The sequence below is a fragment of the Melanotaenia boesemani genome, chromosome 23, assembly GCF_017639745.1.
Source record: "Melanotaenia boesemani isolate fMelBoe1 chromosome 23, fMelBoe1.pri, whole genome shotgun sequence".
Lineage (NCBI taxonomy): Eukaryota > Metazoa > Chordata > Actinopteri > Atheriniformes > Melanotaeniidae > Melanotaenia > Melanotaenia boesemani.
Window position 1 is genome coordinate 4,242,135 of NC_055704.1, and position 236,495 is coordinate 4,478,629.

General features: G+C 41.8%; 6 protein-coding genes and 3 long non-coding RNA genes across 14 annotated transcripts; 5 read left to right on the forward strand and 4 right to left on the reverse strand.

Annotated features, from left to right (window-relative positions):
- Positions 1-23,876: 23,876 nt before the first annotated feature.
- Positions 23,877-25,214, forward strand: LOC121634404. The gene is made up of 3 exons (XR_006009225.1): positions 23,877-23,928; positions 24,088-24,129; positions 24,678-25,214. It is a non-coding gene; the product is annotated as an uncharacterized LOC121634404 (long non-coding RNA).
- Positions 25,215-27,145: 1,931 nt separating this feature from the next.
- On the forward strand, positions 27,146-28,431 carry LOC121634405. The gene is made up of 3 exons (XR_006009226.1): positions 27,146-27,232; positions 27,323-27,415; positions 28,340-28,431. It is a non-coding gene; the product is annotated as an uncharacterized LOC121634405 (long non-coding RNA).
- A 13,172-nt stretch (positions 28,432-41,603) lies between these two features.
- On the reverse strand, positions 41,604-52,673 carry parp12b (poly (ADP-ribose) polymerase family, member 12b). 3 transcript variants are annotated; one of them, XM_041977063.1, is made up of 8 exons: positions 52,138-52,673; positions 50,155-50,290; positions 45,478-45,727; positions 44,823-44,909; positions 43,274-43,400; positions 43,027-43,195; positions 42,834-42,954; positions 41,604-42,210 (listed from the first exon to the last, which is right to left on the reverse strand). In XM_041977063.1, the coding sequence occupies exons 1-8, from the start codon at positions 52,449-52,451 to the stop codon at positions 42,101-42,103; spliced, it is 1,314 nt and encodes a 437-aa protein (XP_041832997.1). In that variant the 5' UTR covers positions 52,452-52,673; the 3' UTR covers positions 41,604-42,100. The 3 variants fall into 3 exon arrangements, with proteins under 3 accessions (XP_041832997.1, XP_041832996.1, XP_041832995.1); XM_041977062.1 differs by having other exon boundaries at positions 43,027-43,192; positions 44,823-44,912; positions 45,475-45,727; XM_041977061.1 differs by having other exon boundaries at positions 44,823-44,912; positions 45,475-45,727.
- On the forward strand, positions 47,277-67,393 carry LOC121634436. The gene is made up of 3 exons (XR_006009232.1): positions 47,277-47,288; positions 51,623-51,627; positions 67,060-67,393. It is a non-coding gene; the product is annotated as an uncharacterized LOC121634436 (long non-coding RNA).
- ovch1 (ovochymase 1) lies at positions 54,644-63,099 on the forward strand. 2 transcript variants are annotated; one of them, XM_041977057.1, is made up of 13 exons: positions 54,644-54,958; positions 56,344-56,451; positions 56,878-57,094; positions 57,161-57,236; positions 58,686-58,875; positions 58,947-59,086; positions 61,006-61,156; positions 61,274-61,306; positions 61,384-61,606; positions 61,684-61,823; positions 61,898-62,017; positions 62,313-62,446; positions 62,881-63,099. In XM_041977057.1, exons 1-13 carry the CDS (start codon positions 54,904-54,906, stop codon positions 63,040-63,042), a joined length of 1,749 nt encoding a protein of 582 aa, XP_041832991.1. In that variant the 5' UTR covers positions 54,644-54,903; the 3' UTR covers positions 63,043-63,099. The 2 variants fall into 2 exon arrangements, with proteins under 2 accessions (XP_041832991.1, XP_041832992.1); XM_041977058.1 differs by having other exon boundaries at positions 56,903-57,086.
- A 16,305-nt stretch (positions 67,394-83,698) lies between the features above and the next one.
- Positions 83,699-131,733, reverse strand: si:dkeyp-27e10.3 (UPF0606 protein KIAA1549). Its single transcript, XM_041977056.1, has 21 exons — positions 131,671-131,733; positions 125,356-125,564; positions 104,524-105,744; positions 104,358-104,440; positions 97,125-97,424; positions 96,862-97,048; positions 96,668-96,727; positions 93,418-93,569; positions 92,943-93,120; positions 92,534-92,718; positions 92,253-92,458; positions 91,985-92,112; positions 91,862-91,876; positions 89,370-89,563; positions 88,784-89,019; positions 88,139-88,274; positions 87,519-87,812; positions 87,379-87,431; positions 86,787-86,914; positions 86,482-86,636; positions 83,699-85,466 (listed from the first exon to the last, which is right to left on the reverse strand). The coding sequence occupies exons 2-21, from the start codon at positions 125,501-125,503 to the stop codon at positions 85,242-85,244; spliced, it is 4,284 nt and encodes a 1,427-aa protein (XP_041832990.1). The 5' UTR covers positions 125,504-125,564; positions 131,671-131,733; the 3' UTR covers positions 83,699-85,241.
- A 10,953-nt stretch (positions 131,734-142,686) lies between these two features.
- LOC121635037 (coiled-coil domain-containing protein 136-like) lies at positions 142,687-170,757 on the reverse strand. Of its 3 annotated transcripts, none has more exons than XM_041978061.1 (9): positions 169,890-170,757; positions 157,066-157,362; positions 156,907-156,981; positions 156,176-156,469; positions 155,268-155,385; positions 154,545-154,734; positions 154,337-154,471; positions 146,927-147,041; positions 145,032-145,116 (listed from the first exon to the last, which is right to left on the reverse strand). In XM_041978061.1, exons 1-8 carry the CDS (start codon positions 169,939-169,941, stop codon positions 146,937-146,939), a joined length of 1,266 nt encoding a protein of 421 aa, XP_041833995.1. In that variant the 5' UTR covers positions 169,942-170,757; the 3' UTR covers positions 145,032-145,116; positions 146,927-146,936. The 3 variants fall into 3 exon arrangements, with proteins under 3 accessions (XP_041833994.1, XP_041833995.1, XP_041833993.1); XM_041978059.1 differs by lacking the exon at positions 169,890-170,757 and adding an exon at positions 169,427-169,568; XM_041978060.1 differs by lacking the exons at positions 146,927-147,041; positions 169,890-170,757 and adding an exon at positions 169,427-169,559 and having other exon boundaries at positions 142,687-145,116.
- A 10,806-nt stretch (positions 170,758-181,563) lies between these two features.
- On the forward strand, positions 181,564-185,206 carry LOC121634965 (protein SCO2 homolog, mitochondrial). Its single transcript, XM_041977938.1, has 2 exons — positions 181,564-181,654; positions 182,853-185,206. The coding sequence occupies exon 2, from the start codon at positions 182,869-182,871 to the stop codon at positions 183,685-183,687; it is 819 nt and encodes a 272-aa protein (XP_041833872.1). The 5' UTR covers positions 181,564-181,654; positions 182,853-182,868; the 3' UTR covers positions 183,688-185,206.
- ncaph2 (non-SMC condensin II complex, subunit H2) lies at positions 185,153-215,302 on the reverse strand. The gene is made up of 20 exons (XM_041977937.1): positions 215,231-215,302; positions 196,453-196,570; positions 195,585-195,686; positions 193,409-193,470; positions 193,252-193,330; positions 191,605-191,661; positions 191,456-191,535; positions 190,715-190,881; positions 190,507-190,631; positions 190,343-190,429; positions 189,324-189,387; positions 189,136-189,234; positions 188,184-188,228; positions 188,041-188,111; positions 187,785-187,896; positions 187,621-187,710; positions 187,493-187,542; positions 187,310-187,411; positions 187,082-187,231; positions 185,153-185,369 (listed from the first exon to the last, which is right to left on the reverse strand). The coding sequence occupies exons 2-20, from the start codon at positions 196,558-196,560 to the stop codon at positions 185,241-185,243; spliced, it is 1,779 nt and encodes a 592-aa protein (XP_041833871.1). The 5' UTR covers positions 196,561-196,570; positions 215,231-215,302; the 3' UTR covers positions 185,153-185,240.
- Positions 215,303-236,495: the final 21,193 nt, after the last annotated feature.

Here is a 236,495-nt window from a genome sequence, read left to right on the forward strand (position 1 = left end):
TCTAAATAGGACCTGAACCAGTTAAGGACCGCTCCAGAAAGTCCAACCCAGTTTTCCAGCCTGTGCAACAGAATTCTGGATCTACAGTATCAAACGCAGCACTGAGATCCAACAGAACCAGGATTGATACTTGACCAGAATCAGTATTCAACCTAATGTCATTTAACACTTTGACCAGAGCTGTTTCAGTGCTGTGATGAGGTCGGAAGCCGGACTGAAATTTATCAGGATTTCCACTTTCATTTAAAAAGTCATTAAGCTGGTGAAATACAACTTTCTCAATAATCTTGGAAATAAAAGAGAGGTTAGAGATAGGTCTGTAGTCCTTTTCTTTAGGAGGGGCTTAATAGTAGCTATCTTTAGTGACTTGGGAAAAATGCCTGATGCCAGTGAGCTGTTAACTATCAGTGGGAGATCACTTTCTCTGTTTACTGAGGTTTACCTCAGGTTAACTAATTTTCTTGTTTGACTGTGTGGAATTATTAGTTTGCCTGATTGTTTTAATATTTTTGGCTAAAAAAGTTTGCAAATTGGTTGCATTTCTCAGTGGAAAGGAGCTCTGGGCTTATCTGTATATGAGGATTAGTAAGTTTTTCAAGCATAGCAAACAGAGTGCGAGAATTGTTCACATTCCTGTTAATCATTTCAGATAAATGCAGCTCATTGTTATAGTTACGGAGGCTTTGTTTGTACAGCTCATAGTATATTTGAAGTTTATTTTTCCGCCACTTCCGCTCAGTTTTTCTGCATTCCCATTTTAGGCTCATGACCACAGTGGTTTTTCTCCATTGTGTTTGCTGAAGTTGCTCTTGATTCTTATCAGTGTAACAGCATTCAAGATTTTTAGATTGAAATTATCCAGGAGTCCATCAACTGACTCTGCACTGGTTGTTGGTAACAAAGCTATGCCTTCAATAAACTTAGCACTTGTTCTTTCATTAATGTACCTCTTTCTAACCGAGGAGCAGGTTGGTTGGACATTCTGAGTGATCAGTAAATCAAACAAAATACAAAAATGGGCAGACAAGGCCAAGTCAGTGACCGCTACAGAATAAATTTCCACATCCTTTGAAATAACCAGGTCCAGAATGTGACCTCGAATGTGGGTCAGTTCTTTTACATGTTGCCACAAACCAAACATGTCCAATATGGAACAAAATTCCTTGACATTACCATCCATCATGTTATCTATGTGAATATTAAAATCCCCAGTTATGATGAAATGGTTAAAATCAGTAGAGATAACCAACAATAATTCAGAAAATTCATCAATAAAATTTACACAGTGTCCTGGACGTCTGTAGATGATTAGAAATAGGATTTTAGGGATGCCCCTTAAAATAAAACTAAGATATTCAAAAGAAGTAAAATCACCAAATGAAATTTCTTTACACTGGAATGAATCTTTAAATAAGGCAGCTTCTCCTCCCCCTTTCCTCCCGTTTTGACATTTATTCATAAAACTAAAATGAGGGGGTGTTGTTTCATTAAGAACTGTAGCACTTATGTCTTCTGTTAACCATGTTTCTGTCAGAAAAAGAAAATCTAAACTGTGAGAAATGATGAAGTCATTAACTAACAGTGACTTGTTGGACAGAGATCTAACATTAAGTACAGCTAGCTTTATGAAGTTTACACTGGTCTCTGTTGGATTCTGAGTTATACAAGGTATAGTTAACAGATTAGACCCATTCACCCCACAAGCTGACCGTGTTCGATTCCTTATTTTACTAACTAACACAGGAATCCTACTGGGTCCAGGCTTGATCTCAGAACAGCTGTCAGTAGTAGCAAAACTACAGCAAGGACCCTGAACGCATCATGGCATGTTATCTTTGTTGTGAATTCTGCTGCTCTGGGAACCTCCTGCACCTCCTCCCGTGCCCTGCTCGGTCAGGACAGATGAAGTAAGAGGAGGACGAGGAGGGGGAGCCCTGTATTTTTTGGTAGATGGTGGTCTCTGGGGTTCAGGCCGCGATAGAGACATCCTTTGAAGACCTTGGGTGATGTGGAGAAGAGGGTCTGGTGAGGGGGGAGAGCTGGGAGTTGATCGCCTCTCTGCTGTGTCCTTTGCTGTTATCTGTACTCTCATGTTTGGGTTTGCCGTCCCAACAGCATGACGCAAGTGTGCACCAAGTAATCTGCATCCAGTTAGATTTGGATGCACACCATCAGGTCTGAATCGCTCCTTACAGTTAAAAAAGATATTGAAATTATCAATGAACTTTATCCCATGGGTGATACATGCGTTTGACAACCATGTGTTCAGGCCAAGAAGTCTACTGAAAAGTTCAATTCCTTTACCCGCTGTAGGAATGGGTCCTGAAATATGGTGTGCTCCCAATTGACACAGTCTCTCCAACAGCAGACAAAAGTCTTTTTTCAGGATCTCAGAGCCAGTTTTACTCCTCAGAATATCAAAAGACCCTGTGTGGACAATGATCTTCATACCATCTGGATGTGACGACAGAATGGGCGGCAACAGCTCTGTCAGTTCCCTGACTGATGTATCAAAAAGTGTTAAATTTTCCGTCTTTGCCATCCTCACATGCTGTGTTATGGAGTCCCCAATCAGAATTGTGTCTATTTGTTTTTGTGTGGAGGCGCCGATAGCTTCTCTAGTCCTCCTGTTTGTGGAATTTTGGCCTCTCGTCCTGGTCTGGTTAGCCCTGGGCTGAGTTTTAAGGGTATTTCTTGAGTTTTGATATATCCTTGCATTACATTCATCATCTTTCATTTTAATATGAGTCAACACATCATATTTATTATGCAGTGAGACTTCAGGTGGTGGAGTGAGTGCTGGAGCTTTAAATTTCCTGCTGGATTTACAACATCTGAGCAGGTTCTGGCAGGGGTTGATGACTTTGATCTGGCACCAACACTGTTCCAGTAGGAGAGATCAGTCTGATGGTCAAGGTTGGGATTTTCCTCAGCTATTCCAATGTCATTTGAACACATCCAGGGAAGTGTATCAGCCAGGTCTGTAGCGGGAGGCTCCACATTCGACATGCTTTCGCATCTGAAGATTTGACTCAATCCATTTGACAGCTCAGTAGCTTGTACAGAAGCTACTACAGAGTCAATAAATTCTTCATTCACACGAATGTCTTGCAGAGTTTCAATCCTCTTGATGTGTTATCTTCAAAGAAAGTTGCTCACACTCAGTGCAGCCCACTGATACTGCAGGGTTAGGAGACATCATTCCACTAGTTCTCCGATGGCAATCAACTAAATTTATCAAAAAATATATTCGTTCCAGTGATTTATAAGTGACCAGGAGTCCTTGTTCCTAAATTTCTTGCCGGTAAAGATAAGAAAAAAGAAGAAAAAAAGAAGAAAAATGCAAGCAGAAAGAAGAGTAAAGCAGGAAGCGTCCGCACGGCAGCAAAGCAGGAAGTAGTACTGTATGTATGTAGTACTTTGGTAATTTCTATTGTATTTGTGAATACTGATGTGATTTAGGCAGCCTAGACAACTTTTATTTCCAAATTTCAATTCTGTCCTTTTCTCTTTTTAGCTCTTCCTCTGTCTCCCTATCGGGTTCGACACCAACATATCAAGACTAACGAAAATAAGATTATAATAAAAATAATAAAAAATATTACAAACATAAAGGGCAGCCATTTATAACATGTCTGCCATGATAGAGCAAATCTGTCCATCAGAATATGGCACACAGACAGCCGTTCTGTATGTTAGGATGCTGGACAGGACAGGCTGAAAAAAAAAAAGGCTCTGGATGCTGTAGGGCTGTCTTGGCACATGCCTCTGCAGCATTGCGTGGACATCAGGGTCAGTTTCCCTGGACTGGCAGACTGGGGGGGTGGCCCCCCTCTTCAAAAAGGGGGACCGGAGGGTGTGCTCCAACTACAGGGGGATCACACTCCTGAGCATCCCTGATAAGGTCAATTAAGGGGTGCTGGAGAGGAGGGTCCATCGGACAGTCGAACCTCGGATTGAGGAGGAGCAGTGTGATTTTCATCCTGGTCGTGGAACAGTGGACCAGCTCTACACTCTCTTCAGGGTCTTGGTGGGACTCCTGTGGGGGGTGTCTGGGAGTATGGAGTGCCTGACCCCCGGACGAGTTGTCTGGCCTCTGTACGACTGGTGTCAGAACTTGGGCTGCATTGCTGAAAGTAAATCAGAATAGTTTCTGGTGAGGGTTGGACTACGCCAAGGCTGACCTTCGTCACCAATTCTGTTCATAACTTTTATGGAGGAGATCCATTGAGGGGATCTGGTTTGGTGGCCCCAGGATTGGGTTCTGATTTTTGCGGATGATGTGGTTCTGTTGGCTTCATCGGGACGTGATCTTCAGCTCTCACTGGAGCGATTTGCAGCCGTGTGTGAAGTGGCTGGGATGAGAATCAGTGCCTCCAAATCCCAGACCATGGTCCTCAGTCGGAAAAGGGTGGAGTGCCTTCTCTGGGTCGGCAATGAGGTCCTGCCCCAAGTGGAGGAGTTCACATATCTCTGGGTCTTGTTCACGAGTGAGGGAAGGATGGAGAGGGAGATCGACAGGTGGATCGGTGCGGTGTCAGCAGTGATGCGGACTCTGCATCGGTATGTCATGGTGAAGAGGGAGCTGAGCCAAAAGTCAAGGCTCTCAATTTACTGGTCAATCTATGTTCCTACCCTCACCTATGGTCACAAGCTGGGTAGTGACAGAAAGACCAAGATCATGAATGCAAGCGACCGAAATGAGTTTTCTCCACAGGATGGCCGGGCTCACCCCTAAGAATATGGTGAGAAGCTTGGGGATCCGGGAGGGCTCAGAGTAGAGTCACTGCTCCTCCGCATCGAGAGGAGCCAGATGAGGTGTCTCAGGCATCTGGTCAGGATGCCTCCTGGACGCCTCCCTGGTGAGGTGTTCCGGGCATGTCCCACCGGAAAGAGGTCCTGGGGAAGACCCAGGACATGCTGGATGGACTACCGGGATCCCCCCGGATGAGACGGTGAATATGGCCGGGGAGTGGGAAGTCTGGGTTTCCCTGCATAGGCGGCTGCCCCCGCGATCTTTTAATCTTTGAATTACGTGCTCCACATACACACTGAGGTGTGCGTTCCCTTAAGCTCATTCTCAGGCATTTGAGGTCTTCCTGACAGAATTGCAGGTCTATACACTTTGCAGGGCACACAGTTGTCAGTCAGGAAGCCTCTGTTCACCATGATCACAGAGTCTGGACGGGGAAGCCTGGAAAGTCCTGATTCCACAAACAGCAGCTTGTCACTGATTGAACCACCATAGAGGGGGGAAACAAAAGTCACTGGACCATGGGGGGCTATGCCAATCATTCCTTTTAGGGTACAGTGGGACTTGTAGTTTGAGTAGACCTCACTCTGTAGTAAGGGAGAAGAGGGGGTTTGGCCCCTCAGCTCAGTGCAATCCAGGATCACAGTTGTGTCAGCATAGTCTCTGAACTCTAAAGGTAGGTACTCTTTATCTGCTCTGGTGTCATCCAGATTCTCGGTGCACCAAGGACAGAAAGCAAAAAATTGCTACATTTGAGAATTATTTTGCTAACAGTAGACTGGTGGATTTGATAGTCCAAGGGCAAAGGGCAAACCAGAACCAAGAATGTAATCTGAAAAGCTCAGCACAATCAAATCCAATATTAACTATATGTTTACCAACCAAATTCTTCACTAGTCACAAACAAAGCCACCCTGGCGCACTGGTGTCACACAACCACACAGCCGCTCTAAAAGGTTGCTTCTGAGTAGCTTTTATAATAGAGGAGGTCTTCCGAGTCGCCATCGTTGCTTTGTCTGGGTGCGTAGCCGTCCAATTCGGACATCAGAGGGAGGGGACGTGGCCTTGGAGCTTTAGCCAATTCTCGCCTTGCTCTGGCACAGCAGATTTGCATGAGAACTTTGCAAATCTGGCACAGCAGATTTGCATAGTTCTCATGGGTGTACAAGCCTGGGGCCGTAACAGGCACCTGCAGCTGATTCAGAACTCTGCTGCTCCAGTCCTCACTAAGACCAAGAAAGTGGACCACATCAGTCCAGCTCTGAGGTCTTTACACTGGCTGCCTGTTCTTCAGATAAACTTTAAAGTTCTGCTGCTGGTCTATAAAGCTCTGAATGGTTTAGGACCAAAATAAATCCGAGACCTCTTTACCCAGTATGAACCTACCAGAACCCTCAGGTCATCTGGATTCAGTTTCTTATCAGTCCCAGAGTCAGAACCAGACATGGAGAAGCTGCATTCAGCTTCTATGCTCCACATGTCAGGAATAAACTCCAGGCTCATTGCGGTCACTGCCCCTCAATTTTAATTGCACACAACACACACTACCTAAACAGTCAGGAGCGGGGAGGGAGAGGGTATTGGGGACCTCTCACACCCCTGTTCCCCCTGTGTGTGGCCGGGGGCGGGCGGAGGGAGGTGGTTGCCCCGGGGCCGGGTCCCGGGGTGGCTGCGCTGGTGGGCTGCTGGCTCTGTGGGTGTTGGGTCAAGGGGGGTGCTTGGGGCTCGCTGTCCTCTGGTCTGCCTGGGGTGTCCCCCACGGGGCATGGTGGGTGGGTTGTGTGTGGCGTGACTGTGTTGTGGTGAGTGATTGTGGGTGCGGCGTGGGAGAGGGTGTGAGTGTGGGGTTATATAGGGTGCAGGTGGGGAGTGGGGGGAGGGGGCCGATAGCACCCTGGTTCCCGGGGTGTGCGGCTGGAACATCGGGGTGTGTGCTGGCCTGCGCCGGGTGACTGTCTGGGGGGGCCTGGTCCTCCTAGGCATGTTGCGGGCCCTCTGCCTATGGGCTCCTGGGGCCCTGGGCCCTTCGCTTGGGCTGCCCTGGGTAGCCGGTCCCTGGCGGGGCCGGCGGCTGCTGATCTTGGCCCACTGGGACCTGTGCCCCGGGACCGTGGGGGGCTCTTGCTGGGGCTCTCCTCTGCCGCCCTTCGGGTGGGGCTGGAGTCATCTTCGTGGTGGGGTGGCTTGGGTTGGTGCTCCGGGTCTGCTGCCGGGGGCCCGGGCCTCTAGCCCTGGTCTGCCTCTGGCCTCCGTGGAGGCGTGGTCGCATTTGCATGATCTCACTCATCACTCTTCATCACTGATCACTTCTTGTTTCTCATGCTCTGCATGCTGACACAGTCACTGAGTTGTCCAGTGGGTTTCAATACTAAGTGATAATTTTTTTTTTTTTTTCTCCTGTGAGTTAGTATCTGGTCGCTGTTATGTCTTTTTGATATGGTTATTATTTAAAAACTCTTAATGACTAGTTTTTTTCTGTGTGTGTGTGTTTCTGCTTTTGTAAAAGTTGTAGGAAATTTTCTGGTGTGTTCATGTACAGGTGTAACAGTTTGTTGTTTGTTGTCTGGTGATGGTGTGGATTGAAGGGTCGTTGCCTTCTGTCTGTGATCTTTTTGTCTCCTTTCTTCTTTCCCTTTTGCTCTTTTTGCTATTTTCCATCTTTTTCTGTCCCCTCCGGTCAGGTCCAGCAAGATTACATAGATTCCGTGATTCAAAGTTAATAAATAAATAAATTAATCACATTATCAAGAGGAGCCTTACCCATAGGCCTCCCCTTGGCAGAGCAAATTTGTTCAGCACGATGCAGCAACCAGATTATCATTTTGCTTGCTATGATGCTGGACAGGACAAGTTAAAAGAAAAAAAAAAAAAAAAAAAAAAGGAACAAACTCCCAGAAAGCCTCAGATCAGTTGAAACACTCAATTTATTTAAATCAAGGTTGAAGACCCACCAGTTCTCTGCTGCATGGAACTAGTTTTTATTTAGAGCCCAGATCTGCATTTGGTTCTTTAACACTGAAATCTTAACTTTATTTCTTTATCTGAACTTTTTCTTGCTGTTTTTATGTAATCAATTTTATCTTTTTTGATCTTTGTTTTTCTAATGCACCTTTTTTTCCTCCCCTGCACCTTGCTGTAATGTTTTTATGCTTTATGTAAAGCACTTTGAATTGTCTTGTACAAGAAATGTGCTATACAAATAAATTTGCCTTGCCTTGTGATGAACTAGACCTGCACCTGCATTTCTGAAGTATAAAACCTTCCTGCCACCGGTCAACCACCTGTTAGACAGGGTCCTATATTTATTTGTGTTTTAGAATATGTTAATAATTTCCACATTCATGGTCTCTAAAAGATGAACCTGCCTATGTAAAGATTTTAAGATGACACCCACTCACCCACTTCCTCTTGATGTTTCACTCTCAGCAGATATCTGAACCTGATCCATCTCGCTGTTTTATGACCAGCAGATTCTACCGCTGAAGCTCCAGCAAACTTCAGTTATACTGAGAAATTATATCATGAAATTAAGGCAAACAAACTATCTAACTGAAATGGGCTTCTGTTGTTTAGCATCAATATCCTGCTAGTTCTGTGCTATTCTACAGTCATTTAGCAGACGCTTTTCTCCAACAACACAAGCAAGAAATCAAACAGGATGGGACGTCGTAATTAAGTGGTAGTCAGACTGCTGTGAGTCCTTTTGGACACAGGTGCTGTTGTGCAGCACTAGCGGCAGTCTTTCTTCTTTTTCTCTGTCCTCTTTCTCAGCACGGACTGAATCATAAACAAACAAGAGAGACAGTACTTGCGACAGGACAGCCAGTCAGCTGATCACTGACAGTGTCATAACCCGAGGAGGAAGGGGAGAGGCAGCTGCACAGCAACAGAGCGACTGGAGCAGCAACAAGCAAAAAAAAAAAAAAGTGCGAGTGTTAGACCTTTGCACCTACACGTCCTACGATGGAGACAACCCCATGCACAACACTGTCACAGCACTAGCAGCTTGTTCCTCCTTGCTGCTGTCAGACTTCACAATCAGGCCTGCTCACAGTCGACCACATGTATATGTTGACAGTTAAACAACCATACTACCACCTCTGCAATAACTCAAAAAATGCATCATGTAGCAGAGCCCTGTGGCCACGCATTAATATTATTTTTTTTATTTTACTAGATATAAACCTGATTTAAAAGTATGAAATAACTAGCAAATGCACATAACTGCTGAAAAAATGGATGTCCACATCAGAACCAATCGATAGTCGAGGCAATCCACGAAGGGCCTTTGACCTGCGTGTTAAAGTCGTGTGACCAATAGGCGAGGAGCTCACCTTTGAAAGACTGCAACCTCTTTGCATAATGAAGCAGAAATGCATACAGAAATGTAAAAAGGAGACACAGGAATGTAAAAATAAGATGCACAAATAAAGAGGCTTGGAAGAAATAAAAAGAGGATGGAAATTCACCTGCTATCCTACCTATTTTCCCAGGCTACCACAACCATTGCAGGTAACCAAGGTCATACTCCATAGAAAGTCCAGATATTAGCCCCAACCATAACATTCCACCCGAGTACAGAGATTTCCAGGATGTTTTTTGCCCTCAAAGAGCAGCCCAGTTACCCCCACATCGCCCTTGGGACTGCGCAATTGACCTGATCCCCAGGGGTAAACTTCCTGCAGGTCGAATATATCCTCTTTCCATCCCCGAGACCACAGCAATGGGGAAATACATTACCGAGGCCCAGGCACAAGGTTACATTCGCCCTTCTACATCGCCGGCGACCTCCAGCTTCTTCTTTGTGGGGAAAAAAGATGGTGGACTACGACTGTGCATTGATTATCGGGCCCTGAACCAGATCACCACTAAGTATAAATATCCCCTTCCACTGGTGCCGTCAGCACTGGAAACCCTTCGAGGAGCTAAAATTTTCACCAAACTGGATCTCAGAAATGCGTATAATCTTATCCGTATACGTCGAGGGGACAAATGGAAGACAGCCTTCATTAAGCCCACTGGGCACTATGAATACCTGGTCATGCCGTATGGGTTAGCTAACGCCCCTTCAGTTTTCCAGGGGTTCATGCACGAGATTTTCCGTGACATGATTAACCGGTTCCTGATTATTTACATTGATGATATCCTCATCTTCTCTCCAGATCTACAGACCCACATCAACCAGGTGAGACAAGTGATGGAGCGTCTCAGAAACCACAACCTGTTCTTAAAGGCTGAAAAATGTTCTTTTCACCAGTCAGAGGTCGAATTCCTGGGCTATCATGTGGGACCTGCTGGGGTGAAAATGGATCAGAGAAAGGTTCAGGCGATACTGGACTGGCCAAAACCCATGACGGTAAAAGCTCTTCAACGTTTCCTTGGTTTCTCCAACTTTTACTGCAGATTCATCAATAACTACAGCATGGTAGCTTCCCCTCTCACTGCTATGTTAAAACACCAGCCTCGATTCCTCACCTGGACTCCTGAAGCAGACAAAGCCTTTATACATCTACAGCAGGCCTTCATCTTTGCCCCCGTCCTGCAGCATCCTGACCCAGATCTTCCTTTCTGTGTGGAAGTAGACGCTTTTACTACAGGAGTCAGAGCAGTCTTGTCTCAACGATCTAAAAGGTCCCATCACCTTTACCCGTGTGCATTTTTCTCAAAGAAGCTAACACCCGCAGAGCAGAACTATGACGCGGGTAATAGAGAACTGTTGGCAATAAAGCTCGCACTGGAAGAATGGCGACACTGGCTGGAAGGGTCAAGTCATCCTTTTGAAGTCCTGACTGATCATAAGAATCTAGCATACCTGCGGGAGGCCCGTCGTTTAAATCCACGACAAGCCAGGTGGGCACACTTTCTTACCAGATTCAACTTACTTACTTACATTCCAGGGTCCAAGAATCGTCAAGCTGATGCACTTTCCAGATTGTATGATAAGGAAGACAACTCCGAGGTTTCCGAGTCCATCCTGCCTCCTCAGATGGTCATCGGTCATCCAGTGGACTATTGATGATCGTATCCAGGAGGCCTTGGAAGCACAGCCAGCACCCCCAGAAACCCCGCCAGGTCATATCTTTTTCATACAGACTACCGAAGGTCATTGATTGAAGCTGCTCACTCCACTCCAGGCACAGGACATCCAGGGATCCAGGCCACCATGGCATTGCTCCAACCTCGATACTGGTGGCCGGGAATGTCGTCTCAGATCCGTCGTTTTGTGGCTGGGTCCGCAACCTGTGCCCAGACAAAGAGTCCTCGTCACCTTCCGGAGGGGAAACTACGGCCCTTACCGATACCACAACGACCTTGGTCCCATCTAGGTGTGGATTACCTGACAGATATTCCCCCGTCTCAAGGTACACATGCATATTGGTGGTGGTGGACCGGTTCTCCAAAGCCTGTATATTAATCCCTTATCCAAGTGTTCCAACAACTGCAGACACAGCCCGGGGTCTCTTCGAGCAGGTGTTCCGAAATTACGGACTCCCCGAGGATATTGTGTCTGACAGGGGACCCCAGTTCATCTCCTGTTTCTGGCGCGCCTTCCTTCGCCTACTGGGAATCACTGTTAGTTTGTCTTCCAGTTATCATCCTCAGACTAACGGACAGATGGAAAGGAAGGTATGGGAGGTGAGTCGGTTTTTGAGGAGTTTCTGCCATCATCATCCCTCCTCGTGGAGTGAGTTCTTGCCATGGGCAGAGTACACCCAGAACTCCCTCCGTCAGGCCTCAACCCGCCTCACCCCTTTTGAGTGCAACCTGGGATACCAACCTCCGCTGTTTTCTTGGAATGGTGAAAGAGCCAATATGCCAACGGTGGACGATTGGTTTCGACGCAGCGAGCGAGTGTGGAGCCAGGCACATCAACACCTGCAACGCGCCATCAGACACTTCACCACCCAGGCCAACCGACGCCGCAGCCAGGAGCGCCAATCTAGTCTGGTTGTCCACCCGGGATATCCGATCCCGCAACACCTGCCGCAAGTTAAGTCCCAGGTTTATTGGTCCTTTCAAGATCTTGGCGCAGGTTAACCCGGTGACCTACCGGTTGGAACTGCCTGCGTCATACAGAATTCATTCTGTCTTTCATGTTTCCCTACTGAAGCCTTACCATTCACCGATGGATTCTACCTCTTCCTCAGGGTCTGGTGCAGGGACTGCTGACCTTCCGCCGCCTCCTCCTCCGCTGAATACCGTAGACAGGCCTGTATTTGCTATTAATGAGATCCTGAACTCTAGGCAACGCCGGGGTCGCTTGGAATATTTGGTCGACTGGGAGGGCTATGGGCCTGAGGAACAGTCCTGGGTTCCCCGTATCGATGTCTTGGACCTCGTCATGCTCAGTGACTTGCACCAGCCCCTGCCACGGACACACCTGACGCACATCACCCCAGTCAATCCCCAGAATTCTAATCACCTACACCTGCAGTCAATCAGATTCTTGGACTATATATATATATCTCAGCTCCACAGTCATTCCCTGTTGGACCACGTTTCAACCACGTTGGACTTTCCTGCTCTCCCCTTTCCGGTCTCGACTCACCTGACACTCTTTGGATTACTGAGATTTCTCCTGGACTCCCATTCGTAAGCTCCCATATTCAGAAGCCGTTCCTGTAATAAACCTTGTTATTTCCCGAACTGCCTGTTCGAGGTCCTTCTTAACAAATACAAAGATAAAAATGTCAGATGGAAATAAAATACAGAAATTTATGATTAGGGGATAAGAAAATGTGAAAAGAGAAGAAATGTAAATAACCACCAAACAAATAAGTAAACTGAACTGAGACGACGTGGAAAAGTAAATAAATTGGAACATTAATACAAAGTCAAATTAAAACAGTTAAAAATCGCATCTTATATGTTTCTTAATAGAAAAATGTTTTTAATTTATTTATTGGCATTTCAATTTGTTTATATATTATTATTACTTTATATATTATATCTTTGTTTATAATTCTGTATTTATTTCTTTATTTTGGCAGTTTCAGTCCTCAAATTTCATTTGCTGCTTTTTGTGAACTTTCTATCACTAAATGAGATGTTTCTGATCGTATCAGCGTCATACAGGAGTAGCTGAAGGCTTTTGACTGTTGCCATGTACTCGCATATATGTAAGCTGCAGGTGACTGGAGAGTTGCAATATGCAACAGGAAACAAGAACACCCTTAAATCCCTGTGTAATTAAACTAATAGCCAGCAGGTGGCTAACAAGTAGCATACAATTAACAGAAAGCAGTTAGCTGAAAGCTGAGGAGATTCAGGAGGGGAAAAGTCTTCCATCTCAAATACCACTCTGGCGTAGTGAGCTGAGCTGCTGTCTGTCAATTATTTATGTCTGTATTTCTCATCCCACCTATCCTATAGATTGCTAAAAGCTAGCAGGAAGCTACATACTAGCAGAGGCTAACAGCTGATGGCTAACAGATAGTAGAGGATTTACAGGGCTGCTCTGCAGTGCGGGTGGCTCTGGGTCCGGCCCTGTCGGGGGCTGTGGGGGCCAGCGGCCGGTCTATTCCGGGGCGGGCTGGGCGGGGGTTCTGGGCTCTGGTGCCTGGGGGTGGTCCCCCCTTCCTCCGAGGTGGTGGGGTTCGTATGTGCCGGAGGTCTGGGCCTGCCCGGATGTGCTGCCATGGTGTGGATTGGTGCATGCCCTGGTGTTTGGTTGCCACCCTGGGACCCAGGGTATCTCACGGTGGCTCGTTGGCTGCAGTTGCTGCGTAGCCTGGTCGTGGAGGGCTGCTGTCTCTGGCCTGTCTTGCCCTGGGGGGCCTCCTGGGGAACGGGGGTGTCTAGTGCTGCTAGCAGCTCACCATCAGGAGGGAGGTTTCCTTCCCTTCGGACTTACATCCCCGGACACCTCTTGTTGGCCGTTCTCGCTATCTCTCTTACATACACACATAGACACACACACACAAACGTAGGAATTTGGGATGCGTGCACCTCATGTGGGGTGTAGCCGGGAGGCCCACCCAAGTGGCTTCCTTAGCTGCACCCTTGGCAACTCGCCTCTCAGTTTAAATAGCAGTTAGACATCAAAACACCAACACAACACACAAACAACTTCTGGGGGGCGTGTCATGTGGTGCATGGAGGACAGGACTATATGACCTTGCTCCCAGCACAATATTGTCACTGCCCCCCAGTTTTAATTGCAAAAAACACACTCACCACAAACAGTCATGGAGGAGGAGAAGGACAATGGGGACACCTCACACCTCGCTTCCCCAGGGCGCCGCCGGGGGCGGGTAGGGGGAGGTGGTTGCCCTGGGGGCTGGAAATGGGGGCGGCTGCGCTGATGAGGGGCTGCTGATCTTGGGGGATGACCAGTGATGGGAAGAAATAGGAGGGGTCAAAAATTGAGAAATCTCCCTCAATGCAAACACATTAATGCAACTTCATTGCCTGTGGAAGAGATGACCTTTCACCTGATTATCAATTAAGGCCATAACTTTTTGGTTTTGCGTCCAATTGATGCGAAACTGGACAGGGGCCATCAGGGGGACGCTCTACGTGGACTAGAGTCGACGCTATGTCGTTACAACGCTCAGACAGGGTTTAGGGCCCCAAGCTCTTGGATTCTGATAGATGCCCTGGAGAAAGGGCGAGCGGTGCAAATTTGAGCTTATTTCTTTAACAGCATTGTTTGATGTGTGCTGGGAGCCATATAAACACTTCATTTGCTGCTTTTTGTGAACCTTCTGTCTCTAAATAGAATGTTTCTGATTATAGCAGCCTTATACAGCTAGCAGATGGCTAACAGGTAGTAGCTGACTAACAGATAGCAGGCAGCTAAATATGTTGCACTTCAAATACTGCTCTGTGGTGTAGCTGCTTTGTGGATCTCACTTTGCATCTTAATAGCTAACAGCTAGCCGACAGCTACCAGACAGGAGTTGGCTTCTAGCTAGCTGATGGCTACCAAATATTAGATGACTTACTGTTACCATTGTGTCTATATTATACATAAATTTTTCCAAATGTGAGCTTATTTCTTTAACAGCATCGTTTGATGTGTGCTGCGAGCCATATAAACACTTCATTTGCTGCTTTTTGTGAACTTTCTGTCTCTAACAGATAACAGCTTAGAACGTACTTGCTAGTATGAACTTGTCAGAAGTACAAAGTTTTGAGGATGAAGAATGCATGTATGCTCATTGTGCATTTGCTATGGAAGTGTACTTGATGATGTCACAGACCTTGCTACAAAAATTGTAAACAAAAAATAAAATAAAAATTCACAAAACATTTGCTGAAAATTGTTAAAAAGGACCGAGCAAAGCTCTAATTTCTGTTGGCATGCGCTACTTTGAAGCTGAAGAAGAAGCAGTGAGGCTGAGGAGGGACATACAGAAGCAACAAGGTAGGATACAGAGGGGGAGAAGCAGAGGGCTTCTCCTGATGGCACACCTGTCAACTTTGATACATTTTTATCCCCAATGGCTCCTTTTTCCAGTATTTAACAATAATCCAAACTGTAGAAATCTATTTAATATAACTTAATTTGCAGAACAAATATAAACAGTGAAGTTAAATATTCGTTAAACATTACATATTCAAACACACACAACTTGCAAATATCTCGAGAGATAAGTTTCCTCAATGATTAAAAAGCACAAATGGGAACTGATTCTACTTTTGATCATTTAGTGCCACTATAAAAATAACTTAAATAATTATAAATTAAAATGATACTGAAAAGTACACAAACTTAAATGAAAAGGCTGGATGGGAGGACCTGACTTGTGAATGGGCGGGGCTTACCCACTAGGGACGTACTCCCTTGTGACTGGTCAGTTTGTGATTGTGTTTCTGGAGCTTCTCACTAAATTTTTGCTGCAACCGCGGAACAGAAACTACAATACGACGCCATAACCCCACGCTCGAGTGCAAGAGAACATTATATCAGTGTCAGCTGCACCGGACCTACCGTATGCAGGTGCCGTGCGAGTATAAATCCAGCTTCAGTCTATGGGAGTATAAGAAAGGGATGGCAGGACCCCCTGATGGTAAGATTTATTAAAAAGGAGGGTGTCTGCTTCCCAAACTCAAGCTGGGAGCTGGTTCCATAAGAGTGGGGCCTGATAGCTGAAGACTCTGCATCCTATTGGACTGTTAGAGACTCTGGGAACCACAAGTAAACCTGCATTCTAAGAACAAAGTGCTCTGCTGGGAATAGGTGGAACCAGGGGCATAGCCATCATTTTAGAAGTGAGGGGCACAAATTGCTTAGAGGTTGATTGAGTGATTTATCATCCTCTCGCATTCAATTGCACCTATCCTTAGCAGCTAAAGAATCACATAATCACAAACAGCACAGCACCAGGGAACCAACTTTAGTTCTTTAAAATGATATACTATCAAAATTGTCTCTCCAGCCAATCCTTCCGTGCCGCCACAGATAAGTGTGCAGCTTGACTCTATCACGCTTATGCCTATGTCTTCTACCAGGAATCTTGGTGTCATGGTAGACAACTAGCTGACCTTTAAGGACCATGTTGCCTCGGTTGCTCGATTTTGCCGATTTGCTCTCTACATCAGGAGATGGGATTGTTGGTGGGATTGAGAAGGTCTTCGAAGTATTCCCTCCACTGCCTCACAATGTCCCAATTCGAGGTCAGCAGCCCCCCATTCCCACTGTACACAGTGTTGATGGAGCACTGCTTTCCCCTCCTGAGCCGCAGGATGGTGAAACAGAATCTCCTTGAAGCTGTCAGGAAGTCATTCACCATGGCATCTCCAAACTCCTCCCATACCCGAGTTTTTGCCTCTGAAGCTGCGTTGAGCTTAGCCAGCCGAAAATCCATCAGCTGCCTCTGTGGTCCCACAGGCCAAAAAGGCCTGATAGGACTCCTTCTTCAGCATGACGGTATCAGTTACTGCTGGTTACCGCCCAACAGGCACCGATGACCTTGTCGACACAGTTCCAGTTGGCCACCTCAACAAGAGAGGCACGGAACACAGCCCACTTGGACTCAATGTCCCCTGCCTCACCCGGGACATGGTTGAAGCTCTCTCGGAGATGGGAGTTGAAACTCTTTCTGACAGGGGACTCCGCCAGATGTATCCAGCAGACCCTCACAACAAACTTGGGTCTGCAAGGCCTGACCGGCATCCTCCCCCACCATCTGAGCCAACTCTCAACCAGGTGGTCATCAGTTAACATCTCCGCCCCTCCTCTCTTCACCCGAGTGTCCAAGACATGCAGCTGCAAGTCAGATGATACGACTACAAAGTCGATCATCGAACTGTAGTCTAGAGTGTCTTGGTGTCAAGTGCACATGTGGACACTCTTATGCCTGAACAAGGTGTTCGTTATGGACAATCCATGACAAGCACAGAAGTCCAACAACAAAACACCACTCAGATTTAAATCAGGGGAGGCAATTCCTCCCAATCATGCCCCTCCAGGTCTCGCTGTCCCCCAGCAGAACGAGATAGTCCCCGGACTCCAAAAGGGGTGGGTACTCTTAATAACTGCAGAAGTTGTTGAGCAAACTCTCTGTGAGTCTCCAATCACACACAGGTCCAGTATTTCCTTAGCATACAGGAATCAATGAGACAACATACACGTCCATCAAGGTATACGTACTATTATTTATTTTTTTAACACCTCAGTCCCATCCAGCGCGTCACTAGCTAGCGCCTGCCACTAGATCTAAACATGCTCTGGATATTACAGGACCTGCATAAAACTACAGGGCAGGGGTAGCCAACGTCGGTCCTCGAGGGCACCAATCCGGCAGGTTTTCCAGATTTCCGTGCTCCAACACACCTGACTTAAACTAACAAGTCATTGTGGAGATCCTTATAGGCTGTTGGATCCATTTAATTTGAGTCAGGTGTGCTGGAGCAGGGAAATCTGGCAAACCTGCCGGATTGGTGCCCTTGAGGACCGATGTTGGCTACCCCTGCTTTAGGGGCTCTAGTTAAGTTTCGTCCTTTTTGTCTGCTTGCTAGTGAGAATGAGCAGAGCTCTGCACCAGCACATTCAATCTCTGATGTAACATGAATTGTAATAATAAATCTTTTTAAATTAAATTTACTGGAAATACATTACAGACATCTTAACTCAAATCATGGGCTGCCACATCCCGCTCTCCCCCTCCCTCTGTGGATAAGGAGACTTATCCACAATGAATTTAGACACTACACAAAACCATTCGTTCCTGGTGGCGCTAACCATCGCCAAAAAGTCTATCCTCATAAACTGGAAATCACGGAACTCCATAAATATTGCACATTGGACAAACCTTATCATTGATCATTGATCATTGATTGATCTCACTGGAAAATGCAAACTCCTCTGTGAAAAATCTCAACCCTAACTGGCAATCATTCCTTAATTTTTTTATATAAATAATAATAATTTCTTATATTAAATAATAACCACCTATAACAAACTACCATCATAACCAATCACTTCAGGGAATTATCACCTTCACTCATACTATCAATTTCTTTAATTTGCTCATTCATTACAATTGTAACTCTCTTTGTTCTTTTGTTACTCTACTTGTTGTTTAGTTTTGTTGTCGTTACTTTTATTGTTACTGTTACCCTTTTAATTTCTTTATTTTTTATTTATGTATTCATTTATCTTTACTTTACTATTTACTGTTTGTTTAGTCATTTTTCTGTTGTTATTATTATTATTATTATTATTATTATTCTCTTCCCATAATATTTAGTCCAATAATTGAACCCAACCCTATTATGACTGTCATTTAACGTGTATTTGTTTATTTAATTATTTATCTACTTATTTACTGCTCTAAAGACACAATATTTACTACTAATTCACTACTATTATTAATATAATCATAATTTGTTACATTATTATTATTATTATTATTATTTTACTGTATTATCTTCTGTCTGTTGTTTATTATTATTTTACTTCTATTATTTTACTTTATTATAATTTTTTTTAAGGAATAGAAGAGAAAAACAGTGATGGTGATGATAATAATAATATCAAGAAGAAATAAGAAAATTGGAATAAAGGAACCCTAAATCCAGCTCATTTTACTAACCATTTCAACCAAACATCTGCTTCACCTCATAGTATCAACTCTTCCATTTTTTGACCTTCTCTGCTCCTTTGCCCTCCCACCTCATAACCAACCTGACAAAATTGATGCCCTTCTTACAAAGACAAATTGCACACGCATATATACACATATAGGTAACACACACAAACACAAATTATATCTATTTAATTATTATTTCTTTTTTTTTCTTCTTCTTCTTTTTTGCTTTGTTTTGTTTTGTTCTGTTTTGTTTATCTGTATCATGTTGCTGTCTGGTCTTGGTCTGAATTGTTTGTCTTGCAATAAAAAAAATAAAAATTAAAAAAAAGAGAGAGAGATACAATTAACAGCTTAACTCCACTTAACTGTTAAATTGTCAGTAACAATTTTAGATTAGTGAGTCAGTGAAGTGTGACTTTGTTTAGCCTGTAAAAATTACTAATAAAACCTCACTGTCTATACAAAGCAACCATCTAAAAAAAAAAAAAAAATTAAATTTACTGTTTTCTCTCCTGATTATTCCCAAATCAATGTACACATTAATCCTTGACCAGGTAGAGCCCAGGATTCAACAGGGCCCATGCCACCCATTCGGGCTGCGCCTGACCAAGCCCCATGGGCAAAGGCCAAGTCACTAAGCACTCGTCTCCGTGCCCCACCTCCAGGCCTAGCTCCAGAGGGGTGCCCCAGTGACCCACGTCCAGACAAGGGAAACCTGGGTCCATAGTTTGTTGTCATCATAAGGGTGTTTTAAGCCGCTATTCGTCTGGTCCCTCCCCTACACACCTGTTTGCCATGGGTGACCCTACCAGAGGCATAAAGCCCCCAATGACATAGCTACGACATAAGTCCTCTACCATGGTAAGATGGTGGATAGGATAGGCTCCAGCTTCCCTGTGACCCTAATTTGACTAAATGGTACAGAAGTGAATGAATAATGCAACTCCCTTGATCCCAATAACATGTCCAAGCCTCTGTAACAGAATGTTGTGAATAATGGTGTCGAATGCAGCACTGAGATCTGACAAGATGATTCCAGACAGGAGTCCATTATCTGAGACCATGAGGAGATCACTGGTAACCTTCACCAGGTCTGTCTCTGGGCTATGATGAGCGCTAAATTCCAACTCTTCAGATTGTTTCTACTCAAATGGAAACATCATTGAGTTGAACCTATTTTCTCAAGAATTTTAGCCTTAAAGGGAAGGTTGGATATAGGTCTATAATTAGCCAATACTCCTGGATCAATGGCTGGGGATGCAGGTGGAATCTTTAGTCTCATTCATGGTTAATCTAATCAGCCTGTCCTCAATTCAGACTATCATTTAACGATGACCCCTTTTTTAGCACATTTTGGGATGGACACAAAAGTTTCAGTAGCCTAAAGTTATTGTTATTTGGCTCATGAGTTTTTAAGCCCTCATCTTTATTTTATAATTATTGCTAAGAATATAGTTAATGATCTCATCAGTCATAATTTACATAATTCTTCAATTTAAACTCTGTCAAGCACTTGGTGTTACATTTAATTCTGTCTTAAAAAAGTATAAAAAGTTAATTAATTTGAGTACCAAGAATTCCTTTTTTTCTTAATATCAAAGGGATAATCTAATTTGCATGTTGCATGTTGAAATGACATCATATGGCAACGGAACATTCCAAGAGCGTGTGACCGTGTGTTCTATAGTACAGAATTCCATTTCAGTCAGACACCAGATCAAGAGAAAGCACTTGCTTTGTTTCAGAGCTTTTTCACCAACAATTTTGGAAAACAGCGACACTCATGGATTTTCTAGGAAGGAAAAACATTTTCCTGCATCAGCAGAGAGTTGAGAATCAGCCTGTTTTTGACTACAATGTAAGTAACTAACTTCACCATCCTCCCTACTGTAGAGAAAAATCATGTTTTTTAAGGGATAAATCTAATCCAACTTCCATAAGGGTTGGTTTACTTTCAGGTAGTTCATTTTTTCCTTTTGAAACATGAAATTAAAACATACACAAAATCAAACCCTTGTTTTCCTCCTTCTCCTAAAACTAACCAAAAGAGGGTTATCTGTTTTCCAATGTGCTCAGAACGAAAATCGGAAAGAAAGGATCACAAGTTGCTCGACTTGTTTTAGTTTTAAAAATATGAGACAGGTTTTAAACATGCTATATGCATGTATGACAAATGAGGTCAACACAGGTTTGGACGAGTGGTGAAGAACGCACTTGCAGACCAGAAACCATTTCTGGGTCACGTAACTTGTCTCAGATGGAGAATTACATGAAATTGGGATGCTTGTCAGTTTTTTCTATTATCGTTCTAACCACGATACAGAAATTAGATAATGAACTGTTATCTTATTTCTCATTTAGGTTTAGGAAAGGAAACATGGGAAAAACAAGCAGTGTTTCTGTTTTTTTAATTTTTACTTTGAAGGAAAGAATGAACTGCCTGGAAGTACACCGATCAGATCGTAAGATCACAAATTACAAGCAGAAACAATTCACTCTAGGAATTAGAGTTAACAAAAATTAAAAACTGTCATGATTATAACAATACTTTTTAGATTAGCTTAAAGTAAGAAATTGGAAAACATACATATTAGTGCTGATCTTGCTAATTTAGCCAAGAATTTGTTTAGTTATTCCACATCTGTACAGTAAGATGTTACTGTGTTACTTGCATAGAACCACTAGTATTATTCAACTAGTATTAATATTAATACACTAATATATTAGTATAGCATATGTAATTATTTCCAACTGGCTCAACTGATGAAATGAAAAATATAAAATGAAAAATATAAAAATGATGATGTGAGGAACTGTACCAAACAATCTTTCGGCCACCACCCCAACGAAAGAAGCTTAGGCAGGTGAAACATTGCTTACCCATACACTCAGTCTGTCTCCCTCCCAGAGTATTATGTTTTAAATTTACATTGCTCAGTCCTTTTGCGTCACTGACGTGAAAGCATGTTTAGCTTACTCCTCTCGGTGAGCAGCGGAAGCTGCCGTAGGCCTCTATTATTTAGATTCAACATCTAAAACCGCTCACAGCTGCAGACAGAGCAGGATGTTATCATCTCTGCTCCATGAGCAGATTAAAAGTGAAACATGCAAAGTTTCCACTAGCTGATCCCGTCCTGTTTTATCATATTTTATATATCAGATATTAATGCCTTTTAATGAAGAGTGTGGACAAAAACATGTAGAAAGTTAAGTCCTGTACCATGTCGTAGACTCTTAATCAGAGAACAGCTTGAGCTGCTAGTTAAAGTACTTAAAATTACTTTAATTTTAGGTCTGTTAAAATTTGCAAGTTATATTTTGTATTTTTTCTGTACTGTCTAAAAGTTAAATGCAATTGTTTCATCCAGACATTTCTAGAGTTTAACTTTAGAATATTAATATCTGTGTCTATTATTTTATTCAGTCAAACACACATACTCATAAGAAAAAAAATCTCACTGGTCAACTGTTGCCTGCAGTCAGGACCGGGTTTTTTTTTTTTTTTTTTTTGAAAGACCTCTAAGAACGAGAGGGTCCTAGCTGCAGACTGCAGAACGGGGCGGGGCTGGATATTGGGCGGGGTTGGACGTCCAGCTCCGCCCACGCTACGTTTTGATTGGATTATCCATCTCCTTACTCCTGCATGACCATTTTGTAGCAGATCCCGCTAATTCTCGAGGAAGGAGTATGAATCGAAAAGAGGGAAGGTAATAAAATGAATTAAATTAAATGAAAAAGACTTTATTAATCCCATAGGGAAATTCAGTTAACACATACTGTATTAATACAGTAATACAGACTTGTGTACGGTAAAAATGCTTCTTTTGTGATAATTTCTGCTCTGAGATGGTGTGGACAAGTTTTAAGTGCTAACGTTTTGCTGCTAGCATGTTTCATACTGTTAACTTCAAACTGAGTTATGCTGCTATCTGGTTTTAAGTTGTGGATATTAGAGATGCACAGATTGCATGTCGAAAAATTAAGGTTTTAATTCCATTCGGGCGGGTTGCAGTTGAAGCACTCAAATAAACTATTTTAAATGTTATTCCAAACGTAAAGGAAAGAACGAAAGAAAATCACTTTTTTTTATCAGGCAATCAACTGCAAAATTGACTTATTTATTTTGCTGTAGGCTAATATAACAATAAAAACTTATGTTGAAGCTGCATGTTTCAGGAAGGCTCTGCGGCTCGTAGCGCTCTGATCCAGGAGAAGACTAGCCACAGAAAGAAACAAGAGACACTATTAGGAGCAAAAGTGTGCATAATCATGGCATTTACTACAATCTAACGGCACATTCAGCATGCTCAGAGTACAACGCAGCTTTTCCTTTTAAAGGGCGATCAGCGTCTGCAGGTGCAGAACACAAGTGTCGGCCGACAGGTGAGATGCGCCGCGTGCTGGCGGTGGATCTGTCTCTCTGTGGAGGTTTGGGGTGATGCTGAGGGTCCCTCTCTGGCTGGTGGACTTGGGCCTCTCCGGAGTCAGACTCTCCCCATTTCCAGATCACTCCTCATCGGTGACAGACCCTCATCTGCCATCACCTCGACCCCCTTTCCCCGCGCGCCAGGCTAGTGCGCGCTTCATGTTTCTCCATGCACTGCTGTGCGCCTGCTCCCTTACAGGGTAAATTCTGCCTGCCATTAACTTGCCACGGGGTAACCCAACTGCCTGCATAAGTTGCTGATTTAATGCACCTGTTAAATACAACGTGAGCTGAATCAGCGGTCATTAACGATGTGCCTGCTGATCTCGATTGTTGGTAAGATCTTTAGATCATTCTTAAATCTTATGAACTTTATTATCACGGGAAAACCCGGCCATTTCCAAATAGCAGAGGCATCTTAAATAGACCTAAAACATTCTGCGGATGGTCGGCGGGTGCGGTTTTGAAAATTGGTAAAAAATCGTTTGTGCGGGCGGGTAGCAGGCAGGGGGAGATTTTAAGAAGCGGTTGCGGGTGAAAAAATAAGTCATCTGCGCATCTCTATATCAACCAGTTAAGATTAGTCTATGCAAGTTGTTTTAAAAAGGCGTATTGTTTCATTCAAAGTTTGAAAGGTAACTTGTTTTTTATGTAGCTTGGAAGGAACGAGATCAAGAAAAAGACACAGGGAAAAAGATGGAACTGATGGGGTAAGAAGTTAATGTGTTTGATCCTCTTTTTGTTTAACACAAACATATATTTCAGAATACTTTGTAAAACCATAAACCTGTTTTATTGCAGTTTCCTTTTCAACCCATCTAAATACAATAACCAAATTCATTTCCTTTTTCATGCAATTAATTTCACAGGGTGATCCACCAAAAAAGAACAGAACTGTGGAGGAAGTCTGGGTATGATTCAGTACTACAAACTATTAAAGATCTTAGACGACTTGCTTCACAACCATAATTTTTTATTAAATCTTGATCTGTCTGAAGTACAATTGGTTAACAATTGCCTTGCCATCTTTTAAAAATCCATTGTCTGCATCATAGGCAACAGGACAAAAAAGTCTGTCCCAATTGTTGCCTTTTGTACTATACGGTAAAACTTGTCTAAAGCTGCTGTTTTGTGATCATTGATAACTGAATAATTTCATTGAAGCAGACAATATTTTTCCAATATGTAAGTCTAAATCTTAATTATGTAACATCAGGATGAGTTTTTTTTACATTAAGTACACTTTAAAGTCCACTTAATTAAAATGTATTCGAAAATGCAATGCTTATAACAACTTGATATTCCTTAAGTGACTGGAGACTGGAGATGCAGTTTAAAATGTATCATCATCAATACCTTGCCTCTCAAGCTAGGATAAAACCCCACAGAAGACAGACTTGCATTAAAAAAATAATTTTACTGTTGTAATTAAAATCCGTCCCTGCCCTGTTTTATATAGAACGAAGATCCCCAAAGTAAAGAAAAAACAGCAATGGAAAGGATTTCCACAAACCTGGAAGAGAATGAGTTGGTATAGCATATTCTGTTAAATTTTTTATTTTCTCTTATTAAATTTATTTCAGCAGGTCAAGTTCATGTTATTGTTATGTGGAATTTTTTTATTTTTGTTGGAGAAGCATCCATTTCTTAAGGATGCCAAACTGGCTTCTGAGTGGTGCCTCAGGAATGGTCTTCAAGGAAAGGTCTCCCTCCCCGAAATTCTCTCCATGGATCCACCAGAGAGAGCAGATGTTATCCAACAAACAAGAGAAACTGACTGGACCATCGAAAACAGCTGGGAAGATGTTTATGAGCCATTCATGTTTACATTCAAATGTCAAGCAGACTATGAAAACTTCATGATCGAGTGTGTTGAGAAACAAAACCTAAAAATCTGTGCACGTTTTCACTAACTACAAATAAAATGGTACTGACGGGAAATAAAAATGTTTGCAAAGGCTCTGTTTTGTTTTTAGATTCACATGGATAAACTCAGTGTTTGTGTGTGTGTATATATACATACATATATATATATATATATATATATATATATATATATATATATATATACACACATACATAATGTATAAGTATGTGTGTGTATTTGGTTCAACAATACTTTGATGAGATTGCTACAATCAGGTGTTTTCTGTAACTCCATCAAACTTCTGCACCTGTTTATTTATTCTGGCCCACTGCTCATAAGCAAAGTGCTCTCAATAGTCAAGGTTATTTTTTAAATAATTTTACACACAAAAAAAATTTGTATTTCAGTAAATCATAATTTTACAAATTTATATTTATTACTTTTTTATGGCTCATATTTGTTGAAATACTATAAAGAATAGCCTTTTCTTTCATGTAAGAAAGATTAAATCATTTTACAGACAGCTGTAAATAAATTAATGAAGTTCCGTTGTAGTTCTTCCATTTGTCCACAAGTGGGGTTCTGAATGCAACCATCCATTAATGTCTAGCCACGCCCCTCAGTCTAGCCACGCCCCCTGGACGTCCAACCCCGCCCAATATCCAGCCCCGCCCCATTCTGCAGTCTGCAGCTGGGGGTTATTGCTAAGAACAGGTGTGTGAAGCTGAGTTTATACTGAATATTTATACTAAGTGTGTATTTTCTCTATTTTCAGGTCAAAGTAGACTACAATACTTCTGCGTGTCATAGTGTCAGAAATGAAATCAGGCGTCTATCCGCAACGTTCAACGCAGGCAACGTTCAAACACAAAAAGGCAGAATCAGGTTACTTATCAAGGAGGGCAGGCAAACCTCCGTGTTCATTCCAAACAGGGGTCAATATCCAGATAGGCACTTGACAAGAACAAATCTGGCGTGGGTCAGGCAAGAGAAATCCAAGGACATGACAGGGTCAATAACAGGAGGTCTGAAACACAAGAAAATCACTGGATCTCAACAAGGTTAGTATTGCTGACCATCTGGCAGGGAAGCAGAGAGTGTTTAAGTAGGGCGGAAAGCAGGTGAGGCGAGTGAGCAATCAGGGCAGGTGGAGGAGATGAGCTTGATTACAGAGCTGCACAGCAGAGCAGCAATCATTACATGATCTGTGGTGTTTATTCCTAAAGGTTTAAAGACTGATATCCTTGACACACTTGCAGACATTATGTCAAAGATTACTGCTCATCCTGAGAGGCAGCACTATGAAAATGTAGCCACAGCCCTGGTGGAGAGGCATCCCTTTCTGTGAGAACCAGGGTCTGAGAAGGGATGGTACTCGTGGTTTCACAGCCTGAAGTCTAAGCTTGGAAGCTAGCAGGATGTTCTGAAGTGATCATTATTAAACTAAAAGCGGGAAGTTCAAAAGGAAAATATGTCCAGAAGTCAAAGAAAGGAGAGGTTAACTACTGTCCGGGTCCACAAAATATGAAGAAGCGCAAGATTATGGAGACTGAAATGTTCAAGAGAGACATGGATCACCAGCTGCTAGAGAATCTCATGGTTGCTACATTTTCCCAGTGTAGAAACGAGATCATTGGAGATCAACCACACATGACAGAGCTCATTTCCCGATGGCCAGCTCTCTTCCATGAGAGATAGTAAGCACACAACTTTGCATTAATAAAGAGATTTACCCATGTTACGTTAGAGCAGTGTTTCTCAATCCTGGTTATCAGGGACCACTGTCCTGCATGTTGTAGTTCTTACCAACTCCAGCACACTTGATGCAGATTAACTGACATGCTCGTCAAGTTCTATGCAAGTTTAAAGGTGTGTTAAGGTATGGACACCTCTAAAACATGCAGGGCAGGGGTCCCTGAGGACCAGGATTGACAAACACTTTGTTAGACTGGATACATTTGAGGACTATGTTTTATTTTCTGTCCATCTCCTCAGATTAGGGCAGGGGATTAGAATTAGGATCGTCACCACTGACCTGCTGGAATCTTGATGGCCTGATCCCAAGACTGCTGGAGGTGTACAAAGAAGCAACCAAGTCTGGAAAGAAGCCATCACTCAAAGACATTCTGGACTGTCTTGTGAAAGATGTAAGTGGAAGTGTGAATAGTTAGAAAATTAGGCACCATTTCTTGTTTGTTTAAGCATTTTCATCTTACTGCATGTCTCATGTCTCATAGGAGACAAATGAGAGGAGAAGAGCTGCTGCTCTGCTTGGTCTGCCACACCTCATCTGAGGCGAAGATCCATCAAATGCCATCAGGATGTGTGATGTAAGACAAAAACTGTGTATGTGTGCATGTTTGTGTTTATATCTTTCACTTTTTTGTGATATTTGTGTGTGTGGGTGGCAACGAGCAAGGGTGGGGGGGGTTGTAAAATAACATCTTAACCAAGTCAGAGAAATCTTACCTAAATAGTTAATGTGTATACATATTGACATGGACATGAGAACAGACATGGCCTGGATAAGGCTTACTCCATATGTAAGTTGTTTAAAGCCAAAATAAAATGTAATAGTAATACTACAAACATGTGACAGCAGCTCTGTTCCAGCCCAGGTTAGAGGAGCTTGTTGTTCCCAACTATTGCTAACACATTTTTCCTGGAGATTGCATGGAAAAATTTAAAGATAATTTGAAATGTTTGTTGTGTGTTGGATTTATTTATACTTCCACTTATATAGTAGAGAGATTTGTGTGGTTACTTTATGGATGCTGAATGGGGTATAAAATAGCATAAAGGTAGCCACAGACTGGGCAAAAACCTTCAATAGAGAAAAAAAGATGCATTAAAAATCTGGATAAGTCTTTAATAATCAAATCGCACCATCCTGAATTGAAATCAAATTGTGAGGTACCTAAGATGGCCCTAATTCCCTAATATTGAGGATATTTTCAGTGCTTTATCTTCCTGTTCTTTGGTGTAATACAGTGTACAACAGGTACAGCAGATTGAATCATCCTGTCTCTGTGCTCTGCTATGCTGTGTGCTCCCCTTTAGGTAATAACTGACTGAACAGAGCTACATCATAAAACCCCACCTCCAAAAGCTGAACAATGCCTTATAGTGTCAAGACATACAAGACGTTAAACCTCACAAAAGCATCAAACAACTTGTAATATATCTACCTCAGAGTAATGGCATCCTGTGCTTGCACAGAAAAATGATCTTAAAAATTTCTTCTTCTTTTTAAGGCTCATGTTGAGATTGTGGATGAAGCCATGAAGGGGATGCAGCTTGGCCTTCTGATAGGCTGTGAAGGTGGTGAACTGGGTGCCGTTCCACACGAGGTCTTCAATGTGGCAGTTGTGGTGGAGGAGACCATTGTGCTTCACAACATTAAAGATGTGGCACATAGCTTTGCCAGGCTTATGGGTGTCATCTACTGTGTCAATCTCAAGCATCCAGATGCCATGACGTATTCCTTTGAGTTTCTCCAGAGGGTGGTGATGAAGATCAAACCAGACCAGACCTCAGCTCGAGTACATGGATTGAGAAACAGAATCCTGAGATACAAACTGTAACATCTGCTAAGTTCCCTCCGTTTCAGTTCCTTATCTGGAGAGTTCCTGTAAGAATTTTATTCACTGTTTTCAATACACTACAACCTTGAGTTTTGTACTGAACTTATGTACTATGAAAAACATCCCTCTCCTCTCAAGGTTTTCATTTTGAGATTGCTAGAGAAAAGACTGATCTTACATTTCTTTATATCGGACTGATTATGAGAGATGATGGTATTGACAGGTCAATACAGACTTGTGATGTTAAAATGCAGGAAACTTTGTGTTAAGTTGGGACAAAAGACTTTCCTTGAAAAATTTCAGACAACACAGGCCTCAGAAAGTTCGATCTTTTCAGTGGAATAAGGCCTGACTGTTGGAAGCTGGTGCATTTTCTTATTCATTACTCACATTGTTGTAATAGAGTACAATCAGTCTATTTTTGTTTAGTTTTATTCACATGAAAACATTTTAGAGATCAGGCTCAGGAGTTTAGGCACTTGTATTGACCAATTTAGTTAAACCAACTGAAAAGTGATGGTTTCATCTGTTATCTGCTAAGGCCGTCTGGTTTTAGGTAGCATATACTGGGTTTTATAATGATAACTGCAATAATGTGAGTTTCAGCAGCCTCAGGATTTAGAAGCACTGTTACTAAACCCTTTTATGATAAAATATGATTGTCTCAACTGGTCTGTTTAGCAGAATTTGTTTCAACACATTTGATGTTGGTTGGCTGGACTTTTCAGGGCAACTGGTATTTAATGTGTGGTCAGAATTTTCTTGTTCATCATGTCAACAAGCAGTAAGTTGAGAAAGTTCACTTAACTTGAAAAGTTAACTTGTATGAATATAGTTATTTACTAATACTTCAAACTAGTAGCAAGGATATTTAATTGTATGTTTCTTTGACAAGAGGGAGTATGTTTTCTTAAATCAATAATGTAATGCTGTGAGTTGTTTTAGCTCAGAGTATTAAGTTCATACAACTAACAGTCATTAATTAAACAACTGGTATAACTGAATTATGTGAGTTGAAATGACATAAACTTTAAGTTTTCTTGATAAGAAAATGCAAGTTTTCTTGAATGGATAATGTCATTTAGTTATTTCAACTCAGAGTATCAAGTTTAAACAAGAAATCATCATCAACTGGGAAATTTTTCTAACTTCCTTTCCTGAGTAGAGTAAAAGTTTTTCTTGAAGTTATTTGTGTTTTAAGGCAGCAACTAAAGTTAAGTTTCTAAGTTGAACTACCCTGATAATTCTTACAGAGCAGAGAAGGCTTCTCAATTCTTCCTCATGTTTTCATGTCTTCCTCTTCATTTCCTTGTCTATCTCATCCTCCAATTGCTCCAGTATCTTCACCTACAGCTGCGTCGCGTTTCTTCTTCATGACTTCCTCTTTGTCTGTTTCTCAATTCTTCTTTATGTCTTCCTCTTCGTCTGCTTCTCAATTCATCATTTTTTCTTCTTTGATTTTCTATCTGATCCTCCATCTGCTCCTACGCCTTCTCCTTCATCTGCTTCTTGATTCTCCATTATGACTGTCTCTTTGTCTTTTCTCGATTCTTCTTCTTGTCTTCCTCTTTATCTGTGTCTTGTTTTTTGTTTATGTCGTTGTCTTACTTCTGTCTTACTTCTTCATGTCTTCCTCGTCACTTGCTTCTCAATTCTTCTTCATTACTTTCTTTGTCTGCATCTTGATTCTTCATGTCTTCGTCTCTTTTTCGATTCTTCTTCGTGTTTTCCTCTTCATCTGCTTCTTGATTCTCCATCATGTCTTGTCCTTCATGTGCGTCTTGATTCTTCTTTATTTCTTCATCTTTTTCTCAATTCTTCTTCTTGTCTTCCTCTTCATCTGCTTCTCGACACTTTGTCATGTCTTCCCCTTCGTCTGCTTCTTGATTCTTTTTCGTGTCTTCCTCTTCATCTGCTACTCCATCTGGTCCTCCGTCTGCTCCTATGTCTTGTCCTTCATCTGCTTCTCGATTCTTGTTCATTTCTTCTCCTTCATCTTTTTCTCGATTCTTCTTCTTGTCTTCCTCTTTATCTGCGTTTCAATTCTTCTTCATGTCTTCCTCTTCATCTGCGTTTTGATTCTTCTTCATGTCTTCCTCTTCATATGCTTGTTGTTTCTTTTTCAAGTCTTCCTTTTCATCTGCGTCTCAGTTCTTAACGTCTTTCTCTGTATCTGCTTCTCCATTCTTCTTCATGACTTTGTCTTTTTCTCCTCTCGATCCTTTGTGATGTATTTTCTCTTCCTATGCGTCTCAATTCTTCGTCATGTCTTCCTCTTCATCTGTTACTTGATTCTTCTTTATGACTTTTTTGTTGTCTGTTTCTCGATTCTCCTTTTTGTATTCCTCTTCATCTGTGTCTTAATTCTCCTTCATGTGTAACTCTCCATCTGCTTTTCGATTCTACTTCATGATTTTCTCTTTCTATTATTGACTCTTCTTTATGACTTTTTATTCGTCTGTTCCTCGATTTCTTTACATGACTTTCACTTTCTGTTCTTGATTCTTCATCATGTCTTCCCCTTTATCTGCTTCTTGATTTTTTTTCATGTCTTCCTCTTCATCTGCTACTCCATCTGGTCCTCCGTCTGCTCCTATGTCTTGTCCTTCATCTGCTTCTTGATTCTTGTTCATTTCTTCTCCTTCATCTTTTTCTCAATTCTTCTTCTTGTCTTCCTCTTCATCTGCGTCTCGATTCTTCTTCATGTCTTCGTCTCTTTCTCGATTCTTCCTCATGTCTTCCTCTTCATCTGCGTCTCAGTTCTTTTTTTTTTTTTTTTTTTTTTTTTGTTTAACTTGTCCTGTCCAGCATCATAGCAAGCAAAATGATAATCTGGTTGCTGTATTGTGCTGAACAAATTTGCTCTGCCAAGGGGAGGCCTATGGGTAAGGTTCCTCTTGATAATCTGATTCATTTATTTATTTATTTACTTTGAATCACGGAATCTATGTAATCCTGCTGGACCTGACCGGAGGGGACAGAAAAAGATGGAAAATAGCAAAAAGAGCAAAAGGGAAAGAAGAAAGGAGACAAAAACATCACAGACAGAAGGAAATGACCCTTCAATCCACACCATCACCAGACAATAAACTGTTACACCTGTACATGAACACACCAGATAATTTCCTACAACTTTTACAAAAAAAAAACCAGAAACACACACACAGAAAAAACAGAGCTGCTAGTCATTAAGAGTTTTTAAATAATAACCAAATCAAAAAGACATAACATAACGTAACTCTTAGTATAAAACCCCATGGATAACTCAGTGACTGTGTCAACATGCAGAGGATGAGGAATAAGGAGTGATTAGTGATGATGAGTGGTGAGTGAGACCGTGCAAATGTGACCACACCTCTACGGAGGTCAGTAGCAGACCAGGGCCAGAGACCCAGGCCCTCAGCAGCAGCCCTGGAGCACCAACCCAAGCTACCCCACCACAAAGACGACTCCAGCCCCACCTGAAGGGCGGCAGAGGAGAGCCCCAGCAAGAGACCCCCTCCCCCCACTCCCCACCTACTCCAATCTGCACCCCATATAACCCCACACTCACACCCTCCCCTGTGCCGTACCCACAAGCATCCCAGGCGGACCAGAGGACAGTGAGCCCCAAGCACCCCCCCCCCCGGACCCAACACCCACAGAGCCAGCAGCCTACCAGCACAGCCACCCCGGGACCCGGCCCCGGGGCAACCACCTCCCCCTGCCTGCCCCTGGCCACACACAGGGGGAACGGGTGTGAGAGGTCCCCAATACCCTCTCCCTCCCCGCTCCTGACTGTTTATGTAGTGTGTGTTGTGTGCAATTAAAATTGAGGGGCAGTGACCACAATGAGCCGGGAGCCGGGCCACCTAAGTGGCCCCGCCCGAAATGCACTGCATGCCATGCCCCCCAGGTGTTGTTTGTGTGTTGTGTTTCTTGTGTTTTGGTGTCTTGGTGCAATTAAAACTGAGAGGCAAGTCACCACGGGGTGCATCCAAGGAGACCACTGAATGGCCCCCTCCTCTCCACTCCGCATGGCTCCACGCCTCCCAACTCCCTACATGTGTGTGTGTGTGTGTGAGACAGAGAGAGCGGGAAGAAAGAGGGGTCTGCGGATGTACAAGCAAACTTCCCTCTGGATGTTGAGCCTCTACTGGCATTAGGCACCCCCGCCATTCAGGGACCACAGCCAGTGAGCCGTCACAGACCCCAGAAAGTACCCACCCTCCCACATCCCTAACGGGGAATGAGAGGATGGGGACAGCGGCAGACCCACGGCACACCACCCCCAGGCCCGCCCAGGCCCCCCCCACAAGTCCACTTAACCCCGCCCCAACCACACACAGAAACACATGCACACACCTATTTCCTGCACACTCCCGCTCATCCTAACACATACATGCCTCCTCAGCCCCACCCACACAATACAAACACTTACACAGCATACAACCCTCCCACGCTTACTCCCCAGACACACCCCCACTCATCCTAGCACATGCATACGCACGCACACAAATATACCCCCACACCCACACAAACATCATCCAAAATATAGACACACACACAGCATACAAGCATCCCTTTCTCACACCCCAGCACCTCCCCCTATAATTCCCCGAATCCCACTCAGCCCTCCTTCAAACCCCTACAACCCTCCTGCCCCCAGGCCATACCCTGGGTCCCTGGGCTACAACCAGACAGCAGGCTATGCACCAACCCACACCACGGCAGCACATCAGGGCAGGCCCAGACCCCCGGCACATACGGACCCCACCACCCCAGAAGAAGGAGGACCACCCCCAGGCACCAGAGCCCAGAACCCCCACACAGCCCACCCTGGAATAGCCCGGCCGCCCGGCCCAGGACTGACGCCCACCGACCCAGGCGTCACCAGTGGTGTCACCCAGCCACGAGGTGAATCCAACCGCTGGCCCCCACAGCCCCCGACAGGGTCAGACCCAGAGCCACCCCCACCGCAGAGCAGCCCGGCCCCGCACCATGGGAAACCACAAAGAACCCGCAACCACCAGTCACTCCCGGCCATTTCCTAACCCCCATAGCAACGAGGTCACAGTCCTCCACCTACAATAAGTGATGGAACTAAGCACAGGGGACCAGAGGGAATGAGATTCAGCTAAATGATTCTTTGAGGAGGCAGACATTGTCTCACTACTGATGTGGTCAACTAAGAGATTCCTAAACTGCTGAATACACAGATTATTTTTGTTTTTCCAATTCACAAGGATAGTTTTCTTTGCGATGCATCTGTTGCAGTCTCAGTTCTTAACGTCTTTCTCTATATCTGCTTCTCCATTCTTCTTCATGACTTTTTCTGACTCCTCTCGATCTTTCGATCTTCCTCTGCGTTTCAATTTTTCTTCATGTTTTCCTCTTCATCTGTTACTTGATTCTTCTCTATGACTTTTTCTTTGTCTGTTTCCAGATTCTTCTTGTATTCCTCTTCATCTGTGTTTCAATTCTCCTTCATGTCTAACTCTCCTTTTCTGCTTTTCGATTCTTCTTCATGATTTTAACTTTCCATTATTGACTCTTCTTAATGACTTTTTTTTTCGTCTGTTCCTCGATTTCTTTACATGACTTTCACTTTCTGTTCTTTGTTCTTCTTCATGTCTTCCTCTTCGTCGGCTTTTCAATTCTTTGTCATGACTTTCACTTTCTTTTCTCGATTCTTCTTCATGTCTTCCTCTTCATCTGCATCTCAATCCTTCTCCATGTCTAACTCTCCATCTGCTTTTTGATTCTTCTTCATGACTTTCACTTTCTGTTATCGACTCTTCTTCATGACTTTCTATTTATATATATTTCTTAATTCCTTTACATGACTTTTACTTTCTGTACTCTGTTCTTCTTCATGTCTTCCTCTTTGTCTGCTTCTCAATTGCTCTTCACGAAAAAGAGTTCAAATGTAAAAGAAGACTTATAGTCATATGAAATGGAGGAGCTAGTAGAAGCACTGCAGTCAAATGAAAGAGAAGAGTTAGAAATCATGCGAAAAAGAAGTGTCACGATCAGATGGAACAGAAGATTTACAGTCACATGAAAAAGAAAAGTTAGAATCATAAGCAAAAGAAGACTTACAGTCAGATAAAAAAGGAGTTAGTCACATGAAAAAGCATAGTTATAATAAGATGAAAAAGAAGAGTTAGTCAGATGCAAAAGAAGAGGTCCAATCAGATTAAAAAGAAGACTTACAGGTTGATGAAAAACAGATTCACAGTCAGGTGAAAAAGAAGAGTTACAGGGTGTGTCCCAATCTGCGCACTTCTATACTTCGAACACTATATTTAAGTGCTTAGTGCGCTGACAGAAATTTCATCAAAAACTCAGTGCACTGAAAGTACCCGGATACTGCCCTAAACTCGGCCAAAAATCTAGTGCGAAAAGATGGACACTACACGCACTAAACGGACGATAAAAATGATTAATGCTATAGGTTCCGTATGTTCATTCATGGTTGTTGAACCTCCAGATTAAGCACTGCGGGGTCTCTGGCGTAAACAAAATGGTCCTTGATCTGAAAACTGATTAGGAAACACCGCTGGTTAGAGAACCGACCCTTTCGTTGGTACAGCAGACGAAGCCGTAGCTGATTGTTTATCACTTTAGATAAGCGTCTGCAAAGTACCCATAAAGTACATAATAATGTTTGCTTTTATATAACCTGCCATTCTGTGTTCACCGTAGGTCACTGTGGCATCAAACTACCGAGCCAGCAGTTGCACTGAGCCATTTAACACCTGCGGGCTAGGACGCTGCTGTGGAGAAGAGGAGGCGGCAAGAGAGAAATGATTTAATTAAAATTTTAAATAAATTGTTTTCTGCATCCCTGTTTTAGCGTCTTCATTACTGCATTTCATATTTTAAATGATGGTTTCTAGTATAATCGGTTTCCTGTTGCCAGACATGAACTTATCAGTGTAAACACCAATGAAAACAGATTCAGTTAAGATATTATTTGCTTATTTAAAAGCTGTTTTTTAGTGTTTTAAATTGCACTTTATACTAACAAGTATGGGGGAGACATGCAAAGACACATGAACGTGTGCTGATGGTTTCTATTGTTATCAACTAAGATAGATTAATACAGTGGAGACCACGGTTCTTTGGTTCACTAATGAGGCCTTTTAAAAGGCATTTAATTGCATAAAAGTATGATGACATGCAAACACGTATGTTAACGTGATTTTGGATTTTGGAAGAAAAAAAAAAGTATATTAACGCGGCGCTGGTAAGCTGGTACGTCACTACCAGTAAGTGCAAAACGTTAGTGCTCAATTTGGATCACTTACTCACGATAGCGTGCACTACAGAAGGTAGTGCTTAGTGCGCACTACCTTCCAGTGCACTCATGTAAGTGCGTGGTTTGAGACACACTCACTGTCTGATAAACAAAAGAGGAGTCAGATGAAAAACCAGAGTTATAAGCAGATAAAAATTTAGAGTTTCAGTCAGTCGAAAAAGAAGACTTACAGTCAGATGAGAGAGAGGAATTACAATCAGATGATAGAGTTTCAGTCAGATGAAAATTTAGAGTTGCAATCAGATGAAAAGGAAGAGTTAGATTCAGATGAAAAAGAAAACTTTCATTGTGATGAATAGGAAGAGTTTCAGTCCTTTGAAAGTATGAGTTACAGTCAGATGAAAAAGAGGAGTTTGATGAACAAGAATAGTTAGTCATATGAAAAAAAAAAAACGTTTCAAAAGAAGAGTTAAATCAGATCAAAAAGGAGAGTTATAGTCAGATCAAAAACAATAGTTACATACATACATACATAGTTATGCTTCCCTGGACTCTACCTTGGCCTCCTTCTACCAGGCTGTAGACTGTCCCACAAGGAACAACAGAACAATAGACCTGCTGTACTCCAATGTGAAGGATGCCTACAGAGCCACCCCCCTCCCCCCACTTGGAAAGTCTGACCACAACCTGGTTCACCTACAGCCACAGTACACCCCCCTGGTCAAAAGGATGTCTAAAACCACACGCTTGATCAGGAAGTGGTCACCTGAGGCAGAGCATGATCCGAGAGACGGCTTTGACATCACTGATTGGGATGTACTGCTGAGACAACATGGTGAGGACATAGAGGAGCAGACTCACTGTCTGACGGACTACATCAACTTCTCGCTGGACGTAGTCTCCCCCAATAAGACTGTCCGTTGACAAGATGTCAAAGCTGCCCTCAACAGGAAGAAGGTGGCTTTCATGAACCATGACAGGGAGGCAATGCAATTAGCACAGCGGGAGGTGAAACAATGCCTGAAGGTGGCGAGGGACACCTACAGAAGGAAGGTGGAGGATAAACTGAGTGAGAGCCGTATGAAGGAGGTCTGGGATGGTGTCAACACCATCACAGGCTTCAGATCAAAGGCCATAACAGCGGGGGGGACAGTGGAAGAAGCAAACAGGCTGAACATCTTCTTTAACTGCTTTGACCAGCCCACTGTCCCCCCTCCCCCACTGCAGTACACATCCTCCCTGACTTCATCCCCTGTGCAGGCCCCCTGCCAACCTTTACCCCTCCCCCCATCTCAACACCCTCCACACATAACAGCTGAACAGGTGAGGGGAGAACTGAGGAAGCTCCACCCATGGAAAGCAGCAGGCCCTGACGGAGTGCCTCCTCGTCTGCTTAGGACCTGCACTGCTGAACTGGGGGAACCACTCCAGCATGTCTTCAGCCACAGTCTACAGCTGGGGAAAGTGCCTACCCTGTGGAAAACATCCTGTATTGTTCCAGTTCCAAAGAAAAACCGTCCTGGTGAGCTGAACGATTACAGACCGGTGGCACTTACATCCCAGCTGATGAAGACGATGGAGCGACTCACCCTCAATCTCCTCAAGCCTCCATCTCCAGGACCCCCTACAGTTTGCCTATCAAGCAGGTGTGGGTGTGGAGGATGCTATTCTCTACCTCCTACACCGTGTCCAAGTTCATCTGGATAAGGGGAGGGGCACAGTGAGGATCCTCTTCTTGGATTTTTCAAGCGCCTTCAACACAATCCAGCCCCTGATGCTTCTGGACAAACTGAGGGAGATGCAGGTGGACCCCTGCTTGGTGTCCTGGATTGGTAACTACCTCACAGAGAGACCGCAGTACGTCAGGCTAAAGGACATCACATCTGACACTGTTATTAGCAGCACAGGAGCACCCCAGGGGACAGTGCTGTAGTAACAGGCTGCTCCTCCCCAAGAGTAGGACCAACCGGCTCAGAGACTCATTTGTCCCCCGAGCCATCAAACTGTACAACTCTGCATTAGGCAGGAGGGGAAGAAGGAGGGGGGAGAGGGAGGTGTCCAGTCCGCCTGATAGAACACATGTACAATAACCATACAAACAGTTGCAATAACTTATACGTGCCATAGTGATCTGGGAATCTGTACCACCTCTACTGTGTGCAATGCTTGTTTATATTGTTTTATTTAGCTTATCTTATTGTTATTATTGTTATATTTATTGCATTCTATTTGCCTCTATTTTGCTTTGTGCCTGTATATATTGTGTCTTGTGCTTGTCCTGCTTTACTGTTGATGTTGTATTGCTGCTGGTACCCAAATTTCCCTGAGGGCTCTCTGAAGGGATTAATAAAGTATTTCTATTCTATTCTATTCTATTCTATTCTATTCTACATTCAGATGAAAAAGAAATACATTCGGATGAAAAAGAAGTACATTCGGATGAAAAAGAAGGGTTACAGTCATGAAAAAAGAAGAGTTACAGTCAGATGAAAAAGTTTCTACCAGGTTTCAAAACAGCGACTTTTGCGTTCAACCTCCGCCTCTGGTTTCAGTCTCCGAGCAGGACCGTCATCCTCCACCTCCTGTTCCTTCTCCTGAGGATTCCTGGAAAATGGTGCTGCTCCGACTTTTCTAGGTCCTGTTCCTGAATGGGTCCTGGCCTGCGTGTCATCCCTGGTCCATGCCGGCCATCTCTGTGGAATTCGCACCTCCTCCACTTCTGGTTCATGCTCTCCTCTGCCTTCTCTGGTTCCTGTTCACGAGGTAGTCCTGGACCGCATCTCACCCCAGGTCCACGCCATCCATCTTAGAGGAGATTACTCTTCCTCCGTCTCTGGTTCCTGTTCTTGAGGGGGTTCCGACTCGAGTCTCATCCCTGGTTTATGCCGGCCATCACCAAGGAGGTCGCCCTTCTTTCACCTCTCTTTCCTGCTCCTGAGGGGTCCCCAGAAAAGGACACTCTTCTGCCTTCTCTGCTCTAAGAATTATCAGGGTAGTTCAACTTAGAACCTTAACTTCAGTTACTGCCTTAAAAAACACAAATAAACTCAACTTCAAGGAAACCTCTTATTCAACTCAGGAAAGGAAGTTAGAAAAATTTCCCAGTTGATGATAATTTTCTGTTTGAACTTCATACTCTGAGTTGAAATTATTAAATGGCAATATCCATTCAAGAAAACTTGCATTTTCTTGTCATTTCAACTCACATAATTCAGTTATACCAGTTGTTTAATTAATGACTGTTAGTTGTTTGAACTTAATACTCTGAGCTAAAACAACTCACAGAATTACATTATCGATTTAAGAAAACATACTCCCTCTTGTCAAAGAAACATACAATTACATATCCTTGCTACTCATATTTTGAAGTAGTAGTAAATAACTACATTCATACAAGTTAACTTTTCTTTTTCTTTTTTTTTTTAACCCTGTCCTGTCCAGCATCCTAACATACAGAACGGTGGTCTGTGTGCCATATTTTGCTTGACAGAGTTGCTCTACAATGGGAGACATGATATATACATGGCTGCCTTTGATATTTTTATTATTTTTATTGTAATCTTATTTTCTTTAGTCTTTATATGTCAGTGCCGAACCTGACAGGGTACTTTTTAGTTTTGTCTGCAACAATATTTAGGTTTTTGTTAGCTGTGGTACATTTTTATCATAATCAGCATGAACTCTGTGATTTGAACTATACTCATCAACTGGATGACAGTATATATGAGCCTCCACTCTCCACATAAGCATTGGTTGCCTATGACCTTGTTACCAGCCCACTGGTTTTCCTTTTGAACAATTTTCATCCATGCAGCTCATCCAAATGCTGCTGCTGGAGTTTTAACCAGGACTTAAGAGATCTGAACACATCACACCAGTTTTAAAATCTTTACACTGGTTTCTAGTCAGTCAGAATAGATTTTAAAAACCTTCTGATTGTTTACAAATCCCAGAAAGGTTTAGGCCCTGAATACATCTGTGATATGTTCAGAGAATATAAACCTAGCAGAGCAATAAATTAATAAACTTCCTCATCAAGTTCGTTGCAGCATTTCATGTGTTAAAGTAGGGTTACCTTGAAAACCTGCAGGGCAGTGGGGACCAGGACTGAGAAACTGGTCCAGTAGATTTCCCAAAATGTCCAAACATGCTAGTGTAAAGACTGTAAACTGTAAACTCATCACGGGAACCTGTACAGCTTAGACAACCAGAATCTACACATCATTGTGTTCATCTCTGGGATGTATTAGAGCTTTAAATTAATGTGATATTCTCTTTAGGTTTTGTCAGTAGCATCATGTTATCTGAGGTCGGAATTTTATCAATACAAAAAACTGTTCTTTTTACTTTAGCTGTTTTTTTAGCACATTTCATCCAGGTATGAAAAATTAGTCCATGATTAAGTTTATGAGGGGATGTGAGTTCACAGATAAGTACCTGTCACATGATGCTTAACTGTGATTATCGTGTCACATATTCTCACTGCAAGTCTGTAATTGGTAAAAATGACCAATATTCATTAAAACTCATACGGCCGAGTCTATACAAACCCATTTTAGTGTAAGAAACATCATTTCACCCTCACCTGTCTGTCTTTCCACACAAGGTGGGGAGAGGGGCATAATTTGGCAGAATTGCTGATTTTTTTCTAAGAAGTGCCAACAAAGTCTACAACAGAGCATGTGTTGTACACCCAAATTTCCCTGAGGGCTCTCTGAAGGGATTAATAAAGTATTTCTATTCTATTCTACACATAAATATTATTAGGACAGGCAGAATGTAGCTAAATCTTTCAGATGACATCAGAACAACCAGCAATCGAACTCTTCAACTTTCCATCTATTCTGGACTCCCCAGGCAATAAATTAAGGACACGATTAAGAATCCTTAGTGGAATCAGCTAGTAGAGACATGTTTTTCATCTACAGAGAAAAAAAAATTATATACACACGACTCACCTTCATAGAGCTATCTGGGTCGTGCTGGCCTTGGCCAGATGGGTTTCAACAGAGCTTTTTCACATGAAGCGTGTTTGTAGACACAGAAGAACTCCGCCCTCCTCTCTGCAATTGGTTCGGGATTAGAGCAATTTGATGTGCATCATTGTGGGACAAAACTACTTGTATTTTCTGACCTGCAGAAATAATACATACTTGTATGTTAAAAAACACGGAAAACATATGTCCCTATTCTACTTTCATACTCTTGGCCCACTTGAATCCAATAGAGCAGCTTTGGGGTGTGGTGGAACGGGAGATTCTCATCATGGATGCAGCCGCTAAACCTGCAGCAACCGTGTGATGCTGTCATGTCAATATGGAGAAAACCTCTGAGGAAGGTTTCCACCACCTGCTTCCATCTATCACACCAAGAATAAAAAACAGAGGGTCCGACCCGAAGGTAGAACGTGGTCCTGATGAAGAGGATGACCAGGTACTAGAAGGTGGACTTCAGTCCTGGCCCTGAGCAGTTTGGTGCCATAGGCTAGATTTTAGCTGGCGCCTCCTTGTATCACAGTCAATTTCACAATCAATCTTTACACACTTACACAGAAGTTGATTTACATATCAAGCTTTCTTTTTTATTTGAGTAGAAAATAACACATTAATCTAAAGAAATAGTGACACAGCATAAAATATTGTAATAAAGTCAACAACACCTCCACCAACTCACTCATTCTTCTAGATTTTCTTGATGCAAAGTCCTTAATGTCATCTTGTAAACAACGTGGTTGCTGCTTGTGATGGAAATCCCATGAATTCCTACTGAGTACGGGTCCTCCTCTGGTTTCTGTTCTCAAGCTTCCAATAAAGAATGAGGTTAACAGGAGGATGATGCTGTTGGAAGGCTATAAACAAGTAGTACGTACTAACTAACTAACTAACTAACTAACTAACTAGATAGATAGATAGATAGATAGATAGATAGATAGATAGATAGATAGATAGATAGATAGATAGATAGATAGATAGATAGATAGATAGATAGATAGATAGATAGATAGATAGATAGATAGATAGATGCGTTGGTGAGAAAATCTGACTTTAAGCTTCCATTGGAGTTCCGATCATTCCGAGTGGCTGCAGAACACAGCATGAACAAGTTTCATCAGATCTGAAGTTACAGTAGACACGACGGCTAGACTCCAGGATGGAGGAAGAAGGATGAGGCACCAGGCCAGCTGGAGCTCAGGTGGTCTGCTCAGCCACCAGGCGGTCCACCTCGGCCATGGAGACAAAGCGGGGCCGACGCCGAACCTTCCTCTTGGTCTTGTGTTTGGGGTTCCTCTGGTACATGTCTGCAGTGAGGAAGAAGAGCAGGATGAACAGTCTGGAAAAAGAAGAGACTGATTCTACAAATGTCTGATAAACTATTGTTTATTTTAGTTTATCTCACAGTCATCTCCATATACCTTATACCTTTCTGCCACTGGAGTCGTGTTACAAATGAAAGCTAATGCTACCCAGCTAGCCAAACCAACAACCAGAGGCATGTACTAGGAAGCTGGGTTTTCTCTTATGGAGGTAAGTTCACAGGGCATTAAGACCTGTAATATATGACCACGTGCTACACCACTGGGCGTGAGCCTGAAGTTCTTTTTGCTCTGTGTCAAAGATTAACTGTGTTAACCTCATTTAGGAAAGTCAGGAGTAATCCATAGAATGCAGTCTACATGCAAACAAAAAGAACACAAAAGGGTACATTTCTGCTGAACCTGCATTTCCCACGAGTCTGCAGATTTTTTTTACTGCTCCAGACGACCACTGTAACTTACAAGTTTAAGGACACTTCCTCTCTTTGTGTCTCAGGACCAAAACTTATGCCTTGTTCTGGTTGAACATTTCCTTATTTCTGGATCCTGCTGGTCTGGACTGGAGTCAACATGGCCAAACCTGTGATGGGCGGAGTCAGGAGTTGTACCTGTGAAGCTGATGATGTACTGTCTCTGTCCTTTCACCACTTTGACTTCGGCCTCTCCATCAGACAGGAAGGCCTCCTCCAATGTATGGGACGTTGCCGACGTGGAGCGCTGCTTGTCATCCTGGAGGAGGAACGAGCCCAGATCTCAGTACCAGAAACCGATCACAACCAGAACCTGCAGAGTCTGACTCACCAGCTGGCCATACTCCACCCAGCTCCCTTGATCCCCTTTGTAGTACCACAGCCACTGGGTCGTCAGGCTGTAGTGAGGCGGCTTGGTTACCGAGGAGATGGTGGAGAGACGGCGGACAGGCAGTGACCCGCATGTCATCGACAGGAAGTCCACGGGTTGAAATCCACTGCTAAAAAACACAGAAGAAACCAATCAGCACCGCCTCCATCCAATCCAAATTGGACTCAGGTGGGACAGGATCAGTCACCTGTGGGTTTTAGCCGGGTCGCAGAAATCTCGCTCGATGTCCTCCATGTCCTCCAGGTCTGTCCAGGTGCCATTGTCCAACACTTCCCACTTGTAAGGAAGGCGGAAGTGGACACGCCGACAGTTTTCTGCAAAAAAAAAAAGAAGAAGAAAAATAGATTCTACAGAAGGAACGACTTAAAACTAGAACCACCTACAGAACCGCCTGCAAAACATCTGCAGAACCACCTTCAGAACCACCTGCAGCAGGGTCCGAAATTAACACTCGCCAGGCGCCAAATGCAGATAAATTTCTCGTTTGGAGAGTAAATCTCAGAGGGCTATCTGCCAAATGGCGAGTAAATGTTTGTACCAAATTAGTCATGTTTTTCAGTCTTCCTTTTGGTGGATTTCTTCTTTATGTTCCTCTGCTGTCTGCATGTATGAACGACGCGCACGTACACAAACACGCACTGACGCAAAGACTCGAACGTGACACGAGAATGCGCTGCACTGTTTCGGTTCTGTTTACCGTTTAGCTCAGGCTAATTAAGTAGGTAAATATGTGGAGATTTTTAGCAGGAGCCGGCCAGCTTTCCGGAAAAAAGCACGGTGAACTGGAGGATAAATCAACAGAGCTTACAGCCCCAACCAGAAAGTTCAGTGAAAAGTGATGGTTTGGATATAGCGGCGCCTTCTGTCTGCTTCACGGCCCGGTTACCGCTTGCTTCTCCGCGCCGACTGTAGGCAGTTACACACCTGTGCTTGCCACGCTGTCGGTGATGTTAGCCTGTTAGCTTAGCTTAGCTGTTTACAACCTGAAGAGTGATGACAGCTGCATAACGGGCATGACATGACTGCGAGACTACGAACAGCTGTCAACCGATTAACTTATCAATATAATAATAATGATACTTATAATTATTGTATTGATCAGTTATTAGGTTCATTATTATTATAAATCAGCTTTTATGATTATTGATAAGCTATTTATATTAAATAATACTGATTTGTCATAAATCAGATCAGTAAGCTTTAAATTTATTTATTATAATCTTTTGCTCAGTTTATTTTTTAAACAATAAAATAAAAAGCAAAAATCAGGGAGTATGATCCCCCCAAGGCTGTAATGCTGTGGCACAAGGAATGTTAGGAGCAGGAGGCCAAACTTTGGATCCAACACAACATAGTATTATAGAAAATAATATGTGTAAAATAATTTAATGATAATTAATAATTAATAAATGTAATAATAACTTAATAATTTGGCCAGTAAAAAATATGTCTGGCCGGTGGATTTTTTCATCTACCGGCCAACTTGGCCAGTGAGTCAAAAAGTTAATTTCGGACACTGACCTACAGAACCGCCTGTTTCTCTTTATACGTGTCATAATGAACCTGTAGATTTGTTTGTCTCAATCTGATGATGTTGATGAGCCTAATTATCGCTGGTTTCCAGTTTTAGAGTCACAAGATAAAACTGGAAGTAAAGCTCAGCAGTTTGCTGCCACCTGGTGGACAATCAGGAAACTGTTTCCTGTCTCTCAGATGTAAACAGGATGTGAACTCACCGTGGAACTTGCAGCTGTTTCTGATGAAGTGTAAACAGATCTCCCTCGTCTCGACAGCTTGAGCTGATTTACAGGAAGAATCGGCCTCTAAGAAAAGGAGACAAACATCAAGAAAATCATCGAGCAGAAAGATGGCCTCCGTTAGTTTAATATAAGGAGGTTCACATCAGCACAGCTACAGCAAAACTACCATCATATTGATCCATCTCCTTCAGCTCTTTGTTAACATTTCTGGTTTCTCATATAAACAAATGGTTTCCTATACACTAGAAACTCTTTCCTCATATTTCCTGAATGTTTGTTCCGCATTACTGAACTGATCACAGTCACGAGAAAATCTTATTTTTTTGTTTTCATGAGTCAGTGGTTCCAGATTAAAGTATTTTCTAGTATTATGAGATAGTTTTCTGGAGTTCATGAGACATTTTTTCTGGATCAGTTTTTTCATATTTATAGTGAGTTTTCTCTAAGTTTTACGGTAGTTTTCTGAACAGACACGTAAAGAAGTTTATTCAGTTTTATGCAACTGCTTTTTTATCTTGTTTGTTATTTTCTTCACATTTCTGGGTGTTTGATCTGATGGTAGTTGTAAGATGGAAGACGTGTGAACAGCAAATTTTAGCTTTAGCAGAGAAGCTAAAGCTAAAGAACTCACCTGCACCTGCAGCGGCGATGTGATGGACGTTCCTGTAGATGAAGGGCAGGTTGTTGATGATGTCTCTGCTCAGTCCTCGCTCCTCCAGCATCCTGCGGCTGCCTTCGTCCACGACGTGTTGCCGCTTACATTTGTTTCCGAACATGCAGTCGCCCTGAACGAAGTGCCGACACAGGTGGACTTTGGTGCAGTTCTCCTGGAAGGTGCAGTTGCCGTGAGGACCCGAGCCCTTGTTGTAGTGCAAACACACCTGAACAGGTGCAGAAACACAACAGTTTAAACCAGAGAAGAATGAGGAAAGGGGTTAATTTCATCCCTCATGATTATGAATCAACTAGTAATTTCTCTCTAATTCCAGAGCAAACATCTAAATTATAGATGATTTTTGGGTTACTTTGGAAACAGAAAACAATGAACGAGAGTTATCTTTTAATAAAGAGACGTTCAGTTCTACATGCTGATTCATAAGGAGGTAGGAAAGGGAAAATGAGAAATTAACAGTAGAAACTGACAAAGAGTTGGATTTACCTCAGCAGATTCCCTCAGGTCACTTTCAGATTTTAGTTTTTTATTGTTTTTTGTTTTTGTTTTTTGTTTTTTTTTGTTGTTTGTTTGTTTTTTCTCTTTCTCTTTTCTTTATAACATTTCTGTTTGCCGTCATCATCACCTGTCGCCATCTCTTCACCTGTTTCTTCTTCTCTGGACTTGGAACAGCTTCTCTGATGTTAAAACTACTCTCCACCTCCTCTTTCTCCTGCTTCCTGTTTCTCTCTCCTAGCCAAAGAGGTCGGTCCGTCCAGATCCAGAAAAGTAAAGACAAAACAGGAGAGACGAGTTTTTCTGGGACGGAGGAGAATGATGAGCTGCTTCGTTCATCAGGAGCTGATTTAAACTGTGGCATCCTAAATTTGTCCTTCATCAAAAGTTTTTCTTCCCTGGAAACTGAACCGACTGTGTGAGGAACAACAGAAAAAAAGAGAGAAAGTCAAGCTGAAGCAGAGAGCAGGAGACCGAGGAATCATCAAAGTTTTTTAATCGCAGACAGAAACTGCTGCATTGGAGTGTAACCACCACCGGGGGGGGGGGCTCAGCTCTGTGGCTGTCTTCCCTGGTTCTGGTTTCTTCCTGTTTGCTAGGGCTGGGTTTAAAAAATAAATAAATTTAAACTGATTCATATTTAATTAATTTAATATCTATTAATAACATTCGGAAATGTTTCCTTTTCTCATGACATCAGTGATAATGCCACATTCAGATGTTTTCATTCATCACCTGTAAACTATTTAGCAACTTATGCTCCCGTACTTGTGCTCCCACATTAGCAGCAAAAATTTAATCGGATTCAATCTTAATTGAATCAATTCACGTCAAAACCAAGATGAAGCTCTCTTACTGTGACAGAAAAACAGAAGAAGATAATGGAGGAAGGAAGACAGAGGATAGAGGAAAGGCAGTTTTGATGTGGGATAGAAGGAGGTTTAACAGATTTTTTAGTAAGTTTGTTTACTTGTCCTGCTAGCTAGCTTAGATAACCTCAGATAAATTCTAGTTAGCTGGTTAGGATTTATATTCTCATAAACCAACTTTAGTGTTTCATTCATAAAAGTTGGCTAAAATGTTCATAGATTGAATGACTCAACATTAGCTAAAAATATTCAATCGTTATAGACCAAACAGTCAACCTATACTGCCACTTTTGAGCAAACTCATGGAAGGTGTTGTTTTTAAACAGATTCAGCATTAGCTCAATTGTGAATTCCAATATGCATATAAGGGGGATTATTATTAAGTATAGCTTTAGCAAAACTAACGTATGACTGGTTAGAACAGACTGACAGTAGGGAATGGTGGGCGCTGTGCTGTTGGCTTTCAGGGCAGCTTTTGACCTGATAGACAAAGAGCTGCTGCTAATCAAACTAACTGCAGCTGTTAACTGGATAAGAAGTTAGCTATGTAATAGACAGCAATGTGTTGTGTTTATTGGTACTCTTTCCAACTTGAGATTACAATAATGTGGAACTCCTCAAGGAAGCTGTCTTGGGTCGCTTTTCTACACGCCATTTACAAATGATCAGCCTTGTGTATTAAAAGATACATGTATGATTATGTGTGCAGATGATTCCACATTGTATGCATCAGCTGGCAAGATAGAGGAGCTTAATAAAGTCCTTCAGAGAGAGTTGAGCCTAGTGTCTACTTGGCTGTCTGAAAACAGGCATAAGTCAAACATATCAAAAACCAATGGTCTGTTATTGTGACCCAAGCATGCTATAAGTAAGAAAAAAAGCTAATCTTATCTTTAGAAGGAAAAGTTATTGAGCAAGTTAGAAAGGCTAAGCTACTGGGTGTCACATTTGATAGAACACTCTCATGGTCAACTCAAATCAACAATGTGGTTGCCAAAGTGAGTAGAGGTATTCCCACCAACAGAAGATGTCCATTTCTGACAGATTTTATTTTGAAGGAACGGTGTGGAAGGGATGCACACCAACCTGTCATGGCTGACGGTAGACGACAGGCTGGACTGTAGCCTGATTTTGTCTGTTAGGAATATTTGTTTTGAGAGAATCTACTTGTTTATATTCACATCTAGCACATACATTTTCTCAACATAATTATAATAGTAGACATGCCTGTACGGAGTGTTTCAGACTACCATTACCAAAGACCAATGCAGCAAAGAAAACCGTGATGTAAAGAGCTATTTCATATTGGAACAAACTACCACTACAGCTAACACAGATTACCAGTAAGATATGGTTTGAAACGGCAATAAGACAAAAAGAAATAAGTTTGCATTAAAAAAGAGCAGATACAGTATGCTGTAATGTTGAGATAGACTAATTGAAAGTTTATTGTGCTTGCTGTGATATGTTAAAATGTTTGTGTATTGGTATATTGAAATGTAATGTTTTAGTATGTACTATAATGTTAAATTTTTATTATGTATGTTTTGTTACTTGTGTGTGGACCCCAGGAAGACTAGTTGTTGCTGTGGCAATAACTAATGGGGATCTGTAATAAAGATAAAGGTAAATTTAGGACAGTGTTTCCCAAACTGGGAAACTGGGGGGCCCGCCACAGCAAGGCCAAATAAAATTTCTATTTTTTGCACTGCTAGCAAAACATGGACAAATTTGTGAAAGTACCATTGGGCAAACAATGATGAATCAACAGCAGAGATTTTAACTACCAAATAAGAGACAAGAAAATATGTGTGTGGCATGTCTTGCAGAGCTTTTTACTGAAGCAGCATCCGTGCCATTGACAGCTCAACTCATCTGAAGTAGTTTGCAGAGCTTCCTAGTTTAAAACGCCTCACACTTTATACACTGACATGGTTTTAACTCTAGTTAACAAAGTAGCAGCCAATAAACTATAAACTATTTTGTAGTACATGCCTTTTTGCATGTTTCTTTGTAAGCTTTGGAATGCATATGGTAGTGGGCCCTGCAGAAAAAGTTTGGTAACCACTACTCTGTGATTACTTATGATTAATATTTCTTTATTACTGGGTAAAGAAGAGAGGTAGGATCTGATGCTGCACAGGAGGCAGCGTGAGACCCTACAGTCCAGCAGATGTTTGCAGACACCAGAAAGCAGAAATGCTAACATGTAGCAGAGCAACATGATGGGAAAAACTCAGCTAAAAGACTCTACCAAGCACTGGCATCCAAACCAAACAGTTCAAACCCCAAGCAATCATAGGGGAATGTAAGAAAAACACAAGCTCTGTCCACTGTCCAAACCACACAAACAAGGTGCCGTATGACAGCAGAGACTCTGCTGGTTCCAGAGGTGTCTGTCTCATCACTGTGGGACAGAAACTCTGGATCTAGCAGTCAGAACCAGAAATCATGTCTTACTTTTGCTGTTGCAGCCTCACAGCAAGAAGGTCGCTGGTTCAAGCCTCAGGGAGGTTCGAACCTGGGGAGCAGTGGCCTTTCTGTGTGGCCTTCTTCTGTGGAGTTTGCATGTTCTCCCTGTGTATGTGTGGGTTCTCTCCGGATTCTCCGGCTTCCTCCCACCATCCAAAAACTAATGTTAGGTTAATTGATGACTCTAAATTCTCCCTGGAATGGTTGTTTGTCTACTTCTGCGTTGGCTGGTGACCCATCCAGGGTGTACCCTGCCTATCACCTGGTAAAATGCTGGGATAGGCTCCAGCTCCAGTCCCGTAATGGACAAAGCGGTAAAGAAAATGAATGAATGCTGGTTTCCATGTATGAAGGAGGTTTTATAAAAGGATTCACTTTTCCTATCATAGACTATCTTGGGCTTCACTTCTTTCTGGACCCTCATGTTGTTTCTAAGGTGAAGGTAAGGTGACGTTGATGCTGACCATTGATAGAGGTGTCCATCATCATCATCATCATCATCATCATCGTCATCATCATCATCATCATCCAGATGGCTTCCTGTGTAACACCTCAATTAGACACCTGGAAACCTGCTCAGATTCACTTTTTACCTTCTACTGTAGCACCGTCCTCATCAGACTTTACTCACCCCTAGGATTATTTTACTCATCCCTAGCATTACTTTACTCATCCCTAGGATTACTTTACTCATCCCTAGGATTACTTTACTCATCCCTAGGATTACTTTACTCGTCCCTAGGATTGCTCAAAGCAGGTGAGTCAGGGATATGGGGTAAACCAGGTGAGATGAGGTTACCTCTGGCAGCAAAGTGGGGTCGTTCTGCAGCAGCAGCAGGAACAGTTCCTCCTCCTTCAGGTCCTGCAGCGTGCACTCTCTCAGTAATTTGTAATTATGATCCGAGTGGACATCGTGGGAGAATTTACAGGGATACCTGTGATGAAGAATGCAGACATTAATGATCTGAGGTCAGAAATTACATCCTTTAAAACTCTGGAAGTTTCTCGTTCTGGTGGGTCAAACCCATCAAGCCTCCTTAGATAAACCAGATGATGACGCATGGGTGAGGAAGAGGAGGGTCCTGGACTGATGTGCTGACCTAAAACAAATAGGACCTTGTACTGTTGGACACCTGAAGTTCAAGGTGTTTCATTCCAGCTGAAGACCCCTGATCCCTCATCTTTAGAAGGACTAACTGGACCAGAGACAGAACCTGTGATCAGTTTCTCAGGTTGGACACACATCAGTTCCTCTTGCACACAGGAAGCTGGAAACCTTTATTTTACCAGGTAACAAGCTTTGAGAACCAGTTCTCATGACCAGCTAAAACGCCACAGCAGGGAGAAGCACCTGTTCCAGGTCTCTACATGAACTCCAAGCAACCCTCCAGTTGGCACCAGGACATCAGTCGGGCAATTTATCACTGTGGGCCCATTTTTCAGGTGAAATTTAATTTTTATAAGAGTACATAAGGTACAGAATACAATTAAAAAGAAGTTTTTTCTTCTAGTGTCAGCAAACAACTTCTGCGACACTTCTACTTTTACACAAAACCACACAAACGCTCAGCACAACACAGATGTTTCCATCTGGCTCAGGCCAGTCGACTAACTTCCACATCCCAGCCAATGAGGAACCGAGGTGGAACACTCAGTCAGCTACTAACCTGCACAAGTTTACCAGGTTCGTCTTAGAGAGAGGCAACTAGAGCTCAGCCAAAATGATCCTGGTTCATTTTGTGTAACTTCAACTCTGTAAAACATCAGGAATGATCTGCAGCAGACAGAAACCAGACATACTAAACATACTTACTACACTTAGTAAGAATGAGTCAGAATGAGTTTTAATCCAGCTGCAGACGATGCTCAAGAGGAAGAGGAGAAGTTTTCTTGATGCCGAAAAAGCACATATACTACTTACTCTACTTATGATGATTCAGTATCACTATAAAAACAACAGTTAAATTATTGTAAATGAAAATAATATTTAAAAGTATATAAATTAAAATTAAAAAGACTTGTGAATGGACGAGCCTTGGCCATGGGTCCCGCCCGTGGCGCCAAGTCTGCTCCAGATGTGGCTGAATATCAGTTTGCTGGGTTTAAGTAAAAACTTACAGCCACCTTGGATGGTGATGAATCACCATGGAGCCAATCACAAGCTAGGATGACTTGGATCATACCAGTATGTTGAAGCATTTAACTAAAGTATTTATGTTCACTAGTTTTATTAATATTTCATGTTGCCATGGTATCAGCAGGAACAGTTTTAGTGTCATCCATCCCTGGTCCAAACCCCTGGTCTAACCTGGTTCTGATAATGTTTTGTAAAACTCCAGAAATTTAAAGTCTAGATGGGAGGGAAGTGAGATGAAACCTGTTGGAGGTTTCACTTCACATGAAACCAGAACTCACCTAAATGATGCCTCTCGAATAACAGCCGCAACATGTCAGCTTTAATTCACACCCAGATCATCCTCATCAGGACTTGTGTTCCTCCGCGGCCCAGTTTCTGTTTCCTTAACTTTCGTTTTGCCTTATCACTGCTAGTCTTTGTTCGTCCGCAGCGATGATAAAATAGTTCCTATCTGTTTATTTGTTATAGTTTTATTTCAGGTGTGAACAGGAGAAACATGGCCTCGGAGATTAAACTCGCGGTTTACCTGTGCAGATAAAACCTCCGTGGAAATGTAACCGTGTTTCTGGTGATCTTAATTTTTCGTGTTTTTTTTTATTGTATGTGACACGCGCTTGCCTATGTGTGTGTGCGCGCGTGTCTCACCTGCCCTTTCCGAACCTGCAGGTTCCGTAGATGAAGAACTTGCAGAGGTGCAGGTGCTGGCAGCTCTCGCACGGCTCCTTGCGCCCGTAGCTCCGGCAGAGGCGCAGCGACGTCCGGGCCACCACGCTGTAGTCCCCAGCGGGTCCGCGGACCAGCAGGAAACGCTCACAGCCCTTGATGATGAAGATGAAGTCTTCCTCGGAGATGTTGCAGCGCTGCAGCAGCTCCTGGTGTAGCCGCGGCAGCGGCATAGATCCACCGCTGCCGCACAGGCGGCTGGTGGCCTGAAGCACCGCGGGGTTGGTCCACGACATGCCGCCGACGGAGCGCGAGGGTCGGCGCGAAGAGGAGGAAAGAGCCGCGGTGTGTGGAACCCGGTAGAACCAGGATTTGGAGCTTATCGATGTAACTTGAGGTTCAGCTCGGAATTTTCACTATCATGAAGCTGGTTCTGGATTGTATCACCATGTCAGTAAACAGTGGAAACCTAAACTGGTCCAGAGTAGGTTTTGTTTCTTGGACCAGCATCAACACCAGTGAAGCTCCGCCTCCTGACCAATCAGATCTTCGAGGAAAAAAAAAATAGAGGAAATCCTCATCTTCATCATCTTTCCTTGCAGCGATGTTGCACTAATATAGAAAGTCTGTTCTTATAATAAACATTATAATGTTTACTTTTCCTTTATATCACGAGCCCAGTTATAAAGTTGGCACTGTTATTATACTTCTGCATTTATTAACACATTCCCCTGTTACAATAATAAAGCGGAGATAAATGAGTGATATAACAGTGACTGTGTATTTATATAAAAATTACAAATTAAACAAAATGTTTTATGAAAAACTGAACTCAGCTGCTGGATTTTTACAATAAATATTCTACTAAATATGGCAAAGGTAACTGCAACTAACTCAGCTGAGTTAGCAATAACCTATCTTTTAAAATAATCAATGGACTCTGGTAAAAAGAGTAGGAAGCTGGACTTGATCATCTACACGAGCCTCTCCCTCTCTATCTGTTCACTGGTCAGTCTCCTCAAAATGTGGATCAAAATCGGTGTTGTCTTCCACTTCCAAGACATCCTCTTCTATCTTCAGTTGAGTGAGTGAGTGAGTGAGGGGGGGTGTATGGGGATGTTTTCTGTCTGATGGATGAATATTCTACCAGGAATCTTGGTGTCATGGTAGACAACAGCTGACCTTTAAGGACCATGCTGCCTCGGTTTCCCGGTCCTGCCGATTTGCTCTCTACAACATCAGGAGGATCAGACCCTACCTGACTGAACACACGACCCAGCTCCTGGTCCAGGCTCTGGTCATTTCACGCATTGACTACTGCAACTCCTTACTGGCTGGCCTGCCTGCATGCTCAGTTAAACCTCTGCAGATGATCCAGAACGCAGAGGCACGTCTGGTCTTCAACCAGTCCAAAATAGCGCATGTCACTCCACTGCTGATTGCTCTTCACTGGCTTCCGGTTGCAGCACGCATCAAATTGAAAGCTCCGCTTTTGGCTTACAAAACAATAACCCAAACGGCTCCTGTCTACCTCCACTCCTTAATCCAGAGCTACACTCCCTCTCCACAGTTACGCTCTGCCAGTGAAAGACGCCTAGTGCTGCCACCACAAGGTGGCGCCACATCAGTAGCTAGACTCTTCTCCTCTGTTGTTCCCCGGTGGTGGAACGATCTACCAAACTCCGTCTGATCCGCAGAGTCCTTATCCACTTTTAAAAGCAAGCTAAAGACTCAGTTGTTTAAGGAGCATTTCCACATTTAGCTTAACTAAATGACTTAGAAAGATTTGTCCAGCTCTTTGGCTCAACCAAGTACTGAAGACTCTGTGTGCACTTACACCCAAGATGATATTGTGTGATGAAATCGTGATCTTGTATTTAAACAAAATGACTTTAAAAAAAATTATAAAAAAAGAAAAATTATATACACTGCCTTTAGCACTACATGACAGCACCTGGGTCCAACTGGACTCAAACCAGTCTGACTATCACTTAATGATGACGTCCCATCTTGTGTGAATTCATGCTTGTGTTGTTCTTACTCTCAAATGTAAGTCGCTTTGGATAAAAGCGTCTGCTAAATGACCGTAGAATAGAATAGAATAGAATATAGTCTGCATACCCATTCATTTCCTAAGGCGGTCACTTTTACCAGGAACACCACAGGTGTAACAAGGTTGATTAAAACACTCAAAATTCAATGAAAGATGTGATCATCACTTTCATATGTTCAAGTGTATAGTGTGGAGGATATCGTGAGGCCTTGAGGCAATCAGATGTAAAACACAATATTTATGAGTGTTTTAAGTTGTAAGTCGGTCAGACTTGACCCGAAAAAGTTTTACGAACATAATCTCACGCGATGTATTGTCGATCTCGCGAGATCTCATGTCCAGAAATGAACGGTGTCGGTTCGGCGGAGAAATGAGGTAACTAAATCTGTTTTTTAAAAACTAAAAAACATTTTCATGACAAGCAACCAGAGGAATGTTTGTTTTTACTAACGTTATGTCAGTTCGTGTTTGTTAGTTTACTTTGTAAAATTTACGTTTATGTTGAACTGTGATGAAGATGAGACCAGACTACCACGATATGATGTTGTGTCCCTTTAAACTCAAATCCAGCCTCCAGTCCCGGTCCTGGATTAGCTCCTCCAGGTGTGTGTAATCAGACAGGTGTGAACATCACCTTATGAAGGTGAAGCAGGGCTGGTCAGTGTCGCTCTGGAGGACCGATCCGTCTCGCGGACATGTTGCTGTGTGCTGTCTGTCTCCTGTTGGTCTATCTGCGAGGACTTCAGACAGGTAAGCAACTCCCGCCACACCTGGAGAGGTTCACCTGGCGTTTGTCCAGCTGGACGTCAGACACACCACAGCAGATCTGCAGGACTGATTCAGAGTCCTGATATTGATGGTTCCTGATCAGGTCCAGTTAAATCCAGAATCAGACTTCCTGTTTCATGTGAACAGAGTACAGGTGGAGACCGTTGATGACACTTTCGGCTATAAAGCAGATCTGATTAAGTGTAAACCACATCCAGGTATAATTAAATAGAACAGAAACAGGCGAGTCTATGTTATCCTCCTGAAACCACATTTTTTTCTTTTCAATTGTCCTCAATGCACCTTAATAAACATACCTTGAGATTGGGTCTCATCTGTTGCTGTAAAAGGTAGAGTGTGTACATATTATCTAGTTCTGCAACTCCAACAAACAAAGGAAAATATGAAACATTAAATAAAGGCTGTAAATGGATAAAATGTCAAATGATAATTAAAGCAATATTTATTTCAATAAAAATTAAATATTGAGCTATTAATGTCTGAGACAACTCTTTAAACTTAGATTTTTTCCTATAGAGTTTCAGTGATTTTTTTTTTTTAACTTTTATTTTTACCTAATTTTATTTTCATATGTTCAAAACCATCTACTCCTAAATCTTAGACAAGTTTTTTTTTAAGAAAATACCTGCAACATTTTAAAGTCGATATTCAAACTGAAGAAATGAGTTCAGAAAATGTTTTGTAGTCAAACACCTGCTATACCTGCTCACTATGATCTTCCCATATTTCACATACTGCTAAACATTACACTAGTACTAAGTACTTTTACTTTTGGAACTTAGTAATAGTTGAAATTGCCCAGTTTCCATTTGGTTGATCAAGCACTTAAAAATGATTTCATGCTCTAATAATTTCAGTAAGAGGTTTAAAAAATAGAAAAAAAAAGTATGGAAAATACTTTATAAATCCCAGAAGACTGCAGTGTTGTAGTTTTTACTTGCCTGTTCTTGTTAGGCCCAGGTATTGTTCCGATAAAGTACGCTCCAAATTCCCAGGTGTGTTGTGACTCCGCCCATCTCGTCGGGGATGCTGCAGAGTTGTGTGTACATCAGGCAGCCTACCATCCCAGAATGCAATGCGGAAGGCAAAGCTCATAAGTTCTGTTTTTTAAATATAACTTCTTTTTCAGGTAATGTTGAATTTAATCATGGGTTTTTTTTTTTTGTTTTTGTTTTTTAGTCACAGCATCCACCTCCTCAGGTCCTCAGGAACATCTTGAACTGATCTGGAATCTAAAGGATGATCCAGATCAGGACCTGATTTGGGATTTGGAGCAGTGTCTGCTAATCGAAGCTGGAAATGGGAAATTTTTTCAGTCTGATCCATGTTGTTGTTTACTCCTGCAGATGGAGACCAGCCTCAGACCCAGGATCAGATCCATGATGGGACTGATGGTCGGCTGAATGGGACTTTGGCTGGAACTCGGAACAACTATGGATATTTTAATATCAGTGGTGAGTTTGAAACAATGAAATGATCAAAATTCTGATGATCACAAATGTCTAGAAAATCAAATGTTGGATAATTTTGTGTTTGTGGATTTATTCTAAAGATCTGCGTTGAATTGCATATTGTAAATTCTATTTATTTATTATTGTGTGTATATAGTATTTTTCCTCTGACATTTATGTTGCTCTAAAGCTAAAATTTCTGGGATTAATAAAATATATCTGATTTCAAATTCTGATGTGAAAAGCTGACTTTGTGTTTGTGTGGACAACGCAGGGGAGGGGGAATGTTAGTTTGTGTGGAGATGTGGACAGATGCATCTGTCCATGTGTCCTGACATCAGCTGGGAAAATAAAATCTGAATGTTTTTAACCAGCAAGTTACAAAAGCACAAATTTCTGAATGAAATCTGCTTTGAAACGTCTTATCAGGATTTTTCCTGTGTGACCCGCTCAGATCTGGCAGGGATCCGGTCCTTTCCTCTGGAGCTGGAAATAGAGACCAGGATCATTGGGGGTCAGGAGGCCTGGGCCCACTCGTGGCCCTGGCAGGTCTCCCTTCAGCTCTCCTCCACGTCGGCCTGTGGTGGGGCCATCATCAGCCCGCTGTGGGTGGTCTCTGCCGCCCACTGCTTTACAAGGTCAGCAGGTAGATCTCCAGAGTCTCTGGTTCGGGATTTCCCACCACACCTTGATGGATAAAACTGGTCTACAGGTACAAAGAAGAGTCCCTGTGGACAGTGGTGGCGGGTAAACATGACCTGGATAAATTGGAAGAGCCTGAACAGCAGGTGAGACGGTGAACATAGGCCAGTACACACTAGAACATGCCTACATGCTATTGGCATATTTAATTTCCCAGTCATGTAGATAAACCTGCATTTCCTAATCAGTTTCTTCCAGCTGGACGTCAGTCAGAGGAGACTTGTAGGGGCGTATCCAGGAAATGTTTAATGGGATGGCCAATCAAGGGATATGTCACTGGGTCCAACAGGACCATCGGGTTTTTTTTTTTTTTTTTTTTTTTTTATTTAACCTTTTTGTTTAACCATCCATTCTACAGGGATTCTTGGTTGTCTGGAAACCTTTGACCCTCCGGCAGATCTCCACATGGTCCACCTTCTATCATCAGTGACTCAGGAGCGGTAGTGTGTAGCTCTGTGGGGTAAACTGTGATGGATAGCTACCCTTTAGGTGATCTATGGAAGTTTTCCAGGCATTTATCTCGTCCAAGAGGTTTACAATTCAGCCACTAAATGTAGTTTTATTCAGAGACTATCTGGTAAATCCACAATGATCCATGATAACAGCATTATTTATCACATTTTCATCATGAAAATCACAATCACTACTATGCTGCTAAGAGACCTCTATTTAGACCTGGGCATGATGAAGCCACTTCCTGTCAATCTTAAGAGGTAATAATAAAATTTACTTAAAACTCGATTTACTGGGAGCTTTAACTACAGCAGCTGGTAAGGTTTTATACCAGTGATTGTCAGCTACAGGTCAGGGAGACCTCAGAATACAATCTAGTCTGTCTGCGCTTATGAGGTGGCTTCTTTGCCAGGTAAACCAAACACTGCACCCAAAGCAACAAGTAATTTTCCTTCTTTCCGTCTGGTCTTTTTGCTTCTGCAGCAACATTTGACGGTTTAGTAACCTGCTCCTCTGGTAGGTTGCCTCCAATACTGGTGAAAAGTTGACAGAAACGGCTGCTAAATTTTCGACCCCCACACCGAGCTTAAGGGGGCAGAAGATAGGTGATTACTCCTGGGTGAAGCAGCAGCCAGCTTCAGGCTTGGCTCCCTTCACTTTATCCAGCATTGGTGAAGCAGATATGGGACTCTGGAACTAGCAGAGCTGTGTGGTGTTTATTGCTAAAGCTGGTTGCAAAACATTCACCACTAAACGGGAAGTTTCTCACAGCAACTTCTTCTGATCTAACATTCCCCCTCCCCTGCGTTGTGCATCTGTCCTCCTCTCCAGCTCTTAAAGGGGTTCTCCAGCTGTTATTTTAACGGGGCTGTAAACACCATGTCTCCGCACAATGACACAAAACTCTTGCAATCTGATTTTTAAATTAATGTAATCTGGTGGGCCGAACATCATTGGGCCACCAGTTGCAAACCACTGATCTGTACGTTACAGATCTACATGTAGCATCAGTTCTGGGTTTTTGTTTAACCATCTGACCATGAAACCGTGATCATGCTGATCTCTGACCCATGTCTCCTCAGATGGTTGATGTTGCCCGTATCATCTGCCACAACGAATACAACACCCGCACCAAAGAGGGCGACGTGGCTCTGCTGAAGCTGAAGCGTCCGCTGGTTTTTAACCAGTTCGTCAGACCCATCGACATCTGGATGAGTCCTCTACCGGAGCACCTGCACTGCACCACCACCGGCTGGGGCTCGACGCAAGAGAGTGAGGATAAGCTTGTTTTGTAGGAGACAAAGGCATTTATACTCTGAACCTTATCTCCTTCTCGTCTCCAGATGGCCCTCGAGTCCACAGACTGCAGGAGGTGAACGTGAGCATCCTGTCCTCGGAAGTCTGCAATGAATACTATAAAGGCAGGATCACTCAGTCAATGTTCTGCGCTGGGAAGGATGAAGGAGGTGTCGATGCTTGCCAGGTAGACTTGGACCCAAGACCAACCCTTCCCTTTGGTCCTGCTAACATGTTGTGATTAGGATGCCTCTTTTTTTTTCATTTGGAGATCTAGTTGGAGAGGGTTCAGTTTTTCAAGTGTCCCCCGGCACTCATCTGGATTAAATGACCACTGCTCACTGATCCTTTTTAAAGAAAAGGAGCATCTCATCCCTGTAAACCGGTGGGGTCACCTTTATGGGGTCAGAACTCAGAGATAAGAGCATAGGGCAGGGCGATATGACCTCAAATCAATGTCTCGATTTTAATGTTACCTCGATTACAATTAGCAGTTTTATTGTCATTTATTTTTTCTCTAGCCCTCCATAGCTAACTGAGTTTTTGAAGCAAACATTTTTATAATGGATTTTAAACTGCGCACTTTAACCTATAAGTGTATTAAACTAAACTTTTTCCATTAACCACCCTGGTGTTTTGGATGAGTTGTGGCGCACCACATCGCTTAGTCCTTGGTCCTATTTAGATCTCTTTACAGTAGTTTATTCAGGACCATGTAAATGACTATTTTATGCTGATGACACTCAGCTGTACGCACTGATTTCTAAACCTCCTAGAGCTCATCTTTCTGACATTTCCTTCAATTCAACAATAAGTCAAATCTTACACCTCCTTAACCACAAGAATCTGGAGACATTATTAGTCTCTAACCTCAGTTATGATGCTCAAGTCAAACATATTGTCTTTTTTTTTTTTTTTTTTTTTTTTTTTCCTTTTAATCACCTCAACCTCTGTGATACAGCATATTTTGGGTATGTTGGTTTGGTCTGCTAACATGTTGGAGAAACAAATTCTCCACAATGTTTATTTTCCTGTCTGATATAACATCCCACAATAAATAAAGTACATCTCCACATCTACCAGTCCTGTATGTAAAATCTCTACAGAAAGGAGATGTGAGATTACTACAAAAGTGTCAGAATCCAGATATGTGTTAGTGTATCAGAGTAACACACAGGGAATGAGCAAAGGAATCCTAGGAGTAGGCCATTGATAAAATGTAAATATTCTATAAAATATATTTAATTGTCCTGTTTATCATTTAGACAATTTTCCATTTTGGTGGACAGTAAAGATCTAGTCTGGTATTCTGATTTAAGCTGTGGCCTCACACACCACCCTCACATCTTAGAATCCCTGAACTGGAGACCTGTAACTCCCTGTAATAGATATTAATCAAATCATTTCCATGATGGCTCAGGAGGGAAAAAAGTGGGAAGAGGAGGAATTTCTCAGGGTGTGAGACTGAGATACTGATGGACCACATTGGAAAACGTAATAACGTTTAACTGATGGGCACAGCGTGGGCACACAGCAGTGATTGGCGAGGGTGAGGTAGCGCTGCAGCAGCTGTGTCCTCAGAGGAAGTCCTGCAGGTGCAGAGCGACACGATCAACGCTATTAACAATGTAGCCAAGGAGTTGCGGGAAATGGAGACTGTCTTGATGGAAACTGGGACAACAATTACATAGTGTAAGAATAAATATAGGAAATCTACCTCTTGTAGACGCTCCAGTCTGTCCCACTCTGCTGGATCTCGGAATAAATGACCAAATCTTACTTTTTAGCATTTTCTTTTACTGACTAGTAAATGTTGGCAGCAGACTGTCCACCTAATCATTTCCTTGATTTTATTCTGTACCGTTGGTGTCAGTTTCCCGTTTTCCCAGATTTTTGTGTGTATGCCAGGGTCAGTTTCCGTGGAGCTAGGAACATTCTCCCACCTAGTTGGATTTTTAGAAATCCCAAAAGTTGATTTTATATTTGGCATACACTGGTTTTTATGCCTACACCAGCTTTATAAATGAGGACCTTGGTCTTGGTCCTCCTGCTGGACTGGTTCCTGCATTTCCATGGTGGTGTGACTCTGTCCTATCCGGGTTCCAGGGGGATTCTGGCGGTCCCCTGTCCTGCTTCACCGGGACCAGACACGAGCTGGCAGGTCTGGTGAGTTGGGGAATCGGTTGTGGTCGAGCCAGAAAACCGGGAGTCTACAGCAAAGTCCAGCAGCACATTAACTGGATCTCTGAGATCATGAGTGAGTTGAAATGATGTGATTCCAGCTGGAAAATGTGAGCTGCGCATTTTTTTTTTTTTTTTTTTTTTTTTTTTTGTTTTTTTTTTTTTTTTAAACTGTCGTCTCTTTCTCTCTCAGATGAGAAGAAAGTGGATGAAAACGAGCTACGAGGTACGATTCTACTAGTGTTGGAAAGCAGGTTCATGTTCTGTTAGAACTGACCGTGTTGTCTCCAACCTGTTTCACAGAGGTCCAGTGTGGAAAACCGCAGACTTCCACATGCGATCGGGCTCCAGGCCTGGCTGGGCTCTCGGTGGATCAGGATGGGAAGGTGTTTGTGGAGAACGTGACGGAGACCTGCCCCTCCCTTTGGCCCTGGATGGTCAGTCTGCAGGACGACAAACGGCATTACTGCAGTGGCGTCCTAATCCACCAACGCTGGGTCCTCACGGCCAGACACTGCAGAGTCAGGTAAGACGGTACATTCTGGTCTGCCCCAATCCATCCTGCTCTGCTGCGGTCTAACCTGGTCTCTTCTCTCCCTGCAGACCCAAAGAGGATGTGGTGATTCTGGGAGTCCATGACCTGAAGTTCATGTCAGCTCAGACTATCCTGGTGGACGAGGTCCTCAGTCCCGGTCACGACCCCGACCTGACCCTGGTCCGCCTCAGCGTTCCTGCCAAATTTGGTTCGGGGATGATCCAGTCCTGCAGTCTTATCTTCTGAGCCAGAACAAATGATCTGACCTCGTTCTGTCTCCAGGTCAGACCGTGTCTCCGATATGTGTCCCAGAGGAGGACGAGGAACTGGACAACAGCTGGACTTGTGTCACGGCCGGATGGGGAAAAACTAAAACCCATGAAGAAAAAACGGCAACTGGAGGTGAAATAAGTTCATATTTATCTGGTTGCAATAGAAATTCAGTGATATAATTGTATATAAACTATGCATTCACGTAAATAAGAGAAAACGTATAGATGGGTAAAATTTATTTTTTTTTCCTCTTCAAATCCACATAATCCTGAACGAAAGCTGGATGAATGAAGTCCTATGGGTATAAAATCAGGTCTTTGAGGACTGGAGGAAACTTGAAAGAATAATCGTTTCCCTGTTTCTAAAACGTGCTGCAGCACATTGTGGGTTGGCCAGTTCTGACCCAGATTCTGGTATTCTGCAGAGAAACTAGATCCGGACAGACTGCACCACGCCACCCTGACCCTGGTCAATGACTCGGACTGCAGGGAGAATTGGGATGACCTTGTCAGTGACGACCATGTCTGCTCGCATCCAGCTGGATCTACTTCCTGTATGGTAACTAAACCCTGACACTTTACACATCATAGTCTTCATCCGTTGAAGGAATGGCACAGATGGCACTGATCAATGGAAAACATGGCCGCAACCTGTAGCTGCTCCACCTTTCATTCCAACTTTTAGGTATAACAACTTCATAAAGAGAGAAATCCTGCAGTGCAGAGGGGCGGAGCCTCTATCATTTTAATAATCAGTAACATAAGATGCTGTGGGATAAAAAGAAATGATCTTCCTAGACATGAAAATGCTCCAATCAGACCAGATGGATTACATGTTAAAGTGACCTGAGACATGCAGAAAACACCTGACTGGCTGATTTGCCTATTTGGCTCAGCTGCTTGAAAAGTCTGCCAGGAAGAGCTCTGATTGGCTGCTTCCTCTGGATAAAACCTGAATGTGATGTGAGATAACTGGAGGGTTTGTCTCTGCAGGGCGACGCCGGAGCTCCTCTGTTCTGTCAGAAACATGATGCCTACTTCCTGTTTGGTGTGGTCACATGGGGCAGCTGGCGGTGCAGACCGGATAAAATGGCCATCTTCACCAGAGTCCCGGAGTTTCATTCATGGATCACTGATGTCACCGATGATGTATAAAAAATTTAAAAGCTTTTTATAATCTGGATGGAAGAAAATAAAATAATATAACAGGTTTTAGTGAGTTTGGGTTTTATGTGCCTTTAATGGAACCGACTAGTGCCTGAACGGTGTTGGTGAACAAAAAAAAAAAAGTGTAAGACAGAAGCGTGTTATCAGAATCTTTTATAAATGTTAAACTTATGAAATGAGTGGGAAAAATGCTTTTATTTATAGTGAGAATAGAATGATTATCAAATTTCAGATTTATATTGTACTTTCACTCCCTCGCATTTATTATCGTCCACTCTGATTATTTCTGTTGAGATATAATAAAGTTATTTTAATTCTATTTCATGAAAGCATATTTATCTCTGTAGTTACAGGTTGGTGGGGTTCACATCCAGCTGACTCAGTAAAGCTGATTAATAACCTGGAATGTGTAGTTATATGTAGTCAGACTAGTTCTGATAGTATAGACATGGTCACTTTTCAAGTTGATCAGTAAAATGGAAAGAATAGATCAGGTTATTTATACAGAACTTTTATACAGAGGTTAAAGAACTTTATGGATGATCAAAGAGCAGAATATTTTTATTAATCCCAGTTAAGAAATCCTTTTGTGACTGCAGGAGGACAGGGATTTTTACTGAGCAATGAAAACCTGTAGGTGTTTCTCAGTCCAGTCTGTGCATGTGCAGTTTGGAAGGTGTCTCGGTATTCCCTGCAGCACCTGGACTCAGTTTAAATTATATTCATTGCAGGTCCGGTCCATTCGTTACCAGCCCAGGGATTTGAACCTCTGGATGTTCAGGTATTTCACAGGGTGAAATCTGACCAGAAATGATTGACAGACAGCTGCTCAGCGCACTAGCAAGATGCAAAACAAGATTCACAAAGTAGCTACGCTACAAAGCGGACCCTGAGGTTGAAAACATTTCCCCTCCTCAATCTCTGAGGTTACACATGAATAAGGCGATCCTGAACCGTACCAGTCTTAACTGTTATGCTGGCCTGACAGCAATAAAATTTGGTGTTATTTTTAGAAAAGCAAAAATCCATTACAGGAATATTTCTACTACTGGTAAAGGGACTATCGAGAACAGGACTAAGGGGACTGACTATTAAATGTATGCACATGTTCCTTCTTGGCGATGTGTTCAAGGGCAGAGAAAAGGCTGAAAAACAGAACCTTCAGAAACAAGTTCAACAAGGCCACAACCTTGATTTCACACATAACTCACACATACATGTACATGTCACATCTTCCTGTTCATTCCTGTTATGGAATTGTATTTCTCAAATAAATAAATAAAATAAAAGGATAAACTACTTTTTTAATTTATGTTTGGCCCATCATTTATTCAGTTGGTGGAGCCAGGACCCCAACCTGGCGTCCTGGCTCAACCTTGTCAAGGTATTAGTGACTTGTTGGTGTGGAAGCTTGTATGTGGATCCTAGACTACTTATCCTGTTGGATGAAGACCTGTAGAATCTATAGAGGTGGGATCAAATCACCTTATGTAAGGACCATTAAAAGTTGGATGCTAAGGCCTGGTACACACATAAGGATTGTTTTAATCTTATGAGATGTTTTATCTGGTCAAGACCTCACACATGAAGATAAAAAATCAGGCATTTAACAGGTTTGATCATACTGTGTGTGGTGTGCTCCGATAATCTAATCATAGAACAACACATACATAACAATGCTGTCCCGCAACTGATCTACAAACTAGTCCTCCGAGCTGGACATCTCATGTGACCAAACGTGATCTAACATAAACGTAGAAGAAGAACCACAGCAACAACCAGCAAAACAAAACAAAAAAGAAGAAACATAGTAACAACCGGAAAACAACACATAGAATGAAAGAGGATATATAGGACGAGGGAATGATGGTGGTCTTGAAACTATTGTTAACAGACAAATACAGAAATGAAAAAACATAACAGACTAGAGACGGAGTGAACATGGACTTTATTTACTTCCTTGTTCCCCAGTCAGCCCGCTCTCTGATTGGCTACATTCTGACCCACGTCACCATCCACGCAGTCAGAATGCACGAGTCGTCGGCGTTCACACACACACACATATATATATATATATATATATACCCGAACTTGTTGGTGGACACCGGCAGTAAGGAATGCCGTCAAGCTGAAGGAGTCCTATCTGGCCTTGTTGGCCTGTGGGACTCCAGAGGCAGCTGATGGGTATCAGCGGGCTAAGCGGAGCACCGCTTCGGCGGTCGCTAAGGCAAAAACTCGGGCATGGGAGGAGTTTGGAAAGTCCATGCAGAATGACTTCCGGACAGCTTCGAGGAGATTCTGGTCCACCATCCGGCGGCTCAGGAGGGGAAATCAGTGCTCCGTCAACACTGTGTACAGTGGGGATGGGGGGCTGCTGACCTCGACTCAGGATGTTGTGAGGCAGTGGAGGGAATACTTCGAAGACATTCTCAATCCCACTAACACGTCTTTCGATGAGGAAGCAGACTCTGGGGTAGCTGGTGCTGGCTCTCCTATCTCTGGGGCTGAGGTCACTGAGGTGGTTAAAAAGCTCCTCGGTGGCAAGGCCCCAGGGGTGGATGAGGTCCGCCCAGAGTTCCTTAAGGCTCTGGATGCTGTAGGGCTGTCTTGACTTACACGCCTCTGCAGCATCGCGTGGACATCGGGGACAGTTACCCTGGAGTGGCAGACTGGGGTGGTGGTCCCCCTCTTCAAAAAGGGGGATGCCTCCTGGACGCCTCCCTGGTGAGGTGTTCCGGGCACGTCCCACCCGAAAGAGGCCCCGGGGAAGACCCAGGACATGCTGGACGGACTACATCTCTTGGCTGTCCTGGGAATGCCTCGGGATCCCTCCAGATGAGCTGGTGAATGTGGCCGGGGAGAGGGAAGTCTGGGTTTCCCTGCTTAGGCAGCTGCCCCCGCGACCCGACTCTGGATAAGCGGAAAAAAATGGATAGATGGATGGACACATTTATATAAAATCTGGATAAATGATGTTACATTTCTATTAAACAAGTAAAAGTTATGTGCCTCCCACCATCAGAGGCTAAACCAGATCCACAGGAAGGACTGGGAGTAGACGATTTATTCCTACCTTCTGGATGAGCCATGTGTAGTCTTGGACTAGTCTGGTTCGACTGATAGTCTCCTCACGGTCTTGATGTTTACCCTTACCCAACACACCCGAACAATGAAACAAGCTTCCTCCAGGGAAGGTGCGTTGGCGGTAGGACATGCAGGGGTCGTGTATAACCACAGACACATGACACATCTAGTAGGTAGGAATCTACCTATCAATCAATCTTGTCCTCTATAATGAGGGGGAGCTCAGAACTCCCCTTTCCGTCCCAATGTCCTGGCTCCCCCTTGCTGTAGCATTGATTGTCTTGGTGTGGTGATGGGAGGTCCCGTGCCAGAGTTTAAGGGTGAATCCCATTTCACCCTTTGGCCCTACCCCTTAGCCCTTCCCCTCCGTTTTGCGCGTTCACGTGAAGGGGTAGGGGTGTCCCAATTCCTTTTAGGACAGAGGGGTAGGGGTAAGGGGTAGGGCTATATACCCCTTCAAACGAAGATTTTTCAGAGGCACACTTGAAATGGAGGGGTATGAAAAATTTCCTGTTCTATATGAGAAAGCAAGTGTTTCTACGCACATCACGCTTTCTTGAGGTGCAGGGCAACACACACTCGCACAAAAAAAAAAAAAAAAAACGCCACAGAGAAAAAAAGAGTATACCAGCACACACGATTAATTTTAATTGCATGCAAATTTCGTACATTACGTCCCACATATGCCTGTCGATAAGCAATAAGTCAATTAATTGCACGGTAACGAAAAAATGAGCGCAACAAGTTTGCCGCCGCGATAGTTTTCATTAGCCCCCCCATCTTACTGCACCATTGACTGTGTATGACAACAGGTTTCACTATGCAGTATCTCGACTGAACGCTCTTGTGGAGTGATCTCTCTCATGTCATGTTTGACAGCAGCATGTAGCAGCACGAGACCGTGGTGAACCACTGTGCGAGCCGGTCTTGTATCGAGGAGTGTTTCCCCGTCAGGATCTGTTACCTCTACCCCGCCCGCAGGAAAAAAGGCGGAGTCAGTCGCGCATTCAGGGAAAGGCACGTCCCATGGCACGTCCCCGCAACATTGCTTCTCTGTTTGCTCCATTTCTAGATCCGTGCCTCTGCCACTCTCACGGCACCAAGGTTTTACGGATAGCAGCAGAGGGCAAAATTGACTGTGTTATCGTCTTTTTAATCTACTGCGTCAGTTGGGGGCTGGAGAAAGTTAAAGTCATTGTAAAGTGTTTGCTGTGTTTTATCATTGTTGACACAACTAAAGACTTATGTCCATAATTATATTACTTGAAACATTGTCTTAGGTGTTTTGTTAGAAGAAAGCCTATTTGATTTGGTTATAAACAAAGAACCACACTTAGTGTTTCTTTGTGTAATGTTTGGAAACTTCAGATTTATTCAAATAAAATTATTATTTAAACCTATTTGATTTTCATTCCATTTCAAATATGCACAGTGTGTTTTCCTGACTGTATTGGGCTACTTTCTTTCAGCAGGAATGCAGCTGCATACATTTTGCCAAGAGAGAGCTCTGTTAAGTCATATTGTTGTAGGGAAGCTATATCTGGTGGGTTTCTGCTGACATGGCTTCAGTCCACTGGTAGCTTCTCTAAGTTGGATCCCTCTAACATAAAGTATCTTCATTGTAGCCAGGGGGACACGCTTTCTGACGGCTAAGAGCTCACCTGTCAGATACCGTTCCCCCTGTGTTTAAAGGGTCAAGATGTTTCCACATCTGTCAGAGTGTTTCTACTAAGTCATTTTTAGTCCAGCACAAGCTTCTCTGAGTTTCAGTCCTCTAACATAAAGCATCTTCATATTAGCCAGGGGGACACGCTTTCTGACGGCTAAGAGCTCACCTGTCAGATACCGTTCCCCCTGTGTTTAAAGGGTGAAGATGTTTCCATATCTGTCAGAGTGTTTCTACTAAGTCATTTTTAGTCCAGCACAAGCTTCTCTGAGTTTCAGTCCTCTAACATAAAGCATCTTCATATTAGCCAGGGGGACACGCTTTCTGACGGCTAAGAGCTCACCTGTCAGATACCGTTCCCCCTGTGTTTAAAGTGTGAAGATGTTTCCATATCTGTCAGAGTGTTTCTACTAAGTCATTTTCAGTCCAGCACAAGCTTCTCTGAGTTTCAGCCCTCTAACATAAAGCATCTTCATATTAGCCAGGGGGACACGCTTTCTGATGGCTAAGAGCTCACCCGTCAGATACCGTTCCCCCTGTGTTTAAAGGGTCAAGATGTTTCCATATCTGTCAGAGTGTTTCTACTAAGTCATTTTCAGTCCAGCACAAGCTTCTCTGAGTTTCAGTCCCTCATCATCTGGTAAAATATCAACTTACTGAATGGAAAAGCCTTTATTTAAAACAATGAAATATCAAATATTGCACAGTTTTGAAACAGTATAATATAACAGTAAATAAATTAAGTAAATAAAATAACAACAAAGCCTTACAATAAAACATAAGATTATAGAACTTAAAGTTGTCTGTCAGTAATTAAAATAAAATAATTATATTATTGTTGAAACTTAAAAAAATAAAATTGTAAATCCACTTAAAATGTACCTATTTTCAAGAACTTTTTGTTTAACAACAGTTAAACAGTTTAATTACAGTTACAACAAATAAACGCAAAAACATACAAAAACTCCACTTTTATACTTCCATTGTTATGTTCAGCATGCTGTACACTTGAATGGTTCCTCCATCTTTGGTTGTCCAACACAGTCATGGTGGAACCACCTTCCACAGGCATCACATGAGATCTGTTTGTGAAAATATGTATTAAATGTAAAAGTCACCATGTCTTCAAAAATATTAACTAGAGGAATGACGTTTCAGCCAATGCTTCTGTGCTGGCACATTTCATGTTCTTGTTTTGAACCAGTGTCAGTGCTTGGCCTAAATCAGAAATACATGTGTTTTGTGTTTGATTTTTTATAAAATCATGCTCCTATTTGTTTTTCACCTTTTTCAAATTGGGGGAAAATATACATATTCTTTTATTATTCATCACTTTTAGGATATAATCTTACTGTGCACATTTGGCCTGAGATGGAAGTTTAATTGCCAATAAGTGAAATGAAACAGTTTCATATAATCCTGTTCACATTCCAGCTCTGAGGGGATCGCAAATACAGTACACAACAAGATGACGAATGACATACATAAACAGTGGAATGATGAACAGAATCAAGTACTTAAGAAATAAACATGGTTTACCCAACAGAAGTTAAGACCCCAAATTTACTTTCTGAAAGATGGAGCACACAACTGGATATTCTAATGTAAATTTGACTAAACCTTTATTTGGAACACCTTACTTTTTCAATAGTATGATTTTTCTTAATGTTAATGGGTGCTGATTTAGAATATGATTTATTTCATCATTCTTTGATTTTATTTTTTGTAAATGAAAAGCATAATTAGATATTCATATTAATTGTATATTAATATACATAAAATACCCAAGTCAGTTGTTCCTCTGGACTGCCATCCACACTGGCCTCCCCACAGTGAAGACACAGGTTTGTCAGGTCATCTGTCAAAATATTGCAAAATTATTTTTAAACAAGGTAATGATGACCACATCAGTTTTCATTTGCAGCACAATCTCAGCAATGACAACTACTGCAGTCATATTTATTTTCAATTACTGTATTGCATGTATTGCATAACTTACCTGAATCTCTGAGAAGAGTAGTGGCAATCTGCCACCGCAAATCTGACACATCCTTTGGGGAAGCAGGAAATGTGACTGGCTGATTGTATAAGATTTTCTCTGCAAACTGATTGAAAAACAATACAGTCAATTAAAAATACTTTTAATGATGATCAATGAATTTTATGCAACGTACTGTGTGTGTACACAGAGTTAAGTAAAAGGAGTAATCTTTTACGAACCACAATGGCAAAAACACCACAGGACGTGCTGTCTGGTTGGTGGGGATGAGGCACTGTGTCACATTTCCACCTTGACACATGTATCCCTTTTCTCCTCATGAGTGCCCTATTTAAAACATCCAGTGTAACATGCAAAAAAAACTTTTCCTCAGAACATAGCAAGCTATTAAAGACAATCAAGAGCACAATGATAAACTTGTGATACTGTTATAAAAAACAGCAAATGTAATTTGTCCAATGTGGAACCTATATGATTTGGAATATTTCAAAGGATCTCAGAGGACCTCTGCATTATGTAATAATGTTCTCATCTATAGCAATGAATGACAATTGTGTTATATTACAACTAAAGCTATAATTACAGTTTACCTTGATGCATCCTGGCACCTTTTTAACTTGGCAGCAGTTTCTCCAAGTGGATCCAGGAGGAGCGTCTTGTTCTGTGATGGATATATCACCTGTACCCAACAAAAAAAAAATGACTATAATTTAGAAGATATTTTATATGATATACAAGTGATTTTTATCAGGTACAAAACATAGTACCTAATCTAAAACCCATGTCTTTGAAAAATATATGTAACATGCCAACTAATATGAAGAATGTTCCGTAAAACACTTACAACCAGAAACCAGTGATGGTGTTCATTCACAACTCCAAACAGCAACTGATATTTTGAAGGGTCCCACTGAATCAAGGTACATAAATAAGTTTAGAGTTGCAACCATCCACATGAAATTAAAGTTGCAGGAATATGTTACAAGAAAATAAGTAACTAACCCTGAATCGTGGAACTTTTCCATTCCATACGGATGTTATTCCATATGTATCAATATGAAGAACCTTCTCTGGTGACTTCACATTGTGCTGCCTCTCAAGCATGGCCAGGTAGGCATTGATGACCTAAGAATATTGAGATGGCATTAACTGTGCCAAATATATTATTTTATGTAAACATATATACCACTTAAATTACTTAACCATTACTTTCTACTTTTTTTAAACTTATTTACTCATACTTAACTTAGTAAATAACCATTTTTACCTCACTCTCTAATTCCAGTCCAGGCCTTGTTCGACCAATGTCCCAGTAAAAAATCTTATATGGCCCAATTTTAGAAAGAAGGATGTGGGGGTTCAGACCATCCCAGGCATCCTTCACATCTACATAAAAAGCAAAAATTATGAATTACTATATAAATGCCTTGCATATTAGGGAAGCAATTCTGTCTAGTAATAAAAATATTAAAAATCAACACTTAAAAGATCGAGATAAATGTCTAAACATACATTTCTCTATAGTCCCGGATGATGAAGCTTGAGTTGGGGCTGGTGAAGCAGAGGATGTTGGTGTTTCCAGGGCTGGTGGTTGTGCAGAGATTGATGATGGTGTGGTGGAGGACGGTGGTGCAAAAGCTGTTGGTGTTCCAGAGACTGATGGAGTTGTCAGGTCTGCTGGTGTTGCAGGTGATGAGGTTGGTGCAAGGGTTGAGAATGAAGTGGAGCTAGATGCTGGTACAGAAGCTGTAACTGTTCCAGGAGCTTTGGATGATGCTGGTGGTGGGGTTGTTGCTAATTGCACCCTCTGTGATTTTATTTGATGGGGGATTCTTGGCTGCTGTGCTTTAAATGGCTGGAGGTGATCAATGTTTACTTTTGGAATGAATTGTGTTTCTGATTGTAGGTCAGCACTCTTATCATGTATGGCCACAATTGTAAATGGCCCGGTCCAATTTGGGTCCAACTTCCCTCCCTTTCTCTGTTGGCTCCTGATGTTTTTTCGAAGGACCTCTTCTCCTACATTAAAAGAGGCCTTTTTCTCTGATTTTGGTGTTTTGTAGGCATCTTGAGCCTTTTTAATATTTTGGCGTACCACATTAAATAGTGACTCCTGCCTGTCGATGGCCTCTGACACCACCTCTTGCTTCACGGTCTTCTCCACACTGCTGTCTATCTGTTTTGTAAAACAAAATTTTCAGTATTTCACTGTTAATGATTTTGATATGTTAACAGGGTCTCCACACTCATTAAGCATTTGTGCCCTTTTGGATGGTATAAATATGGAAGCAAAGAGATACACATAAACTGGTCTGTGAGCTGCAGAGTGACACGAGTGCCAACAGACTGCTGCACTGACTTGTGTCCACAGTTTTAGGCAGGTGGTCATAATCTTATGCCTGATCGGTGTATGTATATAGCCATCACTCATTGGCCATTTTCAGTCGACACTTGTGTAATACTGTGTAATACTACATTTCTGTCATAAACTATTATGAATAACTAACAGAGAATGTACTTCTAACAACCAATGCTTTACAGTAATGAGCTACAATTTAGTCAACGTTTAATTGAAAACAGAGTCTTCATCATGGTTTACGCTTTAAACCAACCTCGTAGTCTTCAGGCACCTCAGAAGGATATCGAGCCTCGGTTCCAAACAGAAGGAAGAAAGGTGAAAACTTGGTTGTGATTTGTTTTTTGGTTCTTAGTCCAAACATCACTGAGTCCAGATACTCATCCCACCGCTCAGGCCGTTCACAGACAAGTTTGCACAGTGCCCTAAAAAGAGAAATTACATCAATAACTTAGCCAACTTATTTAAATTACAGTTTGAATCCACATTATCATAATATCAGAAATATATTAAAATTGTGGCTTTATATTGTTTTAGCACAGGATTATAATTATAAACCAGCTTGAAGTGATTTTATACTATGTTTTAGGTTTTGGATAGGTGATTCTTGATGAGAACAGTTGATTTATGTCCAATGTACTTAAACATTATGTTTAAAATGCATAACAGCACCAGATTTTATGGCATATACCAAGTATTAAACATATTTTCCCACCAAACAAACAGAGTAATTAAGAAAACTACAATTACCTTTGTATGGTCCCGTTTAACTTTTCCACAAGCCCATTTGTCTGTGGGTGGTAAGGTGCACAGAGGCTACGCTTAATGCCCAGAGTTTTACACACTTCTGTGTTCACCTGTTGATCAACAACATAAATGTGTGCAATTATTGCAGTAATCCTATGAAGACACTTTGTATCAGGATTTTGTAATCCCGGTGTAAAATCTCCTACCTATTCCAGCACTGTCTGGAACTACATTGTTATGTACTATAACAATATCCAAAATCCAACAAACCTCGTTAACGAACTCTCGTCCCTGGTCAGTCAAAATTCGTTTTGGGGCCCCAAAACGATAGAAAAACTTGATGATGCACTCTGCAACATTTGCAGCCGTTTTAGCAGGGAGGGCAAATGCCTCAGACCACTTTGTGAAGTAGTCCACCATCACGCAGATGTACATGTTTCCAGCCTCTGTTTTTGCGAGTTTACCCACGATGTCCATCCCCACTAGTTCAAATGGATGGTTTATCTTCAAAAAACACATTGGAAAAATCAAATGTACAGATTGCATTTACAGTGTAGCCTTTTTAAAACATTTCATTGCAAATTAGTAACATAAAAGGGAGAATATAAATTTGGAGTCACCTGTATGGGGATGTATTCACTCTCCTGTTTTATGGTTACAGCACTGACCTGACATTGCTGACATTCTGAAACCTGCGACACATGATGTGAAACTGTCTTAATGTTCTAAAATATTTATCTTCTTATGACATGTTTTTTGATAGTGTGTCTTTGGACAAACAAATAAATACCTTTTTTGCACCATACCAAACAGATTTAAAAGATCTTTAGAGAACTACTCATGTATAGTAATTTGGAGAAAATATTATTGCTTAGAAGTAACATTATTATGTGTATATAAAATCAAAATATGTACTCACCCATTTTTCGGTATCATTCGTCATGCCAGGCCAGTAAAATCTTTTTCCTATCGCATCCCTTGTTTTGACAATGCCACAGTGGGCCCCAAAAGCACTGGCATGGAACTCTTTAAAAATCTGGTTTGCATCCTCTGTGCCACAAACCACTTTCCTCTTCTGACCAGCCTTTCCTTTCATATAATACAATGATCCTTCTGTTGAATATAAAAAACATAATAATGATCAAATGAGTGCCTAATAAATACTAAATCTCATAATAATTTGTATACAGTATCTACTGTATCTGTGTTTATGAAAGCCATAACAATCCACCATCTGCTTCAGCAAACATTTGTGGTGCTATGAGTTAATCATGAAAACTGCACCATTCGGATGATGTTTTTGGAAAAGCTGTTTATTCATTTGTTAAACTGTTCTCGTACACTACCATGACACAGTTATTTAACAGTGTTAAGACCAGTAATGTAACTGGCAACAGCATGTTTATTAATAAGTGCTGCGCTTGTTAAATTTTTTTAAACTCCATCCAACTTCTAACAAATTATTAAAAAGAGTAGAACCACTGTGAAAATAGCTCACCCGTGTAAATTGTTTATGTTATGTGAAATTTGACCAAAAAATCTTTAAACAACTGGGAAAAAAATAAAATAAAAAAATCTAAGCATAGTTAGCATTTATTACCTTTAACCAGCCTACCATACAGTATAGGACACATTTACAGATGACAAATTTGTATCTTTATTAACTTACCATCAACTATGAAGTCCAAAGCTCTTCTCCTCATTATAAATTTCTGGGATTTGTTAGCGCCGTCTGGATATTTACCAGATGTCAGATAATTTACAATTGCGTTGTAAAGTCCTGGATCCATTTGCCTAGCAGGGATGACTCAAACAGGTTAATTAGCTCGACTCTGTGAAAAAGTTAATGCGACTTAAGCTTATAATTGTCACTGCACAATAAGGCTGTTTAGGATTTAGATGGGCCTTCACATACCTCTTCTGCAGGGTTTTCACGGTTCTACGACTTTTTCAAAGTTAATTTGCCTGATCAATAAACACCGTTCGACGTCGTGTGCACGTAGCGTAATTGCAGCAAATGGTGTGGATTTGTTTGAAAACAACTTTGTGCAAATAATTGAAAACTGTGTTAAAATAGTTAAGCGATCGCATAAGTGACATATACTACGTGCAAAAATGAAAATATATCTTAATAAAAAATTAATGAAGTAATCTTGTGGTTTACTTGATGACGTCATACATGTCGTGTGCAACTTCTGGCACTTAACTGTCTGCTAACAATCCCTGTTTTTAAAGGCCTAGAAATAGGTATTTAAAGTTCCAGAGAGGGTGGTCGCTTTTTTAGGCAATATATATATATATATATATATATATATATATATATATATATATATATATATATATATATATATGTAAGTACAACAGTGTCTGTGTACATGTTATTGTGGAAAACCTTTCAGCACTACAAGAAAATTAGAATGATTTTGAAGGTGACGCAATGATTTTTTTTCCCATTTAAAATTATACAGATGGCAGCATGAACAATAACACCTAAATTAAAATAATATGATGAGCACTCTCTGCCTTTGACTCTACATCAAATGGCCTTAGTAAATATTCATATAGTTTTTTAAAATGTGCTTAACAAGGTGGCTTAAGTTGAGGACCTTCCATGTGGATTAAGGCTGCCTCACTGGCTTCTGTGGCTATGTTTAATCTAAAACTTGTTCTATGATGGTGAGATCTGTACTGTGTGTTCAATGTCATCATGAACATGATTATATAGAGACAGTAGGGTAATTCTGTGTAGATTTTCAATCATCCAGGCAAAAAAAATGTATTGATCTTGAAGTTTATTAACATCAGCTGGACTTTTATTTTATGAGATGTTTCAACACTCATTGAAGTGGCTTTTTCAGTCTAAAAAACACTTGCTGGAAACAAAACAGATATGCCTCGAGACTCATTTCATTTCCATGTAGCGTGTTTATTTAAGTTGGATTTAAGTTATTAACTTGGTTTTTTAAGCTTTTGACATTCTCCTGGTGGAGAACAGTTCTGTGTTGCCATGACAATGTGGTGAACATGGTTGGCCTTAGCCGTCAGAAAGCGTGTCCCCCTGGCTAATATGAAGATACTTTATGTTAGAGGACTGAAACTCAGAGAAGCTTGTGCTGGACTAAAAATGACTTAGTAGAAACACTCTGACAGATATGGAAACATCTTGACCCTTTAAACACAGGGGGAACGGTATCTGACGGGTGAGCTCTTAGCCATCAGAAAGCGTGTCCCCCTGGCTAATATGAAGATGCTTTATGTTAGAGGACTGAAACTCAGAGAAGCTTGTGCTGGACTAAAAATGACTTAGTAGAAACACTCTGACAGATATGGAAACATCTTGACCCTTTAAACACAGGGGGAACGGTATCTGACAGGTGAGCTCTTAGCCGTCAGAAAGCGTGTCCCCCTGGCTAATATGAAGATGCTTTATGTTAGAGGACTGAAACTCAGAGAAGCTTGTGCTGGACTGAAAATGACTTAGTAGAAACACTCTTGACAGATGTGGAAACATCTTGACCCTTTAAACACAGGGGGAACGGTATCTGACAGGTGAGCTCTTAGCCGTCAGAAAGCGTGTCCCCCTGGCTAATATGAAGATGCTTTATGTTAGAGGACTGAAACTCAGAGAAGCTTGTGCTGGACTGAAAATGACTTAGTAGAAACACTCTGACAGATGTGGAAACATCTTGACCCTTTAAACACAGGGGGAACGGTATCTGACAGGTGAGCTCTTAGCCGTCAGAAAGCGTGTCCCCCTGGCTAATATGAAGATGCTTTATGTTAGAGGACTGAAACTCAGAGAAGCTTGTGCTGGACTGAAAATGACTTAGTAGAAACACTCTGACAGATATGGAAACATCTTCACCCTTTAAACACAGGGGGAACGGTATCTGACAGGTGAGCTCTTAGCCGTCAGAAAGCGTGTCCCCCTGGCTAATATGAAGATGCTTTATGTTAGAGGACTGAAACTCAGAGAAGCTTGTGCTGGACTGAAAATGACTTAGTAGAAACACTCTGACAGATGTGGAAACATCTTCACCCTTTAAACACAGGGGGAACGGTATCTGACGGGTGAGCTCTTAGCCGTCAGAAAGCGTGTCCCCCTGGCTAATATGAAGATGCTTTATGTTAGAGGACTGAAACTCACAGAAGCTTGTGCTGGACTAAAAATGACTTAGTAGAAACACTCTGACAGATGTGGAAACATCTTGACCCTTTAAACACAGGGGGAACGGTATCTGACGGGTGAGCTCTTAGCCATCAGAAAGCGTGTCCCCCTGGCTAATATGAAGATGCTTTATGTTAGAGGACTGAAACTCAGAGAAGCTTGTGCTGGACTAAAAATGACTTAGTAGAAACACTCTGACAGATGTGGAAACATCTTGACCCTTTAAACACAAGGGGAACGGTATCTGACAGGTGAGCTCTTAGCCGTCAGAAAGCGTGTCCCCCTGGCTAATATGAAGATGCTTTATGTTAGAGGACTGAAACTCAGAGAAGCTTGTGCTGGACTAAAAATGACTTAGTAGAAACACTCTGACAGATATGGAAACATCTTGACCCTTTAAACACAGGGGGAACGGTATCTGACAGGTGAGCTCTTAGCCGTCAGAAAGCGTGTCCCCCTGGCTAATATGAAGATGCTTTATGTTAGAGGACTGAAACTCAGAGAAGCTTGTGCTGGACTGAAAATGACTTAGTAGAAACACTCTTGACAGATGTGGAAACATCTTGACCCTTTAAACACAGGGGGAACGGTATCTGACAGGTGAGCTCTTAGCCGTCAGAAAGCGTGTCCCCCTGGCTAATATGAAGATGCTTTATGTTAGAGGACTGAAACTCAGAGAAGCTTGTGCTGGACTGAAAATGACTTAGTAGAAACACTCTGACAGATGTGGAAACATCTTCACCCTTTAAACACAGGGGGAACGGTATCTGACGGGTGAGCTCTTAGCCATCAGAAAGCGTGTCCCCCTGGCTAATATGAAGATGCTTTATGTTAGAGGGCTGAAACTCAGAGAAGCTTGTGCTGGACTGAAAATGACTTAGTAGAAACACTCTGACAGATATGGAAACATCTTGACCCTTTAAACACAGGGGGAACGGTATCTGACGGGTGAGCTCTTAGCCATCAGAAAGCGTGTCCCCCTGGCTAATATGAAGATGCTTTATGTTAGAGGGCTGAAACTCAGAGAAGCTTGTGCTGGACTGAAAATGACTTAGTAGAAACACTCTGACAGATATGGAAACATCTTCACACTTTAAACACAGGGGGAACGGTATCTGACAGGTGAGCTCTTAGCCGTCAGAAAGCGTGTCCCCCTGGCTAATATGAAGATGCTTTATGTTAGAGGACTGAAACTCAGAGAAGCTTGTGCTGGACTAAAAATGACTTAGTAGAAACACTCTGACAGATATGGAAACATCTTCACCCTTTAAACACAGGGGGAACGGTATCTGACAGGTGAGCTCTTAGCCGTCAGAAAGCGTGTCCCCCTGGCTAATATGAAGATGCTTTATGTTAGAGGACTGAAACTCAGAGAAGCTTGTGCTGGACTAAAAATGACTTAGTAGAAACACTCTGACAGATGTGGAAACATCTTGACCCTTTAAACACAGGGGGAACGGTATCTGACAGGTGAGCTCTTAGCCGTCAGAAAGCGTGTCCCCCTGGCTACAATGAAGATACTTTATGTTAGAGGGATCCAACTTAGAGAAGCTACCAGTGGACTGAAGCCATGTCAGCAGAAACCCACCAGATATAGCTTCCCTACAACAATATGACTTAACAGAGCTCTCTCTTGGCAAAATGTATGCAGCTGCATTCCTGCTGAAAGAAAGTAGCCCAATACAGTCAGGAAAACACACTGTGCATATTTGAAATGGAATGAAAATCAAATAGGTTTAAATAATAATTTTATTTGAATAAATCTGAAGTTTCCAAACATTACACAAAGAAACACTAAGTGTGGTTCTTTGTTTATAACCAAATCAAATAGGCTTTCTTCTAACAAAACACCTAAGACAATGTTTCAAGTAATATAATTATGGACATAAGTCTTTAGTTGTGTCAACAATGATAAAACACAGCAAACACTTTACAATGACTTTAACTTTCTCCAGCCCCCAACTGACGCAGTAGATTAAAAAGACGATAACACAGTCAATTTTGCCCTCTGCTGCTATCCGTAAAACCTTGGTGCCGTGAGAGTGGCAGAGGCACGGATCTAGAAATGGAGCAAACAGAGAAGCAATGTTGCGGGGACGTGCCATGGGACGTGCCCTTCCCTGAATGCGCGACTGACTCCGCCTTTTTTCCTGCGGGCGGGGTAGAGGTAACAGATCCTGACGGGGAAACACTCCTCGATACAAGACCGGTGTCCCGACGTATATGTCAAAAAGACGCAGCGTCGCGTTGCAGCAGCAGTTCGCTCACTGCTCATAGATCAGACTGACACGCAGTGATAAGGGAGATATTTCAGCTTCACAAACAGCAACGATGCACAATATAGTTTTTCTTAGTTTTTTTAAATATAGCCAGCAGTTTTGCTGGTTTTTCCTGTTTGAGCCCCATGTTTAATAATTTTTAATATATTTATTGTTTTTTTTTTTTATTTAGTTTCTTCCAGTTCCTGTGTAAAATGTTCTTTAGTGATTACTGATGACGTATGTGACTGTTGAAAGGGTGTCCCAATTCGTAGGGGTTGACTTTTTAGCCCTACCCCTTCTAGCTCCGTTTTAAGGGGTAAGGGGCAAGGGGTAGGGGTAGGGGTAAGGGGTAGGGCCAAGGGGTGAAATGGGATTGGGCCTTACTCCTGCGTCCCATGTGTGCAACAGATGAGCATCTAGCCACCATTGTAGTTCTTGCCATTGTCTAATCTCTAATTGGGTTAGAACTGAACTTCAGTCAAACTGGGAATCTTTAAAAGAAGATGATGAATGAATGAGTCATTAGACATGAACAGAAGACAAACTCAGCAGGACTCTGAACATGTCTCTTTAATGTGAACACAATCACTCAGATTCAGGAACATCACAGGATGCAGCTTACACCGGGTCACATGACCAGGTCAGCTGACCCAGCTAGCGTTCACCTGCCTGCTGTTGATCAGGTGAGTCTGCTGGCAGTGTTTCCAGTTCTCTGTTACCACAGAACAACTAGACTGACCCAGATCACACCTGGACTGAAGTGAACTCACCTGGTCTGGGCGTGATGTGGGCGGAGCTGCACGCAGAGTCTGAAATGTGGTTTGACTCTGAAAAGGATCACTCATGACAGAACCGATGACTGAACCGGAGCGCTGAACCAGGACCAGGACCTATGGCTCAGTTTCATCCACAACCGCGGCTCCTATAAAGCCATGTGTTACTGTGTAAAAATAAAATAAATAAACTGGAATCTCATCAAGTCATATTTTATTCCCAGTAGAAGATAAACAACACATATGGCCTGTTCCAATCGGCTCGTATTTTCCATCAAATGGTAAAATGTCTCAGTTTCACCACCAACATATGTTGTTCATCTTCTACTGGAAATAAAATATAAGTTGATGATATTCTGTTTTTTTATTCACAGTTTACACAGAAAATGACTAATATGGGGTTGTAGATGCAAGGATGAAGCTCTGCACCTCTCTGCTACAAGTTTCACAGAATCACCATAAGCTTTTATATTGGATGCAACCACAGAAGAACGTGAAGAGGCAGACCAAAGTTTGTGTTAGTGAGTCCGAATGAGGCCAGAAGCACCTCTACGCTGATGGTCAGATCCAAGGATGTCACCATTACTTAATTTTGCTATTATCACAGCGTTAAACAACACAATTAATTAACCCTAAAGAGCCTGAATATCCTGACTTTCCATGTGAACCGTGTGTTCAGCAACATCCGTATGTTACTGCTTGTGTTGCTTTATTTTCCTACCGTGTTTTCTGGGAAAGTAGGTTCCTGTTTGTTGTTCCATAATGTCACTATGATGGCATCAGAAGGTAGAAATAACTAAAATAAAGGTACATATGTAAAAGTGACATCCCTGGCTGGTTCTGGTTCCATCAGCATCCGTCATGGCGCCATGTGGACGTCGTTAGGGCAACGGCAGGTCTAGAAAACACAGGAAGTCTAGAAAAGGTTGAACATTCAGAAGTTTGAGGAGCCTGCAGAGCAGCAGCAGGTCGACCCGAGAAGACCCAGTTCAACCACAACATCTGCACGACTCTGATGACTTACAGACACGCCATGAAGTAGCACCATGTGATCATGTTGGTGTGGCCGAGTCATTCAGTTTGACTGACAGGTGCTAGGTCCAATCAGAGAGTGTCAGTCCAGTAGAGAGTTTTGCGTTGGGTTTCTGGTCCATGAAGGGTGTGTCGACATGGGGCCATTGAACAGAACAATCACAGAGCAATAATTTCATATTTAACACTATCATTGAATCATGTTTGCTAGAACCACCTGGATCTGACCCATTTGGATCAGCACCACCTAGATCCGAACCATCAGAACCAGGATAGATGTAGATGAAAGTGATGGATTTGGTCCCGTGTGAGGATGTGTGGTGGTTTGTGGCTCGTGGATCACTCTCCGCAGTGGAAGGATTCTTTAATGTCTTTTCGCTGCATGCGGAACATTAACGAGAACACTAAGAACAGCTAAAGCCTCAAACTCCGTCCAACATGCTGAAGAGGAGCAGAGACAAAAAAAAAGAACCGACTTCGTCAGAGCGCCACAGAGAATCAGCCATTTTAGCAGAGAGAGGAACCATCTGTCCAACCAGCACACCAGGATAAGGCTCGGTTACCTGGTCGGCTCGTCCAACAGGTGTCCAGATCTGAAGGACAGATCTGGGATGGATTCAGTTAGTTGTCTACACTGAGATGTCAGAGCGTCCACTGAGAGGTTACTGAGACATCAGAGTGTCCACCGAGATGTCAGAGCATCTACCGGGACAATACTGAGACGTCAGAGTGTCCACTGAAACGTCCTGTCACTGAGACATCCCATTACCAAGACATCAGACATTTGCCATCTACATGTTTTATAGATTTCCGTACCTTCTTGACGCCTGGACCAGGTGATCTGTCCAACCTTGTAGAATTCTTCACATCAGCACTAATAATGTCAACTTTCCGCTTCAAGATTTTCCACATTAACCATGCCCACTTCAAATTTTTGACCAAGTGAGCAGCTGTTGTAACTGCATGACATTGTCCAGGTGGTTTGGTCCACCTGAATAAAGTACAGTCTGTAACCCAAGAAAGGTGCAATTTTTTTTCGGAATTCCCGCCCAATCAAATCAAGACTATCCTTGTGTGATTGCGCCCTTAACCTCTCATTCATGCAGCCAGTCTGCTCCATCATCAGTATAACCTGCCTCATCCCTCCTTGTGCACTACTGATGATACGGGAGGTGTCCACCAGGAGGCGCATTAGAGAACTCACACAAGATAGAGATGCTGAATCTGTAGGATGAAAACAAAACGATAGTCATGGAGGTGATAAAAGGAGGTTAGTGATTGGTTCATTTAGAGATGACGATAGTGGTATCGTGGACGGTCTGTAAGGACCCTAAACCAGATAACCGGATGTGGTCTTCCAAAAACCTTCCATCGTCTTTACTGCTGTCCACCCTGTGACCTTCCATCTGGTCTAACTGTACCCTATACTGCCCCCTACTGGTTATTGGTGTACTGCAGCTTGGGAACGCATTGCATTCATTTCTGAGGACGTAAACAAACGACGATTTAAACTAACACAAAATACACAAGGCAGCCACGATAAACACACATATCAGTACATTCTCAGCCCTGATCTCCATGTTGGGTCCAATGTCAGAACCTGTGGTGTTTTCTTGTGACGGATTCAGGCAGAGATGAATAAATAATCTTATCTGGGACAATCCAGCAGTTTTTACTTAAACTACATTCATTGATTTTAACTGCAGGTACTGAAGCGAGAAAAGAGGCAACAGATCCTCCAGCAGATAGCAGAGTCCAGTCTGTCAGAAGCTGAAAAACCAACATCTTTTCATCCCTCATGCTCCAGAGATTCTGTTCTGCCTCCATCCAGACAGATGTGAAGCAGTCTTAAACCAAACTGATCAGAAACAGTCCGTAAATCAGTGTTTGGTGGATTATTTCTCTCTTATAATGGCAAATCTACAACAGTTGGAAATCCTATTTATCTCTCTTTTAAATGAAGCCATATCTGGAAGGAGAATGTGTTTGTGGGGTGAGCAGTAGAATTGGGTTTGTGGACCAGACCTTCTCTGCTTAACAGCTGATTCTGACTCTTGTTTGGTGTCTAATTGTCTGATTGGCAGGAAGTCACACCTTTTAGGCTCAACTGCAACTCAAAGTGTTTCACACAAGAAAATTTGTTTTAAATGTTCAATAAAACATTACAGCACTCATAAAACAACTATTAAAAAAGTAAATTAAATAAAGGGATATCATCACTTATTAAAATTGGATTTAAATTGTAAAAATGTAGAAATAATAAAACTTACTGCAAAATGCAGCAAAGATGCAGGATAAACTCTGACCAAGCTGAGCCTAACTACATACTGTTTTACAAAGAAAAGTTTGAATCATCTTAAATAGAGATGGAGTCCTGAACAGTGATTGGAAGCTGGTTCCACTGGAGAAAAACTTAAAGGTTCAGCTCCTAGAAAATGGAGGAACCAAAAGCTGGCCTGCTGATCGAGAGCAGAGTTTTCTCTTGTATGGAACTAGGAGTTTTATAAGGTATGATGGAGCCACATGTCTTATTTCTTAACACTTCAATAAACAGTCTACAGGAGAATCAGCTGTTTGGCTGAGAAGATCTAGTCCACAAATCTAACTCTGCTGCTCATCCCACAAACACAGTTTCCTTCCAGATGTAGCTCCATTGAAAGGGAAATAAACAGGATAAACAGTAGACGGTTTATTGTTATAACATAGAAATAATCCAACAAACACTGATTTACTGACTGATTCTGACCAGTTTAGTTTCTGTTAAAACTACAGCAGAAAGGCATCTATCAGCTTCAGGTTGAGGTTGAACAACCAGTTTCCCATCTCTGCCCTTTGAGAAACCAGTCAAGGGTGATCTGCAGCGCTCTGACTGATGGGAGCAACCAATCAGCGACGAGAAGAGATGCATCAGCTGTTTGTTTTTTTCTTTGCCACCGACACATGAACACACGAGCGAGCAGCTACACTAAGCAACAAACGCTCAACATCTACAGCAAGCTCAAACACAAAAGTTATACAACCACATAACAGTAGTTTGGTCTTTTCTGCTCAAAATAAAGCATTAAAGTAAACTATCATTAGCAATAAAAATAACATCTCAATACTCCGATAGTTACTCTGACATTTATATTGTGCTCATCAGGACTCTATCTCTTTACATTTATTTATTTATTCTTATAAATATTTATATATGTATATATATTATTTTTCCTGTTGTTCATCCCCATGACGTTGGGCCTCCAGTTATCCACCTTTAGAATGGTTTATGGACCTGATCATCATGGCTAATGGGAGTGTGAAAGGCAGTAACTGGTCAATGAGGAGATGTTATGAGGCTGACGGTTAGCACCACAGAGGATCCAGAAAGACAGCCCTCTTCAGAACTTCAGCAGCACCATCAGATTCCGGGTCCAAGGGTGATCACATACTCCAGAAGGTCTGGAAGGATGATCCACCTGAAGGAGATGAGCATCTGAAGTTCAGAAGGGACGGTCCACTCCAGAAGGTTAAAAAGATACGTTCAATCCAGAACACAGCAACAAACTATCCATTTAGAACTCCAGGAGGGATGATCCGTTCAGTTCTCCCCAACGCCTCAAGAAGGATGAGTTAAGGCTGGAACATACTCCGCGAGAAGCGAGAACTTTTGTTCTTGTTCTTGCTGTCTCGAGAACAAGAACAAAGTTCTTGCTTCTAGTGGAGTATGTAACAAGCTTAAACTGTAGAATACCAGGATCAGCTTCAGAACTGGTGGAAGCACCTTCAGGATTTTCAGGGGAATACTGCTGCTCCAGAAGTTCCAAGGGGATGACTCGGTCTGGAAGTTCAGGAAGAATGATCATTTAATGATCTACTCCAGGAAGCACTTCAGTGGAAACGGGAGTCAAACTTATGTCAAATGAAACACTGGGGGGTGATGGATACATAAAATAAAGACGGGACCCTGTAAAGTACCAGAAGACACTATCCTTGTTCTCAAACATGGATTGTAGTTATTTTGGGTTCAGCATCATAGATGCAGATTAGCTCAAGAGAGTCCAGAAAAAAGATCAGTTTTCTATGTTTGAAACCAAGTTCTGACCCGAAAATGTCCAGATGAGTCTATGGGTAGCTGGTTACTGCAGCCTGTTTCTGGGCCAGGCGCTGCAGCTCCTCCCTGATAGCCTTTATAAGAGAGGCGGAGGTGTGGGCAGATGGGGAGGCGTCTTCCGGTGGATACTCGGGTGTGGGTGAGGTCAGGAGGAGGGGCGGAGCTGAAGGTTCACGCAACGAGGAGCTGGGCATCTGGAAAACTGAGGAAGAGGAGAACTCGGGAAACGACAGCACCTGGGGGGAGAAGAAGGGTAATGAGGATAAAGATGGTGAAGAAGGCTTTCTCTACCCCAGGGATCTCCAACTAGATTAGTTCTTGTCAGCTACTGTCCTGTAGGTTTTAGATGTTTCCCAGCTGCAACACTACTGACACAAATCAATGGGTCTTTAACAGACTTGTGCAGGACTTTTCTCTTGAGTGAGGTGTGTTGTAGCCGGGAAACATCAGAAACCTGCAGGACAGTAGCTCACTGTATGCCCGCATCAGACTCAGCCACAGACACACCCACTTCTGCCACACATCGCCGCAGTCAATCTCCAGAGTACTAATTACTCACACCTGCAATCAATTATATACTTCAGCCCCACATCCACATTTTGTTGGACCTCGTTTCAGCATTGTTAGACTAACCCGCTTTCCCTTCCCAGCTCCGACTCCCCTGCCTGATTCGATGACTTCTCAGAATATCCTTCATAGTAAGAAAAGTGCTCCTGTTCCTCTGCTGTAAATAAATCTTGTTAACCCTAATCTGTCTCTGGGGGTCCTTCATTACACGCACAAGGACCAGAGCTGGAGATCCCTGTTCTACACTGGCGCTTCAAGATGCCGATGACAGGGATTCAGGAGACAGAAACTCAGGATGGAGACTCGGTGAATCACTACAATGAACTTGACTGTTGTGGATTAAAATAAAATGATTGATACCTATAATGAACTGATTGTTGTGATTTATGATGAACTGGATTTACATTAACTAAAATGAACTGGATTGATGTGGATCATAATGAATTGGACGGAACTGGATTGAATGTTTAAATTTAGTTTTGAAATAAGTAAAACTGAACTGAAAAGTGAATCGCCTCATCAGGATTATTTAGTTCTGGACTGAAATCTGAACAGGACAGACGGGAAACCGACTGAACTGGACAAATCTGGCGGGAACTATGTCTCCATTGCTTTCTGTTCCTACTCTGTTTGTTAAAGAACAGAATGTCTGTGTTTGGTCCATTCTCTGGCTTTACGACTCACGCTCTCCCTGCTGGCTCCAGGTCTGGACAGGTCCTGGTCCGACTGCTGGTGGTGCCAACTGGAGCCAGTTGGCCCCGACATGCTGCGACCCACTGCAGGGTATGCTCCAATCTGACTGGACAGACCCACCTGTGTCAGGTGGTGAAGCTGGGCACCTGGAGGTCCATGAATTCAGAAAAACCTGTGTTTGAGTTATTATGCTTCAGTGCACTGTTTGTAAACAATCAGTGTGTAAACAAACACAATACATAAAAAAAAAAAAAAAACTGTGGGAACATGCGGACGGTGCAACGAGATAACCGCACCTGTGCTGCCCCCTACAGGTCGTGGTCTGGAGGAGGATGGGGGGTCCTCGTACTGGCCCCTGTTGGAGTAAACTGGCTCTTGAAGCTGGTCTCCAGTAGGAACATACCCTCCTGAGCCAAAACCCTGCCTGTAAAACACACACACACAGGATCAGTGCTGTTTCAGCTCCAGGACCTGGACCTGGTTTTAAAACCCTGTTTCCAACAACGAGTCCAGGTCGGTATGGCGAAAAACCTTTCCCTATTGTTGCTTGTGGAAACACAGACAAAAACTGAGAGGGGTCCCAGAATATCAATATGACCCATCCTACTGTTTTTGAGACCCTTCAGTTGGATCTCAGTCTTACCAATACAACCCTAAAGGGTGGAGCTTGATACACTGATTGGTCGAAAGCCTCATCACTTCCTGTGCAACTCGGCAATAAGAACAAAACAGGATCAGCTCCATGTTTAAATATACGGTGGAAGAAAGAACGCTTACTGCATAGGCATTTGCAGCCATCTGCCCCAAAAACAGACCAAAACGGATTAAATAGTCCATATTTGTCTTTAGCATAGAATATAAATGGACCTTAAGTGTGCTGATACTGACCTCTGGAGCATACCGTGGATGGATGTGGGGGACATTCCCAACTCTGCATATCGCTGCAGGGAGAAAGGAGAAGGGCACAAAAGTTCAACATGGATGCATACCAAAAGTGTTTAGCTTCTGCTGCAGGTCAACACACTCACTGCAGAAAAAAGGCTGTGGGAGGGGGCTGCTGAATAAAAGCCCCACTGCCGGCCCAGAGGTCGGCCCTGAGGGGAGGGGCTGTGCAGGGCAGGGCTTACCCCACTCACCCCGGCGCTGCCCTGTGAGGACGGCGACACCAGGGCGAAGGCGTCATCCAGGAGAGAGTGCATCTGCTGGCGGGCTTCCTCAATGGAAGGCTGTGGGGGCATGTAGGGGGGCGGGGATGGGGCGGGGTCAAACACTTCATCAGTAGGGGAGGGACTGCCGTGGTCGGGGGGCAGGTCAGGGTCCGACTGCGAGAGACGAGAGAATACAGAAGAGTTGTTCAGTATGGTCCAGTTCTAGAGGTGTTCCACATGGTTTAAAATTAGTGTCCAGCTCAGCAACACATATCAGTTTGTAGCTCGATGACATTAATACCTCTAAATCTACAGGACCTTCAGAATGTTCTTTATAAACATACACAGATTGTCAGCAGATTAAATTTCTGCATTCTGATTGGTTCCACCAGTTAAATTATGTATCAAGACATTAGCCTGACAGATGCTAACAGGAAGACAATGTTTTTATTATAAGCTAATCACCATGGTAACAGATTATTTAATTGAGTTTGTGCTACCATGTAGGCCACGTTGTTGAGTCCTGGGTACTTCCTATAGGTGGCGCTCTGATCATAGAGAAGGCGGTCTCTGTCTGTGTCAGGAAGACTTCCTGGTCCTGGCGGAGGACGCCGACCCCGAGGAGACCTCCTCCCTCTGGAGGGAAAAACAAACACATGAAGTCTGAAGATCAGTTCTGGCGCAAGGATGCAGTAATAAGTTGGTAACACAAATTTTAGTTTAATAATTCCATATTTAGCTCCTGTCGAAGCAGATTGGGTATAGAATACAATTAAAAAGAAGTATTTTCCTCTACTATTGAAAAAAAAGAAAGAAAACAAATTAACCATTGCCGACATTAGAATCGGCTGCACCACACCTCCTAGACCAAGGATCACCAACTCCAATCATCAAGGGCTGGTGTCCTGCAGGTTTTGAATGTTTCCCTACTGCAACACCTGATTCAAATAAAATGGATCTGATAATGAAGTCTGTTAATGACAAAATCATTTGAATAAGGTGTGTTGCTACATTGACACATTCGATAGATGCAGGACACCAGCCCTCGAGGACCAGAGTCGGTGATCCCTGTCCTAGACCCCTCCAATACATCCCGTAGACCTCATGATACACATCCACCGCATCCCATAGACCTTCTCGGGTACCTTTTTCTGGAGTCGGTGGGGGTTGGGGGTGAGGCAGTGTCTGCCTGCAGGATGCAGTCCATGTGGTCATGAGCTGAACTGTAGAGCCGCTGTGCCACTTCGCTCTGGACCGGTCCATCTCCGAAGGCATCCATGATGTCATCCATAGAGGGAAACTCACACTGGCCCCGCCTCTTAGCACGCTGCCGCAGTTTGTTCCTGTGATGCTCGATCTCAGACTTGTGCCTCAGCGCCACCTGCAGGAAAGTGATGAACAGGTGAATGAAATCATGAACAGAACCAGGACTCGCTGTGACAGCCATGTTTTAATTTAACTTTAGATCAGAAACTCCGGGCTTCAGTTCCCATCATTCTGAATGATGGGAACAGAAACAGCAGATATGAGATAAAACAGCTGAAGGCCCAGTTGGGCCGTATTGGGATGTAAATTCTCTATTTTCAATGTTTCTTTTTGCACCCTGCTGTAATGCTCTTAATGTTTTATTTAAAGGTCTTTGAAGTGTCTGGTACATGAAACGTGCTACAGATAAACCTGCTATGCCTGGATGGTAATAATGTGTGTGTGATCTGTGTGTGATTGTCCAACCTCTGTGTTGACCTTTTCCGTAAGTGAGGGACTCAGTTGTGGTGGGGCCTGCGGCGGCGGGCTCGGTCGTGGCTGCATGGCGATGAGTTGCACCTTGTTTGCCTGACGACGGTTGCCATCAGAGGAACCGCGGGAAAGACGGTCAACGTGGTCAAAGATAGAGGACGAGGACAGAAGCTCGTCTGGACCGCTGCCTGATGGAGCAGCAGCAAGAGGTCAGAGGCCACACCATGTTAATCAGGTTCATCAAAAAATATCCACTCCCAGAATGCACTTTGACCAGAAATGCAGAACATGACTACATGGACTCAATGTTTTAAAGCTTCACTCAGAACAAGAATATTTTATTATCTGAATTATAAGATGTGGCTGATCAATTATAGAAAATAATCACGATCAATTATTTTTGGTTCATATTAAAATCATGATTATTTAACAAGATTACTCATCGTATATATATATATATATATATATATATATATATATATATATATATGTATATATATATATTAGTGCTGGGCAACGATTAAAATTTTTAATCACGATTAATCGCATTGTTATGCGCAAAATGTCTCTTTCCTTCAAAAGAAGCAGAACAGCTATATAAAGAAAATGCAGTAAATTTTGTGTGTGTGTGTGTGTGTGTGTGTAAATTTCTAATTTCTTATCTTTTCTCCTTTTAAATTAGGTGATTGGAAGGAGAATCTGTTGGTCACATTTGATGAAGACATCAGAGCTACATCAGGATCCTGGACATTTCATGTCAAAGAATCTCTGCGTAATCTCTCTCAGAAGTTAATTTTAAATATTTTTATCAGTTTAATGTCCAGACTAAGACTAAAACTGACCTGCTGTAGATGTTCAGAATTTTAGGTGGTTGGTTTACTTTCTGTTTTGAAAGCATTTGACCTGTCGTCGTTGTTGGAAACACTTTGATCTGACATGTTTATCTGAGGTTGGAGTTACTGAGGTTTAACATATGATAATTTTTTACATGTCCTGACATGGAAAACCTCAGAAAGACGATGGACTTTTCTGTGCACATAACAGAGAATGGTGCTACCTACAGCTCATAGATATATACACGTAGATGCCGCGTTCGAGCTTGTCAGGCACGTCAACACGGACGCCATCTTGAGCCGGGGTTTCAGACCCGGTCAGATCAGTCAGACTGTGTGTATGAAACTAAAATGTCAGATTTTGTGCTGCATACCGGTGATCCTATAAAAGAGACACAGAAACCAAGATAAGAGGGATAATATTTCACAAGTAAGAAGTGGTTTTATATTATTTAACTGTTATGAACTTGTTGAATTTGACGTATTTCTTAAGCTAACATAAATGTCTTAGTAAGACAGTGATTACAGTAAGATGGTTTAAGCATCAATAAGCCACTTCATATAATAGTGCTAAGTAGGTCATGGCATTTAAACATTATCTATGAAATCAGTTTCATGGCGCTAACTAGAACTTTAGCTACAGAAGAACTGAGTACAATGTTCAGATGGATTTGTTTTGTATGTTTTCAGAAGATAAATGAAGGAGGCAGCATGGGTAGCAGGAGAAACTTTGTACCGAAGGACTGTTCAGTCGTCTGCAGCCGTCATTTTAACCCAGAGGACTGGACAGTCAACTGGTTTAAAGGAAGAAGTGATACTATTAATTTTTAATTTTCCTGACCATCTTTGCAAAGTTAGTGTCATGACAATTTCTAATGTAATCTTAATATTTCACTAACACAACGGGGTCCCCTCTAAATGACAATAAAATACACTATTAGAAATGGTTCCTTCTGAACGATCCCTTCAGTACAAATTTCTCTGGTCTTGAACGTGTGTTTTATATTGGTGTTGTGTTCTTTGGTATCTTTATCAGGTTCATTACTTGTTGGGCTCGTCACATCAGAAGTAAATTTGGGTTCTTTATTTTGTATGAAAATGACAAGAGGAACAGATGTAACTTTAACTGAGGTATTTCGTTTTGGGGGTATTTTGGTTTTTTTTTTATTTTGTTTTTAAGGCATTCATTTATTTTTTATTTATATTTTATATTATTCATATTATAAATACAATATAAATAACATAACTAATTTCTCTGAGAATTGCAGAAAAAAAAATCAGTTTGCATGTGGGTGTGTGTTTGAGTATGTGTAAGTGCATGATATAAAATAATAAAAATAATAATCTGTTGTATTATAAATATATAAATATATATATTTATTTTCTAATAAACCAAGCTGATTAAAAATTGTATAAAAATTCAGTAAGTTATGGTGATTTTAATCGTTGATAGACCTCTGCCTCTGTAGACTAATGCAGTAAGTAGACGCGGCCTACCCTGGCCCAAGATGGCGGCCGCGTTGACGCATTGTTCCTATGGACAGCAGTGTCAGAGGCGACATCTACGTGTATATATCTATGCCTACAGCTCATCAGTTCAGGTGTAAATGGAGGACAATTAAGGTATCATTTCAGTTTGTCGTGGAAACGTACCCATCTTGTTCCTCCCTTCAGTCACCGGTGCATGAATGAGAAAAAAAGACAGAAAGCATTCATCATTCATTCACACATTTCAACTCTGACATCACAAACATGATGACATCACAGAGTTCTGACCATTTTTGGCCGTCTTCCTGTGCTGTTTCCCTTCACTGGGAGTAGCCACAGGTCTGGTACTTTCTTCTGCTGACTCCCTGCCGCTTGATTGGTCGCTTCCTAACGAGTCCCCATCTGATGGGCTGAGCCTTTTGAGGGACAGGTAAGGGACAGATAAGAGACAGGTAAGGGACAGATAAGAGACAGATAAGAGACAGATATGGGACAGATAAGGGACAGGCGAGTTCTGGTAAACTGTCTGGTTCTGGTTTTATGAGGGCTGTCTGACCTCCCCCTGCGCCGACCCGAACGGGGTGCCTTGGTGGCCGATCCTTTGGATTTGGGGGTGTTGAGATCTCCGATATCAGACGGCGTGGCCTCTTTGATGGGAGCAGGCAGCGGGCCGGGCTCCTGGATCACCATGATGTCGTCTTTGCTGTGCTGACCCAGATGGAGTTTGGCAAAATCGAACCCTTTGACGCTTGGAGCCTGAAGCTACAGAGGACATGAGTTTCAGTTTATTTACACACTGGACAGGTGACAGGTCACCGCTTCCTATCCATCACTGACCTTTTGTCTCTGCTGGATGGTGCTGATGGCATCTGGCTGGAACTCGAGCTTCTCGGAGCCACACAGCTTCCAGTAGAGGATGATGATGATGAAAACGGCCAGAAGGACAGGGACAACAACGCCCACAATCAGCCAGATACTGCTGGTCTGAGTCTCTGCTGGAGGGACAGACAGGATCTCCACAGCTGGACACAGGTAAGGGACAAAGTTGAGGACAGGTGAGAGAAAAATGAGAAACAGGTGAGAGGAGAGAAAAAAGGTGAGAGACAAATAAGAGAAAGGTGAAAAACAGCTGAAAGAAATATGAGAGACAGGTGAGGATGTGTGAAAAGGTAAACAGAAGACAATAATTCAGCAGGTTGACCATCTGTTTTATGAGTGTCATGGACAGATTCAGATCTTGACTCACGTTGGGCCAGTGGTCTCTGGACTTTGTGTCCAAGGACAATGGCGGCTCTCTGAAGGTCCAGACGGTTCAGGGTGGCGGCAGTGACCTCAGCTGAGAACCTCTCTCCACCTGGACCCTCCACAAAGTAAAAGACCTCCAGGGGACGCTCTGGTCCGGACAGCCTGGACACCCGAACAACCTGAGACACAACAAATCAGTTTTCATTCATCAATATTCAGCTGAAAAGACTCTAAAACTGGTCTCTGCACCTGGACAGGTGTGCCGGCAGACATTTCATTTCACTGCTGAAGCTCTCATTCCATAACAAACCCAGGGGAAGAGGATCTGAAGATGAGGGTTGTAAGAGTTCCCTACTCCAACACAGCCAGTCAAAATTAAATGAATCTCCAGCAGTTTGTTGGGACGCTTTTAAAGAACCTGTAGTTTTACTGGGGCTCCAACACTCCAGGTGGCGTTTTTATCCCAATGTGAGTACCTGCAGACTGTTGTTGCCGACAGCTGTTGCTCTCCTCCACCTCCTCCTGCTGGTCTCCTGCAGTCCCTCCTCCAGTAAAAGTGCCAGGCGTCTCTCCAGACGAGCTTTGAAGGTCCTCTGAGCCACCAGCTGCTCCTGGACTCCCAGCAGGACTGAAACAACATGGTATACACCTGAAACACACCTAAAACACCACACTGGAACACCACGACACACACCTGAAACACCATGACACACATTTGGAACACCGCAATACACACCTTAAACATCAGCACACACACCTGGAACACCAAGACACACACCTGGAACACCACGCCACACACCTGAAACACCACGACACACACCTGGAACACCATGACACACACCTGGAACACCACGACACACACCTGAAACACCACGACACACACCGGGGAACACCATAACACACCTGAAACACCACAACACACACCTGGAACACCATGACACACAACTGGAACACACCTGAAACACCACGATACACACCTGAAACACCACAAGACACACCTCAAACACCACGACACACATTTGGAACACACCTGGAACACCACAACACACACCTGGAACACCACAACACACCTGGAACATCACAACACACCTGGAACACCACGACACACACCTGAAACACCATGACACACATTTGGAACACACCTGGAACACCACAACACACACCTGGAACATCACAACACACTTGGAACACCATGACACACATTTGGAACACACCTGGAACACCACAACACACACCTGGAACACCACGACACACAACTGGAACACCATGACACACACCTGGAACATCACAACACACTTGGAACACCATGACACACACTGGGAACACACCTGAAACACCATGACACACACCTGGAACACCACGACACACACCGGGAACACACCTGAAACACCACAACAGACACCTGGAACACCACGACACACACCTGGAACATCACAACACACACCTGGAACACCACGACACACACCTGAAACACCATGACACACACCTGAAACACCATGACACACATTTGGAACACACCTGGAACACCACAACACACACCTGGAACACCACGACACACTTGGAACACCATGACACACACCGGGAACACACCTGAAACACCACAACACACACCTGGAACACCATGACACACCTGAAACACCACGATACACACCTGAAATACCACAAGACACACCTGGAACACCAAGACACACACCTGAAACACCATGACACACACAGGAAACACCATGACACACACCTGGAACATCACAACACACCTGGAACACACCTGGAACACCACAACACACACCTGGAAAACCATGACACACACCTGGAACATCACAACACACCTGGAACACCATGACACACATTTGGAACACACCTGGAACACCACAACACACACCTGGAACACCACGACACACATGGAACACCATGACACACACGTGGAACATCACAACACACCTGAAACACCATGACACACATTTGGAACACACCTGGAACACCACAAACACACCTGGAACACCACAACACACAACTGGAACACCATGACACACACCTGGAACATCACAACACACCTGAAACACCACGACACACACCTGGAACACCATGACACACACCAGAAACACCACGACACACACCGGGGAACATCATAACACACACCTAGAACACCACAATACACACCTCAAACACCACAAGACACACCTCAAACACCACGACACACATTTGGAACACACCTGGAACACCACAACACACACCTGGAACACCACAACACACCTGGAACATCACAACACACCTGGAACACCACGACACACACCTGAAACACCATGACACACATTTGGAACACACCTGGAACACCACAACACACACCTGGAACATCACAACACACTTGGAACACCATGACACACATTTGGAACACACCTGGAACACCACGACACACAACTGGAACACCATGACACACACCTGGAACATCACAACACACTTGGAACACCATGACACACACTGGGAACACACCTGGAACACCACGACACACACCTGGAACATCACAACACACACCTGGAACACCACGACACACACCTGACACACCATGACACACACCTGAAACACCATGACACACATTTGGAACACACCTGGAACACCACAAACACACCTGGAACACCACAACACACAACTGGAACACCATGACACACACCTGGAACATCACAACACACCTGAAACACCACGACACACACCTGGAACACCATGACACACACCAGAAACACCACGACACACACCGGGGAACACCATAACACACACCTGGAACACCACAATACACACCTCAAACACCACAAGACACACCTCAAACACCACGACACACATTTGGAACACACCTGGAACACCACAACACACACCTGGAACACCACAACACACCTGGAACATCACAACACACCTGGAACACCACGACACACACCTGAAACACCATGACACACATTTGGAACACACCTGGAACACCACAACACACACCTGGAACATCACAACACACTTGGAACACCATGACACACATTTGGAACACACCTGGAACACCACAAACACACCTGGAACACCACGACACACAACTGGAACACCATGACACACACCTGGAACATCACAACACACTTGGAACACCATGACACACACTGGGAACACACCTGAAACACCACGACACACACCTGGAACATCACAACACACACCTGGAACACCACGACACACACCTGACACACCATGACACACACCTGAAACACCATGACACACACCTGGAACATCACAACACACACCTGGAACACCACGACACACACCTGAAACACCATGACACACACCTGAAACACCATGACACACATTTGGAACACACCTGGAACACTACAACACACACCCGGAACACCACGACACACTTGGAACACCATGACACACACAGGGAACACACCTGAAACACCACAACACACACCTGGAACACCACGACACACACCGGGAACACACCTGAAACACCACAGCACAAACCTGAAACACACGTGAAACACCACGATACGCACTTAAACACATAAGAGAACACACTCGGAAGACACCAGACATACCATGGTACAAAACACACACATACTGAAACACAACTGAACTGAAACACCTGAAAAACCATGACGCAACACTTGAAACACACCTGAAAAATCCCCTCACACACCTGAAACACATGACACACACCACTACACACAGTGAACATGTAACCCTGTCCAGATGTGTCCATACCTGTGCGGACCCAGGTGAAGCGCAGGTGGTGAGTTGTGTTCAGCTCATCGTAGTGAAAGGCTGTGAACACACACGTGGCACAGTTTAAACACACACCAGATAGATGAACATGAAGGTGTAAAACAAGTTGAACAAGTGACTAGAAAACACAATTTAAATGTGTTTTAATGTGATTGTGCATTTGCGTGTCGTACGTTCTGCGATCTGCTGAACAGGAAATCCGATGTAGAAGCTGAACTCAACCTGGCTCAACTTCCTCAGGTGTTCGCTGACTTCTGACCCTGGCAGGTAGCCCCGCCCATCACGCACTGCGAATGTGATGTCGACAGGGATCTTGTGAGCGGCATCTGGCAGGGCCACGGCCATTGTGATGTTCAGCAGCTGTGTGGTGGAGTCAGACAGTTTTTTACATGGACTGAATACCTGACAGCCCTGGGGATGGCCATGTGAGACTCACCTGGACCGTGACGTTCCCCACTTCATGCGATCGTCGTTGTGCCACTGCGTACGCCATAATCAGCCCTCTCTCCACCCGCTCGCTAAAGTTGCAGACTCTGATGTCAATGTGGGCGGGGACAAACTGCAGCATGGAGTGGATCTGGTACCTGAGGTCTGGTACAGTGTACAGCGGCGATACGGTGGGAACGGGGCCTGAACCGCGTGGCGTCTGGCGGAGAGCATTGATGACTGAGATGGCAGTAAAAATCATGGCTCCTGACACAACACGAAAGGCAAAACTGGATGGAGTTCTGAGGAACTGAAGAAAAAAACATCAGACAGACAGCTGTCAATCATCTGTCAGCAACCAGGTGAGTCAGAGGGTTTAGTTCTTGAAGTTCTGAGAACAGAACTAAAACATTAATCTAGCAGGTTTGATGCGTAACAAAGTCGATATTTGCCTTCTTCAAGAAACCCATTTGACGAATTCAGAGTCACGGTAAGTTAAATTAGAGCAGTATGATCAGGTCTTCTCAGCAACATACAACGAAAGACAATGAGGCGTTTCAGTCATAGTAAATATAAGATTAGGACTCAACCATCATTCAGTCATACAGACCCAGAGGGACAGTATGTCATTGTAAATGCAATGTAGTCTGAACTTTACAATAGTTAATATATATGGATCAAATGATGATCATCATTTTTCAATATTACAGGGAAGTTTAAATATGATAATCGATTTATATAATGAAGATTTTAACACAGTCATAAATCTAGAAAAAGATTGTTTTACCACAAAATCCAAAAACTGGAAATCTACAGACTAGGGCTGCAACTACTGACTATTCTGATGGTCGACTAGTCATTGACTATTAAAACGATTAGTCGACTAATCAGATTATGTATCTCTTAATTATTAAATGGCTCTTATGTCACTTTCAGCTTTTAAATCTTGCATGAGGTTGTTATGTAAGTCCAACGTGCCTCCTCCTCCGCTTTAAATATCTCACATGTATTTAATTTATTTTGTAAGTTTAATGAGGAGGAGTCCCAGACTTTTTTTTTCTTATACAAAGAGCACTTTATTGTAATGTGTCAGAACAGTTTTAGTACAATTCATTTACTCAACCTTTGCTGTGGTTTAGACTAGAAGAGCAGTAGTTTAGATTTGCTCTCACTCATTCTCTGGTAAACTTTTGCTTCGGTGAAGTCCTTGTTGGGGTATTAGCATGGGACCTTGTAAACTGTCAGGGTCCCAGACTTTTGATGTCCTCTGCCGCCGTTTTGTTCCCTGGTCCGCTGCCATATTTTTTAGGGATGCAGCGATATGAAAATTTTGGCCGATACCGATATCCAATATTAATATTGTTGTTATGGCCGATAACCGATATTTACCGATGTTGATATATATATTTTGTTTTAAAAGGTTTAAGATGATCAAATTCTGTACAAAGTGAAAATAAGGCAAACATTAGGGGTGTTAGCTTCCCACCATTGATTGTGAGGTTCTGAATGTCAGTTTTTCGGATGACATATCAAATTTGTGGTGCTGAACGAGTTCACATGGCATCCTCCTCGCATTACTTCGACTTTGCTTTTCAAGTACCTTCTTTTTACACCGTGAAAAATTACCACACAGCTGAAATTGCTATTTGCTTCAGTTACATCCCACAATGTAGTGCTGCATCGCTGTCACATCTCCAAACATGGCTGCATGGCCAAACCTTCCGACACACGTACACAATCAGCAATTATACGAAAATAAATATCGGCTATTAATATCGGCCCAGTTTTGCTTATCGGACCGATACCGATATGTTAAAAAATGACTAACATCGGCCGATACCGATATTAATGCCGATATATCGTGCATCCCTAATATTTTTCCCCTGGCAGACTTTATTGCGCATGTGCAACTCTCACAACGGAGATAAGAAACAAGACGATGTCTCACTCTGTAGGATTTTTATTTATTTTTTTGCCAACAATAGTTGACGGTTAAATACGTTATCGACTATTTTTATTGTTGACTATTGTTGACAATGTCGACTAATCGTTGCAGCCCTACTAGAGACACAATAAATCAATAAATGAGTGATTTTGGACTTGGCGATAGCTGGAGAACATCACACCCATCCGATAGAAATATATTTCTCCACGGTACATTATTCATTCTCCCTTTTGGACTACCTCTCAATAAGTAATACATTAAAAACCTTTGTGAAATAAACTACAATACATCCAGTTATTATTAGTGATCATGCACCTGTATCTTGAACATTAAGTTTCAAACCGTATATTAAACCCCCCTCAAGAAAGCCTTTAAAGTTTCTCTCCTCGACGACTCAGAGTTCATTACTTTAACTGTGGACATTCTTTATGGAATTAAATGACTCCTCAGAAATTTTTGCGGCAGCTTTATGGGAAACAGACAAAATAGTCATCAGAGGAAAAACCTTTTTTCATATTCATCACACGATAAGAAAAAAGAACTGGAATTGGAGACTCAGTCTGAACAGAGGATCAAACAATTGTCAGATAGGTACTGCATAAACACATAGGATCAAACATTACAAGAGATGAGGATGGCCAAACAGCAACTGGAACATATAACTCACAAAAACACAGTTTATTATCCAACAATAAAAATACCAAAACTTTGAATACAACAACGAAACAGAAAAATATCTTGCACATCTATTACAAAGAAAAAAAGATCAAACAATGCAAAAAAAAAAAAAAACTCAGCAGGGGAAGTCATCAGTGATCCAGCTGAAAATAACACAACATTCCACATATTCTATAAAAAACAAGAACCTAATCCAGAAGAAATAATAGCCTTTTTGAATAACCTTAAATTGCCTCAATTACCCAGGAAAACAATAGAAATACTCTTGACATTAACAGAACTCCATAAAGCCCTACTGCAGATGCCCATCAATAAATCACCAGGACCTGATGGCTTGCCTGCTGAGTTTTACAAACAGTTCTGGAACATTCTCTCTCCGTTATTTGACAGGCCCGTAAAGTAAATAAAACATATATCAGAAATTCCATTAAATGAATACAGCTGGAATATCAGTATTAGTTACGCCAGACAAAAATCCTACACAACCCTCCAGCTACAGACCTCTTTCATTATTAAACAGACTTGAAAATCATTACAAGGCCATTAACATCAAGAATAGAAACAATAACCCCATTTTAATTCACCCTGATCAGACTGGTTTCATAAACATGTGATGCAGCAGACAAAATTCACAGATTATTTACTTTGATTAATATCTATCAACAATCAATGGTTAATACAATTATTATATCACTGAATGCTGAAAAAGAATATGACAAAGTTAACTGGACATTCTTGTTTCATACATTGCATAGATTTGGATTTGGGGAGTCGTTCATCCATTGGATAAGAATATTATATACTTGACCCAGATCCACCATCACAACAAATGGAATCACTTCACCCTCATTCGCTCTACTGGGGAACATGACAAGGATGTCAACTCTTTCCTTTTCATTGAACCACTCGCACAAGCAATCCAAGCAAAAAAACATGATTCAGGGAGTCTGCAAACACACAACACAAAATAAGTTTCTGTGCTCTTACAGGACCCCATCCAGTCAGTGCAGGAGACATTCACAATCCTCAACAGCTTCTCTAAAATATAAAATTTTATAATAAACTGGAATAAATCTACCTTACTTCCACTGTCAGATAATGCCATTGGAATTTTTATTGTTCTGTTTAACTTTATTTTCATGTTCTGCTTTTGCGCACAATTGCACTGTATATACATACATGGTTTACACTGTATATACAGTGTCCGAAATTAACTTTTTGACTCACCGGCCAACATTTTTTACTGGCCAAATTATTAAATTATTGTACACACACATACCTCTACGCACATGTTATTTTCTATAATACTATGCTGTGTTGTATCCAAACTAAAAGTGGAAGTCACAGCAACATTAAACAAAGGCAACAAGAAAAATGGTTTTATTTGATAAAGTGGTAATGTCTGAATTCATTAACTAAAACCTAATCAGACTCGTCCCTCTCTACTCGTCGTGCTTTCACACAGTTCGTGAAGTCTGGCCTTCTGCGCCTAACAGTCCTTGTGCCACAGCATTACAGCCTTTGTGGGATCATATTCCCTAATTCTTGCTTTTTATTTTTTTGTTTAAAAAATAAACTTATTGATAATAAATAAATTTAAAGCTTATTGATCTGATTCATAATAAATCAGTAATAATGACTATAAATAGATTATCAATAATCATAAAAGCTGATTTATAATAATACTGAACTTCATAACTGATCAATATAATAATAATAAGCATCATTATTATTATATTGATAAGTTAATCGGTTGACAGCTGTTCATAGTCTTGCGGAGACATGTCACGCCCGTTATGCAGCGCTGCGCTGCACACGCAGGTGTGTTACCGCCTACAGTCGTAAGAAAAGAAGCGAGCGGAAACCGGGCCGTGAAACAGACAGAAGGCACCGCTGTATCCAAACCATCACTTTTCACTGAACTTTCTGGTTGGTGGTGTAAGCTCTGCTGATTTATCCTCCAGTTCACCGTGCTTTCTTTTGGAAAGCTGGCCAGCTCCTGCTAAAAATCTCCACATATTTACCTACTTCATTAGCCTGAGCTAAACAGTAAACAGAACTGAAACAGTGCAGCGCATTCTCGTGTCACGTGCGAGTCTTTGCGTCAGTGCATGTTTGTGTACGTGAGCGTCGTTCATACATGCAGACAGCAGAAGAACATAAAGAAGAAATCCACCAAAAGGAAGACTGAAAAACATGACTAATTTGGTACAAACATTTACTCGCCATTTGGCGGATAGCCCTCTGAGATTTACTCGCCAAACGAGAAATTTACCCGCATTTGGTGCCTGGCGAGTGTTAATTACGGACTATGTGTATATATATATACACACACTGTATATAAACACACTGTATATACACACACACTGTACACACTGTATACAGTGTGTGCAGAATTATTAGGCAAATGAGTATTTTGATCACATCATCCTCTTTATGCATGTTGTTCTACTCCAACCGGTACAGGCTTGAAAGCCTACTACCAATTAAGCATATCAGGTGATGTGCATCTCTGAATTGAGAAGGGGTGTGGTCTAATGACATCAACACCCTATATCAGGTGTGCATAATTATTAGGCAACTTGCATTCCTTTAGCAAAATGGGTCAGAAGAGACATTTGACGGACTCTGAAAAGTCAAAAATAGTGAGATGTCTTGCAGAGGGATGCAGCACTCTTAAAATTGCCAAGCTTTTGAGGCGTGATCATCAAACAATCAAGCGTTTCATTCAAAATAGTCAACAGGGTCACAAGAAGCGTGTTGAAAAACAAGGCACAAAATAACTGCCCATGAACTAAGGAAAATCAAGCGTGAAGCTGCCAAGATGCCATTGGCCACCAGTTTTGCCATATTTCAGAGCTGCAACATCACTGGAGTGCCAAGAAGCACAAGGTGTGCAATACTCAGGGACATGGCCAAGGTAAGGAAGGCTGAAAAACAACCACCACTGAACAAGACACACAAGATAAAACGTCAAGACTGGGCCAAGAAATATCATAAGACTGATTTTTCTAAGGTTTTATGGACTGATGAAATGAGAGTGAGTCTTGATGGGCCAGATGGATGGGCCCGTGGCTGGATCAGTACTGGGCAGAGAGCTCCACTCCGACTCAGACGCCAGCAAGGTGGAGATGGGATACTGGTATGGGCTGGTATTATCAAAGATGAGCTTGTGGGACCTTTTCGGGTTGAGGATGGAGTCAAGCACAACTCCCAGTCCTACTGCCAGTTTCTGGAAGACACCTTCTTCAAGCAGTGGTACAGGAAGAAGTCAGCATCGTTCAAGAAAAACGTGATTTTCATGCAGGACAATGCTCCATCACACGCATCCAAGTACTCCACTGCGTGGCTGGCCAGAAAAGGTCTAAAAGAAGAAAAAATAATGACATGGCCTCCTTGTTCACCTGATCTTTACCCCATAGAGAACCTGTGGTCCCTCATCAAATGTGAGATCTACAGGGAGGGAAAACAGTACACCTCTCTGAACAGTGTCTGGGAGGCTGTGGTTGCTGCTGCACGCAATGTTGATCGTGAACAGATCAAGACACTGACAGAATCTATGGATGGCAGGCTTTTGAGTGTCCTCGCAAAGAAAGGTGGTTATATTGGTCACTGATTTGTTTTTGTTTTGTTTTTGAATGCCAGAAATGTATATTTGTAAATTTTGAGTTGTTATATTGGTTTCCCTGGTGAAAATAAATAAGTCAAATGGGTATATATTTGGTTTTTGTTAAGTTGCCTAATAATTATGCACAGTAATAGTCACCTGCACACACAGACATCCTCCTAGGATACTAAAACTAAAAAAGCCCCACTCCAACTTCCAAAAATATTCCACTTTGATATTTATGAGTCTTTTGTGTTCATTACGAACATAGTTGTTGTTCTATAATGAAATTAATCCTCAAAAATACAACTTGCCTAATAATTCTGCACACCCTGTATACACACACGGTTTACTCTGTATATACACTTTAATATAACTTTTGCACACAATAAAATTAAAAAAAAGCATCCTGTTCCTCTATATCACTATATATTACTGTACCTGGATGATGTGTGCATGATATCAATGTTACACACACAGCTGCACCTGCTCATTGGCATTGCTATAGCAACAGAGCCTGCATGTTGGTGTTACTATGATGACGAGTACTAACACTAAATTGCTAACATACCGCTAATGCTAAATGTTAGCCTTTTTAAGTAACTTGTGCAGCTGCTTCTCCACCTACTAACTCAAAACAATCATCACACAAGATTGCATAACTTCCTGTATCTATGTGTGGTGTGGTTGGGCAAAAACAAAGAATTATGATTCTGTTTCTGTGGTATCAATGGAGTTTAGACAGAAATACTCGCCAATCTCCTTACTTTTGGCAGGATTGGTGAGTATTTATGATGCTAATACCAGTAGCAACCCAAATCAAAGCAAATTTCAACATGATACACATTTTGATATTACTGTTATTGGGAAGCTGTGTTGAAAATCTGAACAGAAACTGAGTTATAAGCAGAATATACACGCATAAATAGTAACATGTGCTTTCAGCATTGGTACCCAATAATAACAGGCCTGAGCTGGGTCTGAACCTCTGCGGTTCTGAGTCACATGGTTACCTGCAGCTCCACTGAACGGTTGAAGTCTCTCCTCAGGAGGTCTCGAACCTGACTGAATCCAGCCGACGAGCCTTTGGAACTGACTGCAGACACACAAAACAAACATCAGCTGACATCACACACACACACACCTCAACTTCCTGTCACATGATCTGCAGGCTCTTACCTACTCTAACCAGGTACATCTCTGGCTTGGTGACGTTGCACAGGTACTGTCTGGTGGGTGGAGTCTGGGCTACTCTGGGCGTAGTGACTGGGGGGGCTCTGGTCAGGCTGATGGCGGTCATTTGCGTGGTGGTAGTGACAGCAGTGGTCCTGGTGGGTGGGGCCTTTGGTGGCTTCTCTGTGACCACAGAAGGCTGCTCTGGTTTGTCAGGGTGGGCAGGTGGTCGCAGCAGGGGAGGGGGTGGCACCCTGCCGGTGGTGTTGGACGGGGGACGTGGAGGGTATCTACCTGGGAGGGGGTCACGGTCTTTGAGTTTTGGAGTGGCAGGGGAGGGAATGGAGGTGAGGGCTGGCCTCTCCCCCACTGTCATTGTGGGTGATACTGTGAAACGGGGGGTTGGAAGAGGAGGGACATGCTTGGGCTCTGGTTCCAAAGGAGGACCAAAACTCAGGGTAGGGGTGACAAGAGTATGGTGGGTCTCTGTTGTTGAAGGAGTAATGGTAGGTCTGGAGTTGGTCTGGTTCACCTGGTCTTGATCCCGGTCTTGGTTCAGGTCCCTCTCCCTCTCCCGGGCCAGCAGGTTGTTGTAATATTCTAGACTGTTCATGTCTGGCAGCAGGACTTCAGTCGGCTCCAGAGGAACCATGTCCTCTGGGTCGTAGTCCTCGTCCCAGGTGGGGAAAACATCTGGATGGGCAGGGTGGGTACGCAGGGAAAACCTCAGGGTGGATGAAGAGGGGGACAGGGGTAAATGGGAAGAGAGGGGGAGAGTGGGACGGGCCGGGAAGACAGTGTCGTAAGAGACCCATTCCCCCCCAGTGTCCGTGTCCCAGGGGTGGCTGGGCAGGGGCGTGGCAAGGGCCAGCTCTTCGCCGTCTGGCACCATGAAGGACAGGGTCTCCAGGTAGTCCCCAGAGCCCCAGGCCTCCTCCAGAGAGGGGCCTTGCTCCCAGGGGGGAGGAGGGGTGAGGGTGGGCTGGCTGTGTGGGGGAAGGGGTGGGGGGAGGCTGGGGGACAAGAGGTCTGGAGGTCTCAGCAAAAGGTGGATCCCCTGAGCGCCAGAGTCAGAGTCCTCTGCTGAGCCTGCACTGTCATGGTGACCATGGTAACCAGAGACTGACAGCTGGCTGGGAGGGGAGGGGGAAGGGAGGGTGGACGATGACAACGATGGTGATGAAGAATGTGACAAAGGGTCCACAGTCCTATTGACGTCCAGCAAACCTGTGGGGACATAATTGATTCAGTGCTAAATGACATTAGGTTGATTACTGATTCTGGTCAAGCATCAGTCCTGGTTCTGTTGGATCTTAGTGCTTCGTTTGATACTGTAGATCACAGAATCCTGTTGCACAGGCTGGAAAACTGGGTTGGACTTTCTGGAGCGGTTCTTAACTGGTTCAGGTCCTATTTAGAAGGCCGGAGTTATTTTGGTATGATCGGCAGCTGTGAATCCGAGCGAGTGGCCATGACTTGTGGAGTCCCCCAGGGGTCAGTCCTTCGACCTCTTCTGTTCAACTTGTATATGCTCCCTTTGGGTAAAATATTACAGAACTATAGCATTAATTATCAAAGTTATGCTGATGATACACAACTTTATGTGTCTCTGTCACCAGATGACTGCACTCCAATAGACTTACTGTGTCAGTGTCTGGAGCAAATAAACACCTGGATGAAGGAGAATTTCCTACAATTAAATGAAGACAATACTGAGATTATTGTGTTTGGTAGCAAAGAGAAGAGGGTCAGCATTGATAAACACCTGGAGACTCGGGCTCTTAAAATCACCGACCAAGTTCGTAACCTGGGAGTTCTGATAGACTCAGATCTGACTTTCAGCAGCCACATCAAAGCTGTCACTAAGAGAGCTTTTTACCAGCTCAGAAACAGCAGAATTAAAAGTCTAGTCTCCCAGAAAGACCAAGAGAAACTCATCCATGCATTCATCTCCAGTAGGCTGGATTACTGTAATGGTCTTTTTGAACAGGACTTCCTAAAAAGAGCATTAAACATCTGCAGCTCATCCAGAATGCTGCTGCTAGAGTTCTAACCAGGACTAAGAGATCTGAACACATCACACCAGTTTTAAAATCTTTACACTGGCTTCCTGTCAGTCACAGAATAGATTTTAAAACCCTTCTGCTTGTTTACAAATCCCAGAATGGTTTAGGCCCAGAATACATCTGTGATATGTTCAGAGAATATAAACCCAGCAAAGCTCTTAGATCCAAAGACTCTGGTCAACTAGTCCAGACCAGAGTCCAGACTGAACATGGAGAAGCAGCATTTAGCTGTTATGCTGCAAACAAATGGAACAAACTGCCAGTGGAGATTAAACTTTCCCCAAAAGTAGACATTTTTAAATCCAGGTTAAAAACATTTCTTTTCTCATGCGCCTATGCATGAAATCTGCACGGTAACTTTTTTAACTTGTCTTGCTTTTAATCATTTTAATGTAATTTATTATTTTATTGTGATTATGTGTTGATGCCTTTTACTATTCTAAATATCTGTAATGTCTTTGTTTTATGTAAAGCACTTTGAATTGTCCTGTACATGAAATGCGCTTTACAAATAAACTGCCATGCCTTGCGTTATAAATTTAATTCACAGGGTCCCTGATCAAACCAGAGGATCCTGATCAAACCTGAACAAAACTGAACAGAATTTAATCAAATTGAATTCAACAGAATTAAACAAAATTTGTGCTTAACATAACTAAATTAAACTGACTTGAACTGATTTGTCTGTAAAGCCCTGAGATGTTATTGTGAACTGGAACTATTCAAATAAAGCTGAATTGAAATTTATTTGAATTTAAATTAATAAAATCATACTGAACTGAACAGAATGGAAATGAACTGTACTGAATTGAAATGAACCTGGCTAACTGTGTCATTTTCCTGCTCAGGAGTGACTGAATAACTCAGACAAACACTGAACTAGTCCTTTAATTCCTGCCGTTTCCGTCTCAGACAAATATAAAGAGACATCTCTCCACCTGAACATTAAATGGTTCGAATCACCGTAAGCGGTATAAGTCCGAGTAACTGGACATAAAGAAGATGAAATCACCTTCTTAACTCAGTTACTGAACATGAACATCAGATTAATCCCACAGCACGAGCTGCATCTTCTCCTGAGTCTTTACATTCATTTGTCTTCCAACTAACACACACGCACTTAGCTTTGACAGGGTCTCTTTCATCTGGTCTTGGCCTTGTTGCCACAGCGATGCCATGCTCTCCAGCAGCATCACGTGCCAAACAGGGACGAGTCATTGGTATTCAGGGGAGGACACCCTCAAACACACAGCAGGAACATGAGAGAGAAAGAGAAAAAGAGAGAGCGTGAGAGAGAAAGAAAGAGACTAGATAGATAGATAGATAGATAGATAGATAGATAGATAGATAGATAGATAGATAGATAGATAGATAGATAGATAGATAGATAGATAGATAGATAGATTTAGCTGCATCTCCATCGGCCACTGAGGGGGTGCTATGCACTGCATGAACTGCTTACTGTAAATGTCACACTAGAACGTGGAGGACTGCATGAATGCAAACGTTTGCATATGACCTGGAATTAATATCTATTAGATCCGGCCACAGATTTACAGAACGACCAATTGAGCTAAACACTGCCCCATGTACAGAGGCTGCAGCTCCTCAGAGCAGCGGGGCCAGGTGAGAGTACCAGCCTGGTACCCTTTGCTGCTCTCTCTGACCCCATTTCCTGTCAAGCTACTGATACTAGGGCCCCAAAATCATTTAAAAAACAAATGATTTAATTTCTATTCTGATAAAGACTGGAATGGTGGAATAAAAATACATATTCACTGAGAATATTATTGCAAGAAGTCCATTAGACACCCGGTGGAGATGATTGGATTCAGATCTTTGTTATGGAAATAATTAATTATAAACTAGGAACGCAAAAAGATATATTTATTGATAATTGGTAAAAATGGATTAGGTCTCTACCATCAGACCAGAATTCATTATTTTGGCAGATCGAAAGATTCATATAACAAAAAAAGTGGCTTTATAAAGTCATTTATTTTTATTAGACATGAACAGATGCAGTCCTAATAATTTACATTTTGCTGTGCTTAACACTAGTCCCAAGTGCTGCCTGCAACCTTTAGTTTCATATTACTTTTGTCAATCTCTAAATAAAACAAAACATCAGGTCCATATGAAGTGCTGTAGTTAACACATCAAAAAACAAGAACACTTTCTGAGCTATACAAGTATTGAACACTGAATTTTTTTGCTTTCCTTCAGCTTCAGATAAAAATTAAAGACCCAATAATCATGTTCATCATCCCAAATTAAAGTGCTGAAATACCATCAAGCCATCAATTCTAGTTGCTAAAGAGGACAAAGCAGCTATGCTGACCTCTTGCATCTTATTTCTTCTTCAGCCAGTCGCTGAGACAGACTAGCTTGGTCACATTTTCTGGGAGCAAGGCCGCCCTTTTCTTTTGCACTATGTGGCCTGCAAGGCTAAACAGTCTCTCAGAAGGCACAGATGTTGCCGGGGAGGCGAGGTACTTGCTTGCCAGGACTGACAGCTTTTCATAGGCTCCTGAGTGAGCATACCACCACTGCAGGGGACAGTCATCAATACTGATGCTGGGTTCTGCTCTGTAGCGCTGCAGCTCTCCAGACTCCATTCCATTTTCTGATGAATCAGAGTCAGACTCCAGCAGGAGAACGCTCCTCCTCTTATTCTGAGCTGGTTCATCATCCTCGGTGGGGGGCTGGAGAGCCGCTGCTCTTCTGGGCTCTGCTGCTTGGAGCATGCTCTCCAGACTGGTCCACACCTGAATGGATGGATGAATGGATATATGAATGAATACTAAGTGCAGCAGGCTGTTTTTTTTTTTTCATTTTTATTTTGTGAAACACTTTGTGTTGCATTTCTGATGTGTGATAAGTGCTATGTAAATAAAGTTTTATTTGATAAATTGGGCTCATTAGTTCAGCTTATCCTTATGGTCTTTACCTGTTCCCTCTTTTCTCTTGGAAGACATTTAAACATCCTTGAAACGTGGATCCAGTGCTGTGGCCACCATGTACCATGTCTCGTTTGCATCAGTTTGCATAGAATGTGGATTTATGTAAAAGAAGACAGTACTATGACCTATTGATGTAAGCATCTACATAAACAACTTTAGATATAAAATAAGAACTTGTTTAGTTGTTTTGAGTGTTTTGTACAATACAGGTAAATGCCACAATACATATTTACAGGTAAAAACTTCATACATACATTAAACATACATACCATCCAAAGCAAGGATGCCACTGCACCAAGACCTCCACACAGCCCTGGTAGAGACATAAAGACAAACCATAAAATTAAGGAACTTTTCTTTAGCTTTCCTTCATTTGTCTAAACCACAAAAAATACAATCAAACAAAGAAGAGCCGTCTTATCTTTCAATCAGCCGGTATGGTCAATAAGATAAAATTACAGAATTCGATTTCTTCTTTAGAACAATTGGTGAATGAGGCCTATTTTATTGCAATCATGTAATTGTTTTGTAGAAATACTGCAATCACCAAAACAACCGTTGAGTGTTATTTGATTCTTGTTTGTAAAATCTGGACACCAACTACACTAAGCCGAGGACACACAGGCAGATGCACAGCAAGGTGCACTTATAGGCCAATATATGCAAGTAGTAGTCCCAGTGTTATAATCAGAAGCTTGTTTCTCGGGTCAACAAGCAAATATGTTGCTAAAAAAATTGCAATGGTTTTCATACATGTTTTCTTGCCAGATTCACAAATAAGACTGAAAGCTCCGAGCCATTACCTCATCCAGTTCATATAGACTTTAAAAGGTTGCAGGCACCACTTTGCCTCTGTGTCCTGACCACAATAACACATGTAGATATAATTATGTTGGGATATTTATATGTTTTCATAATTAGTTTTTTACCGTGAAACATCTGTAACACTTTTTCAAACCAACCTCCCTGACTCTTTGCCTCAAAATCTTTTTGTAGGGGAAAGTGGATGACCCTTGATGAATGGGACACTCTGAAAGGGATAAAAGTGTTATTGATTGAAGAAACATCAAAATATTGCCATGGTGGTCATTGTTAAAAAAAACATTGAAAATTAAATGGACAACTTGAAACACAATTTAAAAAACAAATTGTTTAATTTTTGTTCCCTTTTAATAAAAGCATCCCTGTGCACTTAAATCTTCAAACTGTTAAAATGCAAATGTATTAATAGATTTCCTGGAGAGAGTGACCTCAAATAAGATTCAGATAAATTTTATTTAGATGATTTTTTATACCAAAAAGCCACTATGCTTGTTTACTGGAGGAGACAGTATTTCAACTCTCACCAAGACTTTTAACAAAGATTATTATAAATGATGAGAGACGGACAAATCCATACATACCAACTGTGTCTGCCGTCCTCCTTCGTCTTTTCTTCTGTGAGGTAAGTCCAACAGACACTGGAGCATGCAGGGAGGAAGATTTGGGACAGGAAGACAAGAGAAGAGTTGGGGAGGAGGACTGGGGACAGGAGGACAAGAGAGGAGCTGGGGAGGATGACTGGGGACAAGTGGACAAGAGAGGAGTTAAGGGAGGAGGACTGGGAGCAGAACGATACAAGAGGAGTTGGGGATGAGGACTGGGGACAGGACGATACAAGAGGAGTTGGGGATGAGGACTGGGGACAGGACGATACAAGAGGAGTCGGAGAGGAGGACTGGGGACAAGTGGACAAGAGAGGAGTTGGGGAGGAGGACTGGGGACAAGTGGGCAAGAGAGGAGTTGGGGAGGGGGACTGGGGACAAGTGGACAAGAGAGGAGTCAGGAAGGAGGACTGGAGACAGGAGGATACAAGAGAAGTCGGAGAGGAAGACTGGGGACAAGCGGACAAGAGAGGAGTTGGGGAGGAGGACTGGGGACAGGACGATACAAGAGGAGTCAGAGAGGCGGACTGGGGACAAGTGGACAAGAGAGGAGTTGGGGAGGAGGACTGGGGACAGGAGGACAAGAGAGGAGTTGGGGAGGAGGACTGGGAACAGAACGATACCAGTGGAGTCGGGGAGGAGGACTGGGGACAAGCGGACAAGAGAGGAGTTGGGGAGGAGGACTGGGAACAGAACGATACAAGTGGAGTCGGGGAGGAGGACTGGGGACAAGTGGACAAGAGAGGAGTCGGAGAGGAGGACTGGGGACAAGCAGACAAGAGAGGAGTCGGAGAGGAGGACTGGGGACAAGCGGACAAGAGAGGAGTTGGGGAGGAGGACTGGGAACAGAACGATACAAGTGGAGTCGGGGAGGAGGACTGGGGACAAGCGGACAAGAGAGGAGTTGGGGAGGAGGACTGGGGACAAGCGGACAAGAGAGGAGTTGGAGAGGAGGACTGGGGACAAGCGAACAACAGAGGAGGAGTGATGGGGGGCATGGACTCTAGGGCTGGGTCAGCCCTATCCTCATTGAGCTGTGGATCCTCAGTACTCGGTCCTGGCTAAGAGTACCCGGTCCTGGCTAAGAGTACTCGGTCCTGGCTAAGAGTACCCGGTCCTGGCTAAGAGTACTCGGTCCTGGCTAAGAGTACCCGGTCCTGGCTAAGAGTACTCGGTCCTGGCTAAGAGTACCCGGTCCTGGCCTCTCCCCCATCTCAGCTGTAGTTTCGACTACTGTTGTTACTTTTAGGAAGAAGAAATTCAGTTGACAAACCAGTAAACACTAACTACATGGGAGAGTTAGTGTCCAAATAATGTGCAAGTGGTGTGTGAATAATGTGTAATTCTAGTAATACCAACACTCGTGCTCTACACAGTGTAACTGGCTGGAGCCTACACACACCTGCTGAGAAGCTCATGCAGAACACTGTCCACAACACAGCTAAACACTAAGGTCTTTTTAGATACAGAAATCTTCACATATAACACCTCTTACCTATATATGAGCATACAACCGTATATAATATAAACAGAACAAAAGCAACATTGTTTATTTAAGAGAGTTTTTTTAAATCAGCTCTACAAACTAAAATCCAGTCATGCTTTTGACCATGGGTCTGTCTCTGAACAGACACCATAAATCAATGCATACCATGTGATTAGAGCACAAACTTGTTTGTTGTAAAAAACTTCAACAAAACAGTGAGACATTTTTACATATTAAGACTAAACATCATCAATATATTAAAACCTCTCAGGTGTCCATGTATGCATTTTCATCCTAAAGTATGTTATACTTGTTAATTCTGAGTTAATCCTAGATTTATTATGGATTAGGTAAAAATATGAGATACATGTTTCTCTTATTACCGTTAAGAAGACTTTCATAAATTTTCTTCGTGGTATCAAGAGCATCCTTCATGTCCTCGGTGTTAATTAACCATGGACACATGCACTCTGCCATAAATCCTCCTTCCCTTTTCCTGGCCAGGAAGCGGATGGGATGCCTCTCCAAAAGCTGCCATTTATGAAGCTGAAAAAGAAATTAACACAAAAAAATAGAAGTTAAAGTTTAGTTGTGAAAGTCTAGTATTTTAAAGAGTTTATGAACTGCAATGTGCTTGTCACCTTTGCCTAATAGAAACCTTTATACTATCACTTATTTAGCAAAGGCCTTAACTGTTGTGAGTGGGAATAATGCAAAAATATAATTCTGTTATTGGTCAAGTAGATTTGTTTCTAGTTATTGTGAATACCACAGTATCATTAAATTTATATACTGTAAAAACTATCATTTTGTTATCACTGATTTATCTGCCATTTACTCCACCTGTTTAATATTGAACCAGTAGTTGAGGCAGTCTGCTGATATTACATGAAAACAAAACATTGTGAAAAAAAATGGGAATATATGGGAGTAGACTTCTACCTACACCCTGTCCATCTTTGTTGTTACTGTTCCCTTTGTTGTGATTTGGTTTTAATTAGGGTCCGAGCCATACAAAGTATGGCAAGGCCCTATTGTTCCTGAAATGTTTATTCTCCTTCTAAGCGTTTCGACCCCAAATTTGACCCCCTAAACACCCATGAAAAGTTGTGAAACTTGGCACACACGTCAAGTCCCGCGTAACTCGGATATTATAAGGTCCGCATACACTTCAATGCAAAATTGGTTCAACAGCGCCACCTAGACACCCCAAAATTCCCCTAATGAATGGGGTCCCAAAACTCTACTTCGACGTAGGAACACGAAACTCGGCACACACGTGTAACACCCCGAGTCGAGCAAAAAAGTCAATCTAACACCTGTTGCCATGGCAACGTGGTGCCCGCCATCTTGGCGTGTACGGCCATTTTTTTGCCATTTTTGGCACTTTACACACATCGTATTTGAACGAACTAGTCTGAGGGGATTCGTGCGACTGACTCCAAACTTGGAGGGAAGCTTCCTGACAAGTTGGGGACCAAACGCTATTCAAATCTTTCTAATAGCAGAAAGCGTGTTACCGTGGCAACCGAGGGAAAATGACCTTCTCGCAATGAAACACGGTTTTCTCATATCTCCATAGAAAAACATGGGATCTGCACCAAACTTATCAGTATTCATATCTGTGACACCCCAAGTCCAGCAAAGAAGTCAATCCAACACCTGTTGCCATGGCAACGGGGTGCCCGCCATCTTTCATTTCACTTCTATTTGAACGAACTAGTCGGAGGCGATTCGTGCCACCGACTCCATACTTGGTGGGAAGCTTCCTGACAAGTTGGGGACCAAACGCTATTCAAATCTTTCTAATAGCAGAAAGCGTGTTACCGTGGCAACCGATGGAAAAAGCCTTCTCGCCATGAAACACAGTTTGCTCATATCTCCATAGGAATACATGGGATCTGCACCAAACTTGACAGGATTCATACAGGTTGGGTCCTTAACGCATTACACCACCTGTTGCCATGGCGACATCGGGTGGCGAGGTCCAGGAAGCTCGGACCCGATGGATGCCGCTTGCGGCTTTAATTGTTTTTGTTTTTAGATGTTTTTAAACAATCTTGAAAATACTAATTAAAAAAGCCAAAGGAGGAGCAGGCCAGCATGTTTTTCTGCACTGTTCAAGTGATTCAGATCAATATAGCATAAAGTTTTTGTTTGTTTGTTTTCTAGGATAAATGCAGCATCACTTCAGCAGCAATGATGTTAAAAAAGATCTATTTTTACAATGAGGCAATTCTCTCTTGTCTGTTCATCATAAACAATCTGTACTTCTGCAGGGATTATTAGATACTATTTTATGATAACCATTGGGTAGAGAAAAACGTACCAGCAAACTTGTTGAATCGTAGACTTTATTGACACTGCTGTTCTTCTTTTGACGCTCTTTCCATTCCTTGGAAAATTTTTCTTTTTGTTTTTGCATCCTCTCTTTGTGGTGCTGTTTGCTGCCACAGTGTTGGCATGTTTTAGAAGCCACCCCATCATCTTCTGGCACTGCCAACATTTTTTTTAGTAGGCATCTGGAAAAGGAAACATGTGTGACACATTTTCTTACCATATACCCATGATACAGAAAAGCTGTATTAACTGCAACTGATTAGATATCGCTGACTCGAATGGAGAATAAATGTTTATAATAGAAACCATTACATTAAATATGGATTCATTCTGAAAATGTGAATATAAAATTATGTGCATCATCTGTTTTTAGCCACACTGCTTTTGGTCATATCACATAAAGAAATTTAACATCTAATATTAACCGTGCTGTCTACAGATTTCATCACATACTGACAATTATGGATTACACAGGGGACAAACATATTTGTTTACCTACAAGGCTCACCTGTTATATTTCCTATAGCTCTCAGAATGCCTTCATTTGGCATGATTTTTAAATACAAAACGTAGTTATCTAATGCTGTTCAGCTCTGCAGGCAATTTTTATTTTAATCATTTATTTATTTTATATCACTTTATTGAGAATATACAAAATGACAACGTCACGGTCCATGAAATTAAAAACACTGTTTTGTCTGTGTTCCCCCCACCCGTTTAATGTCATCTAAAATACACGTCTTTATGGAAAAAAATTTCGTGTAATTTGAAGGGTATCAACTAAATTTGCAGTGCAAACGTCCCTGCACTAGCTAGCAAAAACTTTTTAGCACAATGTCATATGCCAATACTCCTTGGCAAACATTAAATAAACAAAATTAGCATACATTTTACTAGGGAATATGACTTTAAATAATAAGAATACTTATCTAATTCTGTACAGCTGTATGATCAACATTTTCTCGATCTGTCATGTTATATTGAGGTGATAATTTGCAAAATGACAACATCGTGGTTCATGGAATTTAAAACATTGTCTGCCCCTTATTCTTTCCTGTTTGGGCAACCAAATGACGTCTTAGTGTCATGTAAAATTCCCGTCTTTATGGAAAACCATTTTGTCTAATATGCAGGGTATAAACACTAAATTTACCGTGCTAACATACGCACTAGCTAGCAAAAACGTTTTAGCACAATGTCATATACTGATACTTCACGGTGAACATTAAATAAACAAAATTTACATACACTGTACTAAGCTATTCTAAGTTAAACATCATTACACAATTAAATTGTCAAAATATTCTATGGTACACAAATTTAATCCTTTTTAGTCACTACTTACCTTTTCTTGCTCATCTAAAATGCTTCCAAAAACCCACACGATGACACAAGGCGCCATGTTTGAGTGAAGTAAATAGTGACCTGGAATTAACAGGGACACAGCATTCGCCACTTCGTCAACCTCCGTAAATTACGGATGGGTGACGTAAGACGAAGGGTCGCTCGGGCTTTGCTTTAGCATATGTTCTTATGTGTCGTAATTTGGTGTATGAATTTACGACCTCATAGCTCGTATTGAATTGGAGGATATGTTGAAATAAAAATGTGGTTCTTCAAAATAACAAATATCCTATGGTGGCTCTTCATTAAAAATATATATTAAGTTGCCTTCTTAAAAAAGGTCTCGTAACATTTGCAGCTCTAAAGGAGTTTTATTTATTCGGCTGAAGGAAAAATGGCTCTTTGGATTGGAAAGGCTGCAGACCCCTGCACTAAACACATAAACAGGTTTAGAGGCAGTTTTCTCTTTAAACAGCAACAGTTAAAATATTTCTTCATATATATTTATAAAATCAAATATTCATTAGAAAGAAGGATGAAATGTTCAGGATTTACTAACTAAAAGGTAAAAAGTCAGCAGGATGAATTTAAAGCTGTGAAGCTGCTTCCTTCTAAACACAGAAGGAACAATATGTGATGAATGTCAGCATCAGGTGAACAGACAGAAAGCAGGATGAGAATCTCACAGCTTCTAGATGGTGAGGAGAGAAATATTCACAATATGCACAATAACTTCCATCCATGCACCTTCACTGCTTCATTATCCAGATTTCTGGCCTATAAATTCTCTAACCTTTCATTCTTAGCTTGACTGTTTAGCTTCACCTCTGCACCTGCAGCCTCGCTACCGGGAATTAAGGCATCTTGTTTCTGGGTTTAGCGTCAGATGTGCAGCTATAAACATGTGTGGCATCCACAGAAAGTCCAGAATCTCAGCTAACGGCTCAGCGAAACCATTTCTATCACCAACAAACACAGTTAAGACAACAAACAATTAAAAGACATGGTACACAAAGTCCGAAAAATATGTAAACACAGATGATGTCTCCCCATGAACATGAACAAACGACTCCTCTACTGAAAGCTCACATCTCACAGATTCCACAGCTGGAAGTTTCATCTTGCTATGACCAAGATTCACCAAACCAGAGACAGAAGAAGACCCGATTTATGCTTCACGTTTGTAAAAGTCAGAAAGCATGTCCTACCTTTGCTGTCTTGTATAAATTAAAAACGTATTTATTAAAAAATTGAAATAATAATAAATAAACAGTTTCTCATTGTCTTTTGTAGGGCTGAACGATAAATTGCATTTGCGATAATATAGCGATAAGACAAAATGAGATTTTCTAACCGCAAAGGCTGCGATTTGAATGGTCGCGAGATCTGGTCACGTGACTTGCGAGCGGAGAGAAGTCAACGCTGCAACCTGTTGCGCAATGGCCTCAGGCTCGACAGAAACTGACACTGCACAAAGTTTAGTACCAAAGAGGAACGGTACGTCTGTTGTGTGGAATTATTTTGGGTTTAAAAAAGAAGATGCTGCGCAATGTCAGGTATTGTGCAGAAGCTACCCTGCTACAGTTGCTACCTCAAGAGGTAACACTACGAACCTTTATCAACACTTGAAAAACCATCACAAAGCCGTGTACGATAGTTGCATGACTAAAACGCCATCGACCAGTGCTACTTTAAGTAAGCAAAATACAAGCCGACAGGGATCACTGACGGAATTGTTTGAAAGTGTTACTCCTTACGAACATAATTCAAAGCGGCACGCTGAAATAACTCTGGCAATAATGGAGTTCATAGCTAAAGACATGATGCCCATTAGCACGGTGACCAAGCCTGGGTTTACGGCTTTGGTCAACACAATGGATAAGCGGTACAGAATTCCGTCACGCACACATTTTAGCCAGGTTGCTATACCTGAGCTATATAAGAAATGCGGACAGAAAGTTGCAGCGGAACTGAAAACAGTGGAATTTTTTACAACAACAACTGATCTGTGGTCAAGCCGCACAGCGGAGCCATACCAGAGTCTAACAGTGCATTACATTGACGAAGACTTAAATCTCAGAGCTCGTTGCCTTCAAGCATCCTACTTCCCGGACGACCACACGGGGGAAAACATTGCAGCTAGCAAGCCTGAGAGATGGGCTTGCTAGCTGGGATCTACAGGAAGGATCTACAGGAAGAAAACCACGTATGCATAATGACGGACAACGCATCGAATATGGTGATGGCAGCACAGCTAAATGAATGGACAAGACTCCAGTGTTTTGGGTACCAACTACATCTTGCCATCGGTACGTAAATTAGTATTATGACTTATATACTGAATGCGAGCGTGTGCGTGATTGTGTGTGAGCAGAGAGAGGTGGTGTATCTGTGTGTGAGTGATTGATAGATACATTAATAGATAAATTATGGTACTTAGACCAGTACAGTGTACAAGAAATTAAAAAAAAATGATAAGAAGAGTTGGAGGGAGGGAATGTGAGTGTGTTTAAATTGATAACATTGTATCACAGAACTTTATAAATTATACTGTTCTTGTATTATTTTTTATTACAGGACACGCGCTGAAAGATGACAGAGTGTCAAGAGCAATAGGGCTCTGCAAAAGGCTGGTGGGACACTTCTCCCACAGTTGGAAGAAGAAGGCAGCAATGACTGAAGCACAGAAGGAGCTCAAACTTCCTGAGCACAGCCTCATCGCTGAATGCCCAACAAGATGGGGATCCAAGGCAAAGATGATCTCCAGGGTGCTAGAGCAGCTCAAAGCCATATCTCACGTATTGTCAGGTGACAGATATGCACGCTCCCTCATCCCAACATGGCAGGATATTGAGGTGTTGGAGTCTGTTCACAAGGCACTGCATCCTCTCCAGGACTTTACAGATGCTCTCTCTGGAGAGAAGTACGTAAGCATCTCCTACCTCAAACCAGTTCTTCACCTTCTGGCCACATCAGTCCTGGCTGAAGATCAAGAGGACACTGACCTGACTAGGTCAATCAAAACCAAGGTCCTAGCATACCTTAATGACAAGTACAATGACCCCAGGACCCAGGAGCTTTTGGATGTTGCATCCTTCCTGGACCCCAGGTTCAAAACCCAGTTTATCACCACAGAAAACATTCCTGCCATTAAGACCCGACTCAAGACTGAAATGGTGGAATCAGCAAGGCGTGCACATAACCAGGTTAGAAATAATTGTGTATCTAATATTTCACAAACGCACCTGATATTTATTTATTCATAATCTAACTGATTACTAATTGCTGTTTTTTTTTTTTCATCTGGTAGGAGAAGAGGTCTCGCACAGAAACCACTCCAAGGCCTGAAAGTGTGCAACCCTCTGACAAAAAGGTGAAGAAGTCTCTTGGCAGCTTCTTCAAGACCACTGTGGCGTGTCCTGCTTCTCCCTTGCAACTTGAAGATGTTGCTGAGGCAGAGTTAAATAGTTACCTCATGAGCCCTACTATTGATGGAGAAGATGACCCCTTGGAGTGGTGGAAAGTGCACAAAATAAGTTTTCCACAATTGTGCAAGATGGCCCGCAAGTATCTCTGTGTCCCTGCCACGAGTGCTCCCTCAGAGCGTCTTTTTAGTGCTGAGGGGAATATAATAACTTGCACTCGCTCATCTTTGAAACCAGCAAAAGCTGACATGCTGGTTTTCCTCACTAAAAATCTGTGAGCTACTTAGAACTATACAGAAGAATCTTTCTGGCTGACTGTGCCGTTCATTTTGCCCTGATGTGTGTTGTTTGCTGCTGTTACTGAATGAATATAGTATTTTCATTAGTGTTCAAAAAGTTTTTTCTTTCTTAAGGTTTAATAAGAACATACACTTGTTTATTTTGTGTTCATTGGGATTTTGATTTATCTAAAAGAAAACATGTCCAGAACATATTAGTTTAACAACATATTTGTTCTCCTTAGTTTTCCTGCACTTTAGTATGTGTGATGTTAATGTTGGATATCACTAAGCTTTATTTTTATTTATATAAATCAATCAATCTATATATATATATATATATATATATATATATATTATTTATATATATATTATTTATAAACTGACTAATTAAGGTCAGACAGTTTAGTTCACATGTTTACATATCATGTTTCATGAAACATAAAAGTCGGAAATGTTTAAGTGGTAAAGCCACAGCTTTGTTTGCATTATTGTAATCTGCTGCACTTTAGTTTCTGTGACTTATTACTAACTTACACTTATGTTTACACCACACTTGTTTGGCAGAATTTTGTTAATTTGCCATGGTGAATACTTACTTAATAATTTGACTTGCAGTCTTGTAAGTTTACAACTGTAATTAAAGTAGATAGTCTTTCATATTCATTCCTATGTCATGTGTCTTTATCTTAACATTAGCCTAATGTATAAGAAAAAACAATTTATTTACAATAAATCTGGTTGTTTATTATAGTACAGATTGATTTATTGTGTTTGTTGAAAAGTACATACGAGGACGTTGAAAAGTAATTGCAAATGAAATCGCAATTAGATTATTTTTCAAAATCGTCCAGCCCTAGTCTTTTGGGAGCAGTTTCTCATCCAGAAATCACGATGTTCTGTCCATCTGTATGAGTTTTGACAGACAAAGAGAAACGTTGGTTTTTCTTTTTTCTTAAGCTCCAGAAAGAAAATGTCTCGTCATTTTGATAAAACCGCTCTCTCCTGATCAAATCTTCACCGCTGCAGCAGGGAAGAGAGACATGGACGCCATGTTTCTGTCATCAAAGCTGGCGGCCAGAAAAAAAAAAAAAAAAAAAAAGAAAAAAAAGAAAAAATTAAGGCCATTAATTAAGCATTGTGTTAAAGTGCCCAGCCCTAATATGTATATATATATATATATATATATATATATATATATATATATATATATAAAAGACAACCCCCAATTTCCGTAACTAATCTTCAGAAAAACACTATCAGTGTTTCCCCTAACATTATACCCCTAACAGATCAAACTGAACTATTTTGATCTGAAGTCACAGCAGGTCCTTTAAGTCTCATTTATACTGAGTTCTTTTATTTAAAAAAAAAAAAAAAAACAGTCTGATGTAATTATCTGATATGCACATAGACTGTATAGGACATGCATGACATAGAGCTGATCTCTCTGTCGTGCATCTCGAAAATTCTGCAGAGATGCGCGCACACACTGACACCTGCGCGCGTGTAACATAATGTGTAGCGACCCCCGACAGCGATCTGCTTGTGTCAAACAAAAAAATACACATATTTGGGAAAATACTGTATATCTTACCCTTTACTTTTCTTCTAAAACGCTACGGAGTTGTAACTGCTTTATTTTAGATTTTCTGTCCATTTTGCTAGCTCTGGTTTGCCGCGCTCAGACTGCTGTTCTCTCCTCTGCACATGTGTGCACAGCCCCCCCTTGGTTATAGGCTCTGTGTTTGTGGCGCTATAGAAGCAAGTACTGTAATCTGACACCCAGAAACTTCATTTGAAGTTAGTGACAGGGCTAATCAGACCCTGCTCAGCACAGCGTTGCTCTGGATGTGAGAGTGAGTGAGTGTAGCCTGTGGTTGTTGAGAAATAACGGAGCGGAACGGCGGGCGGCAGTTAAGTTTAGCAGCATCTATATACAGTGACTTACACTGGTCTTTGTTGTCGGGGCTAGGCTCAAAAGACCAGGAAAAATCGGCTGATAACGCCACTGCTTCACACCATCGCCATCTTAGTAGCGTCACATGTGTTGTTAGTCCCGGAAAATCCAAAAAGGGCAAGGAGGTCGAGCTGAGAGGGCGACTGTGAAGGTGGGGGTGGATGATTGTCATCTATCAAACTCCAAGCTGCCTCTAGTTAAGAGCTTACCAAGCCCCGAGCAACAGTAGTTAACCAGCTAAAAGAGGTAGGCGGGCTAAAGCTAAGGCACACTGTTAGCCAGCTTAAAGCCGCGGTTGTGCTGCACTCTCCCTTCTTTCCGCGGATTTTGGATACCTGTCAATCAAAAGTCATGAAGGTTGTCATGAAGGTAAACGTGTACGCTCCTCCAAGGGCTAATGCAGAGGCTGCTGTGGAGACTATGCACTCTACAATGACAGGACTACAGATTCGGCACCCGAAGGCTTTCGTGGTTATCTCTGGTGATTTTAATCATGCAACCTTAGCCTTTTCACTGTCTGCAATGTATCAGTATGTGAACTTTCCTACACGTGGAGATAAAACCATTGATGTGCTGTATGCAAACATCCAGGATGTATACACAGCCACACCTCTCCCTCCCCTCGGAAAGTCTGATCATAATTTGGTGTACCTGCAGCCTGTGTATGCACCGTTAGTGAGGAGGCAGCCCACTACCACTCCGACCGTCAGAAAGTGGTCACCTGAGGCAGAGATCCAGCTTTGGGACTATTTTGGATGCACTGATTGAAATGTGCTGCTGGATCCTCATGAGGATGATATTGAGTGGGCATCTCAGTGTTTGACAGATTATATAACCTTTTGTAGGGATGTGGTTGTGCCTGCTAGGACAGTACATTGTTACCCAAATAACAAACCTTGGATTACCAGCAAGGTGAAAGAGGTCCTGAATAGGAAGAAGAGAGCATTTAAAAGGGGCGTCCAGGAGGAGACCAAGGTGTTGCAAAGAGAGCTCAAACTCTGCCTGAGGGCAGGAAAAGAGGCATACAGAAGGAAGAGGGAAGTTGAGGGAGAACAACATCAGGGAGGTGTGGGAGGGAATGAAGGTTATTACTGGCTGTGGAAAGAGGAATGCAGGAGTAAGTGGTGCAGATTTAGAGAGAGCAACTGAGTTCAACATTTTTTTAATAGGTTTAACTCTCTTGCTGCCATTCCCTTTCCCTCTGGCCCAACATCGTCTGCACCAAATAATAACCATCAGGTTCCTTCCCCCCATCCCACACCCAGCCTACCCTTTTCAAAATGCTCATCCTCCACCTTGGACCCCAAGTTCCCTCACATCACTGCACAACAGGTGACCAAAGTGCTTAAGAGGCTCAATGTGAGGAAGACAGTTGGCCCGGATGAGGTGTGCCCTAAATTGCTAAGGGTATGCGTGGAGGAGTTAGGTATCCCTCTTAGACATGTCTTTAATATTAGTCTGCGCCTGGGGAAAATCCCTGCTCTTTGGAAAACTTCATGCATAATCCCTGTCTCCAAGAACAGGAAATCCAGAGAACTGAACAACTTTCATCCTGTGGCCTTAACATCACAAGTCATGAAATCTCTGGAGAGAACAGTACTGCGACTACTGAAGGTGCAGGTCCAGCATGTACAGGATTTACTTCAGTTTGCATACAGAGAGAAGCTGGGAGTGGAAGATGCTGTCTTGTATCTTCTACACCGCACTCTTTCCTACCTGGATGAGAGGGGCTGTGCTGTGGGGATACTTTTCTTCGATTTTTCCAGCACTTTTAATGCCATTCAGCCTCCCCTACTGCAAGAAAAACTAACCAACATGGAAGTGGAACCATACCTTGTCTCCTGGATAATACACTACCTGACAAACATACCCCAGTTTGTTAGGATAGGTGACACGATATCCAGTACCCTGATCAGTAGTACGAGAGCCCCACAGGGGACTGTGTTGTCCCCTGCTCTCCTTATATACTGCTGACTTCCGGCACAACTCTGGTTTTTGTCACATGCAGAAATACTCAGATGACACGGCTATTATTGCATGCATCAGAGGAAATAAGGAGAGGGAGTACAGGAAACTGGTGGAGGACTTCATGGAGTGGTGTGGGAGGACCCAGCTACAGCTCAACACCTCAAAAACCAAAGAGTTGGTCCTGGATTTCCGAAAACAGCAGCCATCTCCACAACCTGTCTGTATTGGGAGTGTGGCTATAGAGACAGTCACATCCTACAAATTCCTGGGTCTCATCTTGGACAATAAACTGGACTGGTCTCATAACACAGACTACCTCTATAAGAAGGGCCAAACGAGGAAATGTTCTACCAGTAGATGGTTGCTAGCATGCTCTTCTATGCTGTGGTCTGTTGGGGGTGTTGTATCAGTAGGAGGAGCCTAAATTGGTTGAATTAGTTAATTAAAAAGGCTGGATCGGCTGTGGGACTGAAGCTGGAGTCTGTGGAGGCGGAGACAGAACAAAAAATTCTGTCCAAATTTCACTCCATCATGGACAATGCCACACATCCCCTGTACTCTGTCCTATCACAGAGGAGGAGTACACTCAGCAACAGGTTGATATCGGTCCGATGTGCCACAGACAGACTGCGGAAGTCCTTTGATCCCTCTGCTATCAGGCTGCACAGCTCTTTGGAGGGGCGTGGAGACGGAGGAGGGCAGAGGAGAAGTGGACATTCGATAATAGAAATAGAGGAGATGGAGCCTCCCTGGCTGTAATATACTAGAGCAGATGTATGATTTTATTATGATTAGATCTTATTTCATTTACAGTTTTAATCTATGTATTTAATGATTTTAGTAACTGAACTCTTAATTTTTTTTATTGGCTTCATTTATTTATAATGTATGCAAGTTTTTATGGGTGCATGAGCAGCTGGTGTTTATTAATCCCAAAGGAAATTTTAAAGTTTATCTAATCTAATCTAATCTAATCTAATCTAATCTAATCTAATCTAATCTAATCTAATCTAACGTGACCTTATAATCCTAAAATGGACTTTTTTACCAGGCTTTAAACACGTTTATTTCTGCTGTGAAGTTGTGAACTTTTAACATGGGAGTCTATGGGGATTTGCTATGTTTTGGAGCCAGCCCCTAGCGGATGATGGGTGAACTGCAATCTTTTTGCACTTCCGCATAGGCTTCACATTTGACAGCGGAGGTTGCCACTTGGTTGGGCTCCGTGTCTGTGGTGTATGTCATCACTTACGCAGCCAGTGTGCTGTGGCTCTTTCTGTTTGGCTTAAATCACTGACTGGCTTGAACACCAGTCAGTGAAACGCTGTAATCATGTACTGTATGAATATCAAAATATCAGAAATGTGTGCAAAACTCATATCACCGTTTTTGAATAAAGTATAGTGTAATATATATTGATATTGAACTATTGTCCAGCTCTAGTGTCTGTGTGTGTGCGCATGTGTGTGAGACTGACAGTAACGTGGCAGGATGAGGACATGAAGGTAAAATCCCACTCCTTATAAGGAAGTCCAGTTCTCACTTCCTGTTCTGACAGATGGGTCAGTGGTCAAAAACATTTACCTGCTGCAGATGAGCCTGTGGTTACCATGGAAACCAGCGTGCCGGCCACTACTAACACCACACCGACCATGTGTCTGCACAACGAGGTTCCTGCATCCATCCTGGTCCTGATCCTTGAGCCGGTACCCAGTGAGATCACAGGGTCCATCGTCCTCAGAGGGTTGCCGGTCCCACGCCAGTGCAGAGAGCCGAGGGCCTGTCAGGAGGACCTGAGGACGCAGGGGACACCATCCATTAATAATCAATAATCAATACTAGACACATGACTCACCTGTCCCGGCTGGACAAGTGACGAGGATTTATCAAATTTTAAAGGACCTGATGTCTTCTGTCCACCAGGACACCCTCCATCCCAAATTTCCCTGAGGGCTCTCTGAAGGGATTAATAAAGTATTTCTATTCTATTCTATCCAACCAGTATATCCTCCATATAACCAGTATATCCTCCATCCAACCAGGATGTCCTTCATCCAACCAGTATATCCTCCATCCATCCAGAACGTCCTTCATCCAACCAAGACGTCCTCCATCCAACCAGGACATCCTCCATCCAACCAGTAGATCCTCCATCCAACCAGTATATCCTCCATCCATCCAGAACGTCCTTCAGCCAACCAAGACGTCCTCCATCCAACCAGTATATCCTCCATCCAACAAGGATGTCCTCCATCCAACCAGAACATCCTCCATCCAACCAGTACATCCTCCATCCAACCAGTATGTCCTCCATCCAACCAGTACATCCTCCATCCAACCAGTACGTTATCCATCCAACCAGTATGTCCTCCATCCAGCCAGTATGTCCTCCTTCCAACCAGTATGTCCTCCATCCAACCAGTACGTCCTTTATCCAACCAGTATGTCCTCCATCCAGCCAGTATGTCCTCCATCCAACCAGTATATCCTCCATCCAACCAGTAGGTCCTCCATCCAACCAGTAGGTCCTCCATTCACACAGGACGTCCTCCATTCAACCAGGATGTCCTCTATTCAACCAGGACGTCCTTCATCCAAACAGAATGTTATCCATCCAACCAGAACACCCTCCATCCAACCAGTATGTCCTCCATCCAACCAGTAGATCCTCCATTCATACAGGACGTCCTCCACCCAACCAGGACGTCCTCCACCCAACCAGAACGTCCTCCATCCAAGCAACACATCCTCCTTCCAACCAAAATGTCCTCTATCCAACCAGTATATCCTCCATCCAACCAAGACGTCCCCCATCCAACAAGGACATCCTCCATCCAAGCAATTCATCCTCCCTCCAACCAGGATCACATCCTTCATGATCTGTCACATTTACATTCATTTCTGAAGTACCACATCAGTACATATAACCCAGATTCAGAGCCAGAAATGCTGTGATGAAAAAAGATAAAATAAAAAAAAATAAATAAATAAAAAAAAAAAAACACACAGTACAGAAAAAGTGAAACTTTTAAACCTGATGAAATGTTTCATTCAGTGGAGTTGCTCTAAATATTCTTAAAGTTCAAATCTCAGATAACATGTTAATGGTAATAAAAACTACAAATAATATTGGATCCATTTAAAGCTGTGATACGGCTTAGAATATTCCTACAATCCAACAAGCATCTTGCTCCTCCCTGTAGCAAGATGCTTCCATCTTCAGCTGCCTGAGAGAATCAAGAAAACTCTCTTATTTTTGTCTGATTTTCAGCTGGTTGACATGTTTTACAACACGTGGACTCTGTACATGTGTGTGTGCTCACTGCCGTGGACACAGAGAGCAGCTATGACATGCCGTCATGTAAACCAGATAAATAGCATCAGACTCTTTACTGTTAGATAAAGGACGAAGTGGAAACCTGTTTTACAGGAAATGTGACTTTAAATGAACATGACCAACCAGGATGTCCTCTATCCAACCAGGACTTCCTTCATCCAACTAGTGTTAATTTTATCAGCCATTTTAAATTTAGTCTGTTTTATTCCAGTTTAAATCATGCTTATTAGTTTTTATGACATTTAGTCAACCTCCTCCCGTTTTTATTTAGTCAAGTTTTAGTTGACTATAAGTCGAGCATTTTAGTCTTTATGTTAGTCCAAAAAAACATCATTTTGTCTAGTTTTTGTCAACAAAAACTGTCAGCATTTTAGTTTAGTTATAGTCAGGACAATTATTTTACCCTTTTACTTTTTTTGTCAGTAGATAATATTGAACATTGTTAGTAGTTAGTACAACGATGTTAAATGAAGTTTAACATTAATAAACTAGATTTAACAATCCATTTAAAACTCACTTTAAACATAACTATCATAGTTTATGCAGAAATAATTGCAGGCATTTTTATGTTTACATGCATTTATTTATATGAATATTGATGCAAATTCAAATCAAATGTCCTTGTTGTGTTAACCTGAAGACAAACAGAACAGCATTTTATCTCACCAAATAAATACATTGGGATGCAAACTCCTAGTGCAGTGGTTCCCGACCTTTTTTAGCTTGGAACCCCATTTTGATAGCACAAAACTCTGGGGACCCCAAACATTCAAAACACAGACAATTGTACTTACTTTTATACCACATTTAGGCTATTTCATGTATGACAATGTAGGTTAAAGTTGTTTTGAATTAAGTGTGGTGTATTTTATCTAGACGATTTGTTTTAGTACATTTTAATTTTTAGTTTGCATGCATGTGTAGCTGTCCAGGTGTTTTAAGTGCACTATAGTTCACTTGCAGCTCCTAGATTAGCTCATACTTTTGTCTGCTTTAATTAAACTTGCAATCCAACTGAAAACAAAGTTGCCCGACCAGTATAACGTATCTAAGTTAGCATAGATTCAACTTCACACACAATTCTATCAACAACTGGCCATGGTCGCTGGATGCTAAGAAGCTAATGTAAGTTAGCCAGCCACACACAATATCAACAAGTGGCTGCAGCTGAAAGCTGTGTGCTGCTGCTAGGACCAAGCCTCTTCTGGGTGCTTTTAGACGGGGGAGGGGTCTGTGCAGCACTGAATCCACACTGAAAAGAGTAAACTGTTTATTCACATCAGTCTCCAAAGTCTCCTACCAGAAAAACTTGTTAGATTTGTCACTAGTCGCTTTTGTGAAAAAAAAGTCGCTAGAGGGGTCTGAAAACTCGATAAATATAGCGACAAAGTCACTAAGTTGGCAACACTGAGGTGGTGTGTCAGTGTGTGCGTGGCGGAAGGACAGAGGAGAGAGGATTTGACAAAATCATATCATATAATAATATAATTTTCGTCCCGTCTTTTTTTGTGAACTAAAATGTCCATAGATTTTAGTCCAGTTTTTATTTAGTGAACTATATTTTCGTCTCGTCTTCATTAGTCCACGAACATGCATTCTGTTTTAATCCCAGTTGTTTATTAATGGGGATTTTAGTCTCGTCTAGTCTAGCTTTCATCCTTCATCCCACCAGAACGTCCTCTATCCAACAAGGAGGTCTTCCATCCAACCAGGACGTCCACGGGAGGTGGCGTCACTCCTTCTTTATTCATTTCCTATGGAACCTGCATGATGAGGTGAAAATCGCTGTCCTCCTCCAGCCAAGAAACATTCGTGCATGTCAAATGTTGCGCTCGTTCATGTAGGGCTTGCGACGCGACACAAAAAAATATAAAAATTTTACATTTTTGATGCTGTCGCCTGGCACTACAACCAACCAGGGAGGGGCTTCATGAACTGACCAATGAGAGCAGGCTAGACAGCGCCGTCTGCAAACACTTTGAACATGGAAGAATAGATTATTTTAGCTTAATGAAAGACAGCTGCGGAGCACCAGAGTGAATTAGTCCAAACGTAGGTTCTGGATTTATCTGGATCAGCCTTGAGGTCCATTAAATGATGATTTTCATGATGCTGTTTCCTATTTTGTAAACTCGGATGAACCCAGGGTTGTCTTTCTTTTTTTACAGTAAACAGCAAGATTTCTATCAATTCGTGCAAAATCTTCTGATTCTCTATCCGTCATACTTTGTCACGTCAGGGACCGGTTTGAAAATGTCAAAATCCCCACCAATATCATAACCAATCAAATTTCTTGGAGAAAAGCGATCTTAGAGCGCGATGCACGGCACTGCTGACGTCGCTGCCGCTCCCATGTGTTCGGTTTCACGAAGGTTGCGATGAGTTTTGCCTGTCACTGTCGTTGGTCACCTCCCATGTGTGGAGTCCATTAAGCGGTCGGAGCTGTGGGAGGAGTCTGCACCAGAGCGCTGCAATGCCAGCAGCGCTCAATTTGCAACTGAAAACAGCACAAGAGGAAACTGTGAATGACATAAATAATCCTTTCATTTTTATGATTGTTGAAAACCCAGATCGTATTGTGATGAAAAATTCGATTAATCGCCCAGCCCTATCCTCCATTCAACCAGGACATCTTCCATCCAACCAGAACATCCTCCATCCAACCAGAATGTCCTCTATCCAACCAGGACATCCTCCATCCAACCAGGACGTCCTCCATCCAACCAGGACATCCTCCATTCAACCAGAACGTAACCCATCCAACCGGTACGTCCTCCATCCAACCAGGACGTCCTCCATCCAACCAGGACATCCTCCATCCAACCAGAACATCCTCCATCCAACCAGAACATCCTCCATCCAACCAGGACATCCTCCATCCAAACAGGACGTCCTTTATCCAACCAATACATCCTCCCTACAACCAGGACGTCCTTCATCCAACTAGGACGTCCTCCATCCAACCAGGACATCCTTCATTCAACCAGAACGTAACGCATCCAACCGGTACGTCCTCCATCCAACCAGGACGTCCTTTATCCAACCAGAACGTCCTACATCCAACCAGGACGTCCTCCATCCAACCAGGACGTCCTTTATCCAACCAGAACGTCCTACATCCAACCAGGACATCCTCCATCCAAACAGGACGTCCTTTATCCAACCAGAATGTCCTCCGTCCAACCAGAATGTCCACTATCCAACCAGGACATCCTTCATCCAACCAGGACGTCCTTCATCCAACCAGAAAGCTCTCCATCCAACCAGTATATCCTCCATCCAACCAGAATGTCCTCCATCCAACAAGGACATCCTCCATCCAACCAATACATCCTCCCTACAACCAGGACGTCCTTCATTCAACCAGGACATCCTCCATCCAACCAGGACATCCTCCATTCAATCAGAATGTCTTCTATCCAACCAGGATGTCCTTCATCCAACCAGGACGTCCTCCATCCAACAAGGACATCCTCCATCCAACCAATACATCCTCCCTACAACCAGGACGTCCTCCATACAATCAGGACATCCTCCAACCAACAAGGACGTCCTTTATCCAACCAGAACGGTAAGACCTGAGGCTCCCTGCCTAAACCGAACCAGAACTAGAACTGACTCTGAACAACAGTGAAGTTTACAACAATGTGAATGGAGGTCTCCACCACCGACTGCTCCAGTCTCCTGAAACTAGAACCAATGACGTGTTTAAATGAAGCTCTACTGGACCAGCTGAAGTTTACTAGATTGTCAAACAAAACCCCACAAATCCTGGAGGTGGAAGACCAGGAGGGTCCAGGATCTGAGACAACCACTGAGGGCCCCCGCAGACTTTCAGAAGTAACTTATGGTTCTGTCTGCATGAAGATGAAAATGTTTTCCAATCAGACATTTTTCATCTGATAAACTGATCATTACATTATCTGAAGGTTTAAGTGATTGATCAGCTGATCAGATCAGAAAATTTCTCAATCAACTAATTTCAGAAAAAAAAAACTGAAAAATGTTACAAACTGATCAATTAATGACCATAAATGACAGCAGCTGTAGGGTGGCAGTGCTGTTTGATCACTGATCGGGTATTGATCACCGGCAGCTGTCTGACATCGTTTCATAATCAGTTTCTTTTCTGAAACGTCACCGCGCTCCGCTCGAAACCATGTTCGGGTCTGTTCCTAGACCGCTCGCACCTCTACCGGCCCGGCTCAGCCCGGTTCGGCCTCCTCTCACTGACCTCATAACGCGCTAACAGCCGAACATACGCCGCAGACACCGGCGGCTACTCGCCACTTCGCAGCCGTGATTCCTGTTTACAGCCGTGCATGAACCGGTCAAGTCCGGTCCGGCCCGGTCCCGTGCGGCACAGGTTGTGAAGATTAGGACGAAGAGATCCGGTGGAGACGCGAAGCCTCCTCCCTCCTCTGCCAGCCGCAGCTGGAGCCGTGAGCTGCGGCCTCACTGTCACCGCCCTAATCACATCTCAACCGAGCCGAGCCGAGCCAAGCCACTCCGTGCCATCATCACCTCAGCAAACCTTCAACCCTGTCAGACATCGGTCCTACCTGCCATCCTGGAGATGCGGTTCGGGCGCGTCACGCCTCTCCACAGCCGCGCGGCGCGCTCCCTGCGCGGGACGGAGGAGGCGGAGAGACAATCCTCTTCCTCCTCTACCCGCAGTCTTCCTCACCAGCGCGGACAGATGAATAAAGCATCCTCCTCCGGTCCGGATTCATCAGATGCAAAGCACGTCCAGGCTCGGTACCACTCCAGGCTCAGTACCAGTCCAATCCAATCCCGCCCGCTGCATCACTTGATCCAAATCTGCAATTCAAATATCTTCTCTCTGACACAGAGACGTTTCTGTGACCGACCCGGTTCAGTAGCCGCTGGTTCTGACCCAAACAAATTCTGATTCTGACTCAGATCCTATAGAAACTGGTTCTGGGTAGATTTACAACCTGAGATCAGAAAAAGATCAAAATAATATATATATATATATATATATATATATATATATATAGATATATAGATATATATATAGATATATAGATATATATATATATACACATATACACATATATTCATTCATTCTCTGGTCCATTCTCTTGGCCCATTAAGGGTCGCGGGTAAGCTTGAGCCTATCCCAGCATTTAACAGGTGAGAGGCAGGGTACAACCTGGACAGTACACAGGTCCAGGACTGCAGAAAGTCCTGGACCGGTTCATTCCTCTCTCGGGATCTAGGTAGGCTAAAAAACTCAAGAAACCTAGTCAGATCAGTCTGAAACTTTGGGCTCAGAGTGAACATTATTTAAAACTCTGGCCAAGTTTATTAACGTGTAAAACATTTCTGACAGAAACAAGCAGATTGTCCACTTTAATTTTTCTAAAATATTTTAAACTGGACTTGTAATTCTTCTTGATTTTTAGTTTTCATGAGAAAATGAAAACAATATTGAATAAAGTACAGGAGATCACATGCAGATTGGTAGTAAAACACTGAATTTGACTTTTGTAGCTACAGCTAATGCCGTGATGAAATCAGTCTCCTGATAAAATTAAACCTTACAACAACAGTGATTATGCTAACAACAGTTAGCATCACTGGCTTTACAGTTAATTCTTATTTTAGTCATATTAATTAAATCAAATAAAATCAAATCAAACTTTATTTATAAAGCACCTTTCATGCCACATGCAACACAAAGTGCTTTACATTTATGTATATAAAACAAAACAAAGTAGGTATACATAACAATAGAAACACTCACCAAAATATTTCACACAGCTGCACGCACACACACACACACACACACACACACACACACACACACACACACACACACACACACACACACACACACCAAGTAGCCTTCCCTCCCCATTCTATACAAACATGATTCTCTTATTTCTGTCTCGAACTGAATGTTATTAAAAATACTAAAAGTGATAAGCATCCGGCCTGATGCTGCTGTAAGGAAACAATATCAGTGTCATGTGGATCCATCCATACCAGTACCAGAGGACCTCAGGGTCCGCGAGGGTTCATCATTTAAAAGTAAGTCGGATAAATAAGAAGGCTCAAGACCATTAAGACATTTATAAACTACTAAAAGAACCTTAAAATCAATCCTGAAGTGCACGGGGAGCCAATGCAGCGATTTTAAAACTGGTGTGCAAACAGATTTAACTTCAGTTACACAAAGTTACAATTACACCAGCAGGCCAGAAACCTTTGATCTGAACAACAATAATTAAATGATTAAATGCCAAATCATTAAAATTTTTAATCTCATTAATTACAGCTTAGAAATTAATTGATTAGACACCGTTAGCTGAAATTAGCCAGTTTTCCCTGCAAGCTAATGCTTACAAATATTTAGTGTTAACTGAGCTTCCCTTGGGTAAACATCAGATGTCCAAGGGTCAGTAAATGCAGCATGTAATGTACTTCTATATGTTGTTCTGCATCATCTCTACCATGTTCTAGATCATAATGCAGAATTCCAACCATCTACACATTATCACATGGTGATAATATCCATCATAAAACCACCAGATGTTGACAAATGACATTAAACAGTTAATATTGGTGAAGAAACTGATTAAAAAAAAAACAAAAAAAAAAAAAACTGATGATCTGGCTAAAAACACAAATGTTTCATTTGTGCCCCATTTTACAGGCCAGTGCTCGGGTCTGGCCCCCCTTCAAAACTTTTCTAGACCTGCCCCTGCAGAGTTGAAGTATAAATCCTGTTTACCACCTGTCAACTACAGTGTTTTAGAAGGTCCTGCCAAAAACAATACTTTGAGATAAATATGTGTTGGTATACACAAAAGTGTTTGTGTATCATGTGCTGATATCTGGTGTTACGTGCCTACGTGATGATGGAGAGACGAAAAAAAAAGATAAGGTTGTGAGGGCTGCGTGTGGTTAAGTTGTCTGTTCAGTAAAGCAACAAAAGACAATGCTTTGGATCCTTTAATTCAGAGTGCCCAACCTAATTAGGTAATAAGGTCGGCACACAACAATGGTGACAAGGACCATGCTTCGACAAACAGGACAACCAACGGCACCACGGCAAGCTAGCAAAAAGTTTGAGCTAGCATGGAAAAATCAAGCACACAGCCATCTGCTTGCTACACATATTCAGCTACACTCGGACCAAGATGGACACAGTGATTAACATCTTTTAACTTGTACGCTGACAGGAAAGGACTAATTTTGACACAGATGCAGTCAAGCAGCAGATACGTGCCCTTCTACTGAACTTAGCCGGACAGGCCGTGCAGGACATTTTCTCTACATTACCGCAGACGGGTGAGATGAAGGGTTATGCAGCAGTGGTGGCTGTGCTCAACCCATATTTTTCCCCAGGTAAATGCAACATATGTACGCCAAACTTTCCACAGGTTGTCTCAAAAGCAAGGTGACAAGGTGCAACAAGGTGCAACAATTTTACACACATTTAAGACAAGCTGCTAGAGACTGTGACTTCCAAGGAGATAGAGACAACCAAATAAGGGATGCTATCCTGAGTAAAGGCATTTCTGAATACATATGGAGAAAGCTACTAGAGGACGGTTCAGGTTTTACGTTGGCTCGTGCATTGGAGGTGGCTTCACAATGTGAACGAGTGGAGGAGCAGTTGGCAGCGATGAGCATGACCGAGGTGAAGACAGAAAGGATTGGATACATGGTCAATCGGATTTCAATGACAAATAAGGAAAACACTTGAAACCAAAAATAAAATGAAAGAAATTAACAAAATGGACAGACAGTGCTACAGGTGTGGCTATACTAATCACATGGGTAAAGATCCCAAATGCCCAGCACGAGGACAAACATGTCACAAGTGCAATGGTAAGAACCATTTTTCAAAAACGTGTTGTACAGAAGGACATAAGAAGCAATATGTAAATGTGGTTGAACAAGATGATTATGCATTCTGGGTAAATGATAATGTTCCTGAGAAATTTACATTTTCTGTGGGGGGAGTTGAGTTGAACATGTTAATTAATTCTGGTGCTACAGGTAATGTGATGGGAGAAAATGTATGGGAAAAGCTAAAAGTTAATAAGGTAATGTGTCATTCATATGTACCCAAAGAGCAGAGGAATTTGTATGCATATTCCTCAACACAGTCACTATCTGTTAAAGGTGCATTCACATGTGAAATCAACATCGGTGATAAGACTGAGGAGGCAGAGTTTATTGTGATAAAAGGTGATGGGGAACCACTCCTTGGGAAAAAGACTGCTGTAAAGTTAGGGGTGCTGAAAATGTAGCTGCTGTCAGAGATTTTAAAGCCTGCCGCACACGAGAGCTATCTACTGAGCTAAAAGTCATTTGAGACTGTTTTCTCAGCAGAGAGCTCGCCCTGTGCGCCTTATTTTCGCTGAACTTTCTACCTCGCGAGGCCTTGAGGTGAAAACCAAACACGTTTGATACTTTTTGCCTCACGAGGCAAAAAAGTCACCGTGTGCGTGCTACAAAAGTTACGTGCTGAGGGCAGAAATTCAAGTGACCAATCAAGACGCGCCCTCTGCTCACATGATTCCAAGATGGTAGCCCCCTCTTGTCAGAAATGAATGAAACGGAGACAGAGGTGGATATGGAGGAAATATTGCTACTCCTTCTGTTGATGAGGCGCCACGTCGCCGGCGTTCTAAAGTTAGGAGAACATGGGTGAGGTCATGGCTGCAAAAGAGGACAGGGCAAGGAGTTTATGCTAATCTTCTCCAAGAGATGCGACTCGAAGACCCAGAATCCTTCCGGCAATACCACCGCCTGGACAGAGAATCCTTCGAGAGGGTGTTGGAAATGGTGGGTCCATTGATCCGCAAAGTTGATACCACGATGCGACAGAGTATCAGTCCCGGAGAGAGGCTTGCCATCACGCTCAGATTCCTGGCTACAGGTATGGTTTTTACAATGTAAATTACATTGCATGCAGGATGACTGTGGCTGGCCCTAATTTACCATGTTTATATGTAGCAAGCTCTACCAAAAAGAATTATGTCAATTTTGTTAGAAAAAGCAAGGCCATCCCAACTATATTATGCTTGCCTCCCTTGGTATGACAATTGTGGTTTATATTGTAAAAGATGATCTTGATTCGTTGTAATTTATGGTTAAGATTTTGATCCTGTGTCTTTGTAAAGCTCATAAGATTTTAATGTTTCTATATTTTAAGGTGAAACATTTCGAAGTCTGGCCTTTCAATTCAGAACTGGAGAAAGGACAGTCTCAAATATTGTTGATGAGACATGCCAGGCGTTGTACAGCACAGTGAGGGAGCAGTATATGTAGGTAATGAATTGCATTTTATTCAAACACAACATTATGCACTACAGATGCAACAAGTTATTAAATAATGCAGTTTACAAAAATAAATGCTCTATTAGTTTAATATGTTCTAAAAAATAGAACAGTAGAATCACACATTAGACCATCTGTGAATGAAAGAAAAATGTTTGTAAACATTCATTTCAAACAATGAACAGAATTGTAAACAATAACATGGACCTAGTCTTAATTTCTTTAGAGGTCTCAACTGTGTCACTCTGTGTTGGGAGGTTGACAAAATCAAAAGACAAACATAAAAGCTGAGGTGAGGAAAATAATACATGCACACTGACTCACACACTGACACTCACTGGTGTGGAGGCTGTGAAGTGGCACTGACACACACACACACACACAAACCCAAAGTAAAAAATATAAACTTTGTATGTATACACAATATTTGCAATGAAAATATCACAGTGTTTTATACACTTGGTCGTTGTCACCTGAGACATGATTTTGGTAAACAGGGTTGTGTACTTGTTTGGGACCGACCCACTCATGTCGGGGATGAAATGGTTGTGGCTGGTGGTTAAACATAGGTGGTGGTCTTGGGCTGATGGGGTGTGTATTTTGGCCAAGTGTTCCCATTTGTGCCTGAAATAAAATATTATTAATATGGAATGTTTCTAGTGTATGGATCAAAATCAGACAATGTTTGTGTGACATACCGACCAAATGTACAAACTGTATCATCTTCCAATTTTTTTGTGCCTTGTTTCTCTGAGTAACTGACTCAGCCAACCCTTTTATCAACTGATATTCTTCAGCATCTCGTTGCCGTTTCAGATTGTTTGGTCGTATGATGGGTTGTTTTGTGAATTTGGGGGTAGATGTGCTTGTACTGCTTTCTCCTTCATCAGCTTCACTTTCAAAGAGAGAAGATGCATCATTGGGGTCTTCACTTTGGCCATCATCTAGCACGTCAATGGTGTCCTCACTGCCAGTTTTATCAAGATGGTGATGGCTGAAATTATTAAATTAAAAGCAAACATTAAATATCTCTTTTTTTCAGGTCCCGACAACGACAGGCGAATGGATGGAAATTGCCAAGGAATTCAAAGAGAGGTGGAACTATCCTTGTTGTGTCGGAGCAATTGATGGCAAACACATTGCCATCCAACAGCCAGAAAACAGTGGTTCAGAGTACTTCAACTACAAACATTTCTTCAGTGTTGTACTCTTAGCTCTTGTAAATGAAAATTACAAGTTGACATATGTAGACGTGAGGGCAACTGGCCGTGCCGGAGATGCTGGCATATTTGCAAACTCAGCATTAAAGAAAGCACTGAGTGAAAACTCTGAATTTGCCACCAGCTGAAGAGATAAATGGAATATCCACCAGCAAAATTAACTACCACATAGTTAGTAATGATGCATTCCCACTGTCACTAACACTGATGAAACCGTACCCACACAGAAACCTGGACCAACCGAAACAAATTTTTAATTATCGGTTATCCAGGGCTAGACGGGTGGTCGAGAATGCATTTGGCATTCTCTCCAACAGGTTCAGGGTGTTTTTGACAACAATCAATCTCAGGCCTGATAAAGTGCAACAAGTCATTTTGGCTGCCTGTTGTCTGCATAACTATATGGTGGGAAACAACAAGCTTTCCTACATCAGCATTTGTGATAGTGAAGACACTGCTAACCATACCTTGACTGCTGGAGCATGGAGGAATGACCCCCCCTTGACAGGACAGCAGCCAACTACTGATCGAAACCCCAAAGCTGATGCAAAGTTACAAAAGCAGCTCCTAACTGACTATTTCAGTTCTGACTATGGAGCTGTGCCGTGGCAGCATGACACGGTCAGTCAGTGATGGTATAAAGTAGACAGGAAATCAAAACTAAGGTAGTGTGAATTCAGTAGGCTGAATCTAATGTCATTTGTCTCCAAAGAGCCCCCTATGTTTCTAGTTGCCAAAAATCAGTTGCCTTTAATCCTCCAACAAGTCCAAAAGCTGATTAGACGGACACTGTACATTTCTTATTGTGAATCTTTCCAACTGTATTTTTTATGTACACATATGTTGCAATTTTGTGATTAATAAATACATTATTGAGGAAATACTCACCATATCCAAGTTTGTTATTGTTGGCCGAGCAGCGATGTAGCCAGAAATTGCAGTTTTTCCAAAAGCCATTTGGAACGTTTGGTCAAGTGTTTCCTGGCACTTCCACTTGTTTGAGGTTTTCTGGCCTTGGTATAGCTGTTCCACAGCAATCTCATTTTTATTTTCACCCACTCCACTGAAAGAAATAGGTTTTTTTTTAAATGCACTGTATTTGTTATGAATACATCTCATATTCGAATGTCTAACAGGATTAATTACATCAGGTAAAGTACATTATGCACTGGACATCTTAATTGCAAGCCACAATGAAATTGTGGTTAAAAAGTAAATTGTATACCATCCAAGACTTAACAGTCAATTTACCCATCCTATCTATGCAGAATTACAATCATCACAGGAAATACAGACCAGTCTATATACAAGTATAGCCTATTTCCACAAGCAAGTATGAGTGGTCTGGATAGGATTATTGATACTGATACCATGGTCAGTGTTAATTGTAATGCCAACTGGCATGTATTTTTCGTATATATGCATGTGTAGTTCGGCAAGTCAAATTACAGTAATATAACACCGTACACAGGATGTTTCAAGCTCCCGGCTAATACGGGGCAGTTGGAAAACCTAGCTGGTACACATGACGTTGCACAGTTCGTACCTGTCTGGTCCAATCTTGCTGCCATCTCCTTGAATGCCTGCTCGCGCTTATCCCTGTTTTTAAAGTCCGACAAGGTGACGACATATAAACAGGGATAGTCTGGCCACATTTCGACCAATTTATCTTCCAAAATGTAGTCATTGACAACTTCGCTGTGGGTCGCCATCTTGGAACCATGTGAGCGAATCATGTGAGCCGAGGGCGCGTCTTGATTGGTCACTTGAATTTCTGCCCTCAGAACGCAACTTTCATAGCACGCAGACGGTGAGTTTTTTGCCTCGCGGGGCAAAAAATATCAAACGTGTTTGGTTTTCACCTCAAGGCCTCGTGAGGTAGAAAGTTCGGCGAAAATAAGGCCCACATGGCGAGCTCTCTGCTGAGAAAACAGTCTCAAATGACTTTTAGCTCAGTAGATAGCTCTCGTGTGCTGCAGGCTTAAGGGATGCAGTTGGGAGAAAGATAAATGAACTGATTGATATGGACATTGTTGAACATGTAGAGGGACCTACACCTTGGGTAAATCCTGTAGTGATACACCCCCAAAAAATGTCACAAAAATATCAGAATGTGATTGGACATGAGAAAAGTGAACGAGGCAATTTCAGTGGATGAAATTCTCCAAGAACTAAATGGCTCTGCAGTCTTCAGCAAATTAGATCTGAAGTGGGGCTACCATCAGCCAGAGCTAACCTCAGAGTTCAGAAAAATCAGAACATTTGCAGTGCACATTGGAGTTTACAGATACAAAAGACTGATATTTGGAGTCTCGTCTGCCAGTGAGCAATACCAACACGAGATCACCAATGCACTGGCAGGCACTGAAGGAGTTGAGAACATATTGGATGATGTGATCATACATACCGGACCAGGAGATGCATGACAAGCATCTCCATGCTGTCATGAAAAGACTTTCTGACTGTGGACTGACACTAAACCCAGAAAAGCACCAGTTCAACATGGACAAACTTGTATTCATGGGAATACTCCTGACACAGAGAGGCATCGGGCCATCGGAGATGGAGAGTGAGAGCTGTAGTAGAATTCAGAAAGTCCAAGAACACTGCAGAGGTGAGAAGCTTCCTGGGACTGGTTGGCTTCAGTAGCAGGTTCATTTCACAGTTTGCCACGCTCTCTGAACCATTAAGACGTTTAACCCGTAAGGAGACTACATTCTACATTCGAAATCATGTGCAAGGATAGAAAGGTGGATTCTCACACTACAACCATACAACTTTAGAGTAGTTTACATTGCTGGAAAACTGAACATTGCTGATTCACTGTCAAGACTGCTGTCAGATACAATACCAACGGGGATACACAAACAGGAATCAAAGGAGTATGTGAGATTCATTGCAATAACTGCAACTCCAAAATAACTTACCACAAGAGAGGTTGAAGAAGCCTCTGCAACAGACAGAGTTAACAGAGGTGCGAAAAGCAAATGCAAAACATGTGCACCCATTGTAAATGAACTAGCTCATGAGAACACTTAGGAATTGTTGGAACTAAAAAACATCTGAGAACAAAAGTATGGTGGCCTGGTATGGACAAAGCTGCAGAAAAATACTGTCAAGCATGCCATAGAGTTCAAATAGTAAATGTATTGGGCTTGTTATGTCGTGGATGCCTTAGTTAAGATAAAAATATTTACGCAATGAGTTACTGCCATTAATGCATTATTTTTGCCCTAATTTTTTATGCTTTTTCATATATTATGTTTCGATGTTTGTGCTAAGTTACACTATTTAACTTGACCAATATGATACTGATTACAGTTTTATTTTTCTTCACATTTCAACAACATACAACACAGGCAGCTTTCTCTTTTAAAGGTTTGTTTTTATTTACAGTGCTACCAGTTTGTTGTTGCTTCCATTGTGTACCAGGCTAAGCTAACACTGTTAGAAATAAACAAGCAGATATAGCTTCACACCTGTACATCACATTGTTTTTCTATTTACCAACAACATATATAAATTTATTATTAATATGTTCCTTTGCTTCCACTTTTTGTGCTAATAAACCTGAGAACATCAAGAATAATGCACAGAAACTTTAAACCACATTTAAAGATGATCATTCTGCAGTAGCTAACGAAAAACTAAGATCAGAGATCTGTCACTTTTAGAAATGACATATAACACTGACATAACAGCTAGCTAGCTAACGTCGGTCAGGACTCAACAAAAACAGAATGACTAATAACTGGGTAATCTGTTCGTTTTTAAATGAACTTTTGGACTTTATAAAGAGATCAAACAGAAAAAAATAACTAAAAAATAATCCCCCCCCCCCCATCCCAGAAAACATGACCTTCATCTGCAGTTTTCTTGTGACTCGCATTTAACCTTGATGCCACTTGGGTGGGTTTGGCTGTCTGAACTCATCCACCAGATGTGGTTCAAATCTTCTTTTTTTTTATCTGATTTTTGTAGGTTTATAAACAGACTTGTTTTATCGTTTAGTGCAGAATATTCCCACAAAGTGTTGGGGTTTGAGCTTACCACAATGAAACAAAGAACAGGTCTACTGTGATTAAACAGATTGTTCACTAAAAATACGGTTATAATTATTTGATTAAAGAGGATCTCATACAGCTGCAGTCACTTTTCTATAAATCCAGTAATACCAGACAGTTAAATCAGCTGACTGGTAAATAACTTCTTGTAAATGAAGCACAGTGATCCCAAAAAGTCCAAACATCATCAGGTATTCATAAAAAAACAGTTTGTACAGAGTAAAATATCTGCATGCAAATTCTGGGAAGATGGTCAGATAAAGCAGTAGGAAGCAGAGAAGTTGCTAAACACATCTAAACATTTAGATTTCTGCACTGATGTTCCCTGTTAGACAAAGATCTGGAGTTACAGTATAAATTCTACATCACAGATTCACACAGAAGTCTCCAAAATACAGAAACAACATGAAAAAACAGCCTGGAAGACCTGATAAACAACAACAAAAAGAAAAACTAGTTCATAGATCATACACATCTCCATCAGCAGATACATCTAAGATAAGACTGACTCACTCATTTTTCTCTGAATTTAAACACTTTTCTTAAAATTAGGACTTGATATAATTTTAATTTTTTTTTTTTAATCCCTCATTTTTTCGGCGTGTTTGGGATTCCATACACCAATAACAGTAAAAAACATTGATATTTTAGCTCAGGAAACTACAGGATTGACATTTTTCAGTCAAAGTTTTAATCAAAGCTTTCTGCTTGTTATTAATGATCTTATTAACGTTACTACAGCCATGCAAGAATTACACTGAAGTCTTAATGAGACATGCATCTATCAGCGACACATAAACAACCACATTCTAATCAATAACCTGCTAATAATCACTTTGCTTGATGAATGTTAAAAAGAAGACTTGATTCAGCTGTTTTTGTCCTGTTATTCCATCACAGTTTAATCCAGCATCACATTCAGTGTAAATTAGTTGGAATGTCTTTGTTGTTTTAATATTTACTAAATATCTCATCTCTCTTCACCCAGAACATCAGGATCACAGTCATATGGACATTTAGTTCTATTCTTAGTGGATGTTTGGTCTCTATTTAAATGTATACATAAATCAGGATCCATTTCCATTGGAAAATATCCTCTATAATCTCTCCTGTATTTAATTTTTAAAAACTATTTTTCACTGTCTTCTTTTATAACTAAAATAAAGTGTCATTTGCATTAATAAAAATCTGGCATTAATACTGTAATGATACCACATTTATTCGACTTTTACTTCCACTGTCGAGATATTTTCAACAAAAACAGTTGTATGAATTTTCCTGTTGAATAACAAGAAATTAATCTGTCTTTCTCATAAATTGTCTGTGCAAAAATATAATTTAAGATTTGAAGCAACGTCCGTTTCCTGTCAAGTATTTTTCATCAGCCATTTAAAGCTAAAAGGAAAAAATGATGTCAGCTGAGTGAATCTGCTGTTTTCATGCTACAGAACAAAGCTGGTCAATAAGCAGCATTAGCTGTGACATGATGAGGTTACATACAGCAGGAAGCAGGACTGAAGCAGTCCAACACAAATCCAGTTTTATCTGGTACCTTTTCCTCCATTATCAGCAAGTGCAAAAAATCCTTTTAATCCAGAAAGAAAAATAAGGCAAATAAGACTTTCAGAGCACGAACTTTTTGTTAAAGTAAGACCCTGAAAACATCTGCTACGTTTCTGAGTTTGGACTCTTTACAAAGTGACTGGCATCGTGCTATCTGAGAATCCGGTTTGGACATCTCTCTTTGGGTTCTGCTGGTTCAGGTTTCCTGATTAGGATCATTTTCAGAACAAACAATCAGCTGTTCACTTGACAAATAAAACAAATAAAATTGTTGTAGGTGCGGCTCTGGGTGGTCAATAAGCTGGTCACGTGATTCTCAAACACCTGCCATCATGACCCACAGGTACGGTTCAGGTTTTCTTTTACAGACACAAACTGATGGTTTCATACTGAATGTGAAGACTTTTCACCTCTGAGGGGCGGCTGTGAACACAAGAAGCAATCAGATGGACTGTGGGTGGGCGGAGCTAAAACAGATCCTCCAATAATTAGGAATGAACCACCTTCATCCTCAGTTCTTGCAAGACAGACACATTAAAAGACAGCTTCCTTTTTTATATAGTTTTAGAAGCCATAAAAAAGTTTCTTCACTAAAAAAAAAAACAATGATAAAACATATACATTTTTATTTTTGTCATTGTTCCAGAGTCAACTTTCTGTCCTCTAGTGGACACAAACCACTTAACACAGAGAGCTACAACTGTTTGCTGATCAGAAATAATAAATTATGAATAAAAAAAATGTTGAAAAAAAAAAACAATAACTAGGAAATTTCTGAAGAAATTTTATGGATGCCAATACAGCTACTGCCCGGTGAGATTACGGCTGCCATTTTACATGTTTTAAGGGGGCAGTCTGAAAACAAGGAGCATCTGTCTAACTGGTTGCTATGGTGACAGAGTTATTAAATGCTGTCTCACACAGTAAAGGTTTTATCTTTTATGACCTGTTTAAACTTTAAATGAAGCTTCTACATAAAATTATGGCTGAATTATAGAGATCCAAATTGAGTTTCATTTTTATTCATTTAGGTAAAACCCCATTAATTTTCAATGAGAAAATTTCAGCTTTTCATAAAGACTGTGTGATGAATGATAACCTAAAGTTAAAATAAACTTCTGTAGATCAAACCGCATGTTTTGGTGTAGTATTTGTTTGGATTTTCTCAAAACTTTGTGTCAACTTAAGTGCTGAAAATCATGATAGAAACTGATAATGTTTTACGTGATATGTGAGAGGTTGTAATATGTGTCCTTAGATGCTTTCCACTTCAGCATTCAGAATAAATTAAACTATAACTAAATATTCAGATTTTCCTGGTTATACCTCAAGACAAAAATCTATTATTCTTTTCATGTTTTGTATAAAGCTGTTGTTTCAATCATGAAAACCTTCATCACGCAGATAAAAATCACAATGTCACTTTAATTCTGCTTGTTGTTACAGCAGTTAGATACCACCAAAGAACAACCATGTGGATCATGATGGTGAATGCATGGAAGTCACAGCAGGGATCAATGAACCTATCATCTGACCTGCTGCATGGTGCCGACCCACAGCAAGAGTCTTTGTGGACAGTCATATTGCTTTTCCCTCCAGCACTCACTGACGTCTGTGGCGTTCGGTCAAAAGCGTCGAAGTGTTGTGACAAGCAGACATCCGGACAGCAACATGGATGAGGGCAGCGCTGGATAGATGATGGCAATCCCACAATCCCACAGTTTGCTGTGAGGTCACTTCCTGTTAGTCCTCAGGCTCTGGTGAAGCTGGGAACCACCAGAACCACAACAGCTGCCATGGCAACTGCCACCACCGCCAGGTTCCAGCCTTCAGAGTTGCTCTGCAAAGATGAGCAGTGTGAGAATCAGCTTCATTAGTACAACAGCTTTCATACAGACAGAACAGCAGCACAGCTCCACAGAGGGTTACTGAAGGGGTCCCAGAGGGTTTCAATGTCTTCTGTTACAAAAGCAAAGCAATGCCATGACAACGTGAACATAAAAGAAAATCATATCATGTAACAGCTAATGCTAAAGGTGGATTTATACTCGCGCAGCATCTGAGTATGGTTACGGTTACTGCGTAGCTGGCACTGGTGAGTGTGGTACGTTTTGGTGTTGTGTTGCAATGACAACAATTGACCAATCACAAGAGAGTACATCCGCATAACTGACTGCGTAGAAGGGGTGCACGTCAGGTCTGGAAGAGGTGCGTGTCGGGCCTCCGTGGAGCTATGCAGTGCCTACGGCAGTGACGCAGATGCCATGCAAGTATAAATCCGCCTTAAGACTGCCAGCTCCTACGTTAGCAGCTAACGCTAAGACCATGGGCTCTCACATTAACAGATAATGGTAAAGCTGGAGCTATACTTGCACAGCGTCTGCATCAGGTCCAGACTGCGTGCAGAAGAAATATGTGTATATACTCGAGAGTAGGGTAACAGCGTCAGGTTGCAGTTTCTTTTCTGGATTTGCAGGTGTAGCGCTGGCATTGGGTGGCAAATCCACAGGGCGGAGTTTCTTTGATGGTTTGCTTTATTTCCTGTTTTAGAACAACAATGGTGGCATATATGGTGCAGTGTCTTCAAGAGATTGTAAAAACAGATGAAGAAATTATCCATCTGTTGAACATTTTACAGGACAAACAAATTAGAACAAGAAGTAGAAGTCTGTCTGCAGTTATTCAGCAAGAAGATTCAAATATCCATTAATCCATTAATAAAGAAAATAAAAGGAAGTTACATCACAAAGTATGTAAACTGATAGAAATTTGATTATTTCATTTTAAATTTCTCCATAACTTTAGCTACAGGCTAGTTAAATGTAATCTTCTTATTGGAATTTGTTACACAGCTGACTGACACATTACTGCCACCAGGTGGTGGGAAGGTTATTTCTCATACCTTCAACTGATAACTTCTACCGTCTTCAGATCTAAAACTGAAATTTTTTGCAGCCGGTCAGGTGGCCTCATGATTATTTAAAATGTCCATATGTGTACATTTCAACATGTGTGTAGAAATCCTGACCACCTGAACTGACCCCCCTCATCATACCAACTGAAGTCAGATCACTGAAGCAGCGCTATGTAACTTTCTGACCCTAAAACTTTGTTTCTGACTCATTTTGATGCTACAAAGACATTTATAATGTGGTTGCCCTTCAGCGTCCTAAGGATGAGAAACCAACCCCTTCACTACTGTATTTTCTGGGACTCTGCATTACTTTTTAGCAGGATGTCCTTTTACGGCATCACGCTAGCAACTGGATATCAACACAATGACCATTTTTAATGTGCACACTGTGGCTGATTTGTCAAAGAAACCCAGGAGGACATTAGGGGAGGAAGAGCTGAAAAGTGACAAGAATCAACATCAGACTGACTTTTACTGGCTGATCAGGTCTCAGAGAAGAGATGGGATGAAGATGATGCCATCATGTTGGGTGGGGGGTCACTCAGAAAATCTGACAAAGTTCAATAGTGGAGTTTAAAGAGACATAAAACCAGTTATTCCTTTGCCTTGTAAATGTTCTTTTATTCAAACCCCCCCCAAAAATAACATTTTGGCCTCCAGATTGTACATTTTACACCCCTGGTTTAGAAGCTAAAAGAATCAAAGTGTTGGGTAGAGAAAAAGGGCGTGGCCATACCTGGTCCCCTTTAGGATGCCAGCTCCTCCCACCAGCACCAAATCAAGGCCACTATTATAATGAATCCTATGAGGGGGACTGAGAGAACAGGGGGCTCAGATGGGCGAGTGCAGTTCTGGGGAGAAGACAGAGGGTAGGAGTGGGGGAGGGGGGTGGAGAGAGGAGAAAATAAAACCATAAAATAATCCCAACTACAAAGTCAAAGGGAGGGAGGGAACGGCGAGCAGGAAGCCATGGAAATCAGCTGATTTGACGGATGGAAAGGAGAAAGACTGAATGACAGAAGAAGCCTCAAACTCAAAGAGCTTGATCTCAGTCCTCTTAACCCTTAAAACTCCAGGACATTTATTACTTTCTCTGCTCTGCCTGGTTTATTTGTCCTAATCAGTTTGTAAAAGCTGAAGCTTTTATTCCTAGTCAGCATGCAGACATGATGTTTTCAGGATGGTCTCAACTGTCAGATTATGAGGCTAAAATAATGTAAAATTAATGTCTCAATAGATATAGCAGCATAAAGGCCAACCAGAAGAAGAAAGCAGAACCTTTTTACTAACAGAACTTTGTAGAAATAACACTCAACAGTGACCAAGCGTTTTCTCAATATTAGATCATTCTCTCAAGTCTGCTCTTGATTGGACATTACCATCAATCTAAGCTCTCTGATTGGTTGATAGTTTGACAGGAAGTGGCTTCATCATCATTTCCAGGTCTCTTAGCAACATAGTAGTGATAGTGATCTTTTTATGATGAAAATGTGATAAATAATGCTGTTATCATGGATCATTGTGGATTTACCAGATAGAGTCTACATTTTGTGGCTGGATTCTAAACCACCTGGATGGGTAAAGGGTAAACTATCCATCACAATTTACCCCACGTAGTTACACACTACTATATACTACTGTTCCTGAGACACTGATGATAATAGAAGAGAAAGACCTCGGGGAGATCTGATGGAGATTTAAGGGTTAAACTGATAAGAACAAATAAAAAACTGAGAGATGTTTAGGGACCAGATGTGTTTACCACTGCAAACATCCACATTTTACCATTGCCTCCAACTCACCGCAAGAGGTCATGGATAAAAGTTTCAGATTCATGCAGGATGATGATACAGGAGGAAGACTGGATGAAGAGAAGCAGAATTTACGACTTTCCATTTACATGCTGCAGGTCAGTCACGTCTGATCTGAAGAAAGTCCCAGTTGAGTCCACGAGTCAACAACTAGAAAAGCAAAAATCAGGTCTAAGAACCAGAAAGACCTGAGCTTTGTAGTCCTTTGTTGTCCTTACTCCTACGACTATATTACTATTTACTAGGATTACTTTACCCATTCTTAGGTTTATTTTCCTCATTCCTAGAATTACTACTACTGAAAGTAATGTGGTTTTCTTTTAGGAGGAGATAACCATTTACATTTTCTACTATAATCCAGGTGAATTTACTCCGACACAGTAACACATGTCTTGATTCTGTAGTAAATCCACATGTCTCAGCTTATTGTAGAGACAAAGATTATACAGTAGTTGTGGAGATATACCTAATTTATTTTGGGAATATTATTTCAGACAGGAGGCAGAAAAAATAGACCTCATGGAGAAGAGGTTGAAGGACTGAACAAGGACGAGCCTCTGCTGTGTGACAGCTTCAGGGTAAGCCTGAGTCATCTTCACTCCGCTGCCCTGATGTAAGAACACATTCTTAAACCAGTCACTGTCTGTGTCCCAGGTCAAAATTTTTCTTCCATCGGTTTAGAGTTCATTCAGGTTGAATGATTTTCATGGCTAAATCCGGAAGATAAAGACCAGTACTGGCCAAAGTCTTGATGGGGGACATAAACAGAACTGGATTTTATCTGATCTGCCACATATTTTCAACATTTGCCTCTTTTCCACCCATCAGTCTGAGCACTGCCAACATCAGGAACATCATCTTCCAACTGCACACAAACCTCAGTGGTCAGCCAAAATCAGAATGGATTTCTGGCTGATTTCTATCTGTAAACGGACTAATGCCCCAGCTGGGTGGAAGAGCTGGTGCAGCCTCCAGCTGGGGGTGGGGCGGGGGGGTGGCTGATATCATGTTAACACCCAGACTGTAAACAGTATTGTTACCTGAGAGGACCGTGTATAATGACAGGAAAGGCAGGTTTAACTCCAGAGTACAAACTGATCTATTATTTTTGATGAGTCATCCTTCAAATTATAAACTGAACTCAATGACCGTATCACACATACACATCACTTAGTATCAGTGTGCAGCACTATATACTACATCCCCCTTTTTCCAACAAGAATGTAATACTGTAATGATGTCACACTAACTCTAACAACAGACAGTGTAACCAATATTTTAGCTTGTGAATTTGTCACAGTACTACAGGTCAACACATTGCTGTTGCCAGTACAAACACCCTAACTACTTTACTGACAATTACAGAACAGTTGTTGTGCAAGCAAACATTTGTATTACATCTTATATCACCCTGTGCAATATGCATTTACACATGAAACAAAGTTAATTAACAGTGTGGGGATTTTGTTTAGGCTAACCATGTCTCCCCATTCCTTTTTTTTTAAAACATAAGCTGCTCAGTCTGGAACATGGCTGTGCAGTTGAAATAGCCACTTAAAGCTTTCTCATGTGTGGCCCATCACAAAGTCCTTGTACTTTTCTGGTAGGTGAACAACATGGCCACTTCTTGCTTAAGCTGGCTGTGACAAAGAGGGGAGCTCACCATCACTTTCAGTCGTTTCTGTGTCAGGGCGGACAATGTGTACAAGTTCTGCTGAATCAGAATCTGAGTTCACCTGGATGATGCTTGGTGCTCTCCTCTGTTGCACCTGCAGCGCTGACCAGATGACGCCACAGTTCAGTCCTTGGTTCACTCCTCCATGAGGTCACCACGGCTGGTTGCCTACCTCGCTCCGTCTGCATGTGTGCAGTGCTGCCATGTTGCAGATCAGGAAGCCCCTTTGCTCTTTTGTTTTAGCACTGACATCGTCTACGTTGAAGATTTTGGAAGGTGGAATGCACACTTGTTGGAACTGTAGGCTGCAGAAGTGAGCTGGAGCTGGAGTACTTCTGAGGACTGTCCCCATAAGCTGTTGAGCTGGAGAATATTAGTGTTTCTCAGAGTGAGTAGTGCAAGATGAGGGTCTGTGTTTGCTGAGCTTTCTTTAGCAGATGTTTTGCAGTCTTTATGGTTCGTTCAGCTAGTCCATTAGACTGTGCATACCCTAGACTGGAATGAGTGAGCTTTATGCCCCACTCATCTCTTGGCTTGCAAACTGGACATGATCACACATTATCTCCATGGGGATTCCAAGTCTGGAGAAGACAGATTTCATTTAGCTGACGACAGTGTGGGAAGTTTTGTCTCTGATTATCAGCACTTGAAGGTATTTTGAAAAGTAATTTTCAATAAGCAGGAATGACTGACCTTTAATCTCAAATTCATCAGCTTCAAGTTTAATCTGAGGAAGTTCAGAGATTTGATGTGAGATAACTGGTTCCTTTTGGTTGTGAGGTTGGTACTGCTGGCATATTGCACAAGTCTCCACCATTTTTTCAATGTCTCTCGACATCCCATGCCAGTACCAGTGCATCCTTGATGAGCTACATGTAGTCTTTAAAGCATGTCAGATCTCATGGTACTGGGCAGAACGATACTATCTCCTGCAGACATTATTCCACCTCTCACTGACACAGTGTCCCTTATTTGCTAGTATGATTTCAGGTGTAGATGCTTGCTTTACTGAGGCAGCCTTTTCTATGTGTGTCCTGCAACATTTGTGGAGTTGCTGCCTTAAGATGATACCTGTTCTCAAAGCGGCTGTAGGCTCCAGAACATAGATGAGCTTTTCAGCTAAAAATTTCAGTTTGTGTTGAGTCCTGTTCTTGTAGTGCAACTCATAGGTGGATCGGCAATCAGAAGTCTTTACCTGGTGTGTAGGTGACATTCAGGTCATGTCCCTGTAGCTGGAGCAGCATTCTCTGCAGTCTGGAAGGTGCTGCTCTATGTGGTTTCTGCAGAATAGATTCTAAAGGTTTTTGGTTAGAGCAGCTTAACCTTTACTTCATACACGTACGTTCTTCTCTGTATCTTTTAATACTCTTGATGCAAAGGCTATGGGGTGGCCATCCTGCATGAGACACGCCCCCAGGCCATCTTTAGAGGCATCAGCCTGAATGACAATCTGTTTCTTTGGATCAAAGAACCTGTGCACAGGAGCGATTATGAGGGCCTATTTCAGGTTGTTGACTGCCTCCTCATGTTCATGGTGCCATTGTCATACACTTTCCTTCTGTGATAGCTGTCCCAATCAATGGGGCTGTTAAAAAGGCATCACCAGGAAGGTACTGTGTCAGGTATTTGATCATACCCAGCATCCTTTGCAGACTTGTTTGGTACGTGGGAGGCAGCATTTCAGGAATGGCCTTCACCTTTGCTCCACCTGCCTTGAGGCCATCTGATGTGACAGTGTGGACCATGTAGTCGACTGTGCTCACCTTGTACTGGATTTTCTCCTTCTTTAAATTTCACACTTGCCTATTTTGCTCTGGCCATCACTTTCTGTATCTTATGTCTTTTTCTGTTGAGGTTGCAAAGATCATATCATCTGCTATGATATGAACACCAACAATGTCACCAAAAGTTTCACTGTTGCGCTGTTGAAAGACTTCACTTGCTGATTTGATTCCAATAGTAGCTAATTAAATCGATAGCTCCCCCATGGTGTGTTGAAGGTGCACAGCAGTGATGACACCTTGTCTAACTTCATTTGCCAGTAGCCATCTTTTCATCCAGTTCTGTGAATATCTTCTCACAGGCAAGTTTGCACAACACATCATGTGCTGTTGGTATGGGGTAAAGTTGTCTCAGTATTACAGTGTTCAAATCACAGGGGTCCAAGCAAACCCTAAGCCTCTATTTATCTTTCTTTTCAGTGACCACAAAGCTGTTCACCCACGGGGTTGCCTCTGTCACACATGCTATTACATTTGCTTCTAAAAGGTCATTAAACGTGGCTTTAAGCCTGTCCATCACTGCCAGCAGTATTTTCCCACACTGGCATAGCTCGGGGGTCCATGTGTTTATGGTACTCTTCAGAAAACTCAACCTTAAAAGAAAACTTACACGTTGAGCTATCAACTCCTCTTTTCTAGTAGAAGGTTTTGATTAAAGATTCAAGATCTTTAATGTCATTATGCAAGCACAAGGAAATTTTGAGGAGTCTCTCGGTTTAAGCACGCATAAATAAGACAATGGAAATATAACAGGCACACATAAAAGGAAAAATTAAAGATATAAAATACAGAAAAGATATAAGAACACCTTTATATTTACAAAAAATGAGAGAATTCCCATCATACAGTAATATTTAGAGGATGGATGAAGTGCATTCCAGTGCAAGAATGGAGGTCTGTGTGTGTGTGTGTGTCTGAGTACTGGGGGGGAAGGGGGGGGAAAGGGGGAGGGGGTATTGCTTTCATCGCTGTCTCTGAGTCTTTTGTGGTGGTTTTAATGTTCCTGTCCAGCTTTCCTGATTGAAGCAGTACAAACGGGGCATTGCCCGGGTGGGTGGGGTTGGCTGCAATGCGTCTGGCCCTCTTCTGGATTTGGGTGGTGTAGATGGAGTCCAGATCTGGTATACAGTGGCCCACAATCCCCCGAGCTGTCCTCACCACCCGGTCCTGTCATACCACACCGTCACACTGAGACACAGGATGCTCTCTATGGTGTCTCTCTAAAAGTTCACCAGCAGCTGAGAAGAGAGTCCTGTCCACTTTGGCTTCCTGAAGAAGAAGAGCCATTATTGGGCTTCTTCAACAGGTATGAAGCGTTCACAGTCCAGGGGCGATCAGAGGAAATGTGGATGTCCAGGGGAAAATGTAGAGGGGTAACATTGCTTCCAGCATGTTTACTGATCAGTGTTTACAGCTCCAATAAACAACGTATTTTTTTCTGGGCTTATATCATGCACTGTCTTTCTCTGCTGTGTACCACCTGACCCAAATCTTGACACAGAGGTCTGGCTTTCCATACTTGTGGGAAGAAACACCATACGCTGGGCACTGTTTTGGCTGATGCGATTTTCCACATTTTCAGCAAGGAATTCCTTATGCAACAGTGTGCGTGTTCTGAGCTTGTTTTTCTGTCCTCCACACTGTGGCCGACTGTCTTTGTGCTTATTTTTGTGCATTGCATGAATGCCTTCTCATGGGCAACTGTGCTCATTTCTTGTATTTGTGCTTTTGTGGTCTCACCAGCTCTATATGTGTCAATAGCTTTCTCTAATGTGAGATTCGATTCTCTCAAAAGTCTCTCTTTCAGAAATTGGTCTGTCAGACTGAACTCAATCTTATCTCTGATTATGTCATTTTCTGAGGCGCCAAACTCACTCTTTGCTCTCTTTTTTTTAGCTCAGTCACATATTTGTCAATAGTGACAGATTCTACCATAGCATGTGCACAAAACTGGTATCTTTCAAACACTGTAGTTTTCTTGGGCTGGCAGTAAGTTCTGAATGCTGCTAAAATTTAGACAACTTTCAGGTCGTCACCATGTCCAATATTGAGTTGGTTATACACCTCCAGAGCCTCTTCCCCTAGTGCATGCAGCAGTATGGCTACTTTTATCCTTTCCTCCTTATTATCTGCACCACTTGCAGTCATGTAGATTTGGAAGTGCTGTTCCCAGTGTCTCCAGTTTTCAGCAATATTGTCGGCCAACACCAGAAGCAATGGTAATCTGAACTGACCCATCTTTTCTGTGCTCACAGCTGTTCCAGGAGTGCAGCAGCTTATTAGTTTCAGTTAGCCTTAGCTTGCAAGGAGAACTCTTGCATCAAGAAAACCAAAGCTGGACCGACTGCTGACAGCATGTAAACAGTCTTTTGTTACCTGAGAAGACAGTGTGTGACAGAACAGGTCGGCTCAACTCGATAGTACAAACTGATGGTTTATTTTTGACGAGTCATCCTTCAAGTTACAGACCGAACTCACTGACCGCATCACAAACACACATCTCACTTAGTATCAGTGTGCAGCACTATATACTACACAGACCATAACTGAACCTGAATTTAGTCAGCCCCTCTGAGGTCATGTGATCACACCCTGAGCGTCAGCTGTCAGTTTCCTGCCAAGGAACTGGTTTCTGTGGGAAGGAGGCGTGACATTGAGCAGACTCAGAAACACACAAACAATGAATAAAGAAGCAACAGACGGTAAAAGATAAAACTGCTGCATGAGCAGAGCTCCAGACACTGACAGGTCCAGAATCAGTTGTGATCAGCCAACATGCACACAGCTAGATTCCTCCCTGACTCCATCCTCTGCAAAGACCTCAGAGAGTCAGGCTCTGTCACCTGACCCCCACTCCCCCTCCCGGCAGCACCTCTCACCTGTGACTTCCTGTCCAGTAACTTCTGCAGCTCGGCCTTGCAGCGCTGGAGCTCATGTTGGAGCGCTGCCCGTTCCCGCTGGCTGCAGTCGTACAGCTGCTGCAGCTCCCCCAGCTCCACCTTCAGACCCTCACACTGATGACAACATGAACAGACGTCAGAGACACTGTGGATGTCAGGCAAACTGCCGTCAGCGTGTTAACCATACCTCTCTCTGGACTTTCTGCGCCGTTTCCTCAGTTTGTCTCAGCTGGACCTTCAGGGTGCTGGTCTCAGAGCTGCCGGGGTCCTTCTGGACCAGATCCTGCTGTTCAGGTCCAGGTTGGGTTAGGGTGATGTAAGAGTCCACCTTCACCTGTTCATCCAGCACTCTGACAGCCAGGTAGGAGTCATCACACCTGTTCACCAGCAGACACCAGAGAAATGCTGAACTGATTTCTGATTAATCAGTAGCATTGATTAGAGAACAGCTGTGATGCTGGAGCTCATGGCTCATTAAACTTTATGCATAATCACGAACATTTTTCTCTTTTTGGAAAACTTAGTCCTCTTTTTTGGCATTGTTACTACACCTGGAACTTCCTAAACACTTTGGAAATCAACTTTAAATTTTTTTCTAATTGTTCAGCAGAACATTGTTAAAAAAAACGTTTTCTTGATCAAAGTCCTGATCAAGTTTTTAATATATCAAATATTGAATCCCAGTATTTGCACAACCTTCTGGGTCAACATGAGTTATATAGTTTTAACATATCAAATAATTTTATAACAGTTTTATTTTCATGTGCTTAATGCAGTTTCTACATTTAGTTACAGGGTAATAAATTTTCTATTTAATGTAACATAACGTATATCATAAGACAGATAAGATAAAACAAACATAAAAGCTGTAAGCAGAAGGTGATCCATCACAGCTGAGAGGATCGCTCACATGTCTTGTTGCTGCTGAAGTTGCTCCACTTTGCTGCTCAACTGCTTATTATCGCTGGTAAGCATTTGACGCTTGTCCGTCAGAGAAACCAACTCCTCCTGCAGCTGCGTCACATCACCTGATCAGGAAATCAGTCAGAATAACAACAACAGATGTTCACTTATTAATATAGCTGGTGGTCATATGACAACAGCTTAGTTTGTTCAGTTACCGCGTTGAGTTAAAGTTATCGCACTCAGCTACAGTTACCGTGTTAAGCGATAGTTACCGAGTTCAGCTACAGTTACTGTGTTCAGCTGCAGTTACTCAGTTCAGTTACAGCAATCTGCTGCAGTTACCGTGTTTAGTTGTAGTTACTGCATTCACTTGCTGTTACCATTTTTAGCTGCAGTTACCATGTTCAGTGTAGATACCTCGTTCCCTCCAGTTTCTGTGTTCAGTTACATTTACCACATTCAGTTACTGCGTTCAGGTAAAGTTACCATTTATAGTTACTGGTACCATGTGTAGTTACAGTTTTCACATTTAGTTTTCATTTTCAAGTTTAGTTACAGTTACTGTATTCAGTAACGTTTATTATGTTGAATTACAATTACCACTTTAGTTAGTTATCAGTTTAGTTACAGTTAAAATGTTTAGTTACAGTTACCATGTTCAGTTACATTTACAGCATTTGGTTAGTTACTGCATTTAGTTAGTTACTGCATTCGATTACAGATACTGCATTTAGTTACAGTAACCGCATTTAGTTACAGCTAATATGTTTAGTTACAGCTAACATGTTTAGATTATCACGTTTAGAGACAGTTACCGGTTTTACGGTTGACTTTACCACATTTAGTTACAGTTAAGGCGTTTAGTTACAGTTACCATGTTCAGTTACAGTTACTGCATTTAAGGACAGTTACCATGTGTCGCAGTGCTGTAGCTCTTCATCTTCATCTCAGCTCTCAGTGATGTGATCTCCAGGTCATACTCGGCGGTCGATGCGTGGAGACGCTGTAGCTCCGCCCTCAGCCGACATAGCTCCTCCTGCAGGGAGGCGATGTCATTTTCCCTCTCTGCCGCTACCTCCTCAGCTGCCTGCTGCAGCACCAGCACCTCCTCCTGAGCTGAGCGCAAGTCCTGTTGAGCCTCCTCTAACTCGCTTTCCTTCTCCTCCTCCAGGCTGTTCATCTCCTCCTGGACTGAACGCAGCTGAGCTACAAGAGATGGAGAAGAAGAGTCAGAGAGAAGCCGTTCCTTCCGTTAGCGATACGGGTGCCATCAAAGAGACAAAGTGAGGACATCATGAAGTGCAGATGGTTGTAGACAATAATTAAATTTGGAGGTTGTAGAAATGTTCCTTTTCAAAAAAAATTTTGCTATTGGTAATGTGTTGATACTCTGAAGATACTCAGAAGACTCTCTAAGGGCTCCTTTAGGTCTCTTCACAGATACTCCAAGGACTCTCAGAATGCACTCTGAAGACCCTCCTAAGATACTCTAAGGTCCCTCTGAGGACACTATGAAGTCCGTCTGAAGAACTTCTGAGTCAGGATTAGGGTTTAGGTTTTATTTTTAGGTTTAGATTTAGGATTAGGTGCAGGTTCAAATTTAGGTTTTAGTTTAGGTGTGGGTTCAGGCTTAGTGTGAGGACCTTGCAGCTTCTGGATCTGCCTGGTGAAGGTCTCGGCCTGGTGAGCGCTGGCCAGTCGCTCCTCCTCCAACAGACCTGAACAGAAGGACAGACAGAGAGTGTCTCACATAAATCTGTTGGGCATGTTGGACATGATTGTCTCGTCCTACAGCTCCTCACTTTGCAGCTCAAGGAAGCTCTCCTCATTTCTCTGTGAAACTTCTCGCGTCTCCTCCAGCTCAAGGAGCAGTTGGAACACCTGAGCTCTAAGCTCCTCCAGCTCCTCCTCTTCGCTCTTCACCCCTCCTCCCTCTTCATCATCAGACTTCTCCTCCTTCACCTCCTTCTCCTCCTCCTGCTGGCCCTTCTCTCCATCTCTGACAGTCTCCTCCTTCTCCTCCAGGGACTCCCTCTCCTTGGCTGTCAGAGTTTCTGCCAACCTGATGGGTTTCTCCTCCTTCAGCTCACACAGCTCATCTACAGAGACAAAGAACACAAACCTTCATCTGATTCCTTCATGACAAACACATCTACAATCAAACTGAGCAGTACCAGAAGGTCCAGGTCCACCTGGACCATATGGGCCAGAGGAGGTGCCTCTCTAGTTCCCTCTGGTGGTGGTGATGGAGAAACACAGCTGAGACCAGCTGGAAGAGAAACAACCAACACAAACTAAAAAAATCTAAATATCTTGGTCCAGGTGGAGTTCTGTTGTCTCCACTGTCAGAGAAAACTCAGATAGAAACAGCTGCTAAACTTTCTGTTTTCACACTGAGCTCAGGAGGCAGAGGAGAAGTGATGACTCCTGTGTGAAGAAGAAGCTAGCTTCAGGGTTACCTCCTGTCACTTTACCAAGCAGCTAGCTTCAAGGTTAGCTCCCCTCCCTGTACCCAGCAGCTAGCTTTAGGGTTAGCTCCCTTTACGCAGCAGCTAGCTTCAGGGTTAGATTCCATCACTTTTACCCAGCAGCTAGCTTAAGGGTTAGCTCCCTTTACTTTACCCAGCAGCTAGCTTAAGGGTTAGCTCCCTTTACTTTACCCAGCAGCTAGCTTAAGGGTTACCTCCCGTCACTTTACCCAGCAGCTAACTTTAGGGTTAGCTCCTTACTTTACGCAGCATCTAGCTTCAGGGTTAGCTCCCTTTACTTTACCCAACAGCCAGCTTCAGAGTTAGCTTCCTTAGCATCCAGGGTTACATCACTAAAACAAACCAGTATGCCACAAAGACAAAATCTTAAAAAACGCCAGTCACCCATTTCTTTCTCTTGCCAGCACGTAGATTACTGTAATGCCCTGCTCTCTGGTCTTCCCAAAAAGTGTGTTTCAGCCCTACAACTAGTTCTGACTAGGACCAGAGAGCAGGAACACATTTCACCTGTTCTAAAATTGCTGCATTGGCTCCCCGTGCATTTCAGGATTGATAGTAAGGTTGTTTTAATTATTCATAAATGTCTCAATGGTCTTGGGCCTTCTTATTGATCAGACCTGCTTTTAAATTATGAACCCCTTTAAAAAGAGACTCAAGACCTTTTTAGCTTAGCTTTTAACTAAATTTTATTGTATCTTTATTTAATTCATGTTTTATTTTATTATATTTTATTACTTTTTTATCACTTTATTTTATCAAGTTCTTTATGTGTATGTAGCCCTTCCTATCCTGCTCTTAAGAGGATGGGCCCTAGGTTCGTTTCAGCCATACTCTTGTATATAGGTGATTTTCTTTATATTTATATATATTGATTAGTGTTTAAGTCACTAAGGCACCTTCGGACTAAAAACTAGGATGACAGAATAACTGAATTAGCAGCACCTTTTACCCAAAATTTCATTGTAAATATTTTGCACTTTAATTATTACTATTAATAACAAGGCATCCATATAAAGCTTTTGCTGTCTGGTGTTTATTATCCTGGTCTGCATCCTCCTGGAGTGATTCTAGGTCTTCGATTAACACCCATATTATTGCTGCTAGCCTAACAGTTCATTCTGTTGTGAAACCTTTATTGCCCTTTTTTACCTTGAGTTAAGATAAGTGCTACATACACATATTAGAAGACACATATCAGAGATTACACAGTATATGTACTCCGACAGAAAAACTTGGCTACTGGTCGATTGGTAAAATATTTCATTATTCATTTATATATTTAAAGCAATAAATTCATCGAAGGTTTAAATGGACTATCGAAAGAGTGGTTCACTAATATTATAATGTGGTCTTTGATGTGATTTTGTTTTGTTAATAATTAATGGCTTTTGGTTCCCTCTGAAGTTGGTAAATTTGTTTTGTAGGTTTATGAAAGCGAAATAAAAAATAAAAAAATAGATAAATAAATAGATTTAATAAAAACTGAGTGTAATAACATAGCATTTGATATACTACTTTTTGAACAATTTCCTTTTTAACTTATAAAGTAGAAAATTATAGAAAGTTGGCATCATGTCAGAAAAGGATGACAAATCTTCGACTGTAATTACTCCAGTTGATTTAGTCCAGCAGAGCAACCCTCCTTTTAAAGGTATAGCCAAGATTAAAAAAAAAAACAGTGGAACCGGCGCTGGTCAAGCATTGACCGCCATTGACCGATCGAGGGGACACTTAATCCAGAAGTAATCAAAACAGTTCAAGTGCTGGTGGCCACTTACAAAGCAGACCAGAAGAAAGGAAGAAGAGGACAGAAGCGACAAAAGGAGCTGGGAGTTCTTCAGCTGTTTGACAAGGCGCGACAGAGACTTCTGAAAGCAACGAAAGAGAAAGAAGAAAAACAGAGAGAAGACATCTCACAGATCAGAAAGGCTACAGAGAAATTAATGGCAGAGATCAACACACCCGTCTCTCACACAGCTGCAGTAAAGAGCCCCCCACCGTGTGAGAAAGAAGTGAAATTTCAGGATGTTTATCCTCAGCTCCCAGTGATTTCCCATGAAAGCAGTTATCATGTCACTGATGATGCCAACCAAATAATAGAAATGGGACAAGCAACAACGACCATTCACATGTATCCAAGCCTCAAGAGTAAAAAGAAGACAACAAAGAAGAAACCTGGAGACAAGGCTCAGAGTGATCTGGAGGAAGCCAGAGACGGATACAATTCTGCCATAAGAGAGATATTGGCCAAAGCAGAAAGAAAAGGAGCTGAGCTACAAATGAAAAAGGATCTCAAAAATGACACCTCCTGATAGCTCTGACAGCGACAGCAATGAAGACTCTGAGAGTGAAGGCTCTGAGTTTTACCCACATACCACGAGTACAGAGACCAAAGATGACAGCCAACAAGTGCTGATGGAACTTGAAAAGAGCGTTGATGGATGCCTGTCATATTTGGATAAAGCCAGCAGCCAAGAGAATCGACAGGCGCTTGAGGACCAGTTACAGGAACTCCAGACACAGAAGAAGAAGCTGCAGAAGAAGCTTTCTAAAAAGCCACAGGCAACATATTTCTTCCGCCCAAGAAGAAGAAAGCTAGTCGGCAAGATGTGTTCAGTGGTTGTCTGTGGACTGAACTCGGAGTATAAACCCTGGCAAAACACTGATTTGTCGGACATCTTGGAGAAATTACCGTCTCTTCACGATGGAGCACATCCATGGATTTCTAAACTGGAGCAGATATGTGTGGGAATACAGCTGGCCACAGGAGATGTCGAACAACTTTTGGCTAACATCTTAGGAGTTCCTGCCATGGAGGACATCCTGCAGAAAGCGGGACTTGGCCGTTATGTGGGGACATCTGTATACAATCCAGAACTGTTTGCCACAAATCGAGGCCGAGAATGGAGGGCTCTAAGAGAGACATTTCTGACAAATGTCCACCCTGACAATATTTTTATTGAGCCATTGGGCCAGGAGGAGAATCCAAGATCCTATGTGTCTAGAGCTCATCAAGTATGGAGAGGTGTAACAGAAAATAATCCAGATCTGAACCAAATGGAACAATCGATTCTGTGTGCCAAGATTCAGAAGGGGTTGTCTCAACCAGTGAGAAGCAAGCTCGCAGAAGTGGTCGGTCTTGGAAGCATGACCAAAGGAGTTTATACAGACCACATTGCTCACCAAGTGGAACTTTTCAGGAAGGTGCACGATCAGAATGACCAAGACCAAGAGACTCTCAGGAAATTGTGGAAGAAATTTTACTTATTATGAAATGAATGAAATGAAATGAATGAAATGAAAAATACTTTATTAATCCCAAAGGGAAATTCAATTATTATTATGCTCTATATATAATATTATAATCACAACTATAATTACTTCCTTTACTATATTCATTTATAAATTGTATTTACACTGATTGTTACTATATTACACTTTTTTACATTGTACATTTTTACTCATCATGCTTTTATTCACTTTTAAGGTTTATTCTCTTCATATACATCCTCTGTTAAAAGTTCACTACGAGGGTAAGATGACCTTTATCTGGTCCGTCCTCAGACCCTTAGTCAGACTGGTTCTGGTGGAGACACAACTATGTGAGGTTGTTTTAACACCAGCTATTGGAGTTGTGTGTCCACCCAAGGTCTTCAGGAAGGAGGATTCTTTCTACAGAAATGTATAACTCGACTTCACACGAGTCGAAGGAGTGGCTGAACAGACAACCAAAGCAAGTGCAACTTCAATCAAGCTGTATAATTCTGGGACCTAAAGGAGCAGCTATGAAGATAACCAAGGATGATTATTTGAACAGAGAGCATGACGTCCCAAAAAGTGTTCCACATGTAACCTTGAGTATAGCAGAAGAGTACGAGCAGAAACATGTGAGAGATGATGGCGGAAGCAGAGAAAGCTATCTTTACACCACTAAAAGAGAATCACCTCATCTGGAGAAGCAAGGATGATCAATTCATTAAGATCATGATTTCAGCTCAAGGCCATGGCCGACCACAAGTGGTGCAGATGGCACAGGAGTCGGTCTTCAGCGTCATGAGGGATTCTGATTCCATGAGAAGAGAAATGCTGCAACAAGTTCCAGAATGTCTGTGGTCATGACACAGCAGCGACATAGGTCTGGTGAAATCTGCTCAGCCAGGGAAAGTGGATCTTCGACCAGTAGCCAGACTTCCTTGGAGAAATCAATATCCTCTTAAAGAAGAAGCAATCCAGAAAAATGAATCGGAAATTGATGGACTGGTGAAAACTGATATTCTGGAAATAACATAGAGCCCTCAAAGCAATACGCCTCTACTGCCCATAAAGAAACCATATGGCCCATGATTAAGAGCAGTGAAAGAAGTAGTGGTCGATTACCCCCAGATTCTCATACCTTGCTTGCTCAAATCCCACCAGAAGCTATACATTTCATTGTGTTACATTTAAAGATCAATTCAGCCAATACAAAAGATTACCACAAGGCTTCAAACACAGTCCACACATCTTCAACAAAGTGCTAAAGGTTGACTTGGCACCGATCGACCAGGAACTGAGCAGTACAATTGTACAGTATGTAGATGACATCATCATCTGTTAACCAGACCAGGAAACGTGTCACAAAGACTCCATCAAACTACTGCAGATACTGGCGGAAAAGAGACATAAAGCTTCTCAGAAAAGCTGCAGTATTGCCAAGAGAGAGTGGTTTACTTGGGACAGACGATAACCCAAGGACACCAAAGTATCTCCGACAGTCACCTGGAAGCTATTAGAAAAGCTCCAAAACCAAGAATGGTCAGAGATGATGACATTTTTGGGGATCACCGGCTATTCATCAGCCTGGGTGGAGGAATACGCCAGCTTAACATGACCATTGAGAGCTATGATTAAAGACACTGGAACTGCTCATCTTCATAGCAATCTTTCTTGGACTCAAGATGGCCTTCTGTCATTTGAAACGATCAGAGACTACAGGAAGCTTCAGCATTAGCTCTGCCTGATTACTCTAAAAAAATTTTGTTGTACATCTCCACTTCCACTGGAGGCAAATACATGTGTGCGGTTATTTGCCTCCCAACAGGAACAGAAATTAGACCTCAGCCTCTTTCTTATTATTCTACTGTTTTCTCTGAAGTGGAGCTAGGACTACTAATATGCTACAGAGCATTAGTAGGAGTTTCTCTGATGTATGATAAAGCACCATCAGTCACGATAGGTTACCCAGTGACAATTCTTACCCATCATAGTCTGAGTAATTTATGGCAAATACACACTGACCATGCCTAAACTTAGAGATTATCATAGGCTCCTGGAGCAGGAAGATATTACTCTGGTCAGATGTGACACAGTAAACCCATAGGATGGTGAACCACACAAGTGCGTTCAAGAAGCAGAGAAATTTTCAAGACTCAGGTCAGACTTGCAAGCCTTTCCGTTACAGGAAGCGGATGTGGAGTGTTGGACTGATGGCTCCTGCTATCGCATAGGAGACAAATTGTGTGCTGGTTATGCAGTAGGATCTGAGTTTGTTGTGGAAAAAGCAGAAGTAGTGCCGCTGCACAGCTTGCAGAACTCGTAGGATTAACTGAAGCATGTTTGCTAGCAGAAGGCTAGCGGGTGACAATATTTACGGATTCTGCTTATGCCCATAACATTTGTCACTTATTCGGTTCAGTATGGAAGAGTAGAGGTTTTAAAAAAATCAGACCGTTCTCCGATACAACATCACGAGCAGATACTGAAACTTTTGCAGGCCACGATGAAGCCTAAAGAAATAGCAATAACTAAGTGTGCTGCACACAATGCGGACATGTCACGAATCGCTCGGGGAAATAAAGCGGCGGATGAAGTGGCATAAGCAGTCACAGGAGCTGATAGACCAGGGAAGATTCTTCTGGTCACACATGAACTAGAGTTAGAAGACAAAATTACTCTTAGAGATGAAATCTCACTACAGGAGTTTGCTCCTGGGATGGATAAACAATTGTGGAGAGATAGAGGAGCCACTCAGGACTCTACTGGTTTATGGCGAAATCATGAAGGGGAAGTTAAACGTTACATGCTGGTCACTGTAGACAGATTTTCACGATGGACTGAAGCATGCCCGACCAAACACAAAGATGCACAATCTGTTGCAAAGTTTTTGTGTCGTGAGGTCATAAACAGGTGGGGACTTCCAGACAGGATATCCTCAGACAATGGCAAGGAGTTTGGGAATAAAACTGTGAGGTTATTGTTACAAAAATTAGGCATTAAACAACACCTAGGTGCAGTCTGTCATCCACAGAGTCAAGGTCTGTGTGAAAATATGAATTCTTAAGATCTGCCAACATACAGGCTTAAATTGGGTGGCAGCGTTGCCACTAGGTTTGATGGCTTGTCGCTCTAATGCGCTTCATGACTTACATTTGACCCCTCATGAATTAATGACAGGCAGACGAATGCCGACACCTTGTTTATGAACAAGCAGAAATGGTCCAAGTTCAGCTCTTTTGGAAGATGCCGTGCGTATGTTAGTTGTAATGGATGCAGATATGAGCGACGAGTCCTACACGGCTAATAAACCAAGGAACTTGACAACCATGGCACCACCACTCCAACCAAAACAGACAATGATGAAACTTAAATCTACTCCAGTAGTTTTGAAACTCACTACCCCTACAAGGACAGCACATCTGTCTACAATTACACCTAGAGTGATTTTCACAACTCATGACCCTTCAAAAACAGTAGTCAAGGCTAATATAGGGGATATGGTTTACCTTCCATGCAAATATGGGAAGTGAAATATTGGAACCCAGCATCCTCCTGAGTGGAGAAATAGTAAGGGGGATATAAGATGGTCAGTATTTCAAGTTACCAAAGATCCTTTCAATAAACAGAAATTTGCTTTGGTTAACAAAATGAGATGGTTTGCAGTGTCTAGAGATTGTACAGTAATTCTGAAAAATGCAACTTGGAAAGATCAAGGAGAATATACGTGCACTTATTTGAATTTGGAATTTGAATTTGTACCTCTTCATAATTATTGGAAACCAGGATATACTACGTGCAAAATTATCCTTGTGATAGAAAGTCTAGATCATATCCAAATGACTGTATCCCATTGCAGAAGTACAGGAACAACTGACAACAATGTCTCCCTTAAGTGTGACTGATGACAGACAGATGACAACTATAACTTTGATTCAGGAGTGCTCAAGGGTAGAATAGAATAGAATAGAATAGAAATACTTTATTAATCCCTTTGGAGAGTCCTCAGGGAAATTTGGACAAAAGCAGCAATACAACACCAACAGTAAAGCAGACACTGGTAAGGCAGCCGTCTCCTACAGCGCCGTTAAAAAAAAAAACAACAAAACATTGTTAACATATCAACACTTATGCCTACAGTAGTGACACATCCAGCTATAATGAATAGCCCCACAACAGTGGAAGCAAAGCTAACTTCTGTTACTTCTGAAAATCACACTGGTGAAGAAGTTATGGGAGAAGAATCTTCCACTAACACGACTGGGAGAGTGTCTTCAGTGGCAATACATTCTGTAACTGTAACACAGACACCGGTATTGACATATACAACCGCTAACGCTGTAGTGAACTTGACCCAAAAGTTGGGCTTTGATAAAGAAGTATGTTCGAACATTACTAATAAGGAGACTATAGTACAGGATTTCACAGAGACTAAGTGTGAGTCGCCAGAGAATGATGATGACGTTAGGTCTGGATGATTAATCGAATTTTAATCGCAATTACAATCTGGGTTTTCAATGATCATAAAAATGAAAGGATCTGATTATTTTTGTCTTTCGCAGTTTCCTCTTGTGCTGTTTTCAGTTGCAAATCGAGAGCAGCAGGCATTGCAGCGCTCTGCTGCAGACTCCTCCCACAGCCTCGTCTGCTTTAGTTTTATTCAGCACGAGTTGCAAACACCTCACCAGTTAAGGGCTGGACACACGGGAGGTGACGTCGCTCCTTCTCCATAATTTTCTATCGAACTTGCGCGATGAGGCTAAAATCGCTGCCCTCCTCCAGCTAAGTGACAGGTGTAGTGGAATTTATTTATCAAAGATCACACAGGCGACATTCGTGCATGTGAAATGTTGCGCTCGTTCACGCAGACATGCACACGGGGGCTTGCTGTTCAATGCTCAATTTTTGTGAGAGATAAACATTATAAACAAACAGAACTTTTTTCTCACTTAACACAGTGAACAACCCGGGATTTAAGAAATTCATCAACACGTTGGACAAACAGCATCACTGCCATCTCGTCTCCATGTTAGTGGAGTGTCTCCCTGCCCTGTATGATGAGTGTGGTGAGGGTGTTGTGAAGGACGTGGCTATAGTCCAATGTTTCGCCACTGCTACGGACCTGTGGTCAAGCTGGACCATAGAGCCATATATTAATGTCACGCTACATTTTATTGACGCAGATTTCAATGTGAAAACAAAAGGTCTTCAGACTCATTTTTTCCAGATCACACTGGGCCAAACATAACTGCAGGTCTGAGACAAACAATAGCTATGGAGACCTGGTGGAAAGAAACTAGTCTGTATTACCACAGACAAGCTTCAAATGTCACCCCCCCACACACCCCACTCGACCCCCACACATCCCACCCCGCGCACTCTCTCTCTTTCTCTAATTGTGTTAAATAATCTCAATTTCAATTAAAATAGTCGTGATTATCATTTTTCCCATAATCGAGCATCCCTAAATGATGTCAATGGGTTTAGTGAGTTTGATATGTCTGAAGAGGCATGGTAGGACGTAATTGAGTGTGTTCATGCAGTAAAGAAGAGAGATGCCAAGTGGAAGGCATATGGATTTGATTCTACTACTTTACAGGTAGCAGACCCTTGGGCTGGTAGGAATTTGTGGTTTCTACAGTTGACCCATTCAGTAAGATCAGTCCAGAATATCAGTTGTCCATGTGTAGTAGGATTCCTGCACCAGGCATATGGCCGGCAATTTTGGAAACAGTGCCGGAACCATTAGATAAAGTTTGTCAATTGCATGCATTATCTTGGGTATTGTTTCAGTAACAATCAGCTGGAGATTATGTAATGACTCTATCAGTGCATTTGTTTAGACCTAAATCCCATTGTACTTGGTTGACAGATTTATCATATATGAATTTGCTTGAAAAGCAAGACAATGTGAGGAAAGCTGTTCCCAATGCTTTAGAGGTGAAACCTTAGAAGTCAGACCATCGTTTTTGTTCAAATGATACCCACAATGGGCATGGGATGTTTATGGGAATATCCGACTGTGATTTCTATATGATGCAGCTTGATGTAGTAGACCATAGAGCTGCTGATGATTTGTATACTGTGACTTTTCATGCACTGATCCGTACACAAAGCAGAACATTGATTGTTAAAAATCAAACTTTACCGGCAAACGTGACAATAGGAAATTTTAAGGATATTTGGTGGGTTTGTGGAGATAAAGCCTACATATTTTTACCCTATGGATGGACAGGATGTTGTTACATGGCAACACTGAAGCTTCCATATGAAGTTCTCACAGATCAGAAGGCTCAGGAGTTGGAGCAGGTTCAGTCTAATGTTATTCCTGAGACAAGAAAGAAGAGGGAGCTAGCACAATTTCATAATTTGGAATCTTATCATTGGAGAATAAGCTTGGCAGAAAAGTCGGGAATTGGTATCTTTCCATGGTATGGAGTGACATTTCTAGCAGACCATATTGATAATATTACTTACACCCTGCAAGGTTTTGCCAATGAAACTATCAAAGGATTTCAATATTTATCTAATACACAGAAGAGTCATAGACTGACACTGTTGAAACATGACATGGCTCTAGACTACATTCTGGCTAAACAAGGTGGCCTGTGTGTGGCTTTGAATTTAACAGGCGATGCTTGTTATACATTGATTCCAGATAATTCTGATAACTTGACTAGTGTTGTGGATGCTTTGAAACTCACAAGGGATGCCTTTGGACCGTCAGAAGGATCTGGATGGTCTGCAAATGCTTGGTTGCAAGATAAACTGGGTCCAGTAGGAGCTGTAGTAGTTCAGATTCTGGTAGCAACACTTCTGGCGCTGTCTGTTATGTTTTGTTTTTGTACTCTATTACTGACCTTTGCTAAGGCTATGATATTAAGATGGGTAATGCTTGGTGACCAAGTTCAGATGCCGTTGTTGCAAAGGACTGATGAAAATGAAGTGATAAGGGAAGGTGAACTATTCGAAAGATATCCATTCTGATTTTTACTTTTACCACATATAGTATGTTAGTATGTTTTACCACTCTTTACTATTAGTTTTCCTTTACCCTTTTAGTTTGTATAATCAAGGACGGAATTAGATATCTTATTCTTACTTAATTATCATCTATACTCAACTAAACCTATGTTATTTCTCATTTTTAAGTTTGAAATATTTTTGATTCAGCCTATTATTTTGGCAAAGATACTGGTCATTGTTCTTTTTCTCTCTTCTCAGTACACATGGGGACGACCACCTGGTGGATGGCTAGTTATTCAGGAGCCCCAACATGCTGAGTGGACTCAAAAGTACAAATAAGGACACTAAACATGGACATTGAACCCTGAATGCCGACATGATGATATCTGCGGACTGAAATATCATCACCATATCAGTCTACCCATCTGGAGGTTTCAGAGCCATATATTTTTATTTGCTTTATTTTGTTTCAATATTTAATCATATACTGTATTAATCTGAGTATTAATCTGAATTTATGTTATGCATGCTATTCTATGCATTTAGTTTTTTAGGTAGACATAGAAGGGGTTTAGGATTACGAGAACAGATAATATTCTGTGACTCTTATTATGTGGATACATATGGGTGACCTCGAGTGCTTATTTTTTGTTTCGGGAGGTGAGAATTGCTAGGCAGGACTTAGGCCTGGAGGGGTCCGATGGGTCGACTAGCCTCTTTTGGGCGTTTTATGATTTCTTTTGGGGCTCCCATATGTGTTTATTTAATTTGAGTCGTATGTAGTTTTTTTTTTTTTTTTTTTTTTTTTTTTTTCAGGACTGTTAATTCCAGTCCCGAAGGGGGGAATTATGAGGATTGTAAGCATAGCATTTTTATGATACACACTCAAATTTTACCATATAAGGTTCTCTGTCCTACAGACTGGATTTACACACGAACATGTATTCTAAGCACATGAACATCCTATATGTAAACTTGTGTCTAATCTATGATTGGAGGATACAGAACTGTGCTGTTTGTGCATGCGTGTGGATGTTTGTGTGGCTCCTTGTGAAAGAGACAATAATAAAGGTTTTTAAAATGCTATGTTGCTTACTTTGGTGTTTGAAAGCTTGTTTTACTTTAATAAGCATAAATTCTTTTTATCTTGTAAAGCACTTTGTGTTGTCTTTGGTAGGAAAAGTACAAGTAAAATTTATTTGATTTGATTTGAATCAATTAATCAATAAATGAATAAACACGTCTCTAAAATATAACAGAGATGATTTCTGTGAAGAAATGAAGAACTGGGCATGGGGGAAATTTTCCTGGAGAGGAAATCTGGAACGTTTTTTTCATCCTGGTGTTTTTACTCTTTCATACTGAAATCTAAAGAAGAAAAAGCTGATTTCACTGGCGTTGACGATGATGTTGAAGGGTTCTGACACGCATCCAAGCCATTAGGAGACCTGCTAACCTTCATCATCATCATACAACCTGTCTTCCTCACTGCGTCTATAAATAGTCCTCTTCCTCCTCCTCTTCATCAGCAGAGTCAACAACAACAACAATCTCAATCAAGAGTCAGCTTCTGGTTCTGGTTCAGATTTTGGTTCAGGTTTCCCTGGTCACGTTCAAGCTGCATAACAGAAACTCTCTTCACCTCCTGCAGAGTGAAGATGATGTTTCACAAAGACTTACTGTTTAATGACATCATTATCATCTTCTTCCTTCTGTCATCCCTTCCTGTCTGACCAGAACTGATCCTGTATCAGTTGCTCATCACTGAGAAAAACCAACCATACCCCCCACCATGGGGGGAGGGTTATTACACAGGAAGAAAAAAACTGCTCTGTTTGTGTCGGCTGATCATTAACCTCTAAACTCTACATTATTTCAACATCACACTCATGCTCATCACACTCATTTTCATCACTGACCGGATGAATCCAGCACCTCCTCGATGACCGGTGGGAGCCGGAATCCGTCCATGATGCAAGCTGATGAAGGAGCACACAGAGGCAGGATGAGGAGCACAGAGTCCAGGAAGCCACCTCACGCTCCGGGCAGACAGAGATGCTGCAGCTCCTTCATCCTGCTGGAGCTCGGAGATAAAGGAGGAGGGAGGAGGGAGAACTGCGACAGCAATACTGCAGCACAGAGGCCGATGCCGACACAGCAGCGCCCAGGAAGATGAATAATCTGCTGGACAATTATTTCAGAGAGTCAGAGAGGAAGCTGCAGCGAAATCAGACTGGAGGGAAGAAGGAAGCTGCTTCAGCACGGAAAAGCCAGTTCAGACCACCTGCAGTCCACGTCACAACAAAAACACTCACACAAAAACGACTCACAGAGAGATGGAGGGACTCAAATGGTTTTAACTGCTTTTTAGAAAGACCTGCAGCAGTCTACACCTGGTCTGAGTAGGTTTATATTCAATCCCAGTCTGGTCCCTCTCAGAGAAGCTTTCTGACATTTCTTTCAGTAGTTCTGAAGGTACAATTCTCCATGATCCTTGAAGTAGCTTCCAGGAATTGTTCTCCAGGATCATTGAAGGACTTTTCAAAGCTTTCCTTTTGATATTTATGCCTTTTGTTCCATTCTTTGTCCAGATGATCCCACACTGCTTCAATAATGTTGAGGCCTGGGTTCTGAGGAGTATTCATGCCTCCATTTGCAGGGTCATATCCAAGGCATGTTTAACCTGTTGAACCCTAGGGTTGTTGGTGGTGTAGTTTGCCTGAACAGACCTACCCAAATTAAATCAACAATAACTCTGTAATTTTCAGGTCAATATACATAACCTTGCCTCAATGGATAGGTAAGACCCTATGGAATATAAATCCAGTGTCAGAAACTTTATGAATGTTTATATGCCTGTGCAAATTGTGATAAACCATAGGTAAAAATAATAAATAAAAAATTCTCGGCTAATTGTTTTCTATTTTACACAGATGAAAACATGATAGAAATCCTTCTGTGCATAAAGATACCACTGCATGCATTCAGCAACTCCTTGACTACAACTGTACAAAGTTTCATGAGAACAGAACAAAGCTCATAGCTTTTATGCAGGTTTTAGTGTGGATAGTACCAGGTGGACTCTCCATTTGGCCACTTGGATACCCAAACTGTGCCAAATTATGCTGTGTCTGTATTTCCTCCAGAGCTTCTAACACGGTGTATTTGGTTTTTTTGTACTTTCTTGGACATGTTTATGGCTTTATCCTTCGTTCTAAATGGATAAAAAAAGTGAAAATGAAGCAAAGAAATGAACGCAGTTCAATATTTGCTCTTTCCGGTGCGCCCACGTGCATAACTGCAGCAAAATGGCAATGATGCTCCTTTGTTTATGCACAAGTATTTATACCTGACAGATAAAGGGTCGTTCAAGTGTAAGATATCACTGGAAAGCTTGTAAGATGTAGAATTTGACCAAACTTTATTTACACTGCCAAGACCCACAACAAGACAACAAAATGGCTGTGAATGGGAGCATATGACATGTTAGCGCATGACGCAGTTTCATGATTATGGATTACTACGCTGTGAGTTTTGGTCGAAGAACAGTGTGGATAGACTGAAAATGACCACAAAAAGGTAAGGAAATAAAATATGTGGCTGTTTGTGAGAATAGTGAGGTATCTAAGCACAGCATTTATATGGTAAAAACCTCAATAGCTTTGGGATTAGGTGCAGTATTTGGTGATAAACATGCTATCTGATAAGGCTGCTGTGATATGCGAAGGTTAGCTTTGTGTTTGTTTTGCGACTGATGTGAGGTGCTTGAATATCTTTTTATGCTTGGTATCATATGAAAATGCAGCTTTGTTAGTTTCATTTGATACCCAATATGTTGGGGTGGAGTAAACGGATCACGCGTTTCAGGTGTTACTCATTATGGTGGCGCTGTTGTTTGTGGCATACGTATTTTAAAGTTGTTATTAAACAAATACTTTGTTGACTAAATGCACTTGGAGAGTTGATTTAGTGGCATTATGTATTCTTCTTTGAGACACATTATAAATAAAATATCCTTATATCACTAAAGTAACTTTTTTACACACATGAACTTGTGTTTACACCTGTTTGACCCACCGGTGGGTCCGTTGGGCTTAAGGGGTTAATAAGATGGCCAATCAATCGATATTAGTCACTGTGTCAATCCAGATCATAATTTTATTTAACCATCCATCTTACAGGGATTGTTGGGTGTCTGGAAACCTTTAACCCTTCAGCAGATCGAGAGGTCTCAGGAGTGTGTAACTCTGTGATGGATAGTTTACCCTTTACAGAAGTCTTCCAGGAATTTAAATCCCATCCAGCAGATTAACAATCCAGCCACTAAATATAGTGTTTATTCAAAGAGAGTTCCTAGTAAATCTGCAATGATCCATGATAACAGCATTATTTATCACATTTCATCATAAATCACTAATATGTTGCTAAGGTACCTCTATTTAGACCTGGACATGATGATGAAGCCACTTCCTGTCAAACGTTTGTGGTAGAAAAATTACCAATAGTGTGGAATGATATGAGGTTTATTACAGGAGAAGTATTGAATACAGAATTATAGGTGCGACACAAGGGAGGCGACCAGCGACAGCGACGGCAGCAGGGCCATGCATCGCTTTTCTCCAAGAAATTTGATTGGTTATGATATTGGTGCGGATTTTGACATTTTCAAACCAGTCCCTGACGTGACAAAGTATGACAGATAGAGAGTCAGAAGATTTTTTACGAATTGATAGAAATCTTGCAGTTTACTGTATAAATGAGGAACAACTCTGGGTTCATCCAAGTTTACAAAATAGGAAACAGCATTGTGAACATCATCATTTGATGGATCTCACGGCTGATCTATCAATCAATCAATCAATCAATCTTTATTTATAGAGCACTTTTCATACATGAATGCAGCACAAAGTGCTTTCCATGGTTAAAACAATCCCCCACCCCCCCCACCCCACCCCACCCCAACCACCACACACAACCCCCTCCCTCCCCGCTTGTGTACAAGCAAGCATATACATACACATACACACACACATACTTGCACATATTAAAAAACTAATGTGAGGTTGAGCACAGATGAGCCTGGTAAGGAAACACTATCACAGGGAGCCGTCTGCACCGGGAGCCACTCACAGGCCACGACCGCCAGGACACCGACCCAGGGCACACGGCCAATTGAGAGGCAGAGGAGCCACCCAACCAGCATGAAGAACCCGCAGGACAGAGCCATAGCAGCCGCAGCCGATGAAAGCCCCCGGTGCAGAGAGCCCCCTCCGAGGAAACACTGGGGAAATAACCTAAAAATAATATAAATAGAATAAAAGCATAAAATAAATAAAAATGGGTTAACATAGAAAAATAAATAGGCTAGGGGAATAAAATAAATAAAAATAAAATGAATAAATATTAAGTAAAAGCTAAATTAAAAAGGTGGGTCTTGAGCCTGCTCTTAAAAACATTAACATTCTCTGCAGCCCTGAGCTCCTCCGGCAGGCTGTTCCACAGACGAGGACCATACCACTGGAAAGCTGCCTCTCCATGAGTATGTGTCCTGACTTTAGGTACAGTCAAGAGGCCAGTACCGGAAGACCTCAGGGGCCGCGAGGGTTCATAAGGTAAACGCAAATCTGAAAGATAAGAAGGCCCAAGACCATTAAGACATTTAAAAACCAATAAGAGAACCTTAAAATTGATCCTGAAACACACGGGGAGCCAATGCAGTGATTCTAAAACCGGTGTAATGTGGGCCCGCCCTCTGGTCTTCGTCAGCACACGAGCAGCTGAGTTCTGTAGAAGTTGTAGAGGTGCAATACTCTTTTTGGGAAGACCAGAGAGCAGGGCATTACAGTAGTCAATACGACTGGTGATAAAAGCATGCATCAGCATCTCCGTGTTGGCCCGAGAGAGAATGGGACGGACTCTGGCTATGTTTTTTAGGTGATAAAATCCTATTTTAGTAACATGTTTAATATGTGGAATAAAACCAAGCTCAGAGTCAAAAATAACGCCCAGGTTTTTTACTTGTGATGATGGGTTTAATGCGGATGCCTGTAATTTAGCTAAGAGTTTCTCTCTCTGAGCCTCAGGACCAATGACTAAAACTTCAGTTTTGTCCTGGTTAAGCTGTAAAAAGTTTTCTGCCATCCAGGATTTGATATCTAAAATACAGTTGAAAAGGGCATCCATTGGTCTCGTGTCATCAGGAGACATGGAGATGTACAACTGAGTATCATCAGCATAACTGTGGAAGTTTACTCCATGTCTCCTGATGACACTGCCAAGAGGGAGCATATACAAATTAAAAAGAACAGGGCCTAAAACTGACCCTTGAGGCACACCACATGTCATTTTATGGATCTTAGAGGAGCATGTATCCAAACTTACCATATAAGTTCTGTCTGTGAGATAGGAAGTGAACCAGTTGTGAACAGCACCAGAGAGGCCCACCGGGTGTTTCAGTCTGTTTAAAAGAATAGTGTGGTCTACTGTGTCAAATGCTGCGCTAAGATCCAGTAGCACCAAGACTGAGAGGTTCTGTGAGTCACAGTTAATCCTAAAATCATTTAAAACCTTCAGGAGAGCAGTCTCTGTGCTGTGGTTCACCCTAAATCCAGACTGATATATCTCAAGGATATTTCTACTATTTAAAAAATCATTAAGCTGAATAAAAACCAGTTTTTCTAGAATTTTACTTAAAAATGGTAAGTTGGATACAGGTCTATAGTTATTAAAATCATTACAATCCAAATTGCTCTTCTTCAGAAGAGGCCTCACCACCGCCGTTTTAAAGGCCGCAGGGAAAACGCCCATCTGAAGAGAGCAATTTATCATGCATAAAAAGCTCGTCTTTAAAAAATCCATAAAATGATTTAAAAAGTGAAGTGGGAATTGGGTCTAAAAGACATGTGGTGGGTTTTACTGTGGAGAAAACTTTATCAAGGATCTCAGCATTAACCAGGACAAAACTGTCCAGTGTTTCCTCAGTTAAAACCAAGCACTCAGATGTGTTCGTGTTCTGGGTGGATAAAATACCACATCTGATGGCACTGATTTTACCTCTGAAGTGGTCTGCAAACTGCTCACAGAGAGAGTCTGTTGGGGTTCGCTGGGAGCTGTTAAAATCAGGGTTACATAGGTGATCAATGGTGGAAAAAAGAACCTTGGGATTATTTTTATTGTTACTGATTATTTTTGCGAAGTACATGTTTCTTGAGTTCCTTAGTGCGTTATTGTAAATTTTAAGTTGCTCACAAAATATCTGATAATTTATTGTCATTTTATTTTTCCTCCATCTCCTTTCTGCCGCCCTGCAATTTCTTTTGAGTTTTTTAACCTCCTCATTCCTCCAGGGAGATATAAGTTTTGGGTATATCTTTTTTGTCGTGAGTGGAGCAACAGAGTCGAGGCTTGTCTTCAGTTTACTGTTAAAGTGTTCAACAATAAAATCACAGGGTGCAGGTAAAATCACAGGAGGACATTTATCTAAAACCCTGATAAAATTTGCAGCCACTTCAGAGGTTAGATAGCGCTTCATCACAGTTCGCACCGAGGTCTCCCGCTGAATAAAACCGGTGATGTTAAAAAACACACAGTAGTGGTCAGAGACAGCCAAGTCAACAACAGAGGACACACTGGCAGAAAGGCCATAGGTAATGACCAAGTCCAGTGTGTGACCTCTGTTGTGAGTCGGCTGCATGACATGTTGCGTAAAATCCATACAGTTAAGAATGTTTAAAAACTCTTTTGAAACAGAGTCTAAAGGATTATTTATGTGCAGGTTAAAATCACCGGTTAAAATGATCATGTTGTATGTTGTGTGTATGATTGATAAAAATTCTGAAAACTCATTAATAAAAGCAGCACATTTTTGGGGTGGTCTATAAACGGTGACACATAAAATTGGAGGGCTGCTAAAAACAATGGCGTGATGTTCAAAAGTGGTAAAATTATCGAATAAAATCTGTTTGGTGGTGAGTGTTATTGGTTAAAGATGCTGTGCCACCACCTTTCCTACCAGTTCTTATAGAAAAAGAATAGTTAAAATTTGGTGGGGAGGCCTCAGCTAGAACAACAGGTGCATCCATACCCAACCATGTTTCAGTTAAAAACAGTCTAGTTTGTGGTCTAAAATCAGGTCATTGACAATAAAAGACTTGTTTAACAGAGAGCGTATATTTAAAAGTGCCATGTTGAGTGTGACTGGTGACATTTGAACTGAAGAGGCAGGTACTGGTTGACATTTTGGGAGAGGCCTGAGATTATTGATGTTTACGGTATGATATGGTTTGTGGTGGTGTGGTTGCTCTCTGAATGTGATGATGACATGAATTGATGAACTGTTTGGAGGAATGTTAGGTCCAAGTCCAGTATTGCGAGCTTTGCTGTTAAAAGTGGAACTGAGTAAGTAGGAGCTGGGACCAGGGGGGCATCAATCCATGACGGACAGGTCAGCAGGTGCAGTGGGTTTGGTGTAATGAGTGGGCTGGGAGCAGGAGTGCTGTACACCAAATGCCAAATTGGCGGACAGAAGACGGCGTGTTGAGGTGGAGCCCGTCAGCCCCAAAAAGATGCCTCCGCTCCCAGAAAGCATCAAAGTTGTTAATAAAACCCAGGCAGTGGGAACTACAGGCAGAGGGGAGCCAGGTGTTGAGGCTGAGCAGCCTGCTGAAGCAGCCTATCCCTCTGCCGCAAGTGGGGGTGGGGCCAGAGATATAAACATTTACTTGACATAGCCCAAGCAACGTGAAAAGATGAAGGAAATCCAGCTTTAACAGCTCGGACTGCTGTTTACGGATATCGTTGGTGCCGACGTGGATTATGATCCTGTTGGCCTGCGGCTGGGACCTCAGGATGCCCGGGATTCTGTCGGCGATGTCCAAAACAGTGGCTCCCGGGAACGACAGGGTGAGCGCCCCCCTCATCCGCACGTTCCTCACGATGGAATCCCCGATAATGAGCGTGGAGTGAGGAGGATCCGCCGGGGGACAAGGGGGGCCGGTGGTTCGCCCACCCATGACGTCCACATCGAGGCGCCGATGGTGTGATCTGGACGGCGATGAAACAGCCGAATCGCGGGGGCGGTTGTCCGGCAGGTGGGAGCTGGTCCGCGGCTGCTCCATGGGCCTGCTTCTCCGTGGAGCCGGAGTAAAGTGCAGCTCCCTGCGGCGAGTTCTGACAGCAGCGTGGGACTGCCCGTCACGGCTCCGGGAGCAGGATGGTAGCGACCCCGGTGACACAGCAGGATGGCAAGGGCCAGCAGCCAGAGGAGGAAAATCCACAAGATCCAGGACGTTGAACTTGTTCTCCAGGGGTACGCCGTCAGTGAGGGGAGAGCATGAAAGACGGCTCGCCCGGTCCCTTCTACAGCCATTGCGGCGCCCGACCTCGGTCCACGGCTCCGGCTGGAGTGGAGTGGAGCTGACCGGAACTCTGGGTCTAGCGCCAAGTTGGAACCAGCGGTTCTCGCTAATGGCAGGAGCACCAGCAACGCAGGCATCTATTGTGTTTGTGTGCCTGGATGAACTATTGGTGGGAGCCCGTGACACATCACCTGGATAGGGCGCTGTGTCGGCTAGCTGAGCACTAGTAGCCGCGGCTTTAGTTTGGCCGAGGAGGATTGTATCCAGTTCGTGTTCAGCCTCCTGGATCTGGTAAAGAGTGGAAATTCTCTGTTCCAGCTCGATCACCTTCTGGCTCAGGTTGATGCAGCTTTCACAACTGGATGTCGAGGTAAGTGGAGCCATGACTCACCGGTAACCAGGAAGCTTCCCTGTTGTGTGTTGGTGGCGGTGAGGACCCAGTTGCAGGCGGATCAGGCAGGATCTGCATGCGGTCAAGCCTTCTTTGATTTCTGGTTAAAACTGTTCTTTATAAAACCAGAATATTAAAAGATACAGTTAAAAATAGTGTGACTGTACGAATTCAGATTTTAAAAGGCTTAAAACAGACTTAAAACTGCTAAAAGCCAATAAAAATTAAGGAAAGTCAGGCAGAGCGACTTATCACACTACTGATCCTACTGTGGTTCTATCTGGTTCTGTCTAGATAAATCCAGAAGCTATGTTTGGACTAATTCACTCTGGCGACACGCAGCTGCCTTTCATTAAGCTAAAATGATCTATTCTTCCATGTTCAAAGTGTTTGCAGACAGGCTGTCTAGCCTGCTCTCATTGGTCAGTCCATGAAGCCCCTCGCTGATTGGTTGTAGTGCCAGGCGACAGCAACAAAAATGGAACATTTTTCTATTTTCTTGTGTCGCATCCCAAGCCCGGTGTGCACATCTACATGAACGAGTGCAACATTTCACATGCACAAATGTCGCCTGTCGCTTGGCTGGAGGAGGACAGCGGTTTTTGCCTCAGTACACAGGTTCCATAGGAAATGAATGGAGAAGGAGCGGCGTCGCCTCCCGTGTGTCGAGTCCAACTTGCAAGTTGAGAGCAGTCTTCTGACCGACGAAGAGTCAGAAGAGGACTCTATCGATTCATCAGAGAAAAACAGTTTTATTAATTTATTATTTTATTATTTAATTGATGGTAATGTCCAATCAGAAGCGGGCAAAAATAACCAGTGAGCAGAAAGGTCTACGTGTGTCTGAAAAGAAGAAAAATTAAAGCCGCAATCTACGTTCATCGGGTTTGAGACTCATGGCCCCCACCACCCATCTCATACACCTTTTTCTAGCATGTTAGCTAACGTGCTAACATGCTAGGTAATTTGGTAAAATGGCTAGCTGAGAATCTGACATTTTAATATACCTAATTAGCATTTTTTGCTAGCACGCTAATATGCTAGCATATTAGCTAACGTCCTATCATGCTAGGTAATATGGCAAAATGGCTAGCTGAGAATCTGACATTTTATTATACCTAGTTAGCATTTTTTGCTAGCATGCTAATATGCTAGCATGTTAGCTAACATGCTAACATGCTAAGTCATTTAGTAAAATGGCAAGCTAAGAATCTGAAATGTTGATAGCATTTTAGTTAGCATTTTTTGCTAGCATGCTAACATGCTAGCATATTAGCTACTGTGCCAACATGGTAGGTAATATGGCTTAAACTGAAAGCAGCTGTTAACTTTCAGAATTATATGTCTGTTTGTGTGTATTGTGTGTGTCCTCCCCATGTGCCCATAAAACTGTCATGTATCAAGTGTGTCGCTGCAGTCGTGGACACAGTAAAATGCACCTGCTATTCTTTAAGCAGACCTTGTCCTCCTCTTATTATAGAGGAGGAGGAAGAGGAGGAGGAGAAGGATATCTCTTCCTCCTCCTCTTCCTTCTGCTCTAGGTGTGATGCAGGAAGACGTCACTTCTGTCATGTCCTGATGTTAATTTAACCAGAACCAGAACCAACTACACTCTGATTGATTTCTTTACCAAATACGGCTGAGCTCTGAAAGAAAACAACCAGGAGGGTGAAAACCAAACCAGAGAAACAGCAAAATTGCAGCTGGATAGTTCATTTAGCAAAGCATCTGTCTTCCATGCGGGAGAACAAAGTTCAATTCAGGAGACCAGGGGATGAATATTAAGACCTTTCAAATGGGTCCTTAGGCAAGACCCTTAATGCTACTCTTTAACCCCTGCAAATCTCTTTGGATGAAAACGTCAGCTGCATGACTGTATTGAATGGGATACACCAGGTGGTAACTCAGAGACCAGGTGGGATCTCAGAGACCAGGTGGGGACCTCAGAGACTGGGTCAGGCTTCAAGGGCCTTCTGTTATAAACACACTCTGAAGTATCACCCCCTCCACCAGTAAAAATTTAATATTTCTTCAAACTTCCACTCAGCTTTAAGCTGTTGCTATGGCAACACAAAATCAGGCTGGAAAACCTTAAAAGCTAAAAGACGAGATCAAAAACAAAATCATGCAAGTTTTATGTCATTGGTTCACAGACAAAACTGAACACATACGGCTCAGTTTTTCAGTCCAAATTTAGAAAATATATAATTGGGGATCAAATTCCAGATGGTGGGTGGGTTTCTAATGATCATCCACTTTAATTTGTATTATTTAGAGTGGAGAAATCAAGGAAATTTAGACCATCATGCTCATAGGAGTTCATTAAAACTGATTTTCTAATGTAGTGTATTCTATTCTAACATACAAATCCATATAGCATTTTATCAATAGAATAAGAGGTGTGTTGATCCAGCGAGAGATGAGGCTGCATTGGTCAAACGGGAGATGCCCTCGGCTTTGGTTAGTAATGTTCTACCCCTGACTGATTTTTTTTAATTTTCTAAGATGGGCTCAAAGCTCAAAGAACATCTTGTATCCTGATTTTTGTATCTTGATTTTTGTTGTTTGCCAAGATAAGTAACAGACTCCTTCACAGGAATGCCACGGATGGAAGACGCGCTACTGATCTTTAAGTAGAGCCCAGAGGCACCGGAAAATGATTTATTATTGGCGATGGCTACTGAAACGTGTGAAGCATCCTACAGAAATTGAATTGTCAGCCAGCTGACTAATGTTGATCTCTTTCTCAGCGATAGTGATCCCTTTCATGGTTCATTTGAATAAATTCAGAACGTAATTGTGTACATGGGCCCTGTCTGACACCACTGTTCAGATCAAATCTGGGAGACATGCGCGTTGATTGCTAAATTAGTTACATGGTCTTCATGGCTGAACAAAAATAAGGGCCAAAACCAAATTTTTCTAAGGTTTGAAATGAAGTTGTGTTCAATGGTGTCAGAAGCTTTACGAAAATCTAGGAACAAAATAAAGCTGTTTTCATTACAGAGAGAAGCATAATTAATAAGGTCAAGAACACGCAAAGTGTTTGTCATAAAACATTTTGGGATTCATCAATAAAGTGGTCTAAATCAGTTTTCAATCTACTGACAATCTACTTGACAAAGAGTGAGAGGAAGACTTGGTTTATCAATACTTTCCTTAAATACATCATGAAGGAAGGGGGGCAGTTGTTCTGCAAAAGAAATGGGGAGAGTCCACATCCCAACTGATTTCTATGTTTTAACTCCAACCAGGAACATGCAATATTCAATTCAAATCCTTTATTGTCCCCAGTGAAGTGTCTTTCAAAATTCTCCATAAATGCTATCCAGCCAGTCATTACACAATAAAGTTCGAAAGGGACATAAACAGTGATTGCAGCTTCTGTGGGGATCATCCAGAAACTATAACACATCTTTTCTGCACTTTCACTCAGACTTTCTGGAAAGAATTCAGCATCATCGGATGCTGATGCTCAGATTCATCATCGACTATGCCTTCAAGTACTTCTCACTGCGATGGGAAAATGTGTTCCTCTGTTTTTACAATATTCCTAAAAACCTTTTATTTCTGTTAGCTAAAATTTTCATACATAAATGTAAATTTACTTGTAAAATACCATATTTCACTTATTTTTTTTAAAGACATAAAATAATATATACAGTCAATATCAGACTCAGAAGTCTCTGAAAACCATTTCTACATGTACACTTCATTTGCTTTTATAATGTTTTTCTTCACCCCTGGTAATCTTAATTTAATTTTGTGCATCATGTTGTATACCTCATACGTTCCTGTGTTGTATACTTATTATTATTGTTAAATAAAGATTAAAAAAACAAACAAAAACGTAGTGTGACGTCATCAGCAGGCGCCAGGCCCCGAGCAGATCTGGAACCTACGCCGGCACAAGTGTGGATGTTTCTGCTCTAAACAGGTCAGTCAGCAGGTGTTCTGGTCCAGAATTTTGAGTTTGAATAAAATGGAACCTCGCTGAGTTGGTTAGCTTTCCATGCCAACGCTAGCGTCGCGCGGGGCTCGTTAGTGGTTACGGGTAGATTTAAACTAACCTCCGCTGCTGCGTGTTTATGTGCATTTCTATAAACCCGTGACCCCCTGGCGTTTGTAAGAAAACCTGGTTCGGTTTGGTACTAGAGAGAACTCAGACGTGTTTGGGTAGAGGTCGGTTACAACATGAACACCGGCGCCATGTGACCTATGGGGACGCTGTTAGTATCCGCGACAGGGCTACAGAATCCGGATGGTTCAATTCTCCAAACAACCGCTGTTGTCTTCGACTTGTGATAAAAGCCGTACAATAAACCACTGAGTTTAACTATTTTATTTCCCTTTCCACACAGTTTCACAATAAATTTATCCTTTAAAAAGACAAAGAATAGAAAACACTATTTCTGGGTTTAAGTCGTAATTACCATCCTGCTGTTGTTTAAGCTATATTTATTAAAAATGTGCGTTTAGTATGTTTGAACTGGTATATGTTTATATTTTGCTTTAATTTATGTTTGAACTGTTCCATCATTTTACCCCTGAAATACACATGCCAAAACACAGTTTCCCTCATAGATTATGCCTCATATATATTTACATGGCCGCAGGAAATGTTGGTATTGTGTGTTTTAGTATTGATTATTTAGTTCTGATGGTTATGATTTAACAAAGATAAATGTGATGTTGGTGCAGTAACATCGTGTTTTGTAGGGCATAATCTACTATTACAATAACTATCTCATTTAAAGATACTTTCCCACTTGTGCCCAAAACGGCATAACCTCTCCTTCAGGCAACGATCCCCAAAACTAAAAAAAATGAGAAATGTAATAATTTTAAACTGTTTTCATAACTGGCATCATATTGCAATGGAGTGTAAATACATTCTTAATTTTTTAAATGAATTTTTACATTTTAATTATAAAAAATGATTAAAAAATATTTTCTTGGATGATTAAAATGAATTTAGTGAAATAAGACTTTTCTTCAAAATCCATGAGACGCCTGAAGAGAAAAACCGTGTTGATATAAAATGTGATGAAACCTTGTGGTGAAACGAGTTTACTAAAAACATTTCAGCTGGAGCCAAACTGGAAAATAATCCTGTTTCTGCTCCTCTGCTGCAGCAAAACACTGTCAGCCATGTTGGTGCTGCGGTGCATCATGGGTAACCTGCGAGCAGGAGGAAGTCTCCTGTGGTGTCTCCCGAAGACCTGCGTGTCCACTCCCTGTCTGAGCTGGGAAACTGGTCAGATTTGGCGTTGTGGACGTCCTCTTCAGCAGACGCGGTTCTGGTCTCAGGGTCCAGACCCGCCAGCCTCGCAGAAGCTGAAGCTGAGGACGCGGCTGCTGGTGACGCTGTTAGCGGGTGGCAGCCTGCTGGCGGCTGGCGGCTACGTGTACATGGAGAAGCAGCAGCTGCTGCGGCAGCAGCGGGTGGAGCAGCTGCGGCAGGTGGCTCTGGGTCAGGGCACCTTCAGCCTGCTGGACCACACGGGCCAGCGCCGGACCAAGCAGGACTTCCTGGGCCGCTGGGTCCTGCTGTACTTCGGCTTCACACATTGTCCGGACATCTGTCCCGACGAGCTGGACAAAATGAGCACTGTAGTGTCGGTTCTGGACCAGGACGCCTCGCTGCCGTCTGTCCAGCCTGTCTTCATTACCGTGGACCCAGAGCGGGACGATGTGCTGGCGCTGGCCCGCTACGTCAAAGACTTCCACCCCCGGCTGATTGGACTGACGGGGACAGTGGAGGAGGTGAAGGATGTAGGGCGGGACTACAGGGTGTACGCCAGCCCTGGACCCAAAGACGAGGATGGAGACTACATCGTGGACCACACCATCCTGATCTACCTGGTCAGTCCGGACGGGCTGTTCCTGGATTATTACAACCGGATGAAGAGCCAGGACCAGATCGTGGACAGTATCCAGAACCACATGAAGAACTATGTTAGACTCTGAAATCTGGACTTCAGGACGCTGTCTTCTCCTCTGGAGGAGGACCTGATGTCTCCTCTTCCAGAGGAGCAGATGCTCAGATGGATGCTTGTCTTTCCAAAGTGGTTTCAGACATTATTTCCAGTTTGTCTCTTCAGTTCTCAGATTGACCATGAGGTGAGGAGGAGGATGAAGATACTTCACAGACTAATAAAGGTGTTTCTTTTGCTGCAGAAAATCTGGTTTTATGTCTGAAGTCATGGAGACAGTTTGGACCAGTATGTACGTAACTATGTGCCATTTCACTGCCCTCATACTTGTCATACATCCTCTGTGTTAGCATGTTATTAGCCAACACATCCACCAGAGTTCAGAGTTCACTTCCAAGTTCTGAAGTCAGTTTCAGACAATAACAGACATTTAGACGATGGAGGATCATGATGATGTTCATTCTCAAAGACATAAAAGAAGGTAATGCATTGGACGGAGTTCTCAGAGGACATCAAACACATCACAGCTCAACACCAACATACCCATTTGCTACAATGGGGGACACATCTGTAAGGCCTGTTTATGCTCTAGCTAAGGACGCATATGGAGTCCATCTTCTGCGTCCTTTACGTGCGTAGTTTGGTCTGTTTTCGGGGCGTATATGGATCTGTACTTAATGTGACATCAGTGAAAGCAGCTGTGATGTATTTAACATCCTCTCAGACTGCCTCCGTCCACTTTCGCCTCCATGTTGGTTTTTGTCTACAACTGACGTCAGAACTCAGAGGTGAAATGGACATATTTACGTAGGCGAGGACTTGAACCTTGGTCCTCCAGTCCCAAGTCCACCTCTCGATCCACTTGGACAGAATAAATCCAGGTTATCACGACAGACATGAACATCCACTCAGCATCTGCGCACGTGTGTGATAATGTGTAGATATGTGTGGGCTTTGGAACATGTGCACAAAGTTATGTACATATTAGAATCCAGTCTACAGATCATGTAGCACACACACTGAGGTGAGAGACGTTACCGTAGCAATGAGAACCAGAACTGGTGGTCTGCTGAATGCAGGAGACACGTTCTAGCAGATTCTGATGATGTCATCAATCCACTTTGGACCTGATTTCTAAAGTTGCCTAAAGTCCCTATTTTGTGTAGCTCATATTTTTATTTTACCTCCAGAAGTTTAAAGATATTAAAGTTTAAAATTCATCCAAAGCTTCAACGTCTTTGGATGGCAGCAGATGATTGATTGGAAGTAGAAACAGTCAGGAAAATAGATCAATCAGAGAAGTAGAATCCTCTAATAAAAGCCTCTCCCTCCATCCTCCCTCCTCTGGTCAATACGATGGATCTCTGTTAGACACCAGATCAATAAAACTAAAACATCTATGTTTCACACCATTTCTGTTGGGGGAGGGTGGCAACTTCACTCGGGTAACAAAACCTTCTGAAACCAGGACCTGGACCAGACTGAGACTCAGACCCAAGGACTCCACATGCAGTTTTATTAGAAAAAAAGTTCATGATTCAGAGAGTTCAGCTGGTTGGGGACGTCCTCAGGTGGTCCTGGACGTCCTCAGGTGGACCCTGGCAGAGTTTTAAACCTGTCCGTCGCTCTGTGAGTGCTGAGCAGAGTCAGAGACATGGTGTCCAAACTGTCCTCTAGACCAGCAGCACTGTTAATGTCCACCGTGTAGTCGTTGGCCTGAGGGGACGACAGAACCGATCAGTCATCAATAGCTCAGTTTAAACCAATAAAGATACTGTATTGATCTCATGAGGGGAAATGTCTTTGTCTCAGCATAGATCAGAAGAAACAAACAACAATAGAAGAAAGAAGAAGAGCCACTCATCTAGGTTCTTTTGTGTTTGGTACTTTGTTGTAGTGATACGTTTGTTTTTTGTTTCATTTATTTTGTTGTTGTCTTGGTTATTTAATTGAGGAACTCCGGATGATTGTCAGCTTAGTTTACCTGTAAAAGCCGCGGAAATTCTCTGTGGTGTTTCTGTGCAGGTGCAGTAGTTGGATTGAAAGTTGTTGCATCTTTGTCTCCTTTCTTTTTTCTTTCCTTTTTACTTTTCTTCATTATTCTCCATTTTTTTCTGTCAGATCCGGTAAGATTCCATTAATTCCATAACTCTAAATAAATAAATGAGATTATCAAGAGGAGTCTTATTTGGCAGATAAAATTTCCGATAAGATTTATTTGGGTGATTAATTAAAAAAAATATACACTGAATAAATTAACTTCATTTTTGGTTCCTCAACAAAAATATGAATTATAGGCTGAACGTTTTACTGTTTCACAATATTTTGTCCTTTATTGTATGTTTAACTTTACAACAGTAGAATTTCCAAAAACATGCAGCAGAGCATTAAATAACTGGGAAATTATATAACCTTATAAAAGGTCAATCTATAAATGAATTGTTTAAATGAATGATGAATTAATTAAATACATCTTGTTTTGTACTTCTTGCTGATGCAAATTACAAGCAGGTTAAAGTACAGGCAGATAAACTAAAAAGAAGTTGTAAACAGGTAAATGTGAGAGGAAATCATCCAAAACATTAAGTGTGGGGTATTTTATTTTAAAATTTGCATTGCAGTTGTACTGATTAATTTTATCTTTAGATTTAGGCCATGGGTGCATGTCTTATATAACCAACATGGCAAACAGAGTTAAACTGAAACTGGAGACATGCTGAGTCATTAATTTCACAACATTATTATAAACTTACTTGTCGGCAAGCTCCACTCAGCCCACTGCTGTAGTGTAACCTGGCTGCAGCTACCAGCTACCCTGGTTGAAAAGACGGGGATGACTGTGGGATTGAATGGAGTCGGAGCTCAGTCGAGTGGACAAACGTCTTAAGGATATCATTCTGCACGACTCCGACACTTAACAGCATTTACTGCTTTATGAGAAATTAAGAATAAATCAGTGTTTAACTCCCCCCCCACCCCAAGTTTAAAGCCGACGCAGTTTTTCAGTGGTGCTGAATTAATGGATCATTTCCAGTTTTTTGTGCTACGTGTGCGCATTAACCAGGGGTAGCTGTTCTGACAACGTATGCCAACCAGAACCTAACTGTTATTAACACATCTTTCCTGTAGATAGCATGGAAAATAGCTTGCATATGTGTTGGATTTATTTATGGTTTGACTTAAATAAAAGGGAGTGGAGAGAAGTTTCTTTGGTTACTTAAATGAACGGAAAATCCTGCTAATAGTCTAATAATCAAATTGAAACACCCTCAAATCAAATTGTGAGGTACCCAAGACTGCACACCCCTAGCCACCTGACTAATCAGCTGATCTGGTGTGGGAGTGATCCTGGTGAGATTGTTTATTCTCCACCATGATAGAACTGATGATGATCTACTGGGTGCTATGTTCAGGTGTGTCAGATTTACCAGCTGCAGTGAAGCCAGCAGGTACTTGCAGACCTCCATCTCGTCCAGCCCGTGAACGATGGAGGCGAATGTCCTGCAGTGGCCAACGGCGTTCAGCGCTCCCACGATCCGCTCGCTATAGTTGTGGATGTTGAACGCTGGACGCTCCTCCTGGAGACAGAACACATCCAGGAGTCAGATGTGAACCAGGAGTCAGGTGTGAACCCAGAACCAGATCCAGAGTCTCACCTGCTGCAGCAGCTCTGGACGGATCTTGTCCTCCCAGTCTTTGACTCTGCGGGACAGAGCCGTCTCCTGAGTGTAGCCCTGACTGTTCACCACCAGCTGATCCTGAACACACACACACAGAAAGGTGAGACAGCTCTGATCAAAAGCCAGTCAGATGTATCGGTGACGTCATTGATTCCTCACCACTCGCAGCTTCACCAGGTCTTCATACGTCATCCCGTCCATCTGGTTTTCTGCAGACACGTTAGCATCCATCAGACTGAAGCTTAAAAACTACGTCATGTGACCATGTGGTCCGAGCACAGGTTTACCGGGTGACATGAGGTCTCCTCCTTCTCCTAATTCAGCCGGAACTTGGTCAGGAAACGCTTCCTGTTCGTTGTCCGAGTTGCCGTCTCCACCTTCAAAGATTCACATGAAACCTGATCAACCACAGAGCTGGGGGGCGGAGCCTCAACAATTAGATGACTCTCACCAAAGACGTCAGCTTGTTGGAAACCGTCCATAGGCTCCTCCCCCTGCTCTGGCCCCACCTCCTCTGGCTGCAGGAAGGTCCTTAGGAGCTCATCCTCTGAAGCTGCCACACCCTGAAGACAGGAGGAGACAGGAAGATGTGGAGGGAGACAAAGAGAGACAGGAACATTTCCATCAACGCTTAGCTCTGATAGATGTTTGTCTGTTTTCTCGAAGCTGCTCAGCCTCAAGGCATGATGAGAAAGAGAAGGTCTTACAGCCGTCCTGTAGATCCTCCTGTGTGTCCTCACTCTGTCCTTTAACGTCTCCAGATAGATGTAGTTCAGGTCTGAAACAGGAAGTCAGTCAGAACTCTGAACAAAGCTCACTTCCTATTACTGGCTGAGGGCGGACATCTTACCTGTGAAGGTGGGGCCAGTTTTTAACCTTCGCTTCGGAGAATCATCTGGAACACACACACAGTTTAAACTCTTTCATGGATGCTGATTTATAAGCAGTTTTCTAGAATATTTGTGACTCAGGATAAAGATCTGGAAATGAACCACGTCACCCAGTCATCTATAAATATTTAATCATTTTACATAAAAACATTTATTCTAATTACCAGGTTTCCTTCAGTGATAAAAAAAAAATTACAGCTATAGTTTTATTGAATATTTACACTATAAATATGTTTAATTTCATCAATATTTTTTTATTTCACATTTTATTTTTCTAAACTTTCTACATCTATTATATAAATAAGATGCAATATTTCATCAACATTTTTAGAGAAGGTATGTAATAAATACTTTTATAGAATTAATGTATTAAATAAATGTAATGTAAAATTCGGTCAAAATTTTTATGGAATATTTACATAATATAAATGGGATAGTTTATATTTAAATAGATAATATATATATAAATATTAGATATATTTATCCTGCAGTCAGCAATTTATCAGCAATTTATATTTTACAAATATCTTAATAGACTTATTATATGCATGATGTAATATCTTAAATATTACAGTAATAATGTATTTTTAATATTTTTATACAGTATATTTTGAATACTTCTATAGATTTATTATGGTGTGATATGGATATATTTATGTAATATTCACATATAAAAAACAGAAAATATTTACATGAAATATTTTTTATATATTTTATTAATATTGTAGAGAATAAATTTAACATATAAATATGATGTAATGTCTCATCAAAAGTACTTTAGAACTTAAATAAAAAGCGAAAAAAGCTTCAGTATTTAAATCTGGAGAAGTTCAAATTCACTGTGAGAAAATAAGACACTGAAGAAAAATCGAGCATGAGGGGGACAGGTGAGCAGAACCGGTTTGGACTTACAAGTTCCTCTGAACCAGGTCCTGAAGTCCTGCAGTGACGCCGCTCGCTTCCTTTTCCTCTTTCCGCCATCCAGACCATCAGGAACTCTGTAACACTTCCCTGGAAACGACACACACTCAGTCAGCCAAGACATGCACACACAACACACACACACACACACACACACACCTCAGAGTCAGGATGGTCACCTGGTTTAAAGGGCTTCTCCTCCCCCACAGCATGGTACGGGTCATGCAGCGTCCAGATGTCCACCTGAAACAGAAAGCCATGAAGCACCTTCAGACAGCAACACGTGCACGCTCCTGATAGAAAGTTCCCGTAAAAAAAGATGTCAGCTGATTTCAGACGAAGGATATCAACAAGCTGACATTTTAAAAGAATGATGACAGAGAAGAAACTGCAGTCTGTAAGACGGGTATAAACACGCACACACAGCGGTGATAGTTTACATCAGAAATCAAAGTTTCTTCTTCTGCTGTTTCACACTGCTCATATCAAAACTATTCATTCTGATCAATAATCAGAACTACTTCTTCAGGCTCATGTGAACAGTTCAGGTCTTTGCATGGAAACATAAACATGTAAACACAGACTACACCAATGATTTTAGTCTGGATTATGAAACAAAGAAAATAAGAGACTGAAGAAACAAAGCTGTTTGAAATAAATGAAGTTTATCTTCGCTGGATGTTTAATCCTGGTCTCTACGGAAAGGTGAGACACGTGAGATTACTACAGAATCCAGATATGTGTTACTGTGTCAGAGTAAATTCACCTGGAATACAGAAGAAAATGAAAAAACTGTTATTTCCTCCTAAAAGAAAACCACATTCAGTGAAAACCAGAGAAAAAAAGTTCACCGAGGAACGAACAATGTAATCCTAGGAATGATGTGTCAGCATCTGATAAGAATGGTGCTACAGCAGAAGGTAAAAAGTGGAGCTGAGCAGGTTTCCAGGTGTTTACTAGAGATGTTACGCAGGTAAATATTTCAGGAAGCCATCGGCTGATGATGATGATGGATGCCTCTATCAATGGTCAGAGTCAGGAGGATCCAGGGATAGCCCCCCACTTCTTGTGTGTGTGGTTTGCTTGCAGTGGAGAAATTAGTGGACAGTGCTGCTCTTGTGTGTTTCTTACATACAACTGCTCGTGTTTTGAACTGAGTTTGGTAAACTGGAGTTGTGTAAAGGTGTGGTTCTCCTACACATAATGGAAGCTCCGCCTCCTCCTGCCTCCGTCTTTCAGCCTCTACATGACGTCTGTCTAGGATCATCCGGCCGTCACTAGGAGCCTGAAACATCAACATAAGCTAGTTTTATAGTTGGATCACGCACACACCTGTCCAGGTGAGAGTTAACCTGTGTGTACCGAGAGTTGGTGCCGCTCCACATGCTCCTCTGGGTCCGGGTCTTGGTCCTGGTCCTGGCCCGGGTCTTGGTCCTGGTCCAGATCCATGTTGTCATCAATAGGGAGGAAGTTCTCTACAGCACCGTCTTCAGAAAGAGGAAGAAACTTGGTTAACTGCTGGTCCAAAACGAAAGAAGAACACAATGGGATGAGGAGGTGGTTCTAAAACCTGGCTGCTGATGATTCTGGTGGTCCTCAGAGTCCACAAGGTGCTGGTCCAGTAGAAACCTGGACGCTGCAGTTGATCTGAGCGTGAGCAGGATCAGGTCCTCCTCTCCTGGGAAGAACAGGTTGATCCGGAAGTCCTTCTGGCTGCAGACCACTTCACCTTTCACACTAACCAAAGACACAGACCAGGTCAGGTCCACAACGAGTGAACCATGATAACAGCATTATTTATCACATAAAAAAAAGATCACTATCACTACTATGTTGCTAAGAGACCTCTATTTAGACCTGGACATGATGATGAAGCCACTTCCTGTCAAACTTTCCACCAATCAGAGCTTAGATTGACGGTAACGTCCAATCAGGAGCAGCCAAAGATCAAGCAGTGAGCAGAAAGTTCTATGTGTGTGTGAACAGAAGAAAAATAATGCTCCTCTATGGCTGGAATAAAGCCAAGAAGACGTTTCTAATGCACGATGGCGCCACAAAGCAGCTGAGCTGGAGTTGGTTTAGTGAGGATAGCAGGTAAATAGTAGCAGGAATAACTGGAAATGAGGAAAAAGCAGCTGAGTTGGTTTTAGGTTTAGGTTAAAATAAACCAGGTGGAGCAGAAAAAATAAAACATGGCTTGTGGAGTTTTAAGGATTAATTTTGCTTTATTACAAGGAGCTCAGATGTTCACCAACATGACAACAAACCAGGTGTTTGGTTTCAGCAGGAGATGATGAAGATGAAGACTGACCTGATGAGGGGCAGCTTATGCTTCTCGTGAGTTTCTGGAGGAATCAGAGACTCGGGAGGAAGAGGAGTAACATAGGCGGTCTGAACAGAAACATCAGAGTCAAGATCAGATGAAACATCAGAGGAAACGTTCAGAAGAAACCAACTCACCATGGTGGAGTCAGACATCTTGGAGGTTTCAGATACCTCCAGGTCCACAGGACTGAACTGGGGAGACAGAAAGACACAGACTACATTACCCACAATGCCCTGTGACAGCTGCTGAATAAAACAGAACCGCCCACACCATGTGGCTCTAAATGAGGACAGAGACAGTCCAGGAAAAGGAGACATCTGAGCTATGAAACGGGTTTTACAGGTTTTCTGATTTTGTCCACAAAGAACAAACATAATAATAACGGATGGCGAGCGCTCAGATCCCGTTCTGGATTTCTCATCTGAGACCTGGAAGGTCTCTCAGCTCCGGATCAGACCCCAAAGTTTTCTCTGCTTCGGATCAGAAAAAATTCTGTAAGTTTTGGTTTAGGACACAAAAACAGGACAAAAAAAGTGTTTTTCTTTTGTTTCAAATGAAAAAAAGAAGAAGAGAGAAGTAGGAGAAGAGAGGAAGAATGGATGAGATCCAGATCTTTCTGCAGGAACAAACTTTAACCATCCTCTTGTGTTAGGGTTGGCACCAACCCCCATTTTGAGGTTTTAAATGATTAAAACCACCAACTAAATATCTCTATGGCATTGAGGCTTTTTGACTTAGTCAGGAAATTCTATTTCATCAAAATAAAGCAAAAAAGTTTTTTTTTCTAATTTATAAAACACTTGTTAAAAATATAACCTTTGTGTTGCGGGGGTCAGTTGTGACCCAGTTTTAAAAATAAGATTATTATGCAATAATTAGAGCCAAACTGAAATGTAAGTGCCCAGTCATCCTGACAGCCTGCTCCTCGACCAATCATTTTAACTTTAGAGGATTCTCCTTTTGTGTTTTCCTTTCAACCTGCACACAAACAAAAACAAACAAAACTGGCCATGTCCAGCGTTCAGTACGGATGTCCACACACACCCAACTTGTAGTATGCAAAACTAAGAAGAACATTTTCAGTGAACAAGGTTTTTGATGAAAATGAGCCTAAAAGTGATGGATGAGGAAGAGTATGTGGAGCATCATCCAGGAGACACATCTGATGAGTCTGATGAGGAGGTTACGGCTACTTAAGTTGCTACGCCTGAAAGATTCAAATCCAAATGGTAAAATCTGGTCAGGACCTCATGATGCAGGTCAGTTGCTGCAAATGTCATCACGGTCATATTTTCATGAATAAGGAAACACGTTAACCAAGAGATAAAACATAAAGTGGACGATAGATTTGTGTTTTTTACAGCTGATTTAAAACATGGGTCAAAACTGACCCATCAATAAAAGAGGAAGGTCTACCCCACCTGTTCGCCTGCTGTGGACATTTTGTCTTTACATTTTCTAAGAGGTCTGATTGGTCAGGAGGCGGCGCTTCCACCAGAATCCACTTCTAATCTTTCCAGTATCTGTTGCCATGGTGATAAAACCTGGTAAGAAGAGAACCAGCTTCATGCTGAAAACTGAACCTGAAGTTACCTGGATCAGTCTGATCCTGGTTGGTAGTTCAGTCCATCTTTTCTGTATAAATGAAAAGCACCTGCTCATCTTTTAGAGTCTGGAAACAAATATTTCTCTCAACTTATCAAATATGGATTAATTCTCTTTCAGAAGCCAGGGCAGAAGAAGAAGAACTACACAAAGTATATGTGTTGCTTTCTCATCACCTCTCCATCTTCACCATCACAGCTGCTCTCCGCTCCGCCTGCATCACCTTTCCGACCCGCCGCCGCCTCTTTGTTCCGTCTGTCAGGAGGACAAACACCACAGACGTTAGCCTTCATCCTTCTGTCAGACTCCACCAGGACGGAGGACGAAGCTCACCTCTTGTTCCTGTCGCTGATGTATTCCAGAGTCTGGTAGACCAGGCTGTGCAACAGCTCCACCTGAAACAGCCGGAGATCCGTTACAGCTGCACTCATCAGTCACATGGAGGGATGTCACCACTGATTTTACAATTAATCACCGTTTTATCAGCATCGTGTCTGAACCTTGTGATCAGTTCGTTTACCAATTGTTACGCCAAATGGATGGAAAACCTGAAAAGTTCCAGAACGATTTACGTGTCAAACAGCAGCTATGCTGAATCAGTGGGTCTCAAAGTGGGGGTTGCCAGATAAGTATAAAACATAGACAGCCTACATTTATTAAATACATTTGGGATTTTTACCAGGGCTGTCAAAATGATACATTATTGAAGAGATAAATCTGAAATTAGCACCTTAATTTTTTACACATCCATTTGATTTGAATCAGTGTGTTGGAGCAGGGAATCATCAAAAACCTGCAGGACTGCAGCCCTCCAGGACCAAGGTTCCTCGCCACTGATTTAAGGCTGAGCAATATGGCCTATAACTGACATCCCGATATATTTTGGCTCTATCCCGATACACGATACATAGCTCAATGTTTTGATATCTGAAACACAGTAAAGGATGAGTTTAACTTTATCAGCATAAAATGACACAATTTCAGTTAACAGCTAAATTTAACTTCATTGTGATTTTTCTATTTCAACAACCTTTTTATTCTGAATCAGGGACCTGCTCTCATAGACTTAATAAAACCAGTGCTTCCCCGACCAGTGTATTAGGGGGGCGCCCCAACCCCCCAACATCAAACCCTGGCACTCCTAAAACATCAGGTTTCTTTATTTAATTTTGTATAACTACTCAATATCTGATAGAGGTCATTCTTTGAAACGGGTGCCGTTTGAGTCCACAACATGATGATGAGATTAAAAGTCCACAGAAATGTGTCCAATTGTATTTTCAAAGTGTCAAACTGTTAAGAAGTGTGATTTTAACCACATAATATAAGACAATGCTTTTTTAAAAGTAAAATATACATTTTTTTTTTATTAGCACATGGCCATATTTACCACATCCACCAAGACCAAAACAATTTGCATGTAACATAACAAAAAAGTCTCTTTTTTTTTTTTAGCAAACCTTTATTGTTTTTGGGATGAAATACTTGATTCTATTAACTATATTTATTGAAAATATAAATATTTTTTGTAAAAAAAAATAAATAATACAATTTCAGTGTGTGAAATCAGATGTGCTGAGTCAGCTAGCTTACCATGCAGTGAATCGGCAGCCATTTTATTTTATGTTGAAATTTACCACCCTGTCACATTTTTCATTGCAGTGGGATATGTTGGAAACAACTGTGAAGTTGTTTTATGTTTCAAGCGAAGCTGCACAGAAGGCAGTGGAAAGGATGCCAGCTCAGATTCCTCCAGTGCCATCCATAATGAAGACTCACCAAGTGGTCACATTTATGGCAGGAAAGATCTTTTATTGGGAGGTCAGCTGTATGTATGCCACAAAAAAGCAGTTGGCTTGTCGGTGCTGAAAGGGGCAATGGACTGGGAAAGAGGCAGCCTCATTGGAAAGTGGTGTGTGCTTGTGTACGACAATGATCTGTATCCAGGCATCATCCTCTGAAACACATGCCCAACTGTACGCACAAAGCTGGTGCCAACAGGTTCCACTGGCCTGTTAAAGAAGACATCCTATTGTGCCTCTTTGATGGTGTGCTGGAAATCATTCAGCCTGGGACATCCCGTCACACGGAAATCCAAAAGGATGTGAAAGCGAGTCACACAGTCACTGTTGTAATGCTCAGGGAGATTTTGAGGACGTCAACTGAGCTTGAAAAAAGGTTTGTGTGGGTGTACTATGATGCTAAAACCAAAGTTTTGTGTCATCTTTCCAGTTTTAAACGTTTTTAGAGAGTTGAAAGTCTTTTTATTATTATTTTTGAACTGTTGTGCCTTGATGAAAAGTATGTGTTATGTTTGAGTAAAATTGTAAACATGGCACTTCTGAACGTGGACAAAAACATGACGCACACATCCGGTTATTAAATTGTCTGTTTTGTTGTTTTTTCGCTGCAAAAACTCGGCATGTCGGCACTCCGGCACGGTGCCAGAACACTTTAAGCCCTGCACATCGGAGACGCTCAGACCCAGCAGTCCCGTGACATCACCCACCTTCTTGCTGTAGATGCAGGCGGAGCCTTGAATCAGCAGCGCAGCTTCTGCAAAGTTCAGCCTGGTTTTCCCTCCATCAAAGGTGATGCACATGTCATCCAGCTGCACACGTGCGCACGCACGCACACACACACACACACACACACACACACACACACACACACACACACACACAGAGAGAGAAACTAACATCTTTGGAGGAACTTCTGGGTCCTCGTGGACTCTCATGGAGTTCTTTTGACTTCTTTTTGACTCAATGCAGTGGTAGTGGCTGGTGGCCTACAAAGACGATCAAAGGCACTCTTCAGAGTTACCTCAAAAATATTAAAATACAGATTTTACTTGGCAAGAAATGAAAAACAGCGAGTCATTGCAACAAGTTAGGACGTCATCAGGGTTGGTTTGCTGGCAAACACACCTGCGTTAAAGCCATCTCAATGATGTGGGGAAGATTCATTTATTAATTAATATATCGCTGCTGTTGGGCAAAAACCTCCTATCTCCAAAAGTATCATTTTTCAAAAAATGAAAAAAAAAATGTATGGTTTTATAATAACTGGACATAATGTCATCAAACTTTGTATTGTGTTTTAATCACATATCTTCGGTTAAATATTTGTAAAACAACAGACAGACATAAAGGGTGACCAATAGTACTGATTTATGAAGGAAAACAAAAATCACGAATTTTGGACACAGGTTTTAGCGCGACAGCAGCGATATAAAAAAGGGAGAAAATAAATATATTTGATAAGCAAAGGTGTTTTTTTACTCTATTTACAGCCCTGCATTTGGTCAAAAAGAAGTGGGCACACAGTTTGATGAGGTGAAGCTGCAGGTGGTTGCCAGACTTTGATTTACGATTTACCTCCTCCAGATAGTCGTTGAGCTCAGACGCCACGTCCACCTCCCAGTTCTTGGTAAGCTCTTTGATTGGTTGCAGCAGGTGGGCGAATTTACTCTCTGTAGACTCCATGACAGGTCAGCTGAAGAAGAGTGATGGAGGAGAAACAGGAAGTGACGGGATTCAGAACTCTGTCTGGGTGGAAATGTGGCATGGAAAATGGTTCACAAGCACAACTTTACCCAACACAGGATTTATATCTGGAGTAATGGGGACATAGTGCACGACAGAAGGAGCCTCTACTTAGAAAAATGGATAAGAAAATGTTTCTGGTTGCACAGTTAATTGGTTCTAAGGCCATTTAATAAATGATGAACAATTTGTTTCCATTTTGATATTATGAACTTTGTAAGGTTAAAGCTAATTCTATGGGAGCCATCAGCCTTTTTTAGTGGTTTCTCTTACACTGCGGATGCAGTCTGCCTCCTCATCCTTTGTGGCAAAATTTGTTTCAGATCTTGCAAAACCAACAACAGAGCCACTAGAGTGGTGAATACCAGTCTTGTAAATAGAAAGGATGAACCAGCAGGCCCTACTTTGCAGGTAAACGCCCAAAAAATGTCCATAAAAGGTCACAGCTTGCAGGCCAGAAGAAAAAAAAAAAAATAAACAGAATGACAAAATCAGGGCTCCAGACTGACTTTTTAATGAAGACCACAGTGGCCCCTAACTTCAATTTTTAGGAGCGCAAGCAGAAAATTTAAGGGCGCATACTGAAATCGCCTTTCAAAGCAAATTATCACATTTCCTCTCATTTTCACTGTATTAATAATAAACACTTGAACACACATTCAGAAATTACAATATTTACAATTCACATTTTTTTTGCAGTTGACATAACATAAAAAAACATATATATATACACACACACACACACATATATATTATATATACACATGTGTATATATATATATAAAATCAAGGCCCAGATCAACCACACCAGGCAGGACCCCAGGTGCAGGCTGTGCAAAGACGCCCCTGCAACAATCCAACACCTCACGGCAGGGTGCAACAGACTGGCTGGCAAAGAATACATGGAATGCCATAACCAAGTAGCCGACATAATGTACAGAAACATCTGTGCAGAATGTGGACTGGAGACCCCTTGGTCACAAGGAGGTAGAGAGCTAAGATCATGTGAGACTTCCAGATACAGACCGACAAATTGATGGCTGTGGCCAACTAACTGGACGTAGAGATCATTAATAAGGAAAGGAAAGCTGTAGTTATGGATGTAGCCATCCACAATGATGGAAATATCAGGAAAAAGGAACCCGAAAACCTGGGGAAATACCAAGGACTCAAGGAAGACCTGGAGAAAGCCTGGAGGTTTCTCCAGCTTATAAATCCGTCTGGGTCAAACTAACGAGATGAAAACGTCCTCAGCAGAATTAATTTGTCCACTGATCCTGCAGAGCAGAATCCATCAGGATTCGACCAGAACTGGACACATTCAGAACAACAGAATTAGATGACGCTGAAGTTAGCTTCTGATTTATGGTCTTTGAGCGGAGAGATTAAAGGCAGTTCCACTGCTTTTTGGATACCCTGACCACATTAGCCCAGGTCCTGATTAAAAACAAAACAAAACAGGACTGAAATATTCTAAACAGTGTGTAGATTCATTAGAACTAGTGTTAATTTTATCAGCCATTTTTAAATTTAGTCTCAGTTTTATTCCAGTTTCAATCACGCTTATTAGTTTTTAGCACATTTAGTCAACCTCATCTTGTTTTTATTTAGTCAAGTTTTAGTCGGCTATAAGTCTGAGGGGGTGTGTCAGTGTGTGCGTGGTGGAAGGAGAGAGGATTTGACAAAATCATATCACATAGAGTCCAGTACAGGGGGGTCCCAAGATGGCGCTGCCTTGAGAGGTCGGGTTTTACCGAGCTGAGGAAAAAACTTTGGCCAACCTCACAAAAGACTGGTAACTACTCTCAGAGTTGCAAAATAAATGACTTAATGTCCACGGAGCAAAAAGGTTCATTATAAAAAATTAACCTGGACCCTCAAAGTGTGTTACTTGAGAAGACCTTGTCTGGAGCTACAGTGCACTAGCTAAAATGGATTGTCAGATCCCCGCCACGGAAGAAGCCGTAACTGCAAACATGGAAAGTTGTTGACAGATGCTCTCAATTATTGATCTTGCATCAAATGGATGTAAAAAACAGCCTACTTAAATGCACCAATAGACTGTGAGATTTATATAGAACAACCAGAGGGGTATGAGGTCACATCCCACACAAACGAGAAGCTGGTGTGTAAGTTGGAGAAATCCCTGCATGGTTTAAAGCAGTGTTAATTTCGTCAGACGAGACGAGACGAAATATATTAGTCTACTAAGCATTTTTCAATGATTAAGACGAGACGATGACGAGACCAAGTCATGGTTCTGGAACTCTGACAAAAAAATATAGAGCCACAAAATATCGTCAACGAAAAAAGACGAGACTAAACTTTGGGTAATTGGACGAAAACGAAAATAGAAAAATATTTTTTGTAATCGTCCGTGAAACAGACATCGGGAAGACTTTGAGTCTGTGTCTGTCTCCCTTTGTCACACAGATACTTTTTCTCACAATGTAAACAAGCCGGAAAGCCAACTACACTGCGAGATGTCACATGTCCTTTCATGTCCTATTGCAACCCTGTGTGCATAGCTAACTTCCTGTCTAGTCAGTGCGACCCTGCCGCAGCTAAGCACCCGTTTCGCTCCGCTGTCTCTGTGTGTTTTCAGCCTACTAATGCAGCGACCGCGAACATGCTTGGGAGAAAGAGGAGACTGGATGTATGGACACATTTCAAGTACAATTCAGTTGAAAGAAAAAGTGAATGTATAATTCTGCGAGATGGAAAGACGTGTGGTGCGAGGATTGCAGGGAAAAACACCACAAATCTGAAGAGGCATATCAAGATTAATCACCCCGATATCAAGGTATGTCTTCAGTTCTAATCATGATATGAAAATAAAGATGGCTTACAGTACACAGTAGGCTACACAACTAACAATTGTTGTGTTTCATTTGCGTTAAAATGCTGTTAATCTTTGAAATGTTTGGACGCTATTAGCTAGCCCATTGATTTGAACGAACAGTCATATAGAGCAGACGTTAGCAGAAAAAAAAATTAGGCGCTCCAAAAGTACCGCCAATTCAAGTCTCTTTCCACGGAGAAAGACAATGATCATAGATGGACAATTATCTTGAAACCTTTTGCAATCTGAGTTACAACGCATTGGATATATAAATCTGAAGCATGTTAAAAGCAATCTGTATGCAATGTGATTCTGTTGTTTTGAAAAAGAACAAACAGCTAACTGGTAATTTATTTTGTCCAGATCTCATTTGTTTAGTCCAGAGCTCATTTAAGTCATCTAAAGATGTCATGTGTTAAGTCCAGAGCTCATTTAAGTCATCTAAAGATGTCATGTGTTCAGTCCAGAGCTCAGCTCATTTAAGTCAGCTAAAGATGTAATTTGTTCAGTCCAGAGCTCATTTAAGTCATCTAAAGATGTCATGTGTTAGGTCAAGATCTCATTGGTCTGCATAGGTTTGAGAGAATGTTTCAAGCGCCAGATTTCTGTAAGGTGTTAAAAATAAAATGGTAACCTTTCAGTATATTGGTGTATTTCTTAAACCATCATCAGAGTTCTGTGTGTGGTGGATTGGCAGAGCTTAATCCCCCCCTTCAACCCCAGAGGAAAAAAATGATGACTAAGAATAAAAGACTAAAACTACACTAAGACTAAAACTAGACTAAGACTAGACTAAAATACAAGTGGTTGTTGTTAGACTAAAATAAGACTAAAATGCCAGCACTTTTCGTCAACAAAAACATGACTAAAAAGAATGGTGTATGGCTGACTAAATTTGACAAAAATATTTTTTTTGTTTTTGTGACAAGACTAAGACTAAGACTAAATTAGAAAAGGGCTGACAAAATTAACACTAGTTTAAAGCAATCTGGTAGAAACTGGAACAAAGTTTTCCATGAATATTTAAGCAATAATGGATTCGTACAAAACCAAGCTGACCAAAGTGTTTACACACAAATGCTTCCTGCTTTGCTGCCGTGCGGACGCTTCCTGCTCTGCTCTCCTTTCTGCTTGCATTTTTCTTCTTTTTTTCTTCTTTTTTCTTATCTTTACCGGCAAGAAATTTAGGAACAAGGACTCCTGGTCACTTATAAATCACTGGAACGAATATATTTTTTGATAAATTTAGTTGATTTCCATCGGAGAACTAGTGGAACGATGTCTCCTAACCCTGCAGTATCAGTGAGCTGCACTGAGTGTGAGCAACTTTCTTTGAGGATAACACAGCTGGAGAAGAGGATTGAAACACTGCAAGACATTCGTGTGAATGAAGAATTTATTGACTCTGTAGTAGCTTCTGTACAAGCTACTGAGTTGTCAAATGGATTGAGTCACATCTTCATACGCGAAGGCATGTCGAATGTGGAGCCTCCCGCTACAGACCTGGCTGATACACTTCCCTGGATGTGTTCAAATGACATTGGAATAGCTGAGGAAAATCCCAAACCGGACCATCAGACTGATCTCTCCTTCTGGAACACTGTTGGTGCCAGACCAAAGTCATCAACCCCGGCCAGAACCTGGTCTGATGTTGTTCGTCGCAGAGGTAAATCCAGCAGGAAATTTAAAGCTCCAGCACTCACTCCACCATCTGAAGTCTCACTGCATAATAAATATGATGTGTTGAGTCATATTAAAATGAATGATGATGAATGTAATGCAAGGATTTATCAAAATTCAAGAAATAGCCCTAAAACTCAGCCCAGGGCTAACCAGACCAGGAGGAGAGGCCAAAATTCCACAAACAGGAGGACTAGAGAAGCTATCGGCACCTCCACACAAAAACAAATAGACACAATTCTGATTGGGGACTCTATAACACAGCATGTCAGGATGGCAAAGACGGAAAATTTAACACTTTTTGATACATCAGTCAGGGAACTGACAGAGATGTTGCCGACCATTCTGTCTTCACATCCAGATGGTATGAAGATTATTGTCCACACAGGGTCTTTTGATATTCTGAGGAGGAAAATTGGCTCTGAGATCCTGAAAAAAGACTTTTCTCTGCTGTTGGAGAGACTGTGTCAGTTGGGAGCACACCATGTTTACATTTCAGGACCCATTCCTACAGCAGGTAAAGGAATTGAACTTTTCAGTAGGCTTCTTGGCCTGAACACATGGTTATCAAACGCATGTATCACCCATGGGATAAAGTTCATTGATAACTTCAATATCTTTTGGAACTGTAAGGAGCGATTCAGACCTGATGGTGTGCATCCAAATCTAACTGGATGCAGATTACTTGGTGCACACTTGCGTCATGCTGTTGGGACGGCAAACCCAAACATGAGTGTACAGATAAGAGCGAAGGACACAGCAGAGAAGCGATCAACTGCCAGCTCTCCCCCCTCACCAGACCCTCTTCTCCACATCACCCAAGGTCTTAAAAGGATGTCTCTATCCAGGTCTGAACCCCAGCGACCACCATCTACCAAGAAATACAGGGCTCCCCCCCCTCCCCCTCCTCATCCTCCTATTAGATCATCTGTCCTGACCGAGCAGGGCATGGGAGGAGGTTCCCAGAGCAGCAGAATTCACAACAAAGATAACATGCCATGATGCGTTCAGGGTCCTTGCTGTAGTTTTGCTACTACTGACAGCTGTTCTGAGATCAAGCCTGGACCCAGTAGGATTCCTGTGTTAGTTAGTAAAATAAGGAATCGAACACGGTCAGCTTGTGGGGTGAATCGATCTAATCTGTTAACTGTACCTTGTATAACTCAGAATACAACAGAGACCAGTGTAAACTTCATAAAACTAGCTGTACTAAATGTTAGATCTCTGTCCAACAAGTCACTGTTAGTTAATGACTTCATCATTTCTCACAGTTTAGATTTTCTTTTTCTGACAGAAACATGGTTAACAGAAGACACAAGTGCTACAGTTCTTAATGAAACAGCACCCCCTCATTTTAGTTTCATGAATAAATGTCGAAACGGGAGGAAAGGGGGAGGAGAAGCTGCCTTATTTAAAGATTCATTCCAGTGTAAAGAAATGTCATTTGGTGATTTTACTTCTTTTGAATATCTTAGTTTTATTTTAAGGGGCATTCCTAAAATCCTATTTCTAATCATCTACAGACGTCCAGGACACTGTGTAAATTTTATTGATGAATTTTCTGAATTATTGTCGGTTATCTCTACTGATTGTAACCATTTCATCTTAACTGGGGATTTTAACATTCACATAGATAACATGACGGATGGTAATGTCAAGGAATTTTGTTCCATATTGGACATGTTTGGTTTGTGGCAACATATAAAACAACCGACCCACATTCGAGGTCACATTCTGGACCTGGTTATTTCAAAGGGTGTTGATATTTCTTCTGCTGCGGTCACTGACTTGGCCTTGTCTGACCATTTTTGTATTTTGTTTGATTTACTGATCACTCAGAATGTTCAACCAACCTGCTTCTCCATTAGGAAGAGGTACATTAATGAAAGAACAAGTGCTAAGTTTGTGGAGGCCATAGCTATGTTACCAACAACCAGTGCAGAGTCAGTTGATAGACTCCTGGATAATTTCAATCTGAAAATCTTGAATGTAATGGATGCTGTTGCACCGATAAGAATCAAGAGCAACTTGAGCAAACAGAAAACACCATGGAGAAACACCACTGTGGTTACCAGCCTAAAAAGAGAATGCAGAAAAACTGAGCGGAAATGGCGGAAAAATAAACTTCAAATTTACTATGAGCTGTACAAACAAAGCCTGCGTAACTATAACAATGAGTTGTGCAAGGCCAGAGAGCTGCATTTATCTGAAATGATTAACAGGAATGTCAACAATTCTCGCACTCTGTTTGCTATGATTGAAAAACTTACAAATCCTCCTAAACAGATAAGCCCAGAGCTCCTTTCCACTGAGAAATGCAACCAATTTGCAAACTTTTTTAGCCAAAAAATTAAAACAATTAGGCAAAATATTAATTCCACACAGTCAAACAAGAAAATTAGTCTGTGTCTAAAACCCGGAAATAATTCTGATGTCATGTCACAATTTAAAATGGTGAATTTAAAAGTCCTACAAGAAACAGTTTGGCATTTGAAATCAACAACATGCACTCTGGACATGATACCATCCGACTTTTTAAAAACAGTTTTTACCTCAGTAGAAAGTGATCTCCTACTGATAGTTAACAGCTCGCTGGCATCAGGCATTTTTCCCAAGTCACTAAAGATAGCTGCTATTAAGCCACTCCTAAAGAAAAGGACTCTAGACGCCTCTGTAATGAACAACTATAGACCTGTCTCTAACCTCTCTTTTATTTCCAAGATTATTGAAAAAGTTGTATTTCACCAGCTTCATGACTTTTTAAATGAAAGTGGAAATCTTGATAAATTTCAGTCCGGCTTCCGACCTCATCACAGCACTGAAACAGCTCTGGTCAAAGTGTTAAATGACATTAGGTTGAATACCGATTCTGGTCAAGTATCAGTCCTGGTTCTGTTGGATCTCAGTGCTGCGTTTGATACTGTAGATCACAGAATCCTGTTGCACAGGCTGGAAAACTGGGTTGGACTTTCTGGAGCGGTCCTTAACTGGTTCAGGTCCTATTTAGAAGGCCGGAGTTATTTTGTTACGATCGGCAGCTATGAATCCGAGCGAGTGGCCATGACTTGTGGAGTCCCCCAGGGGTCAGTCCTTGGACCTCTTCTGTTCAACTTGTATATGCTCCCTTTGGGTAAAATATTACAAAACTATAGCATTAGTTATCAAAGTTATGCAGATGATACACAACTTTATGTGTCTCTGTCACCAGACGACTGCAGTCCAATAGACTTATTGTGTCAGTGTCTGGAGCAAATAAACAGCTGGATGAGGGAGAATTTCCTACAATTAAATGAAGACAAAACTGAGATTATTCTGTTTGGTAGCAAAGAGAAGAGAGTCAGCATTGGTAAACACCTGGAGACTCGGGCTCTTAAAATTACCAACCAAGTTCGTAACCTGGGAGTGTTGATAGACTCAGATCTGACTTTCAGCAGCCATATCAAAGCTGTCACTAAGACAGCTTTTTACCAGCTCAGAAACATCAACAGAATTAAAAGTTTAGTCTCCCAGAAAGACCAAGAGAAACTCATCCATGCGTTCATCTCCAGTAGACTGGATTACTGTAATGGTCTTTTAACAGGACTTCCTAAAAAGAGCATTAAACATCTGCAGCTCATCCAGAACGCTGCTGCTAGAGTTTTAACCAGGACTAAGAGATCTGAACACATCACACCAGTTTTGAAATCTTTACACTGGCTTCCAGTCAGTCACAGAATAGATTTTAAAACCCTTCTGATCATTTACAAATCCCAGAATGGTTTAGGCCCAGAATACATCTGTGATATGTTCAGAGAATATAAACCTAGCAGAGCTCTTAGATCCAAAGACTCTGGTCAACTAGTCCAGGCCAGAGTCCAGACTAAACATGGAGAAGCAGCATTTAGCTGTTATGCTGCAAACAAATGGAACAAACTGCCAGTGGAGATTAAACTTTCCCCAAATGTAGACATTTTTAAATCCAGGTTAAAAACTTTTCTTTTCTCATGTGCCTATGCATGAAATCTGCACGGTAACTTTTTTTTTATTTTTTATTTTTTAACTTATCTTGCTTTTAATCATTTTAATGTAATTTATTATTTTATTGTGATTATGTGTTGATTATGTGTTGATGCCTTTTACTATTCTAAATATCTGTAATGTCTTTGTTTTATGTAAAGCACTTTGAATTGTCCTGTACATGAAATGTGCTATACAAATAAACTGCCTTGCCCTTGCCTTGCCTTACACAAGGGAAACTGAGCACGACAAAGTGATCATGGTCATCTAGGTTGATAATGTAATCATTGCAGCAAGTGATGAACATGTTTTGAAGAACATGCTAACTGCAAGGTTTAAAATGAAGGACTTAGGAAAACAAACATTTTCTTGGTATTGATTTTATCCAGAGTGATGACTGTGTAACCATGTCACAGACAAGGTATGTTGGAAAAATCCTGCAAAGGTTCAACATGTATGACTGTAAACCTAGGTCTACACCATGTGAGCAGAAGCTGAATTACACAGACGATGTGGCACTGGATGATGTTACAAGGTACAGGGAGGCAGTGGGTAGCCTCATCTACTTAACTATCTGTACCAGACCTGATTTGAGTTTTGTTGTGAGCAAGCTGTCTCAGTATTCTGCTAAACCTACAGAACAGCAATGGGGTACAGTAAAACATGTATTGAGATATCTTAGAGGTACAAGTAACAAGAAATTGTGCTACAGAAAAAGCGAGAGCCTGGGCATCCAAGCATACAGTGATGCAGATTGGGCTGCTGATGCAGACAGAAGAAGTACGACTGGTTATTGTGTAAGCTTCACCAAAGAGGGCACTCTAGTCTCATGGAAAACAAAGAAGCAGCCTACAGTAGCTCTGTCCACTTGTGAGGCAGAGTATTTAGCTCTGGCTGCAACCATCCAAGAATATTTGTATCTTACACAACTTCTAGAGGGCATGGACAAATATCTATATACACTACCAAAGGTGTATGAGGACAACCAAGGTACTATCGCCTTAGCCAGAAATCCTGTCAGTAGACAGAGATGTAAACATGTTGATATAAAGTATCACTTCATCAGATCAACTGTGAACGATGGGAAAGTATGCTTGGAGTATTATCCTACTGATCAAATGGTGGCAGATTTGTTGACTAAACCTGCAACTAAATTCAAGCTGAACAAGTTTGCCAAGTTCATGTTTGGATATGAATAAAGTGTTTTTTTTTTTTTTTTTTTTTGTTCTGACTAATCTCATTTGGGTATGATAATTTGAGATCAAGTGGGAGTGTCGACAGATGCACCTAAATATTTCTGTTTTGTAAACATGTGATCATTCATGTTTTATGTTGGTGTTTCTATTGATTTGTGAATTTGTATTCTCACCTCCTAATTTGAGGAGTTACTGGCCCAGGTGTGTGTGACCAGACTAACTGTAGGTGTGTTCAATAAAGAGCCGTTCACTCACAGCTGTTTGGATTTTGTGAGCTGAGCGACTGAGAAGTAGTTTCTGTCTCCCGTGCTTGTTTTTCATATAAGATTTTGGGAAAGGTAGCTACTGTGTGTAAGTTTTTTTTTACTTTTTTCTTATGCCGCGCGTACCGTTGTGTAGTTCAGATCTGCCAACAAAAGTGAGTCTAGAAGGGAAAAAAGACACATAGCCTCTACCCACTCATATGCCTGTAACTCCATCAACAATGGTGCATGTGACTCCTGTGTTGTCGCTAACGGACATACAGAACAACATCATAGGTGCACTAACCGCCAAGACAGATGAAATTAAACAGCAACACGAATGACCTCAAGGAGATGGTGTACAAAAACACAATGAGCATTGAAGGTCTTAAAAAATCTATAGACCACTGCTTTCTTAAGTAGCTGATTTAAAAAAGATAACACCACCCTGAAGATCAAATGTCAAAGCGTTGAGAAAAAAGTACTGGAAGTAGAAGATAAAGTAAATGACGCTGACAGATACAACAGAAGGTGGAATTTAAGGCTTCACGGTGTGTCTGAAAACTCAAACGAGGATATTCGCTCTAAAGTTAAAACCATCCTCCAAGCAATACTCCCAGTGCCAGAGAAAAATAAAGTTGAAGCAGCTGTTGATGTGGTTCACCGCATAAGACGACACAAGGATCTGAACAGAGGGCAAACTACAACACCACGACCAGTAATAACCCCATTCAGCCTGAGGAGCATGGCGGATGCGATCTGGAGAGTGGAGAAGGATAACAGCTACCTGAAAACACAACACCTGCATCTCAAGGAGAATCTGACAGCGGCGGACAAGGCACAGCGAGGACAAGGCACAGCGAGGACAGCTGTGGAGAGTTGTGGAGAAAGCAAGAAAGGAGGGCAAGGTCGCTTTCGTGGAAAAGTTTTTGTTGACTGACTTTGACCAGATTTCAATTTAAAATTATCTCTGTTCTAAATACTACCTTTACTTTGGTGCAGTTGTAACTCCACGTTGTTCAGTAGAGGAGCCTCTCCCTTATTAGAAACAAATTTCATTATGTCAATTTCATTGTTTTCTTTCAATACACAATATGTTAAAGAGGAAATCAGTTTTTTTGTACTGTGCAAGTAAACACCCCAACTTTTATTTTGTCCAGAAAACTCACTCAAATGTTGAAGATGTAAAATTTTGGAGGAGCCAGTGGGGCAAGGATGTTTGGTTTTCGCATGGAAGTAGCAAATCTGCTATTCTACTTGGCGATTTCAAAGACCAAATTCTCACAGCAGAAAAAGATGATGAAGGCAGATGGATCATGTTAGTTGTTGTGGTTGCAAACACACAATTCATATTGATTAATACTTATGCGAGCAATTATAAACAATACAATGCTGCCTTATTTTTAAAAATTGAAAAGAAACTCAAACAATCCTCAAAATTTCCCTCTGCAAAAATAATTTGGGGCGGTGACTTTAATACAACAATAAACGATACAATAGATAGATTTCCTCCAAAAACAAACAATTCAGTAAATGACTTGCAAAATATAAAGTTTAAGACTTAATCTAACAGATATATGGCGAAAAAAAAATCCTGATAAAATAACGTTTACTTGGAATAACTCCAACTTTTCTCAGCAGTCCAGAATTGACTTCTGGCTGAGATGTGATGATATGTGTGAAAAGGTTAAAGAAGCTGCTGTTGAGCCACAAGGTCGTGTCTATAAAACTGAATCTAAGTAACTTTTGTTCTACAAGAATAACCAACAACTATTGGAATTTCAACAAATGTCTATTAGAAGATAAAAATTTTACTGAGGAAGCAGGTGACATTATTACAAAATTTTGGAGACATGCGTGTGCAAATGGGAATGCCGGACATAGCTGGGAATTAATGAAATTTGAAATTAGGAATTTGGTTATACACATAGGAAAAACAAAAGCAAAAATTAAACAAAAATATGAACTTGAAATTATTACAGGTATTCTGAATCTCTCTAAAAGGTCAGACCTTTCATCTCAGGAAATTACAGAATGATCAAAACCACAGATAAAGTTAGACGAATCTATGAGGAGAAGCTAAAGGTGGAATCATAAGATCTAGAATAAAGTGGATGGAACGCGGAGAAAAGAATTCCAAATACTTCTTCAATCTAGAAAAAAGAAGAAATGTCATCAATTAAACTAATCAACAACACAACAACTGATGATCCTTCAACTATTTTTAAACATATGGTGGATTTTTATAAAAAAAAAACAAATGTAGAGTATTCAAACGTTCCTAGACACAGTCTCTAATACAATTCATAAAATAGAAAACAATTTAAAAAATACATGTGAAAACCCATTTAGAAGTTAAAAAATGTGTAGGTAGGAAATGTTAAGGACAACCGAGCTCCAGGTAATGATGGGCTCACAAGTGAATTTTATAAAACTTTTATCGATTTATTGGCACCGTTTATCCTCCTCTTGTTTGAAGAATCATTAGACAAACAGGAATTCCCGGCTTCACTCAAACAAGGGGTAACAACACTTCTTCCCAAACCCAACAAAAATATTATTATTAAAATTATTTATTGACAACTGGAGACCCATCAAGTAATTAAACAATGACTGTAAAATATTTTCTTCAATACTTGCCAAAAGGTTAAAAACTGGACTAGACGACTTAATAGATGAAGAACAATCAGGCTTTAAATAAGGTAGGAATATCCGGACATGGTCGTCTATAATCATTTAATATTAGACGAAAGCTTTATATTATTCATGGATTTCTATAAAGCTTTTGGCACAGTTGAACATATCTTTATTTTTAAAGTAATTCTTAGATTCTTAGGTTTCGGTGATAAACTCCTGAATGCAGTCAAAACAAACTACAATGGCTGCAACATAGGGCTGGGCAATTATTGAATTTTAATCGCGATTACGATCTGGGTTTTCAACAATCATAAAAATGAAAGGATCCGATTATTGTTGTCCTTCGCAGTTTCCTCTTGTGCTGTTTTCAGTTGCAAATCAAGCGCAGCAGACATTGCAGAGCTCTGCTGCAGACTCGTCCCACAGCCCCGTCTGCTTTAGTTTTATTCAGTGCCAGTTGCAAACACCTCACCAGTTATGGGCTGGAGACACGGGAGGCGAAGTCGCTCCTTCTCCATTCATTTTCTATCGAACTTGCGTGATGAGGCAGAAATCGCTGCCCTCCTCCAGTCAAGTCAAGTCAGTTTGTTATAAACAAACAGAACTTTTTGTCAGTTAACACAGTGAACAACTTGGGATTTAAGAAACTCATCAACATGAGCGTGTTGTGACAAACGTTGCTACAGTCCAATGTTTCGCCACCGCTGCAGACCTGTGGTCAAGCTGCACCATAGAGCCGTATATTAATGTTGCACTACATTTTATTGACGTGGATTTCGACGTGAAAACGAAATGTCTCCAGACTGTTTTTCCAGATCACACCGGGCAGAACGTACAGTGCCTTGCAAAAGTATTCACCCCCTTGGCCTTTTACCGAATTTGTTACATTGCAACCTCTAATTTGAATATTTTTTACAAATCAGAATTTTATTTGATGGATCTGCACAAAATAGTCCAAGTTTTGAAGTGAAATGAGAAATATAAATACAAAAAAGACATTTCAAAAATAAAAAACTGAAAATTGCCATTTGCATATGTGTTCACCCCCTTTGTTATGAAGGCCCTAAAATGCTCTGGTCCAACCAATTACCTTCAGAAGTCACACTATGAGTGAAACAAAGTTCACCTGTGTCACATGATCTATCAGTATATATACACACCTCTTCTGAAAGGTCTCAGAGGCTGCAACATCTAATGAAGGGGCGCCGCTAACCAAACACCACTAAGAAGACCAAAGAACTCTCCAAACAAGTCAGAGACAAAGTTGTTGAGAAGTACAAGTCTGGGTTAGGTTATAAAAAAGTATCTAAATCTTTGATGATCCCCAGGAGCACCATAAAATCCATCATCATCAAATGGAACGAACATGGCACCACAACAAACCTGCCAAGAGAGGGCCGCCCACCAAAACTGACAGACCGGGCAAGGAGGGCATTAATCAGAGAGGCAGCCCAGAGACCAAGGTAACCCTGGAGGAGCTGCAGAGTTCCACAGCAGAGGCTGGAGTATCTGTCCATAGGACCACAATCAGCTGTACACTCCACAGAGCTGGGCTTTATGGAAGGGTGGCCAGAAGAAAGCCATTACTTTCTGCTAAAAATACGAAGGCACGTTTTGACTTTGCACAAAGGCACGTTGGAGATTGTCAAAATGTATGAAGAAAGGTGCTCTGGTCAGATGAGACTAAAATTGAGCTTTTTGGCCATCAAGGAAAATGGTATGTCTGGCCCACACCCAACACATCCCATCACCCCAAGAACACCATCCCCACAGTGAAACATGGTGGTGGCAGCATCAAACCTGAAGGAGCTGGAGCAGTTTTCCCTTGAAGAATGGGCAAAAATCCCAGTGGCAAGATGTGGTAAACTCGTAGAGACTTATCAAAAATTACTTGCAGCTGTGATCGCCGCAAAAGGTGGCTCTACAAAGTACTGACATTGGGGGGGGTGAATACATATGCACATGGCAATTTTCAGTTTTTTATTTTTGAAATGTCTTTTTTGTATTTATATTTCTCATTTCACTTCAAAACTTGGACTATTTTGTGCAGATCCATCAAATAAAATTCTGATTTGTAAAAAATATTCAAATTAGAGGTTGCAATGTAACAAATTCGGTAAAAGGCCAAGGGGGTGAATACTTTTGCAAGGCACTGTAGCTAGTAAACAATAGCTATGGGGACCTGGTGGAAAGAAACTAGTCTGTATTACCACAGACAAACTTCAAATGTCACACTGACCCCCCCCCCCAAACCCTGTCTCTTTCTCTGTGTTAAATAATCGCGATCTCAATTTCAATCAAAATAATCGTGATTTCAACTTCATCGGGGTCGAAAACAAGGCTGTCCTATTTCTCCATTTTTATTTTTATTAGTTACACAGGTGATTTCCCCATATATCAAACAAACCAATTTTATTTCAACGTTAGGTACTGAATTCAAAATCTGTCAACTCACTAATGACACTTTGCTTTTTTAAAAAAACAAAGATGAAGTTTCAAAAGCAGTAAAGAGTGTAAACAGGTTTTCTCATGTATCTGCTCTGAAAATTAACCTGAAAAAATCTGTTTTTTTTTCCCCTCGAAGATTGTAATTTAACACATATAAGTGGAATTGAGGTTAAAAACACTGTTACTTATTTAGGTATCACAATATGCAAAGATGAGAAACTACGAACAAAGCTCAGTTTTGATCCAATAATAAACACAACACAAAATCGATTTAACTCCTGGTTGTCTAGAGATCTATCATTACAAGGGACAGTGTTATTATCTAAGGCTGAAGGTATATATACGCCTCACTGTCACTGGAGATGCCTACTCATATATCTAAGTCACTTAATTCACACTCATAACTTTATTTGGAGAAACAAACCCCATTATCCCAGGAAAGAAATTTACTAAACAGTAAACAAAATGGTGGATTAGAAGTTTTGGATTATGAGTCTTTAAACTATAGCTTTAAAGTCAAGTGGCTTATTAAACTTTTAAAAAATAAGAATAGTATTTGGAGGATCTTCCCTGATTTTGTCTTTAAAGACGGAGGAGGAAATTGATTCCTCTTGAAATGTAATTACTCTATTGATAAGCTACCTATCAAACTGGCCAGCTTTCATAGACGGGCACTGTTGGCATGGTCATCAGCCTTCAAACATAAATTTTCACCACACAGATATTACATCTGGAATAACCAAGATATTCAGTTCAAACATAAAACTCTGTTCCATTTAAAGATGGTTTGATTGTGACATTTTTCTGGTAGAACAACTGATAAATGAAAATGGACTGTTAGAGTATGCAGCGGTGTTTGATGCTTTCCCACATGGAGCTCCGCAGCTTCTGAAAAGCTGCCCTGACACCCAAAACCCAACAGATTGGAGAAGTAGTATTTTTTGGAACGACATAAACATTCTAAACTAAAAATGCAGCAACAAGTTCATAAGAAATATCATTGTTGGAAACATTACCCCTCCGGTTCAACATTTCTGGACGTCCATATATGTCAGTTTAAACTAGAAAAAAGCATCACAGACGCTTATTGCCTCACCAACAAGATAAAAGACGTGTCATTTAAAATCCTTCACAGAATTTATCCTGCAAAACATGTTCTGAAACGATTCAAGCTGAATATAAACTATTCCTGTGACTTATGTGAACTGCACAAAGAGAGTATTATACATCTGTTTTTGAATGCATATATTGTAAAATGTTCTGGACTATGCACTATGTGGAAAAAAATCATAATATAATTTTTGTCCCATCTTTGTTCGTGAACGAACTTTTATTTAGTGAACTAGTCTTTATTAGTCAATGAACATGCATTCTGATTTAGTCCCAGTTATTGTTTTTTAAAGGGGATTTTAGTCTTGTCTAGTCTAGGTTTCGTCCAGTGAAAAATGTGCGTTGACGAAAATATTTTCGTTTGGTTTTCGATAACAACATTAACACTAATCAGAACACTGTTTATGATTTCATAAAGCTGTATTTGACTTCTTAAAATGCAAATTCTAGTAGTTTTATAGGATTTTATTGCAAAAATCTTACTCATTTGAACCAATCTTCCTTTCTCACTGCCTTTAATCTAAAGAAGTATATATAAATAAATAAAAAAAAACAATTTTAAAAAGTAGAAATTGGCTACCACATAAACACAAAAGCTGTAATAAAGATATTAAAGGATATAAAAATATGTGAAATAATATTATTTCCAGTTTCACAAATACAATAACAGTTTGACAAAAAATAAACTGTGTTTTAATTCATCTCCATGCTGTGTAGAATATTTCAGTCCATACTGAAAGAGTTAAGTAATAAAGTTTTTAAGCAGGACCTGGTCTAGTGAGGTATAGATGTTAGAAAACTATTAAATAGGCTTTATTTGCATGTTCAGAGATAGAATAAAAGGTTTCACAAATAATAAACTGGGTTTTAATGAATATACATACTTTGTACAGTTTTTCACTCCAGATTTGAACATTCTAAGTTTTTAAGCAGGACCTGGTCTAATGTGGCCAAGGTCCCCAAAAACACAGTGGGATGCATATTACGAAACAATCTTACGTCAGCCTTGTCAAAATCAGACTCTTATCTGAAACTAGCAAATAATCATCCAGCTTGGTCTGATTTATCAGGGTTTTCTTACTCCGCTACTTTAATGTGGATACAGTCAGAACTAAAGCTGCTCACCTTGATCCAATAAGGAGAAAAATTTAAAGCTATTCTGAGGGAACTGCAGAAAATGGCTTTGAATTCTTCGTGTTCTTAGTGTTTTAAGTACCTACCTTGCTTTATATCTGTAAATGAACTTTAACTATACTGCACTGTAAGAGCTGTCTGTAATTGTATTTTTGTTTTCAAAACAGGTTTCTCCTGCTTTTGAGACGGCATGTCTCAATATGACTATATTAAACTAAGGTTAAATAAAATAAACATTTAAGTGAGCAGACATTAAGTACAGAAGCTGAGAGTGACCAGACATGCATGTGTTTTATCCTGTAAGGTGACCTTGAGTGTCAAGAAAGGCGCCCACAAATAAAATGTATTATTATTATTTTTCCTGTATCCAAAGTGTGCACCTTCACACTTTGGATGCAGCAGTCTGTCTCTGAAGGAGCTCAGCATGGCTGTCAGTGTTTGCAGGGGAACAGAGCTGTTCCGTACTCCGTACTGGGATGCCTCAGTACAGCAACAGACGCAGACATCAGTTCGAGCAACATCCATCACTGATCAATACGTCCGATTTCACTTCTATCAAGTCTGACAAAAACTGAAAATGCGACCTGTCTGACTGTTTTACCAATCACTCATTCACAAAATTACACATCTAACCATGACTGCAGCCCCTCCCATTAGCTGTCATGAGGTCTGTGTTGATAATTGAAATCTGGTGTTACATATTTCTGAGCCCACTTTAGTCATTTCGTTATTTTGAAAAAAGAAAAGAAAAACAAAAAAACAAACAAAAAACTTTGTTTTCTCAAGATAACAACTACAAAAGAGTATCCGATAACGGCCACTCTCGGCTTCCGTAATGAAGAAATGAATCCGTGCTAAAGTTTTTATATATATTAAAGTGAATCTTCAGATTATTTTATTCTTTTCAAGTTTCCAAACGGAACCTAGATTATCTACATTGTCATTTCTGATATGACTGTTAGAAATAAAATTATAGATAGTAATAATAAAGTCAGCTGTGGAGTTCAACATACTGAGTTTCAACAGCAGTTCAAATTCTGTCACAAAGTTCGCCGAACACAGCCGAATGTTCCTTTAAGTGTTTAACAATATTAACTAGTCCTCTGTCAGTCAAATGTTTACATAAAATCGAAAAAAAGACAAAAATGGCGGATTTTTAAACGCAGTCTGGCTGAGCGTCAACAAACAGCGAGTCAGAGCTGAAACCTGACGTTAATCGATAGATCGATGGAAAGTATATGTATTGAAATTTGCTAAAGCAATCTTAAGAACAAATAGCTGTCAATAACACGAAGCGTTAAACTAATTTAAGAATAAAAACTCACCGAGACGCAAACGAGCCACCGGAAGATAAATGTTTTCGGCCGTTAGCCTGCAGTCAAAGTACCCGCGCTAATTTCTTCTTCTTTAGTCGAACGTGAGTCGCTGCAGTTCGATATGCTTCCACATGGCGGTGCTTTGTGGTATTGCAATAACCAACACGCCTCACATTATCCTTAACTTTTTTTTTTTCCATTTTTACCTCGATATCTGTTAGTGAATGGTAAATAGAATGTAGTATTTTATTTTTTATTTTCTATGCTTTATTTGGATATTTGTTAAGTGTATATTGTAATTTTATTCATATAGTTTATCTGTTTTTACTCATTCTGTTTCTTATTATATAATGCTGCTGTAACACTGCAGTTTCCCAGTCTGGGATCAATAAAGTAAATTTAATTCTCATTCAGCTTTTCTTCTCTTTGTTATGAGCAGAGTGTCTGCTTTTATATGACACCTTGTTTGTGTGATTTGCTTGAAGTGGAGAAATTAGCAGAAGCTCTAAAGTGGACCGTGCTGTTTTTTTGTACATTCCATATAATAGCTTGGATTTGAACTGTGTTTGGTTTGGATGCCAATGATTGGTGAAGTCTTTTAGCTGAGTTTCTTCCACCATATTGCTATGATACATTTTAGCATTGCTGCTTCCTGGTGTTTGCAGACATCTGCTGGACTGCAGAATATCATGCTGATCTCGTGAACTGAGGGAAATTATTTATTTCTTCTGCTCTGCCGCGTCAGCTGCCAGGGTCACATGACCCAGCATCATCTTCACCTGCAGCAGCTTTTTCCCCTCATTGTCACTATCAGTTTTTTATGGAATTTCAATAGAACGTAAGAATAAATAAATAAATAAATGATAACATTACATAAAAAGATTTATAATCCTTGATTGCAGACAGAAGCTTTAATTTCTTTGTAAAGGAGAAACATTTAAAACCTGAATTCAGATGTGAAAACATAAACATAGCTTGTTTCTTAAGTCTATCTGTGGTGATGTAATGCAGCCTGTTGGCCAGCAGGTGGCGGTGCTGCAGTTTGGAAGAAACAAGGAAAAACGAGTCCGTGCTTTTAAATTCCTTCCCTTCATACCTTTTGTCACAAACAAGCAAAAAACACTTGGTTTTTTAAAATTTTATTTCATTTAGTCTAATTAATGGATTGAATTATGTATTTGTTTACTCTAATTTATGTATCTATTTTATATTATTCATTAATTAGTTATTTTAATTATTTAATGTTTTTATTTACATTTATTTTATTTGATTGAAGTATTATCTTTATCTTTTTTAAACCATTTATGTTTTTATTTGTTGTCCTTCTATTATTATTAACTGATCATTTATTTCATATTTAATTTCTTTTACTTATTTTCAATCTTTTCTTGTTGCTGTTTTTTTCATGTAATTGTAAATAAATTCAGGTGTAAAGGGATTAATACAAATACTAAACTAAAAGCTTCAGTCATGAAGTAAAAGGTTTCACAAATATAACTTAAATAAGTTTTAATTTATAAAACTACTTTTAGGTTGTATATATAAATACTTTTTACATTAATTCCTTTAATAGTAAAATAATAATAAAATAAATGTCTTTTGTATCTGATCATTTTAAATTCTTATCAAACCATTGGTGCAGAGAAAATAAACAGAAAATGACAGAAAGTAAACAAATATTATTATTATTAAATATTATATTATTAATTATTAGAGACCTGCAGCTCCTGACCAAATCGCCTCTAAAGAGATTCATTACTTTAAGTCGAGTTCATCCCGTCATCTGCAGGGATCAATAAATCTGACTGGCTGTAAGATTCATCTGCTCCTCAGCACTTCACAAACTGTACTCATCGATGTAAGAAAAACAGAGATGAAGATGAAGCTGAAGATCCTGTTGTGACTGTAAAAGGAAGTAAACTATAAGTGGTTAAAGAACTGAAATATTTAGATGCTTTTAGTGATTCAAGGCTCTGCTTTCAGCAACAAGTTAAGAAAAGTGAGCAGAGTTAAATTTAATACATCCAGTTTCAGATCCAGTAGAGAGAATTTAACCCCAATGCGTAAAAAAATCAGGAAAAGAAGGACTGGAATTAAATAAAATACTACTAAATATTACAAAAATCCAAAACAATGAATAACAAATATAAAATAAATGTTCGTATAACACTGCCTAACCCTTAACCCTGCTGCACATGTCTAAATTACACTAAAAGCTATTAAAAGATTTAGATGCATTAAAAGAAATGAAAATACAAAAGTACAGTTAAAGAAATGAAGATAAAGAGAATAAAAGCCACATGATTCTGCTGCTGTTGTAACAGATAATTAATATTAATTAATAATCAAACCAGCTGTTTTTATGCAGTGGTTACAACACTTATGACACAGGACCAACTGTATGTAAAACCAGTCTAACCAATAGAAACAAACAAGCTCCTAAAGTTTTAGATTTAAAAACAAAAACTTCTCATCAATTGAAAAAAAAAACAACAAAATAAAACAGGATTTACCAAGGACTCCATAAAAAACCCGACACATTTACTAAACCTCTAAAATCACAGCTGTTGGGTCAGAACCATAGACTGTAAATAAAAGATGGACGGAGCCTCGGTGACATCACCCGTAGGTTTCTGAAGAGCAAAGGTGAAGCTCTTTGGGACGTTCCCACCACTGTTAGCCGCTAAAAACCGCTTTTGTGCTGCACTCTTCTTTTTTGCCGGAGATATTGGATACCTGTCAATCAAAAGGACACGCCCCTAATTAATGCCTAATTTCAAGATTAAATAACATCTAAAGGAATGGGTTAGCAAAAAAATCACCCCCCTCACAGTTGTCATGAAGGTAAACTTGACTATAAATCCTAAAATTGATTTTTGTACCAGGCTTTAAACATGTTTATTTTTGCTGTGAAGTTGGTCTTTTTAACATGGGAGTCTATGGGGATTTGCTATGTTTTGGAACCAGCCCCTAGCGGATGAGGAGGGAACTACAATTGTTTGCACTTCGGCATAGGCTTCACGTTTTACCGGTGGAGGTTGCCGCTTACTCAAATGTAACTCAGCTGGTCCTCCTTCTTTTATTTATAACATTTATTTCACCTCTCTGACCTTGCGGACCGCTAAGAACCTTAAAGGTAAACAAGCAAAGATGACCGTGGATCATTCAGCTTGCCAGTTTACATTGAAATGGAGGACTATAGTATGGGGGTATTTTTCTATCTTTAATCAAGAGCACAATTGTTTGCTTTGAGAGCAAGATTTCTGGTTTTCACACTCAAATATCATCCTGCTCGCTCTCAAAACTCTGCTCTCACACTCAGAAAGTCCCTCTTGATTTCAAATATATCGTTCTTCCTTTCAAAACTCTGCGCTCAGACTTGGTCTCTTTCCCTCACACTCAGACACTTTCTCTGCGCACTCAAAACTTCTGCTCTTGGATATTTTTTCCTCTCTCTTGGGTTGCAGAAAGAGCTGTCTGTCAAACCTCCTCCAGCCAATAGAATACGAGCTAATTCGAGCAACTCGTCCTCACCTCCTTCAGGGTGCGCTTGTTTTACTTGACACAGTGACTCCACACTCTTAGAGTGTGTCTCAAACCGCGCACTTACATGAGTGCACTGGAAGGTAGTGTGTAGTTCGCACTAAGCTCTGCCTACTGTAGTGCACACTATCGTGGGTAAGTCCTGATCCAAATTGAGCACTAACGTTTTGCACTTACCGGTAGTGACGTACCAGCTTACCAGCGCCGCGTTAATATACCCTTTTTTTCCTTCCAAAATCCAAAATCACGTTAACATACGTGTTTGCATGTCATCATACTTTTATGCTATTAAAAGCCTTTTAAAGGCCTCATTAGTGAAACGAAGAACCGTGGCCTCCACTGTATTAATCTATCTCAGTAGATAACAATAGAAACCATCAGCACACGTTCATGTGTCTTTGCATGTCTCCCCCATACCTGTTAGTATAAAGTACAATTTAAAACACTAAAAAACAGCTTTTAAATAAGCAAAGATATCTTAACTGAATTAAAGTACGTTACATTATACATCTGTTTTATTGGTGTTTACACTGATAAGTTCACGTCTGCAACAGGAAACCGATTATACTAGAAACCATCATTTAAAATATGAAATGCAGTAATGAAGACGCTAAAACAGGGATGCAGAAAACATTTTATTTAAACTTTTTATTAAATAATTTCTCTCTTCTCGCCACCTCTTCTCCACAGCAGCGTCCTAGCCCGCAGGTGGTAAATGCCTCAGTGCCACTGCTGGCTCGGTAGTTTGATGCCAAAGTGACCTACGATGGACACAGAATGGCAGTTTATATAAAAGCAAACATTATTATGTACTTTATGGGTACTTTGCAGACGCTTATCTAAAGTGATGTACAATAAGTTACGGCTTAGTCAGCGTTACCATGGAAACGGGCCGGTTCTCTAACCAGCGGTGTTTCCTAATCAGTTTTCAGATCAAGGACCATTTCGTTTACGCCAGAGACCCCGCAGTGCTTAATCTGGAGGTTCAACAATCATGAATAAACATACGGAACCTATAGCATTAATCATTTTTAACACTTATAGCCCATCTAGATCCGCAAAATCGGCTATAAAACTGCTAACATTTACGTGGCTAACTCTACTGCAGCCTCCAACAAATGATCAAATCCATAACTGTCATCAGGGATAGAAGAGATAAGAAGCATGCTGCAGTTTATATTAGAATTATGATCACATAACTTCATACTTACAACTGTAGAAAACAGTCTCCGCCTGCATCGGTACCGCTGAGTCGGTGGCTGCCAGCTCTGAAAAACTGGTTGAAAGTCCCTCCCCTTCCGCTACGTCAGCAAGATGGAGTCCGTTTAGTGCGTGTAGTGTCCATCGTTTCGCACTAGATTTTTAGCCGAGTTTAGGGCAGCATCCGGGTACTTTCAGTGCACTGAGTTTTTACTGAAATTTCTGTGTCAGCACACTAAGCACTTAAATGTAGTGTTCGAAGTATAGAAGTGGGACACACCCCACGTCCACATTTTGTTTGAATATAAACTATTTAGTAGTGACTAATTATCATTTTATGTTTTGTATAACAGTTTCTCATTAATAAAACAAATAAGTTGTTTCTGATAGTTTTCTACATTGTGCAGTGTAATAATAATGATTAGCAAAGAAAACTCAACATGTTACGTTTCTGTCAGAGGGGGCGGGGCCATTTTCAAAACTCAACATATTCCGACCGCAAAGGCTCATGGGAGATGCAGATTCAGCTGAAATTTAACTTTTTTTTTATTTCTGTGATATAAATTTGAGTTTTCGGCTTCAATTCATGTGTCATGTTAACAAGTAGACAATGTCATAAAGTTCTGCCCTTTTTGAGTTTTAAATTTGGCACCATGAATGCAAAGGACGGTACAGGAAAGGAAACCACCACCAGCATTTAGTTTTATACTTTAATTGTGCACGTGATTGAAGATAGAAAAATACCTCCATAATTTGTTGAAAATCTGTACCTTTGGTACAGTATGTCATCAGGAAAGTCCAGTGGGTTGTATCTGTCCCTAAAGTGTCTTTCTCTCCTAAGCGCTCCTCTCACTATCCAAGCGCAAACGCCAACGGGATCTTCTAAAAATGGACAGGCCATTTTTTCATGAGATCTGATTGGTCAGAAGGTGGCGCTTTTAAAATCGATGATCTCTTATCCAGAACATAACCTGCTCTGGAGCAGGTCAGCCGTTCAGCGTCTGTTGCTGCGGTAAGAAGCGAACCAGCGTCGTAGTCCAGAAAACCCAGAGTTAACCCTGAAGTTACCCCGATAAGAGAAAATCCAGCTTCGTAGGCCTCTTCTCTTCTCCTTTATGTGGAATTTGCTGGTGAACTTCCATCAAATTCACGATTCCAGTTGATTAAACTCGTCTCATCTGAACAAAAAATGATTTTTCTGAAGCAACGAGTTTTTCTAGTGAAGCCGGCTTGTTATATCTTCCAGTGAGGAAGAAGAGGATGAAGATCGTGTGGTATTTGATGAAAAGCTAATAAATTTTCTCTGCAGAGAAATTTCATGTCTACTGAAACACACACACACACACACACACACACACACACCATCCTGCGTGTGTATTTAGATTAACCACACTGGTGATGATGATGATGAGTCTTCCTCAGCAACCATCTGTTTGTGTGATTCAGTAAAACTTTATTTACATTTACAGCTTCAAACAACAGGCAGTAAACAACGACACTGGCGGACGAAGATGAAGATGAGGATGAGGATGAGGACCCCCCCCAGGCAGAGTATTATTAGACTGAGAGGATGGGTGTAATGAATGCCTGTGAGGGAGAAGGAGGAGGATGAGGAGGAGGATGACAGCCAGCTGGGACTAAAAATACTTTTCCTAATTTAACCAGCTGGACTTCTAATCCAGGAGACAACGCCTTCCTCCTCATCCCCCTCTTCATCATCTCTGCTCTGACTCACATTAGTTTTCACAACAAAAACGTAAACAATAAACATCAAGAGGAAACAATCAGGACAGAAAGAAAAGCCTGAATAATTTGACCAATCAGACGACTCAATTATGACCTCAGAAAATCCTGAAACTGCTGATGAATCTGGAGGAATTCCAGTTGGGCTTCAGGAAGCAGAACCTTCAGTATTGGGACCCTTTCTGTGGAACCGGCTCCCAGTTTGGCCTCAGGTATCAGACCCCTCTCTACCTTCCCATCATCTTCAAACTTTCCTTCCTGATAAATCTTATAACAGATCTGGCTTGGTGTCCCTGATCCATCCTGCTGCTATAGGCCGAGGCTGCTGGGGGATGTCCCATGATGTACTGGGCTTGTCTCTGCTCTCTTTACTCTCCATGTAGAAATATCTGACGTTGTTGTTGTCATATATTTGTGTTTGTCTTCTTTCTCAGCATGAATCCCTGGATCACAGTCATGCTGCTTGTTGAACCCTCTTTCCTGTCCTCTCCACCCCAAGCAGTCCAGGAAGATGGCCTTCTGTCCTGGGTCTGGTTCTGATGGAGAGTTTCGTTCCTGGTTCTGGATCTGATCCAGGTCCTGGTTTAATTAATCCGGTATTTTCTGGTTAGGGTCGGTTTCCTTAGAGTTTGTTGAAGATCTTTATAGTCTCTGGATCAGGTCCCCGCAATGGATCTTCCAATGAATTCATGTCCCAGAACCACCAGCAGCAGGAAGGACGTCACAGTTTTAAACCAACCGAACACTTATCCTCCCAACATGACCTAATACCTACAGAAACACAGAGTCCCACAGAGTCCCACAGAAACCCTGAGTCCAGCAGAAACATGAGTCCCACTGAGTCCCATCGGGTCCTACAAAAACCCAGAATTCCACAGAAAACCCAGAGTCCCACCGAGTCCCACAGAAACCCCAAGTGCCACAGAAACCCAGAGTTCCACAGAAACCACAGAAACCCCCTAGTCCTGCCGCGTCACACAGAAAGTCGGAGTCCCACCAAATCCCCACAGAAACCCACAAGTCCTACCATGTCCCACACAGACTCAGAGTCTTATAGAACCCCCAAGTCCCACTGAGTTGCACAGAGTCCCCTGAGTCTCAAATAAATAGATATGAGACATGTTTCTAGACTTGCTGATCACACACAGACTTGACAGCTTCTGGAAGGTCTCTATTCCACATGAGCCCAGAGTCCGACATTGTCATGGCAACACATTCTGTATCTGTTTTGTCATTAACTGGAGAGATCCTGCATGTCTAAACCTGATGTTTCAGGTAATCAGCTGATGCACGTGTTGTTTCATTATCTGGTAAATATGATCCTGGTCTTAGTAAATCCGGGTTCTGATCCAGATCCTGATCAAGATGCAGATCCAAATCCAGATCCAGGTTCTGTTATAACTTCTAATCTAGTTTCCGATCCAGTTTCTGCTCCACATTCTGATCCAGCTTCTAATTTAGTTTACGATCCAGATCCAGATCCAGATCCAGATCCAGATTCAGGTTCTGATCTACTTTCTGATCCAGGTTCTAGTCGAGGTCAAGTGCTGGTGGGTTTTGGTGGATCTCCTGGTCTCTGGTTTTGGTTGCCAACCGACCTAAAAGACCTCTGACCTTGTCCGTCATCTGGAAGACAGACAGACTGAAGACAAGTCGTCGTTGAGTCATCAGAAGAAGCGGCGTGGGAGACGAGAGGCAGTGATGACTGGAGTGAAGGATGATGGAGAGAAAAGAGACGAGAGGCTGATGGATGGATGGATCATGAACGCATCATTCCCTCATCAACGAGCCACAGCCGGAAAAATTAACGCCATGCCAGAAATTCCTCCTTATTTGAAGCCGTGTCATGGGAAATCTTATCAGAGCTGATCATCTGAAGGTTTAACAGCCTGTATTTGGGACTAGATCATGTTCTGGACTCAGATCTCGGATCAGATCTGACTTTAGAGGCCAGAGGGACCTAAACATCCCGACCCCCCGTCTATGGATAAACTGTGAGGTTATTAATGATGAGAGTTGTTGGGAGGCGTCTCGCCCTGATGATGCAGAGACACCTTCCTGTCTGAACCAGGACTCGTATTATAGTTCCATCTCATCAGCTGCAGTGACGAACCGTCTTCACTCGGCTGGTCCTCGTCTGTAAATGTTGGTCGTCCTCCTGCTGCCTGTCAGCTCCCACAATCCTCTGCTGCTGCTCGCCATCCATCATACAGCTTGTCTGGTTTGTTAGGGCAGATCACACACACACACAAAACCACAAACACACACTAGGGAATTTATATTTATAACCAAAAAAACAGCAGCATCACCATGAAGAGAAAATAACCATCATGAATAGAACTGATACTTTTGAACTCATTTATTTGAACTAATTCACTGGAACAGAACAAATCAATTTGCTCTTTTCAGATTTTTCATTTCAGTTTAAATTGATTAACTGAATTAGTTCAGTTCAAATGAATCTGTTTTGTCCAAAGGAATCAGTAAATTAATCAAATCTGAATGAATTAATAACTTCTGTTTAAACAAACTAGTTTGGTTTCAGTGACTTAGTTCAATTAAAATGAACCAGTTCAGATTAAACAAATCATTTCATGTTAAATTAATCAATTCTTTTATGACAGAAAAGAGGCAAAAATATTGTATAAAATCCTGACAGAACCTGAAGAGAACCCATGAAGAAGAACTTATGGGTTTTATTTATTTATTCAGCTCAGTTTTATTATGTTTACATGCTGGAGCTGAAAGATTATGTCAGCCTCAGATCTTTTGAGGTCTCAAGATCAGAACTTGGAAAAATCAGGTTCTTTGGATGTTCAATACCCCGTGAAGGACTCATTAACAGGTGTGTTATCTGTTAATGAGTCACATGGATGCCAGAGGGTCTGGATCCGGTCCATGGGCCATACAGGTGTGAGACAGCTCAGGTGAGATGTTCCTGCAGAACTCAGGTAGTTTCAGTGATGTGATGAATGAGAAGGTCACAGCATATGTGTATGTGTATATGTGTGTGTGTGTGTGTGTGTGTGTGTGCAGGTAGACCCTCCTCTACCTCACCTTGGCACAACCTCACCTCTCTGATGGCTTTGTAATTGATTTCTATTAGAGAGCAGCGTTCCATCCTTCCCATCAGGCCCTGCAGATGAGGGGGCGTGCCCTCAATTCCCGGCAGCTCAGACTCGCTCAGTGGTCTGATAACCTCTGACAGAGGAGGAGGAGAAGGAAAAAGAGAAGAAGAAACCAGAGGGATGATGAGAATTGTCTGGCATAATGAGGACATGATGTTCAGACAGCGTGTCGTCAGTCAGAGGATACACACTCCGCTTCAAGCATGTGTATGTCTCTGATCCTCAGGGGTAGCACGCATCAACTTATCTGATCCAGGTGACACATGATGATGTCATCTGTGTCAGCAATAGACTGTATATAAACAATGGACAGAGCCTCCATGACGTCACCTGTAGCTTTCTGAAGAGCTGAATTGAAGCTCATTGGGCGGTTCCCATCGTCGCCATCTTGGTAGTGTCATGTGTGTTGCCATTCTCAGAAAATCCAAAAATGAGCAAAGAGGTGGAGCTGAGATGGAGACTGTGAGCGTGGGGGTGGATGATTGACACCCATCAAACTCTGAACTGCCTGTAGCTAAGAGCTAACTGAGCTAACCCAGAGCTAATGGTAGCAAACTAGCTAATGGAAGTAGGCGGGCTAAAGCTAAGGTTCAAAACTGTGGTTGTGCTGCACTCTCCTTTCTTGCCGTGAATATTGGATACCTGTCAATCAAAAGGATACACCCCTAATTATGCCAAATTTCAAGATTAAATAACATCCAAACGGATGAGTTAGAAAAAAATTAACCCCCCTCACAGTTTTAATGAAGGTAAACTTGACCTATTAATCCTGAAATTTACTTTTGTACCAGGCTTTAAACATGTTTATTTCTGCTGTGAAGTTGGTCTTTTTAACACGGGAGTCTCTAGGGATTTGCTCTGCTTTAGAGCCAGCCCCGATTGGACGAGGGGTGAACTGCAATTTTTTTGCACTTCCACATAGGCTTCACATTTCACCGGCTTCACATTTGGTGTCACCTGACAAACAGAAACAAACTAATGTTTGTGATTTTTGGGGTTTAAATTTGTTCCAGTCTGAACTCACCAGCAGCAGGTGAGGATCCTCCTCCTTCTCTTCCTCTGCAGAGGATGGAGTCTGACAGGAGGAGGATGGCGTGCCCCGGTAGACACTGAAAGCACTCACCTTAATTGGTCCTGCAGTGTTTCTTTAGGTCTGAGTTCCCCTCAGAGGAAACTACTTCCTGTTTTCATCCGGATGATGTCACAGCGGATGCATCAGTGACCAGAATCCATAAGGACCTCCGGAAAACAGTCAACTCATCATCACATCATCATCATCATCTCTGAGACCTAACGGAGCTCTGGTCTCTGTTGATGTGGTGTAAATACTGTAGTCCCAGGAGCTGCAAACACATCTTGCTGGAAAACTTTTATTTATTTATTTGTTCTTTTTTTCATGTATCTTTTTTATTTCTATAAAAGGAAATTGATGTTTATGTAAACATGTAGTGTTTCTTTGTACTGCGCTAGTCTTAAAATAGTATTTAACCCATAAAACTCCACCAGATTGTCATGGTTGATGCTCTGCTGGGCCTCCAGTCCCTCATCACGCTCATCTGCTCCACCTGTGGCAATCCTGATTGCTCACTCTCTTCAGCTGCTCCCCTCCCTACTTAAGCTCACTCCAGTCCTTGCTTCCCTGCCAGATGGTCAGCATTGTTTTCCCTTCTTGATGTCCAGCATTTACTCTTGTTTTCCGGATTCCTGTGTTTGACCCAGTTACGGCCCTTGGACTTCTCTTGCCTCATTCCCTGTCGGACTGCTCCTGCCTTGTGCTCTACTGGATTTTGACCTGTTTTGGAACGACCCCAGATATTCGCCTGCCCCAGCTAAGTTGTCTGCCTCTTACCCCTGTTTATGACTCTTGGCTTCTTAATTCTTTGCTCATTTGGATTGTGGATCCTCCTGATTGTTTCTGGAGTCCTTTCAGGATATTGTACCCTGCATTACCTGAGGAAGTCGCCACCACTTCCTACTGGACCAAACCCTGCTCATCCTCCTCCATTACCCGGTCTCAATAAATTACATTTTTGGAATCTATCACTGTGTGTGTGGCTGAAATTCCGGGTCCTCAGGGAGACATCATTACAGTGATCGCCAGAACCCTGAAACATCCAAGATTTCCAGGCATTTCTATCCCACCCAGGAGGTTTACAATCCAGCCACTAAATGTAGTTTTTAATCAGAGACTCTATCTAGTAAATCCACAATGATCCCTGATAACAGCGTTATCACATTTCATCATAAAAGATCATTATCACTACTATGTTGCTAAGAGACCTCTATTTAGACCTGGACATGATGATGAAGCCACTTCCTGTCAAACTTTCCACCAATCAGAGAGCTTAGATTGACGGTAACGTCCAATCAGGAGCAGCCAAAGATCAAGCAGTGAGCAGAAAGTTCTATGTGTGTGTGAACAGAAGAAAAATAATGCTCCTCTATGGCTGGAATAAAGCCAAGAAGGTGTTTCTGATGCACGGTGGCGCCACAAAGCAGCTGAGCTGGAGTTGGTTTAGTGAGGATAGCAGGTAAATAGTAGCAGGAATAACTGGAAATGAGGAAAAAGTGGAAACATGGAAATAGTTTCTGTTGTGTGTTTGTTTCAATGCCAATATTTTTCTTCTGAAAGACTTGAGAGAATGATGCAGATGAGAAAAGGCTTGGTCACTGTTGATCTGTGTGTTATTTCTACAAAGTTCTGTTAGTAATAAATTCTGTTTTCTTTCTGTACCAAGCACTGACATCCAAACAAAACAGTTTAAATCTCAAACAGTTTTATGGGAATGTAAGAAAACCATGAGAACATCTCTGTCCACTTTAGAGCTTTTGCTAATTTCTTCACTTCAAGCAAAACACAAACAAAGAGTCACATGAAAGGAGAGATTCTGCTGATTACAAACATGTCTGTCTCATTCCCACCACTACTTTCCTCATTTGTAGGACAAATCTACAGGTCTACAGGTCCGTCCAGGTCCAGGTCACGTGGATGTAACAGATGGTGCTCAGGTGAGAAATTCACCTTCTTTTTCTGGTGTCAATCCACCAGCTATTTGGTGCTGATGCTGTGTTTATAAGTCTCCTGTTCTACAGCCAGATTATTGATCAGATGATCAGAGATCAATGAGTCCACGTTAAGCTGGTCAGGATCTATCAAGTGAGTCTGAGTCTACCATCCTGTCCAGCTGCTGGAAGGTTTTCTTTAAGAAAACTCATTACTTTCAGGCTAGGTGAGTTAACTGTGTGTGTGTGTGTGTGTGTGTGTGTGTGTGTGTGTGTGTGTGTGTGTGTGTGTGTGTGTGTGTGTGTGTGTGTGTGTGTGACTGATGAAATGTGGAAGCCTTCCTCTCCCATTAGCTGTGAATTCATCATGGCCGCAGGCTGCAGATTGTAAACAGCAGCACCCCTTCACTGTACCAATGGTGTGATGGCGGAGGAAAGCAGGAGTCAAAGATGAGGCGGAGACTGAAGACAGGTGTGGGGACTGCCAACGCTGCATCATTTTCAGCCAGCAGGTGGCGCTGTTTGACTGGCTCAAATGCTACTGTTAATGCAGGGTCAGAGTAAAGGCTGTTGTACTCGCACGGCGTCTGCGTCAGGTCCAGTCTGCATAGCTGACACAGATGAAATGTGCGTAAACTCGAGTGCAGGGTAACATCATCATATTGCAGTTTCTTTTCTGAATCTGCAGGTGGCAGTGGGGCTGGTATTGGCGGGTAAATCCACAGGCCGGGATTTCTTCGATGGTTCGCTTCAGTTCCAGCAAGTATTTCCTATTTTAGAACAACAATGGTGGCTGACATGGTGCAGTGCCTTCGAGAAATCGTGGAAGCAGACGAAGAAATTATCCATCTGTTGAACATTTAATAGCACAAACAAATGAGAAGAAGGAGACGTCGAATGAACTGATGTTGTTCCGCAGTCATTTAGTAAGAAGATACAGACATCCAGAAACACGTTACAAACTGACGAATCACAGTGGATTACTTCCACATTACTGACCAATCACAATGGATTACCTCTGCGTTGCTGCGTTCATGTAGTCAGACAGCACGTCTGGTTGGAAGAGGGACGCGTCAAGCCTCTGTGGACATATGCAGAGGCTATGATGGTCACAGTGTAACCAACCAGACGCAACTACACTACAGTAACACAACTCAACACAATTATAACTGAGCCTTAAAACACGAAGCTGCATCCGATCCTAGTGATCTTGGGTTGATCAGATTTTCTATCAGGACCTATACTGAGTTCTTCCATGTCTGACATTTCTCCCATCCATATCCTCTCACTTATGTTGGGTTGTGTTTACCCACAAATGAAGCAGACTTTCCCAGGATGAGGATTCCTATCAGAAATGGTGGTGTGAACCCATCCTCAGACTGGTAGAGTCCAACAGAAACCGGTGGATCATCATGGTCTGTTTATTTCTGGCATATTTCTCAATAGTTGAGTAAAAAGCTGCTAAAGTGTCTTCATTCTTCCTGTAAAGATAATCTTTTCTTCACATTTTCTTTCAGAGTTTTATTCAGTTGATAAATTTAAGTGGATTTCTTCTTCTGTGTTGATGCAAACTGATTCCTGATCTGGACACTGTTGTTGTGAAGCAAATATGCCAACAGATGTTTTCCCTCATAAAAACACAGAAATCATCAAGGAAAATAGTCCTGATTCAGTTTAGATAAAAACAAATTTACCTGTTTTACATGATAAACATCTGCTTGTTCCCATGTCTGATCCACTCATGATGCAGCACATGTCTACCATAATGTGTGTTTAAATCTAACACGTGTGTGTGTGTGTGTGTGTGTGTGTGTGTGTGGTTAGTCATATGCTGCAGCTGTTGTCCGATGAATAGTCTTGGTTTCAGATTTTCTCTGAATCACGTTTCAATGCGTTTTAACTCAGATGGGACAATAGAGAAGTCGTGGATGTGTGGCTCGGATGAGTAAGTGTTAACGCTTCAGAGAGTTTCAATATTTACATTTGAGCATCACGTTTGTTTCCCCGCCTGCAGAGAGGAGGAAGATTCCATATGTACATGCAAGTGCCGGAAGCGCTGGTTATCTAACAGCTTCACAAAGAAACTGGAAGCAAACATCAGGAAGTCTGATGGTGACGGTAATCAACAGAGCAGCAGCAGAAGAAAAACGACTGAACTTCATCCCATCAGCTCATCATCTGTCTGAAGCAAACTCAAAATCAGCAGCTAATTTAATATTATCAATAAATAATAAAACATTGTCCATGTTTTATAAGATGATAATGAAGCTGATCAAAAAATGTATCAAAATATGAGAAGAAATTAATGATTTTATATTTAATGCAAATCAAAATTATTTAAAACTTTAATTAAAAAATGAAGAGAAATTAGAGTGAGAATATTATGAATAAATGCTAAAAACAGATCAATAAGAAAAATATGAAACCATTCATCCATCCATCCTTCCATCCATCCATCCATCCATCCATCTGGATCCATTCCAGGAAGGGATTCCAGGACTGAATTTCAGGTTAAATGAAAAGAAAACTGAGATTATTCTGGTAGCAAAGAGAAGAGGGTCAGCATTGGTAAACATCTGGAGACCCTCCTTTTAAAATCACTGGCCAACTTGGTAACCTTGGAGTGTTGATAGACTCAGACCAGACTTCCAGCAGAAAGACCAGTAGAAACTCCTCCATGCATCTATCTCCAGTAGACTGGATTAATGTACTGGTCTTTAACAGGACTTCCTAAAAAGAGCATTAAACATCTGCAGCTCATCCAAAATGCTGCTGCTGGAGTTTTAACAAGAACTAAGAGATCTGAACACATCACACCAGTTTACACATCTTTACACTGGTTTCCAGCTTATACTGGTTTCCAGTCAGTCACAGATTTTAAAACCCTTCTGATTGTTTACATCCCAGAATGGTTTAGGCCCAGAAAACATCTGTGATATGTTCAGAGAATATAAACCTAGCAAAGCACTTAGATCCAAAGACTCTGGTCAACTAGTCCAGACCAGACTCCAGACCAGAGTCCAGACCAGAGTCCGGACTAAACATGGAGAAGCAGAATTTAGCTGTTTTGCTGCAAACAAGTGGAACAAACTGCCAGTGGGTATAAAACTTTTACCAAATGTAGACACTATTAAATCCAGGTTAAAGCATTTTTCTCATGCGCCTATGCCTGAATTCTGCACAGTAACTTTTAATTTATGTTGCTTTTAATCATTCAAATATAATTTATGATTTAATTGTGTTTTTTGCTATTTGTTGCTGCCTTAGATTTTAATGTTTTATATAAAACACTTGGAACTGTCCTGTACATAAAATGTGCTGTAGAAATACATTGCCTTGCTGCCTCTAAATTCCAGCAGTCACATCTTTGCAGGACTTGTCAGGTGTGTGTGTGTGCTTTCAGCACAAACAGAAGTTCCCGGCTGATTTTTGGAGTTTAAATCCAGCACACGGTGTCCTGGGATGAGATGCTCAGTAGGACTTGGCTCTGGGGCCGGCCGACAGAGAAGGTGTCCAGCTGTTCGCTGCATGTGCAGCTGTAATGAATCAGATGTAACTGTATGCAGCATCAGGAAGCCTGTGGAGAGCGGCTGTCGCAGCGCTGCTGCAGATCTCAGTTCAGAGCAGCAGGACACGTTTCTACATCAGCATCACTTCTTGTTTCTGTGAAACATGACATGAACATGAGACATCTACATCAACTGTCTAAACCAACGGGTCTAGTTCAGATTTAAGTTTCCAGCTTCCTCATCCATCCAACATGCACCAGAACCTGAGCAGAACCTCCTCACTAAACATAACCAGAAACCAACTTGTGTTCTGGATCCTGTTCTCTTCTTCCTTCCTGTTCTCTGATTCTAGTTAATTCTCTGCAATCAGTCTCTCAGTACCTTTTCTCCAAGCTTTCCTTCCATCCATCCCCAGTTCGTTGTGTTGTGTTGCATGTCTCAGCCAGCCAGCCAGCTCACCAGCCAGCCAGCCAGCCCACCAGTCAGCCAGCCAGTCAGCCAGCCCACATAAATACATTCAAGTGTGAAAAAGTCAGAGGCGTGTCTGTATACTGGGATAAATCCTGTAAAACCAGTTAATAAATTATTCTATTTAAAAAGACCACTGCTGATGAAACAAAGGTGTTCTCGCAGCCATTTTCTGGGCTGGTTTAACTAACAGTCTGGGCTGGTTTAACTAACAGTCTGGACTGGTGTAACCAGCAGTCTGGGCTGGTTTAACTAACAGTCTGGGCTGGTTTAACTAGCAGTCTGGGCTGGTTTAACTAACAGTCTGGACTGGTGTAACCAGCAGTCTGGGCTGGTTTAACTAACAGTCTGGGCTGGTTTAACTAACAGTCTGGACTGGTGTAACCAGCAGTCTGGGCTGGTTTAACTAACAGTCTGGGCTGGTTTAACTAGCAGTCTGGGCTGGTTTAACTAACAGTCTGGACTGGTGTAACCAGCAGTCTGGGCTGGTTTAACTAACAGTCTGGGCCGGTTTAACCACTGGTCAACGCACTGGTCTGCATCCTGATAGCAGCAGATAAAATGCGGAATGTAGAGGACGGATGGGATCTGGGTAACTCTGCATTGTTTCCTTGGTTACTGTTTGATGATGTAACTCCTGAAGTGAGAGAAGAGTGAGGTGCTGTCTCCCTGCTTTCTGGATGTAGTTTTCCTGTAAAGAATTCCATCTATTTTGGTTTCCAGGTGTTTAAAATGACTTGCTCCAGGTCCGGGTCCTTCCAGCTGACTGGCATGAAGGGAAACATGGACCCTGGACCCCCTTACTGCCTCTCAAATTCATACCTTTGGCTTAGATTCAGGTCTAAGGAGCAGCTGGTAAACCAGGAGGCCACAGTGTTAATGTACCCTGCAGACAGGCCAGCAAGGCCACGGCTGTGTGGCTGTTCCCCAGAGAGGATTTTACTAACTGGTAGTCTTCCATAGTTTCATCTCTAACAATCATCCCTGAAAGCTTCATCATCTTCTGCTTCATCTCACTGTACATTTTGATGACATGAAGTATTGTAAGCTGTCAAGGGGCCAATATACCAGGAAATTACTATGGACTCAGGACCTAACCAGATCACACAGTAATTCAGATTCACAGCTCTTTATTTAACAAATAGGTGAGGCAGGCGACAAAGACGAGCCAGAGGAAATTCCAAAAGATAATGGCATCACTGGGAGAGTGAAGAGACAAGAGTTCATTTCCACAGATGAAGGGTCCAGGATATCCAGTATGTTAGAGGGAATGGAACTGAATGGGAAGCCCTCTTTAAAGCAGGAGGAGTCCTTAGAAAGGAGGGAGGTAAGGCTGCTGATAAATCCAGGTAGAAACAGGCTGACCAATGGAGGCAGGCAGGATTCTCAGAAAACAGGACAGGAACACACCAAAGCAGTTGATGATCTGGCAGAGAGCAAGGCTGAAACTGATCTTTTCACACAGCCAGTGACAAAGCAGATGGAAAACAGGCGCTTCTGTTTGAACCACGGAACTTTTATTCCGCCCAGAAGATGGAGCCTGCTCCCGTCTTCTAAGGTCTCAGAGAAAAATGGAAAAACCCAAACAGCAGCCAGCCAGATTATCCCAAGTAAGTGATGTAGATGGCAGCGGTGGTTAAAAGTAGGTGTTTAATGTAAAGCGAGTGCAGCTGAGCGGTAATAAACTATGATGGAGCATCTAACAGTGTAATTCAGAGGGAGAGTCCCAGTCCTGCTACTTAATTAGGTCAGTCTCTTTTAATTACGTCTAATTCTGCAGAGCGAATTATAGTTCATTGCTCTATCTAGTCCTCCCATTCCTGTCATCCTTCCTCTGAGCTTGGAAACCATCCCCGCTTCCTCATCGCGCTGTAATGACTCCATTATAGTTTTATAGCCACATTTAGAGTCAGAGGTGACGACACACCGGACATTCATTTCCTCTTTACTGAGTCATCAGCAGGAAACAGGGACGAAGACGAGGACTTTAGATTAAACTGGAGTCACATGAGACTTCAGCTTTACCGATCAGACTCCAGCAGCTGGAGACATGTGACCCTGCTGTGATTGGTTGGTGACAACATGCAGCAGCTTTCTACAGAGAGGTGTCTCAGGCTGAGATTCAGACGCCAGATTTGCAGATATTTTATCTTTTTGTAGGGATACTAACAAAAACAATTTAAATAGAACCTTTCTCCAAACCCCCTCACATTTCAACAGTAAGGGTATACTTAACAAGATAGACAACTAAAACTAATGCGCACATCTACACAAACATCTGCAGGATACACACACACAGACACACACAAATATATGCATATACTTATGTATACATGCAGAGATCAACAAAAAACAAAGGAAAAACCAAATAAAACCTAAATATATATATATATTTTTTCTGTCAGGAGCCGTGGTCGTGAGGACTCAAGGACAGACTTGAAGAGGCAGGAGGCAGACAGGCAGGCAAAAGGTTTTAATAAACCAAAACTTAGCATAACAAAAAGACACTGGAGGCAAAAATTACATGGCATGGAACTACTATACTAACTAACAACAAACAGAAAGCAACCAAACAGAAGGCAATGAACTGGCAACCAGGAACTGAAACCAACAGACTTAATTACATAGAAGGAACAAACAAGGCACAGGTGAAGTGATGAGATGCATTTAAATTGTTGCAGTCTAAGCGACTGTGAAAAGAAAATGTTTTTCTTTTAACAACTTGCTTTCCACCGTTAATCTTTAAATTCAACCCCAAGATCTTGCTCCTATTTAACCTACCATTTTGTACATAGATCTGCAGACATGAGCTCAGACAAGTAGAAAATTGCTTCATTTTGAACAGCAAACTCCATCAGCTGTTCGTTTTCCAGTTGGGTGAAAAAACCTGAATCAGGACCTGGATTAGTCCCAACAAGTCTGTTCATCCAATGGCAGCAAAGCTCTCTCATGGAAGGTAGCTGCTGCGGTTCAGCTGTTCTACTTGATCCAGATCTAGACTGGTTGTGGACTCGTTGATGGTGTTCTAGTTGATCCAGACCTAGACTGGTTTACAAAGCTGGTTTAAATTGGAATGAAGGTGAATGTTTGGAGGTTAGGATCTGATTAAATTTAATCGAAGTGGAAGAGAAATCACTAGACATGACCTGAGAATCCAACATGGCCACCTGCGGCGATTACAATGGAACTCCTGCCGTCATCAGTGTTTCTGTCACCTTCTGTCTCATTAAGTTAACGTTTCCTTCCAGTGACGCAGTTTTCTCCATGTTGACCTGATATCATGATGATGTGGGCTCAGAGAGGTGGAAAAATGCTGCTCTAGTTTAAGTCAGAGGGTCAAACATGAAACCGGTTACACTTTAAACTCCATCAGTGAACACAAAGAAAGAGAACACAGACCAGACTGGTCAGTGAATACGCCACAATGAAACTTCTAAAGGTTCAAATCTGAAAAAAGAAGATTTAGGAAGTTTAAGAGCAGGAATGGATGGATGGACGGACAGATGGACGGATGGATGGATGGACGGACGGATGGATGGATAGATAGATGGATGGAATATTTAGGTTTATTACATAAAAACACTTACTGGAAGAAAACAGACCTCTCAAAGGTCACACTCATGAATCAGTGCTTCTCAACCTTTTTTCAGCCAGTTCAGGTTTTGCAGGATCCCCCAGGTTTATTGGGATGGAAAGCAAATTGGTCCAGGTTGCTCATATGGCATCAACAGATCATAGCTAAATTCTGGACCAGTCAGAACCAGTACCAGAACCAAGGTGATTCATATGGCATCAGCATTTAGCAATGAAGGCCTTCATTATTGTTGATGATAATTCAGTCTGACTTTCCACTCAGTCAGGCTTAACTTCTTCCATTAGAAACAAAAAAAAAAAGAGTCGAAATTGACCTGAACTCAACATAATCCCCATCCATCATCCCACCATGATTATTCCCACCATCATTCGTGCCAGGCCTCATATTATTATGTTCTAAATAGAACATGTATGTTTAAAATGTCTTCACAAATACATACAGATCTGTGTGTAAGGGGGTTGATAAATGAGGGCCCTGGATTTTTTAAGGCCCCTCCTGCAGTGGCCCTGGGTAAACAGTATTCCATACTAAAAATGAGAGCAGACAGAAGCTCTGCCCCATGCTGGCCTTTATTAACATTAAACTGTCAGCGGAGCTGCATCGTTATGAGGAGGACATTTCTACAGCGACACCTCCGGTCTGAAAATTAAGCCTGAACCTCAGTTTGTGCAGAGCGTCTGTGATGATGATGATGCTGATGATGAAGGGGGGAGCAGGAGTCTCTGCTACATGCCAAACAACAGTGGAGTCATTGAACGTGACATGTAAACACTAATCAGCGGTCATTGAAGACGTCATGTTGTCAGCTCTTTCTATGTGGTCACTGAGTGCACCACCGGTCAGTAACTCGCCTCAGGACTGTCTCACTTCCTGGTTCTGGTCTGGTTCATCAGCTGATCATCAGTGTGGTGGTTAGCGATTGCCATGGCAACAGAAGTCATTTTCAGCTCAGAAGGCAGATTTACAGAAAGTCATTAAACGTGTTTGTCCCTCTACATAGACATCTTCATCATCTCTTCCTCATCATCATCTCATCACCGGACAAGTCTGTTCTGACCTCCAGAGCTCAGATCTGGAAATTAATC

What these genes read in the sequence shown, in the direction of transcription:
- LOC121634965 (XM_041977938.1), top strand. Translation starts at nt 182,869, where the DNA reads ATGTTGGTGCTGCGGTGCATCATGGGTAACCTGCGAGCAGGAGGAAGT.
- si:dkeyp-27e10.3 (XM_041977056.1), bottom strand. Translation starts at nt 125,503, where the DNA reads ATGGACCCTGTGATCTCACTGGGTACCGGCTCAAGGATCAGGACCAGG. An exon ending in TCGGCAACAACAGTCTGCAG is followed by an intron (nt 93,121 to 93,417) that starts GTACTCACATTG and finishes GTTGTGTCTCAG; the next exon opens with GTTGTTCGGGTGTCCAGGCT. An exon ending in CCATCCAGCAGAGACAAAAG is followed by an intron (nt 92,459 to 92,533) that starts GTCAGTGATGGA and finishes TGTCCTCTGTAG; the next exon opens with CTTCAGGCTCCAAGCGTCAA.
- ncaph2 (XM_041977937.1), bottom strand. Translation starts at nt 196,560, where the DNA reads ATGGAGTCTACAGAGAGTAAATTCGCCCACCTGCTGCAACCAATCAAA. An exon ending in GACCTGGTTCAGAGGAACTT is followed by an intron (nt 188,229 to 189,135) that starts GTAAGTCCAAAC and finishes TGTGTGTTCCAG; the next exon opens with ATGATTCTCCGAAGCGAAGG. An exon ending in GTCCAGAGCTGCTGCAGCAG is followed by an intron (nt 187,232 to 187,309) that starts GTGAGACTCTGG and finishes TTCTGTCTCCAG; the next exon opens with GAGGAGCGTCCAGCGTTCAA.
- ovch1 (XM_041977057.1), top strand. Translation starts at nt 54,904, where the DNA reads ATGTTGCTGTGTGCTGTCTGTCTCCTGTTGGTCTATCTGCGAGGACTT. An exon ending in TGGATATTTTAATATCAGTG is followed by an intron (nt 56,452 to 56,877) that starts GTGAGTTTGAAA and finishes ACGTCTTATCAG; the next exon opens with GATTTTTCCTGTGTGACCCG. An exon ending in CTGGATCTCTGAGATCATGA is followed by an intron (nt 61,157 to 61,273) that starts GTGAGTTGAAAT and finishes TTTCTCTCTCAG; the next exon opens with ATGAGAAGAAAGTGGATGAA.
- LOC121635037 (XM_041978059.1), bottom strand. Translation starts at nt 169,496, where the DNA reads ATGAAGAGGAGGAGGAAGAGGACTATTTATAGACGCAGTGAGGAAGAC. An exon ending in GCAGATCCAGAAGCTGCAAG is followed by an intron (nt 156,470 to 156,906) that starts GTCCTCACACTA and finishes CATCTCTTGTAG; the next exon opens with CTCAGCTGCGTTCAGTCCAG. An exon ending in TACTGGACAGGAAGTCACAG is followed by an intron (nt 147,042 to 154,336) that starts GTGAGAGGTGCT and finishes TCTTCTCCCCAG; the next exon opens with AACTGCACTCGCCCATCTGA.
- parp12b (XM_041977061.1), bottom strand. Translation starts at nt 52,451, where the DNA reads ATGTCGTGGACCAACCCCGCGGTGCTTCAGGCCACCAGCCGCCTGTGC. An exon ending in TGCAGGTTCGGAAAGGGCAG is followed by an intron (nt 50,291 to 52,137) that starts GTGAGACACGCG and finishes TCTTCATCACAG; the next exon opens with GTATCCCTGTAAATTCTCCC. An exon ending in GACCCGGCTAAAACCCACAG is followed by an intron (nt 43,196 to 43,273) that starts GTGACTGATCCT and finishes TGTGTTTTTTAG; the next exon opens with CAGTGGATTTCAACCCGTGG.